Source organism: Cupressus sempervirens, chromosome 11 (genome assembly GCF_028749045.1).
Source record: "Cupressus sempervirens isolate cs-2001-9-10 chromosome 11, ASM2874904v1, whole genome shotgun sequence".
Classification (NCBI taxonomy): domain Eukaryota; kingdom Viridiplantae; phylum Streptophyta; class Pinopsida; order Cupressales; family Cupressaceae; genus Cupressus; species Cupressus sempervirens.
In genome coordinates, this window is record NC_143128.1 from 342634529 (window position 1) to 342922886 (window position 288358).

Sequence of the window (288358 nt, forward strand, 5' to 3'; positions counted from 1 at the left end):
ACTGATAAGTGATGTTGAGTCACTATGGATGCTGAGTCACTATAGGTGTCAAGAAAAGTATAGATGCTGAGTGAAATAGAATTACAATAGAAGTTGAGTGAGACAAAATTCCTATGTGTCGAGCATCAACAACTAGTAAGTTTCAAATAACACAGAATCAACATATGAGTTTGCACCTTCACAAACTCAAATGTAAATCATTTTTGAAGCCAACTCAGGATGAATCTTGAAGGATCTTGAAGATAAGATTGAATATTTTGCATTTTCTATGTAATCAGCAAGAAACCAATATGAAAAGTGAATGAATTGAGCAGAAAATGAAGAATGAATATGGATCATAGATTCATACCTAACCCTAAGTCTTCAAAGCCTTTATAAGAAGGATGAAATCCCATTATGGACAAGTATGAGAGAGAGAGAGAGTGTGTGTGTGTATGTGAGAAGTGTATGGGTGAATTATAGAAAAGTGTAGAAGGGTGTTTAACGACTTAGATAGAGCATAAGAACATAGAAAAATTTAGTTGATCAAGAATAGAGTATCAGAGTTTCAAGAAGAGACACATCAGATCAAGAAAGGATCACAGTAGATAGATGATGGGGACACAACCCAAGAACAGAATGGACACAACAGAAAAGGGAAATTGTATTAACTCAAAAATAAGCTAGCACATTCAATACATAGAAAATAAACTTCAAAACATTCCCTAAGGGCTTACAATAGCATAAATGTGGAGATAATTTCTCCTTTCAGTACCTCCTCTCAAACTCCACTCTGAACTGCATTTTACAATGCCAAAAATCTCCTTAAATAGACCCCGGAGGGTTAAGGACTAGGAGTACATTCTAGAAAGTGTTAGTAGGCATCCACTAACCAAATAGAAGGTTCCAAAAGCTACGTTAGAAGTTGACACAAATGTAGAAGAATCCAGAAACGGTAACTGAACTTTCGGAAGGCATAACTTTTGAACTGTAGCTCCGATTGACAAATGGTTTACATTTTTGGAAAGCTCTCGAAGCACTCTATATTCCTATGGAAAAAATGCACTCATCCCCCATTTTTGACCCTTTTTGAGGTCATTTAATGCCCCTAACCTGACTTTGAAGCATTCTTAGGAGGTCTCCACAACTCGAAAAACTGCAATAACTTTCAAACCGTGGTGCCTTTTGACCTGATTCTTTTTCTGGAATGCTCTAAATTACAATTACATTCATCTAGCCAACTTACACCTCCTAGTTCACCAAAATGATGGCTCAATTACATACTCCTATTTTTTTGAGATTTACATGAACACTGATAGTGGAACTGTGAGAGTTTGAACCTTTATTTGAGCCAAATGGGTATCCAAAAATGAAAACACATGAAACAAAAACTAAGTCTAAGTATATTTTTTTGGGTGACACAGGATTGCCCTTATACCTCTGGATGCTCCTGCATGAACAGAGTAGAACAAGGATCTAGAATCAACAATTAAAGATTGCATGTCATCAGGTCAAGACTTTCTAATACTCTCTAGCCATTGTATTAGGAATGAAAATCCTATGAGGATAGGTTGGTTTAATAGCCATGTTGTAAGCCTTTAAACAAGGTGCTAAATCCTTCAATAGGGTAACATTCTAAGTGAGTGTTTGTAAATCCTTTAAATAGGTCACTTTTAATAGGGTGTAAAGTCTTTAATAGGACACGCCTTTCATAGGGTAGATGATTGGAAGTGGTCAAACTTTGTAACCTTAAATAGTTACATATTTTTGTAGTGATACTTTATGGGTGTCATCCCCACCCTAGTTTTACCTTCTCATTTTGGAGGATTACTGGGTTACCAAATCTTGTATCATCTATTTTTCATGCATGTCTTTACTTTCATGTTTATTAGATGAATTAGATGCATGTAAATGTTTTCAGCTAAAGGATTTTGAAAAGGTAAAATTTAGTTACTTCTAATTCACCCCCTCTCAAAAGTAAATATTTCCACTTGTAAATTCTAACAATTGGTATCAGAGCCAAGTTTTCTCAAGGAGGAGCCTTACAACTTCAAGTAAAGATTTGGAAATGGAAGTCTACAAACTTGGGAAGATCATAGAGAATCAGGCAATTGATATACAACTTTCTCTACACACTTTGGAAGAAGCTAGTGAAGAACTAAGAAAATCCTTAAAGAGAAGAAGAGACATTGCCATAGTTGAGAATGATACACAATACAAGGAGATTGACACCTCAAAATTGTTGGAGATTCCAAAGAGTTTGATGTAGCAATAACAGACATAATGGATAAGAATAGAGCTCAAGCAAAAGAAATAAGAACACTCAAGCTTGAACAAGAATCACAAGCCATGAAGCTTTGTGAAGTGACTAAATAGAAGAAAACAACCATTGAAGATAAGGCTATGCTAGAAGAAGACAAGAGAAACCTTGCCAATAGACTAGAAGAAAAGTCAATTGAGCTTGCAATAATTTCAAACATGTAGCTAGACACCCTAAGCTAGATGATGAATGCACATCATGAACTAAATGTCAAAGATATTGAGATATCTACACTAAAGATACAAAATGAACAACTACAAAATGACCTTAAAAGAGAGAAGGAAATTGTAGAAAGATTCAAAAAACTCAATGAGGCCATCGATTACTTTGAGTAGCTATTGAAATCACCAAGGGCTAGCAATGATACTTCATGTTTAGGATACACTAGCACTGAACAAGGAGAGTCATCCATGACTACAAAAGAAAGGAGTAACAAAGGTAAGAAGACTAAACCTACTTGTCATTTCTATGGTTAAAAGGGACATATCTCTAATGTATGTAGGAGAAATAATGCCCATAAACATGGTAAACCTAAGAATGTGAGTCACTTTCATAAGTACAACAAGCAAGGACATCAAGCACATGACTCCAGAACTAGGACTATTAGAACACCAAGAGTTGAAGGTCACTGCTACAATTTCAAGAAGTATGGATATAGAGCTTTTGAGTGTAGATCAAAGCCTATGTGGACACCTAATCAGCTAGGAAGGGGAAATAACCATGGAAATCACTAAAATTGGGACTACAACACTAGGTATAGCCATCATTACTTTCAAGAATAAGGACACATTCCTAAAAATTGCATAAGAACACATTTTAGAGGAAACTACAGTAGATGGCTCAGCCAAACCACATGCTTCAGTTGTTTAAAGATTGGTCATGTCGGTAGAAATTGCTCAACAAGGTCAAAGGCACCCAACTTAGAGATCAATAAAGGAAAAGAGAAGGTGGATGTTGAAAACATTAGAGGAGAAATGAATAAAAGGCAAAGTGCTAATTTTAGCAGCATGCTCCTGCAGTGGCCATGTTCTTAGGTAAATTTGTTGTGCATCATACCTTGCCTAAAGGTCATCTATGTCAATATTTTCATGCACAACATGGTTGTGATTTAGGTTAAAAACCTCACTAAATAATTCAGGAGAAACCCTAAATAGATTTACTCCAGCATGATTTTTTACCCACCCGGTAATTGGATCATATTTCTTTGCCAGATCCATCAATAAATCACTATTAAAGAAAACTGTGGGGACTATTAATTTACCAATATCAAACTCCCAAACATTTCTCATAGAAGTGTCCAATTTTCACTCTAAAAATCATTTCTTAAACAACTCCAGACCCCCGATGGAAACCTGGGCATCTCTTACCCAATTAGCTTTGTCATAAAAACCTTCTGCTACAACTACTCTGGGATGTTTTAGAATGAGTTCCATCCCCTTAGTTATTTCATGTACTGATAAGGGGAATTGTTTAAGAAAGTCATCATTCACAGAATGTTTCAAATAATCTATTTTCCCAGTAAACTATTTTTGGGGAGGCATTTTGAATAAAACCTTAAGAATTTCACAACAACAAATACTTTAAATTTTCTTAGAAAGTCACAAAGTACTTATCCACCAAAATTCACACTTCTGCACTATGTGATATCTTTTGCAATTTTACTGGAGTGTTAACTAAGGATTTTGCTACCCTGGCTTTGAAAATTTTCTATGCCCTGACGTTCTCTCTATGCTTTGGTGGTTCATTAATGGTAAAATCATGGGCTCTTTTTATACATTAAAATCGCACGCATAAGGTCTAAATCATATTTACTCTAAGTAACTGTTACCTCCAATTTGCACCCAAGTTTGAATCCCATCCATAGATTTTTACTAGATCAGATGGTTCTAATTTTTTAAAAAAAAAGCTTTATGGCTTTTAAAACAATGCTACGTGTCACAATTTCGCTTCCCTACATTATTTAAATTCCTTGCATCTTAGAATTGTAGGGAAGCATTGTTCGTTGATCAAGACAAGATCAACGAAATCTATTAAGGCTGTGGGTCCAATTATTGATGACATGAGAAAACCCTACATTGTTGGGACAAATAAAATCATCTTATAATCTCAGTTATATTACCATGCTGGTTGGGTCCCACCAGATTTTATTTCTTAGCTGGGCACTATGTCACTAACGGTGAGAAACATATATTTATCGATAGCGACATAGCGCCTTCTGGTGACTTCTCAAAATTTTGGGGCCGGCAAGATAAAGGCAAGTGAGGTGATGATGACCCTCATCAATGCTTCTGACAAAGCAGTAAAACTACACATCCACCGTGCCACTTGGGAATTTCATGGTTGCTAGAAAACCTCAAAAAAGACTGCCGCTTATATTTCTCATGAAGGTGTCATGTCACTAATGGCAGAACTTACAAATCTAGTCAGCTGTACTGACTAATAAGAAACTGCCATATGAGCTCATGTTGTCTGACAACATTCCATGCCAGTAGATCCCATATCTTCTTTTGAGTGAGCAAGTACTTGGCATCATTCAGTCCACATGTCGTGCTGGTGCATTCCCACTTTCCTTATCTAACAAGCATTTTCAAATTGCAGGCTTGCACCAGTCATTGATCTTTGAAAGATTAATAGTGATATTGATTTTACCCTACAGGGCATCTAAGTAGAAACTTTAGACTTCACCATGGACACATGTTTGTAGGGCACATTCTTGCTTTGTTTAAACTTCACTCAAATTCAAAATGCGGGGAAGTGCCTTTCATTGATCAGGACAAGGATCAATGATCAGAAACAACTCTTCATTCTACGCTCACATCATCCACTGGGGCCAATCACATGACTTCTTTTAATCCACATTTTCTAACTATTGTATTTATTTTTTACATCTTTCGAGCACACATCATAAGTAGCTCCACCTAAGCACAAGTGGCAGACCACATGGCGTGACTTCTACATTTTTCCATAATCTTGCCCCACTATGACACGCGTCGCAAAGGTGCATTCTCACTTTTCTTATTTGACTTGCAACTTCATAATGCGAGATTGCACTAACCGTAGATCTTTGAAAGATCTACGGCTGATAAGACTTCATTTCCATTCAGTAGTCAAACTTCTCCAATGGCACATTTGGTAGTATATGTCAGCAATTGTTTACAGTGTGGCACACTACATCATACAATTAAAACTATCGGACCCCACCTTGCCACACGTCAAAAATTTGCTTGCCCACATTATTTATTTCTTGTGCAGCTTCAAATTGTGAGCATGCAATACTCGTTGATCTGAACAAGATCAACGATTATAACAACTTTGCATTATCAGAGGCATTTTCAAATAAAATGATTAATCAATTTTCATACCAAGCACGACCACGTAAGGTTTAAAATATGAACCCATGCTTGTGCAAGCCCCTCCCTTTGTGAAAATATACCAAAAACATTTTTTTGAGAATATTTTAAGGGTTTTTTCAAAACTAGGGAAAATCTAAGGATTTGAAAATACAAGGAACAAAACCCAAATCTGCAACATTTAAAAACTTAAATGATTTTTCACTAAATTTTCCCTTAATCTCTACATTGTGAAAAATTAGACCAATAGAACCAAGGGAGCCTAATGCAATTTTTGTGCAATTTTGATTTGCATATTTTTCTATATGCAAAATGAATTTCCATCCTTTGGAAAAGTGAGTTGGAAGACCAATAGGTCAATAGTAGCTAAATTCAATGAGTATATAGAAAAAATGGGAGCTAATTTTGAAACCCTTGTGACTAGCTATTTTGAAGACTTCAACAACACAATGAAGCAAAGGCTATGAATACTAGTTTCATTAGTAGAAAAATATGTAAATGATGTAGCTTATCTTTTAGATATTGACTACACTTATATACAAGTAGCCACACCAAGAGTTAGATAGTTAAGACCTCTTGGCTATGAAATAAATATAGATGAGGCATCTATAGCTATAACTGCACTATTAGAAAAGGAAATAGAAAAAAGTGAACCACAATTTGGAACTTTTGATGTGGTCAGATCAAAGGTGGACATGGAGTTGAAGACTACTTCCACACTGAAGAAGAAGGGAAAACTTGTAAGGAAACTCAAAGCCAAATTTAGTGAGGGCACTGCGAAAGGAGAAGAAGAAAATGAAGAAGTTGAAGATGATGAAGAAGAACAAGGATATGAAACACTTACTTTGACCCAAGGCATGGATGAAGATGAAAAAGAAGAGGAAGGTGCTAAGTAGGAAGAACCCAAAGCTGAACTGAAGAAGAGAAAGGCACAAAAACAACCAGTTGCACAATCCAAGGGGAGAAGAAAGTAACAAAGCCAAGATTAGCCAAGCCAACTACAAGGGTAGAAATAAGGGCAACAAGAAAAGTGGCTAAGGAATAAGGGAATAAAAAATCTATAGAGCAAGGAGGGCCTATAGAACAAAAGAAAAGAAGAAAATATGTTGCACCCCCAAAGTTAGATGAAGAGATAGAATTTGATAATGATCAATATAGATTAGTAAGACATTCTACCAAGTCTAAATTGGAAATTGTTTGTAATAATATTAGAGATAATGTAGATTTAACTAGTTTAAATACCATTAACTTATATGAATTTTCAAGAGAAGAACAAAACATAGTGGAAGAGTCGATCTACACTATGATGGCTAAGTTCAAGACTACCCAACTCGAACTAGACAATTCTATACCTAAAGAGCTAAGCTCATCAGTTGAGAATAAGTGGCATTACTTCCTAAAGATGGAAAAGGAAATGAGGGAGTCAAAATTGGCTCATGTAATGCCAAACCTTACAGAAGGTCAAATAAGAAAGGCTAATAAGAAACATGGGAGCAAGTTTGCACCTAAATACAGAGCCTTTAGAATTCTACAAAATAAAATTGAAGATGTTGTGCAAAAGTCCACACAAATGTGGAAATTAATTTATTGATTGACTACTATTAGGGAAGGGTAGGAAGATCCCTTTAAGGGGAGAAATGATGAAGAGGAAGAGAAAAATGAAAAAGAGGAGGAAGGAGAGAAAGAGAAGGAAGAGGTAACTATGGAGAAGACACAACAAGGTGAAGAGAAGGCAATAGCTGAGGAGCAACAACAAGAACAAAGTGTCCAAGACACCCAATTTCCACCACCAAGTCATCCACATACAAAACCTACAAAAACTATAATTTTCAAGGATGTTCTTGACACCTAAAGTTAGAACATTAATTCACTAATTGTAGAGGATCTCAAAAAGATCCTTCAACAAACTACATTGCAATCACAATTGTGCACAAATCCTATTTTGGTGAGTGTGGAATAGTTGCAAAAATCTATAGAAAAAATTACAAAGGAGAAGGTGAACACACAAGAACCACCTTCACAACCTCCCATAGCTATAGTTGATCAACCAAAAGAGCAACCAGCACAAGACACAACTACTAATGTTGACTCTATAGCAAAAGTAACAACTCCTGAGGAGTGAGTAAAGGAGAAGACAAGAAAAGATGTTCCTACTACACAAACTCAAGTTACACCTCCTCAGATCATTGTAGTTGATTAGGGGATAATTGGAGAAGATAAGAGGAGAAAACCCATAAGGAAAGAGAGCAAGAGGCAATACAAATATTGGTCAATCTGTCTACCTCAGGGACTCCTACCAAGTAGCCGAGCACTAATGCAGTAACATTACAAATTTCAGCACCAAGATTAAGCTCCACCAAGGTAGCAAGGGTACTTCACTATGGAGACCCTACACTTGATGAAGAGATAGTAATACCTAGCTATAACTACAAAATAATGAACCTGGCATAGATCAATGAAGTGCAAATGGCACTAGAAAGGAACAAGCAACAATAGATACTCAGAAATGAGTCTAGAAAAAAGAAAGCACTGGTAGAAATCAAATATATATTCCTTGATGCATTTAGCTTGCTTGTACTTGATGAAATAAAACCTATAATGGAGCAACTATCCAACATAGTGGAGCAGGTACAAAACTAATACCTTGATACAAATGTCAAATTATTAGAATGGTCAAAAAAGAAGTTTCAAATGAAACTTAACTTGAAAATATCTATTGAGATAGCACTAACACAAGTGGAATTGGCCAATAATATAGAAAAGGTAAAAGTAGTACTTGGGAACATATTCTCATTATACTCCAAATTGTGTGACTCATCATATTTCACACAAGAAACTAGCTAGAGAATACTGAGCTTGGAAAGAAATATTAAGATATCTAGCACACAGCTAGATAAAGATCCAACTCAAAGTGAGAAGCATTTTTCAACAATGCTCCACACCCAGAAGGAGTTAGCTATATTGACAGCAAAAGAGGCAAATGCTAAGGCCAAATTAATACAAATTTAATCTCTATTACCCCAAATCTAGAAGTACTACATAAGGAAGTGGCCTATGCAGAAAATGTTCTAAAGAAGTATCCTAATCTTTCTACTTTAGAAGGCCTACTACATCTTGCAACAAAGACAACCATTCAGCTCAAAGCACTACAAATAGCATTAGATAATTGGGATGCTTCTCTAAAGATGATCATGGAGGTAAATAAAGCATTTTTGGAAAAATATTCCATTCATTCTTAGGACCCTTTGACATAAGTGTCAAAAAGGGGGAGATATAAACATTATGCATATAATAATAATGGGGGAAGTAATACATTATGTAGATATAGGGGAGATATTCCCAAAGGGGGAGAGTACCCAAAGGGGGAGATATAATATTTTTTGAATTTTTAAGGATAAATAAGGATATACAACCAAAAAGATAAACTGCAAGGAGATGTATGAAAGGGGGGAGAAGAAACAAAAAGGGGGAATACAAATATAATAGATATAGACTAGACATAGAGCAGATAAGGCAAAGAGAATCAGACACATCAACATGAGACAAATTAAGCACAAGAGTCTATGGTTACAACAATGGAGTTTTAGTTATAGAAATTGCATATTAGCTTAAGGGGAGTTACAAAATTTTTGAGGTATATAATCATCTACAAAATTTTGAAACGGCTTTTGAAAGTTTTGTATATATGTCAAATAGAATACATATTATACTCATATAGATGAGATCCATAATGTTTAGTTAAGTTTTTTTTCCACTCATGTCAAAGGGGGATATTGTTGGTCTCATATTGGTTTTGACAATTGAGTGTTAGCACACTTAACCAATTCTTAAGTTGATGTTGAGTATAATACAGGTGCTGAGCTATAGTATTTCTTGAGTTAGAGATTCAATAGGTGCCAAGTGAACTTCAAGTACTGAGTAAGATTCAAGTGCTAAGTGATAAGTGATGCCAAGTCACTATAGATGCTGAGCCACTATAGGTGTTGAACAAAGTATAGATGCTAAATGAAATAGAATTACTATAGGAGTCGAGTGAGATAAAATTTATATATGTATTGAGCATCAACAACTAGTAAGTGTTGAGTAACACAAAATCAACATATGAGTTTTTTTCCTTCAAAAACTTAGATGTAAACCATTTTTGAAGCTAACTCAGGATGAATATTGAAGAATCTTGAAGATAACATTGAATCTTTTTCATTTCCTATGCAATTAGCATGTAGCCAATCAAAAAAATGGAGAAGGCATGCAACCAATTGGAAAAGTGAATGAATTGAGTGGGAAATGAAGAATGAATATGGATCATAGATTCAAACCTAACCCTAAGTCTTTGAAGCCTTTATAAGGAGGATGAAATCCCATTATGCATGAGCATGAGAGAGAGTTTATGTGTGAAGTGTATGGGTGAATTATAGCAAAGTGTAGAAGGGTGTTTAAAGACTTAGATAGAGAAAAACAACATTGTAGAATTTAGTTGATCAAGAATAGAGTTTTAGAGTTTCAAGAAGAGACACATCAGATCAAGCAAGGATCAGAGCAGAACAAGGATTTGGAATCAGCAACTGAAGATTGCAAGTCATTAGGTCAAGACTTTCTAATACTCTCTAGCCACTGTATTAGGAATGGAAATCCTATGAGGATAGGTTGGCTTAATAGCTATGTTGTAAGCCTTTAAACAAGTTGCTAAATCCTTCAACAGGGTAACATTCTGAGTGAGTGTTTGTAAATCCTTTAAATAGGTCACTTTTAATAGGGTGTAAAGTCTTTTACAGGACAAAATTTTCATAGGGTAGACCATTGGAAGTGGTCAAACTTTGTAACCTTAAACAATTACATATTGCTGCAGTGATACTTTGTTGGTGTCATCCTCACCCCAATTTTACCTTCTCATTTTGGAGGGTTTATAGGTTACCAAATCTTGTGTCATATATTTTTTATGCATGTCTTTACTTTCATGTTTATTAGATGAATTAGATGCATGTGAATGTTTTCAGCTAAAGGGTTTGGAAAAGGTGAAATTTAGTTACTTCTAATTCATCCCCCCTCTCAGAAGTAAATCTTTCTTCTTGTAAATTCCAACACACTCATACAATTCTTTAGTGAAATTTTTTAGTTGTTCATTCATATTTTCTTGTTACACAATTGCCTTTATAAAAGAAGAATTTTTAATCCTATTTTGCAATTCTTTGAACCTATTGTTTGTTGCTTTCTCCTTGGTATTCACATTATCAAGGTCTACCTATAACTTTTTTATTTTCTTTGTAAGGTTTTTGTTTTCCCTCTCTGCTTTCAGAAGTGTAGAGTAGACCATTTTATTGCTCTCTTTTGATATATTGATTTTGTTCACTTTTGTGAAATTCATTTGAAGACTTGCAACTTGTACATTGTTATGATTTATTACATTTTCAAGTAGATTATTATCTCTAGCTAGGGGCATAATAGCCATTAAGTTCACCATTTCAATGTTTGGATCATATGTTGGAAATATACAATTAGTAGATTCTTGACATTCAAATACTACATCACTTTTCAAAGTCTTCATAATTTTCCTATTTCTTTTGCTTGTCTGATCAAACTTTGATGCAAACTCCTTTAAACTAAAATATGGGTTTGTTGACACAATTAAGTGTTTGAAAGGTGAATTATCAGTTGTATTATTGTATGACCCTCCATCTACAGTTAAACTTATTCCACCTACAATTGTATTTTGAGGATTGCCAACATGCTAAAGATGACCCATTCCAAGTCCTCTTTTTTTATGACTATTTTTAGGGTTTTGTACATAAGTTACCGATGCATAAATTGGTGAAGTAACCACTAACAATTCTTATGTTTTAATTGTCATAACTTTTTACTTTTCTACATAAGGTTCATCCATGCTAGTGGGATCAATTACAACTGGATTTAAAGATTTAACAAAATTTGTGTTGGGATGACCTTTAGAAGTAGAAGTATAATATTTTTTCCCTTTCTCGATGAATCATCTTCAATCTTATTGGAGAATCCAATGATTATTTTACTTCCTCTTTTGGGTGGGTTTCGTATTAGGACTAGATTACAAATCCTTTCAGCATTGGCACCAATGGGCCTTATACCTCCATAACCCATTTTTTGTATCATAGTTGTCCCTTTATTATACATTTTCTTAATAGAATCACTCATTTAAAGATTAAAAATATTCCTACCCTTGGTTGACATAGAATCTTGAATACCTTGAATGTCTCCATTAGGCTTAAGGTCCTTCTGTATTTGAATATCATTGTGACTACAATTGCCAAAATCATATCGTATAGTTGGATGCTCTTTATTCCAATAATTGTTGAAAAGTTCATCCTCTTCAATTTCCTCAAAACTTGTTGAGGTCTTTAGTTCACCCAAATTTTACCTCATTTTCCAAAATTAGTCATTTTGATTTGACAGCAAAATTTAGATGTGCATGCCTCTTTAGTTTCTTTTGGCATAGAACTCTTAGAAGATTAAGATGCTTTCTTGTAAAAATTTAAGTATGTCAAAGGATTTGATTTGTTTGACTCTAATATGTGTAATTTCATAATTTGGGATGACAATTCTTGCATTGAAATATTATTCTATGTTGCATGTTTCTATATCTCTTTCTTAACCTCATACCACAAATCCATATTAACTTTTCTATCAATGGCATCTTTTGATGTTGATATTTTCTTAAAGAGTTCCCATTGGCAATAAGTCTTATTTTTATTATGTTTAGTGGATTATAATTCTAGCGATTAACAAAATCAAAGCCAAAAAAATACCAATTCATTTGCCACTTTGAAAACGTTTCTCTCAAATGTGGGGCCTCAAATTGTGAAATGAAAGGAAGGAAATATCATTTTCTTTTGTTGTCTAGTAAAACGTTCATTTGTGCTCTCCATCTACCATACATATTCCAGTGCAAAAAACCTTTCTGTAACATGCACTAGAAGTTTGTATAGTTTAATCATTAAACTATAAAACCTTAAGATAGTGTACACTTCCATGAAGAACTAGTCATTCAATTGAATTTGACTTTCTAGTTGAATGCAATCTTTAAAAGATCCAGGCAATCTAGGCATTAAAGTGCCTATGATTTTTTAATAAATAAGTGTCAAAAAGAAGTCTACAAAATGGTTGTATTTATTATTGTTAGTAGTCATCCTCATCTTATGTGTCCACTCATATATTGGACTTGGAGTCTCTAATTTCTTTTGGGTTTTCTCATCAAACTTATAAACCTCAAAATCAAGCTTATTGTTATCTATCTCAAATATTGGGTGATTCTTTACTAAAAGAAGGTAGTATATGTAACTTGTGAACCTCAATAGCTTCATCTTGCCTATGGTTGTAATTTGTTTAATCATTAGTAATTGTTCTTACATAGATTCAACAATGTTCTAAACAAAATTATATTTTAAATCTACCTTCTCAACTAACTGACTTTAACAATGGATATTATAAATCATTTCAAAAACATTGACCCCCAGTTCCTTGTTACTATCCAATCCTTGACAAAATGATAACAAAGAAATAGTATTTTGAACCCATGCAACAAAAATATCATACTAATAAGGAGGCTTATGCTCTATGTCTAGTGTAATAGTAACACTAGTATAATTAGTAGATGACTCTAATTTTATTAAACCCTTAATATATGAATCTTAAAAAACTCTATCTAGTTTTTCATAAGCCTATGCTATTTTATCCAAGTCAATGCACTCATTAAAGCATTCTAGTTTAAACCCTAGCCTTAGGTCTAATAGAGTAAAAAATTCACTCTTAGTTATGGATAAATTTTCCTCCTAAGTATTTTGGTTTACAATTGCCTTTATATTTTCATCATAATTTTGAGTGCATAGCATTACAACTTCAAGGCAAGGGAATACTTTAGGTACAATGAGGTTCACTGATTCAGTAACCAAAGTAGTTAGTTTATTTGTATGTGCATAAATACCATTTTTACATTTGGAATAATTTCTCCACTTCTGTGGATCTTTCCACATACAAAAAAATGAATTTCTAATTCCCATGATTCCCAAATCTCCATGGATAATAGGATCAAAAATATCATGACATAGATTGGTGAAACTTGGGGTTTGTAGCACTTTCTCAAGTTCTATAATGTCTTTCTTTTCCTTTATGCTTGCACTTATACTTGAGGTTCTTGACCTTTTTTTGCCTATGTCTACTACTAGTTATTACATAAAATTCTTCTTCAAGCCATATTTCAAAAAATTTTAAAGTGTAAACCTAAGACAATAAGAATCAACATTTCTATTGCTGCAAATTGTACTAAAAAAAAATTAAAAATTAAATACCTAGAATCGAGAATCAAGATTTGACAATACTAGTGCTAGAAGATACTCAGATAAATTATGTTGTCCTGTGATAGTCAGGTTTCACACTTTTAGTCTTCATAACAAAAAATGGAATTCAATCAGTCTTTGAAAAGTTGAAATTTGAAAACCTTGTCGTATCAGACTTTGAACTTCATACTGTAAAAATATATGAGGTTAATAGTTAAAAGTTAAAATGTAAGTATTATGTAATTAATTGTATTAAGTACTTTACTAATACTAGGTACAATTTACATGTAAATGACATCAAGACTCAATAATGTACATAACTATAATAATAAAAAGAAAAAATTAATTACATTAATATACATTTGAATTTTGAAATTTTTTCATTTTAAATAAATAAATTAATAAAAATTGAACTTAATAAATGATATGATTTTCGGGCCAATTTGTGAAATGCTATCATTTTTTTCAAGAGTCATCTAGAATCATGACACTTATCAAGGACACATCTTGCAATTCCAAATGTTTATTGACAATAGCAAGAGCATTCTCAAAATTTATCTGAAATTCATCTCAACTTGTTGACGTGTCTTTTACTTAACAATCACTGAGTTGGGATTAAGTAATAATTTTATTAAAAGACTAAACATGATTACTATTGATATTAACCAAGTCTTGACACTTAATCAAGCTTTGCAATGACTAGATACGTATCACGATTCTGAATGAATTTAGGCACATGGGAAAACATTCCCTAAATCTATCTAAAATTCACCTCAAGAAGTCGATCTTTCTTCTCGTAATGGTTGGGAGTCAGAACTCAGACATAACTATAAGTTATAAGAAAGAATCTTTGAGTACACATGTCCTGATTTTGGGTAGAAATAGAATTTGACTTAAATCTTTTAAAATTTGGCCTGGAATAGAGCCACGATCATTGATCTATCATTCATTGAATGGTCCAAATCAAATCATGAATCGTTAAAACTTTCCCATAACCAATATTAATTATTTAAATTATAATTTAGGAGAGAGGACCCAATAGTTGAGTGGGGTCCAATAGTCGATCATGCTATCTTGAAGATAGAGTCCAATCTTCCAACACATTTCTACTATATATTGTAATTAATTAATCCATTTGTACATATAAAAGAATCCAAACATTGATAAAAAAATATACCAATACTTGAACACATGAAAAATTATAAATGTTATAGAAAAATTAAATATATGAATTCATTAATGAGTGAAATAATTTTTTTTTTGTCTTAAATAAAATATCATAGATATTTCATATATGTGTGTCACTCAAAACATAATATGCTCAATTATAGAAACATTGATAGCTTAGTGTACAAATACTACTCTTATGTGTACAACTATTGGGGTAGCAATGTATATGCATAGAGTAAATCATATCAATAATATGTCTCATCACAAATATAAAAGGTGAATACAATTAAATGCTTTGTATTTTCTTATGAAATGTTAAGATTATCAAAAATAAAATTAGTGTTCAACTAATGATCCCTTTGTGTTAGTTAAAGGTTATATTTTATGTAAAATTGTGTTATATTTATAACAAGAAATAAATTTTTTGTTGTTGAAGTATTTGACATTTTACGTTATATATAAAAGTTATGTATAACAAATATTTATGATTAATAATAACTATTTGGTCCATTTAAGTTACATATATGTTTTTGAAATATAAAGCGACCAAAACTAGGGGGTCGGCCCTTACAAGCAAAAAGTTGGTAAGCAGCACATTACCACCAGTGACCAATAGAAAACAAAAAACTAAATAAAGCTTCAAAAAACCAAAGTTCCTTCAACTAGTAACTAATTGGAATAATACTAGGAACAACTAAACTAAAAATTCCAGAAGATCTAATACTATGGAAGTTAATCAAGATAACTGTTGGCATAACAGACCAACCCCAAGTCTTAAATACAGCTAGATACCAACAAAACTAGAAACAACAGATAAACATAAAATTCTTGGATCTGAGGATCCCATTAAACTAAAAAACTCAACTTTCCTTTTTCTCCTCCCCCTTCATAGCCAGCAAAATCTAAGACCAGTCATCAGTAAGGATTTTGAAGAGTAGCTTATGGTCCTTCCTATCCATTCCCATATCCTCCTTTTCCTATGTTAGGAGCTAGAGGACGGTGGCCACGACGTGGGTGACTTTGAGAGTAAATTTAGAGAAGGTAAAGAACCATTCCTCTAAAAATTTAACCCTCTTCTCCAATTTGACATACTGCTCCACCTGCTCCTTTGTCTTGTTGGGACTAAAAATTGCATGATTCATTTTTAGTCACATTTTAAAATTTTGAGAAATCAAGCCCCATAAATGCTTGTGTACTTGGCTGTACTTGTAAAGCCCCAGAGGTGTTCAATGTTTCTAAAACCTTTCATTTAGTCTACCTAAGTGTTCCATGATGATAAAATGCCATTCCTAGTCATTTTGTAAGATCTTGTTTTGAGCAATTGTTAAATTTGTATTTTTACCTTAAGTGTCAAACATCGATAGGAGGTTGTGTTTGCTATTGAATATATCACACCCAAAAAGGTTTCATGACTTACCACTTTGGGAATATCTAGTATCCATACCTGAGAACCTATGTTTCAGATTTCGAGTTGTTTTGAGTCTGCTTGACTTGGTTTTGAATCCCTCAAAGTTAGTCAGTTTAATGTTTTCATGCTAATGCACTTTGCACATAATTCTGGAAAGCCCTATTTGACGTGCTATAACTTTTGACCAGTTGACTAAAATATTACAATTCCATTTTTTTTGTATTGTAGAGGTCAAAGACTAGTTATGTTTCAAGTTTCAATTTATGATGAATCCATTTGGTCTGTTTTCAAACGTGATTCCAAATGCAATTTCTATCTTTTACTGGTGTCAGTATTTGCAGATTGTTTGGTAGCCATGTTCGTGATGTCATAACTTGAAACCTATGAGAGGTGAGGTCAAATGGATTATACCACTGTGTTGTACTCTTAAAATACTTTAAGTGTGTCAGTTTGCAAATCTTGATGAATCCATTTGCACACTTTTCCAGATCAATTCCCTTCGCAAAAAATGTTTTCTGTCAGTGTTTCGAGTTTACAAATTCCAAGTAGCCCACTTTGACCACTTTCCAAACGCATCTTGTTATTTTTCATGAGCCCAAATCGCAGATCCATAATGTCCTCATGACAGAGAACCACTGTCCCAATTTTTGTTTCACCATGTGCTCATTTGCCTAGTTTTTTAGGCCGAATCCAAACCCAATTTATCATTTTTTGACATGTTTTCTTGCAGGTAATTCTAAGTAAGCAACTTTGACGGTCAATATCTTTTGATCTCAAATTCATCATGAGATGAGATTTGATAAGGTATGAATATGCGAAACAAAGATTTAGTACTGTTGATCTCGGGGCCCAATTATCTGTCTGGGTTAGTTTTTCAAGCCAACCAAGAGGCCCTGTTAGCAAAAAGTCAAAAGTAGCAGATAAGTGATGAAATGAGTTAAAACGATGTCTCAGTGATGGATTTTGATTCAAATTAGTATCATATGTTCAGTGTATCAGTTTGAGACTTTAGACATTTGAAAACGAAAATTTTTTAGCCGGACCCACTTTGGGGCCCGACTGATTCCATCAGATGAATGGGAGCTATACAAGGACTATATATGTGAGAGTTACCAAGAAGTATATAGGAAAAGTTGGAAACATTTTTCTACAGTTGAAAGGAGCCTAAAATTGTTAACGAGCACTGCAAGAAATCCCAAGGTGATTTATGGCTAAGTTATGGAGTAGGGATTGGGGTCATGGTCATGATTTCCACTAGATGAAAAAACAACAAGAAGAAAAAAGGCTTCAAGAGACTTGTCAAATTTGCAAAAGTCTTTGAGTCCCTTGAACACAAGTCAGAAGAATCCAAGTATTTGACATCAAGCTAAGGCTCAAATAATTCAATTGCTTTGGATTATGGGATGGATGCACTGATGGATGGAAATGAACTAATATCCTCTATATCACCTGATCAGTCTGAAAATTATAAAATTCCCTGCAAAGAAGTGTTTCCCAAAGAATCTAGATTTTGTATTCCTAAGATTGTGGATTATTTGCTATCCCTTGCACAAATTTTTTTTATGGGATTTAGAGAGACTGTCCAACAAAAGGTGTCTAAAATCTTTTTAAAGTTTAGATCTTTGGTATATCAAAAGAGTCTAAATTCAACATCATCTCCAACAACAACAAAAGATGAAACCCACCTGCACAAGAAGCAAATGATGCCATAATAAGGAGCTCTGCCCACATTTAAGAGATGAAGGGATCTCAAGCCAAAAAGAGCCAATCAATCACACAGTAAAAAATGCAAAGAAATTCCACATGCAAATGAAGCAACCGGGAACTCACATCGTGGAAAAAGCCATCGTGTAAGAGGCAAAACCCACGCTATGAAAGAAAAGTGCAGGGAGGAAGCTAGCATTATAACAAGAAATTGCAACTAAAAGTAAACCATGCTAGTGTAAAATGCAGGTGTTTAAAAGGATCCACGAAGCAACTTTAAAAAAGAGGGCCACAACATGAGTGGGAGGCAGTGCTGAGGGAAAGACATAGAAAATAGCCCATGCATGAAAATTGTAGTCAATAAAATATAAAGTCCTCGCTAGATGAATAATTCCATGCATGAATGAAACAAGGAGATACCATTCAAAGCGCATGAAGCAGATCCAAGAACCGGTAGTCAAGAAGCAAAGCCTCACATAAATAATAGAGAAGGTAGGGGATGACTTCATGGTATGAAGATCACGCAATAAGAAAAGGAGGTCAAACATATGTTTTAAGAAAGCCTCATGGCTTGAGTATAAAGAGCCATAGCTTTAAGTTAGAACTCATGACATGTTAACAAAGATCCAATGCAGTCAAAGATAATAGAACAAATAGTAGCTGGCAGAGAACAAAAGAAGTAGCTTCATGCAATACAAAGAGGATGTCAATAAGTAGAATCCGCAGGTGGATGATTGAAACAGGGCCATTTTCAATAGTGCCCTCAATTGCTGGTTTAAGGTTCCCCTTCCGAGATTGCATAAATGGTTTGATTTTTGCCCATGCATAGAAGAAGCAGAGGTGGCATCACAACATCCATACAAAGAAAAGGCGACAGTCAGTAGAAGAGTTCACATGCACAAATAGGAAGGTCCCTGCACAGAAATCTCCAGCAAGGAAGGAATAAGCTGTCATTTGATATAAAGGATACATGAGCCAAAAAATTAAGGAATTCACATTAAGAAGAGGGGCAATTCAAATGTTGAATGGAAACCTCCATGCGAGAAATAAGAAGTGCAGTCTTTTAAAGAATAGAGCACCTATTATGTTTTGTCCCATATTCATGGTGGGACGAGTTCTTTTGTATTTTAAATACAATAGCAAACAATATGTCCAATGCCAATAACAGAGCGCCTTTTTGAAAAGGCAATGGCTGTGTGGTGGGCCTGACCCAGTTGGCATGCTAGAAAGAAGGATGACATTAGGTGGAAGATAGTTGGCATGAAATGTAACAAATTTTGAATGAAGACACAGTCCAAGGTATGATGACATCAGCATCTCAAGCGATCAAAAAAGGTAGGAAATCTAGCTAGTTGCTAGCCAAAAAATCTTGGAAACTCCAGCTAGTGAAGTAGCGAGGTCATCAAGAAATCCAAAAATTTGGCGAATACAAGTTGATTGTAGGTAGAGGAACAAGAACATGACATGTGGAAGGTCACTACTAACTCACCAAATGGGACCTACACAATGAATTGCCATGGCGAGGTGGCAAGGGTAGCCGAGTTTGTGCCATGTGGCACATCCTCACTATCTTGCCTAGCAAAGTTGCTCATCAGTTAAGCATAGTGAGTTAGAGAAAAGGTGAAAAGTGGCACTAACATAGTGGTAGGGTGGATGAATCTCATGTTGACATGTGTCATAGGCTGGTCAAAGGAAGTTTGACCCAGGTAGAAAATGAGGGGAAGTTTAAGACTTTTCAAATTTTAATATTTTATTATTATTTTTCCTCAAATCCACATCAGGTTCATTTAAATAAAGTTTGAAACTTTATATAGTTTAAACTTTATAAAAGTTAAAATTTTGCAAAATATATGTGGAAGCCATGAACAGAGGCCCGATCTTTAGAAGGCCATAACTGGATTATTTTTTAGGCAAAATGGGCACTCTAATATACTGTTGGAACCAAGAAAACTTGAACTTTCCAAATCTAGAGTTTGTTTTTGCACAGGTGCTTCTTGCTTCAAGTTATAGGCCAATTTGTAAAACTTAGGGCATTGGCAGAAGAATGAGCAGTTTTCACCATTGAGCACTTGAATTGGTTAGGGGGTAGATTTAAAAACTTGTTAGGATTTGAATGTGGAAAGAATCAATTCTCAATGAATTTTCAATGTCATAAGATTGAACTTATTTGTTACTTTTATGGTGAATTCATTTTAGTATCAAGAATCAGTTACATCCTTTCATCATTACATTCTGAGATATTTTATGAACCAAAATGAAAGGATTTGATTTTTCAGTTATAGAGAGAAGTTAGAAAGAAGTTTTTATTCTTCTAGGGAAGGATTTCCAAAGGGACAAGTGTCAATTGCAAATTGAATATGGGAATTACCTTCTCCATACATATTCTTTCTTCTTCTCTGAAATAGGTTGTTGGTTGGTTTTCTATTTCCAATTCTTGGAGCTTTGCTCAAGCTATGAAAGCCATAGACCTAGCATTTCGCTCTTATATTGAACAACATTTTGAGTTTTTATGCAGATAGTCCTTACTGGTTAGGTGATTTCATGAGTTATTTTTGTATGTCTTTCATGTATTTTCTTTCAAGGAAAACAAATAAAGAACAACAAAGGTTTTAAGTTCAGTCTGAATCTTATCTCCTGATTATGGATCTGTTATTTCTTCTAATTTGTGATCAAAGAGCATAGATTATGTTGCATTTAATTTAGGAATGTATGTTATTAAAATGTCTTGCTGGTGGGGCAAAGAACGACATAATTGCTTGATGTTTGTCACAAGGTTTGCAGATTTCATGATTGGATGTTTCGAGTATGAGATTCATTCTATAGTAGATGTCTATTCACAAAGTGAAAGATAGATCATGAATCTTCATGTAGGAATTATGTCATAGATTTCCAGAAAATGTATGGTTATAATTCATGTAATTGTCCAATGGATAAGGCACTGGTTAGATATAGGATCATTAAGTTCTATTGCTCATACTTGGGTCTTGTTGTTATCAACATATTAAATCAATTTTCCCTTTTTTGTTGAAAGCTATTCAATGTTAACCCGCACTCAGCTTGTGAATATTCTAGATTTACATTTAGCTACTATAGATCTGTGTCATTTCATGAGTTACTAGGAGATATAAGGGTTTTATGTGCTTTAATAAGTTCAAGAATATGTTTTTGTACTGGCATGACATCATTTGAATTTGAGGTCCACCCGCCTAGGTTTAGCAGAGCTTGAAGTAGAAGAAGGGTCATGCCTTATAGTTGGCCTATTGTCAAAAATAGCATGTTGAAAATGGGATTTAGCTGCCCCTAGATATGTTAGTTTCTCAGTAGGATAATTGAAAACCCTCCAGCATTTTCAATGAATTCTATTTGTCTAAGTGATACTTAGTCTTTCTTTGGTCCATTATTTTGAACGAATTGGTGGTGTATTTTCTCTATCAGATCTTGAGAATACATGAATATAGAATGATCTGTGTTTCCTATGAAGGTCATTTTGAGTCTACTGTAAATTGTATACAAATTTTCAAGGAAAATGAATACAAATTATGAACTATCCCCATATCAGTTCTTTCTGAATCTTGTCTCCTTTTAATTACTTGGTTATCTTGATATTGTATAAGTAGAGGCTTGTATAATTGAATGCAATCTAGTTAGGTTGTATATCTATTTATCACTGATGTTAATTCAATGGATTAAGTAAAAGCTTTGGTGAATGTTATAAGGTTGTTGTAGTAGTGGAAAGGATTTTGAATGATGAGTTCTAATAAGAATTGTTGATAAAATTTGTTGTAAGGAAACAAATTAGATCTAAGAATTTGCTATAGACTTTGAACCCGAATGGATTAGGCACTGATCAAAATTTGATCTAGCAGAAAGAGAAATATGTCACAAATGGTTGTCAAAAATGCAACATCAAATCAATTTTTACTTTTATTTCTTGAAGATTTGCAAAGTTGGCCAATACTTGTCTGCATGGAATGTTTTAGCTTCAGTTAGCCACTATTGCTGAGAACACCTAGAGATCTATAGAAGAATTTTTTGTCATATCTATTATATGGGATGTGTTTATCAAGTTATCAAGAATTGTGTATGTATTTGAGGATTTGAGATGAGAATTAGAATGAAACTAAAAATAATCCTCATACAGTTCTCATAGTCTTGAATCATCCCTGAGTATACCCACCCTAGTTTTGCAGAGCCAGAAGAGTCAAAAACCACTCTTGGTTTTGTTGAAGTTGGGCCTTCATTCTTTGTACATGCAATTGTTAATAAGAATTGGCTAGTCTTTAGATTGTGTGAGTACTGTCATTTTGGTATTAAGCATTTTGTTGCTTAGTAGTTTTAAAACACCAACAAAATGGTGACTCTGCTGGGGAGTCTATGAAGAAATTCATTGTTAGAATTATTGGAATCTCTACTATAAATAGCAAGGTCATGAAGTGTTTTCCATTTCTTTGCTGAAGATTCATGTCTCCTAGTAAGGTTTTATCCATTTGAAGTAGTATGTTGTCAGAATTGAATGTAAATTGTGTCCTATGATTGTTATAAGTCTATCTTCAATTAGTTCAATCTTTGCAAGTGTTGTTGAGAAAGTTTTAGAGTCAAGAATCAATTTATAAAGTGAAAATTCTTTTCAAGATGATAATGATCTGCCAGTTTCTCTTACATTGAAAGTTTGGTTCAGATTTGTCCAATGACAAATTATGTTTTATTTCTCACATGAGTGAGTAGCGACTCTCAAATCTCTGTACCAGTTTGTTCCTAGTTAATTTTAGTGCATAGTTTTGAAGGACTCTCAGTTGTATGGATAGACCATAAGCTGTTGATAGTCTCTTGGAAAGGAATTTTAAATTCTTGATAAGTTTTGAAGTGCTATTTACAATCTGTTGTTATAAGAAATTGAAGTGTAAAAATAGATCATAGTTGTGATTTCTTTATTCCTCTTGCAAAGGAGGTGGTGACTCTAAAAAGCTTGATCACGTTACCCCACTTTTCACCATACACAAATTTTACAAAGTGGAAAACGAAGTAATGTTATGTTTTGTCAAGTCGGGTCAATAGGTCTTTCCTCTTTAGATGCTGAGTTTCTCCATCGGGTTTTCATCTTTTTCCTTCTCCCGTGTCACATATAGTTCAGGTGGGTATTTCTTGATTGTTGTGAGCCTTAAAGGGTAGTTTAGAACCATACTTGATGGGGATTCTTGAATTATTCTACCTCAATTGATTTTCTTGCAACTTGTTTGATCTGGAAATAGAGAAATTGAATTGGCCATAAAATAGATTCTGGCTTCTCCTTAGCAGGGTTTTCGCACCCCAAAGGTGAAATTCTGCAAAGACTTGCAAATGCTATTAGCAAGCTTTATTGAAGTAAGGTGAATCATTTTATGAAAAGATCATTCAAATGATGTCATGTTTTCATAGCAAGAATCATTTTGAAGTCTAAAAAATGATCGAAATAATGATTGGAAAAAAATTAGGAAAGAGCTTCTCCGTGGCAGACTCTGAAGTCAAAAATCAATTTTTCGAAGAGGTGTATGTAAAGGAATTAAGAGAGCCATGGGTCCCACCTCTCACTTGTGAAGTCAGTTTTGTGTTTTTCGGAGGCTTACAATAAATTGAATAGGGAAAAAGAAGTAAAACAATGGGCCTGGGTGGAAAACAAAGTTTCTTCTTCTCCATAGTGGGTTTTCGCACACAAAAGGTGAAACTCTGCAGTAATCCATAAATGCTATCTATAAACTGAAAATAAGAAAAGGTAAGCCATACTATGATCAAATCATTCAAAAATTATCAAGTTTCATACCAAAAATTACTAAGAACTCATTAAGATGATCAAGATAAGCATTGTTGAAAAACTCAGATGTAGCTTCTCCTCAAACAAACTTCGAACCAAGAGGTAAATTTTCCGCAAAGGTCTAAATAGAAAGGTAAAGTCACTAGCAGGCCCCATTTTTTGCTTGTGAAGCCTCTTTTATGTTTTTCAAGGGCTTTTAGTAAAGTGCTTAGGGTAGAAAAGGTAAAAATGAAAGCTTAAGAGGAAAATCAGAAATTAACTTCTTCGTCGCGAGTTTTCTACCCTCAAAGGTCATTTTCTGCATTTGAAGAAAAATTGTTCCTGCAAGCGTGGTAAGTATGTGAATTGATTATAGATTATTTTGGGCAAGCAAATAGAAGCAAATCAATGAATTGATAAGGCTTTTGCAAGCATAATTGAGTTAAGAAAATTTTGCCCTAGGAAGTTCTCCATTCTTGTTTTTTCAAAAGATGGATGAAACAAAAAGTAAACTAGTAATTAATGAGAGTTACTGTTGAGCCAACAAAAATAGTGAAAAGATAAAGATAAATCTATTAGAACCTTTACATCCACCAATCCAACAGATTTACCCTTAATTTTTCTCATGTGGCACGATTTATGAAATTCAATAGGCAAATCTAGGGTTATTTTATAAAGAGGGAAGTAACAGATTTTAAAACTACCATTTTACTATTATACCATTATACTGAATAGTGGTTTCAAGTAATTTTCAAAGTTATAGAGTTTTCTTCTTGTATCATCTACAATTGTTCAAATTTTTGAGATCATACATCAAATAAAATGACAACAAGATTTGCAAGTTTTGATGGATTGGGTTAAATTAAGTCAACGTGGTCGACTATCACAGATACTTCATTCTGTTTTTATGATATGCAAGATTTTCAAAGGAGATTAAGAGCAGAGCTAATTCATCCCATAATGAAAAAACTTTGAGGAAGTGGATTAGTAGAAGCAGCTAGGTTTCTTGTAGCAGTACAAGCCCCAAAGTTAATTTTGGAGTACATCAATCATTACAACTTGGATACAAAGCAGATTCTATTGCGTGACCAAACAGTATTGATTTCAATTAATCATCAAGAAGTAGTGAATTTCTTACGAATTCAAAAATGGGAGGAGTTCTCTGATTTAATGATGAGTGGAGCCATGTCTGAGTACTCTTTGAAGAAGATGGTTTGGAGGAGGGCGATCATGTAGTCTTGGTTTCAAAAGCCAAGGGGAGCTAAGAGTAAAGTCCCTAAAACTCTTTTCAACACAGACCTCAAACTAGATATTATTGACATTTTGGTTTTGTTGCATCGACTCAAAGGTGAGGTAGAAGCTTTTAATTTTGTAGAGCAGTACTTGTTTTTGGTGCAAGCTATTTGCTCAGACACACAGTATATTGACTGGGCATATGAGGTTAGTGAGCATATTTCTAGGGCTTTGAGTGCAACCAAGTTTTATAATTCATTTTATATGTCCTCTTTCTTGATATACATGTTGGCTTCTCTTCAATTGTGGCCAGGACTCCCTAGAATTGAGAATTTTCCTAAAACTGTAAAAGGTAATCAATTTTATCCATACTGTGCAATTATAGAATAGTTATGTAGAATACATTTAGGTAAATGATGCATTCACCATGAGGATTTGTAGGGAGCTCCAAGGATGTCTAGAGCAAAGATTCAGTTTGGAAGCGATGGCAACCATCAGTCAATTTGGCAGTTATTTTATTCAATTCTCATCATTTTCTTATTTGCTTCTTGCAGCATTTGATGGATTTCCACTGAAGCTGCCTAAGCATCTAGATGATATGATCATGCTCATGGAGATAGTGAGGCAAGAAATCCAAGTGAACATGTTGAGCACCAGCTTGAGGAAGAAAGGGTATGAATTCCCTATAAAAGTTGGAGCATACAGTTGTGAAACTAGATCAGATGCAAAGAATATACTCAAAGCATTTGAGAGTAAATACAAATTGGAAGAGTATGAAGCAGTAAGGCCCTTGTTTGATCCTAATGGATATGCTAGAGATGTGCTCCAAATTGGAAGCATAATCAAACATATGACAACCATGGAGGATTATTGGGCCAATTGTAAAAATGAACTAGAGAGTTGAGATCATGCCTTTGCCAGATTTACAAGTGATCAGGTAAAGACATATGGTATAAATTTAGATGTGGAGGGATTGGAAGATGATGGTCAAAATATGTATAGTAATACATATTTGACTAAGTTAAGGAATACTCCTATTAGTTCTAAACCATATGTTGACATAGAAGAAGACTTCGATGTCATGGTGGCAAGAATTATCAAAAGGACTGGGAAGTGGATTGAGTGGATAGCTAAGAAAAGCTGGAGCAAGAGCAAAACTACTCAAGCTTCTCTAGCTGCAGCTACTCCTGCTTCATCTCAAAGTGCCACACCTAGTGCTACTACTGCACCTACTCAAGGCCTAGCTCAATCTGTAGGCAGAGGTGATCAACCCCCAGAGAAGAATGTCCCAATAGTCCCAACCTGTCAAGGTGGATCACTACCAGTCATTGGAGCTCAAGCTAAAGCTAAAAAAGAAATGGAAGAACAAAAAGATGGATCTCCTGCTCCAGTCTCACCTCCACATGCCACTCTACCCCCATCTCCTCAACCTTCTCCAAATTCATCTCCTCATGTCACCCCTGGCTTATCCCCTCTTCATAGCCTTACTCCATTTTTAAGTGCTCCTGTTCTTAAGCTCACTGGTTCCCCTATTCAAATAGTAGAGATTGGAGATGATAAAAGTAGTAGTAGTGAATCCACTGAGTCTGATGAAGTTGCGAAGAGAACTCAAGAAGAAGGGAAAGCTTCAAGTTCATCTCGGCTTCTTTCTCAAGATTCAAAGAACCTCTTTTCTGTAGCTACAGTGACAATGAATCCAATAAAGAGGAAAATGTTCAACATTGAATCACTTGGAACAACCTCCAAAGTGATTAGTACACAGTCTTGGCTCGAGGATACTTTGGAAAGAAGAGGAAAAGAAAAGATGAAAGTGTTCCTTCAAAATATGTTGTATCTCAAGTGGTTTGCTTAGGATCTCCCATAGTGAAAGCTAAAAAGTAGAAGACCTTGTCAATTTCGGGACAAGATCCAGAAATAGGGCACTTAACTCTGGAGGTAGAAAAACCAAACAACGCAGGGAGAATTGAAGATATGACACCAGAGGATTTTACTCTACATTCAATTGATCTCGAGGAAGCTAGGCATGATACAAAAGTGGGCCTATGGAGATCAAGTAATGAGATGATAGAAGAACAATTGGAGAACCTCACATTGTCAAAAATTAGGATGAAAGCGAAGATTGAAGAATTGAAAAGATTTATTAGGCAACTAGTTGTTCCATTGGCAACCATTATTGGCATACTTTCTACTAAGAATCTTACTATAGAAGAAGTGCAAGCCTTCATCTCAAAGCTCCAAAAAGATAGACATTTTTTCCAGATTAGAAGAGAATGGATTGAGAAGCTCAATATAGATGGAGCCATTCTAATTGATCAAATTGGAAATGTTATCCTTCGGTTAGAAATTGATAAGGATAATATCACTTATAATCACAACACTTTGGCTGCAAAAAAGGCAAGGTGTGACGAATGCATTTCTCTCCTAAATATGGTCATCCAAATGAAGTAAAAAGAGGTAGTTGAAGTGAATATTCTAAAGAAGGGGACTGAGCCTCTATTTGAATGGCTTCAAAACATGTAATTCAAGCAAGAGATGATTCAAGAGGTAGAGGAAGGACTCAAAGAAACAAAAGAAAAGGTGAAGAAGATCCAAGATAGAGAATTTGAGCTCATGTGAGGATTACACACTAATCCACAAAATAGTGGGTAGGGAAAGGCTCTCATTGGGGTGGAAGTAATGAAAAATAACTTCTCCACATACTTGAGTAATCTATCTGGGATGGCTTCAAGTGGTCAAAACAGAGTGGTAGAGTTGCAGACGCTTGGTGGATATGTACATGTGGCTTCTGAAGAGTTGACAAGTCAACTAAATGTAGTAAAGGAGTTGGCTTGAGAGCATTCAAAGTGGCTCTTAAGATTCACCAATGTACATGTGCCTAGTCATGAAGAAATGATCCCAATTATAGTGGCTGCCAGAACATATAGGGCAAAAATTGAAAAGGGAAAGAAATATAAGTGATTTATTTAATACTCCCTTTCTGTTCCCTGATATAAATTTTGCAAATTTTGTAGATTTTTATAATTTGAAAAACTAGCATCTTGCCATTTGTCATATTCAAAAGATGAACCAATTAAAATTCCTATTATAATGGTCATCTCTCAACCCTATATGTATGAAGTTGAATGATTAATCAAAGGTCGGCAAAATTTTTGTGTGAAGTAATATTTTTTGCAGAGACAATTGAATGACACTTCATTTCAATCATTTTCCATTCTAGTAGGTATTGTGATTAGTTAGTATTTCCTTTCTATGTTACAGAGAACTAAGAAAGAACAAAATTTCATTCCCTCTGTTTTATAGAACACAAATGAATGTAATAAGTATTGTTACAATTCATTCGATGAAAGGATGTTGTTAGTTTCTCTTTTTCCAATTCATTAGTTGTAGTTTAGATTTGATTTTCAACATATTTTAGTTTTGTGCAAGTGGATTTATGAATTTAGAAGAAATGTGGATATGTGAATCCATTTCAGTATTGTGAGGTATTCTTTCCTGAATTAAGTTCTAGTTAGGCTTAATTTGGTTTGCCTCTTCTGCTCTTGGGTTAAGAGCACATCCCAATTAGATAAGTAGGAGCAAACATAATTCATTGAGTATCATTCATATAGGAGGTGTACCTACCAATTTAGAGAAAATCTAGTAACTATAAAATAGTTTTTCAACTATTGTGAATAGATATTGTTCATAATCCAGGCATTGAGAGTCATATTTTCATAGAAAATAAAAGAACAAATCTATTTACCAATAGATCAGTGGTGTGAAGAATTCAAATCAACATCAGGCCAATCAACATATTAGTGATTTCATAAAACAACACTAAAAGGTATTCTCATTTTCATGTATTTTCTTTTCATGAAAATTGATTGGGAAAAGTGTGTTCTTCGTCAAGTGAGGTTTCAACACTAAGAAGAGGAGAATGATTTGATAAGTTTTATACACTTCATTAGATCAAGTTTTAGTTGGTTGTTTTTAAGTTTTTGAAGTGTGTTTAAAGTTCATGTGTAGAAGGGTATAGATCTACTACAAATTATAAATTACAAGTTATTATAGATGAATGAGGTTAAAATTTTTGAATAATGTCAAGATTCAGTTCACCTAGGATGTAGCTAGTTAGTGAAGTTCCTAGATCCATTTCTATGAAGCAGTATATGCCATTAAATTTTAATGGTATTCATGGTTTCCCAAATACTATGCCTTGTAACCTTAGAAAGTATTTGCCTAAGTTTGGTGGGAACCATGAAAGGTCAGCTAACCATCATGTTCAATTATTCAATGACTTGGTTGGTGATTTTGAAATTGCTCATGAAGATGTTCAGATGAAGTTGTTTGTTCAGACTTTAGAAGATGATGCTAGGGATTGGTTTTCATTTTTACTAGCATGTTCAATTTCATCCTAGGATGAATTACTATTAGCCTTCATGATGCAGTTCAGAGAAAGAGTAAGCATCTCTGATTATTTGGATAAGTTTTTGAATATCCAAGTCAGGAATGGTGAGTTAGTTCTTGAATTTAATATCAGATTTGCAAATGTTTTAAATGAAATTCTTGAAACTTACAAGCTGGATGATCAAATGTGTTTAGTGGTTTATCTTGGTGCATTTAATAAGAAGATGAGCTATCTATTGAGAGATAAAGAACCTAAAACTTTGCATTAAGCATTCATGATAGCGATAGAGATTGAGAATAACATAAAATATGGCTTAGCCTGGAGTCACTTCTCTAAAAATATTTTCCAGCAAGATGAGGTGCAAAGAACAAATCAATGTCATATAGAATGTTTAATTTCATATCAAAAAATAAGTACCCCTGCTATTGTAAATAGTTTTGTTGAAGATTCGGCAATAAAAACATGTGAACATGAAATCTCTTTGTTGCAAAGAAGAAATGATTCCATTCATGCTGAATTGAATGCACATGTTTATGGTATTACAATAGTGAATGATAGAGTTGATTCACTTGATGAGTTATGCATGCAAGATATAAATCCAGTCATTCATTTTCCCATTGATGATTTGCCTTGTGTTGAAAACATGATGAATCATGAAGAGGAAAGGTATTTATCTCAGTATGAGGATGAAGAACCTAGAAGTGATGTATCAAGTGATAAAGATGAAATTGCTGATCCAACATATTGTGAAGAAGCATCATGTGAAGACAATGGCGAGACTTGTTGCACAAGTCAAGAAGAGGATTGTGATAACTTACATATTCATCTTCATGTGAATCAGATGCTGATTGGGAAGAAGAAAGTAATAACGAGAGTGAGTATTCTCTTGCTAGTAAAGGTATGAGTAATGTTCCTAAATCTGAAAGTGAAGTCTCATTTCAAAGTTATACAAGTCAGCTAGATGTTGAAAGTGGTGAAGAAGATTTGTCTACACAATATGAAGACAAAGAGGTTATCCATAAAGATAGATTACCTAATTGTGTAGAAGAGTGTCTTGAGGATGAGTGTAGTGATGATCAGTATATGATTGATCTTGAGATTAATGCATTAGCACCTATTGATAAAATAAAAGATGATTTACTTGCAAGACATTTGAATCACCTACATGAAGACAGTGAAAATAACTTTGATTTATATTCTACATGCTTTGTTGATGGAATAGAAAGTGAGTCCACATGTAGTTCTAATTTTTCTTCACATTCTGAAAGTCTCCATGAAGATAAGATGGGTAATGGTTTTAAAGTATATACTAATGCTTTATATGATGAGAATCCTGATGATGATCAACCCATTTTTTGTCAAAATGTTCAAAGAGGGTCATTGCATGGAGTTACCAATCCTCTTTTTGAAGAACACATGGACGGTTCAGACTTAGTTAAGGGTGATTTTGATAATGATAGTTTATCCTATTGTTGTAAGAGATCAGAATGTTCTTCTTTTGAGTTTGATAGTGAAACTAATGATTATGCTGCATCTGATGAGATAGATGACAAGGTGTTGGATGGAGTTTTTTTTTTAAATCAGTATGCATCTTGCAATGAGTTTTATGATGAACTCTCTGATGTGAAGCCTAATCTGTTCATTGATTATGAAGAACCATTTGAAGATTGTGGATTAGCTTTAGATTCTGACATTGATGACATGTGTGAATACAAGTCAAAGTGCTTGTTTGAATATCATCCGGTTATGCATAAGGATACACATTTTCAAGGTATGTGTGATCCCTTTCCCCAAGTTGAATATGAAGCCTCCATATTCGAGAATGATAGCATGCATGAGTCATTAAATGAAGAGGGTTTTCACTTTTAGTTTGATATGTTTAAGCATGCTAATCAGAACTTTCATGATGAGCAAATGGTTGAAGATGAAGTAAGTTTCTATATGCATTGTGAAAGCCAGGATGTTGATTTTGTTTTGCCAAGTGATTTGTTATATGATGATAATATGATTGGTGAAACTGATAGGAGAAGAATTTTCAGTTTACCTCATGAAAGTTCAGATGAGAATTATGTTTATGATAGAGGTAAATAGTTTTTTTGAAGTTCGGTGGCCCGGGGCCATCGTGTGTACATAATCATAGTAGTTGTAGTTGTTTCCTGCTTTCAATAAAGCTTTTCAATAGAGAAAGTTTTTGCTATTTTGAGGGTGGTTGCTTCTCCCAGAGATCTAAATCCTTGCCATGATCACAAGGGACATGCATCCCTAGACAGAACCACTATGGGGACTAAAAATTGCATGATTCATTTTTAGTCACATTTTAAAATTTTGAGAAATCAAGCCCCATAAATGCTTGTGTACTTGGTTGTACTTGTAAAGCCTCAGATGTGTTTAATGTTTCTAACACCTTTCACTTTGTCTACCTAAGTGTTCCATGATGATAAAATGCCATTCCTAGTCATTCCATAAGATCTCATTTTGAGCAATTGTAAAATTTGTATTTTCACCTTAAGTGTCAAACAACGACAGGAGGCTGTGTTTTCTATTGAATATCTCGCACCCAAAATTTTTTCATGACTTACCACTTTGGGAATGTCTAATGTCCATACCCAAGAACCTATGTTTCATATTTTCAGTCATTTTGAGTTTATTTGACTAGGTTTTGAATCCCTCAAAGTTGGTCGGTTTAATGTTTTCATGCTAATGCACTTTGCACATAATTCTGGGAAGCCCTATTTGATGTGCTATAACTTTTGACCAATTGATTGAAATGTTACAATTCCTTTTGTGTTGTATTTAAGAGGTCAGAGACTTGTTATGTTTCAAGTTTTAGCTTATGATGAATCCATTTGATCAGTTTTCAAATGTGATTCCAAACACAATTTCTATCTTTTACTGGTGTCAGTATTTGCAGATTGTTTGGTAGCCCTGTTCTTGATGTCATAACTTGAAATCTATGATAGGTGAGGTCAAATGGATTGTACCACTATGTTGTACTCTAAAAATACTTTAAGTGTGTCAGTCTGCAAATCTTGACAAATCCATTTGCACACTTTTCTAGATAAATTCCATTCGCAAAAAATGTTTTTTGTCAGTGTTTTGAGTTTACAAATTCCATGTAGCCCACTTTGACCACTTGTCAAATATCTCATGTTATTCTTCATGAGCCCAAATCATAGATCCATAATGTTCTCATGATAGAGAACCAATGTCCCAATTTTCATTTCCCCATGTGCTCATTTGCCTAGTTTTCGAGCTGAATCCAAACCCAGTTTATCATTTTCTGACATGTTTTCTTGTAGGTAATTCTAAGTAAGCAACTTTGGTAGTCAATATCTTTTGATCTCAAATTCCTCATGAGACAAGATTTGACAGGGTAGGAATATGAGGAACAAAGGTTCAGTACTATTGATCTCAGAGCCTATTTATCTGTCTTGGTCAATTTTTAAAGCTAGCCGAGAGGCCTTGTTAGCAAAAAGTCAAAAGTTGCAGATAAGTGACGAAATGAGTTAAAATGATGTCTCAGTGATGGATTTTGATTCAAATTATTATCAAATGTTCAGTGTATCAGTTTGAGACTTCAGTCATTTGAAAACAATTTTTTTTTTAGTTGGACCCACTTTGGGGTCTGACTGATTCCATCAAATGAATGGGAGCTATACAAGGACTATATATTTGAGAGTTACCAAGACGTATATAGGAAAAGTTGGAAACATTTTCCTATAGTTGAAAGGAGCCTAAAATTGTTAACAAGCACTGCTAGCAATCCCAAGGTGATTTATGGCTAAGTTATGGAGTAGGGATTGGGTTCATGGTCATGATTTCCACTGGATGAAAAAAAAACAAGAAGACAAAAGGCTTCAAGAGACTTGTCAAATTTGCAAAATTCTCTGAGCCCCCTAAATACAAGTTAGAAGCATCCAAGAATTTGACACCAGGGTAAGGCACAAATAATTCAATTGCTTTGGATTATGGGATGGATGAACTAATGGATGGAAATCAGCTAGTCTCCTCTATATCACCTACTTAGTCTAAAGATTATAAAATTCCCTGCAAAGAAGTGTTTCCCAAAGAATCTAGAGTTTGTATTCCTAAGATCGTGGATGATTTGCTATCCCTTGCACAAATTTTTTTTATGGGATTATGAGAAACTATCTAGCAAAGGTGTCTCAAATCTTTTTAAAGTTCAGATCTTTGGTATATCAAAAGAGTCTGAATTCAACATCATCTCCAGCAACAAAAAAAGATGAAACCCACCTGCACAAGAAGCAAATGATGCCATAATAAGGAGCTCTGCCCATGTCTAAGAGATGAAGGGATCTCAAGCTGAAAAGAGCCAGTCAATCACGTAGTCAAAAATGCAAAGAAATTCCACACACAAATGAAGCAGCTGGGAACTCACATTCTGGAAAAAGCCATTGTGTAAAAGTAAAAACCCACACTATGAAAGAAAAGTGCAGGGAGGAATCTACCATTATAACAAGAAATCCCAACTAAAAGTAAACCATGCTATTGTAAAACACAAGTGTTTAAAAGGATCCACGAAGGAACTTTTAAAAAGAGGGCCACAACATGAGTGGGAGGCAGTGCTGAGGGTAAGACATAGAAAATAACCCATGCATGAAAATTGTAGTCAATAAAATATAAAGTCTACGCTAGATGTAGAATTCCATGCATGAATAAAACAGGGGGATACCAGTCAAAGTGCAAGAAGCAGATCCAAGAATCGGTAGTCAAGAAGCAAAGCCTCACATAAATAATAGAGAAGGTAGGGGACAACTTCATGGTATGAAGATCATGCAATAAGAAAAGGAGGTCAAACATATGTTTTAAGAAAGCCTCACAGCTTGAGTATAAAGAGCCATAGCTTTAAGTTAGAACTCATGAAAAGTTAACAAAGATCCAATCCAGTCAAAGATAATAAAACAAATAGTAGCTAGTAGAGAACAAAGGAAGTAGCTTCATGCAATACGAAGAGGACATCAGAAAGTAGAATCCATAGGTGGATGATTGGAATAGGGCCATTTTCAGTAGTGCCCTCGATTGCTAGTTTGAGGTTCCCCTTTCGAGATTGCATAAATGGTTTGATTTTTTCCCACGCATAGAAGAAGCAAAGGTGGCATCACAACATCCATACAAAGATTAGGCAACAGTCAGTAGAAGAGTTCACACGCACAAATAGGAAGGTTCCTACACATGAAGAAATCTCCATGCAAGGAAGGAATAAGCCACCATTTGATATAAAGGATACATGCACCAAAAAATTGAGGAATTCACATTAAGAAGAGGGCCAACTCAAACATTGAACAAAAACCTCCACATGAGAAATAAGCAACGTAGTCTATTAAAGAACAGAGCACCTATTATGTTTTATCCCATATTCATGGTGGGACAAGTTCTTTTGTATTTTAAATACAATACCAAACAATATGTCTAATGCCAATAATAGAGCACCTTTTTGAAAAAGGCAATGGCCACATGGTGGGCTCGACCTAGTTGGCATGCTAGAGAGAAGGATGACGTCAGGTGGAAGATAGTTGGCATGAAATGTAACAAAATTTGAATGAAGATGCAGTCCAAGCTATGATGATGTCAGCATCCCAAGTGATCGAAAAAGGTAGGAAATCTGGCTAGTTGCTACCTTGCTAGCTGGAAAATCTTGGAAACTCCAACTAGCAAAGTAGTGAGGTCGTCAAGAAATCTAGAAATCTGGCAAATACAAGTTGATTGCAAGCAAAGGAACAAGAACGTAACACATGGAAGGTCATCGCTAACTTTCCAAATGGGACCTACATGATGAATCCCCATAGCGAGGTGGCGAGGGTAGCCGAGTTTGTGCCACATGGCACATCCTCACTATCTCACCCAGCAAAGTTGCTCACCTGTTAAGCATAGCGAGTTAGCAAGAAGGTGACAAGTCGTATTAACATAGTGATAGGGTGGATGAATCTCGTGTTGACACATGTCACAAGTTGGTCAAAGGAAGTTTGACCTAGGTAGAAAATGAGGGGAAATTTGAGATTTTTCAAATTTTAATATTTTATTATTATTTTTCCTCAAATCCACATTAGGTTCATTTAAATAAAGTTTGAAACTTTATATAGTTTAAACTTTATAAAAGTTAAAATTTTGCAAAATACATGTGGAAGCCATGAACAGAGAGCCGATCTTTAGAAGGCCATTACTGGAGTATCTTTTAGGTAAAATGGGCACCTCAATATACCGTTGGAACTAAGAAAACCTAAACTTTCCAAATCTAGAGTTTTTTTTTTTTTTTTGCACAGGTGCTTCCTGGTTCAAGTTATAGGCCAATTTGTGAAACTTAGGGCATTGGTAGTAGAATGAGCAGTTTTCACCATTGAGCACCTGAATTGGTTAAGGGGCAAATTTAAAAGCTTTTTAGGATCTAAATCTCCAAAGAATCAATTCTTAGTGAATTTTCAATGTCATAAGATTGAACTGATTTGTTACTTTTATGGTGAATTCATTTTAGTATCAAGAATCAGTTACATCCTTTCATCATTACATTATGAGATATTTTATGAGCCAAAATGAAAGGATTTGATTTTTCAATTATAGAGAGAAGTTAGAAAGAAGCTTTTGTTCTTCTAGGGAAGGATTTCCAAAGAGACAAGTCTTGATTGCAAATTAAATCCAAGAATTGCCTTCTCCATACATATTCTTTCTTCTTCTTTGAAACAGGTTGTTGGTTGGTTTTCTATTTCTAGTTCTTGGAGCTCTGCTTAGGCTGTGAAAGCCACACACCCAACATTTCTCTCTTGTATTGAACAACATTTTGAGTTCTTATGCAGATAGTCCTTACTGGTTAGGTGATTTCATGAGTCATTTTTGTATGTCTTTCATGTATTTTCTTTCAAGGAAAACAAATAAAGCACATCAAAGGTTTTAAGTTCAGTTTGAATCTTATCTCTTGATTATGGATCTATTATTTCTTCTAATTTGTGATCAAAGATCATAGATTAGGTTGCATTTTGTTTAGGAATGTATGTGATTAAAATGGCTTGATGGTGGGACAAAGAACCACATAATTGCTTGATGTTTGTCACAGGGTTTGCAGATTTCATGATAGGATGTTATGACTATGAGATTCATTCTATAGTAGATATCTATTCACAAAGTGAAAGATAGATCAGGAATCTTGATGTAGGAATTATGTCACAGATTTCCAAAAGATGTATGGTTATAATTCATGTAATTGCCTAATGGATAAGGCACTGGTTAGAGATAGGATCACTAAGTTCTATTGGTCATACTTGGGTGTTTCTGTTATCAACATATTAAATACATTTTCCTTTTATGTTGAAAGCTATTCAATGTTAAACTGCAGTTAGCTTGCTAGTTTCATGAGTTATGTTCTTACCTATTTCATGCTTGTGATTCTTGGTTAAGTATAGAAGATTTAGGGGGTTTTATCTGCTTTACATTAGATTCAGTGTATGCTTTGATAACTGGTACCATATAAAGAATCTATAGGTCCACCCACCTAGGTTTTGTAGAGCCTGAAGTGCAGAAGGAGTATAGCCTTATAGTTGGCCCAAGTTCTTGGTGAAGTGTGTCCATTATTGGAGATAGGTTCCCATATATGCATTCTTGCCTTGCATACTTGGTTGTTTAAACATTGTTAAATGAGGAGCCAACATGTCTCTTCCTTGGCTTTCATTTTTCACCTTCTTTGCTTCCTCCTTGGTTTTTTGGACCTAGATTTCATCCTACAAAACCTTTGGATTAGTAAAAAAATTTAAATTTTCCTTGGTTGGGGATGAGATAGTTATGGGGGAGGTATCCATTTTGCTGCTTTCTTCACAAAAGGTTATGGGTTGGAGAGAGAAGCTTGCAAACACGTGTGATCTCAATGGTAGTAGCATTACCAACAAAAACTTGAGTTTGTACATTATCAACAAAATTATCTTCCAAATTCATACTACTTTCCACCCCCTCCTTACCTTCTTCTTCTTCCTCCTCCCTTTCTTCTTTATTATTTTCTGATCTTTCCTCCTTAACCTCCTCCACCCTAAATCTATTGGATTTTTGTGTATGCCTTGCCTAGGATTGGGAAAGTCCTCTAGATCTCCTCCTTGCTTTGTCTTCGATCTCCTTGTCTGAATCCTCATCATCCACCTCTAGGAGTTTTTCAACTTTTATTTTTTTATTACCCTTTTTTTCCTGTTGGTGTAAATACGTACTTTACTATTTACACTTACTTAAGTTTACTTAGGTTAATGCATTATTTAATTATATTGCATTATTTTTATTATTTTTATTTATGAGACACTTAGGAGTTTGCACACCTTGTGAGTTTTCTTGTTGACAACACAAGAGTATGCAACTTTATTTGAGCACATGGTGTCTACAACACTATTTTGTGTGTCCCACCCTTGTAGACTTATCCTCACATTACTGCACTTACTTTCCTGCTTAATGGAGGATAATACATATCTGGTGGACATGTGCTTGGTTTCATGACACATCATGATGCTAACTTCTATGCATTCTAGAAGCTCTTTCGAGGCCTTTATATTCAAGCACTCCTAGTGTACTCTTGTATCAAGTTATTGAATACATTGTTATTTTGATCATACTCTCTCCATTTTTGGTCTACTGTGTGCTTGTGTTTGAGTTCTTAGTTCCTGGGTGAATTTTTCACTTAGGAAAATTCTTACATGGTATCAGAGCTGAGGAAGATTCTCATCACTTAGCCATTTGAGACCGTTCATGCTTCAGCACCTCGATTTCAGAGGATCCATAGAAATTGGGAGCATCTAGAGCCAGATCTGACCTCTCTGTTGTGTCCAGAGTGTTGAATCAGTGAAGATTGATTATAAATTTTCCTATACTGAGTGAAAGTTGATCAAGAGGCAAATTTTTTTTGCAAACCGGCACCCAAAGGCACCAATTTGCAATTGGGTATGATAGTTTTTATTGATTTGATTGTTTGATTTTTGGATCTATAATTCTCTGTAATTTTCAGATTTATTTTTTGAAATGTTTGAATTTTTTTAATCAGTCTGTAAGAGAAAAAAATTTTACAGTACGGGCTGTCAGATCCTATACTATACAGTTGTGGTGGAATATATATTATTTATTTGCAGGGTTTTAATTATTTAATGGCACCTCTACAACGGTCGAGCTGCATCTCTGCGAAAGTTGACACACATCCATATAATTATTGATGGTGTAGGACAAAGCCGACAACACATAATCGGTGACCTTACCTACCACTAGTACTTCACTACTAAATTGGTAATTGTCTTCCCATTTCAGGTGGCCTACCCACACCACAACAACTGGTGAGCTTTTTAGCATTGGTGGCTTGTCTTCACTTTAATAGGATGCTATCATTTAAACAACCCAAAGATTTGCATCCCCACGAATGTGGGATATATCCTACCTTGCCTAAAAAGAGCTTCAACATCACTAACAAGACTCTGATGACATTAAAAGACATCCTAGTGGCATTAATCTCCATCAGCGCCCATGTCTGCACAGCCAGTCTGCGACTTAGACACGCGTTGTCCTACTGCTACATAGTCACTGGCCATGCGGACCAATCCATAGTCGCCACGTAGTGACCAATCATTTGTCTACCTTTCCTAGTCACTACATAATCACTTAACAGCATAGTGGTCCATGTCATCCGACATACATGCCTTTTTTTGTATAGTCTATATGGTATAGACTCACAGTCAGCTGCCACACCATCCAAGGGCACAAAATTTTTGCTGATGTCATAATTTTAGGAGCCTAAAATTGATGCATGTCTGGATTTCATCATAGGCCATTTTTCAACTGTAGTGATAGTCAAATGATCATCAAATTTAACCTCATCTTTTTCTAGTGCAACCCCTCACCAAATTGATTTTGGTTTTTGCAGTCCGACTTCAAGAGGTCATAACTCACACATTCAGACTCTGATTTAGGTGCAATTTTTTTTGAAATCAGGTAGAATTTCTTGAATTTTCTAGTGGTGGTGTTTTTTTTGGTTTTGGTGCATGGATTGTTCAAAATATGCATTTTTTGGTGATTGTGCCTGTATAATCCTGCATTTTGCAAATTTAAAAGCTCTGTATGGGCACATTTGGTCACCTTTTAAGGTTTCATTTTTTTTGAAAGTGCATATTTTTTCATCTACTTCCTAGAACTAAAGTTAGATTCTAAGGTTGTGTGGACAAATTTCTCACTTTCAAAATTAGGCCTTCTTTGGCATTGTGATACTTTGATTCTTTTTCAGAATAGTTGTGAAACTAAGCTATAGTGCTTAAGTGACAGATTTTAGCCTTATAAGGCAGTTGTAAAAGCAAAATCAAAAAGTCCACTTTGTTCATTTTGACAAGTGGCTCATTGTAAATGCGGGGGGTCTTTTGATTGAGTGAAAAGGGGGCGTGTGTATTCTGTTCTTGTGTCTCTATTTTGTGCTCTTTCATTTCTGCATCATGGGTTTCAAATGTCCTCCTTTAACTTCATGCAACTATTCTACATGGAAAGATATTGCATGGAGTAGATTAATGGAAAAAGGATATAATTTGTATGTTGATGGTACAATTATGCAACCTACTGATGCTAAAGAACTCATTGATTGGAAAAGACAAGACCAACAAGGTTTAGGTGTTATCAAGAGTTGTGTACATAGCGATCTTCTCTTCCACATTAAAAATCATTCAGAATCTAAGGAAGCTTGGGATAAACTTGAACAGTTGTATGGTAAAGTGGATGAAGAAAATAGATTGAGGATTGAGAATGATCTACTTCTCTTGGAACCTAAGAATTATGACACAATTCAAGATTATATCATCAAAGTCAATGAGTATAGGGCACTTCTCAAAGATTGTGGAAATCTCATGAAGGATGATAGGTTGATACATCACATCTTGAAAAATCTACCTACTGAGTACACCAACTTTGTTTCGAGTTTTAATACTCACAAGTTGACCATGGGATCTACTTACCTCAAGCCTTCCTTTGATGCATTCGTAGACATGTTGATTGTTGAACAATCTCACTTGGTGGATTTTGGTCTTCTCAAGTCATCTAAGACCAAAGCCTTAGTGGCTAGTGATGATTCCAAATCAAGTCAAGGGGGAAAAGGAAACAACAAAAAGAAGCAAAAAACACAATTCGAGACACAACATGAGTCCTCTCAACAAGGTAGTTCTTCTTCAAACAAGAAAGGAACTAATGACAAGAAGGAAAAACTCTTTTGTGCATACTATAAAAATCCAAATCATGACGAGCATCATTATAAAAAAAAAAGAATCGATGAGTTAGAAAATCTACTCAAGAAGAATAAGATTCAAGTGCTAGATACTTCCAAGGATTCAACTCCTAACTCTTCAAAGGGTAAAGGTCAAGCACTTATGGCGAACATAAGTTCTTCTTTAGAATGGATAGTTGACTTAGGTGCCTCTTACCACATGGGTTCTTCAAAGCAAGACTTTTCTTTATTGAAGCAGTCAAAGGTACCACACATCTTCGTAGGAGATGATGCCAAAATGGAAGTTGAAGGGAAAGGACATGTAGAAATGGAAGATGGGGAATTCAAAGATGTTCTCTATGTTCCAAATCTAAGCTCTAATCTCCTATCAGTTTACCAAATCACTCACCTTGGATATGGTCATAAGGTTGAGTTCCTTCCCAATTCAATGATGGTGCAAAGTCTTAGAGATGATTCATTGGTAGCAATTGGGAAAGTCAATGATAGTAGGAGGTTTTATTCCTTCTCCCATTTTGTGCCTAAGAGTTCTTCTCAAGCCTTGTTAACTCACTCTAATTCAAACATCAACTTATGGCATGATTGGTTTGGTCACCTTGACTTTCGCTCTCTTCAGTAACTTTGCTCAAAACACATGGTCAAAGGTCTACCTCAAATCAACTTTTCTAAGGATAAATGTTCATTAGATTTAGTGGATATGCATCCAAAGGGGAAGTTACAAAGAGGGAAGTCTTCTAGAGCAACAAGTGTTCTTCAAATGGTTCACATGGTATTATCAAGTCCTTTTGCATTCAACCAAGGTCACTACATACTCACTTTTGTTGATGACTTTTCAAGATTCACTTGGGTCTTTTTCCTTCATCATAAGAATGAAGTGGTTCATAAACTTCAAGACTCCAAGGCTCATGTTGAACACAAGTCAAGGAAATCCATAAAAGTATTAAGGGTGGACAATGAGAACATATATGTTGATAGGAGACTTAAGAAATTTTGCAAAATTGAGGGGATTGATCTTCAGAACTCACTAGCATTTAGTCCGCACAAGATAGATGTTGCAACTATGAGGATTAGGTCTCTCAAGACCATGGAATTTGCATGATAAAGACCAAATATCTCAATCCTACACTTGAAGTTTAAGCCGTTAGCAGTGCTACTCACATACTTAACATGTCTCCTCATCCAGCCTTAGATGGCAAGACTCCTTTTGAGGCATGGTGCGGTAGAAAACTAGTTGTGAGTCACCTTAGAGTCTTCATTTGTCCAACATGGGCTAACCTTTCTTCTAGGAGTTGCAAGGCACCATCACCTAGGCCTTGTACCTTTATTGGCTATGAAGACAATGTGAAGCCTTAAAAACTTATGGATCCAGAGACTCATGAGATTTTTGTGGAGAAGGATGTTCACTTTGAGGAAAGTTCATCAAGATTGTCCTCTACTCCTTTTTGTACTTCATACATAGTGGAAACTGATAGTAACACTAGTGATAGTGCTTCAATAGGTTCACACACGTGGGGTTCTATCGATAGTTGCAGTGAGAGGTCACATTAGTCCAGTCCATGTGCTTATATTGCCATAGTGAAAGGTCCATCTCAGCATGGTACATCTCATCTTCCAGCTCCAACATCATTTGACTTGGGAGACAGACTCGGGGACACACATCTTCTCATTGATGATTATACTTCTACAGTTGTTGCGAGGGCTCACTCTAACCCTCATGTCCATTCTCTGCATGATCAATCTAAATAGGTTGGCATGATTGTGGATCCTTATGACTAGAAATTAGTGGAAATCTCTTTGTTAGTAGATGAGACAGATGGTTCAGTGGAACATGTTCAGTAGACATCCTTGACAGATCTGCATTCATTCTTTTCAGCACAGTTGGAAGGGGTGAACTCTAGCATTAGTACAGGGATACTTGAGTAGGTTTTGGGGCTAGCACACATCTTCAGGACTATACCTTGGGCATTGTTTCTTCCTAAGGGGAGGAATACCTTTCTGCATTCTTGGACCAACTTCTTAATTGGAGCGGCTTTCACTTGTTGGCATTCTTCTTTTTGGGGGGGGGGAGCCTATTCTGTCTCTCTTCCTTCTCTTATTCTCTTATGTATATATTCGATGTATATCATAATGGGGGGTCTTGATTGCTCCATCCATCGATGCATCCTTTCTTTATCTCTCTTTTTGGGGGATGGTTTTTCCCATGAGGTTTTCCCTCTTTCCCCACTTTATGAGAGATTGCATTTCATTATGTACATGGGTACCTTACATGGCCTAGTAGCCAGGACCCATTATGCATCTTAATCCTAGTTCATAAGCTTAAGGGCATTCCCCTAAGTTGCACTTAAGGGGGGGTGTTGGTGTAAATACATACTTTACTATTTACACTTACTTAAGTTTACTTAGGTTAATGCATTATTTAATTATATTGCATTATTTTTTATTTTTTTTATTTATGAGACACTTAGGGGTTTGCACACCTTGTGAGTTATCATGTTGACAACACAGGAGTATGCAACTTTATTTGAGCACATGGTTTCTACAACATTGTTTTGCATGTCCCACCCTTGTAGACTTATCCTCACATTACTGCACTTACTTCTGTGCTTAATGGAGGATAATCCATATTTGGTGGACATGTGCTTGGTTGTATGACACATCATGATGCTAACTTCTATGCATTCTAGAAGCTCTTCTAAGGCCTTTATATTCAGGCACTCCTAGTGTACTCTTGTATCAAGTTATTGAATACATTGTTATTCTGATCATACTCTCTCCATTTTTGGTCTACTGTGTGCTTGTGTTTGAGTTCTTAGTTCCTGGGTGAATTTTTCCCTTATGAAAATTCTTACAGTTCCATAGCCATATTAGGTTTTTTCTTTTTCTTGTTTTCTTGATAAGGGGAGGGGCGGGGGTGTGAATTTTAGTACTAGTACTAGTGCTCAGGGGTGAATTCTGGTGGTGGCACTTGTTGTCAACCACCACCACCCTCAGGGGACAAAGGGAAATGGTAGTAAAAACTAGTAGAGGCAGAAAATTAGGCCTTGATGTATTATGGTATAGTTTTTTCCTTTACTTGTCTTTTCAATAATATCCACTACCATATCCTCAAGAGAATGCAAAAGATAAAATGGGATAGAAATGAAATCCCTATTTCTAAAATGATTTAACAAACAAAAATGGTAGTAGTAATAGACACCAAACCTTTCCTCTAGTGTTATATATCTCATGAGAACCAAGCACACATTGTCCCATGGGGCTAGCAGCTTGTCCCTTTTAAACCCTCCTCTACATCAAACCATCTCCTCATCTTTTGCAAAGAAATTATTCATACTAGCCTCGTCTACAGTTTTAGTAACCTTGCTCCATTTTTTCCCTTTCATTGAAAGGCTATTCGCCATGGAAATCACTTCCTTCATCACTTGGAAGGTGATTCCATTAATTGTGACCTTACAGTCATTCCACTCATTAACAAATTGGATGGCACAATTCTCGTTGGACCATACCATCAACTACATGTAGGGTAGAAAACCCCCTTCTTTTGGTAGAAACTAGGTGGCCATCCTATCTTTGAAGTTCTCTATCTTTGTGGGCTCCAACCTATTTAGGTCTCCACCCATTTCAATTCCACCAATTTCTACCTCCCCTTCTTTAATAATGTGCATTTGAACTTCCTTTTCTGTGATATCTCTGCAACTACTATTTGCCTTAAGCCCTTTAACAATAAACCAAAGGATTTTCTAGACCCATGCTCGAGAAGTTTCAAAATCCCATGCAATTTCATTATGGGATTTGTGATTGTATAGCATCATAATTTTCACACCTCAAAAATCTCTAATAGTCTGATAAATGATATCTTTCATACTTTTAATTAGGGAGTAATTTGAAATCTGTGATGTGTTACCATAATTATGAAATGACATCCCTCTTAATTTTCATTCACTCCTTCTTTGGTTTGTACAGCTATCTTTTATCATTTCCAATAGACCCTTGTTAAATTTAGCAGACTTCATCACATAATTGCCAAAATTGGTCTTGACTATAAATTTAATAATCATAATTAAATAATATTCCTGCCCCTTTCCTTGGTTATCAATGACTTAATATCATCATTGAGATCTACCATACTCCTCCAACACATGATTTCCATTGTTTTAAACCCCATAGTAACCACTGCATCTACCACCTTATTTCCCTTCTTGTAAATGTGTTGTAGGTGGACACTTTCCATCCCTTCTAAAATTTACTTAGTATTCATAACAATATTTCAAATATTCCATCTTGGTTGGGAGGCTCCCTTGACCATATCAATGATTAATTTGGAGTCACACTCAATTTTTATTTTCTTAATTTACATTTCCCTAATTAGCTAAAGGCCACAAACAATGCCATTGCCTCAGCCAAATTATTGCTTTCATTTCCCACTTTCCTAGAATAAACCAACATTGCATCACCATTCCTATCCCACAACACTCCTCCCACTCCTATACCTCCTATAGCAGAACCATAAAAATTTAGTTTATAATGTGAAAGGATAGGTGGTCTCCATTTTTTTTGCTATCTTTTCACCATTTTTGAGTTATCAAAGAGGAAAAAATCCTCATGACAGCCCCATTTTTCAGCAATTAGTCCTTCTTGTCTACTTGGTTCCTCCTTTGGCATCTTACATTTAGCCACTCTTAAATTTTCCTTCAACAATTTCTCTATTATTCCAAAGACCACCTCCACCAATTTATTCTCCTCCCTAAATATTCTATTATTTATTTCTTTCCATATGTGCCAACATACATATGGTGGAACAATCTTCTATAGAAAATTCAATCTAGGGTGAACAAAGGGATAGATCCAATTCTCCACAAATTGTCCTAGATTGTCTTTCATAACCTAGTTTAACCCAAATATCCCCTAGACTCTATTCTAGATCTCTAAGGAAAACTATCTTTCCAAAAATAGGTGAGTAATGGTTTCCTCCTTTTCCTTGTAGAGACAACAATGGTTTGTAATATAAAAGTGTCTTCTTTTCAAATTGTCCAATGTTAAAAATTTTCCATGTTGAGCTGTCCACCAAAAAAAAAAAACTTTAGGAATAAGGTTACTAATACAAACTTTACTCCACAATTTTTGGTAGGGATCCTTTCTAAAAAGGTGTATGTAAGTCAATTTAACTATAAAGCTACCACTTGGAGTTAAATCCCAAGCCGTAATATCCTCTTGGAATAGTATAGGGAGTCTCTATTCCCCAATCAACTCTTCCAATTCCTTGAGAAGTTGAACATCCTCTTGGGAGTAAGTTTCCTTATAAAGCTTCCTCCACTTCCTCCATAGATGAATATAATCTCCAACTTTACTTTCCACATCTTCTTTGAGCAACTCCATTAACCTTCTAAATTTTCTAAAAACTAGTAATTTCCCTCCCATCCACTCATCTTCCCAAAATCTAATATTAAAACCATTTTCCACAATCCACCTTGTCCCTTCTCTTAATAATCCTTTACTTCTAACTATATTCATCTATATTTTAGACCCTTCTAGGAGGTCATTATTAAATAGATTCCAATTGAAAGAGAAATTTGATAAATATTTAGCTTTCATAATATTACCCCAATCCATATTGTCTTCTCCCAATCTCTAGCCAATCTTCATAAGGAGAGTCTTGTTAAGGTCTCAAAGTCTTCTTACTCGCAACCCCTCCTTATTCTTTGGTTTTCACACCTCCTCCCACTTGACTAAACTCGCTCTATTTTTCTCCTCTATCCCTGACCAAAGGAAGTTCCTTTGTATCTTCTCAATCTTCTCCACCATGTTTTGGTTAATTTTGAATAGGGATAGGAAATAAATGGGAATACCCTGGAGAACAATTGAAAGCAACTATAGTTTTCTAGCATTTCTTAGTATCTTCCCTTTCCATCCTACAAGTTTCTTTTGAATTCTCTCCACTATTGTGTTCCAGAATTCATTAGTTACTTCTTTAGTGGTTAGTGATAATCCAATATTATCACCAACCACTAAAGAAATAATGCAAGACAAGCTAATTGGCATTCTAGAATATTTCTTATCCTCCTTTGTATTGAGGCAAGTATTAAAGAAATAAATCTTACTCTTATGATAATTGACTTGCTGACCTGAGTATTCTTCATAGTTGTGTAGTATAGTCTCCCAAGCTTGAGCCTCTATAATTGAAGATTGTCCAAATAGGAATGTGTCATCAAAAAATTTCTATAGGAATTCAATATTGGCTATAGTAGGAGGCTTAACCCCTTTAACACAACTAGTATTCACAAGTTTATAGAAAGACCTCCCTAGAACTTCAGCAATCATAATGAAGAGGTAGGGGAAAAGTGGGTCACCCTGCCTTAGTCCTTTCTCCACTCCAAAGTTACCCGAAGGAGAACCATTTAGGAGAACAAAATATTGAACTATACCAACAATCATTTTGATTAGGTCTATAAATTTGTTACTAAACCCCACTCTTTTGAGAACCTCATAAAGGAAATCCCACATAACCTTATCATAAGCCTTGGAGATATCCAATTTGAATGGCATCCTTGGTTTTTTATTTTTCTCCATTGAGTGAATAACCTCATGTGTGGTTATAGTTTCATCTAGATTTTGTCTTCTTGGAACCAATCCTTTCTATGGATTGCTAATTATTCTTTCCAAAAAAGGCTTTATTCTATTCACTTTAGCAAATATCTTATAAATAGTGTTACATAAAATAATAGGTCTAAAATATAGTAGGCACATTGGTGTGGGGATTGTAGGCATTAATGAAATAAAGATCTTATTGATCCTTTTTAGCATCTTTTTAGTTATACAAAAATCTCTAGTAGCCCAAACCAATTCAACTTTAACAACCTCCTAGAAATGATGAAAGAATGCAGGGGGAAACCCATCTAGAACCAAAGTCTTATAAGCTTTCATAGAGAACACCACACATTTCACCTCCTCCTCTGTGATATTGCCAAGAATGTGATTGTTCTCCTCCATTCCTAGCACCTATGGAATTGTATTAATAAAACTTCTTCTAATCACCAAATTTGCAGCTTTATTTTCCTTGACATAGGCCTTACTATAGTATTCCACCACATGTTTTCCCATCTCCTCCTAATCCTTAAAGACCCTTCTCCCTTCCACATCAAGCCTATTAGTTGTGTTTCTTCTTTTATGGTTAGAGGTTGACCTATGAAAGAAAGTAGTGTTCTTATTGCCTTCCTTAAGCCACTGAACTCTTGATCTTTGTTTCTAGAAAATTTCCTCCCTCAAGAGAATATCCTTCCACCTTTTTCTATACTTCTCTTCCTGAGTTTCATTTTCTAGGTTGATCATTTTTGTAATCTCCCCTTGGAGTTTTTAAATATTTTCCTCCACTTCACCTTTAGTTTTGAACAAGTTGTAAAATGAATCCTTAGCCCAACTCTTCACATTCCTCCTTATGTTGTCAAGTTTTTGGGTTAGTCTATACATCATAGTACCATCTATCCTTATATTCAACTAGTCTTGAACTCTCTCTTTGAATTTTGGGTGAGACTCCCACATTATTTCATAACTAAAAGGTTTTGGCCCACTTTTCAAACCATCCTCCCACATGAAGATTATAGGGGAATGATCTAAAGCAGTTCTTCTAAGATTCTCAAGATGAGATTTCCCAAGTCTATTCCAGTTCCCTATCACCAATAACCTATCCAATCTAACCTAGATAATTTCATTTCCCTTTCTATTGTTAGTCCAAGTATATGGGTTCCCTCTTAGTTCCACATCTATAAAATCCATTCTGCTCATAAATTCCTTAAGATCTTGCAAGCTTTCTGGGCAGTCCTTATTTCCATCCAATTTCTTTGAATGGTAGAAGGGGTTATTAAAATCTCCCATACACATCATTTTTTAATCCTTCATAGTTTTAGTAATCCTAGCCAATTTATCATACATTTCCTTCCTTCCTAGTTTGCTATTAGAAGCATAGATATTATCAACCCCCAACAATGAGTGCTAGAATGGAAATCAATAAATATATAAAAATTATCCTTCCAAACCTCAGTTCCCTTCATGGAGTTTAGATTCCACATAGTAGGAATACCCCTTGAGGCACCATTAACATCCCTATGTAGATACTCAACACGCAGCCAAATATGACTAACTATTTTATCAAAACTAGCACTAGACATTTTAGTTTCTTGTGTTAAAACACAGTTGAATTTTTCCTGAAATATGTATTTTTTTAGAGAATATTGCTTCTATGGGTTATTTAACGCCCTCAAATTCCAAGAGAGGAATTTCATTTCTTACCTCTAGTAATAGTCTCTAGCATAAGTTGCTTACCACTAGCTATATCCCTTGTTGCTTGCTTTGTCCTAGTTGCTCTACTAGATGGTCTTCTAGCTATCCCATAGGCTCCTACATCTAGTTTTTTTGCCCCCTCCTCTTCTTTTTCTAAACCTCCCATTCCCCATTATCCTTATCATGTAGTGATTTAGGGCTAAGCTTCTTATTAGCCTTATCAATGATTTCCATCACTTTTGTTGTGATCTCCATTAGGGAAGCTTTAACCATTGTTAATGGGGTACACACTCTCTCCTAAGTATCACCTCCTATAGCCATAATTTATTGCTAGTTGTCACCTACCTAAATTATTGGGGAGCTAGGAAGAGGGTGGGGAATCTCAATTTCAGCTTCCTCCAACAACATCCCATCCCCATGCCCCCCATGGGTGAACTCAAGAGTTCCTCTAACTCCCTTCTAAAGGGGTATTCATCCATTTTCTTTTTATCCTCCAAAGCTTTCCCCTCCATAGGGCCATTTTTTTCCAGTGTGGAAAGCACTAGGGGAATCTCCATAGAATGAATCTCCATGACCTATTTTGAGGCATTAGAAGATTCTCCCAATGTTTCCATAATAATCCCTAGAGAGCCCTCCTTCTGTTTGTCCTTCTACAATTGGATCTTGCAATCCACAATAAGGTGTCCAAGGTGACAACATTTTTGATATAACAAACCCACATTCTCATATTCTATAGGCTAGAATTTCTCTCCCCATTTAGCTTTTAGTGTAACCACAGTGGGGAGTGCTCGATTCAAGGCCACATTCACAACATAACCCTGCGTAAACCAACCATGTTTTTTGCATAGTCACCTTGTCTACCATGAAAAGATAACCAAAAGAATTCCCAACCCACCTTAGGATATTATTGTCCCAAAATTCTAGGGGCAGACTAGGTAATCTAACCCAAACTAGGGTAAGTTTGTTCAACTTTACACTAGCATCAAAGCTTGGATGTCATTTTGTTAAGGCAAGATAATGCTTCCCATAATACCAAGTACCAATGAGAATGAGATTGATATTCTCCTCTGAGGTGAACTTAAAATAGAAGAGGCTACTAGGCATTGTAGAGATACCAACACTACCCCTAACCTTCCATCTCTGATTGACCCATTTATGCACCATCTTGATTCAAGATCAAAATGCCACAAATCTACCAACAACACCCAGTTTAAGACCAGATGTCACATTGTCCACCAAACAATCTAGGAGGGAGATCATACGGCCATCTTGACCATGAGAAATCTTAGGATCATCCATAGAGACATTAGCCTTTGAGGGGCCAATGAGCGTATTCTTCCAACCTAATAGGGTTTCATCTACTAGCTTCTGACCACCCTTCAGAGGACAACCGGTAGGGCCTCCACTATCCAAAGTAGTAATATCATCAAAAATCTCCCCATCGACCCTAATGGTCCCACAACCATAAAAATTTTCCTCCAAATCCTTGCAAACTGCATGCATGAGTTGTAGGTCTAGGCAAGGAGGTAGATCTAGAGGCTCAGGCCTCACCATCAACCAAATTCAAAATTCAATTTCAAAGTTGAGTGGTAAAATTGCAAAGCAATATCAGTAAATGAATTAAAACCTAAGTTACATTTATGTTACATTTCATATAGTTATACAATATTCTATTAATAAAAAATAAGAATTTTAAATTCAATTATTAGATATTTTTAGACTAAGATTTGGTTGAATGTTTAAAAAGTCTTTTTTTGGACACATCTCACTAGGTACACTATTTTAATGAGTTGTGTGATTAGTCATAGATTCAAACCTTAGTTGTAACCTATATGTAATTCAATGTCCATTTTACATTTCTAAAAAAGTGAAGGTCTTATGATATCACATGTAATGGCTACATGTTGACGAAGTTAGCCCTCATGACTACTAGTCCCTCTCCCTTATCTTATTGTTGCACAATGCAAAGTAAAACTTAAATCACAAAGTAGAGTAACTAGTTGAAAACATACAAATTATTTGAAGTTCACAATTTCCAAAATCCATGATTTGAATGAATAAAATTAAACATGTAAAATTAATGAAACATCAAAGATTTGAAAATATAAAATTATAATTTGTAAATTGTAATCAATTATCATTCATCGATCATTAATTGCCTGATAATGATAACTTGATTTAATAATTGTAGCATTTTTACTTGATTAAAACTGATTTAGATTATAATCAATATTTTCTAAATTGCTTCAATTTGATAATGATAAGTGATAACTTAATTAAAATTAAAATAATTGTGGCATTTTTCATTTAACTCAAAATACGATAAAATGTTAAAAATATTATGATGATCATGATATTTAAATAAATTTACATTTCAAAATAGGAAGAAATGAATAAATAAATTAATATTCAATATTTTATATGAATATTTTTATGTAAGTTATAATTTGAAGTTTTTATTTTCAAATCAAATTTCAATATTATCTATATAATTTAAATTGCATGATCATTGATCAGGATTCAGGATTCATGATGTTACATGTATCATAAGTTTAACTTTATCAAACTATTTATTTATTTATTTAATGTTTTTAAATAAATTAAAAATAGGTAAAACTATTATAACTAATAGCTATAAACTTGCATGGCCCTGGCCCCTACATTCATATATTATCAAATTTTATAGGTTTTGAAAATTAAAGGACATACATATACATATTAAAAATTTACAAATTTTTATTGAATTATTTTATACTATAAATTGTTTATCAAATATGAAACCATAAAAGGGATTTTTGAAACCCTTTTTTTGTTTCTAACATTTTAACTATTGACAATTAATTTTTTTTTATAAGATTGTCATAGACTAACATGTCAGAAATGCATTGAGATGTTAAAAACAAAGTCGTAGACTAACAGAAACAACAATTTGAGAAGCCAAAAACTATTTTTTTCATTGATAATATTTTAGAGTGTACAATGTACATAATACTGATTCATAGCATAGATATTCAAAGTAGCTTACTAGTTCAACCTAGTTTTACTATTTCATAATTTACATTACAGGGCAAGGCCCAATCCGAAGAAAATTAAAATCTTAGAAGCATTTTTTTTCCCAAAGGGAAAGGGTCAAGGAAATCGGATTCAAGAAATGGGGAACAACGAATAGGGAACTAGGGAACAAGGAGGTTGGGAGCACTGATAGGCCAAGGGCTTGAAGCTTCAATCAAAAAGGTCTTCAGGCCCCTCCGTGAGGAATTTCATGGAGAAAATGATGTTGTTGAACTTGTCTAGCCATGTGAATACAATCTCGCTGACATCATCCAACAACAACCACTTTCATAGAAATTCCCTCCCAAGCCACACCCACTTTTGATGGTGAGTCAGTTGTTATTTATTCATGCCTAGTAGGAAGGGATGCTTCTATATAATGCTCCCTATGCCTTGTGTTTGTGTTTTAAAACTACCAAGCAAAAAAATGCTTAATACTAATATGACAGTACTCACACAATCTAAAGACTAGCCAATTCTTATTAACAATTGCATGTGCAAAATATTTGGGCTCAACTTCAACAAAACCAAGGGTGGTTTTCTACTCTTCTGGCTCTAAAAAACTAGGGTGGGTATACCCAAGGATGATTCAAGACTGGAAAAACTATATGAGGATTATTTTTACTTTCATTCTTATTCTCATCTCAAATCCTCAAATACGTACATAGTTCTTGATAACTTGATAAATACATCCCATATAATAGATATGGCCAAAAAAAATCTTCTATAGGTTCGCAGATGTTTTCAGCAATAGTGGCTAACTAAAGCTAAAACATTCCATGCAGACAAGTACATGCCAACTTTGAAAATCTTCAAGAAACGAAAGTAAAAATTGATTTGATGTTGCATTTTGACAACCATTTGTGATACTTTTCTCTTTCAGCTGGATCAAATTTGATCAGTGCCTAATCCATTGGGGTACAGAGTCTATAGAAGATTCTTAGATCTAATTTTTTGCCTTACAACAAATTTTTTCAGCAATTCTTATCAGAATTTATCATTCAAAACACTTTCTTCTACTACAACAACCTTATCACATTCACCAAAGCTTTTACTTAATCCATTGAATTAACAGTATTGATAAATAGATGTACAACCTAACTAGATTGCATTAAATTGCACAAGCCTTTACTTATACAATATCAAGATAACCAAGTAATTAAAAGGAGACAAGATTCAGAAAGAACTGATATGGGACAGTTCATGATTTGTATTCATTTTCCTTGAAAATTATATACAATTTACAATAGACTCAAAATGATCTTTAGAAGAAACACAACTCATTCTATATTCATGTATTCTCAAGATCTGACAGAGAAAATACACCACCAAATTATTCAAAACAATGGACCAAAAACAGACTAAGTATATCACTTAGAAAATAGAATTCAAACCTTCACATTGCCTTGAAAACTCACTTATATAGGTGTGAGTTGCAACAAGCAAAGGGAAAATGTGACTAACAGATGTCCTTACAAGAGGAAAACACATACATTTGTCAAAAAGAAAATGACTAACAGGAAGTTATATCAATCACACATTCTCTTGTGGGCTTCTATCTATCACCTCCTTTCGTTGATTCTGCTCCAACAGTGATTCTGTCATATATCTAACTACTAAGCTTGTCCTTGACAAAATCTATTCTAATGATTGCATTTTATCCTCGACCCATGGGTTTTGTTAAGATATCTACTATGTGAAATTATTCTTTACTTCCCACTCTTCACTGATCATGCCAGGCTTTAGAAATAATGGAAAAATTACTTAGTGTGAAAACCTTGAGCAAGGAGACAATGTGGTTGTCAAATATAACAAAATGGGTAACTTTTGCTTCCCAGCCACGTCTACTTACTTAACCACCTTTTGACCAAAATTCTCCATCCACTATCACAAAAAAGGTGCATGCTAACAAAAATCAAGAATGAATATACTCATGAGTATAAAATCTTCTTCACCTTCCTCAAAAACTATGCACATGATCTCACACATTTCTGTTACCCTAGCATCTGGTTATGATATCTTGAAAATTTGTTTAAAGGATGATGTTATCACTAAGAGAGTTGTTATCCTACTAGGTTCATTCATTATCCTTCTCAAAATCTTGGTTACTTGACTACGCCATCTTACCATAGTTTCACAGAGATGAAACTTTAAGAAAACACTCAGGATTACTAGTTTTCCTCTATAAAAAATCAATATACTTCTATACAGGACAAAACACTTCTTTCCTGCAAACTAGTTTGAACTAGTATGTGGGATATTACAATCCTAGGCCCAAGTGTTTTCACCTAGTAACCCCTCTGCTATCCACAACCTAGGATCTAATGAACTCTTTAGAACCATCCTTTGATTAAATCATACAAGACTGAATTTTTTTGGAAACTATGGCATAAGAAATTAGTTGGAGTTTTTTGCTCTTTGTAACTTTGCAATTTATCTTTGAACCAATCGCTTCACATGCATGCTAGATTTATCTCAATCTTTGCATAATTATCTTCTCTTAGAAAAGATTTCAAAATCTTTTTTCATGCAAGGTGAAATTGGGAAAATCTTACCTTGTATACTCTATTATTAACTTCACATGTGAAACTTTGCACATCTTATTAATGTGCAGAGTGCCACCACCTTCAGTATTTAAAACTTTTTTGTCAATCTTACAAAATCATACAATCATGGGGTATAGAGAAAGACAACTAGGTGTTGCACTCAACAAGTTGGCCCTCTAATCCAATGAAAATTTCCCACGTACATAGCTGTTTCATTGATGGCATATCTGCTTGGATCCATTAGCGACTAAGGATACATGTCAACACCTTTCTACTTCGACATACATATAGAATGAGCACATTTCCATAGTGAAGCAGCGATAGCCATTGATTCACTCTCAATCTTTTAGATGATATGTTTCTTGTATTGCTTAGAAGACAGCGGTGGGCCCCTATTTGCTATCTCGCTATACATATTGTTCGAGCAACTTTTTATGGTGAGATAGCGACAGTCGGTGATCTGAGCTTACATCAAGGGTGGAGAAACTACACCAAGTACCCTGAAGAATAGTGGGTCCTACACTCACCATGTTGCATAGACTAAACATCATGCAACTCTTTATAGAGAGATGGTGAGGATCATAGATTGAAGCTTGATCGAATAATTGGGGTCTCTTGAATGCTTTATGAGTGAGGCGTGGGTCTGAGGCATTGATGACATAGGAAGTTCTACACCACTAGTGGTAAACAAATCCTTTACTGTAGTCTTAGTCACCATCTATTTCACTTGAGGTCCCACTTGGATGTTCATTTCATGGAGCCTCTCTACTTCACTAACGGTGATATGGAAAACTTTTTCGATAGCGAGATAGCGAGACATTGAAAAAATCATCATTCTGGCACCAATTTCTAATTGTCTCCAACTAGGTCCCTTTTCCTCTAACATCATTTGCCAAGTGTCCATCACTAAATGATTAGTTAGAAGACAATTTTTTGACAACCGTGTCTTCATCTTGTGGTCCTTTCTTGTAACTTCCTGACTCTTGCTACCTCGCTATACATAAAGAGTCCCCATGTTTTCATAGCAAGGCAATGACAATGGTGGATCTACTTAGATTGGATGGTTGGGAGATTTTAGGAGAAAAAATAGCTTAGGGCGCAGAAGATATAAAGGGAAAAGGAATATTTGCCTAATTCAAACATTTTGTGCCCAAACAATTATGAATGGAATGAGACATAGGGTTTTCATAAAACTTTCAAAGGTTTGCAAATGGGCAACTTATCTAGAAATCCTATTATCTATTAATGGAGACAATCTAAAGATTCTATATCCAAGCAAAGGATTTCTATGATTTGAAAATTTAGACCAACAGTTGCTCTTTCAGGGGACATTGACTCCTGTGGATTCAAGTGAGGGCTTAGAATTTTTGGGAGAAGAATACCACACATGTGATAGAAAAATTTTCCTTTTCGAACAACTTTATCAAAAGCAAGAAACTACTACTAAGATTATGTGTAAACGATGGCCCCGAGCCATCAAAATTCAACAAAAACTTTTACCCCTATCATACATCTAATTCTCATCTGAACATGCATGAGGTAAACTAAAAATATTTCTTCTATCAATTTCACCAATCAGTTTAGCATCATGAATCAAATCTTTAGGTAAAACTAGAACTACAACTTCATAATGCATATACAAATTAAATTCTCTTTCAAACACTTGCTCATTATAGAAGTTCTAATCAGCATTTTCAAAAATATTAGACTGAAAATCCTCTTCATTCTATGACTTATGCATGCTATCAATCTCGAATATGAAAGTTTCATATTCAACTTGAAGAAAAGGATCATTCATACCTTCAAATTGTGTATCCTTATCTATATCTAGATGTTACTTTGAAAAACAATCTGGCTGGTACTCACATATGTCATCCACATCAGAATGTGAGAATAATCCATAATTTTCAAATGGTTCTTCATAATCAACAAAAATATTAGCCTTCATATCAGAGAATTCATTATAAAAATTATTGCAAGGTGTGTAATGATTCTCAAAAACAACTTTGTCAAACACCTTGTCATCATAATCAAATACAACATCATGATCATATTCACTGTTAAACTCAGAAGAAGAAGAACATTCTAATTTCTTACAGCAATAATACAAGGTACCATCATAAAACTCGTTCTCAACTAAATCTGAGTGGTTCATGTGCTCTTCAAACAATGGGTTAATGACTGCATGCATTGATCCCTTTTGAATATTATGACACAACATGAGTTGCTCATCCTCACAAGCATCATCATATAGAATTTGTCATATACTTTAAATTCACTACCCATATTATTCTCATGGAAAATTTCATCGTATGAAGAAAATTTAGAACTATATGAAGACTCCCTATCTATTTCTTCTACCCAATATATAGTGTCCATAATTACATCCTCTTCATCAACTTGTTTAGGATAAATATTACAAATAAATCCTAATTCATTCTTAAACATCTCACTACATGCTGAATCTTTATCGTCTAATATGAAAACACTTGACAATTCTTCCCTAAAATCTTCATATTCAAACTTATTAGCATCAATTGACTTCACCATCTCTTTATCTTCATAGTTTGTAGATAAATCACTTTCATATTTTTCATTTGCTAACTAATTTGTATAACACAAAAATTGAGATGCACTTTCTTCTTCAGATTCAAAAGAGGAATTCATACCCTTATCTTCAAATGAGTGTTCACTATCATCATAACTGTCTTCCTCCCATTCAGCATCAGACTCATATGAAGTTGAACATATTGTGTCATTTTCCTCACTGTGATTCAAGTTACCACTCTCATCATCTCCTTCATATAATTCGTCTTGATAACACACTGGGTCAACAATTTCATTATCATCATTTTAAAACTGACTTCCAACTTCTTCATCCTCATGTTGAGATGCATATTTTTCCATTTCAATTTTTAAAACATTCTTAACATAATGCCATCTCTCAATAAGATAGTTCATTTCCTACATGTTTTGTTGATCAACCTTATCATCTCATGTTATCTCTTCATGGTCTATTGGATCAGCAACATCAGGTCCATGATCAAAAAGATAACTCTCAATTTTCTCACTTGCACAAAACTGAGATCTAGGTACAGCAACTTCATTCACAACAGAATCATATATACAATCAACATCACAAGAACTTGCTAATGTAACTAATTCTTGATCTTCAGCATCAACACATAGTTGAACCCTATCAAAGTATGAGATACATCCTACTGATGTAGCATCATGAACATGTGTGTTGTCATTTGTAACCAAGCTAACCTTACCTATACACATATTCTGATCAAAATTTTCCATTTGATTAAAACCTATAGTAGGGGTATGGATATGCTTATTTGAAACTAAAGCACCAACACCACATTCATCCTTTCTTTCAAATACATTATACTAGTAGTGATACATAGAAAAATGACCTTTAGTCAATCCGTATCTCATGTTATTTTCAATATCCCTAGCAGTCACAAAAGCATGATATAATGTCTGTGGTTCTTTATCCCTTAGTAGATAATTCATTTTCTTGTCAAATGCATCAAAATACACTGCAACACATTTGATCATCAGGTCTATAATTCTCAGGGATTTCATTCAAAACTCTTGCAAAGCTGATGTTAAAATGACAGACAAGTTCATCACTCTAAATATGAATCTTCAAGAACTTATCATAAGTATCAGATACGCTTACCCTTTCTCCAAATTGCTCCATGAAGGTAGAATGCAATTCACCCCAAGATGAAATAGAACATGTTGGCAGAAAAGAAAACTAGTCTCTAGCATCACCTTCTAAGGTTTGAAAAAATAATTTCATATGCAAGTCCTCATGAGAAATTCCATAGTCACCCATCAAATCAACAAACAACTCAATATGGTGACTAGTTGTAACAAGATGGTTTCCATTGAACTTAGGAAAACTTTTTCTAACATCATTGGGAAACCATGAATACCATAGGACAAGAAAAATAGGCTAAAAGCATAACATACTATGACCAAATCACAAACTCAATAATCATACGTTAGCACCCACTAGTCTACCATGAATGCCAAACTAAACAAAAGAAAGCAAACATAATCAAAAACTCCCTTTTCTGTTTGTAGCTCCCATGTCCTTCTTTCTTCTCTAAATGATTGTAGCTCCAAAGTTACCTATAGTGCACACAAAATTGAAGCAAAAGCCTATGATAGGAATAAAGCCATGAGAATACTTGAAGTGTGATTTTATTGTGAGAGTGAGGATGCAAAATGCAAATTAGTAGAGACTCAAAAACTCAAAGATTCAAGGACTCAAGACTTAAGCATTTCGGATTCAAGAGACCCAAAATGAGAGAAAGAGTGTTCATTTTATAATCAACACTCAAAGTGAGGGCATTAGATTTGTCACCCATAGATGTGTGATGTGGAAAGAGATTCCTATGACGCATATGACAGAATATGCCAATTTTGAGATTCTATAACACATGAAAGTCAAATTTGGAAGAGAATCTATGACGTGTCATAAGATTCCTCAACCCACTTAAAGCCAAGAATCTATGATGAATAAGCCAAATAGGGACATGTGTAAGAGGTAATAATAATTCCTATGATGCATATGATATAATATGCCAAAAGTAAGATTCTATGACACACGAGAGTCAAATTTGGAAGAGAATCTATGACGCATCATAAGATTCCTCAACCCACTTAAAGCCAAGAATCTATGATGAATAAGCCAAATAGGGACATGTGTAAGAGGTAATAATATTTGATTATGACAAATCTCAGCCAAGTGTCAAAGGAGAATCCATGAGGTGTCACATCCAAGTGTCATGATGATGAAATATTTTATAGAATATTTGAATTAAAAATCCTTTTATTCCACAAAATAAGAATTAGTAGAAAATGGAATTAATGATGGAAAATGGAACTTAAGAAATTATAAATTTCCATGGTTTGCAGATAATGAATCAATTAATTAATTGAGGATGATAATCAGGAAGAATAATTAGTGAGAATAATAGAATTAAATTATGGGTTATTTAATCCTATAGAGAAAATTAGTAGATGATTGGCCAAATTGATTAAATGAATGCGACCGCATCCTTTGATGAAAATGTAATGATGATGGATATGGAATAAAATGATGACTAGTAGATCAAAGCCATGATCAGATTAATTGATAGATCGAAATTGATAACATGCAAGGGACACATGACATGAATAAATTGATATGTAACATTTAACCGACATTATAAATGCTACATGATTTAAATTGATTGATAAGGTTCGATCATAATAACACTGATAGAAATTGTCAATATTATTAAAATGGTTGATGATGCCATGGTCTAACATTAAAAGCCTCAACAATGTCAAATATTGAATGACATGAATGATATTTTGACCTAGCACTGAGAGCCATGACAGTACTAAGGTCAGATTGATAAGATTGATAAGTTGATAGGTTTCCAAGGCACTAAAAACCACAAAAATGCCTAGGAGTAGATAAATGATGATTGATTTGAGATGTTTGATATGTTTTGGGTTGATTAGGACTGATTTCAAGTGATTTCGAGTTGATTTGGGTTGATTTTGAGTTGATTTGATATGATTTCGAGTTGATATGAAATTGATGTGAAAGGGGATACAAATGACAAAATATGGTCAATCTGGCCAAAAGATCAAAGTTAGTAGAATGAGAAAATGGGACAAATTAGTATGAAGAAGTGATGAAACCATATATGTGAACCATTTTTTAGCGTCTACATTTTGCACCTCTTTGATACAATGTGATTTAGAGCATTGTATCAAAAAATAACTGATGAGAAAGCTACAACATGCCCTAGTAGGGATGATATATATGGGTGCCCCCTCAAGAAATTGACTAAGATAAGAATTTGATAATTCAATTTATCGAAAACAAGAAGAAAAAACCATAGCAACTGATGGAATGAAAATCAGAGCCAAAATGTGAAAGTTATGAGGCCTAGAGTGCAGAACAGGGTCAATCCGAAGCCTAAGAGTGATTGCATGGGTTACCAATCAAGAAAGACACAAAATGATGAAAATTATAGTTCATGTTTTCCACAATTAAGATATGAATCTAATGCAACTTACGGATTGCAAATTTGAGTTAAAACGCAAAAGTTATGGGCTCCGAAGTGCAACATAGGGGCTCCGGGAGTAGTTCTGGGTATCCTAGGTCCCCAACTGCGCCCAAAACTCAACCAAGTGCGTCATTGATGCACTTGGTAAGCCCAAGTGCACCATGACAGTACCAAGTGTGTCAATGATGCACTTGGGAAGCCCAAATGCACCCTGAAAGTGCAGATTGCACCCTAAAAGGCTCTAGGGCCCAAAATTAGCCCGATTGGACCCAAAATGACCAGAAAAATGGGCTAAAAGCATAACATACTATGAGAAAATCACAAAATAAATAATCATACATTAGCACCCACTAGTCTACCATGAAATTCAAACTAAACAAAAGAAAGCAAAGATAATAAAAAAACTCCCTTTTCCGTTTGTAGCTCCCATGTCCTTCTTTCTTCTCCAAATGATTGTAGCTTCAAAGTTGCCTATAGTGCACACAAAATTGAAGCAAAAGCCTATGATAGGGATAAAGCCATGAGAATGCTTGAAGTGTGATTTTATTGTGAGAGTGAGGATGCAAAATGCAAATTAGTAGAGACTCAAAAACTCAAAGATTCAAGGACTCAAGACTTAAGCATTTTGGATTCAAGAGACCCAAAATGAGAGAAAGAGTGTTCACTTTATAATCAACACTCAAAGTGAGGGCATTGGATTTTTCACCCATAGATGTGCAATGTGGCAAGAGATTCCTATGACACATATGACAGAATATGCCAATTTTGAGATTCTATGACACATGAAAGTCAAATTTGGAAGAGAATCTATGATGCATCATAAGATTCCTCAACCCACTTAAAGCCAAGAATATATGATGAATAAGCCAAATAGGGAAATGCGTAAGAGGTAATAATAATTCCTATGACACATATGATAGAATATGCCAAAAGTAAGATTCTATGACACACAAGAGTCAAATTTGGAAGAGAATCTATGACGCGTCATAAGATTCCTCAACCCACTTAAAGCCAAGAATCTATGACAAATAAGCCAAATAGGGACATGTGTAAGAGGTAATAATATTTGATTATGAAAAATCTCAGCCAAGTGCCAAAGGAGAATCCATGAGGTGTCACATCCAAGTGTCATGATGATGAAATATTTTATGGAATATTTGAATTAAAAATCCTTTTATTCCACAAAATAAGAATTAGTAGAAAATGGAATTAATGATGGAAAATGGAACTTAGGAAATTGTAAATTTCCATGGTTTGTAGATAATGAATCAATTAATTAATAAAATTAATTAATTGAGGATGATAATCAGGAAGAATAATTAGTGAGAATAATAGAATTAAATTATGGGTTATTTAATCCTATAGAGAAAATTAGTAGATGATTGGCCAAATTGATTAAATTAATGTGACCGTATCCTTTGATGAAAATGTAATGATGATGGATATGGAATAAGATGATGACTAGTAGATCAAAGCCATGATCAAATTAATTGATAGATCGAAATTGATAACATGCCAATGATAGATGACATGAATAAATTGATATGTAACATTTAACCGACATTATAAATGCTACAGGATTGAAATTGATTGATAAGGTTCGATCATAATAACACTTACGGACATTGTCAATATTATTAAAATGGTTGATGATGCCATGATCTGACATTGAAAGCCTCAAAAACGTCAAATATTGAATGATATTTTGACCTAGCACTGAGAGCCATGACAGTACTAAGGTTAGATTGATAAGATTGATAAGTTGATAGGTTTCCAAGGCACTAAAAGCCACAAAAATGCCTAGGAGTAGATAAATGATGATTGATTTGAGATGTTTGATATGTTTTGGGTTGATTAGGACTGATTTCGAGTGATTTTGAGTTGATTTGGGGTGATTCTAAATTGATTTGATATGATTTTGAGTTGATATGAAATTGATGCGAAAGGGGATACAAATGACAAAATATGGTCAATGTAGCCAAAAGATCGAAGTTAGTAGAATGAGAAAATGGGACAAATTAGTATGAAGAAGTGATGAAACCATAGATGCAAACCATTTTTGAGCATCTACAAATACATTTAAACTTAATGGCATATACCTTTGGTAGAAATGGATCTAGGAATTTCATTAACTGACTGCATATTAGATGAAATGAATCTTGACATTCTTAACAAATTTGAACCTCATTCACCTATAATAAATTTTGATTTATATTTTGTAGCAGATCTATACCCTTCTACCCATTTCAACTTCTGAAATACACTTCACCACTTTAAAAAAAACCAACTAAAACTAATCTAATGAAATGTATAACCTCAAAACCATTCTCCTCTTTTCAGTGCTGAAACCTCAATTGATGGAGAACACACTTGTATAAAAATCAATTTTCATGGAAAGAAAATAAATGAAAATGAGAATACCTTTAGTGTTGTTGCATGAAAACACTAATCTGTTGAATGGCCTGGTGCTAACATGAATTCCTCACACCACTAATCATAACCTTATAGAGTTGCCATCTCCTTGAGGAGAGAAATGAAATCATAGTTGTGATTCATATTTATCACTACAAATTCTTATGACAATAGATCAAACAATACTTTGAAACTTATTTGTTCGAAACTTATACAGATCTCTCTTCTTGCTTGCAAATTTATATAACTTCCAGATATGTCTAATTCAACTGAAAACTCTTGAAAACAATTATTGGTAATTGATCTACACTGGTATATAGATCATTTAGAGAGAGTCACCACTCACTATTGTGAGAAAGATTTTAAACATGATTTACAACATAACAGATATGAACTGATTTGTGAACTTGAAAATTTGGAAAATCACCAAACACCTTGAAGAGAGACAATTTTTTTAATCACTTTTGACTCTAAAATTGCAACAGTATTTTTGAAAACAACAATTGGATGAATTGAATGGAAATAGAACTCAGTAACAACACAATCTGAACTCAACCTTTAAGTTATTGTTGCAAGTGGATAAAACATACTGGGGTGCATGAATCTTTAGCAATGAAATGAAAAACACTTCATGATAATGCTATTTATACCAAAGATTCAAGTACTTCTAATAATGAATTTCTTCATAGACTCCCCAACAAAGTCACCATTTTGTTGGTGTTTTAAAACTACCAAGCAACAAAATGCTTAATACCAAGATGACAGTACTCACACAATATAAAGACTAGCCAATTCTTATTAACAATTTCATGCACAAAGAATTTGGGGCCAACTTCAACAAAACCAAGGGTGGTTTCCTACTCTTCTAGCTCTACAAAACCAGGGTGGGTATACCTAGGGATGATTCAAGACTAGGAAAATTGTATGAGGATTATTTTTAGTTTCATTCTGATTCTCATCTCAAATCCTCAAATACATACATAGTTCTTGATAACTTGATAAATACATCCCATATAACAAATATGGCCAAAAAAAATCTTCTATAGGTTTGTAGATGTTTTCAGCAATAGTGGCTAACTAAAGCTAAAACATTCCATGTAGACAAGTACAGGCCAACTTTGAAAATCTTCAAGAAATGAAAGTAAAAATTGATTTGATGTTGCATTTTGACAACCATTTGTGACATTTTTCTCTTTTACCTGGATCAAATTTGATCAATGCCTAATCCATTGGGGTTCAGAGTCTATTGCAGATTCTTAGATCTAATTTTTTTGCCTTACAACAAATTTTATTAGAAATTCTTATCAGAATTTATCATTCAAAACCCTTTCCACTGCTACAACAACCTTATCACATTCACCAAAGCTTTTACTTAATCCATTGAATTAACAACAGTGATAAAAAGATATACAACCTAACTGGATTGCATTCAATTGCACAAGCCTTTACTTATAAAATATCAAGATAACCAAGTAATTAAAAGGAGACAAGACTCATAAAGAACTGATATCGGGATAGTTCATAATTTGTATTCATTTTCCTTGAAAATTATATAAAATTTACAATAGACTCAGAATGACCTTCAAAAGAAACACAACTCGTTCTATATTCATGTATTCTCAAGATCTGACAGAGAAAATGCACCACCAAATTGTTTAAAACAATGGACCAAAAATAGACTAAGTGTATCACTTTGAAAATAGAATTTGGACCTTCACATTGCCTTGAAAACTCACTTATATAGGTGTGAATTGCAAAAAGCAAAGGGCAAATGTGACTAATAGATGTCCTTACAAGAGGAAAACACATACATCTATCAAAAGGAAAATGACTAACAGGAAGTTGTGCCAATCACACATTCTCTTGCAGGCTTTTGTCTATCACCTCCTTTCATTGATTCTGCTCCAATGGTGATTCTGTCATATATGTAAGTAGTAAGCTTGTCCCTATCAAAATCTATTCTGATGATTGCATTTTATCCTCGACCCGTGGGTTTTGTCAAGATAACTACTTTGTGAAATTCATCTTTACTTCCCACTCTTCATTGATCATGCCAGGCTTCAAAAATAATGGAAAAATTACTTAGTGTGCAAACCTTGAGTAGGGAGATAATGTGGCTATCAAATATAACAAAATGGGTAACTTCTACTTCCTAGCCACGTCTTCTTTCTTAACCACCTTTTGACCAAAATTTTCCATCCACTAACACAAAAACGTACATGCTAACAAAAAGTGAAATAACCATACCCGTGAGTATGAAATCTTCTTCACCTTCCTCAAAAACTATGCACAGGATCCCACACATTTCTATTACCCTGGCATCTGGTTATGATATCTTGACAATTTGTTTAAAGGATGATGTTACTGTTGAGAGGGCTATTATCTTACTAGGTTCATTCATTATCCTTCTTAAAACCTTGGTTACTTGACTACTCCATCTTACCATAGTTTCATAGAGATGAAATTTTAAGAAAACACTCAGGATTACTAGTTTTCCTCTATCAAAAACCCATATACTTCTATAAGGGACAAAACATTTCTTTCCTGCAAACTAGTTTGAACTAGTATGCGAGACATTACAATCCCAAGCCCGAGTATTTTTACCTAGTAATCCCTCTGTTATCCACAACCCAGGATCTAATGAACTCTTTAGAACCATCCTTTGATTAAATCATACAAGACTGAAATTTTTTTGGAAACTATGGCATAAGAACTTACATGGATTTTTTTGCTCTTTGTAACTCTGCAATTCATCTTTGAACCAATCACTTCACACTCATGCCAGATTTATCTCAATCCTTGTAGTAATTATCTTTGTTCAGAAAAGATTTTAAAATCTTTATTTGTGCAAGGTGAAACTAGAAAAATCTTACCTATTATACTCTATTATTAACTTCACATGCAAAACTTTTCACATCTCATTAATGTGGAGAGTACCACCACCTTCAGTTTTTAAAACTTTGCTATCAATCTTACAAAATCATATGATCGTGGGGTATAGAGAAAGACAACTAGGCATTGCACTCAACAAGTTGGCCCTCTAATCCAATGAAAATTTACCACGTACACAACTCTTTCATTGATGGCATATTTGCTTGGATCCATTAGCGACTGAGGATACATGTCAACACTTCGCTACTTCACCATACATAAAGAATGAGTACATTTTCATAGTGAAGCAATGATAGCCATTGATTCACTCTTGATCTTGTGGATAATATGTTTCTTGTATTGCTTAGAAGATAGTTTGAGGTTACATGAAGGGTGGAGAAATTGCACCAAGTACCCTGAGGAATAGTGGGTCCTACACTCACTATGTCCCAAAGACTAAACATCATGCAACTCTTTATAGCGAGATGGTGAGGATCGTAGATTGAAGCTTGATCGGACGATTGGGGTCCCTTCAATGCTTTATGAGTGAGGCATGGGTCCGAGGCATTGATGATGTAGGAAGTTCTACACTGTTGGTGGTCAAAAAATCCTTTACTTTAGTCTTAGTCACCATCTACATCACTTGAGGTCCCACTTGGATGTTCATTTCATGGAGCCTTGCTACTTCGCTAATGGTGATATGGAAAACTTTTTTGATAGCGAGATAGTGAGAGATCGACAAAATCATCATTTGGGTGGCAATTTTTTATTGTCTCCAACTGGGTCCCTTTTCCTATTCTGACAACATTTGCTAGGTGTCTATCACTGAATGATCAGTTAGAGGATAATTTTTTGACTACCGTGTCTTCATCTTGTAGTCCCATCTTGTAATGTCCTAACTCTTTCTACCTCACTATACATAAAGAATACCCATGTTTTCATAGCGAGGAAATGACAATGGTGGATCTACTTAGATCAGACAGTTGGGAGATTTTGGGAGAAAAAGTAGCTCAGGGCATGGAAGATATAAAGGGAAAAGGAATATTTTCCTAATTTAAACATTTCATGCCCAAACAATTATGAATGGAAAGAGACATAGGGTTTTCATAAAACTTTCAAAGGTTTGCAAACGGGAAACTTATCTAGAAACTGTTAGAATTGGTAATCTTTCCTTAGTTGTATTTGTTAAATGGGATAAACCAAGGTATCCCTTATGTTGTTTTTCCTCTAGTCCACATGTGAGGACAAGTCTATTTTGTAATTCTGTTATTAAGGAAAATAGTTATTCCTCCTTAAGAGGATTATGACACTTTTTATACACACACTTATGAATGTGGCAATCATTCACATGGGAGTTACAAATAACTCCTCCTCTCATCTCTTTATAAGAGATGCTTCTCTCTCATTCTCAACATACAATCATGATGTAGTTCATGTAATGAGCCCTATGGCTCCTCATTATCTCTTTCTCTCTTTCTCTCTTCATTCTTAGGCATTTGCCTCATTCATATAATTCACAAGGGGTTTTCTTTGCTTTCCCCTTTCAAAATCTTTGTCTCCATTGTTGAACTATCTTCGTGTATGCTCTTGGATTTTTCTTATCTCATGGTAATATTATTTCACACTTAACTTACTTGAATTGTTTTTTTTCTTGCTCTATCTTATCATTTCTTACATGGTATCAGAGCTTGGTTACTAATCCTTGTTTTAAGTTTTTGTGTTGAAGGTTACCATTCATTGGAGCACACCTTATTTGGAGACATTATTGAGAGAAGAAGTTTGTGTTATGAATTTTAGCTTATCCTAATATCTTGTGTATGCAGGTTTTATTTTTTATTCATTTTTATCATCTTTTAACCATTATTTTCTAACCCTCTATGGAAAACTTGCCACCAAAGGGTTTTCTTATCAAAATTTCAAATTTTTTTTTTCTCTTGTTTTGGAAGGTGTGCTGCCAAAACAAGAAGCATTTATTATTCATATTAGGATAGAACTCATTTATTATAAATTGTGCATTCTTAAAATTAAATATTTAAAATTAAAAAATTATTCTCCTAATATTATTATTGCAAGGAACACTCCTATAATCCTAAGTGTGATTATTTTTTTATCCTACATACAATAGATTAGTTAAAATCTATTCATATTTCTTTTTGAAAGTTAAAATATTTCCTAATCTATATCTCTATTGAAATTTAAAATATATTTTAATCTATGAGTTTTATTAAATATTTAATTTTTAATAATTTTTTATTTAGTATCTTTGTGATTTCCAAATCTAATACTTACCTTATTGATTTCCTCTCAAGATCTTTTTAGCATCTTTCCTTGCTTTTCACTATTTTTAGTTTTTTTCCATTGGCTATATAACCATGCTTTGTTCCTACCTTGTCAATTTCATTCTTTAGATCCATTTACTTTGACAAGATTTTGCTTTGAAACTGGATTTGGAGTGATTTTCAACCTGTGAGTTTCGCAGCAAAGGTAGAGGAAATTTAAGCAATGCTTGCATGTTAAGCTTCATATCCACTGGAAGTCAGTTGAGATTCTTTGTTATTTTGAATCATTCTTATCTTATCATTTTAGGGGTGCTTCTTCTTGCTCATATTTGTTTCAGGGTTAATTATATATTAATAAATCATTGTTTTTGATGTTGAATGTTATGTCTTTCTTTAGGTTATAATGTGGTGCTCTTAGTGGTAAATTGGTATTATTCTTTCTCATTTCGAGCTGAGACTAGAGTGACCGTACATTTGTCTAATGCCATTTTTGTGATTTCACCATGCTGAATAACTAAAATTTTATTTTTTTTCTCCACTGTCACTGCGAGACATGTCTCCACCCCTCGGAGACATGTCTCAGCAATAGAGACACATCTTTGAGACTTTACAGTACCCAAAGACCTCAGAAATGAGTGGAAATAATTAATCTCTTATTTTTTTTAGGGGTTTGACAGGTTTAGCTCTATCGATTTAGCATGCTTTTATCGCTAGTTGATTGTGCCAAACAATTTTTTCTAACATCTTATTTGTTTACTCATTTTTCTTATGAAACCTAACTTGGTTTAATTTCTATGTGACATGCATTTTGTGTACTTTGGTTTCTTATAGCCGAGATTTGCTTTCAATTTTCATGGTCTCTAAAGCTAGTTTGGTTATTTTTTCAAACCAGGGTGCGTAGATTACGATTCACAAGGGACTTTTGGCAAGTTTGTATTTTTTTTTAAAGCTTCCAGTTTATTGTAGTCACTAGAGTTTTTTCTACAGTCATTTTTTTGCAGCACCAACCCTTTTTTTAAAAAAAATTATTTGTTGTCCTTGCTAGTTTTGTTGGTAGATTCGAACCGTTGCCCTCCTACCTCATGGTTGCCACACTTAATGAGCTGCCTTCTCATCGGATTAGCATTATTACTATACTCAGGGCTCTGAAATTCTCTATCAAAATTTATCTTTTCTTTGTGACATTACTCTGCCACTAAATGATTATTGCTGCTCTTTGTATTTTGTCACATTTCTTGTGTTCAACAGTTATTTCTTCTCTCTCTGCCAATCTTAACACTTCTCTCTTGCCAAACTTAGCTCTTTCTCATTATTTGGCACTTTTTGAAAGCTGCACAATTATTACTATGTCATTATATTTGATTCTTTTTGACTAATTCCTACCTTAAGTTACCTTGTGTCAACTAGCATTCTATTTTGCTAAGCTTGGATATTTGTTTTAATCATGTTTCCTTTTTTTGCATTGATTTCATTCTTATACAAGGTAATTATTTTATACCTATAAATGTTTCATAATTATTACTTCTCATCATTGGTTGTCTTTGATATAATTACAACTTGAACTATTAGCTCTCATTCCTTTTGCTAGCAGCATTTTTTTTAAAATCATACATTGTGTTTTTTTTTAATCATTATCCTTTCATTTAAAACTTTTACAATCATTATATTTCTGCAACATAGAATAATCTTTTGTATTATTCAATCAGTTTTGTACTCTATCATTCAAATCTGAAAATATTTTATCTATTCATTTAAAAAATTCTATCTCTTTTAAAAGTTTATTGAAAGTCCTCATGTTGCTATTTTTAAAAACAAGTATATAAACTTCAACATGAGTTTGTCTTTGCACCAAATTCTTGTCATGTGGTGCAATTTAAAAAAAAAAAAAAAAAAAAAACCAAAACTTTTTATATTCCAAGTACTTTAAGATTTGGAAACATTTAAATTATTAAAATATTTTATAATAAAACTTATTCTTTAGAACATGATCCATAAATGTTTTTTCTTAAAGAACACTTATCTTTTTTACTAAGTTTTTTTTAAAAAGGGGTGCAATTTATTTTCATATTCGTACATAGAAAATATTCTTACACAATCTCATATCTATGTCTACTTTGATTTCTAAAATTAAGTTAAATAATTCAAATTATCATCTTTGAGTTAAGCATATTTCAAATGTTACTACTACCATTTTTTAAAATGTATTTTTTTGGATATATGTAAATGTGAAAATTATATATATTTTTCACACTTATATTTTATCAGCATTTTCATATCCATAGTATGAGAGATCTTAACTTTAATATTGTGTAACTAAATAAAAAAAATCAATACCTTTTTAATTTGTAAAATTTTATATGTACATTTCATTGGTACAATTATATTTTCTTTCAAAAATTGTTCAAACACTTATTATTGCAACTCAAAGTGATAATTATGTTACTCATTCTTTTGATTTAGAAAAGGCATCTACTTTAATTTTTTATTTTAATATTTTCAATGCCCTTTATTTTAGAACTCTTAAAGAATTTTTAAACATGTCTTGTATAGATATGATTATATTTTCTATGATCTTTATAATTTTAATAAAGTGATTTCAATTTATTGATTTCATTTTTTTAGGAACTAATATAATCTTTTTTTCATTTTCTTATTATAATTACATGTGCCTTTTATTTTTCAATATTATCCACATTTTCTTGATATTAGACATGATTCATATAGACTTTTAGAGGATAATTCAGCTGTTATATTCTTGGTTCCATGCTATGCCTTGTGGTCTTTCAACTATTGGAATTTTAGATTTATCATCTTATGAGTTATTAAAACTAATACTCTATCCTCTCTATGTCCTTGTACTATGTTGAGTCTCCATGTTATTGATATCCAAGGGTTTGTTACCCCTTAAGTCTCGTATGTAGACAATCTTCTCATAAAGATTACATTCCAACATATTAAGTATGGAAAGGCGATTATTTTCTTTACCGAAGCTATTTTAGGTATATTTATTTGAGTATATATGGGGGCCCACATATATGCCCTGATAAATATATAATTACTTATGACTATGATGATTCAAAAATTGATATATACCTTCATAAAATGAATTAAGTACTCATGTTTACCCTCAATGGAGTTTTATACCTGATATCCATATTTTATTTATTTTTTCATTGATCACTCATAGCATAAAGCTAAGTAATATGATCTCTGCATTTACCTTAATTTCGATTGGATTATGGGTTATCTTACACATTTTCCTTCAACTGTATTGTGACATTTTGATATGCACATAGTTTCACTATTATGCTTTTATAGCATCATTCTATGACCATGTTGGCACTTTATGGTTTTATACCATTGATTTACATGATTTATATGATATTCTTTTGTGAGTTGCATAGGGAGTCAATTTTTCAAGATTAACTATGTAGATCCCCTCATTATAACTGATACATAGTTCCCTTATCTGGCCCATGGAGTATCCCTCCATCATATATTGGTGTGTACTCATTTTATATGGAGTTTCCCTCCATTTGATCCTATTTGTTCTACTTTTAAAGGATTGATATTTATATGGAGTTTCCCTCCATTTGGTTCTATTGGTTCCACTTTGAAAGATTGATATTTATATGGAGTTTCCCTCCATTTGATTCTATATGCTCTACTTTGAAAGGTTAATATTTATGGAGTTTCCCTCCATGTTGTTCCATTTTGTTCCTCAATGAAGAGGATACTATTATTGGAGTTTTACCTCCAAATTTAGATAATTTGATCCAATTTGAAGGCAATATGTTGTTAAACCCTCATAATCCATTCGTTTGAGTATCCCAACAAAAATCATGATAATACTAATTTAATCAACATGTCTCTCTTTTTACTTTATTTTCATATATTAATGTGATAATGATTTGCGTACTTTATTGCTTAGATCATGAGTCATGCATGTTATGGAGGGATTCCCCCATTAACTTGCAGTAAGATGATTCATTAAGTGGACTATTTATATCCATGTGATTGATGCAATGTTGATGCAAGTATCATTAGTTGGCCTTGTCTATGGTCATTAGTACATTAGTATAATATACCTTTCATGAGAACATTGATCAAACTTTTTGTGCTTATTGATAATATTTTGAGCATATACTTTATCTTGATATAAGGTTGTCTTCATTGCTTTGTGGTAACATGTTGTATTTTCCTCTCTATTTCTCCATGAGAATTTTCTTATCCTTATTCAAAAGGACTTCTAATTTGAATATAAAATGAAATACTCTTTGTGGATAGTTGTGTTGTTTCTTTTGTCTATGTGTTTCAAGTAATCCATCCAGGAACATACAAGATAGTATTATTTGTTGTACTTTAATGACCTATCCACTTCTCTCTTGGCTCTATGAAGATCTACATACACTCACAAGAGACCTTTTTCATAATTGAAGACATTCTAAAAGATCAAGTTGCTGCTATTTATAATTGAATTGTAAAAATTTGGGTTTAATACCCTTTGATGTAAGTTCCCCAAGTAAAGATTAAAGGGGGGTGTTAGAATTTGTAATCTTTCTTTGGTTGTATTTATTAAATGGGATAAAAAAAGTTATCCCTTATGTTGTTTGTCCTCTAGCCCACATGTGAGGACAAGTCTATTTTGTAATTCCTTTATTAAGGAAAATAGTTATTCCTCCTTAAGAGGATTATGACACTTTTTATACACACACTTATGAATGTGGCAATCATTCACATGGGAGTTACAAATAACTCCTCCTCTCATCTCTTTATAAGAGATGCTTCTCTCTCATTCTCAACATACAATCATGATGTAGTTCATGTAATGAGCCCTATGGCTCCTTATTATCTCTTTCTCTCTTTCTATCTTCATTCTTAGGCATTTGCCTCATTCATATAATTCACAAGGGGTTTTCTTTGCTTTCCCCTTTCAAAATCCTTGTCTCCATTGTTGAACTATCTTGGTGTATGCTCTTGGATTTTTCTTATCTCATGGTAATCTTATTTCACACTTAACTTACTTGGATTGTTTTCTTTTCTTGCTCTATCTTATCATTTCTTACAAAAACCCTATTATCTATTAATGGAGACAATCTAAAGATTCTATATCTAGGCAAAGGATTTCTATCATTCAAAAATTCAAACCAACACCTTGCTCCCAGTAGTTGTCTGCTATGTTTGCAAAAGGGATGCCAATGAACAATGCCCATACTTTCTTGATGAATACAAGAATTTTGACTTTGTCTTATAAAAAATGCTTCCTTAAAAATGTAATGCAGAAGAATCAGAATGTCTACTTGATTTCCTCTAAATGCAAGAAGATATTTGAGGAAGTGGGAGGTAATATCTGTGGATACATGATACCTCTTATCATTTCTTAAGAGTAAATGGCTAGGGACCATGAATAAAGAATGGAAAATAAAAGGACCTTGGCCATCTTCCTTGCAAACCATGGCAAGGACATTGCCAGGTATCATGCCCAAAAAGGGGTTTTGCAGACCCATTGTAGTGCATTTCAAGTGAATTGGCATATCAATGACTAAGAAACTTTGTGCAAACCAAATTTAGTTTCAAGAATTTGAGAAATGATAATGAAAGAGGAATTGGAGAGGCTATTTAATGGTAGTTTCATTAAATTTTTTGGCATTCACTATCTTTCATATCTTTTTTTTTATATTCATATTAATTTTCAAGTGTGCGAAATGTACTCGCGTTAATGTCAAATAGTCAGAGTGCCTGCCAACGTGGCTATAAATGGAATGTAATAATAGTAACTATTAGCACCACATTTATCATTTTAATCTTGATGTGATGCTCACTACATTCTAGTTAATGGTTTCTGTGCAAAACTTTCCACATGTCTCCATTCTAGAGAATTTCACCTAACTCCAAGTCTTTTCAAGCAACTGGCCCTAAAATGCATCTTCCATCATTGATCTCTAATTAATCATCAATAGTCGATAAAACTTTTGTATTAATATTATGAAAGTGATGGTAGAAAAATTGGTAATGGTGACAATAACATAACAAAATATTAATAATAGACCTAAGATAGTACACAAGTTGAAGTGATTACTCAGTACTCAATATAGTCACTAGCGAATACATGTGTCAATTCACTTTTAGATTAAATGATTTTTTTTTTTAACAATAAAAATTAAGCAAGACCATTATTATTCATTTTTCTACAAAACAAGTAATTCACCTCTAGCATTATTAATTCATTTTTGGAAAGGGGAAAATAGCCATCATTTATTATCTATCATCAAGAAAAAAATTTATTTGCCACATTTAAAATGATTTTTTCTAGGGCAATAAAAGATTTGCCAACATATAATATTTTATTTCCCTACATGGAACAAAAAAATCTCCCTCAACATTAAAATTTTACCTCCCATAAATTTTTGAATTCACCAGCATTTTTGGCATTTTTTTGGGAGTGGTTTCTTAAAGTTACCCCTATTCTCCACTCATCCCACTCTTTCATCCTAATTTGGTAATATCCACTCTTAAGGTCAATCCTAGTAAAGTACTTAGCTCCTCCTAGATAATCCATCAAGTCTTCTATTTGAGGATAGGAAATCTATACCTTATAGTTATCCTATTCATTTCCCTAGAATAAATACATAATCTCCTCTTACCTCCCTTCTTGGGTGCCAAGAAAACTAGAAAAACACATGGGCTTATACTTTTCTTGTTTAACCCTTGGTCAAGAAACTCTTGAGCTTGTCTTGTTATCTCCTTATTTTGTTTTAATATCATCATGTATGCAACTCTATTAAGAAAACATGCCCCTAGTATGAAGTCTATCTATTGGCTAATGGATCTTTGTGGAGGTAAGTTTGTTGGTTCCCTATCACTGATGATGAGACTAAATTGATCCAACAACTGCTTTACCTTTGCAAGCAATTTTGACTTTGGTTTGTTCTCTTCTTTGGGCTTTACTACAATTACAAACCCAACTTCTACTTTCTATTTGATATTATAAAATAAATCTTTTCCACTCATTAGGAGAATATTAGAATCCACTAAGGTATCATTCCATCAACAAGTGACTTGATTTTATAAGTAAACGCATTCTTCTTGAAGGTCTACATGTTCTTCTTTCTATCATGGATTACATCCATGTCATATTTCCATGGTCTACCTAATAGTATATGGAAATCATTCATAGTAAAGACATCACAAAGTATTTGATCTTGGTATTCTTCTATAGAATATTCAATCCACACTTTCTCTTTCATTCGAACATTCTTCCCTTTGTTCAACCAAGTGACCTTATACAAATGAGTATGAGTGATCTTGGTAAGTCTCAAATTTTTAACTACCTCCTCTGATATGATATTATCTATTGAACTTGAGTCTATAATGACTCTACACACTTTACCAAGAATCTTGCATTTCACTTAAATAATTCCCTTCTTTATTTAGGTTCTTCCTTAGTTGGTTCTTTAATCAATACCTTTCTAAACATAAGTTTTTGACCACTCTCTAAGTCAAGATTGATCTCATGAGATCTAACACTACTTCACAAGGACAAATTTCAATAGATAGCACCAAAGGGTTACCTAACTATCCAATCACTGTGTTGAGTAAACATAATGGAAGTAAAAAACACTAAGGATAGGAGGAAAAAAATTTTTTTTATTAATTTTTCTAATTATCAACATACATGTGCAATTGTAAGGCCTTATGGGTTTCGACCAAATAAAAAGATACAACTAGAAAATCCATGATCCAACTCTAAATTCTCTCTTCCAAGAACATCTACTCTCAAATCTTTATGTCTTACCTAATCTAAACCTAAAAAACCCTATTTATACTTTCCAAAATGGCTTATAAATATTCTAGATCATTGCATAATAGAAAGGTTGACCTTAAAATGATTTGCACACATACCAAGATAAGCTCCTAACATTAAATTTAATATCCAAATTAAATACATAAGTTGGCTTAAACTAAGAACCAATATTATACAAACTTGGTCAAAGAGAGAAATTAGCATTAACGAATATTAGGCTCACTCAACACATGAAGGAACACTCAACCAACACTGGATAACTTGGCACATGCATGAACTTGGCAATGAATGCAACTTGATAGTATTGGAAATTAGTAATAAGTAGCACTCAGAAGTAACTGGTAGAATGAAAAAAATGAGCAAGATTACAAGGCAACCTAGGATGCTCCTAAATTAGACAATCAAGGTTGAAATAAATTATTCTCTTGAATCATTGATATGCCACAACTTGAGTTGAATCCAACTCAAATTAAGAAATCCATGTAGCATCGTTAATAGGTATATTCTTCCACTTCACCAAATATTCATAGCAATATTTTCCTCTTGTGCTTTTACCAACTTTGATCCAATATATATTTAACCTCTTCAATATAATTCTTGGGATAATCATCTAGTAGAACAACTTCATCATTTGACTCATGATACTTATGCATATCAATAATATTGATATAGGAGATATATCTAGGTCATCATGTAACTCAAATTCATAAGAATTACCACTACCAAACTTTCTCAAGATATTACAAGGTCCAAAATTCTTCATTTTCATCTTATTGTGTGTTCCAATATAAAATCTACCTCTCTTCAAATGAACCATTACCTCATTACCATATTCAAAAATATGATATCTTCTAGACTTATCAACATTATCCTTATAGTTATGATTACTATGTTCCAACTCTAGCTTCAGTTCCTCATGTAAAGACTTCATAAAATTAGAAAAATCTTCCCCTTGAACACTTCTCTTCTCTTCATCAGCAATATCCCTCAAATATGATAGTCCTCTAGACTATTGATGTAATGAAAATTCTTGCTCTTCAACCCTACCTTACCAAGCCATTTTTCTAACCTCTTAGGGCTTTTACTAACTCTAACTCAAGAAGATTCTATCCCCAATCCTCAAACTCTTGAACTTGTCCACACCATTGGTGAAATCCACTCAAACCCTAACATGCTCCATGGATGCCTTCTTGCATCATCCACACCAAGTACTCAAACATGATCAAAACTACCCACCAATAGAGATGAAGATTTTCTTCTAGGGAATTCAATCCATTCTAATGTCCATCAACTAAAAATGTAAATAAATCCTATCAATTTTAAGAATTTTCTCCAAGCTAGGCCTAATAGGACTACAAGGAATTAGGCCTCCAAACACACCTTTTGGCTTATAACTCAAAAAAATTCTTAACAATGTGTAAAAAAACTCTCCATATTTTGACACACTTTTGGGAGACCTTTCAACTTTATCTAGTCTCAATTTTCCAACATGTTTGTATAACAAGTCACTAGATTTAAGCCTAAATTCAAGGGTTTTGCATTAGTCTATCAAAAATCACAAGGGTTTGTTGACACACATAGAAAAAATCATCATCATAACTTATCCTTCAGCATAGGGCTTATTCACACTCATATCATCATCTCCATCCACTTGAATTGAAGAAACCAATGCATTCAATCCCATAAAATGCTACTGTAGTCACTGTAATCCCTATACATGCTCCTCTAGCTTACCTAGGGCATCACTACAAAAATTCTATCCTTTCTTTCCAAGGACCAAGGTCCTGCACACTTATAGTACATGTAGTCATCTCACACATCCCAAGGAACCCTATAGATGCCATAGTGGGAAGGTGAGTTATGACCCCATAACTAAAAATTGCTTGATTCAGACTAGTGATAGTGTTAGAAATACAAGATTTTACAAGATATAATGAAATGAAAAAAATGAATTATCTAATCACACATAAAATATAGTATTTACATCAACCAACTCATGCATAGGATATAGTATAGAGACCAATCCATTAAGTGATACAATGAAAATGCATTGATTGTGATAAAATTGTTCAAAAAATTTCTTGTTCACTAATCAAACTTACTTCAAAATTTCATCCAACCCTTCTCATAGGTCAAGGGAAGCCTTAAATAGGTACAACACACATGTACCAACTACTTGAGGTATTTTTTCAACTCCTTTCTTGAAGGTGCACTCAAAGCAACAAAAGTTGTCATGACAACTTTTGCAAATTTGTAAAATTGTTATGCAATTTGACAATATTTTGCATAGTTAAACCAAACTTGGTCCAAACCTCTTGAAACTCTCCCAAATTCTTAAATATAAATCCTATGAAAATAAATTTCTACCCTTTTTTTGTCCAATTTTTCCCCTTGAATACACAAATGTCATGTTTGACAATAATGAACACAGTTGCACAATATTAAGGAATTTTTGAAAAATAAGAAACATTGAACATTTCAAATTATCTAATTAGACCTCCTAATCATTAAGTCATACTCTAGGACTAACTATACCTCCTTATTGTACTAGTGGCTAGCTAAGACCACTACAAGCCAAAACTTGACTAGAACCCTAGGTTACAATGTAGCCTCACCTAGGTGCTCCGGCACCATGCTCCCCACAAAAGTAAATCATGTCACTCCTATAGGAAAGATGTCATCAAAAATTCCTAACTTCTTAAATTCTATAGCTATAACCCATTTTTCCTCTAGCTCTAGCTTATTTTTCCACTTTATGAGGTGTTCCATGTACACCTTGTGCTTAGTAGCCTTCTTGGCACTTGAATTTAATACTTGGTCTTCCTCTAGTTGCATCTTGGGAGGTAAGCCATTAGGTTCTATATCCTTTCTAATATCCTTATTGTTCATATCCATCTTAGCTAAAGATCACTTGAACATGACTAAGTATCCCACATTGAAGATAGGTGAGATGTTCAAATCATTAGCTAAATCCACTTTGTATGCATTAGCCCTATACTTGGATAAGATCTTATAAGGTCCCACTCTCTTCTTCTATAACTTAGAAGGAACACTTTCTACAATCTAGACTTATTCAAATGGACCATGACATAATCACCTACTGCAAACAAGACATCCTTCCTCTTCTCATCCACCTTAACCTTCAATTTTTGTGTATTCTTTTATATAGTCCTCTTCACCTGCTCTTGAATCTCTTTCATGGTTTGATTGAATTCTTCAGCATGACAACACCTATACTCCATAGATCCAAGATATCTAAGTTCACACATACCCCTTGGATGCACTCCATAAAGGACTTTAAATGGGCTCTTATGTGTTGTCTTGTTCATACTATCATTATATGCATACTCTTCTTGGGGAATAACCACATCCCATGTTTGACCATATTCCTTAATTAGGTGCCTTAACAAGTTACCTAAGACCTTATTAAGCACCTCAATTTAGACATTAGTTTGAGGGTGGTAGGCTGAACCAAATGATAAGTTAGTTCCCAACCTACTCCATAATTTTTTACCAAAAATGACTCATAAATTTGGCATCCCTATCTAAAAAAATTATTAGGGGTAGTCCATGGATCCTAACAATCTCCTTAAAGAACAAATGTGCAATATATCTAACATCATGAGTAGTTTTATAGTGTATAAAACAACTCATTTTGCTAAAAATTTCTACCACAACATAGATGCTATCCAAACCTTGTTTTGTCTTAGGTAACCCTACAATGAAGTCCATGCTAACACACTCCCATGGTGTATTAGGAACTCATAAAGGTTGGTACAAATCTAAATTTCTATCTCCTCCTTTTTCCTTCATGCACACTACACACTATTCCACATATCTTGTCAACACCAAAATGACCTTGTTAACACCAAAATGACCACTTAGTCTTCCATTTTATTTTTCTTAGATAAGGTTCTCTCTCATGGAACCCTTAGGAATACATAAATGGTTTTCTTTGAATAATAATCCACTTTGCAAGGTATGATCAACAAATGTATTATGAAAATGACTCTAAAATTCATAACGTACCTCATAAGCTTCAACAAAATCTTCATCATCCTTGTAGAGGTCCTTGAAACTCTCTATGTCAATGTTATGTAGTTGAACTTCTTGAATGGTCATCATTCTCCTTCTTAGTACATATGCCATCTTATTCAAGTGCCCTTTCTTGTGCTTGATGGAGAACATGAATGCTTGAAGATACTTCATCCACTTCAAATGTATATTGCTCAATTTTTCATGTGTAATCATGATAAAGGTAAAGACTTGATTGTCAGTAAACACTACAAACTCCTTGGGTAGAAGCTAATTCCTCCACTTCCTAGGAGAATGAACTAAGGCATACAACTCCAAGTCATAAGAAGAGTACTTTTCTTGGCTCCATTTAATTTCTCACTAAAGAAGGATATTGGCCTACCTTTTTGACTCAAAACACCCCCTACTACTATGCCAATTGCATCAAATTCTAGGGTAAATAGCTTGTCAAAACTAGGTAGTCTAAGGATAGGTTGTGTTGGTGTTTTAAAAACTACTAAGCTTAATACCAAGATGACAATACTCACACAATCTAAAGACTAGCCAATTCTTATTAACAATTCTATGTGCAAAGCATTTGGGCCCAACTTCAACAAAACCATGGGTGGTTTTCTACTCTTTTGGCTCTGCAAAACCAAGGTGGATATACCCAGGGATGATTCAAGACTTGAAACACTGTATGAGGATTATTTTAGTTTCATTTTGATTCTCATCTCAAATTCTCAAATACATACACAATTCTTGATAACTTGATAAACACATCCCATATAATAGATATGGCCAAAAATTCTTCTATAGATCTGCAGGTGTTCTCAACAATAGTGGCTAACTGAAGCTAAAACATTCCATGCAAACAAGTACTGGCCAACTTTTAAGATCTATAGGAAATAAAAGTAAAATTGATTTAATTATGCATTTTTGACAACCATTTGTGACATATTTCTCTTTCAGCTGGATCAAATTTGAATAGTGCCTAATCCATTAGGGTTTAGAGTCTATAGAAAATTCTTAGATCTAACTTGATGCCTTACAAGAAATTTTATCAGCAATTCTTATTAGAATTCATCATTCAAAATCCTTTCCACTACTACAACAACCTTACCAAACTCATCAAAGCTTTTACTTAATCCATTGAACTAATAGTAGTGATGAACACATATACAACCTAACTGAATTGCATTCAATTGCACAAGCCTTTACTCATACAACATCAAGATAACTAAGTAGGAAAAAGGAGACAAAGTTTAGAAAGAATTGATATGGGGAAAACTCATAATTTGTATTCATTTTTCTTGAAAATTGTAGACAGTTTACAGTAAACTTAGAATGACCTTCAGAAAGAAACAAAGATCATTCTATATTCATGTATTCTCAAAATCTAATAGAGAAAATACACCATGAAATTTTTTCTCAAAATAATGGACCAAAAACATACTAAGTATCACTTAGAAAAATAGAATTCGGACCCTTTCTCTAGCCCTAAGATCTCACTTATAGAGTGTGAGATGCAACAAGCTTTAGGCTAAGAGAAAATGACAGGTGTCCTTTACAAGGAATATTTACATACACCTATCACAAAATGAAAAAAATGTGGGTAATAGAAGATATCCAAATCAAAACGTTCTTTTAGGTGGGTCAACTTCTGTCACATGTTCTAGTGTTGTTGAGTTGGCTATTGATCTAATCCTTCTTCGTATGCAATTGCCAAATTAGCCAATGATGAATATTTTTCTAACGATGGCACATTAATGTCCACTTGTGGGTCTTCACCACCTTTATCTTGTATGGTAGGAGCAACATCTACCTTTTCCCTTTCTATAGTTGTATCAGCATCCTCTGGTCCCGGGTCTGCAGCTGAAAGTGACAGATTATTCTTATCTTCTTCTTCTAGTTGGACCTAAGTAGTGATGTTGTCAATAATTTGGATTTCATCACTTTGCACTTCATCACTATCATTTTTAGCTTCATCAAACTGTTCACCAGGAGCCATGTATGCCATCCATTTGTCAAATAATGTGTCATCTGGCCAATTGAATTGCAAAATATCCCTTTGTCTTTCTAGTACATATTCAGCTTCATTATTAATAGCAATGAATTCTTGTTTTAAAGAATCAAAGAATATTTGGGCCTTCACCATTTTTTCTATTATGGTAGCCCAACATGCATTTCCTTTTTCATTAATGACCTAATTCATTCTTAAATAGAATAAATCATCAAGTTCCTTTGCCCATTCATCTTTTCGTTTCAAATTATTCCTTTTATCTAGGGCATGACGAAACAAAATTAATTTCTAGCTCTTGTACTTTTCCAAGTAGCCTACTATTATTTTTTGCAAATGAATCTTTTTACTATCAATATCAGCAAGATCAGAAACAATATCAAATGTTTTTTCAATTTGATCAAAAGAATCATCTATAATAGAGAAACACAAAAATGTTATCTCTTTCTCCCTTCTTACCCATTAATCCACAATAGGCATTAGAGCCTCATCATTAGCTTTGAAATCCTCCCAGATACTGATAACCCTAGCCAACTGATCATAAATTAGTGGCCATTCAACTTTGTCCCCCAAATATGTGAGAGCTTTTCTTAGTTTATCTTCATATTTGGATTCCAATTCTATATGTAAGGCCCACAGTTTACCTTTTTCTTCTTCAAAATCTTTAGTAGTGTAGTATTGTGGCTTTTGGGGTGTATCTAGTATTTCTATGAGGGGGGTGGATTTGAAGGGTTCAACTGGGGGGTGAGGGTATGTTATTCTTGGCCTAGTGGATTTTTCCAATAGCTTGTTCTCAAGCTCAATTCTATTTTTCACCTCTTTATTGTAGGCATCCACCACTATTTCATACTTGCTTTGTAGCTCAGTCATTTCCTGTTCTTCCCTTTTTGCAGTAGCCAAGGCAAATTGAGAATAATCCACATTCATGTGGTCTGCCTATACATGTGAGGTATCAACAACTCTCCTCACAATGATACTCCCTATTAGTCCTGAATCATTAGGCTGTGATGGAGTAGCCCTAGATCCTCTTCTTAATGACCACATAACAAGAGTAGCTTGGTCATTTCTGAATGTAGTTCCCAAGAACTCCTTTTTTCTGGATCTTACAAGCCCAAATTATTTGACAAAGAATTAAAAATCAAGGCATTAGCAATGTCCCAATTGGGAAATAATAAAATATTTGCAGCCTTTACCATCTGTCTCCCCTCTTCAGGGGTTATATTCTGGAACTCTTGTATCATTTGTTCCTTTATTTGATCCTGAATGGAGGCTTCATCCATTTTTGGATGTTTTTCTTTCATATTTTTACATTTTTCCTCAAAAATGTGCATGTTTTCTCTCCAAGCAAACTGATGGAAAGCCCTAGATCTTACAAATCTGTCATTAGACAAAAATTGATGACTAGCTTGTTCTAAAATAGGGTCTAATTCCCTTCCCCTAAAATATTCTATAGTTAACTCGAAACTTGGAATAGGAGGCTCCGGGGGATTCCGTTCATCAATCTCTGCCTGGGTAACAAAGACTCCCCCTTGTGGTGTAATTTGTTCAATTTTCTCATCAGTGAGCTGCTCCTCCTCAATTCTCATAGGGGTTTGGGAAGGTGATTAACTTGCATCATGTGGTTGTTCTTCCCTTATTATCTTTCTTCTCTTAGGAGATAGTTTAGGTGACCTTTCTTCAAAAATAGCACTAGTAGATTCAACTATCTATTTTTCTTTATTCACAATGAGCCTTTGATCTTGAATGATAGTATATCTTGACCTCCTGTGAACAATTAATGGGCTTGCCCCTATATTGGGAGTGAAACCCAATCTTCTCATCATTTCTCTAGCTTTATCTAGAAAAGAATCAATGAAATGTTGCTTCTTCTCATTCATTACCTCCATTATTCTGGGGAATATACTCATAAGCTTGTTTATTCTATTTGCAGTAGTCATAGCATTACTAAGAGGGTTGTAATCTTTATCAAAATAATTAATAAAATTCAAAACTTTTGAATATACTCTCCATTTTTCTTTTTGACAGGTACCAAATTCCAAATCTAGGTTGAATGTCTAATTGGTTTGATTACCCCCCCATCCCTTAGTTTCATCAACTCTGCTTGCATTTTGGGAGCTAGGGTAGGGTTTACTGGTCTTTGTTTCTGTCTGAAAGGTTTTACATTACATTTTAATGGTATGACATGGTGGAACAAATCTTCCCTATAACCCTTAAGGTCATCATATGACCATGCAAAAACATGTCTATACTTCCTAAGAAAGTCAATCGATGTTTTTCTAATTTTAGCATGCAAATTTTGGCCAATATAAACCTTTTTGGGAGCTTCATTAGTACCCAAGTTTATCTCTTCTAATTCATGAGGCTTAGGGTCCTTAACTATTGGTTTTTCTCTATCCTGGTTATCAAAAATATTTTCCAAGACCACTAACCCCTTAGGCACCTTATTGGTTTTCAATTGCATAATCTCATGACAAAAAATGGTTTCCTTACCATCTATGGTTTCAATTAGTTCACTGTAATACATTTCCTAACCATGGTACTTGTCTTCATTTAACAAAAAATTTGTAATGTCTTTTTCATCTTCAAAGACTTGCCAATTTTCAATGTTATTAGGTATCAAAGGTCTATTTTTTACCTCAATTTGAGATATTCCTACAAACGATATCTCCGTAGGCTTGATTGCTACATTTTCTAACAAATTAGCCATCTTATTCTGAGTCCTATCTCTCCATGAGATACCAAATGCATCAAAAGATTCTATCTAATCCCAAACTGCATTTCTATACTACTTTAATCTCCTATTCTTGGATGCATAAGTTTCTTTTATCTGGGAGATGACTAATTCAAAATCCCCTATGACATGTAATTTCTTAATTCCATGATGTGTGGAAACTTTCAATCCTAGCAACAATGCCTCATATTCTGCAATATTATTTGTGCAAGAAAACTCCAAAGTGAATGAATATCTAAAAGTATTTTTCTCAGGGGATTATGCAATTGAAAACCAATATGGTTCCTAAGGGGTTAGTGGTCTTGGAAAATACTTTTGATAACTAGGATAGAGAAAAACCAAGAGTTAAGGACCCTAAGCCTCAACAATTAGAACAAATAGACCTGGGTATTGATGAAGCTCCCAAAAAGGTTTATATTGGCCAAAATTTGCATGCTAAAATAATAAAAAAATTGATTGACTTGCTTATGAAATATAGACATATTTTTGAATGGTTGTATGATGACCTTAAGGCTTATAGGGAAGATTTTTTCCAGCATGTCATATCATTAAAAGATACTGTAAAACCTTTCAGACAGAAACAAAGACTAGTAGACTATACCCTAGCTCCAAAAATGCAAGAAGAGTTGATGAAACTAAGGGATTGGGGGGTAATCAAACCAATTAGGAATTCCACCTGAGTTTCAAATTTGGTACCTATCAAAAAGAAAAATGGAGAGTATACTCAAAAGTTTTGAATTTTATTAATTGTTTTGATAAAGATTATAGCACTCTTAGTAATGCTATGACTATTGCAGATAGAATAAATAAGCTTATGAGTACATTCCCCAAAATAATGGAGGTAATGAATGAGAAGAAGCAACGTTTCATTGATTCTTTTCCAAATAAATCTAGAGAAATGATGAGAAGATTGGGTTTCACTCCCAATATAGGGGCGGGCCCATTAATTGTGCAAATGAGGTCAGGATATAGTGTCATTCAGGATCAAAGGCCAATTATGAATAAAGAAAAATAGATAGTTGAATCTACTAGTGTTATTTTTGAAGAAAGGCCACCTGAACTATCTCCTAAGAGAAGAAAGATAATAAGGGAAGAGCAACTGCATAATGAAAGTTACTCACCTTCCCAAACCCTTATGAAAAATGAGGAGGAGTAGCTCATTGATGAGAAATTTGAACAAATTGGATCACAAGAGGGAGTCTTTGTTACCTAGGCAAAGATTGATGAAGGGAACCCCCAGGAGCCTCCTATGCCAAGTTTCCAGTTAACTATAGCAGATTTTAGGGGAAGGGAATCAGACCTTGTTTTAGAACAAGCCAGCCATCAAATTTTTTTTGATGATAATTTTGTAAGGTCTAGGGATTTCCATCAGTTTCCCTAGAGAGAAAACATGCACATTTTTGAGGAAAGATGTAAAAATATGAAAGCAAAACATCTAGAAATGGATGAAGCCTCCATTCAGGAAGAAATAAAAGAACAAATGATACAAGAGTTCCAGAATATAACCTCTGAAGAAGGGAGACAGATGGTAAAGGCTACAAATATTTTATTATTTCCCAATTGGGACATTGCTAATGCCTTGATTTTTAATTCTATGTCAAATAATTTGGGATTGCAAGATCCAAATAAAAAGGAGTTCTTGGGAACTACATGCAGTAATGACCAAGTTTCTCTTGTTATGGGGTCATTAAGAAGAGGATCCAAGGCTACTCCATCATAGCCTAATGATTCAGGACTAACAGGGAGTATCATTGTGAGGAGAGTTGCTGATACCTCACATGTATAATCAACCCACATGAATGTGGATTATTCTCAATTTTCCTTGGCTACTACAAAAAGGGAAGAACAGGAAATGACTTAGCTACAAAGAAAGTATGAAATAGTGGTGGATGCCTACAATAAAGAGGTGAAAAAGAGAATTGAGCTTAAGAACAAGCTATTGGGAAAATCCACTAGGCTAAGAATAACATGCCCTTGTCCCCTAGTTGAGCCCTTTAAATCCACTCCCCTCATAGAAATACCAAATACACCCCAAAAGCCACAGTACTACACTACTAAGGATTTTGAAGAAGAAAAAGGTAAACTGTGGGCCTTACATATAGAATTGGAATCCAAATATGAAGATAAATTGAGAAAAGCTCTCACATATTTGGGGGACAAAGTTGAATGGCTACTAATTTATGATCATCTAGCCAGGGTTATCAGTATCTGGGAGGATTTGAAAGCTAATGATGAGGCTCTAATGCCTATTGTGAATAAATGGGTAAGAAGGGAGAAAGAGATAACATTTTTGTGTTTCTCTTTTATAGATGATTCTTTTGATCAAATTGAAAAAACATTTGATATTGTTTTTGATCTTGTTGATTTTGATAATAAAAGGATTCATTTGCAAAAAATAATAGTAGACTACTTGAACAAGTACACGAGCTAGAAATTCAATTTTTTTCTTCGTGCCCTAGATAAAAAGAATAATTTGAAAAGAAAAGATGAATGAGCAAAGGAACTTGATGATTTATTCTATTTAAGAATGAATCAGTACATTAATGAAATAGGGCATGCGTTCTGGGCTACCACAATAGAAGAAATGGTGAAGGCCCAAATATTCTTTGATTCTTTAAAAAAAGAATTCGTTGCTATTAATAATGAAGCTAAATATGTGCTGGAAAGATAAAGGGATATTTTTCAATTCAATTGGCCAGATGCAACATTGTTTGACAAATGGATGGCAGAAATGGCTCCTGGTGAACAATTTTATGAAGGTGAAAATGACAGTGATGAAGTGCAAGGTGAGGAAATCCAAATTATTGACAACATCACTACTCAGGCCCAACTAGAAGAAGAAGACAAGAATAATCTGTCACTTTCAGCTGCAGACTCGGGACCATAGGATGCTGATATAACTAAAGAAAGGGAAAATATAGATGTTGTTCCTACCATACAGGATAAAGGATATAAAGACCCACAAGTGGAGATTAATGTACCATCATCAGAATAAACTTCATCGTTGGCTAATTTGGCAGTTGCATATGGAGAAGGATTAGATCAATAGCCAACTTAGCAACACTAGACCATGTGACAGAAGTTGACCCACCTAAAAGAATGTTTTGATTTGGATATCTTTTGTTACCCACATTTTTGTCATTTTGTGATAGGTGTATGTAAATATTCCCTGTAAAGGACTCTTATCATTTTCTCTTAGCCTGAAGCTTGTTACATCTCACACTATATAAGGGAGATCCCAGGGCTAGAGAAAGGGTTATGTTAGGAACCTGTGTGTTCCTTCTGTTTATTTTGTTAGAGTAGAGTTGTTGGACGCATATGCTTTGTAAGTCGTCCCGTGAGTTTATTTTATTATCCCACATGCATAGGTAGTATTACTTTTCTAGATCGTACCCAGTATATAAGAATAGGTTGAGGCCCTTGATGGGCACGGACGAATTTATTGTATTGAGCTTGCTCAAAGGAGGTTACCCCCTCGAAGTGGCCTGCGATCAGTAGATTTATTCTGAGTTCTGCTATCACTTTGTATTCTGTTATTTCGAGCATTCTCACGATATTGCTATAAGGAGGTTCTTCTCTTCTGGTATCAGAGCACTCTCTTGGGCTCGCTGGGTGGAAATTACATCAAATTTTTTTCTGTCGTGGCCTTCAGGTTCCTCTCACTTCTAATATCTCTTGTTATTGCAATAACTCTTTTCAGTTGTTCTGTCTGTGAGTGAATTTTTCTAAGTCGACTGTTCAGAAAAAAAAAAAAAAAAAAAGTAAAAATTTTTCTGTTTTTTAGTCATAGCTTCCTTGTTTGCTTTCTGTTTCTGCTCATACTTCCGCAGAACGTCTGCAATATCATTTCAAATACTTCCTTCCTTGGCGACCCAACCCCAAATTTTACATATCAAAGCCCTAAATCCCTCATTTATCTAATTTTAGGGTTTGCCCTATCTTTTTCACCTCTCATCCAATCGCCACCAAACTGAGCCACAAGATTCAATTCCTCATTTTGCTCCCTTATCCCCCTTGGACTGTTCGCCTCATTTCGCCTCCCTACCCTTGAAACCCTCATTTTTCTTTTTCCCTTGTCCCCAGATAGTCTCCCACCACCCGTCAAACACCCATTTCCTATATGAGTTTTACCCAAATCCAAGTTTGCCGTAACTAAAAACGTTTTTGTTTCTCATCTTCTACCCATTTCAAAAAAAAAAAAAAAAAAAAAAAAAAAAAAAAAAAAAAAAAAAACCTTGTTTTATGGTTGTTACGCGTACAGGAGCAAAAATCATGGAAGAGGAAATTGCATCCCTCAAAACCAGACTTCAAGATCTGGATGACAAAATTCTGGGTCTTAACTTTCAGCAGTCAGCCATGAGCCGAAACCATTCAGGAGATACTGGGTCCTCTTCTGGCAATTTCCGTGGCCCAAAGCTTGATTTTCCACGCTTCGATGGTTCTGATCTGACTGGATGGATCTATAGGGCAGAGCAGTATTTCAGCTTGCATAATACTTTGGATAACCACAAAGTCTCCCTTGCATCTTTTCATTTGGAACATGAAGCTCTTCAATGGTTCCGTTGGTACATCAAGGCTAATGTAGGCCCAACGTGGAGCGAATTGTGCACCCTCATTTTGGAGCGCTTTGGCCCTAGTTCCTTTGATGATTTCACAGGAGCACTCACTAAACTGCGTCAAACAGGCACTGTAAGAGAATACCAGACAGAGTTTGAAAAATTAGCTAATCACACAGAGGGCTTGTCTGATGAATTCTTCCGTAGTTGTTTTGTCAGTGGTCTGAAGGATGCACTTCGCTCAGAAGTCAAAATGTTTCGACCTACTACAATGATGGAAGCCCTTGGGTTGGCTAAGTTAGCGGAAGACAAGATTAGTGCTCTACAACGCTCCAGATCTAATTTTGTTCCATTCAGAAATACAGGTTCTCACAACCCTCCAGTCATACCAGCTCCCAGAACTACTCCGATCAAGCACTTGTCGGAAACAGAGATGCGAGTTAGGCGAGACAAAGGGCTTTGTTATAATTGTGATGAGAAATGGTCTCGGGGCCATAGATGTGTTCAGCAAAAGCTCTATCTCTTGGATGTGGATTCTCCACCGGAACTGGAAGAATATGTAGATGCTCAGGAAACAGTGGATGCTGAGGTTGAGCCTCACCAGCCTGAACCTCCTTCCCCAGAAGCTCCACCAGAGATATCTGTCCATGCTTTGGCAGGAGTCACTACTCCACAAACCATGCGGGTCCAGGGTTTCTTCAAGAAGATCCCTCTTACTATACTCATTGATTCTGGTAGCACTCATAACTTCATTGATCCACGAATAGCCAAACAGGCTGATTGCTTTATCCATCCCTGCTCTAGCTTTGAAGTCATGATTGCCAATGGGGGCACTTTACCTTGTAAAGGGAAATGTCACAATGTGCGTCTCTCTATTGGAGATTATAACATGCGCTCTGACATGTTTGCCTTACCCTTAGGTGGCTGTGATGTGGTTTTGGGTGCCCAATGGTTACGCACTCTTGGCCCCATTCTCTGGGATTTTGCTGAACTTTGGATGCAGTTTTCAGCCGAGGGGCACCAACACACTTTGAAAGGCTTACAACCAGGGTCTCTCAGCATCATCAGTTCACATCGTATGGAAAAACTTCTTAAGAAGAATTCACATGGTGTCATCGCTCAGCTCCACTCCATTCAGATGCAGCCATCAGCAGTCTCTAGCACTCCTGCCGATCTCCAACACATTTTGGACAAGTATTCTGGTATATTTGCTGAACCTGTGGGATTACCTCCTTCTCGTCCAGAGGACCACCGTATTCAGCTCCTTCCTGGCAGTGTTCCGCCCAACATCAGGCCCTACCGCTACCCATTTCATCAGAAGACCGAAATCGAGATACTTGTCCGTGACTTACTGAAGCAAGGTATTATTCGCCCTAGTACCAGTTCCTTTTCTTCTCCAGTTCTGCTTGTTCGCAAAAAAGATGGGTCATGGCGACTCTGCATTGATTTCCGAGCACTTAATCATCTCACTATAAAGGACAAGTTTCCCATTCCAGTTGTTGATGAACTTCTTGATGAACTTCATGGGGCTCATTTTTTCTCCAAGTTAGATCTTCGTTCTGGGTATCATCAAATTCGGGTTAATGAGGAGGATATACCTAAAACTGCCTTCCGCACACATGATGGTCACTATGAATTTTTAGTCATGCCCTTTGGCCTCACGAATGCTCCTTCAACATTTCAGACAGTGATGAATAACATATTTCGACCATACCTCCGGAAATTCATTCTGGTCTTCTTTGATGATATCCTCATATCTAGCAAAACTTGGGCTGAGCATCTCCATCATCTGGAGCTTGTCTTGCAACTTCTCTCTGATCATCAACTCTGTGCAAAACTATCTAAATGTGTGTTTGGCCAGGAGGAAGTGGATTATCTCGGGCATATTGTTGCACACCATGGAGTGCGGGTGGATCCTACAAAAATAGATGCCATGAAAACTTGGCCGCATCCTAAAACTCTCAAGAGCCTTCGGGGTTTTTTGGGGTTGACTGGCTACTACCGCAAGTTTGTCAAAGATTACGGGAAAATTGCAGCACCATTGACAGCTCTGTTAAAAAAGGATGCCTTCTCCTGGACCCCTGTTGCTGAGACTGCATTTGAACAACTAAAACAGGCTATGTGCAGTACACCTGTTCTAGCGATGCCAGATTTTTCCAAACCCTTCACTATTGAGAGTGATGCTTGCGGCAATGGATTGGGTGCTGTTCTCCTGCAAGATGACCATCCTATTGCGTTCACTAGCAAAGCCCTCTCTGGTAAGAATCTAGCCCTCTCTACTTATGAAAAAGAAATGATGGCTATTTTGCATGCTGTACAGAAGTGGCGGCCATACCTCTTAGGGAGTCATTTTTGCATCAGAACCGATCACCAAAGTTTGAAATACTTCCTGGAACAACGGGTATCCTCTCCTACACAACAGAAATGGGTCAGCAAACTCATGGGGTATGATTATGAGATCACCTACAAGAAGGGTAAGGAGAATATTGTGGCAGATGCTCTTTCTCGCACATTTGATAATCAAGCTTCCCTTTCCGCTATTTCTAAGCCCATTCCCAATTGGTTAGCGTCTGTTCAGCAGGGCTATGATAGTGACTCTTCTTTATCTCAAATCATTCACCAGCTAGCCAATAATCCTTCTGCTATACCACATTACTCTTGGGATGGTGCTTCTCTTCGATACAAGGGTCGGCTAGTGCTTCCTCAGAACCCAGCTCTACATCAGGCTATTTTTTATGAACTCCATGCTTCTCCTTCAGCAGGGCACTCAGGCTTCCTCAAAACTTATGAGCGAGCAAGGAGAAACTTCTTTTGGAAAGGAATGAAACAGACGATTCAACAGATGGTGGCTGAATGTGATACTTGCCAACGCCACAAGGGTGAAACGACCCTCCTTCCTGGCTTGCTCAAACCATTGCCCATCCCTACACAGATTTGGACTGATATTTCTATGGATTTCATTGAAGGGCTTCCTAAATCCGGTGGCAAGACAGTGATCTTGGTTGTGGTTGATCGTCTCTCGAAATATAGTCATTTTTGTGCCCTCAGCCACCCCTATACTGCCTCCTCTGTTGCACAAATCTTCATGGACCAGATATTTCGTCTTCATGGACTCCCTTCTTCCATTGTCTCTGATCATGATGCAACTTTTACCAGTCATTTTTGGACTGAACTGTTTCAGAAAACTGGCACCAAACTGAAGATGAGTTCGGGCTATCACCCACAAACTGATGGTCAAACAGAAATTGTCAATAAATGCTTGGAAACTTATCTTCGTTGCTTCACTTTCGAACAGCAACATCAGTGGGCCAAGTGGCTCCCTTTAGCTGAATGGTGGTACAATACCTCTTACCACACTGCCTCTAAAATGACTCCATATGAAGCAGTCTATGGTCAGGCACCTCCAGTGCTCCTTCCCTACACTCCCAACAGCTCACCAGTCCAGGCAGTTGACATAGTTCTCCGCAGCAGGGATCAGATTCTTCGTACCTTACAGGATAATCTTCACATGGCCCGTAATCGGATGAAACAGCAAGCAGATCAACACCGTTCTGAGCGCTCATTTCAAGTTGGGGATATGGTTTTTCTTCGTCTACAGCCATACAAACAATCCTCCCTAAAGCTGAAAGGGCGTCATAAGCTGGCCCCAAAATTTTATGGGCCTTATCAGGTTCTGCAGAAGATTGGTTCAGTTGCTTATAAACTGGAACTTCCTCCTTCTTCCCGCATTCATCCAGTTTTTCATGTTTCTTGTCTAAAGAAAGTTCTGGGTACCACTGTCAGAGCACAAACTACTCTCCTTGAAATGGATACGGAAGGATCCATTATCCTGGAGCCGGTGGCAATCATTGACCAGCGCACTCGCCAGCTTCACTCTCGCTCCATCTCTGAGGTCTTGATTCAGTGGCATGGCATGCAACCAGAGGATGCTACCTGGGAACCCCTTCTTCAGATTCAACAACAATTTCCACACCTTAAGCTTTAAGGACAAAGCTTTTTTCTAAGGGAGAGGGGATGTTAGGAACCTGTGTGTTCCTTCTGTTTATTTTGTTAGAGTAGAGTTGTTGGACGCATATGCTTTGTAAGTCATCCCGTGAGTTTATTTTATTATCCCACATGCATAGGTAGTATTACTTTTCTAGATCGTACCCAGTATATAAGAATAGGTTGAGGCCCTTGATGGGCACGGACGAATTTATTGTATTGAGCTTGCTCAAAGGAGGTTACCCCCTCGAAGTGGCCTGCGATCAGTAGATTTATTCTGAGTTCTGCTATCACTTTGTATTCTGTTATTTCGAGCATTCTCACGATATTGCTATAAGGAGGTTCTTCTCAGGTTAAAATTTTATTTTTCTAAGTGATACTTAGTCTGTTTTTGGTCCATTATTTTAAGAAAAAAATTTGTGGTGTATTTTCTCGACCATATTTTGGGAATACATGAATATAGAATGATCTATGTTTCTTTCTAAAGTTCATTCTGAGTTTACTATAAATTGTATACAAATTATGAGTTGTTCCCATATTAATTGTTTCTGAACTTTTTTTCCTTTTGACTACTTGGTTATCTTGATGTTGTATGAGTAAAGACTTGTGCAATTGAATGCAATTCAGTTAGGTTGTATATCATTCATCATTGCTATTAGTTCAATGGATTAAGTAAAAGCATTGATGAGTTTGGTAAGGCTGTTGTAGTAGTGGAAAGGATTTTGAATGATGAATTCTGATAAAAATTGCTGATAAAATTTGTTGTAAGGCAACAAATTAGATCTAAGAATTTTCTATAGACTCTAAACCCTAATGGATTAGGAACTGATCAAATTTGATCCAGCTGAAAGAGAAATATGTCACAAATGGTATTCAAAAATGCAGAATTAAATCAATTTTACTTTTAGTTCCTATAGATCTTAAAAGTTGGCCAATAATTTTTTGCATGGAATTTTTTAGCTTCAGTTAGCCACTATTGCTGAGAACACATGCAGATTTATAGAAGAATTTTTGACCATATCTATTATATGGGATGTGTTTATCAAGTTATAAAGAATTGTGCATGTATTTGAGGATTTGGGATGACAATCAAAATGAAACTAAAATAATCCTCATATAGTGTTTTGAGTCTTGAACCATCCTTTGGTATACCCACCCTAGTTTTGTAAAGCCAAAAGAGTAGAAAACCACCTATGGTTTTGTTGATGTTGGGCCCAAATGCTTTGCACATACAATTGTTAATGAGAATTGGCTAGTCTTTAGATTGTGTGAGTATTGTCATCTTGGTATTAAGCATTTTTCTTCTTAGTAGTTTTTAAAACACCAACAAAATGATGACTCTACTGGGGAGTTGTCCAATACATCTATGAAAAGTGCTACAGTTTCTTTGGTCCTGTTGTGTACATGTGTCAGGTTATCTATGTTTTTCCTATGGTTATAAGGGAATATTTTAGTGACAAACCTTGACAATTTAAAGAGGGTATAGCCCAAGTACAATAGCTACACATCGATGTATCCAGCCTATCCCGATGTCTTATCTAACAAGAAAGAGTTGTAGTCTTATGATCTTAGTAATTGTTCTATCCGTGTCAAATATTTCTATTTCTATTTGTGTGTTGTTTTCTTTGAGTCAAAAATAATTGTCATCGTGTATTTTCTCGAGAATAGGGTGGCAACTTAGTCAAGGTTTTGAAGCTAGTGTTTATTTTACCAAAAGGTGAATATGGATGAGAGGAGAAAGGGTCTGAATTCTATTTTTCTAAGTGATACTTAGTCTATTTTTGGTCCGTTGTTTTGAGCAAATTGGTAGTGTATTTTCTCTGTCAGATCTTGAGAATACATGAATATAGAATGATCTGCGTTTCTTTTTGAAGGTCATTCTGAGTTTACTATAAATTGTATACAATTTTCAAGGAAAATGAATACAAATTATGAACTATCCCCATATCAGTTCTTTCTAAACTGTCTCCTTTTGATTACTTGGTTATCTTGATATTGTATGAGTAAAGGCTTGTGCAATTGAATGTAATTCAATTAGGTTGTATGTTTATTTATCACTGTTGTTAATTCAATGGATTAAGTAAAAGCTTTGATGAATGTGATAAGTTTGTTGTAGTAGTGGAAAGGATTTTGAATGATGAATTTTGATAAGAATTGCTGATAAATTTTTTTGAAAGGCAACAAATTAGATCTATAAATTTGCAGTAGACTCTAAACCCTAATGGATTAGGCATTGGTCAAATTTGATCCAGCTGAAAGAGAAATATGTCACAAATGGTTGTCAAAATGTAGAATTAAATCAATCTTACTTTTATTTCCTGAAGATTTTCAAAGTTGGCCTGTACTTGTTTGCATGGAATGTTTTAGCTTCAGTTAGCCACTATTGTTGAGAACACCTACAGATCTATAGAAGAATTTTTGCCTTATTTTCTATATGGGATATGTTTATCAAATTCTCAAGAATTGTACATGTATTTGAGGATTTGAGATGAGAATCAAAATGAAACTAAAATAATCCTCATACAGTGTTTCCCGATCTTGAATCATCCCTGGGTATACCCTAATGACATGAAGAAATAGAAGTTTTATTAGTCCTTATTGTGAACATTTGTCTATAACATACTGAACTTTATCATCCTTTAGTATAAATGTTTTGAACTTTTGATGTATAAATTATGGACATAGGGCATAAAATGATAATAAGAATTATATTTAAAAAGGGGTTCATTTTGTCGTTAAAATCTTTCTTCATGAATGTTTGATATGGGTAGATTTTCCTACAGTTAAAGAGATTGCAAAAAATCTTAGTTGAATAACTAATGCCTTTTCTTTATAAACTAATAAATGAAAATAAATGTTTGTGAGAAGTCTTGTGTGTATTAAATGTTGATCGCAAGATACAAGCTAAGAGAGAGTTAAACAAACTATGAAGGAATAGCGCTAAGGCATTGATGACACTAAGGAGAAGTGTTATGGCACCATTGCACCTAGAAGACTTGGCGGCAAAGTCAGAAGGGACCTATTTTAATGACTAACAAAGCAGGACCTAATAAGGTGATTGAGCAAGGAAGCAAGCATCAAAGCAATTAGTTAAACATACAATGCATGATACCTACATTCCTAAAAGCTATTTGAAGACAAATAGAAGAGCAAATCTAGCATTTGCTATGATCTATATTTGTGGGGAATTTAAGGGATAATTAATGTCTTTCAAATTGCATGTTTGTAGTCTTAAGTTGTAACTAACTTTCCTTCATGAGGAAGTTGTAGTTTTAGGAGTTTTTTGTTCTTCCCTATAAATAAGACCTCGTATGTATCTATAAGGCTAGGTAGTGAGTAGATAGACAAAGTTGATAGACATCTTCTCATTTTTCCAAGTTATTGTAATACTGCATATTGGATGAATATATGCCATTGTTGAGTTTCTACACTTTTATCTAAGTTTATCTTTCCTTCATTCTTCCGTCGGTGCCCACATGGAAGGTGGAGTTTGCTTTAGTAATTATGAGTTAGACTCAATTTTCTAAGTTAAGGTTAGAATTGTTGTTCTTGCAGCCACTGGAAACAGAACTAGTCATTGTTCCTGCAGTAGTAGATGCATAGATTTATGGCTAAATAATTAGAATTTCCTTCCAAGTATTTGATAGTTGTCTTTCCTTTGGATAAACTAGATTTCCTTAATAGTTATTGCATTCAAAGTAGTAATGACTTTTAGGGAAAACTAGAGCATATACTTTGCAGACATCATCTCAAGTTCATGCTCCTAGATTGACATTTAATAAAAATCAGCATAGTACTTTGGTGGTAAGGGATGTCTAATCCTGCAACTAAAAGGGTGTTATATTGATTAGACATATTTTTGGTGCTATTTTCGGGGATGGTGTCAGTCTAGTATTTACTATTGAGTCATTTAGTTTCATTTTTTAGCATTCTTGCATGCACAGAAGAAGAGATCACCTTGGAAGATTTCTTCCCAACTTCAATCAGGAAGATCCTTTTTATCTTGACCCTGAAGAAAGGGAAGAGAGAGAAGAAGAACTATTTCAGAATGTAATTGCAGAAGTACCAAAAAAAGTACAATCACCAACCACATCTGAAGAATATTTTCATTTGAATAACATTTTTGTTGAGCCAGAATATCAAGATAATCCATTAGCTCTAGTCATTTATTAGCCACCACTAGGACATCTACAAATGGTAGTAGCTCAGCCTACCTTTCCCTTTCTAATTCCTCCTCAGCAGTCTGATCAAAATTTTAAAAATATACCCTCAGTTGCCCTGCCTAAATTTTATGGCCTTATTACTGAAGATCCAGAAAATTTTCTCTTTGAGTTCGACATCCTTTGTCGAATTTATGACTACGAAATTGATGCCCATAAGCTAAATTTTTTCCCATCAACTCTCAAAGAAGCTTCTTTGAGATGGTTCATGAGTTTATGTGCCAATGCTATGATAGATTGACCAACTATGAGTAACCTATTCCTTCATAAATATAAAGAATATTGTAGAGGCCATGATTTGAAAGGAGATGACATTTTTAAAATGTCACAAAAGGAGGATGAGAATTTGGAGGACTATGTTGCCCAGTTCATGTTTAACCTATAGCGCAACATACAACATCAACTAAATGAGGAGTCTCAAAAGCATCTCTTTCTGAAAGGAGTACATGATAGGAGTATGGAAGCTTTAGACTTAATGGCTGGAGGTGACATTACATAGAAGATGTGGGCTGAAATCTAGAATATTTGTTTGAACTATTCCAGAGCAACAACAAAAAAGGATGAGGTTTGAGGGATTTACTCCAAAAGACTCCTAGGGCGGGAGTATCTAAGACATAATTGTCAAACCTCTTGTTGTATTTCAAGCAAGACATCATTAATGATGTTGCTACAAAATTGGATACCACACAAGCACAAAGGAAGAAGGAGGATGCTGATAGTATGTTGGCAGAATATTGCCCCCATTGTAGAGAAAAGAAATGCAACTGCCGATGTAAGCCTATTGCTAGCTTGGAATCATAGCATGTGCCTACTGAGTTCAAGGCAATTGATTAAGATGGGGAAGTCCTCTATGTTTCTCAACGAAGGCCATGGGCTCCAAGATCAGGTATTCCTCAAGACCCACTCCATAATTATAGTGGTAATAGTCAATGGCAACAATAGTATGGTAATTATAATCATTGGTAGTAGCCTAACTAAGGTTGGTAACAACCTAACCAAGGTTGGTAGTAGCCTAACCAAGGGTGGCAGATACCTCAGCAGGGTTGGTAACAACCTCAGTAGTCTAGCCAAGGATGGCAATAGCCTAACCAAGGTTGGCAACAACCTCAACAAGGTTGGAAACAACCTCAGTAGGGTTGGCAGCAAACCCAGAATTAGCAATAGCACCAACATCAACCAGCCTTGACTCAACCTCCTTAATAGCAAGCCTTAATGCCTCCTACATCCAATGCAACCCTTCCAAAATAGCTACAATTACCTGCATAACCTACACCTAATCCTAATAGTGCAAAACTTTTAGCCTAGCAACAAATTTATTCCATCACCCTAAATGATATCCATCTAAGATCTAGAACAACGCTTGCCTCACCTCAGCAGCCCATTATAACAAAAATAGATGATACAAATGTTGAGTCAGTTCAAGAACCTGCCACCATTGTTTCTCTTGCAGCCAAAACACCACCATTTTCTAGTAGGTTAACAGAGCAAATACTGCCAAGTGAAAATCAAGCTGCACAAGATTTTCTTGAGCAACTGAAGCAAATGATGGTAAAAATTCACTTGCTTGATGCAATCAAGGAAGTACCTATATATTCAAAAGCCATTAAAGAAGCCTATGTTAAAAATCCATGAAGGAAAAAGAAAGACCCAAAGACTATCCATGTCCTTGGACAACTTTTTGATCTTATGCTTGATAACTACAAAATGCCTAAGTATGCAAACCCTGGCAGCCCAGTAGTAACCCTCACCATTCAAGGAGTACAAGTACAGAATGTCTTAATAGACCTAGGAGCATCCATAAATGTAATGACCAAGGAAGTAGTGTCCAAATTAAGCATCATTGGTCTCAGGAAGATGCCAACAATCTTGCAACTAGCAGATAGTTCTACTTTCATTCCTGATGGTATGCTAGAAGATGTCATTGTCATATTACATTCATGGGAGTATCCAATTGATTTTGTTGTACTCTCTCCAAAAAAAAGTACTAGGGGCTACCCTATCATTTTAGGAAAACCATGGTTAGCAATAATAGATGCTTATATTGCATGCTGATTAGGGAAAATGACTATTTTAGATGGAACGAACACTAAAAATTTGACCTTGTATTCTCCCGCTTAGCCTTTGTTGTAGGATGATCAAGTTTCCTAGCTAAATATGGATGACTTTGATATGGACATAGATTCTATTCAACAATTGATGATGATCTCATGGGACTCATTTATAAACATTAAAGAAGAAGATGATGTCATTTCTTCTATTATACTGAATGAGTATGGAACACAACTTGAGACATCTTCTACACAAGAATATATCTTAGAAAGAATTCTGCCTTTATCTAATGAGCTACATTATTCTAAGTCTACACAGCTTATGCATTCACTCCTACCACATGAGATAGATTCACAACCAATTGTGCAAATTTCAATTGCTGAAAAAGTAGTCAAAGCAACAATCATTCTAGGAAGAGAATTAAATATAAGCAACTCCTTATCTCAGGCACAACATCATGATACCCTATAGCTATTAAAAAAGCATCAAGATGCTTTTTCTTGGGAGTATACAAATATAAAAGGTTTGGATCCTACACTCTATAGAATTTATATCAGTTTGGATTATAAACCTATGAGACAACCTCAATGTAGAATAAACTTAGCATTAAGGGATATTGTCAAAAATGAATTGTAAAAGTTACTCAATGCTGGCTTCATATACCCTATTTTCAATAGCCAATGGGTGTCACCATTGGTTATTGTTCCCAAAAAAGGGGGAAAATGGCAAGTCTGCATAGATTATAGAGAACTTAACTCGGCTACCAGGGAGGATCATTTTTCATTGCCTTTTGTCGATCAAGTCCTTGACAATCTTGCAAGAAAAAAATACTTTTCATTCTTAGACAAGTTTAGTGGTTACAATCAAATCCAGATAGCACCAGAGGATCAGGACAAGACAACATTCACATGTCCATGGGGAACATTTTCTTATTCTGTCCTACAATTTGGTTTGTGCAATGCACCTACAACTTTCCAAAGAGCTGTTATTAGCTTTTTTTTGACATATCTATAGATTGTTTGGAAGTATATATGGATGACTTCACCACATATGGGAAAAAATTTGAAGAAGCCAAGAAAAATTTGGACAAGGTTTTACAAAGATGCAAAGACTACAATTTGTCTTTAAACAGTGAAAAGTGCTTTATGATGATGCAAGACGGAGTGGTGTTGGGACTCTTTATTTCCCCTAAAGAAATTGAAGTAGATCCAGCAAAAATAGAAGTCATACATACATTGGCTATACCAGCTAAATTGAAAGAAGTCGGGAGTTTTTTAGGACATGTGAGATGTTATTGACATTTTATCAAAGATTTCAGTCAAATTGCAGCACCTTTATACAAATTGCTTCGAAAAGATGCAGAGTTTGTATGGGATTTAGAGTGTACAAAAGCTTTCTTACAGCTTAAGGAAGTCCTCTCAACAACACCGGTGCTTTGAGGACCAAATTGGGAGTTACATTTTCATATACACACAGACACTTCAGATCATGCCATTGGAGCAGTACTTGGCCAAAAGATAGATTTAGTAGAACATGCAATTTACTATATTAGCAAAAGTCTTCAAGGAGCTGAGTATAACTACACGGTGATAGAGAAATAATTGCTTGCTCTAATTTATGCTCTGAATAAATTTAGATATTACATTACAGGATACCAAATATTTGTACATATAGATCACTCTACTATCAAATATCTGATGAACAAGCCAGCAATCTCTGGACAATTGGCTCGATGGTTGTTACTAATGCAAGAATTTGACATCACCATTATTGACAAGCCAGGTAAAGCAAATGTTGTAGCTGATTTCTTGTCTCATCTTCAAACACTTGATGATCCTGTAGCCATAGAAGATAGCTTTCCTAATGAACATCTCTTCCTTTTGTCAACACAAAACCCTTGGTATGCTGACATTGCAAACTATCTAACTACTGACAAAACTCCTCCACATTTTTTTGCAAAAGAAAAATGATTACTAGTCAAAAAGAGTTTTAATTTCTCATGGATCTTAGGATTCATGTTTTATACTAGACCAGATCAGGTAACACAACGATGTCTCAGAGAGGATCAAACATATGATCTTCGTGCTTGTCATGATGAGCCCTATGGTGGACACTTTGCTAACAAATGGATTGCATTAAATATTTTGAATACAGGTTATTATTGGCCTACACTTCACAAGGATTTGGCTCAGTATACAAAAAAATGTGATAAATGTCAAAGAATGTGTAGACTGACAAAAATAGGTGAAATGCCCTTGTAGCCACAGATAGTAGTAGAACCATTTCATAAATGGGGAATTGATTTTGTTGGCCCTATTAAACCACCATCATAAGGGAAAAGTTACATATTGGTTTGCACTAATTATGTTACTAAGTGGGCTGAAGCAAAACTCATGAAGCATCCCCATGACAATAATGTTGCAAAGTTTCTGTATGAATGTATCTTTACCAAATTTGGTGTTCCAAGAGAATTAAAATCAAATCAAGGGCCTCAATTCACATCTAATCTGATATCAACACTCATGGAGGAATATAAAATTTGGCATGGAAAATCATCTCCATATCATCCATAAGCCAATGGACAAGTAGAAGTGACAAATAGAGAATTGGAACATATTCTCACTAAAATAGTGTCTTTGCATCATAAAGATTTGGCAGCTAAACTTCCTGAAGCCTTATGGGAATACAAAACAACATGGAAATACACTACTGGGTTTACACCTTTCCAACTCCTATATGGGAAGACAACTGTTATGCCTATTGAATTTGAACATAAAACTCTGCTGACAGATTTGGAACTTGATATTACCCTTCCTGCAGTATTATAGGATCACATTTTGCATCTCAATGAGTTGGATGAATGGTGAAAATCACCTCTTCATAACACAGAATTAATTCAAAGTCAAAGAAAGCAATGGCATGACAAATTCATTAAAGACAGAGAATTCTCTGTTGGTGATTGGGCACTCCTGTATGATTCATGATATCAGCATCACCAAGGCAAATTTCAAACTTGATGGCTTGGTCCCTATGAAATCATTACAATTTTTAACAATGGAGCAATTCAACTATCAACAATTGATTTGGTCAAATTCAAACTCCTAGTTAATGGGCATCGCCTGAAGTTATATCATAAACAAGCAACCAGGGAAGAATTTATTTAATAGTTCACCATAGTAGAAACATCTCTTCTTGCAACCACTTCATCTGAGGCTCCCACCCAGATGCCTACAAGCCCTTGAATTTATTTTCAAGGCCTTCATAATAAAAAATTCATGCTCATGGAAAAATTCATTCCTTTTCCACCTCATTCCATCCCATATTCTTGTCTTTCCATTATCATGCCATCTTACTTTCTTTCTCTCGTAAGGCACTTCTCAGACCATCCTTCCTATCACACCTCAGTCAGTCACACTTGACCCCTTCGCATTTATTTAATTTATTATTTATTTAAGAAAGCATATTATTTCAATTTTTGAAATTTACAATCTTTATGGTCTGTTGGGACTCAGTCTCTACTAGGATGGGGGGAGGGAAAATCGAAATCATGAATGCAAAATCAAGGAAATCTTAAATTGACATATAGGATGTACAAGGAAGGGTCATTTTAGTAATGAGCTGACACCCCTTTGTACTTCTAAAATGTGTAAATAATGTAAAGAAGGCTAACTATTAAATCATGATTTTGCTCCTCATTAATATGGTGTATGTTTTTGAGCATGATCTTTATCCTCATTATGGTTTGGTGATTAAAATGCCATCATGAAGTACTGAAGGATGTGATGTTTGGAAAGTATTGAATTATTGCAATTTCCCTTTGTTGAAACCCCTATAGCTATCACTGCCCATACTCTCAAAATCATTTGCAGTGAATTTTCTTGTACTGGCATTTTTTTTTTGAAAATATGGGTGGAGAACCTCAGTAGCATGAACCAACAAATCACAGTGTCTTATTGGCAGACCCAGCAACATGTAGTTTGTTTCAGCAATGAGGATGGTTGTCTTATTGTCTTAGTTTGAAGCAGTTTGATTAGGAAATTGTGCTCCAATTTCATAATACATTGAGGGATGGATATGCAACTGTTAAGAGCATTTGGGTAGAATTCACCAAAGAAGTGGTGGCAGAAGTTTCTAGGTTACCCAAAAATGGAGAACGTTGGACAGAGGACATGGATGCATGACAAGCAAAATAGAAATTCTAAGTACCAGGAGATCCTCAGCTAGAGGAAAAAAAAAACAAGGTACATTATGGTTATCTCTCCCTCTGCAATTCATCCACCCTGCTGAATTTATCATAAGATATTTTACCTGTGAAGGAAGATATTCTTATTTTCATGCTGTTCATTTCAAAATTTTGAGTGGTTTCCGGCATGGGGATTGCCTTGTAAATATTTTGAGTTTCCTTTATAATATTATCAAAAAGAAAGCTACCTATGTACAGCAAGGAAAAACCTAGTCAATATCCCACAATTGCTTGATTAGGGCTATAATTGAAAAGGAATTTACTAGGCATCACTTGGGAACATGGGATGATTTTGTAAAGCTAAGGTCAGAGGGACCTAAAAGGGGGGCAAGGAGTAGGGACAAGAGAGAAAAATGCTCTAGGGGTCAAGAAAGTAGTATATAGAATGACTCAAGGAGCTTTGGCTTCTGCTTCTATGCCTAAAACTACAAAGAGGAAAATTTTGACCATAGAAGCCTCAACTTCTAGGAAGAGAAAATAACACATAGTTGTTGCAGAGGAAGGTTTAGAAGAAGTATCTCCAGTATCACAAGAACCTACACTTAACCCAAATAAAGGAAAATCTATTGATAAGGGCAAGAAACCAATTTCTACCCCAATTTCTACTCCACGACGAGTCACCAGAATGTCTGGGGTAAATTTAAGAGCTGAACCTCCTGCACCACCTACTGAGCTTCCTATACCACCTATTGATATTGAAACTCCAGTACCTACACCTACATAGTCACCAAAGCACACAACACCTACTCCTGAACATGAAAATGATCTTAAGGAAATTTTGGCAAAACCAAATAGCCCTATTAATGTTGATAGTGACATAGAGTCCTCAGAAGAAATAGTGTTAGGATTTGAACAACCAGCAGAGGAAACTGATAATCTACAACTAGAGAAATATCCAACTATTGCACAATAAATTCTTTAGGAAATTGTTAAAACATTTCAAGTTAAAATGACTATTGCACCCTATCTTGCAGTCGTTGCCCCTTCAAAAAAAGTTGATAATACTGTTGCTTGTCAAAATAAAAGCTTTGTTGAATGTCAACATTCTTAGGATGACAAAACTTCTGACCACCATCATCTTGAGCACTTCCTTGAAGATTATAAACCTATTGTCCATCATCATACACCACCAAACATTTCCACTCTATTAATAGCTAGCTTTAGTTTGTACCAATAGTTTGAATGGGAAAAGAAAACTAGGATTTAGAAAGGAAGCAATTGCTCAGAACTATCAGGGAACAAGCACAACAAATTGAAGAAAAGGATAGTGAAATTATGGTCCTGCAGCAACGTGTCACAAAGATTACAGATCTCATTCTAGAGCTTGTAAATTGCAGGTTCCCATCTCCAATTTACACACTATTCCTAAAGGAGCAAATGATTAATTTTTAGTTGTCTCCAATTACTCAGGGGTTGAACCCTTCCTTACACACTCCCCAAGAATTTTATGCAACATTCAATTTAGTTTTGATGACTCTAAAAAATATCCTCTATGAGTTATATGTTCATAATCTTGTTGTACTAGATGATAAAGATTGGAATTCATTGTTATATGTGGGAGATGTACAATTTAGGGCCGTTATGTCATGGATGCAGAATGAGATCAATCAAGAGAACCAGGCTGCTCCCTATAGGGAAAGAGAAATGTTTGAACCATTGTAAATTTAGCCAAAAGTAAAAAACACTTATAGATTATTCTTTGATTGGATTTTCATTAACAATAATCAAAGTGTTGCTGCCAAAATTCACCTTGTCCACAAATAGGCATTTCTGGATTGGGAGTAGCATTGTTCTGCAAATGCCCCTGATGCTATACAAGCTACTCTTCAAAGATGGATTCGATTGCCAGAAGAACTAAAAACAAGAGAGTTGCACTCTCCCCAAAATATGGAATTGGCCATGAACAGGATGCCCAGGTATTTGATGTTGGGAAGAAATCAGAAAAATTATTGGGTACCTCATCATTTCCAACTGCCAATACTCTTGCATCCTATGCTTGGAAAATATGATTTGTTTGTTGAATATAACATGACTACTAAAGAACAAAAATGGGAAAGGTTGAAACAAAATCATGGATATTTCAATTACAAAGCTCATGAATCAAGGGAAAAAATTGCCAATGGTCTCAAACTGTGGATGAGGATCAAAAACCTATAGATGCTGAAGAGACCAACCTTAGGATGGTTGGGGGGAAAAATGATGACATGAAGAAATAGAAATTTTATCAGCCTTTTTTGTGAACATTTGTCTATAACATATTGAACTTTATCATCCTTTAGTATAAATGTTTTGAACTTTTGTTGAATAAAGTATGGACATAGGGCATAAAATGATAATCAGAATTATATTTAAAAAGGGGTTCATTTTGTGGTAAAAATCTTTCTGCATGAATGTTTGATATGGGTAGATTTTCCTGTAGCTAAAGAGATTGCAAAAAAACTTAGTTGAATAATTAATGCCTTTTCTTTATAAACTAATAAATGAAAATAAATGTTTGCAGGAAGTCTTGTGTGTATTAAATGTTGATCATAGGATACAAGCTGAGCGGGAGTTAAACAAACTACGAAGGAATAGTGCTAAGGCATTGATGACATTAAGGAGAAGCGTTATGACACTGTTACAGCTAGAAGACTTGGAGGAAAAGTTAGAAGGGAACTATTTTAAAGAATAACAAAGTGGGACTTGATAAAGTGACTGAGCAAGGAAGCAAGCATCAACGAAATTAGTTAAACATACAACACACGATACCTGCATTCCTAAAAGCTATTTGAAGACAAATAGAAGAGAAAATTTAGCATTTTCTATGATCTATATTTGTGGGGAATTTAACAGATAATTAATGTCTTTCAAACTGCGTGTTTGCAGTCTTAAGTTGTAACTGATTTTCCTTCATGAAGAAGTTGTAGTTTTAAGAGTTTTTTGTTCTTCCTTATAAATAAGACCTCTTCTATATCGATAAGGTTAGGTAGTGAGTAGACATATAGAGTTGATAGAGATCATATCATTTTTCCAAGTTATTGTAATACTGCATATTGGATGAATGTATGTCATTGCTGAGTTTCTACACTTTTATCTAAGTTTATCTTTCCTTCATTCTTCCATGGGGGCCCATGTGGAAGGTGGAGTTTTCTTTAGTAAGTAGGAGTTAGACTTAGTTTTCTAAGTTAAGGTTAGAACTGATGTTCCTGCAGCCACTGGAAACAGAACTAGTCAATGTTCCTACAGAAATAGATGCATAGATGTATGGCTAAATAATTAGAATTTCCTTCCAAGTATTAGATAGTTGTCTTTCCCTTGGATAAACTAGATTTCCTTAATGGTTATTGCATTCAAAGTAGTAGTGACTTTTAGTGAAAACTAGAGTATATACTTTGCAGACATCATCTCAAGTTCATGCTCCTAGATTGACATTTAGTGAAAATCAGCATAGTACTTTGGTGGTAAGGGATGTCCAATCCTACAACTAAAGGGGTGTTATATTGATTATACATACTCACCCTGGTTTTGCAAAGCCTGACGAGTAGAAAACCACCCATGTTTTTGTTCAAGTTGGGCCCAAATGGTTTTGCACATACAATTGCTAATAAGAATTGGCTAGTATTTAGATTGTGTGAGTATTGTCATCTTGGTATTAAGCATTTTTTTGCTTAGTAGTTTTTAAAACAACAACAAAATGGTGACTCTACTAGGGAGCTTTCCAACACATCTGTAAAAAGTACTACAGTTTCTTTGGTCCTACTATATACGTGTGTGTTAGGTTTCCAAGTTTTGCCTGTGGTTATAAGGGAATATTTTAGTGACAAACCTTAAGAATTTAAAGAGGGTATAGCCCAAGTACCATAGCTACACACTAATGTATCCAGCCTATCTGAGTGTCTTATGTAACAAGAAAGAGTTGTAGTGTTATGATCTCAATGATTGGTCTATCCATGTTAGATGTTCCTATTTCTATTTGTGTGTTATTTTCTTTGAGTCATAAATAATTGTCATCATGTATTTTCTCGAGAATAGGGTGGCAACTCAGTCAAGGTTTTGAAGCTAGTGCTTATTTTAACAAAATGTGAATATGGCTGACAAAAGAAAGGGTTTGAATTCTATTTTTTTAAGTGATACTTAGTCTATTTTTGGTCCATTGTTTTGAGGATATTGGTGGTGTATTTTCTCTATCAGATCTTGAGAATACATGAATATAGAATGATTTGTGTTTCTTTCTGAAGGTCATTTTGAGTTTACTATAAATTGTATAAAATTTTCAAGGAAAATGAATACAAATTATGGCATGTCCCCATATTAGTTCTTTTCAAACTTTGTCTCCTTTTGATTACTCAATTATCTTGATGTTGTATGAGTAAAAGCTTGTGCAATTGAATGTAATTCAGTTAGGTTGTATATTTGTTTATCACTACTGTTAATTCAATGGATTAAGTAAAAGCTTTGATGAATGTTATAAGATTGCTATAGTAGTGGAAAGGATTTTGAATGAAAAATTCTAATAAGAATTGCTGATAAAATTTGTTGTAAAGCAACAAATTAGATCTATAAATTTGTAGTAGACTCTGAACCCTAATGGATTAGGCACTGATCAAATTTGATCTAGCTGAAAGAGAAATGTGTCACAAATGGTTGTCAAAATCTAGAATTAAATCAATCTTAATTTCATTTCCTGAAGATTTTCAAATTTGGCCTATACTTATTTGCATGGAATGTTTTAGCTTTAGTTAGCCACTATTGCTAAGAACACCTACAGATCTATAGAATAATTTTGGCCATATCTACTATATGGGATATGTTTATCAAATTCTCAAGAATTGTACATGTATTTGAGGATTTGAGATGAGAATTAGAATGAAACTAAAATAATCCTCATATAGTGTTTCCTAGTCTTGAATCATCCCTGGGTATACCCACCCTAGTTTTGCAGAGTCTGAAGAGTAGAAAACCACCCATGGTTTTGTTGAAGTTGGGCCCAAATGGTTTTGCACATACAATTGCTAAAAAGAATTGGCTAGTCTTTAGATTTTGTGAGTATTTTCATCTTGGTATTAAGCATTTTGTTTTTTAGTAGTTTTAAAAAACCAACAAAATGGAAACTCTACTGGAGAGTTGTCCAACACATCTGTGAAAAGTACTGCAGTTTCTTTGGTCCTGCTATGTATGTGTGTGTCAAGTTATCTAATTTTTGCCTATGTTTATAAGGGAATATTTTAGTGAGAAAACTTGAGAATTTAAAGAGGGTATAGCGCAAGTACCATAGCTACACATTGATGTATCCAGCCGATCGAGGTGTCTTATCTAACAAGCAAGAGTTGTTGTGTTATGATCTCAGTGATTGGTCTATCCCTGTAAGATATTTCTATTTCTATTTGTTTATTGTTTTCTTTGAGTCAAAAATAATTTTCATTATGTATTTTCTTGAGAATAGGGTGGGTACTCAGTCAAGGTTTTGAAGATAGTGCTTATTGTAACAAAAGGTGAATATGGCTGACAAGAGAAAGAGTCCAAATTCTATTTTTCTAACTGATACTTAGTCTATTTTTGGTCCATTGTTTTGAGAAAATTGGTGGTGTATTTTCTCTATCAGATCTTGAGAATACATGAATATAGAATGATCTATGTTTCTTTCTAAAGGTCATTCTGAGTTTACTGTAATTGTATACAATTTTCAAGGAAAATGAATATAAATTATGAACTGTCCCCTTATCAATTCTTTCTAAACTTTTTTTTCTTTTGATTACTTGGTTATCTTGATGTTGTATGAGTAAAGGCTTGTGCAATTGAATGCAATTCAATTAGGTTGTATATCTATTTATCACTGCTATTAATTCAATGGATTAAGTAAAAACTTTGATGAATGTGATAAGATTGTTGTAGTAGTGGAAAGGATTTTAATGATGAATTCTAATAAGAATTGCTGATACCTCTAAATCCTAATGGATTAGGCACTGATCAAATCTGATCCAGCTGAAAGAGAAATGTGTCACAAATGGTTATCAAAATGCAAAATTAAATCAATCTTACTTTCATTTCCTAAAGATTTTCAAAGTTGGCATGTACTTGTTTCATGGAATGTTTTAGCTTTAGGTAGCCACTATTGCTGAGAACACCTACAGATCTATAGAAGAATTTTGGCCATATCTGCTATATGGGATGTGTTTATCAAATTCTCAAGAATTGTACATGTATTTGAGGATTTGAGATGAGAATCAGAATGAAACTAAAATAATCCTCATACAGTGTTGCCCAGTCTTGAATCATCCCTGGGTATACCCACCCTGGTTTTGTAGAGCGTGAAGAGTAGAAAACCACTTGTGGTTTTTTTGAAGTTGGGCCCAAATGGTTTTGCACATACAATTGCTAATAAGAATTGGCTAGTCTTTAGATTTTGTGAGTATTGTCATCTTGGTATTAAGCATTTTGTTGCTTAGTAGTTTTAAAACACCAACAAGTTGTGTTGCTACTTATTTTTTAAACTTTTCAAATGCTTCCTCTTCTTTAGAGGTCCACCTAAGCTTAGTTTTTATCCCACATTTAATGGTATCTAGAATTGGAGCACAAATACCACTAAAGTTCCTAATGATATTTTTATAAAATTGGGCTAACCCATGAAAAATTCTTACCTCTATTGTTGTAGAAGGTGGTGGCTAGTTTAGGATAGATGAAAATTTGTCTTGATCCATTTTCAAATATCCCTTGGATACCACAAATCCCAAATATACAAGTTCTTACTTCAAAAACTCACATTTTTCCAAATTGATTGCCAACTTCTCTTCATGCAACTTCTTTAGCACCATCTCCACATGTTTGAGATGTTGCTATCTTATCTTACTAAAGATGAGTATTTCATATAGGTATGCTACCAAAAATCTTCATGTGTAATCTTCCAATACTTCATTCATGAGCCTCATGAATGTGCTAGGAGAATTTGAGAGTCCAAATGGCATCATAAGCCATTCATACAACCCATCTGTGGTCTTAAAAGATGTCTTCCACTCATCACATTCCTTTATCCTTATATGATGATAAACACTTTTGAAATCCAACTTTGTGAAATATTGAGCCTCTCCAAGACGATCCATCAAGTCTTCTATTATAGGTATCATAAACCTATACCTAATGGTGAGCCTATTTATGACACTTGAATCTATACAAAGCCTCCATTTTTCACCCTCCTTGGATGCCAAAACTATTGGCATTGCACAAGGGTTATTTCTCTTCTTTATCAACCCTTGATCTAGGATTTCTTGCACTTTTCTAGCTACCTCTTTGTTTTGATCTAGAGTAAGCTTATAATATTATTTATTTGGAAATTATGCACTAGGTACAAAGTCAATCTAATGACTTATCACTCTTCTATGAGGTAAGGTTTCAAGAGTTCCATCACTAACTATATCCATATAATTCACAAGAATCTCTTGGATTTTAGATGGTAAAGGTTTTTTTTTTTTTTTAATCTTCTTCTTTAGGCTTAATAATAATGGAACACCCTTCGCCCCCTTCATCTTTAAGGTCATTTATGAACTCCTTCCCACTACTCAATAATATACTAGGAGTCTTGGACTATGACTCATCTTCATCCAACAAGGACTAGATCTTGGAAGTTATCTCATTTTTCTTAAAAGAAATAGAATTCCTACCATATTTCCAAGGCCTTCACAATAGAATATGGAATGCATCCATAGGAAACACATCACAAAGTAGTTTTTCTTTGTAGCTCGAAATTGAAAACTCAACCCGTGTTTCTTCATTCACCAACAAACTTTACCCTTTGTTGAACCTTGTGACCTTGTATGGGTTGACATGAGGTATCTTTGTCAATTTGAATTTTTTTACAACTTCTTCTAATATAATTTCTCATGTGGATCCTAAATCTGTAATAACTATACACACCTTACACAAAATCTTGCATCTAATTATAAACAAGGTTTTTCTATGTTTAGGTTTATCCTTGACAGGTTGTCTGATCAACACTCTCTTGAACATCAAGTTCTCCTCCATCTCTAACTCTCTATCATCAACCTTAGGTTAATTAGCATCCCATGTATCTTCATGAGCATATGGAGCTCTCTTATCACTGCTTGAAGAATTAGGTTTTTTAGGGCATGTGTAAGTAGAGTGACCCAACTATCCACAAGTATAACACTTCATTCTTGCAATATATGAATTGATCCTTCTTGAATTTTTCTCTCTACTATATCCTCCCTTAGTACATCTTCCCCTTGTATAACCCCTCTTGAGGTAGTTTCAATACCATGCTTTGCAAGTTTGGACTCACCTTGGCTTCTTTGATCACTACCTCTATCTTGGTGTCCACCTCTATTTCCTCATTGATCTCTTCCTTTGACTCTACTTCTAGAATTAGAGTTTCATTAATTCCTATTATTTTCTTCAACCTTAAGAGCCAGTTCATGAAACTTCTAAAAAATGGTTCATAGGCTTATCTCCTCTCAAATATTCCATTTCAATCCACTCAAATATCTTGCTACCTTAATAGGTTCCTCTTCTTGAATCTTGGACCTTAGGTATAATTGGTGAAAATCCTTTGTGTAAGAGGCCACTTCCAAGTCTTTTTGCTTCAAACCTTCCCTCTTTCTATGCAATTGTATTTTGTAGTCTTCAGGAAAATAGTTTTTCTTCACTTTGGTCACCATGTCATTCCAGTTGGCTATAGGATTTTTTTCCATGCCACCCTTTAATCTTGTAGGTACTTCCACCATGTAAATGATGATTCTCTTAGTCTTGATTTTGCAACATTTAGTTTTTGTGCCTCTATGACACCTTCACACTCAAAGTGATTTTCCATTCCCTCAATCCATTCTATCACTATTCAATGTCCATCTTCCCACTAAACAATGGTATTCCTTCTAAGGCTTTTCCTCCTAGTACCTTTATCGCTTTCAAGAATGGTTTCTCATTCAATGGATGGTCTTGTCTAGGAATAATATCTTCCTCATTAATTTTCTCTTTTCCTTTTTCACTACTCTCACCTTCTTCATATTTCTTTTTGGTTGGCTCAACAACTTTGTCTAGCTTTGTCTTCATCTCTTCTAGGGCTTCTCAAAGGATTCTATTTCTCTCATTTTTCTCACCCACTTATTTGGCCAAATCTACATTGATCACCATTGATTTTTCCCCTATGAATTCTTTACTATGGAACATCTATTCACAAGCCCAAATCTTCTATGTATCTAATACAACTTTGATGTAAGGACAAGTCTTTCTCTTCAATCCTACCTACTTTTGGGGTCTTTACCAAGCCACTTTTCTAGCCTCTTAGGGTTTTTAATAACCCTAAATCAAGAGGATCCTATACCAAATCCTCCACCTCTTCAACATGTCCACACCAATGGTGAAATCCACTCAACCCCTAACATGCTACATGGATGCCTTCTTTCTTCGTCCACACTGAGTACTCAAACATGATCAAAACTACCCAACAATGGAGATGGAGTTTTTCTTATAGAGAATTGGATCTATTCTAATTCTCAACAACTAAAAATGAAAAGAAATCCCTATCAATTTCAATAATTTTCTTCAAACCAGGCATAATAGGGCTATAAGGATATAGGCCTCCAAACACATCTTTTGGCTTATAACTCAAAAATATTCTTAACAAGGTGGAAAACAAATTGTATATTCTAAAAAATTTTGGAAGACCTTTAAAATTTACCTATTCTCACTTCCCCAACCTATCCATATAGTGGGTTACTATATTTAAGCTCAAATTCAAGGGTATTGCATTTGTCTATCAACAACCATAAGGGTTTTTTCACACAAAGAAAAAAATATTCACCATAGCTTCTTCTTTAGCATAGGGATTCTTCAAACTTGTATCCTCCTCTCTATCCACTCGGATTGAAGCAACCAATTCCTTCAATACCATCAAATGCTACTATAACCACTATGATCCCTAATCATGAACCTTTGGCTTTCCTAGGGCATCACTTGGAAAATTTTATGCTTACTTTTGAGGGCCCAATATATTACAAGCATATAGTACAAAGATTCATCTTAAACATCCCAAGGAACCTATACAAATTCTATAATGGGAAGGTGAGTTATGATCCCATAACCAAAAACTCTTTTGTTTAGACAAGCGATAGTGTTACAAATAGAAGACTTTATAAAGTGCAATGAATTGAAAAAACAACAATCTCTATAATCACACATAGAATCTATTATTTACATCCACCAAATAATGCATAGGTTACAATATAGATATCAATACACTAAGTGACCTAATGAAAGGAAACTGCATTGACTGTGATAAAATTGCTCGAAAAGTTGCTTGTTCACTAATCAAACTTTCTTCAAAATGTCATCCAACCATTCTCTTAGGTTGAGAGAAGCCTTAAATAGATGAAATGTACATGTCCCAATTTTTTGAGGCAATTATTCAACCCTTTCTTGAGGGTGCACTCAAAGAAACAAAATTTTTCATCACAACTTTTGCAAATTTGCAAAGTTGTCATGCAATTTGACAATATTTTGCATAACTAGTCCAAACCTCTTAAAACTCTCCCAAATGATTAAATATGAATCCTAGGACATGAAAAAAATATTCAACCCTTTGTTTGTCTAATTTATTCCCTTAAATTTAGAAATTTCATGTTTGACAATAATGACAACATTTGCACAATATTTAGTAATTTGAAAAAACAAGCAACATTAGATGTTTCCAATGACCTAATTAGACCTTCTAATCATTAACTCACACTTTAAGACTAACTAGCCCCACTTATTGCACTAGTGGCTTGGCTAAGATCACTAGAAGCCAAAAATTAACTAGGAACCCTAGGTTACAATGTAGCCTCATTTGGGTGCTCCTGCACTAGCTATATCCTAGTAACCATCTAAAAAGATATTTTTCCTATACTCCTGTTCACATAATTATTTTATACAAACTCAGTTATTTCCAATTCCATATCCCAATTACTTGACTTAGCTCCAACTAAACATCTCAACAAATTACCCAAGCTTCTATTCACACCTTATGTCTATCAATCTATTTGTGGATTGGAATATAGAACTGAATTTCAACTCGCTATCCATATTTTTCTACAAAGTCACCCAAAAATAACTAGAAAGCTTATTATCTCTATCCAAAATAATACTTCTTGGTAATCCATGCAATCTATCAATATATTTGAAGAAAATATCATAAAAATGCACAAAATTAGATGTCTTCTTACATGGTATGAAATGTGCCATTTTAGAAAATCTATTGACAACAAAAAATAGAAAATTATTCCCTCTTGTTGTCTTAGGTAATCTAAGAATAGAATCCATATTGATGTCACTTCGAGGTTTCTCAGGAGCAAAAATAGGTGTATATAATCTAGTATTTTGATTTACTCCTTTTGCAACTTGATAAACTCCACAACTCCTTACAAAATTTTGAACAACCTTATACATATATGACCAATACTACTTATCCTTAAGAAAACCCAATGTCTTATCAATTCCAAAATGTCTAGCCAAACCACCACAATGCTTTCCCTTGATAAAATTAACCCTCATAGAACTTCTTGGTATACACAAGTGAATTCCTTTGAACAACATACCTTCTTGAATGAAATATTCATCATACTTACTCATTTGAATTGATATATTTGGTGCTTTGCACACTCTCCATACCTCTAAGAAATTAGGGCTAGTATCATACAATTCCTTCATTTCATCAAAACCAAGAACTTCAACCTTTATATTAGTAGAAAAGGAACATCTTTTTATCACTTCATCAACAACTCCACTCTTATGCTTTATCACAAATTTGAAACTCTACAAGTACTCAACCCACTTCATATGTCTTCGATTCAACTTATGTTGACTTCCCAAACACTCTTAAGTTTTATGATTAGTATACAACACAAACTCCTTAGGAATAAAATAATGTCTCTATCTCTTCAAATATTGGACAATAGTATAACATTATTGATCATAAATAGAATACATCCTTTTATCATTATTCAACTTTTAACTATAGAAAGAAACATGTTTACCTTTTTGACTTAACATAATTCATATTGCACTACCACTTACATCACATTGAACATGAAATACCTTATTGAAATCAGAACAAGACAATACACATAACATCAATAACCTTTCATTTCAATATCTTGAAACTCTTTTTAGCCCCATTTGTCCACTTAAAATCCTATTTATCTCCTTGTATTATCTTAGTCATATCATTACAAACAAAACTAAAATTCTTTATAAAATTTCTCTAGTAACTAGCCAAACCATGAAATGTTGTTACCTTACCCACATTATTAGGTGTAGCCCATTCCAAAATTGCTTTAATGTTCCTAGGATCCATTCTCAAACCATCAACTCAAATCACAAATCCAAAATACACAATCTCTTCTTGCATAAAGGAACACTTTTTCAAATTAATCAAAAACTTTTACTCTTTCAAACTTTGGAATACTTGTCTAACATGCTCAAGATTTTCTTCTTTGGTCTTACTAAATATAAGAATATCATCCGAAATAAATAATCAAAAAATTACCCAATAATCTCTTGAGAAATTCATTCATCAACCTCATGAAAGTATTAGGTTCATTAGTCAAACCAAAAGGCATAACTAACCATTCATACAAACCATATTTTATATTGTATGTAGTCTACCATTCATCACCATCTATAATTTTGATATAATGATAACCACTCTTCAAATCAATCTTGGTAAAATACTTTCATTTACTCAAATGTTCCATTACATCATCTATCCTAGGCATAGGAAACCTATATTTCATTGTGATCTTGTTAATAGCTCTAGAATTAACATACATTATCCATTACCCATTCTTCTTAGGTTCCAATACAACATGTACAACATATGGACTCAAATTTTCCTTGATCAAACCTTTCTACAAAAGCTCTTGTACTTGTATGTTTAGTTCTCCATTTTCTATAAGTGTCAGCCTATATGATGCTTTATTCAAAAAACTAGCTCTAGGAATCAAATCCATACAATGAGTTATAATTCTTATTGGTGGTAAAACATCATGTATATCCTTAAAAAAAGTCTCTTTTTACTCATTCAACAAGCTTTCAATTTCTTTTAGTACTCAGATAACACACTAGTTTCTATTGTCACTCGACCTTTACCATTTTCTACTACTAGGCTTCTATTTGATACTCAATCATTACTATACTATCATTCAATCATTCCTAACATAACTCATCCCTCTAGGAATTATAGAAAAATAGTCTTGGTTCTTTTTTAGTTCCTTCTCAAATTTCTTTCCATTGACCATGCAGAGTCTTATAGTAGTACAATTGATCTCATCAGGAGACTCAATCAAAGGCATTAATGTATCCATAACTCCATTTTTCCAAATACTATATTACTTTAATCTACCATCGTACATATAATTTTTTATCATATTTCCAAGGTCTACCCAATAGAACATGACAACAATCCATAGGCATAATATCACACAAAACTTTGTTAGAGTAATGTCTAATTTTTACTTTCATAATACATTGTTCAGTTACCAATATCTTATGTTCATCCTTGGTCCATGAAACATGATAGAGTTTAGGATGCTTCAGCCTCTATAAATACAACATTGTAATTAGTTCCTTTGATGCCAAATTGAACTTTCATTGTCAGTTATCATGTTGTAGCATTTCCTAGCTATCTTACATTTCATATTGAAAAGACTTCTCCTATGAACATGTTCTTTATCCTCAATTTTCTCACTACACAGTTTTCCTCACCATCAATTTTTCTTCACTCTAAAGGTGTAGAGATTCACCTTGTATCACAAAATTCCTTCTACCACATTCATTTTCACTAGAGTATCTACATTCAACACATAGATGCCCTTCTTTTCCAAATCTAAAAAAATTACCACGAAATCCTCCTCTAGAATACAAATTACCTCTTCCTCAATAATAACTAGTACCTCCTAGGTAATAATTACCACCTTTCCATTTGGACTTTCCTTTTTCATCACTTTTCCGCTCAGATTTTCCCTTATCTTGCACAGAATTGTTAGATCTACCTCTACCTTTCTAGGACCTATGACCTCTACGTCTGTGTCTTTATTCATGCTTCTTTTTCAATATCTGCTCAACTTTAAAGCCATATTAATATTATTCTTCCACACTTTCCAATTTCATGAAACTTATCTCATCTTGATTTCTAGATCTCAATACATTTAGATGCATTACAAATTTCTTGACCTCATTATAAACATGTCTAGATTTGATGTTCAATCTATAGAATTCCTCGGTATACTCATTCACACTCATGTCCTTTTGTCTCAAAGTATGTATCTTTCCTAGAAAGATAACTTGGAAATCAATAGGAATGAACTTCTCCTTCACATTATTCACCATTTTCAACTATGCCCCATTCTTCTCTTTTCCTCTTTTTTGTCTACCAGTTTGCAAATGCTCCCACAATAGTGAGTGACAACCTTTCAACCTAGTGATTGTAATGTTTACCTTCCTACTATTAATATTTCCTTCAAACTCAAAGAACATCTCCATATTAGAGTTCTAATCAAACAAAGCATTGGTATCCAATTTTCCATATTAGGAAGAACTTCCACATCAGACTTTAAATGTGTCCTCGATAACACTTTCAACAATATTTCCTCATCTTGATCTTCCTTAGGTTATAGATTATAATTCATTTCCATTATTTCACCATTACTTGCATTATCATAATGTACTCCTCTCATTTGGGATATCTCCAAAAAATATAATATGGCTACAATTTATCTCAACATTTCCTATTCCTCAAACCATCTTTATAAACAAGTTCTTATAAGATTGTAACCCTCTACAATTTACAGGTCAAATACATAGATCTTCTACCCTACAACCAAATTGAACTTGGGGTTCTACATGATCCATTATCCACAAGGATGAAACTCAAGGTTTGATGCCACTTGATACAAGGAGGGATTTGAATAGCTAGGGCTAGTATACATCTAACTATCCAATCACCTTGCTGAGTAAACACAACAAAAGAAAAAAAACAAAGAACAACACCAAGGAAAGAAGGTAAAAATTTACTTTATTGACTCATGTAATTACCAAAATATAAAGATACAAATAAAGAACCCAATATCCAACTCTAAATTCTCTCTTCTAGGAACATCTATTCTCAACTCTCTAAGTCTCACCTAGCCTAAACCTTAACACCCCTATTTATACTCGCTGAAATGGCTTACATAAGATTCTAGATCATTACATAATAGAAAGAACAACCTTAAAATTATCTACACACATCCCAAGACAAGGTCGTAACCTTAAATTTATGATCTAAATTAAATACATAATTTGGCTTAAAGTAAGAACCAATCTTAGAAAAACTTAGTCAAAGAAGGAATAAAGCATTGGAAAATATTAGGTTCACTTAGCACATGAAGGAACACTCAAAAAACACTACAAAAATCAAAACATAAATGTGTTAGCATGAATGTTGATGATATTCCTATGGGGGAGTATCTTAGGAATTGGAGATACTATATACATGATCGAATGTTGCATTCATAACTATGTTTGTCATTGATGTCAACATAGTATTTTTTCTATGAAGACTAGAAGACTTGTAGACATAGAATGAGGTCTTATAGACTCTGTATTGATTATTAGGTCAATCTTAGTTAAGGATTTATTTTACACTATATCCTAATGAGATGGATAAGTGTGTATAGAGAGTCAAAGAAATGTGAAACATATTCATGATTTATAGAAGACAAGAAGAAGACAAAGTATTTGATACGTGGTTTTGATGGTTTTTTTGTATATCTTCACTGATATATAATCATGATGAGTACAATTATACTATGAGAGTAGACATCCTAATGAAGACATCAAAAAGTTCAAAAGGTCAGAGTTCATAAGTGTGAAATGTGTAAAGACTCTGAGCTAACAATGACTTGTAATTGTGAAAAGATGTAATTTTTTTAATATCTTAATAAGTCCCTATTATAATTAATTGGGAAAGAATGGAGGCTGATTCAAGGAATTATTTTGAGGATATGGAATAAAGGAAGGTTATTTTTCTTATTGTAAAGTGTGTGATTGATGTATGAAGTGTGAATTGTGCAAGTGATACACAAAGTTAATAAATGCATGCAAGTGATCCAAGAGATTATTTGGATGCAAAATTGGTGATCTAGTATTGAGATTAGAAGAGGTTTTTTCTAATAAAGATGATAGAGGAGCTAAAGTTATTCTATTTCTATTATTCTTCTAGGAATAATATGAAGAATAGTTGGATAGTGAGTTATGTGGTCTTTCCCCTAAAGCTATTTTGATAGTGGATCCATTTGCCTTCTACAACCCCTAATAGGGTTGGCACAACTCCTAACATGGTTAGAATTTCTTAACAGGGACTGCTATGTATTGAATGTATTTCATTAGATCCTAACATAGTCAATCCTCTTACAAGAAACTTTTATATTAGTACAACATTTTGTGGGTACCATCCCCACTAGTGTTTTCTGTAATTAACATATTTGGTCTTGTTGTGTACATATATGTTCTTACGATTCCCAATTATATCATTCACATGTTTAAGGATAAATAAGGTTGATAATTGTTTTAATATTTGGATAATTGATTGACACCCACCCTCCTCCCTCTCAATTATTTTGGTGGAATTCAGTTTCTAGTAATTGGTATTAGAGCATTAGGTCCTTGAAGAAAAACATAAATAACTTAAGGAGATCAATGGTGGGTCACTTCAGAAAAGAAAGTCCTAAAATTAATGGAGTTAACTATGGTAGTTGGAGATAAAAGATGAAGACTCATTTTTTATGTATGGGTCCAGGGTATTGGCTAATGAAAAAGAATAAAAAGGAAATTGTGGAAGAAAGAAAACTTGAAGAATGTAGTAAAACTGAAAGAAATTTTCTTATGTGTAATATTCTTTCTAGAGAACTATTATTGTTAGCTCTTCTTGAAGATAAATGCAATTAGGTATAATCCTTGGTCACATCTCATAAAATTTTGGTAGCCTTAGATTCTAGTTTTGAAGGTGATAAGAATTCTAAAAGAATTAGACTATAGAACTGGATATATTTATTTCAAGATGCTAAAATGATGGAAGATGAATTTGTGAGAAGCTATATTGATAGACTATCCAAAATTATCACAAAAATTAAGTCTTATAGTGGATCTAAAGATAAAGATGAGATTATATGGAATATTTTGAAAACTTTGACACTACTATTGAGATAGACATTGTGGATGATTGAACAAGTAATACCTTGTACTAAGAAGCTTACTAGAGAAACTTTATTTAGAAGGTTGGAAGCAATAGAAGTGAGATTGAAGCAATTTGGAGAATTTCCCAGAGTGGAAATACATTTTAGTACATTGAGCATTTGTCCTTCTTTATCAAGAAGTGCAAGCACTGATAGAGACTATGCTAGCGGCAACATATCTAAATTTGAGGAAGATAGAAGAATTGAAGAAGAAATTTCCCTACTTGTAAGAAGAGAACCATATGGTAAGATAATTTTTAAGTTTTGGACTTGCAATTAATTTGGTCATTATGCATTTAAGTATCCTAAAAAAAGAGAAAAAGTATAAGAAGAATTTCAAGTCTAGAAGACATAGAGATTATTTTTACGCAAATAGAGATGATGAGTCCAAGGAAAGAGTTTAGAGTGAAAGTGATGATGAATTATGATTTGTGGTTATAAAAGAAAAAAATTTGAAAAAATAAATTAGAGAAGAAAATATCCTAGTTTTGCAAGTTGAAAAGAAATCTGATTGGAATATAGATAGTGGATGCTCACATCATATCACTGAAGACATGAATATGTTTGTGAAGTTCAATAATCATGATGGAGTAATTGTTATATTTGCTAACAATGCAACTTGTCATATCAAGGGAATAAGATCTATTATTCTTGGTGGAAAGATTAACACTGGTGATGTTTAGTTTGTTGATTAATTAAAGCTTAACCTATTGAGTGTTGGACAATTGCTTGATAAAGGTTGTCAATTACAAGTCATAGAGATGACATGCATTATCAAGGATAAATATGCTAATTTGATTGGAACTGGTACAAGATCTTTAGGTAATGTGTATTAATTGAACCCTACAGAGATGATTTATTTGGTTTCAAAGGTGAATAATAATTAGTTATGACATAGAGCATTTTGTGATATAAACTTTGATAACTTTGTGAAGACTGGTACTACTTTTCTTTTTCAGAGATCTACCTAGAATTATGAAACCTACTAATGTTTTTTTTAAAGAATGTGTTATAGCTAAGAAGAAGAAAGATTGTTTTCCTAGAAAGAAGTTCACTACTACAACAAAAATTGGAGATTGTTCATATGGATTTGAATGGTGATAATAGAATAAGAGGATTCTATGGAGAAAGGTACTTTATGATTTTTATTGATGGTCCCACTAGAAGAATGTGGGTCAAAATTTTTTTAAAGAAAAGTTTGAGGCATTTGAAAAGTTTAAGTTGTTCAAGGATAGAGTTGAGAATGAATCTGGTATAAAGATAAAATGTTCAAGATCAAATAGAGGTGGAGATTTTACTTCAAGAGTTTAACATATTTTTTGAAGAAAATGGTATTAAGAGAAAACTATCAAAACCTAAGAGTTTTGAGAAAAATGTAATTGTTAAATGAAGAAATAGGTCTATAATAGAAGCAACAAGAGCCATGATGTTTGAAAATGATGTATCAAATTTTTTTTGGAGAGAAGCAGTCAACACATTAGTATACACCATGAACAAAGTGCATATCTAAAAAGGAGCAAACATGACTCCCTATGAATTATGATTTGGACATGCAACTTCAACAAATATTTAAGAATTTTTGGAAGTAAGTGTTACATAAAGAGAGATGATGATATTAGTAATTTTGATTCAAGAAGAAATGAATGTATGTTCCTTGGTTATTCATTGAAAAATAAAGTGTATAGATGTATTAATCAAAGAACTAAGACTATTGTTGAGTGTGCAAATGTGAAAGGGGATAAAAAAACTTGGAGTTAAAGAAAGAGTGTTGGATAATATTTTTGATGAAGAAGAAGATAATCCTAAACCTATTAGAGAGAATATTCAAGTATTCTTTGAGACTAACAATGATTTGTAGAATGATGTTAAAATTGTTGAACAAAGAGAAGAGCCATGATATGAACCTATAGAAGAAGTAAGAATTGAAACATCAACACCTACACTAAACATGAGTTTGAAAAAGAATCATCTTTAGAATCAAATTTTTGGAATTAAAGATAGAGGATTTATGACAAGAAAGAAAGTATATGAAGAATTGTGTTTGATTTATCAAGTTGAACCAAAGAGTGTTGATGAGGCATGAAAGGATGAAGAGTGGATTTAACCAATGAAGGAAGAACTAGATTAGATTGTGAAGTATGAGACATGGGAATTGGTTCCTAGACCAAAATACAAAAATATTATAGGAACTAAATGGGTATTCAAAAAAAAGATGAATGATCAAGATGAAATTGTGAGAAATAAATCAAGATTAGTATGCAAATGATATTCACAGTAAGAGGCATAGACTGAGCAAAAAAATGCCCCTTTTGCTAGACTTTAAGTAGTAAGAATGTTCCCAACTTATGCAGCAAGTGACAAGTTCCAAGTGTATTATATGGATGAAAAACAACATTTATGAATAGAGAACTTGAAGAAGAAGTCTACATTGAGCAACCTAAAGGACTTCCTTTGATAGAAAAAAAGGATATGGTATGCATATTGAAGAAATCATTGTATCATCTAAAGAGAGCATGAACCTAGTATGCAAGATTGGACACATATTTGGAAAAATTGGGGTTTGCTAAAGGTATGACATATAGCAATTTATATTTGAAAGAAATTGAGAATGTATTGTTGATCATTGTGATAATTGTGGATGACATAATCTTTGGAAGAAATGATGAAGCAAGTGACAAATTTTCCAACCAAATGAAGAATGAATTTGATATGAGTATGATTGGTGGATAAAAAAAATATTAGGTCTAGAGACTGTAGAAAATAGTGATGGCATTTTCTTATCACAAGCTAAGTATTTGAAAGACTCATTGAAAATATTTGGCTTAGAAAGTTGTATGCCTATTGGTACACCTATGATAATTGGTCACAAATTGTCTAGAAAATATGAGACCCCTACAATTGAGAAACATAATTATAGATCTATGATTGGAGGGTTTCAATATCTCACTTACATCCGACCATACATAGAAAACATAATTGGGATACTAGAAATATTTCAAGTTGATCTTAAGGAATCACACTATGCAATAGTAAAGAGAATATTTAGATATTTGAAGGGGACATCTGATTTTGGATTAGGGTATGAAAGATCAAGTGATTTTACATTGTGTGCATATACTGATGTAGATTGGGTAGACATTATGGATAATAGAAAGAGAGACAATGATGGAGAATTTTTCCTTAGAGGGAGGTTGGTTTCTTGGCTAATAAATAAACATAATTTTATTTCATAGAGTACAACAAAAGGAGAGTATGTAGCAACAACAAACAATTATAATTAGATCATATGGATGAAGTAGATGCTAAAAGACATTGGGATATAGTTTTTTGAACTTGTTATAGTACGTTGTGATAACACAATTACAATAATTATGTCTAAGAATCATGTGTTTCATTCTAAGACTAAGCATATACATGTTAAGTATCATTTTTTGAGAGAGAAAGTTGTAGAGAAAGAGATATGATTAGAGTATCTAGGTACAAAAGACTAGATTGCATATATCTTTACGATGCCTTTGCCTAAAGATATATTTGAGTATTTGTGAGGTATTCATGGGTTTATGCCCCTACCTACTTATGAGTAGATGATGTAGAGAGTGCATTAGTCCAGTGTTACATAGCACTATTATTTATTTGGATTGAATATTGATGATTTCTATATAGGGGAGTATTCAAGATGAGAAAAGTCATAAAGAACTCTTGGTAGTTGTTATAGAATAGTATCTTTGTACACTTGATCTAGTTGAAGAATTAGAATAGATGATCAACATAATGTAGCCTTTTTCATTGATGTAAATGGGGGAAAAGTATAGATGAAAAACATCTCCTATGCATGGAGGAAAAGTGTTATTATAATAGGAGAGAGGTTGTAACAATGGGAAAGATGTACTATTGATAATGATATCAATGGGGGAGAAGTGTGAATAACTGATGTTGATCCTAATAATGAGAAAGCACAAACATAGAAATGTTCTTGTGAGTTTTATATTTGATTAATGAAGATGATTTGAAAAGAAGAGAATATAAACAACAAAAAAGTTTGATTTAGTATTCTTGGAACCTACATATTTTTCATATTTGTTTCCATCAATGCCAAAGGGGGAGATTTTTAGTATGAATGGTAATGATATTACTTTTGGGGAGTACCCTAAGCACTAGGGAGACTAGGTACATGATTGATATATTACATTCATCACTATGTTTCTCATTGTTGTCAACAGAGTATTGTTTCTATGAAGACTAGCAGAGTATCAGAAAGAGAATGAGGTTGTACATACTGTATATTGATTATCAAGTCAAACCTAATTAAGAATATATTCTATACTATATCTTGATGAAGTGGATAAGTGTATGTATAAAGAGTCGAAGATATGCAAAAAAAATTCATGATTTACAAGAGACAACAAGAAGATAGAGTATCTAATAAGTGGTTTCTAATGATAAAATCATTATAAGAACAATTATATTTTGAGATTAGATGTCCTAATGATAATTTCAATGAGTGCATAAGTTATAGGTTGCACGTATGAAAATTTGTAAATATTGTGAGCTAACAACAACTTGTAATTGTGAAAATATGTAATGTTTTGAAAGAAGTCCTATTATAATTAATTGGGAAAGCTTGGAGGCCAAATCAAGGAATTATTTTGAGAATATGGTATAAAGGAAGGATATTTTCCTTATTGTGAAGTGTTTGATTGATGTATGAAGTGAAAATTATGCAAGTGATATGCAAAGTTAGTAAATGCATTTAAGTGGTCCAATGGTTTTTTGGAAGCAAAATTGGTGATCTGGTATTGAGATTAGAAGAGGTTTGATTTGATCAAGAGAATAGAGAAAGAGATAAAGTTATTCTATTTCTATTATTCTACTAGGAATAATACAAAGATTAGTTGGGCAGTGATTTCAGTGATCTTGCCCCTAAAGCTATTTGGATAGTGGGTTCATTTGCCTTCTACAACTCCTAATAGGGTTGGAATCTCCTAAAATGGATTCAAATACTCCTAATAGGGATTAATATGTATAATGTCCCATTTTATTTCTATAAGTCATCTTGAAGGATGTCACCTTGATGATCTTGATCAGTGAGTCATCATGATTTGGACCATGAGTGGTCTACACCCTTGAGGTGATTATATGTATGTTACTATATTAGTTTCTTTGATTATGCTTATGACTATTTTATGAGGTAATGATGTGTTAGATGGTTTTACTAAGGTTCATACCAGTGGTTACTAGGATTGATGTGGTATCATGATGTTGTTTCGTGATTAACCTAATATGTGTGCAGAGATTGCACTATGTATTATTATCCTACTACACTAGACTAGGTCCTTGTAGTAGTGTCTAGTCATGTATTTGACCATGTTCACTTAATTGTTTTATGTGCCTAATTATGTTATTTAATCAACCATTATTAAATTCTTAATTACTGAGAAATGAACTCACCATGTTGGATTCATTGTAAATGTGTTACAAATATTTACCTTGTTCATTTAAGTAATTTATGAAAAATGGGTTATTTAAATATAGATGATTTGAATGTCATTAAATAAATGGATAAATTAGAGAATTTAATGCATTTTTATATTTGAATATATTATTATATGTAATTGTGCTTGATCATTTTGTTTAGTGTGCAAGATTTATGTCCCTAGTAGTGGCAAATGGAGTTAGTGATTAAACTATTCATATTTAACCAATGTTAGCCCTGTATGGTCAACATATCCTATTTAATTGTTTAAATTAAACCCTCTGGTGATTTAATAAATCTATATTCACTTGTATTATGTGATTAGACTTGTGAACATATCTGTGCATTTACAAGCTCACAATTATCGCAAAAGTAATTAAGGAATTATGTAATTTTTGGTTTAAGTGAATTTTGGGCTTTATATTATTTTATTTTATTCCTGGTAGCTTTTTTGTGGTTGAATTCTAATTACTTAGAATAGCATGTTTTCATTTGGGTGGTTTTAGGGTTTAACTAGGTCACCTAGTTATTTATCCTAATCCTTCATTCACTCAAAAAGTGAATAAGTATCCAAAGAGGAATTTTATTCCTCACTTCTCACTTTTTGAATTAGAAAGTTTGATAGTAAAATCCAAAATCCTCTTCATGAGGGATTACTATTCTATTCATTGTGGAAGCTCTAGACGTGGGAATTCCATGAGATCGATCCAATTGGATCCAGCCCAAGGATGGTTGAAATATTCAAGACTAGCTAGGTTACTGAGAGGGAAGAGGTGAATCAGTAACCTTAAAACTTTTAACAAATTTAGAACTTATAATCCAATTACCATTAAAAGATCTAATCTATTGCATGCATGATACACTAAAAGCATAAAACACTTTGAACATAGTATTTGGTGACTAAGAAACCTTCCAAATAGAAAGTAAAACTGGGGTGGGGATGATACCCAAAAAATTCAATAGTGCAACATAAAGTTGGCCTAATAAGGCTTACAATGATCACTTTTGATGATCTTCCTTGTTAAGAGGAATTAGGACTGCTAGGTCCATCTTGTTAGCGATTTTACAAACATACAATGAAGCATGCACTTGGTAGAGATATTTAAAGAAAAGACAGTTAAGTCTACCCTGTTAAAGGATTTGAAACTGATTCACTTGTTGGGATGGAACAATATATTTGATTAGCAATTGAATTTCTGATTGAAATCCTTGAAGTATTGATCACCTCTATGTGATAGATGTAACTTTGCTACTCCTGATATGGCCTTCCAATATACTTTGTTCTACTGCTAATTCACATTCACAAATTTTCATTTTATTCTCATTATCTCATATCAAATCATTACACACTTGGATATGATACAATACATAACATATATATCAATCCAGTTCATATAATTACAAGGTCAGTCAATACACAAGTTAACACCAATATTACAAAGTCAGCTCTAATGTAGATACTTAGGTTCTAAAAAATGACTTGGTGAATTTTTGATACACAACATCCACTATCATTACTCAGCATCATCATGCACTCAGTATAATTAGAGGCTTAGTCCATATTAATCACTTCAATGTATTTTTGAACTCAGTATACATTGGTGACTCGGTAGATACAGTGTCACTTGGTAGAAACTGCATTCCCTATTTACCACAACTATGCTTGATAGATACTATTCTTAATTCAACTTAGTTAACACTGGCTTCACTTGACTTAAGTTGTTAACTTAATAGAAACTACAAAACTCAGTGATCATTATACTACTTAGTCTGACTATAGTACTTGGAAAATATTGAACTACTTGGTAAACATTGAATTGCTTGGAAAACACTAGAGACTATTCAAAGAGCTTGGTAACCATACAAAATCTAAATAATTGTTGTTACTAATAACAAACTTGACTTAATTTCAACAATCTCCTGCTTTGGCATTAGTGACAAAAACATTTATTAGCCAAAACTTATATATAGTGTGATATTGGCTCGGTAATAGAATACTATTTTTAAATTATTTTTTTTTGTTTTTGAGATTTTTCAAAATTGGTCTTTGTAACTCTATTATATATACTTTTAAAATATATCTCCTCCATACAATATACATATTGTGTCATACTAAGTGTATCTACTAGTATGGTATCTTTCTCTCATGATATTTATAAATATCTCTCCTCCTATATATGTACATGTCTCTCCCCTTTTAGACAATAATGCCAAAGATTTATACACAATCTACTTATATGGAGACAACAAAATGTGAGAGAAATTGAGAATGTATCTTAAGAATGAGAGTTAAGGTCTTGTCCTAGTTATCTTGCAAAACTTTACACATTTGAAGAGCTAATTGTACTTCTATAGAGAGCTCGATTATATGATCTGCAATTAAGAAATTATTGTCATGGATCAATGTTTTGGAATAGGTAATGTGCTTTTGCATTGTATCCATGATGGGAAGGATCATATTTTGAATGTCTATGAGTTTAGATCGAATCCTTGCTTCCTTTCTCAATAATTCTACCTGCACATCTGATAACAATCTAACCTTCATATGATGTGTAGAGCTTGAACTGGGATCAAGTTGCAACTTCTTTTCTCTAGCCATTAGATCTTCATCAATTTTATCCAATTTTCTCTTTATTTCCTTAGTATACTTGGTAGTATCACATAACTTTGCAAAAAGAGATGTTACATTTGTCAAAATTGAAGAAAGCTCTACATGATAGATAGCTATTTGTTGAGAAATGTGCTCAAGCACTTTTTTATCAAACTTATTTTTTGCTTTCTCAATTAACTTATCTTGGCCACTGGAATCTTCATTGAATTTTTTGACTGCCTCTTCTAATTGCAAAAAAATGTGTTAAGAAGAATCAACTTCAACACCTATAGCATCTATCAAAATATTCTTTGCATTCTCAATAATCCTATATTCTCTGTCTCTCTCTTCCCTAAGTTTCTTGTGTATTGCTTTCTTATGAAGGAGTTGACTAGCTAATTGCATTTGATCTACAATGGCATTATTAAAGTCCCACTTGGCAATTTCAATTTCCTTATCCAGATCTATATCTTCATCTATTTCCTTTTTACTAATCAAAATTATTTCTTGAGTCTTTGGCTCAACTATCTTTGAAGATAATACTTTAGGATTCAGAATAGAAACAATAGTTGAAATAGTAGGACTAGCAGTGAAAACTTGTGTAGTGCCTACTAGTGGAATACTTATTGGAATACTTATAGAATCCAAAACTGATCTATTTACCAAACTTCCCTAAATTGAGGTATTCACAAGTGAGGTACTGACATAAGTATTTTTAATTGAAGTACTTACAAGAACATGCACAATTGAAGTAGTCAAAAATGAAGAATCCAAAATTGTACTTACTACAAGGAGCTTAAAATTGTGGAACACTCAGTATCCATTACTAAGGCTAGCTTGGTAACTGAAGGATTCTATAGCTTAGTGGATGAAGTGGTAGACACTTCTATCACTAATGTGTTGAGTTGTGATGTAGTAGGGAGTGATTGTACATTTCATGTATCAATGGTTCTCACAATCAAAGCTATTGAAGCTATCTCTAAGCTTGATGATGTTGCAAGTTTTCCTAGAGAGTGAGCAAGAGAAACTATGATAGCCACATCTATCTTGACTAGGTCAATCTTTTCTTCTTCTTTCCTGGCTTCCTCTTTAGCTTCTTCCTTTTTTTCTTCTTCATCATCCTTGATTAATTCTTAATATTCTTCAACATTAATTATAACACATGGAGTGGAGTTTTCTTCATTTTCTTCATCCTTGTCACTATCATCATTCTTGACTTCTATAGGAAAGTCACTTTATTTATGCAAGTGATAAATATTCATCCACATACCTATTGCATCCTTGACTACATGCTCTATGTATTTTAACAAAACTAAACAAGTATGAAATCTAATAGTCGTTGTGTCTTCATTTTTCTTCATAGATTCTTTTACCTCAGCATTGGTAACATTTGGTAACAACTTCCTTAGAGTTTTTTCATAGATGTCTTTTGTTGTCTACATGGCTGAGTCCCATATTAGCTTCAATATTTCCAATAGATCATTAGAAATCTAAGATGCAATCTAATTAGTGGAATACTTTTTTTTTCCCATCTTGGTTAGCACCAACTCCTCAATCTACTTTTTCTCAGCCTTAGTCTTGGTCTCATACTTTAATTATTTGAAGTTAGTTATACTTGCATCTTCTTCCATTTGGTTTATCCTTTCTTGGAAGGTGAGAGGAGGCTTACTAAACACAACTTTACTACCATCTTTTCCTTCTTTTTTCTTGGTTCTTCTTGTAAATACTACAGTGGATGGCTTGGGTGGCTTGGTGATAATCACCTTGCCTTTCTTCCTTGCTAGCTTTTCTTCCTTCTCTGATTCTTCTGCATTTTTATATTATTCCACATCTTCGCCTTTTCCTTAAATAATCATAAGAGGGGTGCTTTCTATTTTAAATTTTGCTATCCTCCTCTTTCCTTTGTTCACTGCCTATGGGAGCTTGATCTCAAGTTCAATTCTTACTTTAGCCTCATCATACGTTCCAAAGAGAGGTGCCTTTGGATCTATGGGCTCATTTACTAGGGCTTCAATGATTTCCTTTACATCATCAATGTTAACCTCATATGGAAGAGGTTTTACCCACATAATTTTGGGCCTTACTACCTAGATGTATACTTTGTCACTATCTACCATAAAGAAAACATCATCCTTATAATCTTCAACCAACTTCTTTGGTACCTAGAATCTATTATTCATTTTTTCTTTGAAAGTTTCAAAATAATTTTTCATTATACTATCAAAAGTTTCACCCATTTCAGTGATGTACTCATTGATTTGATATACAACTAGTGTGTCTTTTCTCCATACAAGTGTTCCTTTAGAGGGGAAAAACTTTTGAACATAAAAGAACAAACATGTCAATAATGAACCAAATTTGCATGGGTTATTCTTTGAAGTTCTAATGCTTTCCTTATTTTTGTTTAGCTACTTCAACAAAAAATCTACTAGGTCATATGACAAATTCTTCTTTATGACCTTATATGCTAAGTCAACTCCTTCACATGACACACTATTGAGTCAGCTTGAACTATAAATCTTCTGTGCTATCACATGGATGCCAAATTTTAGTTCTGTATCAGATACACTACTAATTTTTATTCCTTCGCCATCCCACTCAGCTAGGGTTTTCTTTTGCAACTCATCATAACCTAGGGTTTTAGTGACTTTAGCTTTGGTAAGCATGGGGAAACCAATAATGTGATGTATCATTTTCTTAGTAATTAAAATTGGTTTCTCTAACCATAGTTGAGCATTATGAGCTCAACTTAGGATATACCTAATCCATTTGATTTGAAAATTTTGAGGCAAGTGAGGAATATAAGTTAAACCTTTCTCTTCCAAATGTTTATGCTCAGGTTTGAGAATTCCATTCACATAGAGTTCACTTAGTGCATTATCCATGTGAAGGGTTCTTATATCCTAAACTGCAAATTTAAAATGAGTTGGAATGTCATTTATGAGAAGTTCCTTAGATGATATCTTTAATTGAGCTCCATTTGAGTCAAGGGTTTTGGTGATCGCTAGCACTAGCTTGAAGTCAAGGGCTTTCCATTCAACACCTTGCACCAACATTTTAGATCCTTTCTTCACCTTCTTGTTGCTGCTAGATGCCATGATAACTCGGTAAGGTGAGAAAATTCTTCAAAAATTTTTTTTTGCAAATTCTCCTCAGGGTCACCGGGATGCTCTACAAATCACTCTATTCTTAATATACTGAATTCATAGTGAGAATGAAATCAATTTCCAAATTTTTTTATTAAAACTTCCCACTAATTCTTTGTATAATGAGAACCATAATGACATTGTGTGTGACAAATTTTCATCCACTATCTGTAAGGATTGCTCAGTGAAAGCTTGTAATTTAGCAAGCAAATACCATGTTACTCCCAACTTCACTCAGTAGAGTCCATGACCCAACCTTGTTCAATAGAGAAGTCAATTTGGTGATAAATATTACTGATCTTGCTAATTATTCTTCAATATCTTGAATACTAGTATGAATCTTTACTTCCTTTCAATTTAGAACTGTTTAAGATGTGACCTTAAAAACACAGTTCCAGTCCATCCTTAAGAACTTAATTGGAAATAATGGAGTCACCCACTTCTTGAGTGACATGACTATCATCACTTGAACTATCTTGCTTGGTAGATTTTGGAATCCACTATTATCTCATCTACTTCCTGATGCTATTTTCTTTTACTTTCTTTTCACCTTCATCTCTTCCTATATTCATGCAATTCTTAGCTATATGACCAAGTTCAGTACATGTGTAACATCTTATGGTGGTATATTTTCTTCTCATGTGATGTCAAACATAATTCATACCAATGTTTCCATATTCTCCATAGTAATGACATCTAAACCAAGTGTTGTAATCCCAACCAAATATTTCCTTTACAAATTGTTCAGTTGGATTGAATCACTTAGATCTACATTTAGATGCCTTGTGACCTTGTTTCTTGCATTTGTGACACTTACCCTCAAACTTTGGCTTTTCTTTGCATTCATTAGTCTGATGACCATGTTGACTACAATTGTAGTATTTTCCATTGAATTTTTCCTTTCCATTACTCCAAAATTTATTTTATGTATGACCTATCTTACCATAATAATTGCAAGTAGGTTTTTGATTCCTTTGAGCACCTTGTTTGGAGGATTCACCTTCTTCTTTGTATCCAAGTCCTGCTTTAACTTTTTTCCTATAAAGATTCTACTCATTTTGTTGATTCAATTGATCCTACTTGAGATTTCATTATTCTTTGATTGAGTTTCTTTTCATAATTTAGATCAACTTTCATCCTTTCATTGATTTGCCTTTCAAAATTTAAGTCATTCCTTAACCTTTCATTTTCAGGTCTCAAACTCATGATTTCTTCATTTGCATTGGAGAGCTAATTAATAATATTTTCTTGCTAAAGGGATTGATTTTGAATTTCATTGTTCCTTACCTCCATGTCTTCTTTTTCCTTATTTCTTTGTTTTGATATTTCACACAATCTTGCTAACTAAATTTCTTGTTCTCTTTTCAATTTTCTTACTTCTTGCAAGGAGCCATTCTTTTCTAGGAGTTCTTTGATTACATCATTCACTTTATTTGAACTGCTTGAGAGGAGAAGATCTTCAACCTTCTCTTCAACATACTGGTGGTCATTCATATGATTTGCAAGTTCCTTCCTTCCTTTTAAGGATTGGGAAATATGCTCTTTTTATTTCTTGAGTTGATCTATGGCCATCTCTACATCCAAATTTTCATTATCAATAGCTTTGTTAAGTCTAAATATCTCCATTGTCCTTGATCTTTGCTCAAGCTATCAAACTTTGTCTGGAGAACCACAATGCTCTGATACCAATTGTTAGAAATATTCAAGACTAGTTAGTTACTAAGAGGGGAGGGGTGAATCAACAACCTAAAAAATTATAATCCAATTACCATTAATAGATCTAATCTACTACATGCATGAGAAACTAAAAGAATAAAACACTTTGAACACAAAATTTGGTGACCTACAAACCTTCCAAATAGAAAATAAAACTAGGGTGGGGATGATACCCAAAAAACTTCAACACTATAGCATAAAGTTGGCCTATTAATTCTTAAAATGATCACTTTTAATGATTTTCCCTATTAGGAGCAATTAGGACTGCTAGGTCGACCTTGTTAGAGGTTTTACAAACATATAATGAAGTATGCACTTGGTACAGAGATTGAAAGAAAAGATTGTTAAGTCTAACCTGCTAAAGGATTTGAAGCTAATTCACCTGTTAGGATGAAACAATAGATTTGATTTACAACTAAATTGCTGATTGAGATCCTTGAAGTATTGATCACCTTTATGTGATAGATGTAACTCTACTGCTCTTGATATGGCCTTGCAATACACTTTGTTCTTTTGTTGATTCACATTCGCATGCTTTCATTTCATTGTCATTATCTCATATCAAATCATTACACACTTGGATATGATACAATACATAACATATATATCAATCCAATTCACATAATTACAAGGTCAACCAATACACAAGTTAACACCAATATTACAAAGTTGACCCAAATGTAGATACTCAGATTCTAAAAATTGACTTGGTGAATTTCTGATACATGAAATCCACTATCATTACTTGGCATTGTCATGTACTTGGTAGAAGTAGAGGCTTAGTCCATACTAATCATTTCAATGTAGTTTTGATCTTAGTATAAACTGGTGACTCAGTAGATACAATGTTAGTAGAAATTGCATTCCCTATTTACCACAACTGTGCTCGGTAGACACTATTCTTCATTCAACTCAGTTAACATTGGCTTTGCTTGACTTAAGCTATTAACTTGGTAGAAATTGCAAAGCTTGGAAAACATTAAACTACTCAGTCTGAACTACAGCACTTGGCAAACACTGAACTACTTGGTAAACACTAAATAGCTTGTTAAACACTAAACTACTTGGTAAACACTGGAGATTGTTCAAAGAGATCAATAAAAATATAGAATCTGAATAATTGTTGTCACTAATAACAAACTTGACTTAATGTCAATAAGGGAGACCTTGAATTGTCACAATTTGTAGCTACTTCTAAGAGGATTGTTATTCTATGGCTCAAATTCCTATTTGTTCCTTTTGGCTATGAGGTAGGCCTCTCCTATTTTAATGTCTCAACTCCATTTCTACTTCCATTTTTGGTTTTTTTTTTTTAGAAGGTTGAGAACTAGTATTCCCCTTTGTTTCTGAGTGCTAGCTCTACCCGATTGGGTGGGTATGAGAATCTCCTTATTTTTTAGGATGAGGGTTTTGGGTTTCACGCTGCTATGATGGCCAATTTTTCATATGGTGTCTAAACCAATATTTTATTGGATTTTGGTGGCTTATTCATCCTTGGGGTGAATGGGTTTTATTTTCATTGATTTTTGTCAACACTAGTATTTTTGAGGTTTTCACCTTGATTTGTGTATTGTTCAATTTTCTCAGGTTTTCTTGGCATGGTATTGGTCATGGATTTAGATTATCTATAAGATGTTATTATGACTATTTTTGCATCTTTATGTTTGCATTAGGATGTGTGTCACATCCATACTCTTGAAATTGTGTTTGATTGCGTGATTTTATACCTGGTGTTATTATTTTTGGTCAAACCCTTGTTGTTATTTCATGTATGCTAGGATTTGTAAAGAATCCATACCCTATATTGAGGTTAGTTGAGTGAGTTCATGATGTTTGGTTTTCTTGCATAATTTGTATTCATGTAGAATCCATACTCCTAGATTGAGGCTAGTTGAGTGAGTTCATGATGTATGTTTTTATTGTTCATTGAGATTTTTATAGAATCTATACTCCTAAGCTTGTATTTAGTTGAGTTTTATTTTTTTTATGTTCTCATCAAGCCTTTTTTTTTATAATCCTCATGATGGTGGTGTACCCACACATGAGCATGTGCATGTGCATTTTTTAGGTGACTTTCCCAAACTCCTAGTTGTTTTTAGTGGAGTTATGCTCATTTGGGGTTGGGTTGGGAATATGCATTCTTACAAGTATTCATCATTGGAAGATCATGGTTAGGGTAGGGTAGCACCATGGAGGGGCTTCTATGACAACCTTGGTGACTATTTCCTAGGTTGGCATGAAGAATGTTTAATTAAGTAATATTGGGTAATAAATTTAAGATAATAAAATGATGTGCATCTCCCATTAGCGAGTTGATGGTACTAGGATGTCAACCTTTCCTTGGGGAGTTCATGCTACTGATACTAGCTTGTGCTAACTAATGCCAATTGATTTTCCCTCCAATGAGTCCCCATATAGTTGATCCATTAAGTGTTTGACTAGGACTTGATCCACTTGCATTGCCTCATGATCTTGGTTGCAAACATCTTTCCTATCTAGTAGAAGTGTTAATCATGGATGTTTTCTTTATGTGTGTTTGTGGTTGGATCATTATCTCCATCAACAGGGTAGCAATAAACCTACAGGTTCCATGTGGATGGTAGGCATAGATACCTTCACCATTCCTAGGGACCGGTGTACAAAAATGGTCTACTATTCCAGTGTATTGGTGCCTGATGTTTCACTTGGTACTTTAGGTTCTAGAGTATGTTATCTCGTGATTTATGATTTTATTAGGATGATTAGATATCATGTTTAGATGATGTTAGTTTATTTGATGTACTACTTTATTATGATGTTAGCATATGGTTAGTTGTTGACATTATAGTCAAGTTTTTTATTAGTGACATATAATTATTTAGATTATAACTATCTACCAAGCTTAGTGTATAGTTAACATTTTTAACCAAGAATTTTAGTTCCTACTTAGTTCTATAGTTGGTATTGAGTCCTTTAGATAGATTTCATTTTGCACTAAGTAGTTACTACTATGATAATGATCAATAGTGCAAACTGAGCATCTTAGTGTATGTCAAGTTTACCAATGTAAACCAAATTGTGCAATGCTTATCAAGTTCATAGTTGATGTGATATGAGTCTAGTGTTAAGAAAGCTACCCAATGTTAACCAAGTGTCTCAGTTTATACCAAGCTCCTAGTGAGAGCATTGGCTGAGTTGTGTAGTGTGAATCAAGTGATTCAATTTATATACCAAGTTTTAGAATATTCACAGAGTCACTAGTGCAGACTGAGTTCAAGACTACTTGGAAGTGATTAGTATGAATTGAGCTTCTATGTTTATTGATTGTATGATGATGCAAAGCATTGAGAATGGATGTAAAGTATTAGAACCTCACTAAGTCAATCTTCAAAACTTGATTTCTTACAATTTGTGGTTGACTTTGTAATATTTTTGTAAACTTGTATTGTGGAAAATATTGTAATTTTATAATTGGATTGGTATATATGTAATGTTTTGTATCACATCCAAAGTGTGTAATTGTAATCAAATTAAAAGAATGTAATCAGAGAAGAGAAGAAGAGAAAATTACAAAGGCTACAGTAGTATAAGGAGTAGTAAAGATTTATCTATCATAGCAAGGTGATTTCTACACTCAGAGGAATCTCATTCAAAAAACCTAGTTGTGGATTAGAGATCAGCTACTATTTCATCCTAGTAGTTGGATTAGTCAAATCCTTTCACATGGTAGACCTAATAGTCTTGTGTAAATCTCTTTACCGAGTGCATACTTCATTGTATGTTTGTAAATCCTTTCACAAGGTGGACCTAGGAGTCCTTATTGCTCCTTATAGGGTAGATCATTAGAAGTGATCAATGTAACCCTTAATTGGCCAACTTTATACTATAGTACTAAATCTTGTGGGTATCATTCCCACCATAGTTTTACTTTCTATTTGGAAGGTTTCTAGGTCACAAAAAATCGTGTGTAAAAGTGTCATGTATTCTTTCATATTTTCAATTTCTCATGCATGAAACTAGGTCAGAATACATATGAAGGATTAATTGGTAATTGTAGTTCAAATTTTATCTGTTACTAATTCACCCCTCCCCTCTCAGTAACTTAGCCTTTCATAATATTTCAAACAATTTTATCAGAGATTTTGTGGTTCTTAGACAAAATTTTAATAGCTTGAGCAAAGATCAAAGGCCATCGAGATATTCAAACTTGACAAGGCTATTGATAATGAAAAGATAGATTTGAAAATGGCTATTTTCTAACTCAAGAAAGGAAAGGAGTAACTCTCTCAATCCCTAATGAAGCCAATGAACTATTAGAAAAGAATGGTTCACTATAAGAAGAAGTAAGAAAACTAAGAAGAGAGCAAGAAATTTAGTCAGTAAGACTATGTGAAGTTATGTAAGAGAAAAACAAGATAAAAGAAGAAATAGAAGGAAAAGATAATGAGATTCAACATTTATCCCTTCAAAAAGTTGACTTCATTAATAAGCTCTCCAATGCAAACAAAGAAATCATAAATCTAAGATCAAAAAATGAGAGATTGTAGAATGATCTAAAATTTAAAGGCAAACCAATGAAGGAATGATGAAATCCCAAGTGGACATGAATCAATTGAATGAGAAAAGTCTTTATAGATAAAAAGGAAAAATAAGAATTGGATATATAGAAGAAGGTGAATCATCCAAAAAAGGAGCTCAAAAGAATCAAAGACCTACTTGTAATCATAGTAGTAAGATGGGTCATACATCAAACAAATTTTGAAGCAATGGGAAAGCAAAATTCAACGGAAAGTGCTACAATTACAATCAGCATGATCATAGGGCTAATGAATACAAATAGAAACCTAAGTTTGAAGGTAAATGTAAAAAGCACAGGCATAAGTCATTAGAATGCAAAACTAAGATACTAAATCAACCAAAAAAAATTGTGAAAGCTATATTTGGTTGGGACTATAACACCTGGTGTAGATGTCATTACTGTGGAGAATTTGGACACATTGGAATAAATTTTTAAAACATCATACGAGGACAAGAGATACTACTAAAAGATGTTTTATTTGTACTAAACTTGGTCATCTTGCCAAGAACTACATGAATACTAGAAGAATTGAAGATGAAAAGAAGGCAAAAGTTGATAACATCATAAAATAGATGAGACAATAATGGGTTTCAAAATCTTCTGAGAATGCAAGTCCAAGTTGTGTTGAACAAGTCACTCAAGAATTTGGTGACTCCACCTTTTCCACTTGATCTATCAAAGGAAAACTAGAATTAGGATATTGAAGAAGACATCTAATATCAATTCTAGTTAGTAGGATAGAATATCCAAATCAGATTTCAAGATGCAAAAGGGATCACTGAATAAAAGATGGGAGTTATCACTGAGTAAGGTTAGTTTACTATCTTATCAAACAAGGTTTAGTTGCAGACACTACTGAGCAAGGTCAAAAGTAACTAAAGTGTGTGTGGTTACCAAATCATTAAGACTTCACCAATAGTTCAATGAAAAAGAAGTGAATGATATTCTATCAACTTGATCAAACATTCATACCAAGCATTTATGGGAAAATTTGATAAAAAGGGTGAAATTGAAGTTATTTCTCACTGTGAATCTTCAAGAGCTATTTTTGTAGAGTGGTTTTTGAGAATTCAAGCAATCTCTATGAATTGTTGAAAGATTTTCAAACCCTAGTGAGAAAATATGGAAGCCAAAGAAAGGTTCAAAAATGTTGATTCAAGGTGTGGAATGGAAGGTGTCAGATTTCAAGCTAACTCCTACCATTGCAAAAACCCTAGATCTAAGTGGAGGGTAATCAAAAATTCCACCAAAGTTACTCTTAGTCAATGACATCCATTCTCATTTTAAATGTACAATTTAGGATATTGGTACTCTATAAATGGATGAAACTCTAGAAAAGCTATGTGCTAATGACATGCTGAAATTAGAACTCCAACATTTGGAAGTGAAAGGTTTAATATATATTCCTCACATGCCACGATATTTTCAAATTAAATGGATAAGATACATCCTTATTTGTGTACATAACAATCAGTTATGGTTAGAACAACCATTTTTTATCACAAAGAAGATGATCCATAGGATCACTGGTCTCCCTATACTAGCAAAAGCCAAAACAACTAAAACCCTAAGTCAGGTTGAACTAGAGAAGAAAACCCTTGCCAACTATGATGGAAGGGGTAAGAAAATAAGAAGTGTGATGCACATGGAATGGAAGTTTGACATTCACATCATAGAACACAAGATATATAGCTCTAGCATGTTGAACAATGTGTCGTGTAAAGCTGTAGACTTAGCTTACAAGGTGGTCAAGAATAACCTATCTCTTGATCTTGCCAAGTTACTATTGAACCAATTCAAAAAGAACATGAAGAGCATAAAGACCTCATAGAAAAATCCATGTAAGTTTGACTTCCTCTTGACATGTTTATTTTTCTATGTTCATAAATTCTTCCCATCACAAGGTATTGTTGTTTGGAGAAAAGATGTACCAGTCCTTTATCAGATTAATGAGCACATTGTTAAAATGAGAGATAATTTTATAAGTATTATGGACAATTATTTTGATGCACTTAAGGAGAAAATGAATAATAGATTCAAGATTCCACATAAATTAGTTGAGGATTACAAAGATGATATTTGTTTCATGGTTGATAGTGAAAAAGTGTACACTCAGGCAGTTAGGACAAGAATTGCATGGGTAAAACATCTAGGATATGAGGTCAACATTGATGAAACAAAAGATATAATTAAGGCATTGATTGATGAGCTAGTTGATCCTAAAGTATCCTATTTTGGCACATATGATGAGGCAAACGCCAAGATAGAACTAGAGATTAAGCCACCTTAGGTAGTCAACAAAGGCAAAAGGAGACAAGGAAGGAGGAGACATAATTTTTAGAAAACCTCCACCCACCTTCCAAGATAGATTGAAATATTTGGAATTATTTTTTCACATTAAAAATTTCAAGGAACTAAAATATGAAATCAAAATTGAAGAAGAGCAAAAGAAAATTGAAGCATTGGTCATAACTAAGATGGGTAAATGGAAATACTCACCTGATCAACTTACACTTTAGAGTCCTAGTGTTTTGATGCACAAGATAAAGCCAAGATGAGAATTTTCCATGCAAACTACAAAAGATATATATGAGAAAACCCTAAGGCAAATTATGTTGAGCTTAATCAACAAGGAGGTCAAGGAATCTTTGAAGAAAAATGAAGAAAATTTAACTTTGAGATTCAACAATTGTCTAGTATTATTGAAAGAAATTGTGAATGTTGTGAAGAATGATAAAAATACATGGAAGAATGTATATCTTCTTCACAAGCCAAGTGATTTTATTGTTAATGTAAGTGATAAGGATGATGATGATGATTAGGAGGAGAAAGATGAAAAGAAAGATGATGAAGAGGAAAAAGGATAGGAAGCTACTTAGGAAGATACACAAGATATAGAGGAGATCAAGCCATTAAAGATTATTGTAGTAGTCATAACCTCACTTCCTCATTCTCCTAGAAAAATATTGACAATAACAAGCCCAAAGATAGCCTTAGTAGGATTAATTGTGACTAGCACTAAAAACACAAGCACTTAATCAATCTTTGCACCTATATAGCTCAACACCACATTGACTGAAGTGTCAAACACTTCATCTACCAAGATACAAAATCTTCCCTCTACATTAGTTTTGGATACATTAGGTATTTCTACTACTAGTATATCAATGAGTGCAGTATCCATTTTTACAAAGAGTCCCACCATTTCAATAATTGTTTCCATTCCTAATATGCAAGCAACAAGTGCAAAGATAGTTGAGACCAAGCCTCAACTGAGCATGAAATTTTTGGGTAAAGGCAAAGGAAAGGAAGAGGCTATAGATCTTGATGAGGAGATTGTCATTCCTAAATGGGACATCTCAAATCCAACCCTTGATTAGATGCACACCTTCAGAGAACTAATTTGAAAGAAAGCCAAGTAGAAAAGGCTTAGAGAGGAAAGAAACAAGGAATTTAAGATTATTGAGGATGCTAAAAATATTTTAGTAGAGCCTCTAGGCATAGAGGTTGATACTTCTTAACAAATTTTTTATTAGTTGGCTGAGGTAGTCCATAAATATAATGAAGATTTAGATGAACAAGAAAAACTATTACAAAAAGCTATGAATTTTTTTGAGAATAAAGTTCTAGAACATATTGCGCAAAAAATTGCCATTCATCAAGTAGAACTATCTACTATTTTAGGCTCTCTAGAGATCTGATGCATTAGTGTATCTTTACTTTTGGGTAAATTATTTGATATTTCAATTTCTACAGAGGAAATAAAATACAAATTGTCTAAAATTGATGAAGATCTTAAGGCAAGTGCACAATAGTTGTAGCTTGACCTGAGTTCAAGCTCTACCCACTTCAATAAGATCAAATTTATAATAGATATGTAGGCAAAATAGGTTAGAGAAGAGGCAAGAATTAGATCTATATTGATTGATATTTAGAACATGATTCTCCCAAACATGGATGCATTGCAAAAGCACATTTCACATTCAAATAAACTCATCCATGACAATAACTTTTCCATTGCAGACCACATGATTGAATTGTCAGCAGAAGTGTAGGTTGCATTGCACACATGTAGGGTCTTGTAAGAGAATTGGGACAAGATTTGGGTGCTTATCCTAAAGGTACATTCAAATGTATTATCACATTTTGGTATTACTATGTAAATATATAGCATAAATCTTTGGCATTAATGTCAAAAAGGGTGATAAGATATATGAAGTTGTAAGGAGAAAGGGGGAGAAGATTGAAAGATTGTAAAGAAAATGTATATTGTATAAAGGAGATAAGATGTATTTAGATTCACATATCAGATGTATAGTATAATGTATATTATATTATGGAGGAGCATTACCATGTACATAAATATATCTCTTACAAAACCAATTTTGAAAAATCTCAAAAACAATATACTCCACCGAGTTGGAAACATAAGGTAATGGATAAAGGTATAAATGAACTCTTTTTGAATTTAGTTTTGACTGATAAGTATTTTTGTCACTAATGACAAAGGGGGAGATTGTTGATATTATAGTCAAGTTTTTTGTTAATGACATACACTTATTCATTATAAACTTATCTACTAAGCATATTGTATAGTTAACAATGTTAACCAAGAATTTTAATTGTTACCAAGTTCTACAATTGCTACTAAGTCCTTTGGATAGGTTTGAATTTGTACCAAGTAGTTACTGCTATGATAATGATCAGCAGTGTAAACTACATCTTAGTGTATGCTGAGTTTAACAGTGTAAACCAAGTTGTGCATTGCTAACTAACTTCATAGTTGATGTGATGTGAGTCTAGCGTTAACTAAGCTACTCAGTGTTAACCAAGTGATTTATTTTATATTGAGCTCATATTGAGAGCATTTACCGAGCTATGCAGTGTAAATCAATTGATTCAATTTATATTTGAGTTTCACAATATTCACTGAGTCACTAGTGCAAACCGAGATCAAGACTACTGGAAGTGATCAGTATGGAATGAGCTTCTACATCTAATGAGTGCATGAAAATGCTAAACATTGACAATGGATGTCGAGTATCAAAACCTCACCGAGTTAGTCGTCAAAACCTAAGTTTCTATAGTTTGTGGTTGACTTTTTAATATTCATGTAAACTTTTATTCTGGTCAAATTTTTAATTTTGTAATTGGATTGGTATATATGTAATGTTTTGTATCACATCCATAGTGTGTAATTATAATTGAATCAAAGGAATGTAATCAGAGAAGAGTAAAAGAGCTAATTAAAAAGGCTACAATAGTATAAGGAGTAGCAATGATTTATCTATCACAACAAGGTGATTTGTAGACTCAGAGGAATCTCATTAGCAAGCTTAGTTACAAATCAGAGATCAACTATTGCTTCATCCTAATAGGTGGATTAGTCAAATCCTTTAACAAGGTATACTTAATAGTCTTGTGTAAATCTCTTTACTGAATGCATACTTCATTGCATGTTTGTAAATCCTTTAACAAGGTGGACCTAGCTGTCCTTATTGCTCATAACAAGGTAGACCATTAGAATTGATCAATGTAAGCCTTTATTGACTAACTTTATACTGTAGTACTAAATTTTGTGGGTATCATCCCCACACTAGTTTTACTTTCTATTTTGAAGATTTCTGGGTCACCAAATCTTGTGTGAAAAAGTGTTGCATATGCTTTCATGTTTTTAGCTTCTCATGCATGCAACTAGATCATAATACATATAAAGGATTAATTGGTAATTGTATTTCAAATTTTATATGTTACTAATTCATCTCTCCCCTCTCAATAACTTAGTTTTTCATAATATTTCCAACAATGATTTACTTAGTTGTAATATCTAATTCTTTATTGTTGTAGCATGATTAGATGTTCTTCTTCTTATGATGTTATTATGTTTAGTAGTGACACCCTCATAAGACATCTCTGACTATCTAGTTGATAATTTGGAATGTTATGTGGGTAGGATAACTAGGGCCTTTGAGGTCTCATGATGTTATTACAGATGGGAGGAACTGTGCATGAGTTTTAGTTGGCTTGGTGCTTAGATATTTATGTTTTACTTCATATGATGTTTGGCTTATGAACCATGTATGTACATTGCGATGTTGTTTTCTGCATGCTCTTTCATATGCTATTATGGTATGGATGGATAGATGTTTTCTCCTTCTTGTTGCATGGTGTCTTAGATTTCATGTGTTTGAGTATACAAACTTCTATTATAGTGGATCTAGTGCTACCCTATGTGGAGGTTCTAACTCTTTTTCCTTTCTAATTGTTTATCAGGTTGTTTCTTTTCTATCCTAGGTGACAATGGTTCAATATTGGGAGATACTAGAAGATTATTGCATGCCTTAAGGAGAAATATCATATAACACTAGAAAGTATTTCACCATAGTAGTGCAAAATATCATATGATATTGATGAAGTATCACTTGGCCATTCTAAGAATTATTACCTAGCCATACTGAGAAGTATTACCTGGTTATAGTAAAAAGTATCAGCTACAAAAAAAGTATCACCTAGCTATAGTAGGAAAAATTTCTTGACTGTTGTAAAGTCTTGCTTGGTTTTTTTCAAAACCCTGCTTGGGAAAGCAACACACATTTCTAGACTTTTCAATTGAGATTTGATTGGTGTTTTGGGTACCCTTTAAGGTTCCACTCCTTCCTAGTTCAATAGAGATTCTAATGGGTTTAGAATATATCATTTAAGTTATACTTCAAATATATTTTAATATATGTGATGATTCTTTTGAGATAGGTTCTAGAACTCTTTGAATTAAGATAAAGATTCTAGGAAATTTTAGGGCTTTAGGATTTCAGACTTAGCCAAATTTAGGAGTGAACATTTAAATTTCAGCATGGTGTTTATTAGATGACCAGTGGTAACTTTAAGCCCTCATCTTTTGTATGATCATTATTGATATCTACTTAAGATTCATGATTATGATATGTTTAGTGGATATGGACTTGTATGTCTTACAATGCTAGGAGATTTTACCTTGGGATTAAAAGACCACATCCAATTAGTATTTTCTAATGATTCAAATGATCTTAGGTTTGTGAGTTGTGGTTTAAATCTTGGAGATTATTGGAAGTGTTTGTAAGAATTCTTCGAGTGTAGGTGAACATGTGAGTCTTGTCATGTCCCCTATTCTCATCACCTTGTGTTGATGTTTCACTCTTGCACTTGGTTACTTATGCTATTGTTCAGTAACTTATCCTAAGAAAAAAAATTACTCAGTGCATATTTTATCCTTGTGTTCTAAGGATTTCTGGGAAGGACATTAAATATTGGATGTATTTCATTGGCTCCTAATAGAGTCCATCCTCTTACAAGGAAATTTATATTAGTACATCATTTTGTAAATACTATGTACACCAAGGTTTTCCCTTTGACCAAGGTTTTCCCAAGTTAACATATCAAGTGTTATTGTGCATGTATATATTCTTATGGTTTCTAATTATATTGTTCACATGCTTAAAGATTAATAAGGTTGATAAGTTGTTTAAGAGGTAGATAACTGATTCACACCCCCCAGTTATCTTGGTGGAATTTACTTTCTAACAATAGGAAATCAGAAATGACTACAACTTAGTTGAACTAGAACGCATCAATAATTTTGACTTGATAGTAAATTGTACTCCATAGTAACTAGAACTTGACAATAACTAGTAGAATGAATAAAATTAGAAAGATTACAAGGAAAAATAGGATGCTCCTGCAACACTACTAACCTCTTCTTGTGAACATGATGCCTTATCTAGATACCTATATGCTAGGGTAAACTTTAAGAAACCCCCCTCCAAAAAATGAATTAAATTACTGGCACATCTTTCATTATTTTGAAAAACAAAATTATTTTTTTGGGCAAATCTCTCAATTTTTTTATTCTAAATATTGTTTACATTGGTGATTGTTTTAGAATCATAATTTTTGAGTAGAAAATATTGGCAAATCTCAATAATAATAGGAAGTTTGTTAATTATCATGGAATATTACAAATCAAAATTGAACATGTTTTATCTCATGAAAATTATGAGGATAATTTCATTATATTTTAAATCAATAGTGAAAACTAAATATTGGTACTAACTAATAATTATGATAATTATTGGTGAATTAATTTTAATTTCTTTAAAAATATATAATATTTAGGTGAATCAAATCTAATCATGTATAAAATATTGTGTCAAATCTTAGAGTTTAATTTTTTTAATAAAATAAATTATTGAGCAATTTTAAATATTCTAGAGCTAAATATAATAAAAATGTGGCAATTTAAGTTGCATTAAAAATTTAATTATTAGCCAAATTACTAGAAAAAAGTTTCTAAAATTTGCAAAATTACGAATATTCACCACTAAAAAACACCCTACTATATGCATGGTCGACTAGTTAACCACAATTATAGAACTTCATATTTGTAGAATGAAAATCTATTCCAAGTCCTCCAAATCTACCTCTTCCACCACTTTTGAACCCTCTACCTCTATTAGAATTACCTCTACCACTAGAATCACTATTGTGTTTAGTCAGCTTGGTTTCACCTTGATTCTTGGCCTAATTAATCGTACCATGAAAACCACCTCTATGACCCCCTCTTGAGTCTCTTCTTCTTCCTCTACCCCTTGAACTTGTGTCTTGTTTCTTTTTACTCTTTTCATCTAGCTTAAGAGATGATTGATAACATCTTTGAACAATAGTAAGGGTCAACAAACTAATTTCCTCTTGGATACTCCATCCACATCTAGTCAAAGATCTAGCCAATTTGATGCTTTCCTCCTCATGAACTTTGGACCTAAGGAATCATTTTTGGAAATCCTCTATATAAGAAGAAAACATCCACATCTCTTTGTTTGACATCTTTTTCTATTTTTTGTACTTAAATCTCATAATATTCTAGTACATAATTATCCCTTAGCTTAGCCACCACAACCTTCTAGTTAGCTATTAGTTTCTTTCCCTCCTTTTATCTTTCCTTTTGAATAAACATATACCAAGTCAAGTTTGGTCCCTCTAATGTCTTAGTTATCCCTTCACACTCAAAGTAATTTCCATTCCTTCTATCCATTCCATCACAACCTTAGGAATCCATCTTTCCACTAAATAAGGGTATTACCTCAAGAGATTTTCCACCTAGTGGTTTGATGGCCTTAATGAATGGTTTCTCATGTAAAAGTTGGTTAGGTTCATGGATTTCACCCTCTTCATCCACTATCTTACCCTTATTTTCACCATCTTTCAACTTCTCTTTGATTTTATTAGTTGTCTTTGTCACTTCATCTAGTTTATTTTTCATAGCCTCTAGGGATTCCTTCAGGAGCTTATTCTCCTCCTTTTTCTTTCTCATTTCCTTTGCTAACTCTATATTAGTTACCATGGTTATCTCACCCATTGAATCACTACCAAACTCTAATATATACCTACCCTAAATATTTAGCCTCTAATACCAATTTTATATTGAGCTCTTTCTTCTTGAGTCCAATCCCTTGTGAACTCCTTCAAGGCCCAAAATTAGGCCCAAAATTAGGCCTTCCTAAGGTTCTCTCTTGAACTTTACCTAGAGAAATTTTTTCCCTAACTTCTCTTTCAAAAAAGACATCTCTACCAAGTTTTTTCTTCACTCTACTCACTCTTCCCCTATTGAACTCAAGTCACTAAATGTACTCCTTAGCACACCATGGATACATTCAACTCTACATAGGATGTATGGGCTTTGAAACAACACTACTCAACCCAATCTTGCATCATTTTGATCACTCTACCCATATTTTCTTTATCAATTTCATGAAATACTTAGGAAATAGGGCTACTCACTTTTAGTCCTAATTAGGTTTTTATGGATTAACTCAAAATATTTACAAATAGGACTCTAAACAATTCATCATTATGGATAACAATTTTTAGAATACTTAAATATTTTTAGGGTTTTAATGGCCCAAGTTGTTTGTACACTTGTTTCTTAGAAATGAGCCTATAAATAAGGGTTTCAAGCATATTGTGTCACCAATGATTGTTTCTTAATTCCATACTAAAAAAATGAATTCACCTTTCTAATTCTCTTAGCATAAAGAATCTTTGGAAATTCCTCTACACTTCATTGTACTTAGATTTCAATTCTCAATCCATCAACCCTCCATCCTTGTACTATGATTACCAAAACCCCTACCCAAGTACATCTAGTCTCACCTATGTATTGGTTGTAAAAATAGAAAAATTGCAAATATTGACTCCAAATTTTATATTTACAAAATGTATAGTGTTTTCTAGTATATTCCAAAAGGCCATATAGTTACCACCACTCAAATTCATCCTAGAGTCATTTTAAGTCCTCTTACTCTGTATGGACTAGTCAACTAGTCATAGAGGAAATAATTTAATATCTCCTACAAAAATTAAATATATAAACCTATAGATGCATACCAATTAAATATGAAAAAATATGTGACTAACCATGCAATAAAAATGTTCAAGTCAATCCATTTATATATAGATTCTTGAGTTTCAAGATGACTTTGATAATAATTGTAGGAAAACTAGTCAAATTTATTGATAAAATTTGTATTTAAAAGCTTCCAACCTTGATCTCAAACATTAGATAGTTTAAATAGCTCCATAGTTCGTACCTTAACTATCAAAACTAACCCAAAACCACATTTAGTGTAGGAGTACTTCCAATACCTACCATTACAAGCACATCAAAAGGATAAAACATTAATGGTTAGGATAGAAATTGGATCTATAATCTTATGCTAAAAATAATGTCCAAGTTGTAAGGAACAGAGACATTAGGTGTGTTATAAGCCTGATTGTCCAACTTAATCATTTTATGGGCAATTTCTAGGTAGAATGAGGATAAGATAGTATTGAAGGTTAAATAATGATTTTTTATTGATCAAAACCTTCTTAGGATCCTTGGTAGCATCTAGGATTAAAGTTTAGTAAAGTTTATAGACATTTGACAACTTTTGCAAAAAAGTTGTCAAAGTTGTCAATGTTACATAATGCAACTTTTGTGTAAAAACACAACTTTTGAATCCCAACATTCACAACCACCTTTATCAGTTGGAACTATTTGGGGATGGAATAAATAAGGTTGAGAAACATTTCTAAACATAAAATAGAATAATCTATTGTAATCATTATTTAAAATCTATAAAAATATATTGTTTTCCTATCAAAACTACCTAAGAAATTGCTTCTATAGATTCACATGAAACCCTAAAGGATTGAAAAATTTGAAGAATTTTATTATGAAGGTTTTTCAAATGGTATTAGCTCTTCAAGTCACACTAGTTAAGAGAAATAAAATTTAATTACTTGTTGGTATTCGAGTCTAAGGATAGGAGGTAGAAGATGTTGGGAGAAAACATCAAACCCTCTAGACAGGCATCTAAATGTGGCTCTCTCGTTTGAGTTTTTGAGGCACAACTTGGCACTCCTAATAAATTATTGATTAAATATTAAATATTTAATTAATTAATCATCATCCTATAGCTAATTAATTAATTTAACTAACTATACTCCAATTGATAAAGTCAAATGATAATCCAAAATCAACTTATCAATGAAAACCTTATTCCTCTATTAAATTAAATAAATCTTCAAATTTATTTAATTTAATCTCACATCCCCTATTTATTAAATAAATCATTTAAAAAATTATCCCAAACCTTTAAAACATCCCTAAACCTACCTTTATCTCTAATCCAACCAATTCACCCATACTAACCTCACTTAGCCACCTAACTAACCCATCCCATCAAAACTAAGCCACTTGCCCCCTTACCCCATTTTCAAAGCTAATCCTAATCCCCCTCCTAAACATGTGCACATCTTTAAGCAAGGGTTAAGACTTGCTAACCCAAACCAAAGTCAAAATATCTCCTTTATCCTCTTTCATCCCCATCCAAGAGCATTAATTGCTCTTACATTCCATTAATGACTCTTACATCCCCCTTTATGACTCTTACATCCCTCTTACACACTCAACCACCCTCATTACTCCCTTTCACTAACCCTTATCCTATCCTCTCACACTCATCCTCCTTGTGACAAGTGTCACTTCCTTATTGGTTCTAAACAAGCACGGTCCTTGTGCTTCCCTTTGAGTGCATCTCAGTCCTCCCTCACCATCCTTCCTTCCTTGCATCCTAACCATCCATTTCACTACCCCTTGGCCTATAAATGAAATCCCTTCACAAATATCATCCACCTTCATGAAAATTTATAATGCTATTTTGAGAGCCTAAAAACTACCAAAATAACATCATAATGCTAAAATCCATCCATAACCCCATTGTTTTAACCCTCATCCATACACACACTTGATAATCACCCATCTATTTGAAGCTTGAGCACACCATGAGAATACATCTCCATCCATCAGGGACATATCCACTTCATCATGGGTTATACCATAAGGACCTTACCATTCTTGGTTTGTCCTATTTCTTGGTGATAACCTTGGTGCTATCTTAAGTGTTAACTATTTAGTTATGTTAATGCTTTCATTATTAGTTAGTATTCCTTTATTACACTACTAGATTAGGTGATATGTTTTGGAACGCCTAGTGGGACCCCTCATTTAGGTCACTACAATCATGTTTTTATTTTCTATATGTTAGACTAACCAAAATTGACATTTTGTGCTTGTGTGTATGCGCAGGTGGTTTTCTAATATTCTTGTAGGTACATAGATCTCCCATAAAAAATTGTGCTTCAAACCATAATTTTTTTTTACGTTTTAAGTCACTTTCATACACACTTTTTTCACGATCTTGCCACCTTGGGAATATGAACCCATGATTGTGGGATTGTAGCCATAAACTAGTAGGAATGCAAACCCATGAAGGAAGGATCACTATTTACCTTCAGCCACCATTACCATGTGTCACTAATCACATCCCCTGCATCTCTACTGACCCTATTCTTGCGAGAACATCATTTTCTATGAACGAGATCGCTAGAAAGTCTTGGAAAGAATGCTTAAAGCTATTAGTCAACCTTAAAAACTCACTATTTTTCTCTGTAATCAAACTTGTAGACCCATCTATCTGAGGGAATGCTCACCCAAGAACCCAAGGGATAGTTGTTTCATAAGATTGCTCTGCACCTTTTTAAACTGCAGCCTATTTTTTTATTTTTTCACAAATCACTATACCTCAATCCTTTGACTTTTAACTATGTTCCCATGCCAATAGAATCATGACCTAAACTAGTGGGTTTTCAGGTTTGACCAATTTGCGATAAATTTTAAAATTTCACTATCACAGGTACTTTCTAGACTAGAACATTAACAAGTTTTTTTGTAGGTTTTTGTCATTGCAATTTTGTTTTAAGGCTTAAAACTCAACAAATATCACTTTTTCATGGAATAAATGGTTAAGTCTTTAGAGAATTTTTTTAAAAATTGGAATACTTTGATAGCTTAAGTAAATAATCCACTCTTAAATTTCAAGTAATTAAAATTAAACGAGATGTGACAAACACTTTATTTAAGGTGCAAACGAACATTATGTGTAAACACTTCCATTTTGGTGCTTAAAATAAATCCATCAAATCTTGAATGCCTTAAGGATAAACTCACCCTTATTCCCTCCTTTTCAAAGCTTTCATGCATGATTTACATTTTGTTGACTCGATTTCCTTTTGTTGACCATCGCTATAAAGTTAGAATGAACAAATGAATGTTAAGCTCATGTGTGTCTTCAAAAAAACTAGTTTGTTAGGATACACTAAAGAATCCAATAAAAAATGAACCAAGTGTCTTGCATGTTTTGAGATTGTGCCCTCTAGCACATCTTGGTCTTCTCTCTTTTCTACATCTGAAGACCTTAAAGTAGATGATGCATGTACCAAAAGTTGTTAGCAAGATTATCTACAACAACCTTGGAGTGCTTCTAGCAAGTTCATCCACCTCTAGGAAGTGCATCATCTTTAGTGAGAAGCTCAAACTGGTAAAAAGTTTGGCTAGTATATAAATGAGGGGAAAGGTAAACTTTCTTGCTCTATCACCCAAGTTTAGGTGGTGTGTTTCTAGGGGTAGCCTGAGGTGGGAAAACTTTCACATGATTTTAGTATGTCTAGAATAGATTCTTAAGTGGATCACATATGTAGCAACCATTTGGTGAGATGCCAAAGACCCATTTACAACCCTTTAAGTCAAATATTCTCAATTTTATCCATGGTATGTTCATTCATAGTGCAAGGGAAACAACATCCCTCAAGATTACTCACCATTGTGCTCCCTTGGTAGAGGCATAATGCCACGTGGGTTTCATCTCCAAGGGTTTTTGTTGCCATAGAAGGGGAACTTCTATTTGTCGTGCCTTGAAGATTCTTTGATGTGTATCATTTGTAGATCGACTCTTATATCAGCTCACCTCTTTGATTAGAGGGACATAGTGCACTAGAATTAGGAGACACCAAGTTGTGGGCTATTAAATAGCATATTGCAACAAAAAAAATTGACCTTAGGGATAAAGTGTGTGTTTTGAATTGTCTTACTTGTGCTTAAGATCTATGAAAAACATTTGTTGAAACATACACAATTCTATGGTTATTATCAAACCCTTCTGCTAAAGAGATCATTTGTTTATCTTTCTCAAAGTTGCTTTGTCCTTTGAGAAATTGTTTGCTCATAAATCCCTCACATCAGAAAATCTCATCTTTGTTATTTCAAAAAGTAGTTGTTAGCAAGTCCATTCATAGCAACTTTCTATCTCATTGGTTCAACTTTCCCTTGTCCAAAATTATACTTGTTCTATTAAACAACAAACCACTAAGCAAGTCCTAGTCACAAATCCTCTTTTTCCTTAGTCCAAATTTTGTCCTTTTCAAAGTATCCTTGTTACTTATAATACTTGACCAAACATTAACACATTTTTTGTCTTTGAAAGACCCCATCTTTTGATATTTTCAAGAAAATAGTTGTTAGCAAGTCCATTCGCAACAACTTTTGTCTCCTTGGTTTACCCTTACCTTTTCCAAGACTATACTTGTTATCTCAAAAACCCACTACTAAGAAAAATCTAGTTGCAAATAGACCTTTTTTCCTTAGTCCAAATTTGTCTCTTTCAAACTATCCTTGTTACCTATCCTACTTAACCAAAAATAACACATTTTTCTTCAAAATAGGTTCTCCTTACTCTTGACCAAAAGATTGTTAGCAAGTTCATTCGCAACAACTCCTAAAGTCTAGTTTGCCCGACTACACTACTTTACCATTTTTTGGAACTTAGCTATTCCTTAATTGATTTATGTTCCCAACCCAAGGTAAAAAGGTATACTTAGCATAGTTACTGCCTATGAAACCCCACAGTTGTGATCAAATATCTTAGAGTTATCTCATGTCAAGCCAAACCAAACCCAAGTTCAAAAAAGCTAAACTTCCATAAATACTAGTTTACAAGGAAATGGAAGCAGAACACAAGAAACATACCCCCAATCCAAGGATCACCAAAATAGACCAAATTGAGAAAGATGGTGTAGACATTGCATTACATACTAAGTGAGATTACAAAATTCAAAACCTAACTCTTTGACAAGGTGTTATCCAGAGCCTCATCAACAATTCTAGTGTTACTCACTCTGATTAGGTCCTTCCTTTTCCACACACACTTGTGCACTTATCTCCTCATAATTTTAGTCTTTCATTAAAAAACCACTACCCCATATAAGAATCTAAAATAGGTTCACCTCCTCCCATTTTTACATCAACCTTAGGTTTGCAAAGAATTCTCCACATATATCATTAAGCAATTAACATCCTCCACTATTTACACATCCAATTAGAAGCATTTTAGCATCACTTCATTAAGATTTGTTTCCCTAAAGAAAGTCTCCATCCATCTCACCATCATAGTTATCCTTGGTAATAAGAATTATCTAGAATAGGTTGTCACTTGTATCCCATATCACCATGAGAAAAAGGTTGGGCCACACATTTCATATCACCATCATATTTTCATAATCATATTTAAGGGAAACACAACCTCCTTCACTTAGTACCATATCATTTAGATTCCTAAGGTATTATATACACTTAACATCATCCTTCTTATATTTTAATCCTTAGGGAAATTATCCTTTCATGTCACCCACCACACATTTTGGTAAGAACACACAGAAAAAAGGACATAGATCCTAGTCATAGTAGTAACACAGCTAGGGTTTAACCATACCCCATAGTTTCCATGAGGCCACCCAACCCACCACCACAAACCCTAGAAGAGATAGGTTCTTCCATATATATTGATGCTTTCATGAACCAACCTAGCCACACCACCATTGTTAATGCCATCATAGATCAAAATAAGGAAACCATCATGGAAAATTTCTTAAGGGACAATGTTGGTGCCTTTGAGTTTGGATGCCCACCACCTACCAACATTATAGATCATGCGCATCCTTTGTTTGGCTAGAAACCACCATCTATAGGCTCATTTGTCCCTCGTGATCCTTTCTCTTCACCCAACAGTGGGTACCAACAACCATAGGTAGAACTAGTAGATCCAAATATACCCTCAACCTAGGTGACTGCTCCCATTCCACAAAACACCCATCCCATACCCACTCAACCGTTAGTACATACCACATCTCAACCAACCATAAGTGTATCATCTACTTCTGCTTCTGCCACCCATCTCCTCACTTTACAAAATCCCACTTTTACACCTAGAAACACTACATTTTCTATTTCCATCTCCAAATACATCCAATCTATTCACTATCAAAATTTTTGCACTAGGGTCAAACACCTCCTCTTCCATCACACCCAACATGACTATCAATCCATTTTTTACTAGCTAAAGTACTTCAGCCTCATTCCCTTTATGACCTTGGAATATTGGTATGACACATAGGCCTACTAATAGCCTCCCCTTCAGCTCTGCATCCATGTCCATATCCTAGTTGCTATAATCCTCCATTCCTCCAATCTATTCATTACCACCCATGACCAACTATTTTTCTATGCCACCCTTAAGAAATAGTCAAAACATCCCTCCACTATAGTATCCTACTATGAAGACTTTTCCTCATATTAATTATATTGCCCCTATTAGTACTCAATTGCTCTCTCAAGTAGGGGCACAACCAACATATATTGGGAAAAGTGTTCATTCCTAAAGCATGTCCCAAGCATTACCAACACTACTATCCTTCTAGCCACAATCATCATGCCAGTTGTATGCCCAAGTATCCACATAGAATTATCTACTAGGGAAAAAATCTCACACTTACCTAGCCCACCAATAGTCTACCTAGCAGATGCAACAATATGCACAAACTACATTCCAACAACCCATAGCACCCATCCCACTACTTGTACAACCTCTTTTTCCATTAACACCATTTGGAAATTAGGGTTTCCCATATCAACCTTTAGTATATATTATGTATCCCACATCAGGGACACTTGGACCAGGAATATTCATTACTCTACCTATAAAATTTGAATGGGAAGAGATGAAAAATGCTCTCAAAGCCCTCAAAGATGGGACATACTCCAAAAATTTTTAATTCAAAAATGATTGTCCATATCCATTTGACAAAACCATCACAATGACACCCTTTCCTAAAGACTTAGAGATCTCCAAGTTTGATAAATTTATAGGGAAAAGTGATCTAGTCACACATGTTTAGGAATTCTATATGCATTACCAAGAAGTAGCTTATAATGATGTATTCCTAATACACCTTTTTTTTGAAAAGCTTTGGAAGACCAGCCCTAGAGTTGTTCTATCGTATAACCAAGGGTACCATTAAAACCTTCATTGATCTTTCTGAAGCCTTTGTGGCTCAAAAATGCCAATCTTGTTGAGACTAAGTTATCTGTAGTAGACATAGTTCATACCAAGTGAAAAGGAGGAGAAATCCTTGCATAATACTTATAACATTGGCAAACCCTCACAACTAGGATCTCATGTAACATCCCCAAATGTCACCTTGTCAAAATGTTCATAAATAATGCACATCCTAGTCTTGCCCATCACATGGTTATGAAATATTTACAAACATATGAGGACATTAAAGAAAAAGGGATGGGACTCAAATAAGGGCTCATCAAGGATGGTATCATCAAACTTTACAAAGAAAATATTCAAGATGGAGACCCAAGCAATGACAAAACATAGTATTGGAATAAATAAAAAAACATAGTGACAGATGGTGTCACAACCACCCAACATGTTCATATCATTGGGGCCATAGCCAAAATTCCCACCACACTTTGTCAATAATAGCCGTATCAGCAACAATCACCTCTATATCAACAACTGCCTATGTAGAACAATCAACAAGTACCCACCCATCAAAATCAAACTAATGTCATCACACTTTTGGCTAGACCTAGACCATGTGTTTAGAGATAACCACTTATATACACCCTATTGGGGGAGCCCCTTGATGAAATATTTGAAAAACTAGCCAACGATAACCTTGTTCAATATCCATAGACACAACCCTTGGAACCCAATTAGTCTAGAGCATCCTAGTATAAGGATAATGAGTTCTGCAAATTCCATCATGTCAAAGGACGTACCACTCTCAAGTGCATGCAACTCAAGGATTATGTCCAAGACCTTATTAACCAGAAAGAGATCACAATGGAGGCACAAGATTCACCTAATGCAAGGTTAATGATACATCAAAATGATTTTCCTCCTCATAACACAAACATAGGGAAAGCACCTACAAACACTCCTACCAACAAACCAAACAATGCTCAAAATAAATAGGCAGATAACCGAGAGAAATCTCAAAACTATACCTCAGCATACTTGGACTATGGGAACCTTATCAACTCCATATCACAAGTTGAGCCATCTATCAATGTTATAAACATCAAAGATACCCAATGTGCCATTACTACTCACCAAGCTTGACTCAATATTGTTTTCCCATTTGTGTCTACAACATCAAGATTGCATCCATCCAAAAAACCTTCGTCAAGATCACCCTCATTAGGACCACAATATAATATCTTGGAACACCTTGGAAACATGCTAGTTCAAATTTTCATTCTAGATCTCTTATGAATAAGCCCACTTTATCAAGAGATCCTTGATAGTACTCTGCATGAGTCACATGTCACCACTGACATAAATGCCACCGAGTTCCACAACTTGGTCAGCCATATTTCCATATCACATGCTTTGTCCTTCAAGACCTCTAACATCCCAGTATTTGAACCTAATCAATCCTTCCACTTCACATAGTTGTCACAATTTTTGACTTTGTAGTCAAATAGGTCATGATAGATAATGGATCGAATTTAAATCTATGCACTTTAAAATTCATCAAACAAGCAAGATACACTAAGGTAGATATTATTAATGAGGTAATTACCATCAAAACATATGACAACTTGGAGCACACCACTGAAGGAACCATCTTGCTCCCTCTCAGAGTCGGCCCTACCACTTAAGAAATAGTTTATCATGTAGTTGATCTTAACCTTCCATAAAACATCCTCCTTGGCCACCCATGGATTCATGCCATGAAGGTTGACCCATCCACATACCATCATTGCATCAAATTTTTGCATAATGGCATTGAGGTAACCATCCATGTAGATCTTGAAGCTTCATACACCAACCATTACCCTAGAATTGAAGTTGGCTACACCATGACTAGTTCCTCTAGCACCTACCATGATCCAAATAACATTTTAGACTCCACTCTTTCCATGGTTAAGATCAAATACCAAGGTTGTGGTGAATATAATCTGATAGATGGTTTTGTTGTCCATGCTCTACCACTTGATCCACATACTCAAGGAAGCCTATCACATCAAAGGCCAAGGCTAGATGCCACCTCTTAACTTAGATAGTTGGGCCCTACCACATTTATTACCAAGGGTATCCTCAATGGAGAGGAAACTACACCAGACATTAGGACATGGATATATAAGGAGCCACCTCCTAAAAGTGAAGAATTTCTTGATCACTTTAAACAAAAATATTCCTGGTCACATCACTATGCCACTAAGCAATGGGATTATCAAGGAGGTGGTTTGGGTCATCTAGAATTAGGCATTAGGTATCCTATTGAAGCATACCAAGAAAAGAAAAAGAAAGGCTTAGGCTATAGACTCCCTGAGACTAGGGGCACTATAACAGAAGACCACTATTTCACAACCATCCAAAATAGTTTAGTTGAGGTCGAAGACATTCTCGAGGAAGTAGAAAAGAAAGAATATGATGATATTTTCCTTGATAAAATTATCCTAAGAGCCTCTATGCTCTGCCAAATATCCTTAAATCTCATAGACCTACCACTCACTCACCCTGAACTCATTGATTGGGACCAATTAACTATTGTCCATGTTGATGAATTCTCTATAGAGCACACGCTCCTAAAATTCATGGGGGGCAAAACACTACATAAATAGCCACCACCACTAGTAGCATGTGTCTACAAACTAGATCCAATAGGCTACTTTAGGGAGGAGGAAATCTTGAATCGCAAAATTAAGTTGAAAAATGACACAAAAGAGAAAAAAAGCAAAAAAAAAAACCATCCTCTAGTGAAAAATCCTCTACGACACCATTGGATGATTCAAAAAAATAAAATGAAAATAAAGGATGTATCTAATGGTGAAACCCTCTTAGAATCACCCAAGGATGGATATTTCATCCTTCACCATAGGATCATAGGCTTCCCATGTCTTTAGTCTTGACAGAGGAGACTAGATCGGTCAATATCAGTCTGACCAAGATACCTCAGATCACATATATCATGGCATCTCTACCACTTGAGTAGGAAAATCTTCTCATTGAAGTCCTCCATGACCCCAAGTTAGTAGTACACCATTTTCTCATGGATCCAAAGGCCAAACTTGTCAAGAGAAAGTTTTATAAGATGGACCCCAAAATTTCTTTTTTGGTTAAAGCGAACATAGAAAAATTGCTAGAGGGAAAGATCATTCACCCAATTGACTATTTAGAATGGATCTCCAACATGGTACCTATCGCAAAACGTTTTAGTGATATCAAAATTTGCATAGAATTTAGAGATCTTAATAAAGCTTGTCTTAAGGATGATTTCCCATTACCAAACATAAACATGATTGTTGATCTCACTGTAGGCCATGAGCTCTTATCACTCATGAATGGTTTCTCCAGATAAAATCATATTCAAATACCAAAGGAAGACTAGCATAACATAACATTTACCACCCCTTAGGGGACATTCTATTATAACATGATGCCATTTGGGTTAAAGAATGCTGAGGCAACATATCAACACACCATGATGGTCATTTTCCATGACCTAATCCATAAGAATATTGAGTATTACATAGATGATATTTTAATCAAGTCTCTTAATGCCCTTGATCACTTATCTTATCTTGAGGAAGTGTTCGATCGATTGGCTAAATGTCATCTCATGCTCAATCCTAAGAAATGTGTCTTTGACATTACCTCAAGAAAACTCCTCAGATTCATTGTATCATGGAATGGTATTGAGATTGATCCTAAGAAGGTTAAGGCCATCATGGATATGGCCCCTCCTAAAACACTCAAGTAACTTTGTTCTCTTCAAAAAAAGTTGCAATTAGTCAGGAAATTTATCTCACAACTTGCTGACAAGTGTCAACCATTCACACATTTACTCAAAAAGGATTAGAACTTTAGGTGGGACCACATTTTCCAACACAATTTTGAGCTCATCAATAAATACTTGGCTAATCCACCTATTTTGGTTCCTCCAGTTATAGATCATATGCTCTTATTATACAATACAACAACTCCCATGGAACTGGGTGCTCTTTTAGCACAACTTGATGATACAAGAAAGGAAAGGGCTATTTAGTACACTAGTCATACCTTAGTTAAATATGAGCTCAATTACACCCCAATGGAATAGGCTTTCTTAGCTGTGGTATTTGCCACTCAAAAGTTACATCATTATATGTTGAGCTACACTGTGCAACTAATATCCAAAATTGGTCCATTAAAGTATATGTTATCATGCATAGTACGCATAGTGTGCTTGGCTAAATGGGTCATGCTTCTCAGTAATTTTGACATCCAATATATTGAAGGAAAGGCCATGAAAGGATACATTATCATACATCACTTGGTATATGTACCCTTGGTTGCAAACCACCCTCTCATTATGGAATTCCCAGATGAACACCTCTATTTAATAGAAGAACAACCATCTTTGAAGTTATACTTTGAAGGATTTTACACATCCCATGGCTCTAGAACTAGCATACTCTTGATCACACCTCAAGGAAATTACATTCTTAAATCCTTCAAACTATAGTTTCAGTGTACCAACAATATCTTAGAGTATGAGGCCCTTGTTGCAGGGCTCAAAATAGCCATTGAATGGAATATCATAGAGCTATAGGTCTATGAAGATTCACAACTTATTATCAAACAAGCTTTAAATAAGTATTAGACCAAGGATGACAAGATACTACCTTACAAAGAGTTGGTTGATCAATTGAAGGAACATTTTACTCAAATTTAGTTCATACAAATACCTAGACTACAAAACAAGGTAGCAGATGACATGGCCACTATTGGTTCCCTTTTTGAAATACTGGATGAGGCTACATAGTATGAATTCTTGGTTGAGAAGCTACATGAGCCTGCATATGAGAATGATAAGTCAATGTAAGTATGCATCTTTGTTGGTCCCTAATCCCCATGGTACCATGAAATTCATGCTTACTTACTAAATGGTATCATATCTCCCCATCTCACATGAACCCAACACTAGAACCTTATTTGTAGAGCTTCTTGTTATTCTATCATCACCCAAACCCTATATCATCACATTTATCATGATACTCTCTCTCAACATCTAGACCAAAGTAAGGCTACAATGACTCTCAAGGAGGTACACATCAAAATTTTTGGTGCTCACACAAGTAGGATAGTTCTAGCTAAAAAAATCCTTTGAGTTGGGTATTACTAGTCTACTCTAGAGCACGAAGCCTATGAATTTGTGAAATGATGTTTACCTTATCAACAACATGCTAATCTAATCTGAGCCCCAGCTCAAGCCCCGGCTCAAGATGTATAACCTATTGCACCACCATGGCCATTTTCCTATTGGGGGTTTGACCTTGTTGGTGTTATCACACCTCTCTCTTTAGAAGGACACAAGTGGATAATCAATACCACTAATTATTTCACTAACTAGGTAGAAGCACTCCCCCTTGTCACTGCCATAGGAGTTCAAGTGTCCAAGTTTATTCTTTATCATAACATATGTCGCTTTGGCATCTCGATTACCATTTTTATTGACCATGGAGGTAATTTCAAAAATCCAATATGGAAGAATTATGCACTTCCCTTCATATCCATCACCATTTTATTAGACCATAATTCCCATGAGGTAATGGTCAATTAGAGGAAACTAATAAAACCCTCCTCAAAATCCTAAATAAAGTTGTCAATGATTTTAGTCGTGATTGGCATTTACAAATCAACCCCACCCTATGGGCCTGCCACACCTCATTCAATACATCCATCGACACAACCCCATACTCCCTAGTTTATGGTGCTAAAGTAGTATTATTTATTTAGGTTGAACTCCCATATCTTTGCATTTCTTTATAAGACTTGATATCAGATGAAGATTACAGAGTGGCTTAATTTATCCAACTTGATTTACTTGATGGAAAAAGACAATAGGCCTATGACCACCTCATGGTCTACTAGAATCACCTCAAGTGCAATTTCAATAGGAAGGTCCATCCGCACCACTTTCAAGGAGGAGAGATGGTCCTCAAATAAAATATGAAGGTTCAAGCTAACCGAGAAAAGAAAGGAAAATTTGAGCCCATGTGGCTTGGTCCTTATATGGTCACAACATCTTTTGGCTCAGGGGCCTATTAGCTATCCACACTTGAATGTGAAGTCTTGAATGATCTCACCATTATCATTCACCTAAATAAATTCTATGCCTAAAAATCTTTAGTGTATCCTACCCCTTCAAGGAGTACAATAAAAAAAAATAGTAAAGAAAAATAAACATCCAATGGTGAAAACTTGATAATTCAAGCAGCTTCGATAGGTACCCTGGTGAAAACCTAGAAATTAGGTGCCAAGTATACTTAGCCTTTTTATTATCTATCCATGACATGCATCTCCCAAAATACCCCCTCACACTTCATCCCCCATCTCCTCATTTTTTCCAAGGTTTTCCTCATAGTTTCACTTTCACACTCCCAAACTCACTCATGGCATTTTCTTTTAGTCTCCATCACTTTGGAACATCCCACTTAGATCCTATATTATATCCATAGTTCATATATCTACCCTATCCTTGTACTCTACCACATGTATCACATTAGGTATATTTTATCCTTGTACTCTACCACATGTATCATATCAAGAATATTTTATCCTTATACTCCACCACATATATCCTAAGAGGTGTCATTTATCCTTTGTATCAATTCTATGTATCATATCCTTGTAACAATAGTAATAGAGTATGTATCATATCCTTGGAAATGACAATAGTACCATATGTATCATATCCATGTACTAATGCTAGTCCTTAGTGTATCATACCCATGTAACAATGAATGTATTACAATAGTGTTATCTCCTCATCTTGAGCTTTCCCCCTTCGTACACATACCCACTATTGTATTCTATCGTATTTTCTTGAGTCCCCATCCATTGTATAGCCATGCTTGTACATTTTTTTGACCCTTATCTTGACACCCTGTGTCACTAGCCCATCATCTATAGGAAACAATCATTACCCATTTTATCATTATCCTAAAATGTACTATCACTAAGTCCTTTCTGAATGTTTTCATTCTTATTTTCAGCCCATCAGTATCCAATTATCCTGATCTCTTTGGCAAAAGGTTACTTTTTTGCACTTTTTTTCTTTCTTCTGATCTTTTTTTTTCTCTTGTATATTTTGATTGGTCATTTCCAGGTGATTTTAGTTGTTCCCTCCTCATGGTCACCATGGTCTTCCATATCATGGTGCACTTTGACTGGGGTAACTCAAACACATGGTGTCAACCACAATCTTTTTCTACTTTTGAGTCAGCTAGATATCACCCTTGCATATTCCAAACATGTTTTCATTTATGATCACATGATGTAGTTGGGCAATGTCATTTTCTTGTGGATCATCCAAAATCATTTCCACATTGATTTCTCTAGGACTCATGTGTGATGTTGGGGCAATCCTTGCGTGCTTGTGTGAGTCAGTCCTATGCAATATTGGGGAAAAGGCCTTGACATTCTTAGTAACCTTGGTAGATCCATTATATTCCTATATCAAATAAAGTTCTCACACTACATGGTGGTACTTCTTCGTGAAGTACTCCACTCTCAAGCTTCTCATATATCCCCTTCCTCTCACCATTTTCTCCCATATGAAGAATTACATGATCCCATCATCCCTATACACATATGTACTCACCCCCTCCTATACATTTTCCTAGCCTCCTATCCTCTCCTCCCATGCTCCCTTATAACTCTTAGCCCCCATGACCTAACCTTTCCTTAGCATCTCGATCTCCTACTCAATCCCATCCACTTGAGTCTTCTACACATGTCCTATTTATAGTTGTGCATATTGTTTCTACCTCTGACCAAGGTCATGACCAATTAGTGATATGTTGTACCTTTCACCTATAGCCCACATCTATTTCCCTATCACTCTACTTCCCTTTCCTATGATAACCAATGGTACCTTCTTCCTTTACATCACCTATCTCTCTCAAACTTCTGATCTTGCCATTATCAAAATCTTTTGATTCAAATTCTTTATAATAAAAAATTGAGCTATCTTCATTATCCTACTCTTATAGCTTCTAAAGCCCTAGGCTACGACTTTAGCATCCATCGTGATATGCTTTTTATCATAAAGTCACTATCTTAACTCTATGTTCACCTATCCTATTTCTTACCATCCTGACTCAAATTTTTTTGTTTAATCATTTTCCACCATTATCTACTTAAAATTCAGCATATCTTATGTTTTAAAGTTCATTCTTTATCATAGATCATTATTCTATATCGAGTTTTGTTTATCCTTCCCTACCATCATAAATTTTCCTATATCTCATTTTTTTTGTCATCATTTCCTACATCTATTTTCTATCTCCCAATATCCTATTTTTTAAATAATTTAGCATGTTGTATTGTCATATATTATGTTGGGACTAAAATTGCATGGTTAATTTTGAGTCGCATATTAAGATTTTTGAGAAATTTAAGCCCTGTAGGTGCCCATAAATGCATATGTACTTGGCTGCACCTTTGAGCCCCATGAGGTGTTTAATGTTTCTAACACCTTTAATTTAGTGCATCTATGTGTTTTATGAAGCTAAATTGTCATTTTGAGTCATTTGGTGAAGTACCATTTTTAGTAATTATCAAATTTGCATTTTCACCTAACTGTCAAATAGTGACAGGAGGCTATGTTTGCAAGTGAATATCTTGCACCCACAAATGTTTCATGATTCAACACTTTGGGAGTATCTAGTTTCCATACCTAATAGCCTATTTTTCATATTTCAAGTCATTTTGAGCCCATTTTCCTAGGTTTTGAATCCCTCAAAGTTGGTCAGTTATCAATGTCATGCTAATATGAAATGTTCAAATTCTGGGAAGCCCTGTTTGATGTGTTATAATTTTGAACTTGTTGACCAAAATGTTAACATTACTTTTTCCTTACATTGTAGAGGTCAGAGGCTTGTCATATTTCAAGTTTTAGCTTATGAAAAATCCATTTGATTAGTTTTCAAACATGATTCCAACCGTAATTTCTAACCTTTTACTGGTGTCAAGAAATGCAAATTGTTTGGTACCCCTATTTGAGACATTATAACTTGAGATACTTGATTGGTGAGATCAAATGGATTATAACACTAAATTGCCCTCTGAAAATAATTTAAGTATGCCAGTTTGCAAGTCATGATGAATCCATTTGCACACTTTTCCAGGTCAATTTCATTTGCAAAAAATGTTTTCTGTCAGTGTTTCTAGTTTACATATTTTGAGTAGCCCACTTTGACCACTCCCCATTTGCACCCATTTATTCTTCATGAGCCTAAATTTTAGATCCATACTCTCCTTGTGATAGTCAACCAATGCCCCATTTTCCTGCCCCCAAGTGTCCATCAACCTAGTTTTCAAAGCCAAATCTGAACCTAGTTTATTGCTTTCTGACATGTTTTCTTGCAGGCAGTTCTGAGAGGCCATCTTTGATTGTCAATGTCTTTTGATCTCAAATTCATCATGAGATGAGATTCAATAGGGTAGAATTTTATAGAATAGAGAATTAGTGCCCCAATTTTTAGAGCTTGGTCAAGTGTTTGGATCAATTTTTAAGGCTAGTCAAAGGACCTCTTGGCATCAAAATGACAGTTTGTAGATTAATGGTGAAATGAGTTTTAAATGATCAATCAATGCCCAAATTTGAATTTAATTAGTATCAGATTGATCAATAGGTTACTTTGTAAAGTTAGTTGTTCAAAACAAAACAAAAATTAGTCGAACCCACTTTGGGGCCCGAATAATTCCATTAGATTGATAAGGTTTAAATGAGGGTTTTATGAAGGCCTATGAAATGGAAGTGCAAGTGCTTCTTCTATCACTCATCTTCCTCATAGTAGGATCTTTAGTAGATTCCATGGCTACAAAGGTTTTTTCGAAGAAAGCTCAACATTGATCAATTTGAGAAAACTGACTGATCTGAAGCTTGACTACTCTTACATAACTTGGATGGTCTGGTGAAGGAATGGACACAATGTGCACCAAATGGATATTATTTCATTCTTGTATATGAAAAAGGATCTTTTGTAATCAAAGGTCCATAAGGATGGTCATGCAATCTAGATTAGGTTCCTATATTAGTGGATAATAATGGTTGCCTTAGCAATTAAAGACCCAAGTGAATGAGCTAATGCAGATCTTCAAATTTATATGGGTTTATCACAGTCAAACCTGGCTAAGCACCACCATTGATTGGGATGAAATAGTGGCTATACTATGATTATGGTCCCAAGGAGATGCCACCTCTTATTTTTCTTTCAAGCATAGTAGGAACTACTAATTTATTTTACAAGCAGATATTGTCTTTATCAATGAAGGGTTATCAAGTAATTGCTACTGATGCACTGCCTATATGGAGCCATCAAGAATGGGTTGATTCATTTAAAAAGTTCATAGACGATATTGATGTTCACCATGTACATCTTTATGGCACATCACTTGGGGGTTTTCTTACACAACTTGGTTCAATATCATCCAAGATGAGTAAAATCTATATTGCTTTCAAATTCTTTTTTGGAAACTCATTGTTTTGGAGATGCAATGCTTTGGCCTTCGTTGGTTTGGTGGACTCCTTGATTTATGCTGAAGTGGTACATTCTAATACGAATTCACTCTAGACCTTATGAACCATTTATTGGAGATTCTATGGACTTTTTAGTTAATCAACTTTAGACCCTATCAAGGGAAGAGTTGGCATCTCATTTGATATTAAACACAATGATTGTTTCTATTGGAAAATTACTACTTCTATACTTTGCAATCACAATCATGGATACAAATGATTATTGTACAATACCTCAAGTATTGAAGGACCAGTTGGGTGATAGGTACCTTGGTGCGAGGAAGGTAGTTTTAAAAAGTGGTTGTGATTTTCCATTTCTTACATGACCATGATAAAGGCAAAACATGTAGCAACAAATCAAAAGGAAAGCTAATGTGTTGAGATGGAATCCCCATGAAAAGAAGATCACACCAAGTTTGAAGCTGGCTATTGTAAAAAAAGCACAAAATTGCAAGAACCATAGCAATAGATAAAAAATCCATGCTAGAAGGAAGGTGATAGGTACATTGTAAGATGATGCTTTCTTTGTTAAGGTGAAAACAAGACATGGCTCTAGCATCAGCAAAGGAAGCTGCCCATTAAAAGGGGACTTGAAGAACAAGCCACAACCTGCATAGAGAAAGGCAACTATGTAGATCTTATGGAGGACATGGCCAGCCTTCTTGATGCATTAGGTATTGAAAAAAAAATTGTTGAGGGCAAGGATTTTGGAGCACTGATTGCATATTATCTATATCTTTTGTACTCTGAGCGAGTGAATGCCATTGTAAAAATGGGTATACCTTATTTGAGACCCGACCAAGAAATTGGTCGACTGGATTTGTTTCTAGAAGGGTTTTATATTAGACATTGGAAGCAACTAGAAAGTTGCCACGCATAAAAGGGAAGCCACATCCCATGCATATAAGGTAAGAAGCCACTCAAGGTAGAAGCCAGTTCAAGAAGGAAAAGGAGGTGTCTACAGCTCATAAGCTCATGCCATATGAGGAAGAACATTCAAATTAAATAGGAACCCATAGCATGCAACATAGAAATAGGGATCTCCATAGGATATGTAAAAGTTGCAGATGTATGAATAAAAGGAGGCCCATGACAGGGGCATGAAATCCATGGGGTAGTCAACACTTGTAGAGAAGGGTCCACGCCTAGCAGAGTATCAACATAGGGTGCCAATAAAGAAGAGCCCAACAACAAACATAAAGGAGACATTCTATGTTAGAGAAGCTGATGTATATTGAAGAAAGTAGCAGATCATGTCATTAATAGGAAGAAGCACATATCCAAAGTAGCCAACATTGGAGAAGTCATAGTCATTGCAGGGGTAGTCCATGCAAGAGAGAGAAGGTTTCAGCAAAACTTTTATCCCACATTCACCATGGGCAATACTTTTTAAGTCTTTAAATACTATCTTGTGCATAATGGGTTGTGTATTAAGAGAAGAGCCTTTTGGAAAGGCTGCGGCTAGTGCAAGGGCCCCACTCATCCAAGAAACATGGAGGGAAGGTTAAGTTTTGAACCCATAAACAAGTAAGATCATTAATGTCATTGCCTAAAAGTCAAAAAATCTGGCAACTCGCTACCTTGCTAGCCAAAAAATCCATGGTTTTCTAGCAAGCAACATAGCAAGTCACTAGAAAACCTCTAAAATTTGGTGAAAGTCAAATGCAATGTGGATTTTACTTCTAATGTAGTTGACAAATTGGGTAGCACCAAGTGGCATCCGATAGGATGACGAGATGCTAATGTGGAATTTGAGTGTTGAGATCGTGACACATGGATGATCATGTGGAATTCATATGTAACTAAATGAAGTTGCTCACTAGGTAAGTATAATGACATAGTGAGTATGATGTGGCACCCATTTGGTAGGGAATGATGAGAAAGTAGCAATGTGCCAATCATGTACACACAGTGAGTATGACATGTGGCAACTCGGTCAAGCAGAGTTGACTCAAAATGGAAGATAAGGGAAAAAAAATTAAATGTTCTTGTAGGACTAGAAAAATGGGTTAAAATGCATAATGCACTATGAGCAAATCACAAAACTCAATAATCATATATTAGCACCCACTAGTCTACCATGAAAGCCAAACTAATAGAGAAAGCAATAGAAACCCCCTTTTTCATTTGTAGCTCACATGTTCTTCTTTCTTCTCCAAATGATTGTAGCTCCAATTCACCTATAGTGCACACAAGGTTGAAGCTAAAGCCTATGATGTGGATAATGCCATGAGAATAGTTGAAGTGTGATTTTATGTGAGAGAGAGAATGCAACATGCAAATAAGTAGAGACTCAAAGATTCAAATATTTGGACTTTAAAAACTTAAGCATTCGGATCCAAAATGAGAGGAAGGGTGTCCATTTTATAATTTTCATGTAGGGTGAGAGCATTGGATTTGTCACCCACAGACATGTGATGTGGCAAGAGATTCCTATGACGCATATGATAGAATATGCCAAAAGTAAGATTCTATGACACATGAGAATCAAATTTGGAAGAGAATCTATGATGCGTCATAAAATTCCTCAACCCACTTAATGCCAAGAATCTATGATGAATAAACCAAATAGGGACATGTGTAAGAGGTAATAATATTTGATTATGACAAATTTCAGCCAAGTGTCATGATGATGCAATATTTTATGGAATATTTGAATTAAAAATCCTTTTATTCCACAAAATAAGAATTAGTAGAAAATGGGTTTAATGATGAAAAATGGGACTTAGGAAATTAAGAATTTCCATGGTTTGCAGATAATGAATCAATTAATTAATTGAGGATGATAATTGGGAAGAATAATTAGAAAGAATAGGATTAAATTATGGGTTATTTAATCCTATAGAGAAAATTGGCAGATGATTGGTCAAATTGATTAAATGAATGTGACCGTATCCTTTGATGAAAATGTGACGATGATGGATATCAAATAAGATGATGAAAAGGTAGACCAAAACCATGGTCAAATTAATTGATAGATCAAAATTGATAACATGCCAAGGACACATGACATGAATAAATTGATATGTAACATTTAACCGAAATTTTAAATGCTATAGGATTAAAATTGATTGATAAGGTTCGATCATAATAACACTGACAGACATTGTCAATATTATTAAAATGGTTGATGATGCCATGATATGACATTGAAAGTCTCAACAACATCAAAGATTGAATGACATGAATGATATTTTGACCTAGCACTGAGAGCCATGATAGTACTATGGTCATATTAACAAGATTGATAAGTTGATAGGTTTCCAAGGCACCGAAAGCCACAACAATGCCTAGGAGTGGATAAAGTTTGATATGTTTTGGGTTGATTAGGACTGATTTTGAGTGATTTTGAGTTGATTTGGGGTGATTCCGAGTTGATTTGATATGATTCTGAGTTGATTTGATATGATTCTAAGTTGATATGAAATTGATACGAAAGGGGATACAAATGACAAAATATGGTCAATTTGGCCAAAAGATAAAAGTTAGTAGAATGAGAAAATGGGACAAATTAGTATGAAGAAGTGATGAGGTCATAGATGTGAACCATTTTTGAGCGTCTACATTTTGCCCCTCTTTGATACAATGTGATTTAGACCATTGCGTCAAAGAATGCTAATGAAAAAGCAATAAAAGCATGCCCCAGTGATGCGGTATATATTTATGCCCCCTCAAGAAATTGACCAACATTTAATGGGAAAACAAAGCCATAGGAACTGACGGATAAAAAATTGAAGTTAAAACGCAAAGTTATGGCCTCCGGAGTGTAAATAGGCACGCGACCAACACAGAGAGGGTCTTTGGCACAACCATCTAGGTAGTAGCAAGCTATAAAAGGGCTTTGAGAGGAGTTTGAAGGTCATTTTCACTCTCTCATTTGGAAGAAAAGGAGCTCTAGAGCAAGGAGGATGGATCAACTACCTGGGGAGCAACATTGTGGTGAATGGGTGCAGACCTTCCAATGGCAAGTAGATGCTGGCCCTCCGGTGAGTAGATCGAGGTCGTCTTTGTACTTTTTACTTTTTTTCATGCTTTTTTCTATATTTTGATGCTTTTTTACTACTTTTTAGGCACCTAGGAGTCTATCGGGGGGAAACAGGGTCAAATAGGGTCAACTAGGGGTCCCAGGGCCAGTTAGGGCTTCCAAATACCCCCAATTGCGCCCAAAATGCATCCAAGTGTATCAATGATGCAATTGGCATTCCCAAGTGCATCAATGATGCAGTTGGCATTCCCAAGTGCATCAGTGACATGGTTGGTATGACCAAGTGCATTAGTGATGCAGTTGGGAATCCCAACTGTGCCCTAGGATGTTCTGGGGCTCCGATCAAGGTTCGAATGGTCTTGGATCGACCTGAAACTTGGTACGGGTTAGAATAACCCTAGGGGGATGTTAGAAACATGATAAAATGTAGTCAAGGTGGTCAACATGTTGAGAATTTGGTCAAACATAGGGAAAATGTGGGTCAAACTAAGATAAATGCCAATAGGGAATCATGAAAAGGGCCCGAAAGGGTGCAAACAGACTCGAAATGACTCAAAATTTTGAATACATGTTCAAAACCCTAGGAAGAGCTCAAAATATAAGTCAAATTAGTCAAAAATCTTCAAAAAGTAAAACTTAGTCAAACTAGAGTCAAACTCAATTAAACTTGGGTCAAAAGTAGGGTAAACTAGATGCAAACTATAGAAGGTTGACATAGGCTATGTGATAATGTAGGAGGAGCTACCCTTGTTATGAGTATGGGGACATAAGCCATAGAGCCTTGCACTACATCATTAGACAACACCTGGTGAGTGAGAGATATTAGCTGGGTTGGGATTATATCATGTGACATTCATGCTAGAGGTGAGGGGGAATAGGGCTTTGCTGACAGCTTTGATGAAGGGGTGGCATTCAAAGACTAGTTCATTCCACCTACCGACTGGGGAGGTGACTATGACATTAGAGGATGTATGGTGTATCCTTAGGATTCTGATCCATGGAGAGCTAGTAGTGTATGACCTGACTACAAGGCGAGCAACTCTACATTGACTATTTGGGTGCAGAGATGTAGAGCTAGGGATCCAAGATTATGAGATTAGATGGGACTTATTAGTGGCATGCCATGAGCAACTGATAGTTGTGATCTATTGGGTGGTTGGTGCATTGTTGATACCTGATAGACAGGGACATGGATTTCCAATTGGATGGGGTTGGTACTAGAGCAGATGATTATGGAGGGCATGATGTTTTATTGGGGCCCATGCATGTTGGGGATGTTATATTATTATCTGCATCAGGTAGCATATGAAGGGGGACTATCCTTCAGCACTAGTGGCACATTATTATAGATTTGGGCATATGAGCATATTGCAGTATTTAGGTCTCTAGTAGATCGAGTGTTGGTGGATGATATGCCATATGCTTACAGTTATAGAGGTGTCCTAGCCCAAGGACCATTGGGATATGTGAGGTATTTTTTCCATTAGATAGACATGATGAATCAGTTAATATGGAGACCATATAGAGCTTGCCCTAGATGGGATGATGATGATATCCACTTAACATACTGCAAGCAGGAGTGCTACCTCATAGGGCACACAGTGATTGGTCACCTGGTTATTTAGATGTACCTACCAGAGTGGGTGCAGAGATAGTTTGGGGAGACATAAGATGTACCTATAGGGTTAGCATTGTTTGCTCGATCTAGAGTAGAGGTGCAAGAGTGGGGACCGCCTATGAGGACACAGGTAGCATATGCATAGTTAGCAGAGTTATAGTCGAGGCTATGGGGGGTAGCAGTAGATATAGTGGATGTAGGTACAATAGTAGCATATGATAGGTGGTTTGCACAACATCGATCAAGATTGTTGACAGATCTAGCAGTACTAGTACCCTGAGGGAGGCCACAGGATGAGGAGGATGATGAGGAGGAGCAGGATGGGGGAGAGGATGAGGAGGGATTTGATGATGATGATGATGAGGATAGAGATGACACTAAGGATGATGAGAGGGGTGATGGGGAGGGTGATGATGAGGGTGACGAGGATGATGTGGGGGATGATGAGGGTGAGGATGAGGGTGACGAGGATGATGTGCCGGATGATGAGGGTGAGGATGAGGGCGATGATGAGGAGGCTACTGTAGGAGAGAATGAGGGAGCTGGTGATGAGGAGGGAGATCCTGTGGATGACACTGAGAGAGCATTAGTACCAGTAGAGGCAGGGCCTAGTCATTTAGATTTCTTAGAGGTGATCAGAGGGCTATAGATTCAGTTGGGTCAGGTTGTAGGAGAGAGAGATGCGGTTATAGTAGAGAGAGATCAGGTGATGGCTAAGAGAGATCAGGCTAGGGCTGAGAAAAAGGCAGCTATGCACAGGGCAGAGATGGTGGCATAGGAGTCTTAAGAGTTCATCAATAGCATTAGGGATTCAAACTTCTAAGATCTAGCAACGATGATGAGCAGGGCTCACATGGAGGCACAGTAATGGCAAGATCAGTATGAGAGGGTGGTGCCACCAGGGTAGAGAGTAGAGAGTTTCCATGCATCGAGGTCTCATTCCCATAGGACACAGAGGACACAGAGTAGTGCGGGGGTGATGGGGCCTATGAGGCCAACACAAAGAGCAGAGGGATCATCCTCGAGACCAAACAGAGACCATGAGGCCAGTGATAGCATAGGATGACACTGACAGACTCACATATAGAGGGGCCTCTCTATGTTACTTTTAAGCTTTTATTATGCTCTTTCATAGTTCACACCTATAGGTAGTTAGTGTTGATGCAAACCATGGTCAGATACTTTAATACTTTTGTGCAACATTTATGGGATGTACTTATGTTATGATGACTATATGTTATGGACTAGATGATGAATTATGCTATGATGCCTATATGTTATGTTATGCATATTCTTTAGATGTTTTATATGAATGCATTTATGCTTTTTTGTGTGGACTTATATATGATGACAACATGTGTTGATTTATTGTATGTTAGGTGTAGGAAATGCCATCTTTTTTTTTTTTGCCACATGTTTTTCTCATGAATGAATGCTTAATGTAATTTGACCGATATGGAAAGGATGTAAATAAATGCAAATGAAATCTAAAATGATATGAATGCAAATAAAATGTAACATGGATGCAAATGAAATGTGAATTTCATATTTATTGCTTTGGATCATTCTAACATATGTAGGAATGCAGGATGACAATGTTTTTGGTGTATCAGAGTACGAGACCAAGGTAGCAGATGAAGAAGATGTAGAAGATCAAGGAAATGAGGTGAAGAATTGTTAGTATGATGGGAAGACTTTTTCTTGTAGAAAGTGCACTATATGTCAAATGGAGCTTTATTTTGATATGACAAACAGAATGCAATGCATAATGGCATAAAGGGCTAGAGCGCAAATGCAAGCATTTTGCGTAAACAAGCATGATGTAGAGAAAAATGACCTTGTCCTTCCTAAGGCATATATACATGCCCCAAACTCTCAAAGGTAAATTATAACAAGCAAAAATAGAAAAAGATGACCATGAACCATCCTAGCCACTCTCATAGATCAATTTATATCATTGAGTAGCATAGGGACATGATCAATGAAAAATAAAGCAAAAAATAAATCACTCACTAAACAGCATGAGCCAACAGCTATTCTTGTCCATTATTACATTCTTGTTAATGTTTTAGGTGTCTGGATAGTGTTTAAAATGTTGATAATTTGATAGTTATGGTTGTGGATTCAGTTGATAATTTCATAGTGACTAGTTGGATTGATTGTTGGTTCATGTTGTACAGATATTGTGATTGGCATTGAAGCATAGCGCTTTGATTTTCAGTTTGCAAAGTGCAAGTGTTAATGCAAAAGGGGTGGTTATTCATAGTGAAAATGTGCAAAGTTTATTTCAAATTTTTGATGAGTTTTGTGATTTTTAGGGTTTTGTGGAGATATTTGATTTTTTTGTGTAACTAATTTCTTTAGGTCATTTTACATTTTTTAGGTTTTTTAGGACATTTTATGACTTTTAGGGATTTTTCTAGGATCGTATTTGAATTCTTAGGATTTTTTCAGGATATTATGTGATTTTTAGTGATTTTCTCAAGATATTTTATGATTTTTAGGGATTTTTGCAGGACATTTTATGATTTTTAGGGATTTTTTTAGGATTGTATAAGCATATACAAGTGTTAGCTCCAATCCGTTATATGATAGATCCAATGGATAAAAAGCACTTAGAAGTATGCCTCTAGTTCAAATTCAAACTTATGCACCATGTAGGTAATATGCCCCCAGACAAGATGCAAATTATGTACAGAGGCCAATGACAAAGTGTGTATGTAGACAGGTGATACATAAGCAAGGTAACGAAGGACATTAAATAGTTCGTGAGCCATGATAAGGAACCAAGGATGTCTTGCAATATGAAGGGTATGATCAAGGAATGATAGAAGGGGAAAAGACTAGATGGAATCCTGATAGATGGAGGAGCAATAACTGATTACACATGGCACCTGTTTACCAGGTTTTCACCATGGTACTTGCCCAAAGCATCTGTTTGCCAGGTTTTCACTTTTGGACAAAATTTTTCTCTTGACTGAAATTTTCGTGCCAAGATGCTTGTTTTCCAAGTTTTCATCAAGGCGTCCTTTTTTTTTGACATTTTTCAATTTTTTTTTGGTATTTTTTCAGGACTTTTAGATAGAATCAAGTGTAGTATTTGCGAAGATGCATGCTATTGATGGACATGGGCAATGGTTCACCCTCTGGAGTTGTAAGTTGATATACTCCAGATCCAAAAGATGCAGTAACTATATAAGGTCCTTCCCAATTTGGCTCAAATTTGCCTTGTTTTTCTCTGTGTTGTTGTGTCTTGTAATTCATCTTTAGGACTAGATCACCTACCTCAACATGATGACCTCAAACTTTCTTGTTATAGCTTTGTTTGAGTCAATTTTGGTAAGTTTGCAAGTGTGTCAAGGTAGCTTGTCTTCATTCATCAAGAATTTCTAGCTCATGAAGCCTAGATATTTGGTAGTTTTCATCATCAACAATATCTTGTAGGGATACTCTTAATGATGGAATTTCAACTTCAATGGGAAGTATGGCCTCAATGCCATAGACAAGAGAGTATGGTGTTGCACCAGTAGGAGCACGAACACTTGTTCGATATGCCCAAAGAGCTGGATTTAGCTGGAGGTGCCAGTCTTGGCCCAAATCATTGACAGTCTTTTGGAGAATTTTAATGATGATTTTGTTAGATGCTTCTACTTGGCCATTTCCTTGTGGATGGTAAATACTAGAATATCCATGGTATATGTTGTACTTCTCACAAAGCTTGTCTACATCTTTTTTTTGAAATGGAGTACCATGGTCACTAATAATAGCCAAGGGGACTCCATACTGACATATGATATAGTTTAGAATAAACTTGGAGATCTACTTGCCGGTGGTGAAGGTCAAGGGGATAGCTTCAACCCACTTGGTAAAATATTTTGTTGCCATGATAATGAAATTGTGACCATGAGAGGACAGAGGAGAAAGAGCTCCGATGAGATCAAATGCCCATTGTGAAAAGGGCCATGGTGATATGACTGGTTGCAATTCTTGTGTTGGTGCATGGATTAGATTGCTATGTATTTGACACTTATGGCATGTTTTGGAAAAGAAATGGGCATCCTATTCCATGGTGGGCCAATAATACCCAGCTCTGACAAGCTTCTTGGCTAGACTTAGACCATTGAAATGGCCTCCACATATACCTTCGTGAACCTCATGCAAGGCATTTTTAGCTTCTTGCAAGTCAAGACATCTGAGAAGGGTTTGGTCAAAAGATCTTTTGTAAAGGGTGTCACCGATGATGACATATCTAGCGGCTTGATGGATAAAGGCTCGTCGGTCATTTTTGGATAAGTTGAGTGGTAGGATTTGGGCATGTAGGTAATCATAAATGTCTTGATACCAAGGAGAGTTGGGACCAACAAGTTCACACACAAACTCAGATTGGGAGAGCTCAAATGTTGGAATCAAAAGTTGCTCAACAAGGAATTCACAACATTCCACATTTTGAGGCATATCAATCATAGAAGTGATGGTATCCATAGCATCAGCTTGCTTGTTGTGTATTCTTGGTAGCTGATGAAAAGATATAGTAACAAATTTAGACTTAAGGAAGCCTACCATCTACTTGTAGGGCATTAGTTTATCATTTTTGGTTTCATAGTCATCATGACTTGGTGGATGACCAACTAGGAATCCCCAAAGACTTGTAAATGTTGAACATTCCATTGGATAGCTATCTTGAGCCCTGTGATCAGTGTCTCATATTTTTCTATGTTGTTTGTATAGTGAAATGCAATCCTATATGACTTGTGGATTATGTCTCCTTGAGGAGTGATAAACATAATGCTAGCTCCTGAACCATTTCGTGTATGTGATCCATCAAAATAAAGCTTCCATTTGTTAGCTACATCCATGTGAAATATGGCTTCATCTGGAAAGTCTATTAACATGGGATGATCATCTGACATAGGTGCTTCTCTTAATTGATTTGCTATCACTTTCCCTTTGATTTCTTTTCTGTCTACATATTCTATGTCAAATTCACTAAGGACCATGACCCATTTGGCTAAGCGTCCTATGAGAGCAGCCCTACTAAGGAGATATTTTAGTGGGTCAATCTTAGAGATGAGCATTGTTTTATGATGGAGCATGTAATGTCTAAGCTTTTGGGTTGCAAAGACAACAGCAAGGCATGCTCGTTCAATTAGTGAATAATTTAGTTCAGAGCCCACAAGTGTTCTACTTATGTAATATATGGCTTGCTCTCTTCCTTGTTCATCATTTTGTGCTAGGAGAGCCCCTAATGTTGTATCTGTAGCAGATATATATAAGATAAATGGTTTGCTTGGAATAGGAGCCATTAAAACTAGTGCATGTAGAAGATAATCCTTGAGTTGTTGGAAAGATTCTTGGCACTGCTTATTCCATTGAAAGGATACTCCTTTACATAAGAGGTGTTGAAAGGAGTGACACTTATAGGCCAATTGTGCAATGAATCTGTCGATAGACTACAATCTTCCTTGTAGCCCTCTTAGTTTTTTTAGATTTGTTGGAGGAGGCATGTCAAGTATTGCTTTTACTTTCTCAGGATCCACTTCAATGCCTCGTTGAGAAACAATGTAGCCTAGGAGCTTTCTAGAGACAACTCCAAATACACACTTTTTTGGATTTAGACGAAGCTTATAGCTTTCCATTCTGGTGAATATCTGATCTAGGATGCCCAAGTGTTCTTTCCTTTTATAAGATTTGCAAAGTAAGTCATCAACATAGTCTTCCATGAGGATGTCCATGAAATCATGGAAGATGGTAGTCATTGCTCTTTGATATGTTGCCCCAACATTTTAAAGACCAAATGGCATGACATTCCAGCAGTATGTTCCCCAAGGACATGTGAAAGTTGTCTTGTGTTGATCTTCAGGGGCGATTCTTATTTGATTATAGCCAGAAAAGCCATCCATTAGTGATAAAATCTCATACCTAGTTGTCATGTCTCCAATGATATCTATGTTTGGTAGAGGAAAATTAGCCTTGGGACATGCCTTGTTAAGATCACAAAAATCATTGCATATCTAGATGCCCCCAGAGTGTTTTCTTATTGGTACTAGATTAGATATCCACTCTACATAATCAATGGGTCTTATGAAGCTGACATCCAATAGTTTCTTTAATTTAGCTTTGACAAGGAGAGCCACTTGAGGATGCATTTTCCTCAACTTTTGCTTTACTGGTTTCATTCTTGGTTTTAGTGGTAAGTGATGAAGGACTAGTTCAGGATCTAATGCGAGAATATTTGCGTAAGACCAAACAAAGTTGATATGTCTCTCTAGAAAAATCTAATAAATTCATCCTTCTCTTCTGGTGATAATGAGGCCACAAAGTGTATGATTTTGGGGTTGTTAGGAGTTCCCAGATTAATCTCTTCTGTCATTTCCACAAGTAATGCTAATTTTTCCTTTAATGGGAATGTGTCCAATCTTCCATCCTTAGGCGCCTTAGAGAGGTTTTCACCCTTAGATACGTCCTTTATTTTTACTTTTTTATGGTCTAATGGTGCCTTTCAGTTTTCACCAAGAGACGTATTTGTGTCTTTTTTGGTTATTTTCTCAATTTTGTGACTGGAAGATGGAGTTGACTCCCCAAAATATGCCATGATGTTTAGATTAATGGAAAATCTAGACTTGTGATCACCTTTTGGTACATCTTCATAGAGCTCAAAGAATTCTGCGATGGCATCATCATTTTCAAACTGATCAAACATTGGTGGTCCTTGTTGGTCCCAATCAATAAGTTCAGGGAAAACTAAGGAAATGCCATCATCGGTGTTGAATAAGCTTTGGTCCAAGGCATATATATGGATATTTTCTTCAGTGATGTCATTAGGATCATGTTTAGAAGTAGAAGGGCTTGGATCCCAAAATGTTTCGATCTAAGGTGAAGAGCTAGTTTGAGTAACAAGTGAATTAACATATTTATCTTTGATGGGTAAGCTATTTGGGTCTACAAACATATGATCAAGACAAAAGAAGGTATCAATATTGTCAATGTTAGATATAGATTAGGTGGGTTCGAGTTGGTTATTCTTAGATGCCTTGTCATCATTTGAAGCATTCACCTCCTCAGATGAGGATGACTCAGTATTAGGAAGACCCAAAACAAATGGTTTGAATCCAAGTCCCAAGCTATGAGGTTTTCCTGATGCAGTGATGGGTTGAACAATGCCTTGTTTTTTGAGTCCTAGGCCACTACATTCATCATATCCCTTCTCTGCAAGATGGTGAATCCATGTCCATACCTCTCGGGGGATATGGGAGTAATTTCTTGTTCTGCTTTAGCCTTTTCAATCCATGTAGAGGTATTTTCATAGATGTGTTCTTCATGTAGCCTGCCTCCACTAGTGAATGCCATAGAAGGTCTGTTTTGAAGTGCAAACTTAGGCTTGTTTTGTATAAGCTAAGGTTTACCATATGACTTTGGGGATAAAGGAAGTTTCCCAATTTGAAAGGCATGAGACATGGAGTACTTACCGCAACCTTGGTCTTGTATTTTAAGCTTTCCTTTGGCTACGAATGTGAGTGTGGAAGGATCAACATACTTGGAGGACTCTAATGGATTTACTGCATGGTTTGTTGGGACTTGGTATGCAGTGGTTCCTCTAAGATTGGCATAGAATTGGAAGGGATCTGGATCACCAGGGATGGTTACCTCTATATTATTATAGGAGAACTTTAGGCATTGGTGATATGTAGAAGGAACTGCTTTCATAGCATGGATCCATGGGTGGCCTAGTATCATGTTGCAGTTCATTTCTATATCTAGGACTTGGAATAAAGTGTTCTAAGTAGCTAGACCAACTCTAATAGGTAAGATGATAACCCCTGTAGAGAAATGCTCACCATCATCATAGGCTTTGATTGTGATCCTTTGAGAGGGATCCGCATCATTTTCAGAATACCCCAAACCTTTGACTACTTTAATTGTATAGATATTCAGCCCTGCTCCTCCATCTATCAAGACATGTCTAACTCTAACATTGTAGACAAAGACTTCAAGGTGGAGGGGATCATTGTGGTTAGATTTCTCCTTAGGAATATCTTGGGGTGAAAATGTGATATGTTGTGATGTGGATAGGTTCCCAACCATGGCTTGGAACTGGGCAACATCCATGTTATCTTGGACTATTGACATTCCATGATTATAGCCTTGTGATATGTTGTGATGCGGATATTTGTGCAGGGGTTTTACCAAGTTGTTCAACAAGTCTATAATCATTTGAAGTAGGAGCAATAGGTCTAGATGGGGGTACAGGTCTAGTAGAAGCAGTAGGTCTAGCTAGGGCTCTAGGTAGGGTAATCTTTCTATGGTGTGTAGTGACAACACAACGAGGGTCTTTAGCCTTCAATGTGAATGTGGATATGCAAAAGTCAAAATCATTAAAGCAATTGATGGTGTAGTCATAGCCGATGCGTGTGTAATTCACATTACCTTGTGAGTTTGAGTTTGAACTTGAGGGTTTCTCTTTGTCATGATTACCCAAAGGATCTCTGAAAATAGTATGATTAGAGTTAGATGCTAATGGTGATGGATCAACTGTGATTACACCATCATCAATAAGGTCTTGTATTGCATGTTTCAGTTGGAAGCATGATGAAGTCTTGTGTCCTTTGGTGTGATGGTAATCACAATACTTTTTTTCATCCCACCAATCTGCTTTAGTTAGTGGTTCATCTTTAATTGGGGGTAGCTGCAGGAAGTTATTACTCAGTAACTATTGTAATGCAGTCTCAAGTGGTATTCCCAATGGTGTGAATTTCTTGTCTTTGGTTCTAGGATGTCTTAGAGGTTTATCTTGCATGGAAGTCCCAATTTTCTATTGTGGAGCTGATGTTTGATTAGAGGTTTGTGAATCTGTATGGTTTACACCTTTCAAAGTCAATTGAGGTTGTGCTATGCTAATTGTGTGAGCATCCACAATGCCATCATTAGTCACATTCTTGTTTTTGGAGAAAAAATTTGCCTTGTCATTAGACGAGTTGGTGTTTGTGTTTTCTTTGTTTATCTTGAGGATTCCCTTATGGATAAGAGCATCTTCAATACTAGCCCCTTTTTTCATTAGTTTAGAAATGGTGCTTGGACTCTTTATTTTGAGTTCATACATTAAGTCTGGGACTAATTTTTCAATGTACAAATGTACTTGTTGTTCTTCAGGGATGTCTAATGAGCATTGACTAACTAAGCTTCTCCAACACAGTAAGAATGTGATGAATGATTCTCCTATCTTTTTTTTAGTTGAGCACAAATCAAAAAGTGTCACCTCATTTGTGATGTTAAAGGCAAAGTGGGAGATAAACTTGTCTGCTAGCTTTGACCAAGATTTTATATTACTAGGAAGTTTGGAGTACCACTCAAGTGTAGGCCTACCTAAAGAATGATGGAACAATCTCATAAGGTAAGTGGGTTCATCACTGAGTTCAGTACATGAAGCACAAAATTCTTGGATGTGATCAATAGGGTTGCCTTTTCCTGAGTATTTTTCAAACCTTGGAGCTTCAAAGTATTTTGGGAATGGAGGCATATATAGACCTTTATCGAATGGGTTAGGACGTAGGTCCCTTTCTGTATATAGAGCCTATTTATTTTGGACTCCCAATACCTTGACTTGTTTGGAAAGTTGTTTGAATTGTTGTAATAGTTCTTCATTGGGGTTTTGCATGATGGTCTTTTCTTCAAGTCTTTTGTGTCTGTGAGTAGACCATTTGCTATGGCGAGAACTACGTCTACTTGGTTATGACATTTCTATGTCTAATGAATCTGATGAAGTGTCACTAGGTGGTGGAGGTATGTTGGCACCTCGAAAATAGAAAGGTCCCTGTTGTTGGGGAACTTGTTGTGGTATTTGATGAGATACTTGTTGTAGGATTGACTGCAATTGTTGTACCATGTGTTGTTGTTGGGATACCTCTGTTGGTTGTATGTGAGACCATGTGTGTGCTTGTTGTTCTAGAGGTATCTGTTGAGGTTGTTGTGGCACATGTTGTTGTTGTAACAAATGTTGCTAGTATGCGATTTGTTGCTCAAGGTGTTTTCGATATTCCAACTATTTCTTGAGTTGCTCTTGTTGTTTAGCAAACATCATTTGTTGTTGTTAGAATTGTGGCTGAAATTGATGTTGATAAATTGTGTGTAAGTCAAGTGGGTCCATATGGGATTGCTGTTAGGAATGTTGGATGTTTGCCCCACTTGTGGTTGTTGTCATTGTGTTTGATGTTGTTCTTGATATGTGGGATGTGTGTCAAGTAGATGTAGACTTGGTTAGGCTTGGAAGTGTTGAGCCCTTGTACCATTGTAGGTTGTTGTTGTCGTGGGGGTTGACTAAGTCCTTGAGAATTGAACGTCATGTTTGTATTGTTGTTTTGGTACCTTTGTGTTTTAGATGTTCCTGCTTGTGACATCATATTGAATTGACTATGAGATGTGTCCCTATTAGGAATGGGCATAATGTTGATAAGAATTTTCCTTTGTGCATCTATAGGGATGGTTGCACTTGATGTTTCACATGTTGTGTTTATGAGAGGCTCCATAGTGTTTGATGTCGTAGCACGGGGTAAAGTTAGAAGCAAAGGTGTACTTTGTTTATTTTCCTCCAAAGAAGGTATGTCTGGCATCCCTAGAGCATGGGTCTATTTAGGTGCATCTTGCTATTGCATCATGTGACTAAAATCAAGTCTTAATGTCCTTTTGGGGTGTTTAGGGATTGGTGGTATTTCATCAAACAAGCGGTTAACATTGATGTGTTCAAATGTACTTTGGAGGATTTCAATTATGGGTTCTTGATGGGACCTTATAGGTGCCATTATTGTGTTTAAAAACTCCAAAGGTTGTTTTCCCTTGTCTAAGTCCAAATTTATCATGGGTTGGATGTTTTCAATTGCTATGTTGGTTTGATTTTTGGACCTAGGACCTTCCAAGTTTTGGTTAAATTTGACAATTTCTTGTGCTGCCAAACATTTGAAATTCTTGCGAAAACTTTTGTCTTGACATGCCCTAGCCATTTCTTCATTAGTGATGCAATAATCAGTGTCAGAGTCATCACTTAGGTGTAGAATACCTTGTTGTATGTTTGATGTGTTAGGTTGGTTGAATTCAAATGCATGTGATTGTTCATCTTCGGGTGAGGTTGGTACACTTCCTCCTCCTGGTGGCATTAGCACGAATATAGGTTCAAATTTAGGACTCCATTGAACCATCCCATGTGTGGGGGAAGTGTTTGGAGGAAATCTCATGGTAGGTGTATTGTTCAAAGTTTTTTGTGCCATAGCTCGATTATGAGGATCTTGCAGATACATATACAAGGGGTCTGCTAGTAATGGTTGTGAGGCCTCGATTTGGTCTTCATCCAAGGTCTGTTGGATTTTCTTTCTTTGTTTTGGACAAGGTTTTGGTTGTGCCTGTGCCTCAAAAAACAAAGGTTGATAGAGTTCCTCAGGTCTCTGAGCTGATTGTCTCCTAGTAAGTGTTGGCATGATACCTAACAGTGCAAATGCAATGGAATTTTTTTGAGTGTTTTGGGTGATTTTAGAGTGGTGGGTATGTAAGATATGAGTGTTTTTGGGATTTTTAATTGTTTAGGAATGTTATGAAATGTGAGGAAATGCTAAATGAATTATGGTTTTGATGTGCAAAGTGAAAATGTCCTAGGGATATTATGCAAATGCAAAATGCAAGGTGATGTTTTGAAGTTTGACTAGAGGGGATGAAAATGACTCTAAGGTATGCAAAATGACAATTAGGGTTATGTTTTGGACTTGTTAAGGATGCTATGTATGTAAGGTATATCATGCAAAGGATGATGTTCTAGGGTTCGTAATGACATTTGGGACATGCAAAATGAGGGTAAATGCTCAAGAAGTTAATTTGGTTGATGGACAATTTGATAGGGATTGGTAGTGAAAATGATGTTAAGGATTTTGACCAATGCAATATGAAGGGGATATACCACTAGGGTAGGTAAAAAAAACATTTGGGGATGCTAGGGATATGATTATGTTATGACCAAGGTATATGGAAAGTTTTGAACTCAGATAAAACCTTGTGATAAAGGACTTTGGATCTTGACCAAAAACTGATAAAAGACGAAAAGATCAAATTGATAAAAGATGAAAAGGTCAAATATATCAAGACATAGATAGATTTTGACCAAAGAAAATGATAAGCAAAGAGGTAAAAAGACTAGTCAAGATCCATTATCCGTCAACACTAGGAGATACTCTAAGACTTATACTTTATCTAGATTTTTGACTAAATTCAAAGGTTTTGGGGGTTCAAAATGACATTTTGAGGACTCGAAATGATGATGATTCTGAGTAGATATGTGATACAGACAATTCCTATGATGCAAAAGGGGATTTTGGGTGTAGGATAAAGTTTTGGGTCAAGTGCAGAATGGGTAGGTCTAGAGGCTCCTAGATGCAGTTTTGGGGTCCTAAACTGCAGTTCAGAGGCCAAAAATGGTCATGCAGGTACCCAAGTGCACCCTAATAGTTCCAAGTGTGCCCTAATAGTACCAAATATTTCATTGATGCACTTGGAGCCAGTTTGGGCACAGTTGGTAGTTTCTAGGCGCAGTTGGTAAGGTAGGAAGAATGTTTGTTGATTCTAAGGGGTATGGTTACCAAACTAACATGCTAGGAAGCCATGATGTTGGGGTTAATGTTAGGATGGGTTGGGAGATGAAAAAAAAAGGTTATGACATATAGAATGATGTCTTAAGTGAAGGTGATGACAAGTAGGTGCTGTAGAATGCAGATCTAGGCAAGCTAGTGCAAGGGGAGCTAACCAGGTACCTAAGGACACTGTTGAAGCCCCAAAATGTTATTTGGAACCCAAAACTAGATATCATGACCACCAAGTGCACCCAAATAGTGAAAATTGTGTCAATGACATAGTTGGGGCCCAGTTGGGCACAGTTGGTAAGCTAGGCTGAAACTGAGGCAATTCTGGAAGCTATCGTTTCAGGATTGATGTCACAGAGAGGTAAATGGTAGAGGACAATGTTAGGGCTAGTTTGGATGCTCAAAATGATGATTAGGACACCTAGAATGATGGATAAAGTGGTCAAGATGATCAATAGGTATGCAAAGATGCAAGGCGGTGAATGCAAAGTGCTAATTCTGAGATGGGAATGCAAAAACTAAGGAAAGTAAAACTGAACCTAAATGGATGCAATATGAAAAGCAATAGATACTAATTTAGGAATAAAAGGTGCAATATGAAGTCTATATGATGTAAGAATGAAGCTTGGACTAGGGTGAATGCAAGTGAAATCTATGCAAGTGTGAGATCTATGTTTTGCCAAGCACATTTAAGAGCACAAGTCGCCATATTTTCCCAGGTTCGAGTGTGTTGAATCAATGTTTGCAAAGTTTGATAAAGGTTGAAATATTTTGGCAATGTGTGGTGTTTTGACAAGTTTAAATGATATCCAAGGTGTAAATTTAAAAGTTTGGCTCTTATCTTGATTATGTTATATACACATGCAAGACACATTAAGACAACAATAGCTGCTGTAAAAAGTTAACAAACACACCACAACCTAGGCTTTTAGGACTGTATCCACTAAATTCCTACTTGAACTAAAGTTCAACCATGCTTATCCAGAGTAGAAAATTGAAGATCTTGGCATCACAGGCTCCCCCTTATAGTGCACTCACTTCTCGGGGCTACTAAGATCTACTTCCCAAGGGGCATGACTTCCCAAGGGACTATTGCCTCTACTAAGGACCACGAGAATGTAGGATGTCTTCACGGGCATGGGTGACCCCTTGAGCTATTGGATAGAAAGGATTTTGGCCACTAAAACATGGTTTTTAGTAAGGGCATTCCGTTCGGCAAGTGAATGATAAGCTTTTATAGAAGGTCTCCCAGCCCGGAGAACTGAGGTTTGATGCACCACAAGGGTACTGGAGGAGAGCTATCACACAGTAATACCACCGACACAGCTTTCACCATAATCAAATTTTATATAGTGACTGGAACGTTGACCTGGCTTTGGCCTATTATCGCTCTGAGGTCATCCCTTGGCATACCCAATATCGAGTATCTTGGTCCAAGGCAGGCCTCCTATAGAAGTTATACGGATTTCTCTTACACCCAAGATCCATGAATGGCAAGGGGAGAGGATATGTCCAATGCAACTCCTAGGGATCTAACACCATAGACATGCCAGAAAAAAAAGAAAAAGGTTCTTTTTAAGCACCAAACGAAATGTTATCTAATCTAGGAAATTGATGCAGGAGCATCCAAAGGTATAAGGGCAATCCTGTGTCACTCAAAAAAAATGTACTTACACTTAGTTTTTGTTTCATGTCTTTACATTTTTGGATACCCATTTGGCTCAAATAAAGGTTCCAACTCTCATAGTTCAACTATCAGTGCATTTGAAAATCCCAAAAATATAGGAGCATGTATTTGGGCCATCATTTCGATAAACTAGAAGGTGTGAATTGGCCAAATGAATGTAATCATGATTTAGAGCATTCCAGAAAAAGAATCAGGTCAATAAGCCCCACGGTTTGAAAGTTATGGCAGTTTTTTGGGTTTTGGGGACCTCCTAAGAATGTTTCAAAGTTAGGTTTGGGGCATTAAATGACCTTGAAAAGGGTCAAAAAATGGGGGACGAGTGAAGCTGGTCCATAGGGCTATAGAGAACTTTGAGAGCTTTCCAAAAATGTAAACAGTTCATCAATCGGAGCTACGGTTCAAAAGTTATGCCTCCTGAAAGTTCGGCTACCGTTTCTGGATTCTTCTAGATTTGCACTGACTTCTAACGCAGCTTCTGGAACCTTCTATTTTGTCAGTGGATGCCTACTAGCACTTTCTAGAATTTACTCCTAGTCCTTAACCCTTCGGGGTCTATTTAAGGAGATTTCTGGCATTGTAAAAAGCAGTTCGGAGTGGAGTTTGAGAGGAGGTGCTAAAAGGAGAAATATTCTCCAAATTTATGCTATTGTAAGCCCTTAGGGCATGTTTTGAAGTTTATTTTCTCTATACTATTTGTACTAGCTTATTTTCTTAGTTAATATAATTTCCCTTTTCTATTGTGTCCATTCTATTCTTGGGTCGTGTCCCCATCAGAAATCCACACACATAGTTTTGAAAGACACACAAAGTCTTCGACAACGTGCTGCAAAGCACACACATCAGTAGTTTGTTATGATCATATCTTCATCCAACGATTGCCACATGCTGAAAATAGATCATCAATAACACAAAATCACCTAATCCATGTCCTAGAGAGTCATAGGAGCTTGAAATGTAGATTTTGATTGGTGCATGTGCTTACTATGAACCTAGGTGTGCTCTGACAATGCAAATTGCTCCCCAGATGGCCAAAATGGCTCTAAACATCCCCAAGTGCACCCAGACAGTGTAGACTACATTAATGATGTAGTTGGGGCCCAGTTGGCTGTAGTTGGTAGTTTTAGGGCACATTTGGGAAGTCAGGTGCAGGGTGTGGGGAAATGGTGCCCAGACAAGACCTAGAAACTAAAATTTTCAAAGCTACACTCCCAAATGTGCCCAAATAGTGCAGATTGCATCAATGATGTATTTGGGGCCCAGATGGGCACAGTTGGTAAGTTGGAAACAAAAAAATGAGATTTTGGTGGTTTTTGGGCTCCTAAAATTGCCCCTAGGGGTCCCAAGTGTGCCCTAACAGAGCAGAGTGCGCCCTAGGACAGAAAGCTAATAGAATGCATGAAATGACAACATATGAGCATTTTACTGGACCTCCTAATTAATCTAGGAATAAAAAGGAAGAGCAAATAGTCATTAGACCCTTCCAACTGAGCTCCTTCCTTGCACTTGCAAGCACAAAACAAGAAAACACAAGTTAGATATGCATGTTCACGTCGGGTTCACCAAATGTAGGACTAGAAAAATGAGTTAAAATGCATAACATGCTATGAGAAAATCAAAAAACTCAATAATCATATATTAGCACCCACTAGTCTACCATGAAAGCCAAACTAATAGAGAAAGCAATAGAAACCCTCTTTTTCATTTGTAGCTCCCATGTTCTTCTTTCTTCTCCAAATGATTGTAGCTCCAATTCGCCTATAGTGCACACAAGGTTGAAGCCAAAGCCTATGATGTGGATAATTCCATGAGAATACTTGAAGCGTGATTTTATGTGAGAGAGAGAATACAACATGCAAAGAAGTAGAGACTCAAAGATTCAAAGATTTGGACTTTAAAAACTTAAGCATTCGGATCCAAAATGAGAGGAAGGGTATCCATTTTATAATTTTCATGTAGGGTGAGAGCATTGGATTTGTCACCCATAGAAATGTGATGTGGCAAGAGATTCCTATGATGCATATGACAGAATATGCCATAAGTAAGATTCTATGACACATGAGAGTCAAATTTGGAAGAGAATCTATGATGCATCATAAGATTCCTCAACCCACTTAAAGCCAAGAATCTATGATGAATAAGCCAAATAGGGACATGCATAAGATTTAATAATATTTGATTATGAAAAATCTCAGCCAAGTGTCAAAGGAGGATCCACGAGGTATCACATCCAATGTCATGATGATGCAATATTTTATGCAATATTTGAATTAAAAATCCTCTTATTCCACAAAATAAGAATTAGTAGAAAATGGGTTTAATGATGAAAAATAGAACTTAGGAAATTAAGAATTTCCATGGTTTGCAGATAATGAATCAATTAATTAATAAAATTAATTAATTGAGGATGATAATTGGGAAGAATAATTAGAAATAATAGGATTAAATTATGGGTTATTTAATCCTATAGAGAAAATTAGCATATGATTGGCCAAATTGATTAAATGAATGCGACCATATCCTTTGATGAAAATGTGACGATGATGGATATCGAATAAGATGATGAAAAGGTAGACCAAAACCATTGTCAAATTAATTGATAGATCAAAATTGATAACATGCCAAGGACACATGACATGAATAAATTGATATGTAACATTTAACCGACATTGTAAATGCTACAGGATTGAAATTGATTGATAAGGTTTGATCATAATAACACTGACGGACATTGTCAATATTATTAAAATGGTTGATGATGCCATGATCTGACATTGAAAGCCTCAACAATGTCAAAGATTGAATGACATGAATGATATTTTGACCTAGCATTGAGAGCCACGACAGTACTAAGGTCAGATTGATAAGATTGATAGGTTTCTAAGGCACTAAAAGCCACAACAATGCCTAGGAGCGGATAAAGTTTGATATGTTTTGGGTTGATTAGGACCGATTTTGAGTGATTCTGAGTAGATTTGGGGTGATTCTGAGTTGATTTGATATGATTTTAAATTTATTTAATATGATTATGAGTTGATATGAAATTGATACGAAAGGGGATACAAATGACAAAATATGGTCAATCTGGCCAAAAGATCGAAGTTAGTAGAATGAGAAAATGGGACAAATTAGTATGAAGAAGTGATGAGGTCGTAGATGTGAACCATTTTTGAGTGTCTACAGTTCTATTTAATGATATTTTTGAATATCTTCCCTAAAATCACATGCAGTTAGGTTTTAAATAAAATTGGAGGTTATAATATAGTTTAAACTTTGGAAAAGTTTAAGTTTTTGCAAAATAAATGCTATGGAAGCCATGAATGGAGATCTAAACTTCAGAAGAGCATATCTGGAGTTATTTTATTCTGAAATGGGCACTCCAATATACCACCAAAACTGGAATGAGCTAAATTTTCCATTTATGAGGTTGGTTATTGCACAAGTGCTAATTGGTTCATGCTATAAGCCAATTTGTAAATTTTGGGGCATTCTCAACAGAACAGGTAAATTTCAACATTGAGCATTGAAATTGGTTAGAGGGTAGTTCTAAAGGCTTGTTGGGATCTAAATGTGGCAAAAATCATCTTTAAGAAATTTTCTTGCATTTTAGAGGTTATATTGAACTGATTTTCACTTTTTATCATGAATTTACTTTAACATCAAAAATTAGTTATGATGGTGAATGAAAAATCTTAGATATTTTTGCCTTGTAGAAGCCAAATGATGGTATTTTGAGATTTAGATATAGAGAGAAGGTAGATAGAGGCTTTTTCAGCTTCTTAGGAAAGAATTTTGAGTGGACACATGTCAATGGCATAACAAATTTGAGAATTCACTTCTTGCTATATCTTTCCTTCTTTCATTCATTGTAAGGGTTGGAATTTTGGAAAGTTTCTCTAGAATGAAGATAGTTAGTAGAACTAGCCTTGGAATTGAAGAATTTTGAATGGAAGATCTAGGATGTGTTGGTTCTAGGACATGAAGCTTTGCTTTGGCTGTAATACCCCCTTCCCATTCCATCGGTTTCTCATTCCCACAATTTCCTCTCTTGTATGACATCATTTGTTCATTGTATAGCCTAGTTTATTAGGTTCTTTATGAGTTAATTTCATGCATTTTTATGTATTATTTCAAGAAAATCAATACAATGAACATTAAGTGTTTAGTTTCAGTTTAAATCTTGTCTCCTTTCTTAATTGAGGTGTGATGTTTTATGATGTTGGAACAAAGTGTCTAGATCATAGTTATAGTCCCTTAAGGCTGCATGTTGCTTCATTGTTGCTTATAATTCAAGGAATTATGTAAATTCTTCAGAGATTCAATAGGGTTATAGGCTTATTAAGGAGGATACAAGTAAGAGTGAGATTTAGATTGAACACTAATATCCAATTTACAAGGTAAATTGATAGATCTGGAGTCTTGGCATAAGTATGTGTTATAGATATCCAAAATGCATGAGGGATATTCATGAATTGCCCAATGGATGAGGCACTGATCTATTAAAGGATCATAAGTTTTTTGTTCATACCTAGTCTTCATCCACTTTCCCCACCCACATAAAATCAAATCAAATTCAAATCATCTTTACATTTTATGTTGAAGAGCTAGAACAGTTTAACCCTCACTTAGCTTATGAACTCTATTGTTTTGCATTTAGCTAATGCAGATTTATGTCATTTCATAAGTCATTAGGAGATATAAGGGTCTTTTATCTACTTAATAGATTCATGAATATGTTTTTTCAGTAGTACCATATTGATTGAATCTGAGGTCTACCCACCTAGGTTTTGCAGAGCCTAAAGTAGAAGAAGGGTCAAGTCTTATAGTTAGCCCGATGTTTGAAATAGTATTGTGAAGATGGGAGTTAGCTGCCCCTAGATGTACTATATTCTCATCGGGGTAATTGGAAATTGGTAATGTTTTCAAACACCAACAAAATGCCAACTCTAATGTGGACTCTATGAAGGAATTCATTGATAAGGAGCTTGAAAATATTTGATAAATTGTGCATACTTAGTTTCATGTGCAAGGTTTTGTGTTCCCCAATTAAGTTTCATCCATTAGAGTAGTATTTTTCAAGGTTGAATATAGATTGTGTTACTAAGTTTCATTTTCAATAAATTCAACTAGATGTTGTTTTCATAGTACTGCTGTAAATTCAGAGTCGGGATTATTTTAAAGTGGTTTCTCTCTTCTAAGTTCTTGAAGTTTTGCAAATTCTACAAAGTGAAAATCCAATTCAGATATATCATGTTATAAGTCATAGTTTTAAAATCTTTCTCACAAATTGTGAGTGGTGAATCTCTAAAGGATCTATGTACTAGTATAGATCGGTTATATATAAATGTTTTTAAAGAGTTTTTAGCTTGGTAATGCACATCTGAAAGTTAATTTTTAGACAAGAAGAGAGGTATATGAATTTTTGATCAATAAGTTTGAAGGTGTTGATTGATTTTCTGTCATAAGAAATTTGAATTGTTAAAGTGAATCACAATAGTTATTTCATCTAAATTCTCCTCAAGGAGATGGTAGTTCTATGAAGTTTGACCAGTAGTGTAAAAGAATTTTTAGTCTTGCACCTGTGCCAAATTAGTAGATTGAAGTTCATCATTAGCACTTGAGGTATTTTGAATTTTCTATTTCTTTTCATGAAGGTCAAGTGTTTAAAAGGGTTGCCTCTCTTTAGTGATGTTTAGCACTAGAGAGAAGAGGTAGAAGTTTTACTTTATGATAGAGTTAGATCTCAGATTAATTTTCCAAATTCTAGAAGTTTAGAAACTGTGAGTGATAACATTGCTATGTTGAATAAAATGATTTACAAAAGGATTGTTAGTTTTATAAGAATTCAGGTAGCAAGTACTGAAGGTTTAAGTGCCAAACAATGTTTTTGAAGGTTTAAATTAGTGATCAGCAAGATGTCTTTTTATTGTAGACCTAAAGAATCTTCTTTGCCTAGTGTTTTCCTTGATGCTCTACTGCCTGATTTAGTTAATTGGCTAGCACCTATAAGATTACAAAGAATTTTACAAATTGAAATATTCATTGAAGAAATGGAAAATGATGATTATAGATTTCATGTTATCTTTTCTAATGATAATGAGTGTGCTAAAATCCAAGGTAGCAATGAATATAATGAATCTGTATATCAAGGTGATTTGTCTTCTAAGTGTGAAGAGAAGGATTCAAATGTCAATGGATCAGGTAATAGCAATCAACATGAGGAAGATGGATATGAAAGAGAAAATAAATATTGTTACAGTAAATATGAAGTGAAGGAAGTTATAACAACAATAGATCTAGTGATTGCCATGATAAGAAAGAATGTCATAATAATATTGATTTTCCATATTGTTACACTAATGCTCTTACTATTGTAAGTTTGTCATGTTTTTTGGATGATAATCATAGCCAGGAGAAGATTTGTGAGGCAATCTTCTTGAGCTTTGATGAAATCTTAAATTTTTTGGCTTGTGAGTTTGAAAAGAATGTAAGTGTTTCTAAGGATATTCATATTTTCTCTCACAATACTTTCTCAGTCAACCAAATAAATTCCCCAAAGTTTGATGTGGAAAAAGAGGTAGAATCTGAACAATCTCTATTAGACTTTGGAGGTGTATATAATAGTACTTCAAATGTTTTTGCACATGATGATTTGTTGGATGCTGAGCATTTTAGTGAAGGGAAGTTTAATGTTGTTTCAGATTCTTTTCATGCTGGTTATGTTGCAATATGTTTTGATGTTTCATGCGATGAAGAGGAAAACAATGAAAGTTGTCAATTATATTATAGATGCTCTATATATGCTGATAAGTCTTGTAGAGATAAGTTCAAGATTCATTCTAACATTCAATTAGATGAAGAAAATGATTGTAATCAACATACCTTAGATTAGTACTTTCAGAATGAGTTCTTGTGCTTGGTAACTAATCAGTTGTTTGAAGAATGTAAAGAGGTTTTAGTGAAAGATAAATTTGATGCAATGAATGTTGTGACTACAAGTAGGAAACAATCAGATTTCACATACTCTTGGCAGCCGGAGACACAAGGTAAGTTGCAATTTTTTGGTATATGCAACTTGGTGAATGGTATAAAATATGAAGTTTTTGAGTTTCCAATCAGCATGCACAAATCATTATTAGATTTTGATTCTTAGTTAAAATTATGTAATTATGAGCATGCTGATTTGTTCTCTCATAATGAGCATGAGGTAAAGACTAATTTTGATGTATGTATGCATTATAAGAATGAAGAAAGTTGTTTCATTTTGCCAAGTAATTTGTTTCAAAATGTTGATCTGATTGGTAAAAATAATAGAAGATATGTTTTCAATTTACCTCATGCAAGTTCAAATGAGAATCATGTTTATGATAGAGGTAAAAAATAAAATTGAAGTTCAATGGCCCAAGGTCATCACTTGTACATAGTAGGAGTAGAATTCTTACTTTTAATAAAGTTGTTCAAGAGAAGTTTTTGGGAATGGTCTACTTCTTCTAGAGATTTGACTCCTTTTCATGCCCAAAAGGGACATGAATCCCCAAATAGAGCCACTGTTGGGACTAAAATTGCATGGTTAATTTTAAGTCGCATATTAAATTTTTTGAGAAATTTAAGCCCTATAGGCGCCCATAAATACATATATACCCAACTATATCTTTGTGCCCCATGAGGTGTTTAATGTTTCTAACACCTTTCATTTAGTGTTTCTATGTGTTTTATGAAGCTAAATTGTCATTTTGAGTCATTTGGTGAAGTCTCATTTTGAGTAATTATCAAATCTGCATTTTCACCTAAGTGTCAAATAGTGACAAGAGGCTATGTTTGCATGTGAATATCTTGCACCCAAAAATGTTTCATGATTCACCACTTTAGGAGTATGTAGTTTCCATACCTAAGAGCCTATGTTTTGAATCCCTCAATGTTGCTCAGTTATCAATGTCATGTTGATATGAAATGTTCAGAATTCTAGGAAGCCCTATTTGACATGTTATAATTTTGATCTAGTTGACCAAAATGCTAAAATTCCTTTTGCCTTGCATTTTAGAGGTTAGAGATTTATTATATTTCAATTTTTAGCTTATGACAAATCCGTTTGATCAGTTTTCAAATGTGATTCCATACGTAATTTGTAACCTTCTACTAGTGTCAAGAAATGCAGATTGTTTGGTACCCCTATTTGAGACATTATAACTTGAGATCCATGATTGGTGAGATTGAATGGATTGTAGTATTACATTGACCTCTAAAAATACTTTAAGTATGCCAGTTTACAAGTCATGAAGAATCCATTTTCACACTTTTCTAGGTCAATTCTATTTGCAAAAAATGTTTTCTATCAATGTTTCTAGTTTACATATTTTGAGTAGTGCACTTTGATTGCTCACCATTTGCCCCTAGTTATTCATCATGAACCTAAATCATATATCCATAATCTCCTCATGACAGTGAACCAATTCCCTACTTTCATGCCCCTAACTGTCCATCTACCTAGTTTTCAAAGCCAAATTTTAACCCAGTTTATTGCTTTTTGATATGTTTTCTTGTAGGCAGTTCTCTGAGGTCATCTTTGATGGTCAATATATTTTGACCATGAATTCATCATGAGATGAGATTCAATAGGGTAGAAGTGTGTAGAAAAAATAATTAGTACCCCATTTTTTAGAGCTTGGTTAGGTGTTTAGATTAGTTTTTAAGGCTAGTCAAAGGACCTCCTAGCATCAAAATGACAGTTTGTAGATTAATGGTGAAATAAGTTTTAAATGATCAATCAATGTCTAAATTCAATTCTAATTAGTAAGGTTTAAATGATTCTATTGTCGCTCATCTTCCTCATAGTAGGAGCTATAGTAGATGTTATCCATGGGTACTAATTCCATCAAATTGATAAGGTTTAAATGAGGGTTTTATGAAGGCCTATGAAATGGAAGTGCAGATGCTTCTATTGTTGCTCATCTTCCTCACAGTAGGATCTGTAGTAGATGTTATCCATGGGTACTACTTCTAGACTCTACAATTACAATCATGGATACAAATGATTACTATGCCATACCTCAATTATTGAAGCACTAGTTGGGTGATAGGTACCCTAGTGTGAGGAAGGCATTTTAAAAATGTGGTGGCAATTTTCCATTTCTTACATGACCATGATAAAGGAGAAACATGCACCAATAAATCAAAAGGAAACTTGATGTGTTGAGATGGAACCCCCATGAAAAGAAGATCACACCAAGTTTGAAGCTGGCTAGTGTAAACAAAAACACTAAATTGCAAGGAACTATAGTAATAGATAGAAAATCCATGCTAGAAGGATTATGGTAGGTACATTATAAGAGGATGATTACTTTGTTAAGGTGACAAGAAGACATGGCCCTAAGGTCAGCAAATGAAGCCGCCCATTAAAAGGGGAGTTGAAGAACAAGCCACAACCTGCATAGAGGAAGGTAGCTATGCAGATCTTATGGAGGACATGGCCAGCCTTCTTGATGCATTGGGCATTTAAAATGCATTTGTTGTGGGCAAGGATTTTGGAGCACTGATTGCATATTATCTATATCTTTCGTACCATGAGTGAGTGAGGTCCATTGTAACAATGGGTATACCTTATTTGAGACTGGGCCAAGAAACTGTTAAGTTGGATTTGTTTCCAGAAGGGATTTATATTAGACATTAGAAGAAACCAAGAAGTTTCCAAGCATAAAAGGGAAGCCATAGTCCATGCATATAAGGTAAGAATCCACTCAAGGCAAAAGCCAGTGCAAGAAGGAAAAGGAGGTGTCTATAGCTCATAAGCTCATGCCATATGAGGAAGAACATTCAAATTAAAGAGGAGGAACCTACAACGTGCAACATAGAAATAGGAGTCTCTACAGGATATGTAAAATTTGTAGACGTATGAATAAAAGGAGGGCCATGACAGGGGCTTGAAATCCATGAGGTAGTCAACGCTTGCAAAGAAGGGTCCACGCTTGGCAGAGTATCAACATAAGCTTCCAATAAAGAAGAGCCCAACAACACACATAAAGGAGACATTCTATGCCAGAGAAGCTATTGTATATTGAAGAAAATAGTAGATCACATCATTAATAGGAAGGATCACATATCCAAAGCACCCAACATTATAGAAGTCACAGTCATTGTAGGGGCAGTCCATACAAGAGAGAGAAGGTTTGAGCAAAACGTTTATCCCACATTCACCATGGGCAAGACCTTTTAAGTCTTTAAATACTATCTTGTGCATAATGGCTTGTGTATTAAGAGAAGAGCCTTTTGGAAAGGCTATGGCTAGTGAAAGGGCCCCACTCATTTGACCAACATGGAGGTAAGGTTAAATTTTGAACCCATAAACAAGTAAGATTGCTAACATCATCGCTTGAAAGTCACAAAATCTAGCAACTCACTACCTCGCTAGCCAAAAAAGCCAAGGTTTTCTTGCATGTGACATAGTGAAAGTCAAGTGCAATGTGGGTTTTTCTTCCAATGCGGTTGAAAAATTGGGTAGCACCAAGTCGTAGCTAGCAAGATGATGAGATTTTGATGTGGAATCAAATTGCTGAGATCGTGACATGTGGATGATCATGTGACATTTGCTATGTCACTAACTAAAGTTCCTCATCGATTAAGCATAGCAACATAGCTAGTATGATGGGGCACCCAGTTGGCAGGGACTGATGATGAAGCAACAATGAGCCAATCATGTAATGACACATGGCAACTTGGTCAAACAAAGTTGACCCAAAATGGAAGATAAGGGCAAAAACTTAAATGTTCCATTTAATGATATATTTGAATATCTTCCCTAGAATCATCTGCAGTTAGGTTTTAAATAAAATTGAAGGTTATAATATAGTTTAAACTTTGGAAAAGTTTAAATTTTTGCAAAATAAATGCTATGGAATCCATGAATGGAGACCTAAACTTCAAAAGAGCATATCTGGGGTTATTTTTATCCAAAATGGGCACTCCAATATACCACCAGAACTAGAATGAGCTGAATTTTCCATTTGTGTGGTTAGTTTTTGCATAGGTGCTCACCAGTTTGCACCATAAGCCAATTTGTAAATTTTGGAGCATTCTCAATAAAATAGGTAGATTTCAGCATTGAGCATCAAAATTGGTTAGAGGGCAGTTCTAAAGGCTTGTTGGGATCTGAATGTGGAGAAAATCATCTTTAAACAATTTTCTTACATTTTGGAGGTTATATTCAAGTAATTTTCACTTTTTACCATGAATTCACTTTGACATCAAAAATTAGTTATGATGGTGAATCAAATATCTCAGATATTTCTACCTTGTAGAGGCCAAATGATGGGATTTTGAGATTTAGTTATAGAGAGAAAGTAGAGAGAGGCTTTTTTAGCTTCTTGGGAAAGAATTCTAAGTGGACACATGTCAGTGACATAACGGATCCGAGAATTCACTTCTTGCTATATCTTTCCTTCTTTCATTCATTATAAGGGTTGGAATTTTGGAAAGTTTCTTTGGAATGAAGATAGTTAGTAGAACTAGCCTTGGAATTGATGAATTCTAAATGGAAGATCTAGGATGTGCTAGTTCAAGGCCATGAAGCTTTGCTTTGGCTATGATATCCCCTTCCCATCCCATTAGTTTCTCATGCCTGCCATTTTCTCTCTTGTATGATAGCATTTGTTCATTGTATAGCCTAGTTTATTAGGTTCTTTATGAGTTAAGTTCATGCATTTTTATGTATTATTTCAAGGAAATCAATACAAGGAACAACAAGTGTTTAGTTTCAGCTTAAATCCTGTCTCATTTCTCAATTGAGCTATGACATTTTATGCTCTTGGAAAAAAGTGTCTAGATCATAGTTGTGGTCCCTTAAGGATGCATGTTGCTTCATTATTGCTTGTAATTCAAGGAATTATGTAAATGCTTCAGAGATTCAATAGGATTGTAGGTTTATTGAGGAAGATATCAGGTAAGAGTGAGATTTAGATCAAACATTGATATCCAATTTAGAAGGTAAATAGATAGATCTGGAGTCTTGGCATAAGTATGTGTTATAGATATCCAAAATGCATGAGGGAGATTCATGAATTTCCCAATTGATGAGGCACTAATCTATTATAAGATCATAAGTTTGTTGTTCATACCTGGTCTTCATCCACTTTCCCCACCCACATAAAATAAAATCAAATTCAAATCATCTTTACATTTTATGTTGAAGAGCTAGAATAGTTTAACCTTCACTCAGCTTATGAACTCCATGGTTTTGCATTTAGCTAATGCAAATTTATGTCATTGCATAAGTCATTAGGATATATAAGGGTCTTTTATCTACTTAATAGATTCATGAATATGTTTTTTCATTGGTACCATATTGATTGAATATAAGTTCCACCTGCCTAGGTTTTGTAGAGCCTAAAGTAGAAGAAGGGTCAAGCCTCATAGTTGGCCCAGTGTCTAAAATAGTATGTTGAAGATGGGAGTTAGCTTTCCCTAGATGTACCATATTCTCATCAAGGTAATTGTAAATTGGTAACATTTTCAAACACCAACATATTACCTTCATTTACCCTTATCATAATTTGGATTTCTCTTATCATCACATATAAGATATCCTTCTCATCTTTTATCCTCATACTCTTTAGTTCACTTCACATATGTTATCACCAAAACTTTGAGTTCAGTTCTCATGTTCAATTTTAGTTTGTGTTCATTTTTAACCTATCATAAAACTCACATTTATTTTTAGTTTGTGTTCATTTTTAAAAATATGTACCATCATCATAAAACTCATGTTCAATTTTAGTTTGTACTCATTTTTAATATGTACCATCATCATACAACTCATATTCATTTTTTTTTATGATAATTTTTAAAATATGTACCCTCATCATAAAACTCACATTCAATCTTAGTTTGTGTTCATTTTTAATCTGTGCCACCATCATACAACTCATATTCATTTTATCTTTGCTTATGTTCATTTAAAAATCATTATAAACATGCTCCTCCTCATAAAAATAATATTAGCACTATCAAATAAATCACATTCTCAAATAAAATTATATCAGCACTATCAACACAAATCACATCCTACACAATCAACCAAATCTTATCATCAAATGAAATCATATCAATACTATTAAACTAATCTCATCATCATATAAAATCATACCCTGCACTATCAAATGCAGTCACATCCTACATCATTAATCATATCTTACATCATAGCCTATCAACACTATCCATATAGAACATGTCATAATGCCCATCACATCATGCAACATAAACTATCAGTACAATCAAATCCTATATCATCAAACATCATATCCTATAGCATAACATAATTAGCGGTATCCATACAAATCCCATCATCAACAACATATCCTACATCACAAACTATTAGTCAAATCATATATCTAATAAACATCACATCCTGCATCAAAAATACATTAGTCTCTCATACACATCTAACAAACCATCTAAATCATAAATATAAGCATGACATCATACACCCATACATCCATATCCCACCCCTAAGAATGATCTGCTCTATATAGATCTCATCCCCAAAGAATACAAAATCAAATCACTCATCCTTGCAAAAATCCCAAATGTCCATCATAGTCCAAATATTCAATGTCCATATCATACAAATAAATCATATCAATACATTAGGCCTATATCTATAAAAACACATCAATCGGTAGATCCAAACTAATATGTCAAAAAATAGCATCTTATTGATCTCCCTCCTCTATCGCCTCCTCATCATGTGCCTCATAGGTGTCCATCTCTACCCTTGGCACTGCTGGTGGTGGAGGTGGTGGTCTCATCTATCCTCCTCTAGTACTCAAGCTCTCTACCGCATCCCTCCTCCCACTCATCCCCATATCACACCTCTAGCTCTACCCTATCCTGTGGCTCTACCTTATGTGTTGAGATCCGCTTGTTCTCGGTGAGCCCCTAGTGCTTCATCCACTCTCTCCCCCTCCACCCTACATACTTATGTGGGTCCTAGCTATCCCTAATCATGTCGATCATCTATAATGCTCTATCTAGTCTGCTAGAACCACTACATGGTACATCCCTTGATAAAATCCACCTCTCTCTCTCTCTTAGCTCCTCCATGTCTCCTCACAATCTCCTCAACTCCTCCATCCCTCCACCCACTACTACCTACACTCTTAGAGTTTCCACCTCCACCACTAGTCTATCCCACTCCTATTAAATGGCATCTAATCTTGCCTATACTATTTTCCTCTCAAGGCTCACCACATCTAATCTCCCCTCCATCCACCTAACCTCCACCTATAGTGTCGCCACCTCTATCTATACCCTGTCTGCATGTCCCTACACTACATCATGCTCCTATTGTAGTTGATGCCACTCTATCATGAGCTAGTCTCTCTCCTACCAAGTATCCCATAGCAGCTAGCTGGTGGCATCATGGGTCTATTTCAAGGATGTGTATTAGGCCACTCATCCATCATCCCCTCCCCCTAATGAAGAGTCACCCCCATCTCCTTCACCTATTGCCCTCTATGGTCTCTTCTCTTCCTTCCCCTATGATCTCCTCTCCTTTGCTAGTCCCTCCTCTCCTCTCTCTAGCTGTACCCCTCTCTCCTCTTGCCTTGCTACCCTTTGCCTCTATCATGCTAACCCCTCTTCTATTATGGCCTCTGTCCATTGTTGCAGCCCTCTTGCTACATATCTACCATACTTGGCTGCTCAAGCTAACTCCACTACCACCATGGCCACCCTATTCACCTGTACTTGGCCTATCGGCATTGACTGCTAAAACTTGTCTTGGTACTGCTATGTGGAGCTCACATCTGCTACCCTGCCAAATCAATCCCACTACTATGGCTCTAACTCCTACTAGACCTAAAGTAACCCCTCCCTCTACAATTTTGGCCCATACATAGTCACTGGCTCTCAAGTAATGTGCTAGTACTAGTTCAACTCTCCTAGAGCCACCTAGACCCATCCAAATTGACACAAGGCCCTATCTAGCTAGTACTACTATGCAATGTACTCTCATCACCCAAAAATGAAACATGGAAATATCGTGAATGGAGAATACTATCCTTCCTTTTCCCATGGCCCTAGACCCATATATGGTCTCCATACCACCACCCTAATCTCATTAATTTGGACTCACCAATAGTCCACATCCTCAATATGGTGGTAGGTCAAAGGCTCTCCCTAGTTGTATGCCACTAGCTCATCTACCTGCCTCTCCCTCCATTCAATCAACCTAAATGTAGCAATGTTCTCTCATGCCCATACTTGTAATAATGTGGGGAACCCTATACTCCTCCCTACTATTTGCCCCCCTAATACACAATTTGGTGTTAATCCTAATATAACTCTACCAACATCAATGACACCTAGGTTGTTGGGACCCCTACATCTACTATCTGCATGATAATTGGTATCAACACCAAGGTCACTCCTATCCCACCTATATCTAGGGCAATGTACCCTAATACTAACCTACACACATAGAAATAAATCTATCTCTTTGTGGCTACTCGGTCCAAGTGCTTATCCAACACAAATTTTCCTCTTTGAATCTAAAATGAAATGTTTGGCCCTATAAGCCCCTGTACTATTGCCTCTATCATCATCTCTCTCATCACCATCACTAGCGTCCCCCACACTGGTAATCTAAAAATCCTATATATATCCTCCAATGTCACCATCATCCTCCCCATAGGCAAGTGGAATAAGCTTGTCTCACTATGCCATCATTCACACAATGTTTTCAGGATGGCCATATAGGTGCATGTGTGGGGTAACCTCACCAGATATCCTAGGCTAATGACATCTACCCTCATCCAGTCTGTTGGTATAAGCTACTCTTTGACACATAGTATGATCACTCACTGTTCATGTGACACTAGAGCATCCAAAGAACACTTTGCACCAAAACCAATCACACATTAATATTCGTTTACATAATTTACATACCCTAGCTTGCCACCCATTTCCTTGTCAGACTCCTTATTTTTTCTACACCCCTTTTCTTTTTCCCATTTTCCCACCACAACTATCCTGCAAATGCTCACCAACTCACCATCCCACAAATAGATGTTCTTGTAGGATCACTTGTTGACTTTTGACCTCTTTGATAATTTGTCCCATGTTCTCGCTAGCATATTCCTATGTAAGCTCAACTTAGTGATCCCCTAGACCCATGTTCTCATGGGATCACATTTGCAACTTCCCCTACTGGTCAAACCCTATCTTGTTCCTACATTGACCTAATCCTTGATGCAAGATCACATTCTTGCATCCATATTCACATTTTTCTAGCAAGATTACAATCCCACTACCCTACTTGCACTCCCACAAAAAATTTCTACCCCAAATTCATGATCTCATGAAATCTATTTTTCAAGCCTTTTTTCTACCCTTCCCCTAGCCATTCTTGCGAGATCACAATTTTGCTAGTCTCGCAAGCGATCCTATAGACCTGTGGCCACATGATCACATTTTCTCTTTCGTGGGAGTGCTATAAACTAATCAAAAATAAAAAGTGCAAGAAAGGTTTTTGACCCTACCAAATGATCTGGTGTTTGTCACACTCATACTCATTGCACTACATCTGATCAATGCTCAGGTCGTCCAATCACAGCCATCATGTCATCCAAATTAGAGCTCCTAGCAATAATATATCCTTGTCCTTCTAAAAGAAAATAAACATTTCTAACCCCCTTCCAACCTCTTATAGCCCCCCTTAGATGCCCTATCTTTCTTTATGACTCCTCCAACAACCACGTTTTGTTCCCTACCTTATTTCTTATTGTTGTTTACTATCCTTTAGCCTTTCCATGCCCTCTTGTAGCCTCAGCTTCTTGGAACTTTTTCAAGAAGTCATCATACCTCATTTTCTTTCCTTGCCACCTTCTTGAGGGGGCATCACATAGTCCATTCTCTCCTCTTCTACTCAAAATTGGGGCAACCATTTCTCTTTAAAAAGTCTTCTTCACATCATTTATATTCAAACTTCTTTGAAATAGTGTTATTCCAACACTATGTCAAAGAGGGGCAAAATGTAAACACCTAAATCTGATTATATCATTAAGTAATCATATTTAGTCATCTCCTAAGACATTATTGATTAAATATTTACTGTTTAATTAATTAATTGTCATCCCCTAGATAATAATTTAATTTAATTAACTATAGTCCAATTGATAAAATCAAATGATAATCCAAAATCAACTTATCAATTAAAATCCTATTCCTCTCTTAAATTAAATAAATCGTCAAATCTATTTAATTTAATCCCACATCCCCTATTTATTAAATAAATCATTTTAAAAGTTATCCCAAACCTTTAAAACATCCCTCAACCTACCTTTATCCTTAATCCAACCCATTCACCCATACTAGCCTCACTTAGCCATGTAACTAACCCATCCCATCAAAGATAAGCCACTTGCCCCGTTAACCCCCCTTTTAAGCTAATCCTAATCCCCCTCCTAAACCTGTACACAACTTTAAGCAAGGGTTAAGACTTGCTAACCCAAAACAAAGTCAAAATATCTACTTTATCCTCTTTCATCCCCATCCAAAAGCATTAATGGCTCTTACATGCCATTAATAAATCTTACATCCCCCTTTATGACTCTTACATCTCTCTTACACACTCAACCGCCCTCATTTCTCCCTTTGACCAACCCTTATCCTATCCTCTCACAATCATCCTCCTTGTGAAAAGTGTCACTTCCTTATTGGCTCTAAACAAGCACAATCTTTGTGTTTCCCTTTGAGTGCATCTCAACCCTCCCTCACCATCCTTCCTTCCTTGCATCTTGACCATCCATTTCACTACCCCTTGGCCTATAAATGAAACCTTGTCCCTTCAAAAATAGCATACACTTTCATGCAAAGTTATAATGTTATTTTGAGATCCCAAAAACTACCAAAATACCATCATAATGATGAAATTCATCCATAACCCCATTGTTGAAACTCTCATCCATACACACACTTGATAATCACCCATTCATTTGAAGCTTGAGCACACTGTGAGCACGCATCTCCATGCATTAGAGACATGTCCACTTCATCATGGGTTATACAATAAGGAGCTTACTATTCTTGGTTTGTCCTCTTTTTTGGTAATAAATGTGGTCCTATCTTAAGTGTTAACTATTTAGTTGTGTTAATGCTTTCACTGTTAGTTAGTATTCCTTTATTACACCACTAGATTAGGTGATATAGGCACAGGGGTGGAATAAAACCATAGAAAATTGAACTTAGATGTTTTGGAATGTTCTTGAACTATTCCAATAGGTTTTGTTCGTAGATATATTAAATTTCTTTTTCTTTCTTTGGAAAACAAACCTAATTAGCCTTATTAGTCATAGGAGAGTTTTGCAAACAACTTGAGTTGGGAGATTGGTCGAGACTCCTAACTTGGTAGGGTTTGTTGATTAAGGGATTTGAGTGTCTAGAGTTGTTTAAGACTTTTCATGGTGGAGTTGAAAGAGGGTTTCCTACACAAATCCTTATTTCCTTCTTGTAGCCCTATTTGAAGTTTTAGGTGTGTATTTAATTGATTTCTTAAGCAAATATTGTTGGACTTGTGTATGAAAACATTGGGGAATTCCATCTAAGGTTGAACAAAGCCCTATTTCATCACTAAAACCTCTGGCTTTATTTTGTGTCTTGTTATACCTCAAGGAGGTGTCTTATACTTTAAATTTGATCTAGTCTAAGGAGAGTGGTTATTGGGAATCACATAGTAGAGTCACCTTCTATATACCCAATATGTGTCACTTATAGATGTACAAATGTTTCACAACCATTCAACATTCACAACCACCTTTATTGGTTGCAACTATTTGGGAATGGCATAAATAAGGTTGAGAAACCTTTCTCAATACATAGGAGAAGAATCTATTGTAATTATTGTTTCAAATCTACAAAAATATGTTGTTTTTCTATCAAAACTACCTAAGAAACTTCTTGTAAAAAATTGTATGGATTCACATGAAACTAATTGAAAAAGTTGAAGAATCTTCTTAAGAAGGTTTTTCAAGTGATTTGAGGTCTTCAAGTCATACTAGTTAATAGAAATCAAATTTTGATTGCCTGAGAGTGGTAGGGAGGCCCTAACTAGGGTTTTGAAAGAAAAAATCTCTTTCTTAGAGATTCCAGCACAGAAAAAAGACAAGCCTCAGTGGAAAGAATGGAGAGAAGTTGTACTTTAATAATATTTGGGTTTCAAGATAGAACATAGGATATGTTGGAAGAAAAAATTAAACCCTCTCAGTAGGCATCTAAATGTGACTGTCCAATTTTAGGTTTTTGAGGCACAAGTTGGCCTAGGGGTGGAATAGAAGCATATTAAATTGGACTTAGATGTTTTAGTAGAGTCCCCTTCTATATACCCAATATGTGTGACTTATAGATGCAAAAAAATTTCAAAACCATACAATATAGGAATTCATTATGTGATTCCCAATATGCACTCTCCTTAGACTAGATTAGATTCAAATTCTAAGACACCAACTTAAGACAAAGACTTTAGGGATGAAATAGGGATTTTTTCAACCTTATATGTAGTTCCCTAATGTTTTTGTACACAATTCCTGCAATATTTGCTTAAGAAATCAACTTACACACCTAAAACTCCAAATAGGGATACAAGGAGAAACTAAGGATTTGTGAAGGTGACCTTATTGATACTCTACCATTAAAAAGTCTTAAAACACCTTTAGGCAATCCAATATCTTAATCAACAAGCCACTACTAAGTTGGGACTCTTGACCAATCTCCCAACTCATGTTTTTTGCAAAACTCTCCTAGGCCTAATAGGGATAATTATGTCTCTTTTCCAAAGCAAGTACAAGAAATTCAATACATCTCCCAACCAAACATATTGGAATAATTTAAGGAAATTCTAAAACATCTAAGTCCATATGGTCCTATTCCACCCCTGGGCTAATTTATTCCTCAAAACCCCAAAACTAGGAAATCACATTTAGATGCCTACCGAGAGGGTTTAATGTTTTCTCCCAACCTCTCCTACATCCTATCTCGAGACCAAATATTCTTAATTTACATCCTTTCCCCTTCTTTCCACTAAGGGTTATCTTTTTTCCATGGGGAAATCTCTAGGAAAAATATTTTTTCTCATAAAACCATATTTAGGGCCTCCCTACGACCAGTAAGTAATCAAAATTAAATTTTTCTTAACTAGTATTACTTGAAGACCTCAAACCACTTGAAAAATGTTCCTAATAGAACTGTCCAACTTTTCCAATCCTTCAAGGTTTCATGTGAATCTATACAATTTTGTACAAGTAGTGCCTTAAGTAGTTTTGATAGGAAAATAATAGATTTTTATAGATTTGAAATAATGATTAAAATAAATTATTCCCTTCTATGTTGAGAAAGGTTTCTCAACCTTATTTATGAAATTCCCAAATAGTTCCAACCGATAAAGGTGGTTGTGAATGTTGGGATTCAAAAGTTGCATTTTTGCACAAAAGTTATATTATGCAACATTGACAACTTCTTACAAAAGTTGTCAAATGTCTCTAAAATTTGCTGAAATTTAATCCTAGACCCTACCTAGGATCCTAAGAAGTTTTGATCAATAAAAAATCATTATTTAACCTTCTAGACTATCTCATCCTCATTCTACCTAGAAATCGTCCATAAAATGACTAAGGCAGACAATCAGGTTTATAACACACCTAATGTCTCCTTGGCTTACAACTTGGGCATTGTTTCTAGCATTGGATTCTAGATAAATTTTCTATCCTAACCCTTTGTTTTTGATTCTTTTGATTTTCTTTCAATGGTATGCATTGGAAGTGTTCCTACACCAACTTCTAATCAATATATAATGACTTAATAAGTATATTTCAACTCATTAAATACCTTTCCAATCAAATCCATGAAATTTTGAGGTTAGTTTGACTTTGGTTGACATTTTACCAAAGTTTCACTATCTTGATAACTTATAGGAAACTCTTTAGCATACATTGGAAAACTTTTTCTCACACATTGCTTGATCTCCTAAGGACTCTAACAAACACTTGGGACTCTTTATTAGTCCTTATTCACCTATGAATTTTCCAAAGTCACTTACAAGACAAGAATATAATAAGGATTTAGCCTCAAACCCTAGGGGCTCCTATACGAATAGTATATATTTTGCGTGAAAAAGTTGCTAAGGATGATTGTATTACTATCATAGAAATTAAAGTCTCAATGCAAGGGCCATATCTTTTAATTAAATTTTTAGATTTCATTAAATTTTTTATTAGTTGTTAAAAATAAAATTATGAAGAATCTCACTAGAGTAATTTTTAAAATACAATATGGTTTAGAAGTTATGTACAACTACACAAAAATCTATATGAATTCTAGAATGGTAGTAACTGTCATGTAAGGAAAAAAATATTAAGTGACATTTTTGATGAAATTGTATAATGGGTCTAACATGTTTAACTTGGAATGCAAGAAAATTCTTGGGATTATTGTAAGGTGTCTTTGTGCTAAGTTGGTTGGATCATAATGAGTGAAGTTGATTCCATCAAGCTGCCATTGTAACTCTTCATCATAGTAGATCAAAGCAAGGAAATAGATCCTTATAGTTGGATATTGAAGATTGAGAAACAAGGTTCATAGCCATCATGGAAGAATATGAAGACATAAGGGAAAGTACACTCATAGGAACTTTATATTTAGAATAAAATACAAATGCAAGGTTAATGTTTGTAAATTTGTTGAAAGTGGTTCCTTTGAAAATATAGTCTCAATAGAGATGGTTGACAAGTTGAACCTTTAAAGAAAACCTCATGAGAAACCTTGTAGAGCATATGGGTTAAGTGATGACCAATGGGTTGATGTCATATAACAAGAATATATTCCTTTCAAAATTTGATCATATTATGATACTATTAAGTGTGGTATTATGCCTTTAAGGGTTTTTCATTTGATCTTGGTTAGATCATAGAAATATGATAGGTCATCCCTACATGATGGAACAAATAATACATATTACTTTAAAATGTATGGAGAAATATTTATATTGTTTCCCTTAAAATAAGATGACATATCATGGAAGATGATAAGAAGTATAGATTTTCTTGATAGAATAGTATTCCCAAAGCATGAGGAACATAATGATGAAGATAAAGAGAAAGTGATCTAATGGTTGGTAGAGGAAATGAATTTTGGAGACTAAATCCATAAAACTATAGAGGTATGTGAAATTCGAACATAATTTCTAGAAAAGGAAGAGAAGAGTTGTCCATTGAAAGGACAAAATGAACAAATTGATGTTGACATGAAAAGTGAGCAACCGATAGTATTTGATGAACCTTACAATGAAAATAATCTTGAAGATTGGAAAGAGATGGTAGAGAATTTTTTTAATGTAAAAAATAGAGGTTCAAGTCTTGGAGCACTTGAAAATGGTGAGATGATCCAAGTGGGAAAAATGCTATATGCCTTAGAGGGTACACAACAATTGAGTACACTTATGTTGGTTGATGTGAATGCTATGAGTGCATCCATACTGATAGAGGAATAAATGGATGAATTCCATGAAAAGGATATGATGAAGATATTATCATATGAAGGGGATAAGAAGAATGAATTTTCAATGTTAGTGAGCCATTTAAAGACCAAAGTAATTAGAAACACTCCAAGCATGGAGATAGATTTTATAAGGATTCTATTGAGGACACATGAAGATGTATTTCAAAGAAGAATTTATTAAGAATGTAGGTATTTTTATGGGTAGAGGATGTTGAACAACACCATATTTTTGAAGTACTAACCTTTGAAGGAAATACCAAAGTGAAGATGAAAGGAAGAGAGCCTAGTTTGGAAGTGGATGATGAAGCAAGGTTGACGAAATACGATGTGAACTTTTATAAGCCCATAATTAAGATGCAATTTTATTTTCTAATGCTTTTTGATGTAGGTCTTTCCAATTGTCCTGGAACATTTTTAACTTGGGTTGTATGGTGTAGGAGCACCAAGAGGTTCAAATAAGCATTATGGGTAATTTGAGGAATCATGAATTATGAAGGCACAAAGGCTTAATTTATGATGTAATAATGAATCTTAATGCCATTTTAATGTAATTGGGATCAAAGAGCAGCAATGCATTCAAATATCATGAAGGTTGGAAAATGTGACCTAAAGGGCTAATAGGTGGGTTTAAGGGTAAAGTTGGTGATTCAATTTCTATTTTGAAGTTTACAATGTCTATGAGAGACCATTAAAATATATTAAGACAATAAAAAAATTCATAGGATGATAATACAATTGGACTAATTACAAATGTTCTCCTTCATGAGTTGTGACATGGCTTAACTACCTCTTGTGTTCTATAAGTCTAGTAGTTGTATCAGGCATTGATAGGTCAATATTTTGGTGCAACATCAACTCTATCTTTTAACAAGTGGTATCATAGCTTAATCATAGGTTTGAATCTCCTTTGGTAACACTAAGGAGAGGATTAATGAACTAACGCCAACATTCCCCTTCAATATGCATTACATGGCTTAACTTCCTCATATGTTCTATAAGTCTAGTGGTTTTATCAAGCATTTGTAGATCGATATTTTGGTGCAACAACTCTAGATTGTAAAAAATAAAATATTATTTGTAACATTAACAACTTTATTGTAATGTTGATAACACTTGAATTAGGAATCCAATTGACTAAAAAATTATTTTTTAGGAATTTGAAAGGGTTGTTATCAATTTCATGAAAGGAATACATTGATATATGTTTGTAATGGTTGAATTTGCTAGAGGATGTGCTGCATTTGAAGTTGAAATCAATAAAAATTAAGTTTTCTACATTTTTCTTATCATTTTAACAATTATCATATGACTATTTACAACATTTTTTTTTATAGTAGATGGTTTCTTTTTAAGGATTACTTCATAAATCTTTTAGAGAATATAATCATTTGTATATTGGTTTTCATAGCACTTTATTTAATTTTGTAAAGGAAAAGAGATTGCATCTGGAATCAAGACTCTCCAAAATCCTTATTTATGAGACCTAGGACATATTAGATGTAGTTTTCTTTTGCATTCATGTGTATCAAGACCCCAAATTGATCATGGTGATGGGGATCTCTATGTATTTCACATCAATAAATTTGTAGTAAAATTATTGTTGATAGTATATGTTTTGGATGAAGAAACTTGCCAAGTCATTAAGGGTGACTATGTGACTATCACAAAAATTCTAGTCTTAGTGCAAGGACCATATATTTCAATTAAAATTTTGCATTTCATTAAGTTTTAGATATAATGTTAAGAAAAAAATATGAATGATATCATAGGATTGATTTTGAAAATAATCCCCAATTCAAAATGTACATACGAAGTCTAAGGATCTATATGAGTTCCATGATATTGATAACTATCACATAAGATGGAGAATAGTAAGTGGCTTTGTTTTCTAAAAGTTTGATGAAATTGTGTAATGAGTCTAATATTTTTAATTTGGAACGTAAGAGGATCCTTGGGATTATTATAACATGTCTTTGTGAGAAGTTGGTTGGATCACAATGAATGAAGTTGATTCCATCAAGATTTCATTGTAATTCTACACTAGAGAGAGAGAGAGAGAGAGAGAGAGAGAGAGAGAGAGAGAGAGAGAGAGAGAGGTTCACAATGATTGAAGTTGATTCCATCAAGATTTCATTGTAATTCTACACTAGAGAGAGAGAGAGAGAGAGAGAGAGAGAGAGATAGAGAAAGAGAGAGTTGTTTGACCTTGGGGTTACCTTTCTCTGACATCCATTACTTTAAATTGGAATTCTCCTTGCCTAATATTTTCTTCATCAAAGGATACACATGCAAGAACAAAATAAATATTAAGGTGAAAGATGTATTGTCCCCACTATTAGGGTTAGGTTGGGAGCATAATGACTACATTTTTGTGACAAGGTCATAAGAATTATACTTGAATATTTCATATCTTTTAATAAATTGTCTAATTTAAAATGATTAACATTTATAATGAATGCTCTCCACCAAGTCATTGGATCATACTATGACATTCACAATGAATTCCCTTCGCCAATTTATACTTGGATCATTACATGAAATTATTATGAATCTCCACCAAGTTATACTTGGATTATTCTCCACCAAGTGCACTTGAATCATAATACAACATTCATAATGAATGTCCTCCACCAATTTTATATTTGGATCATTTTATGAAATTTACAACAAATGCCCTCTACCAAGTTTTACTTGGGTCATATTATGACATTCAACTAGATGCCCTCCACCAAGCTATAGTTGGATCATATGTTTAATGATTATATTCATCTATTTAGTCTTTATTCCAATACGATTTTAATAAACAAATGAATGTTTTAAAAATATATTTACTTATTTATATAAAGATGAGATAGAATATAAATGAAATATATTTGTTTTTCCCACTTTATAATTCTTGTAACATTTTATAGATAAATAAAATATATTCATACCATTTTATCCATTTCCACGTGCTTTGTTAACCCTTTCAAAATAGAAATTGATTTGTTGTCTTAAGTTGGTAATGTTTCACTTTATTCCTCTTTGAGTATATTAATTAAGCTAATAGAGTTATTCATGGGAGACATGGTGTTAGAATGTTTTGATTCCTAACATTGTTGGATGCTGTGAAAATAAGAAAGCAACCAAAATGTTGATTTATGGATGAGAAACTACAGTTAAAAGAAAAAACCATGTGGTACAAGGTAGATGTCATGACAAAGACAATTAAAAAAAAATTAGAGACCAATGTAGCTCCCAAGATGTGTATGTAATGAACAACTAGAAGTCATTTATATGTACCCATTATTTCTTTGGTCTTCCATAAATTATTATGTACAATAATGTATGGTAAAACAATGACACATGACAAATAAACATGACATCTTCGATTTACATGAAAGGTGCCAAGTAATGTGATGGTATTGAGGATAAATCACCACCTCAAGAAAATTTTCTTTACATATCAGGCTTTCACTATTTGTTTCAATCATGAGAATATCCTTCCATTGCAATCTACAATCCCTTGTTGGCTCTATTGACCTATAAGTCCTTGGTTCCTTTCTTTGACATACAAATTGGCTACACAACATTTCAAATAGACCTTGCTACACTTAATTGTGTATACTTTTCCTTTTCTTTTGAAACTTAATTAGAATATTTTTTTTGGAGAGGATGATTTTGTGTAGTCTAATATAATTGAAATAAAATTATGGTCGCATATAAGTTTAGGCCACCTATTATTTGTTAGGGCTTATTGAACAAGATGGCTTAAACATTACACACTAAGACATGATTCCTACTCTAAAAGCATTAAATAGTTAAAGTTAACTTATTTTTATAAAATTAATTTCTTCCTTAGTGTGCGATGTTTAAGGGTGGTTATCAAAACAATATAATGATTTCATTTATGGTATGGTGTATGGATATAACTATGAGGTTATATAAAAAAGACCCACTTCATGAGCTAATAGACCCTCAATTTCTCATCACTGGTAGTTTAAATTAAAGTAACATACTAAGAGTAGTTAAGATAGCTATTTAGTGCACACAAAAGGAACTTGAGAGACACCCATTAGTGTTGCAAGTATTAGTGACACTTTTATCAGAAGATGAGATTCAGATCCCACTTTAAGGAAGTGAATCCTATTTAGATTTTGGCTAGAGTCACAAAACTATGCTAAATAATGAGTGTTTAGAATCAATTCATGGAAAGGTGAAAATGGTCATAATTTTGGATAAATGTCTAGTGGCTTAAGTTGTAATGAAGATTCATTAATAGGTAGTGTCTTTGCCTCAAAAATTTTATTTAAAATTATGGAATTAGTGTATCTATAATCTAGCCCTAAATATTGTAGAGGCATGCCTTTCTTATTAAGATGTACTCAAAATTTTAAGAATACAAGAATACATTTTTAAAATCTAAAATAAGATGAATATTCATCATTTTTATACTTATATAATGTGATGAATGCATTAGTGTGTAATTAGATTGCTTAAATTAATCAAAGTTGATTAATATCATATGTAGGCCTTTCTCAATGTTCTACTCATTTGTATTTTATTTATGAATCTATTGTTATCTTACCCCCAAGAAGGTTAGTAAACCAATCTATCTATTCAAAACTATAAAATCTTGAAAATACACTCCAAAATAACTTGTTGGTGTGAAAACAAAATAATAAATATATGAAGAAAATGAGTAACCATTTTTAGGAAAGAAAATATGATAGTGTTTCATTTATTCATTATCTAAATGTTTTGATTTTTCCCCCTCCAGAAAAAAGTCATAGAACTATTATAAATCTACTTTCAATATGTCTATCTCTATACTTATTTTTCTCTTTTCACAAACAAAATGAATGGAATTGAAAAAGTTTAAACAAGATACTTCTTTCTATTTTACCTCATTTCAGCTAGAATATAACAGAAGAACTAGAATATGCTTGAAGAATGTGCAATTTTTTGATAAAATCACATCCTTTTATACTATAATTAACCATAATTATAATCAATAAAGACATATTTTAAAACATTATTCTACAACTTTATTTACTTGTTTGGCATATCTATTTTTGCATACAAATTGTATGCATTGTCAAATTTTGAATTAAAAATTATCATTGAAATTCCAAGTAAATTTACTAAGAGTCAATTTTGCATTTTTGAATTCAATAAACCATATTTTAAATAAGTAGACCATCCTTATCAAAATTTACAACCACTTAACATTAGACATAATGTTGTAAAATATGCAGGACCTTTTATTAGGTAACAAATCAATTTATTAGATTCATCAACTCTGAATTTCTACTAGTAATTTTTTAACTACTCTACTTGCCACTTGTTAAGCACTTATATTAAATATTGTTGACCTTGTATTAAATCAATGGTTTGATCTCATATTGTGGTATGATACATCTTTCTTGACAAAAGAAATCTACTTACCTTAATCTTCAATGAATCAAAAGTTTTTTCATATTTAATGAATTATCATTAATGTCTAAATAATAGTAATAAATGGTTTCTCTTAGAATTTTTTAAATACTAGATTTGAGAAAAAAAAATTATAATTTAAATTTTTTTGGCAATTCTTAGATTTGAGGTAGACATAGACAATTATAAAAATGAAAATGATGAACATAAACTATTATAAAAATGCATGATATAAGCAATTTGGCAAAATTAAGATGCTATAGCATGAGAATGAGAGAGATGATGATGAGACAAAGCCAATTTTTATTTATTAGTTTTAAAAGGATATGTTGTCCATTTTATATCAGAAATGATAGTTAGAGGAGAAGGGATATATACATGAGTGATAAAGGGAGAGAGACCAAGGGGAGTGAGTAAGATGAATAATATGAAGAGAAAAGAAAGGTAGGAAAGTGTAAAGATTGATAGTGATATAAAATAGGGAGAGTGTGTGTATAGTAGGGGGATAAGTATGAAAAGAAAGGAAAATAAGAAGGAAGTGGTATATTGTATTTCAAATAGCTAGGTTTCCCATTTCATATAGGAAATAATAGTTAGAAAGATAGATAGTTATAATGATAGATAAGGAGACAGTGAGAAAAATTAATAGTGTAAAGAATAAAGAGGGTACCTAGGTAGGTGAGAAGATTGATAAAGATAAAAATAGATCAAGAAACATAGGGAGGGAGGAAGAGAGAGAGAGAGAGAGAGAGAGAGAGAGAGAGAGAGAGAGTCAAGGAAGGGACATATTGGAGGGGACTGGGAGGGAGAGAAATAGGAAAAGGAAGCAAGGAAGATAAAGAGTGAGAATGATAAAGATATATGGGGTAATAAATGGATAGTGGATAGCTAGATAGATAGAGTAGATCAAAGATAAATAGAGTAATTATGATATAGATACACAAGAAAAAAGGTAAAGAGGGGCAAGATAAGATGGAGATAGAGAGGTAGAAAGGAGTGCCTAGATGCATGAAGAAGAAAAATATAAATATAGAGATAGGAAAGTAAACATGGAGATTTTATAAACAATTATTTAAGTAACCCTTGCACCCTTTAAAGATGCAAGTGCTAGTATCTTATCTTCTTTTATTTGTATTTTCAGCAATGGTATGCATTCAGTCCTTTTTCTTCTAATATATGTCTTTATCTTAAATCTACTTCTCCTTTTACTCTCTTATTGATTTATTCCTCCAAAATAGTTTTCTTGTTACAATGAAAGATTATTTTTATTTTTTCGTATCCTTATTCTACCTTTGATCTCCTTAAATAGTCTTCCTTAAAGCCAACCAAGTGACATGACTTGTCATGATGGATTGTGAGCCCCTAACTTAAATAAATAGTTATTAGTTAAATGGCTTTGGTTAGTTCTCAATCAATGGTAATATACTATTAAGAAGTAAACCCCTCTTTACTTAATCTTACTATCAATGTTGATTAAAATAATTTTCGGTTCATTTATTATTTGATTAAATAATAAAAATTTAATTATATATATGTATATATATCATAATGATTGAAATCGTGTCAATGCTCTAATCATCAAATCTTATACACATCTAAATATAAAAAATATAAAAATGATTTTTATCATTTAAATAATAATTAGAGTTTCAAATAGGAGATATGATAGTCATTCCCTCTCAAAATTTCTTTCCCTCGAGCACTTATAATTTTCATGAATCTTTTTAACCCGCATAAATATTAGGTCACAATATTAAATTTTGTTAACGCATCTAGGAAATCTCATAGTAGCTCAATAACATATGTCAAGATAATGACTTGTTCATTTTTGGTTAGAACCCTTCATAAATTATAGATTTAAATGTATGAAAAAATAAAGCATACATATCCTTATATTGCTTGATTTTCAATGATACTTTTTTTTTTTTGACATTTTTACCCTATAGGATGGAAAGATCATGCTCTAATACCACTCTTTTGTCCCACTACTAGGGTTAGTTTGGGAGCATAATGACTACCAAATAATTTGACAAGTTCATATGAAATCTACTCAAATATCTTATATCTTTTAATAATTTGTCTAATTTGAATTGACTAACATTCATAATTGATGCTCTCCACCAAGTTATTGGATTGTACTATGAATTTCAATATGAATGCCCTTCACCATGTTACACTTAGATCATTCCATGACATTCATAATGAATTCCCTCCACCAAGTTGGATAATTCTCCACCAAGTACACTTGGATCATAATAAAAATTTCATAACTAATGTCCTCTACCAAGTTTATACTTGGATCATTTTATAAAATTTAGAATGAAATCCCTCCACCAAGTTATACTTGGATCATGTTATAACATTCACCTAAATTCCCTTTGCAATTTTACTTAAAACTATGGACAAATTAATGTATCTATAATCCAACCCTATCTATTGGAGACAAACCTTTCTTATTACGTTGCACTCCTCAAAATTTTAAGAATACAAGAATATATTTTAAAATATAAAATAAGATGAATATCCACCACTTTTATACTTATATAATTTGATGAATATGTTAACTTGTGCAATCTTCTCTAAAAAGAGAGGTGCTAAATTAGAAACTGCTAACATTAATCAAAATTGATTAATATCATATGTAGGCCTTGCTTAAAGTTCTACTCATTTGTGTTTTATTTATCAATCTATTGTTATCCTAACCTCAATAAGGTTAGCAAACCAATCTATCTATTCAAAACTATAAAAGATTGCAAATAATCCCCAAAATAATATTTTAGTGTGAAAATAAAATAATAAATATAGGGAAAAAATGACGAACAATTTTTAGAAAATAAAATATGATAGTGTTTCATTTATTTGTTATCTTAATATTTTGATTAGTCCCCCTTTAGGAGAAAAACCATAGAACTATCATAAATCTACTTTCTATATGTCTATCTCTATACTTATATTTCTCTCTTCACAAACAAAATGAATGGAATCCAACAATTTTAAACAAGTTACATCATTGTATTTTACCTCATTTCAACTAGAATATAATAGAAGAATTAGAATATGATAGAAGAATGTGCAATTTTTTGATAAAATTATATCCTTTCATACTATAATTAACCATAATTATAATCAATAAAGACATATTTCATGACATTATTTTCCAAATTTTTTTACTTGTTTGACATATCTACTTTTACTTACAAATTGTATGCATTGCAAAATTTTGAATAAAAATTTATCATTGAAATTCCAAGTAAATTTACCAAGAGTAAATTGTGAATTTTAAAGTTAATAAACTATAAGAATTTGCCTTAGGGAAAAATAACGCCAAGATCAAGAAGCACAAGGCAAAGCATAATATGGACCAAATGATGTATGATCATAATATTTATATGAAAATGAATAATATACATACACACTAGAGGTGCCTGTATATAAAGGCCTCTAGGATGCTTCTAGAATATCTAGGAATGAGCAAGGAGATAAACTCAACAACTAAGCACACATCCACTAGAAGTAGATTATCCTCCATTGTGCATGAATCTATGTGCATCAATGAGAGGATAAGTATGACAAGGTGTATCTTGTATAGAGATGTTGTAGACACCATGTGCTTAACTTAGATGTTAACTCATGTGTTGTGGACACCGTGTGCATAAAAGAGTTGCTAACTCATGTGTTGTCAACAAGAAAACTCATATGAGTATGCATACTCCTAGGTGTCTACATGACAAGAAATAAATAGTTCATTAACCTAAGTAAACTTCAGTAAAGTGTAAATAGTAATTAATTATTTACACTAACAACCCCCCTTAGATGCAACTTAGTGGAATGCACTTAATATTACGAAAGCTATGATGGGTCTTGGTTACTACACCATGTTAGGTATCCATGTACAAATACAATGATGGACATTTAATGTAATGCAATGAAATAAAAGAAAATCTCTCTAAAAATGGAGAAAGAGGTAAAAGCTCATGGGAAATACCCTCCCACAAAAAGAGAAATAAGTACAATAAAGAAAGATACATGTATGGATGGAGTAATCAAGATCCCTCCATTATGACATACATCATGCATATACAATATAGAATGTCTCAATGAAATCCCCCCCTTAGTGAAGAATGTCTAGATGATGAGTTCTTGAAGGAAAAAGATAATCTAATGCCTACTAACAACATTTCTCCCTTTACAAAGAAGATACACCAAGTATAGGTGCAAGTATGCTTCCCACTATGGATAGGAAGATGGAAGAGGGATCCATATGTAGTATCCCATGGATGCTACCTCTAAAGTCTACTCATAAGTTAACAAGTCCTTGACAAATGTAGATGCCACAAGCCAATCTAGTGGATGCCCAAAAGAAGGTGGAAACCAAGGTAATATGTCCATGTATGAAAGTAAATCAACCTCCAAAGACAAGGAATCATCCTTATAGGAAGATATGGGAAGAGAAGTAATGTAACCTCCCCTCAATGATGAATGGACACCCATGAAAGAAGCTCCTTGATGACTAAAGAAGCTACACCATGAGACTTGAATGATGTTCCTCCTTGTAGGAAGAAATGATGTCATAGGTGTAGTAGAGAATGCTCCCTAACTAGTAGGAAGAATTCTCAAAAGATATGATGTTTGAGGAAACTAAAATACAATCTCCAAAGACTGATATGTCTCTTCTAAAGTGAAAGAGTCCTCCTCCAACTGATGTAAAGAAGCCACAATCAAGTTAGTCTCAAAAGAAAGATCAAGTGGTTGAGGGTCAGAGTATTCCCTCACAACATGTGAAGAAGTCTCCTCAACAAAGAGAAGATAGATTTCATCAATGATGTCTCCCACATCTTCAATGTACGATTCCATAAAAAACATTGCATTGTCCAGAAAGAAGTTATCCCATTAAGCTAAAGTAAGAAGACATGGTGTTTCCTGTTGCACTGAATCAAGAGCATCTATGACTAGAACTAGATTAGTAGAAGAAATAGGAGCATCAGGAGGTAGGATCTCATCTAGAGTTGGAGGTACCATAACTGGAGTGACTATAGGTAGAATGTCCTCTAGAAACAGAGGAACTGTTGGATCTCCATATGCTTTTCAAAGAGCCATCCAAATATCATAAGGATCACTGACCTTTCCAATGATATCAAAGCAATTAGTATTGATACTAAAATAAATGATTTCCAAAGTTATTTTAGTAGGTGTTGGATCATTAGAGGGCAGTTCTTTAAAATATAAGTAAGGAAATACTTCCTTATGCTCTCGTCTTAGATGATTAATTATTAAGGCACTCCATTGCTAATAGTTCCTCTTTGTCAACCTTGATCTAACACCAAACTGACATGTGAAACAAAACTCCATGAGATCAATAAATTTATGCACCCCCCAAAAATGAAATAATAATCAATGAACCCCATCCCTCCCCCCCCCATGTATGATTTGGCACTTTATACTTAGTACAATTACAATAGCCCCTTGCCAATTTAGGCCTAAGTGAACTTATAATTTTTCTATTTACAACCTCCTCTTGGAGTTCAAATCTAGATCTTTACAATGGAGCTAAAAAATATAGCAATTTTGAAGCAATACAATACAAAAAAAGGACCTATTTCTGAAAATGGTATTTCTATCCTCACAAGCCTATAATCTGATTGTAGATTTAGAAAGTAGACAAAAAATAACACACTTTAAAAAAAAAACTTGAAAATATGTCCAAATGAGCCTATACGAAGCATTTGAAGTTGTAAAATGTAAGATTAGATAGGTACAATCACCAAAAACTAAAAAATTTGTGCACCAAAACTAGAAAATAATAGCACAACAAAAAAATTCAAGAAATTCTAGCCAAAATCAAAAAATTTCACTTGATTTGGAGTCCAGATGATTGAGATATGGCCTCTTGAAGTCGAACTATCAAATCAAAACTAAATTTGGAGAGGGGTCTTATTAGCAAAATATTTTGTTAAATTTGACTTCCAAAGGACTGTCACAGTAGTGCACTTTGGCCTCCTAATGATTGTCAAATGGTTATCAAATTTAATCATGTGGTTGGATGATGTCAGCAAAAAATGCCCTCCTCAGATGACATGGAAGGTACAAATGTTAATGTTAACTATATGAAATGATGATGACAGCTATATGGATGAGCTAATGTGGACTACTAACTATATGAATGAGTTGGTAGACACAAATGTATTGGTGTGTTAGATGTTTTCATTTTTGTTGAGTTATCAGATGTGTGTAGGTACACATGGAGGGTGTTCAATCATTCAGACCTCTATGGATGTGGTACACACATCAGATCTCGATAGGGGAAATAGTTTCCTGAAAAATGTTGCCTAAAGTGTTGAAAGATAGTGTCGAGGGTTTGAAGATGGTACTTGGCACAAATCAAAGGATTCACATAGAGGTTCAATGAGAAAATTGAATGCCAATGATGGAGAAATTCTGACAAGTGGAAGTTTAGATCCCACATGTGTAGTGGGGGTAGTGTATTTATGTTTAAAACAAGATGCAACGGTATTTGTAATAAGCATGAAGACAGTCAATATGTGTCGAGCTCCTCAGCTTTAGTTGTAGAAGCTTTCTTGGAAGGAATATTCCACTAAAGGAATATGTTGAATTAATAAGGCATATTCCACCTGTGGAGGCTAGGATTTGATCGCCTAGTTCCTACAAAAAAAAATTCTCTATAGACATGATAGGTTGAAAAATTTTCTGAAAAAATAATTCAAGAAATACAATAATTGCAAAGAAATGAAAATTGAAAATCTGAAAAAATAATTTTGTAGATCTAATAGATCATACTAAATTTTGGAAATTAGGCCTTTGGGTGTTGGTTTGTAAAAAAAAAATGCCTTAATTTTGACTATGGCCTTGGGTAGGAAAATTTATAGTCAAAATTCACCAAATCGACACTCTAGATGCAATGGTGAGGTCCTCTTTGGCCCTAGATGCTCCCAATAGCTATGGATACACTGGCTTTGAATTGAGCTCCTCCAAGAGGTGAAACAAGAATCATCTCCAATGCAAATGAAATGATGCCTCCTCAGTTTTGATAACATGAAGAATTTGGTATAGCTCTAATACCATGTAATAATTTTCCTTAGGGAAAAATAAAGCCAAGATCAAGAAGCACAAGACAAAGAAAAATATGGACCAAATGATGTATGATCATAATATCAATGTGAAAATTAATAATATACATACACACTAGAGGTGCCTATATATAAAGGCCTCTAGGATGTTTCTAAAATATCTAGGAGTGAGCAAGGAGATAAGCTCAACAACTAAGCACACACCCACCAGAAGTGGATTATCCTCATTGTGCATGAATGTATGTGCATCAATGAGAGGATAAGTATGACAAGTCACATCTCAAATAGAGATGTTATAGACACCATGTGCTTAAATTAGACACTAACTCCTATGTTGTAGACACCATGTGCATAAAAGAGTTGATAACTCTTGTGTTGTCAACAAGACAACTCATATGAGTACATATACTCCTAGGTGTATACATGACCAATAATAAATTAATGTATTAACCTAAGTAAACTTAAGTAAAGTGTAAATTGTAACTAATTATTTACACTAACATAAACCATATTTTAAATAGGTAAACCGTCCATATCAAAAATTTTAAGCACATATCAATAGACATAAAGTTGTAAAATGTGTAGGATTTTTTATTAGGTAAAGAAATTAATTTATTAAATTCATCAACAATGAATCTCTACCAGTAATTTTAGAACTAAACTTCTCTACTTTCCACTTGTTAAACACTTATTTTAAATATTTTTGACTTCATATTAAATCAATGGTTTGATTTCATCTCGTGGTATGGTACATCTTTCTTGACAACAAACAAAATCTTCTTACCTCAAGCTTCAATGAATCACAAGTTTGTTCATAATAAATGAATTATCATTAATGTCTAAATAATAGTAATAAATAGTTTTTGTTACAATTTTCAAAATAATAGCTTTGAGAAGCCTTTTTTTATTTTTTATTTTTTGGTAATTCTTATATTTGAGGTAGACATAAATAATTATAAAAATGCATGATATAGATAATTTAGAAAAAGTAAGATAATATAGTATGAGAGTGAGAGAGATGATGATGAGACAAAGCCCATTTTGATTTTTTTTTTTTTAAAGGCTAGGTTGTCCATTTTATATTAGAAATGATAGTTAGAGCAGTAGGGAGCTATATGAGGGATAAAGGGGGAGAGACTAAGGGGGGTGACTAAGATGAATAATATAAAGAGAAAGAGAGGTAGAAAGGTTTAAAGATTGATAGTGGTAAAAAATAGGGAGAGAGTGTGTATATGATGAGGATAAATGTGAAGGGAAAGGAAAAGAAGAAGGAAGTGGAAGGAGATAAATACGAAGATGAGAGAGGATAGTGGGAAGATGAAGAGATAGAACGATAAAAATAGTTGAGGTGATAGATAGTATATAGATAGATACATAGATTAGATCAAAGAGAAATTGACCAGAGAGAGTTCTAAATTACTAATTCCAAATATCTAGGTTGCCCATTTCATATAGGAAACAATAGTTAGAGAGATAGGTAATTATAATGAGAGCTAAGGAGAGAGTGAGTAAAATAAATAGTATAATGAATAAAGAGGGTATCAAGGTAGGTGAGAAGATTGATAGAGATGAAAATAGATTAAGAAATATGGGGATAGAGAGAGAGTGTGTGTGTGATGGGAGGGACAAAGAAGAGTGGATTAGGAGGGAGAGAAATATGAAAAGGAAGAAAGGGAGATAAAGAGAGATAATGATACAGATATAAGGGGTGATAAATGGACAATGGATGGATAGATAGATAGATAGATAGAGTAGATCAAATAAAAATAAAGGAATGAGGATATAGATACACAAGAAAAAAGGGAAAGAGGGGTAAGATAAGATGGAAATAGAGAGGTAGAAAGGAGTGCCTACATGAATGAATAAAAAAGATATAAATATAGAGGTACAAAATTAAACATCTAGAGTTTATAAATAATTATTTAAGAACATTATCAAAAGTATAAAATACTATTAGTTTAACCTCTGCACCCTTTTAAAAATGCTAATGCTAGTATCTTATCTTCTTTATATTTATATTTTTAGTCATGATATGCATTTGGTACTATTTCTTTTAATATATGTCTTTATCTTAAATATGCCTCTCCTCTTACTCTCTTATTAATTCATTACTCCAAAATAGTTTTCTTGTTGTTATAGTGAAAAATAAAACAATATTTTTCTCCTATCCTTATTCTCCCTTTGACCTCCTTAAATAGTATCCCTTAAGGCCCATCAAGTGACATGACTTGTCATGAAGGATGGTGAGCCCTCAATTTAAATTTAGTTATTAGTTAAATGGATTTGTTTAGTTTTAAATCAATGGTAATATACCATTAAGAAGTAAACCACTCTTTACTTTATCTTAATATCATTGTTGATTTAAATAATTTTAGGTTCATTTACTATTTGACTAAATAATATTATGATAATAATTATTTATTTATTAATAATAGTTTAATAATATATAAATATATATATATCATAATGATTTTAATAACTTCAACACTCTAATCATCAAATCTTATACACATCTAAATATAAAAATATAATAACTATTTGTATCATCAATATAATAATACAAGTTTCAAATAGGGGATATGAAAATCCTTCCCTCTCAAAATTTCTTTCCTTTAACAAATTTAAAGTTTCATGAATCTTTTTAATGTGCATAATTATTAGGTTACAATATTGAAATTAATTAGTGTGTCTAGGCAATCTCATACTATCTCAATATAACATATTTCAAGATAATGATTTTTTCATTTTTTCATTAGAACTCCTCATAAATTATAGATTTAAATGTATGAAAAATAAAGCATACATATCCTTATGTTTCTTGTTTTTGAATGATATTTTTCTTTTTTAACCTTTTAACCCTATAGGATGAAAAGATCATGCTCTAATACCAATCTGTTAATTATTGTACTCGTTATTAGGGTTAGTTTGGGACCACAATTATTGTTAATCTCATTATGGTTTTGACAAAGTAGTGAAAAAAAATGTAATTTTTTTCTAGCAAAGAATAGTGCAAGCCAAGTGCATAGTGTATGTCGAGCATAAGCCTCCAAAAAATTAATGCCAAATAATATGATAGTTCATGCTGAGCATAAGCCTCCAGATAATACATGCTAAGTAATATGATAGTTAGTGTATGTAGAGTCACTCAAATGTTGAGCAAATAGAAGGAGCTGAGCAAAAAGTGTGTGCCAAGTGATTTATGTTTCAACACTACTACATTTGACCCCATTTTTAGACCATCTAATAAATTGGGGTCAATTTGGTCAAAATGTGAAATGAAACATATATTTTTTGTTAAATACAAGCCTGTGTTGGTCAAAATTTTGACCAACACGGGCTTACACTATGTCAAGAATTTTTAAAAAGCATTGTTTGCCACCCTAATTTCATTGTTATGGAACCAGAAGACAACTCGTGCACTCAACCATTTTCTACATTGCATTTTGTGGCCACGAGTATGTGCCAAAAGGGTTTTATAGCTTCAACACCAATAGGGTTTGACAGCTTGGGTTCTTTGGTGCTTGATTGTAGCTGAGGAGAGCTCGTGAATGCTTCAAAGTTGACATTGAAAGAGATTTTAGAAGCAAAAGCTCTTGCAGCATCAAAGAGTCATAGTGAATCTGAAAGAAGGCAGCATGAAAGGATTAAATAACACTTGGAAATGTTGAAGAGTCTCCTTCCCAGCATTACAAAGGTGAGTTGAAGTTTTGATTTATAGATTGACATTTGATTAAAAATAATTATCCACTTGAATGCATAAAACTGAGGCTTAACCTACTCAATACAAGCAAGAAGAAGCACACTCCATTATATCTTTTCCATAAAGTAGTATTTGATAAACATATAATAATTTCCCATCTAAATGATATCTTAACATAGATGAAAGGTTAGGTTTCTGCCATGGGATAAAATATCACTCTCTTTAAGACACATTAACTTGCATCCAAAGACAAATTATTGTACAACATTAAAAATTCTATGATTGTCGACAGAGCTCTCATTCACTTGTGAGTTAGGAGAGGTTTCTTACTACCCACCAGGATAACACCCCACCTTTAGCCTCTCTCATATGACTAGTCAAAAATAAAGGATGTAGATCTGTACAAGTCCTAGTCTATGGTGATCTGGGACAGTTATGGACAGTCTCTAGAAATAGAATTTAAAGAACAAATACAATGAAAACATCACAAAAATGTAATGTGAATCAAAATAAGACTCATTTTCCTATGACAAAACATTATTGTGTTGTAATGGTAAAAATCAAGTAGAAGATTAGTTTTTGTGACAAATCACACTCTGTTGTTTTGAATCTGTTTGACCTCTCTATTTAGGTGAAAATGTTTGTTGAATTTTTAGCTATCCTAGTTACTACATAACTTTATTTTGTCATATAATTTTTTTTTGAAATCCCCTCATATTGCTTTTAAACTTATATTTGCACCTTACATTTGTATACTTTGAAGTACATTAAGGCCTACTTTCATGTTAACTAGTTAAATTTTGCTTAATTTTCTTCTGATTTGTTAGATCCAGACCTTGGTTGTAGCATCAAGATGGCACCACAACTCTTCATCATGTGTCTTCAAAAGTTCTATCATTTGTACCATTATAGAATGGATGCCTACAGTAGTATTGTCTAGTTTCTAGGAAAAATGTTACAAAAAATTACTCAACAACACTACAAAACAAGAAAAAGGATCTACTTCTACATGGACCTGTGCAGCAGTCAAAATGATTATAATTAGGATACAATGAATTACAATTGAGATCTACATATCAAGTGATTTAAAGTTTTGAATGAAAGTCTGGTGCACATGCTTTGACTGAAATATGCATTATAAGCAAGCAACATTGATGTAAACTAGTTTATAACCTTAAATTGAAAAATCATTTTTTTTGTGGTTAAAAGTTCTATAGCCTACAAAGTTAGAAAATATTCAATTTTGCATGAAATAAACAAGAGAAAAAATAGATAATTGTGTATAAATAATGCTTTGAAGTAAATGGTCTAAATTGGCCTCTTGAAGTAGACATGTACATTCTCTTTTCAATAGATAAGGAAACATGTACAAATTCTTTCAATGCATTCTATTATCATCTATAAATAGCCATCTAAACACTGCATGTTTGTCATCAATGATTTGAGGTATTTTTGTCCTGCCAGGTAGAGGAAATGGAAAACATCTCCTACCTAAACCAGACTACTTATCTAATTCTATTAGTTGAATCTGCTTCTTTTAGTTAGTACTTTTGAATGGTAATGTTTCATCTACATTTCTATGTTTTTATATATTGAAAAGGAATATCCACCTGTTGACACAAAATAATGTCAAATCTAGAGGAATTTTGAATGTGTCTGGGCAAATGTTTGAGTAGTTTACATCATACAGTATGAACAAACTGTCGATATATATTATTCTCACATAGTTGCATCTAGATGCATTCCTAATCAACAAAACAATTGAGGGAAGATTATGTCTAAAAATTCAAAGGACTCTACTTGAATACAAGCAACGGGAGTTTCTATATTTGTTTGCCCTTGTAATTTATTGATATACAATTATTTGTATTTCATATTTTTCATATCTCACAAAAATTGGATGAGAATTTAACTTCTTATTGTAGAAAAAGAATTTTAGTGTGCAAAGAACATTAACGAATAAAGTAAACATTCACAAACCAAAAAACTAAATTCGCATATATGCTTAGACAAAGAAAGCAAACAAGAAGTGCAAACCTCACAAGAGAAAACACTCCATGCTTTCTTGATTCTGTAGATGTGTCCTTTTGCTGTGGATGTATGCTCAAGATGCTCAAAAGCTGCTTCAATGGAGATGGGTAATGACAAATTGGTAGCTTTGTGAGCTCTCAATTTGGCATTATAAGGGTAAGATTGATGGCTTTGGTTCTCAAAATAGCATGGTAACTTTAGCTCAAAGATTGTTGATGAAATGGCTTGGGATGGGATTCAATTTATAGGCTAAGGGGTAGAGGGATGGAGGGCTTAGATGCAAGGATGGATGAAGGCTTAAGGAGGGCTAAGATGCACTCAAAGGGGAGCACATGGATTGTACTTGTTTAGCACCAATGGGAAGGTGACACTTGTCACAAGGAGGATGAGTGTGAGAGGGTAGGGTAAAGGGTTGGTTAAAGGCATGATGAGTGGGGTTGAGTATGTAAGAGGGATGTAAGAGGAATGAGTGTGGAAGAGGGAAGAGTGTGGAAGATGGGTGTAAGAGTCATGAGTGGGCTTGTAAGAGTCTTTTATGTTTTGTAAGAGCACTCATGACTTAGTGGTTGGGCTTTTTGAGGGGAGACTTTGGTTTGGATTAGGAAAGTCTTAAACTTGTTTAAGGAATGTGACAACATTGGGGGGTGGATTAGGCTTGGGTTTAGGATTAGATTAGGGATGTTAGAGATGTGCAAGTGGATGGCATTAATGAGGGTGGGTGAGTTAGTGGCTAAGCTTGGTTAGTATGGGTGGATGGGGTGGATTAGGCTAAATGGAGGATTAGAGATAGGTTAGGGGTTTTTGAATTTGAGGATTTCATTTATCAAATAGATTTATTTAATAAATGGGGATTTTTGGAATTAGATAGGAGAAAAGGATTTAATTGATAAATAATAGATTATTTGATTTATCAATTAGGACTATAGATGATTAATTAAATTAATCAACAAGGGATGGCAAAGGATTAATTAAATAAGAATTTAATTAATGATGCCTTTAGAGATGGCTAAATTAGATTACCAAAGCAGTGTAATCAAATTTAGGTGTCTACATTTATATAATGTCAATTGTGCACAGAAATTTATGGTAAACTAGTAATCTACAGATGAGTTCCCACTATTATGGTTGGATCATCTTCCTTCAAAAACTAACACTAATCATACAACAACTACAAAATAATATCTTAGTAGGAAAGGCCACTAATGTGGGACCAGTTATGTGCTGGTGTCTCAAGGACCTGCCACTGCTTATTGTCAATGCAAGATACATGCTAGAAGCAACAACTTCTCTCATTCAAATGAAATGAGACTGCAAACTGACATCATTTTCTTCTTGCATATTTTCTAGGCCATGTGTTAGAAGACATTCAACAATCATTTTCACAAAGTTCCTTTTGATGGCAGATAAATGTAAAATGGAAATAACATCTAGCAATGTATTTTTGTCAGAGAAACCATTTCACTAACATAGGTTTGATGAAAGTAAAAGGACTGGCTTATTCTATGTGTCATCATATACAAGAGTCTGACAATTGTGTAGTGGTTGTGTCATTTAATTACATTTTAATATTCTATATTTTGAGATTATATGTGGTAAAGTAAGATCAATGAGGTCATTCCCAATGGATCAAGGGTTGACTTCTTGGTCTAAATATTTTTTTAGAATAAATATATCCTTCTTAACTACCGATCATGGAAAGCTACGCAAATGCATGATAAGTTTGTGAGTCAATATCCATGGTTAGAAGGCCAATTATTCACCTATTCCAGCATAAGCCTTATTGTAAATGAAAGGAGGAAAAAAGAAACAGAGGAAATAATAGAAATGAAGAGTCTCATGCTTAACATATATCCTCTTATAACTAAAATAGAGCTTTATGAATCATGGATCACTAGTCCACAAAAGTAACAATGATAAAACACATATGCATTAGACATTCATAGACACAATTAAGAGTTAGACTTTTGAGAACAACCATATACAATGCAAGACACATACACTTAGGTTCCTTTGTTGATTAATAAGGAGTCAAAAAGTGTTATATATATGAGACTCAATAGCTCATTTATAGGAAATGGATTCTCCATTAAAAATCGGCATAGGGCTGCTCATTTATAATAATATCTCAATAAGCAATAAATTCTCCCAAAAAATGAGTTTGAATTTTGAATCCATGGAGGTAGAAGTCATATTGAAGTTGGGTAGAATAGATCTCCTTTGCTGATTTTTGGAGCACCTATAGGATGGGTGCAAGGTAATTAACCTTGAACTTCAACTCTTTTTTTCACATATGCAACTAATGGGTTTGCATTTCTTGAAAATGCTTAGAGCATGGCCATTGAGCTTTGAAATATTTTCAAAAGTCGTCCATGATATTGTCAAGATTTGGATATGAAACAACTCAATTCTTTTTTTAATATGCATCTCTTGGATTATAACTAAAAAATGATACTTGGTATTTTTATTTATAAATATAACATAATAAAGAATTGTGAATTTTTCTATATTATTTGGTTTTCTCACTTAGAAGTGATTTTCAGTTGGTAGTTGACATCTTTTTTCTCTTTTCCATTTTCTAATAGGGTGAATAGGGCTCAATAGGAACTATAGAAAGGGGGAATATGGGAGTTTTGGTGCAGGCTTCTCTATAGGTAGCTGGCATTGACTTGTTTTCATGCTCACCAGTTCCCACCATTGGATGGGGGTGGGAGATGAGCTAGAGATAGTTGGAGTCCCACAACCTTCCATCCACATGAATTCATCCAAGCATCCACCCCCTTTGGTTCCTGCTATTGGATGGGGTGCTTTAGCTATGCACCTCGCAGTAGCCTAGCTCTATGAATATGTCATATCTCCTTACATATTGTGGCCATTTCATCTTTCTTTCACACTTTCCCTCAATCCCCTATTGTGATAGACTCTATCAACTTCCCACCTCCCCCACTCTACTCCTTTTTTTTTTTCCCAATCTGGTCCTTCATATTTTCTAGGAAAAGGTGGTAAGGGGGTGGGCTCTAATTCTGTATTGACTGTTTCTTTTTGCTTGGCTTGCTAGGGATGTAATGCCCTCACCTCAAAATTAAACTATAATTATACCCTCCAATTATTAATTTATTTGAATATGCTTCGGTAAGTATACAAATATTATTTTATTTTAAAATGGTTTGGACAAGGGATGCAACTGAGAGTAGCTGCCATAGGACAAGGAGGATTTACTTTCTGGATCACCACCTTTTTCCAAAATCTACCAAAGAATTAGAAGTGCTAAATAAGCTGAAATCATATCAGAAATGACAAATAAAATAAAGAAAAGGAGACAGAGAATGGCAATAAATCACCAAAGTAAAAGATAGTATTTGGACTAAATAATGTAATGAAATCATCATTAACAATTTATTTCCAAAGGATATTAGGATTGATGTAAGTATTGGTGGAAGATCCTATATACTAGTGTTTGAGTGAGGGGAAGAAGAAATCAATTGATAATATCATTTATATTAAATTATTATTCCTTTTTCAGCATGGACTGTGGTTCAATAACCTACAAACAAAACCCCTCAAGGACAAAATCCTCCTAGTTTCCATTGCCGAGTTAGTAGACAACTACCTTGGTTCAGACAGATATAAAGACAATTTGAGGGCATTTTAGTCAAGAAAGATCATTGCAGATTTGAGATAGTTAGCAATAGATACAATGGATAAGTCATATCTTTTTTGAAATATATTCTGAATATTATATTCAAATTAAATTATGCTAGTAAACCTAAAATTCCTGAAGTTGATACTATGTCTATAATTAATTGTGTTGCTATAACTAGGAATCATATTTTTTGATATTTGAGGAAAAAAAAAGGAAAATTTAAAGGAAACATTACATATGGTATCATATTTGGATCTTGCTAGCTTGTGAGATTTATTCCTCATGCAATTTATTGATAGCCATAATATATTATCAAAGAGAACATAGATTTTTTTCTATGTTCCCCTTGAGTTTCTAGGATGAGGATAGCAGGGAACAGTGGGATGAGTTTTTGCAATAGCAATAAACAATCTTAATGCAAGTAATACAAGTATAAGTAAAAAATGATCTAACTGCAAAACATGGCAACATAAATGAGTTCGAGCACTTAAGACTTGTTGATGCATTTCATTAGAGTCTACCCTTGATGTTTAAGATAAAAATGGTTTAAGGTTTGAAAAAGCTGATACAAAGTCAGCTACAGCTTGTGAAGGGTGGTTTTATAATTTACCGATAAACAATACAGAGATAAATTTGAACAATGCTTCCAAAGGGCCAAGAAGAAATATCATTTTGTAAATAATAATATCAGAAAACTTATTTTTATCTCATTAATAATGGAGGAAAATGTGTATCAACACTTATTGATGTTTGTTCATGAAAAAATTAGGTCTACCGTTCGTTTGAAAGTCACAAACATATGAGTTCTTTATGATACCCAAATATGATTAATTTCTCAGGTCATTCAAAGGATAAAAATATCTTGGATATTGAAAAGATTAGGTGAAATAAAATCTAAGTTAATTGGACTATAGTGGCTCAAGCTATTGAGGAAGATAAGCTATAATGGCAAAGGTGGAAAGGGATGATCAATCCCATAGAGCTAAGGACGACCACTATCTGGAGGCCTAAGGATTGGTTGCTGATAGTATGGAGGTAAGGGAGTGCTCTAAATAAAATCTAAGAGTACTTTTCAAAGAGGAGTTCAAGTGACCTCTGTAGCAAATAATGATCAAAGATGGTGATAACATCAACAAAATTGTCTTTGTCAAGGGTCAAGGTCATCACCAATTAGTGGACATCATTCCAAAAATAGGAGCAGTGAACTTATGGAGGAGAAGTTGGCATTTTGTCCCTCTATTTGTATTGTGCAAAGGACAAAAAAATAAAAATTTGTTTTCTTAATTGCTCGGATGTCCAAGCAAGATGGAAAAACAAGCCCAGCCAAAGGAGGCATGCAAAAGACACTTCTTTCATTGTTTTTTTTCTAGTACTAAGAATGTGCCATAAGCATACAATTGTTGGGATCTTTATTACTGTGCATTTTGTTGGAAATGTAATATTTTATGTCAATCTACATATTTGAGGAAACAATTCATCATTATAGAACCTGAACTTTATATGTATTGCAACTTGTAGACCACTTTTCAAACTATCATGGTGGGTGAGGTAGGGAAGACTACAAGAGTGGAATCATTTATTAGGAATTGGAAAAGATATATTCTTAGAGTATATATTGTTGTGTCAACAGTTAGGACATTCAAACAAGCTATTGAGGGGACCCTAGTACTTTAGAGGGAGCCTGGTTCATCAAAAAGGAGTGCTCTCAATTGGTCATTATTGTGGAAGAAGGCAATAACAGTAAGGGACCCTTGCTAGTAGATTTTGTTGTATGCCCTAATTCCCATATGTTTGTTTCTATTAAACATGAGTAAATCAAACTATGTAATTGTGCTCTATTATTTTATGTTGATGATGTCTCCTCCTTTCCATCCCATAATTCTTAACTAATTGGTTGAATAGAATATGGGAAGGAAAATTTGGAATCTTTTTTACATACACTAGGATGACACAAAATAGTTTATTTATTATCCTTTTTTGTGATGCCAAATTGCAAAAATTGATCACAAAGAGATGCTTCTAGAAAGTGGGCAACTATAATTTTAGGTCAATTCCTTGGTCAAAGGAAGCTACTAGTAAAGACAATATTTTGATTACTTCCCTAGATGGATTATAATTAATAATCTCCCACCCTTCCTATGGAATCTTATCCTGCAATCCCTCACACCTCTTTGAAATTTTTTTAAGCTTGATAGATCTAAAATGATGATTCCTAACACTGTTGCCTAGGTCTTGATAGCTCTAAATGCTAATTCACCTATGCCACAAAATATCTAGATTGACCTTGATGAGTCCACAATTTGATGCCCTATGAATTCCCTAGGAGGCCCTCATGCATGTTTTTTGTACATGAGGGAGGATCACCAATGCTGAAATTGACCTATGATTAAAAATACTTTTGGCCCTTCCCCTTGTGTGAATCCTAAAGAGCCAATTATTTTTAACCCTTTTGTTAAGCCTAGAATTTTTGTGGATAGGATCAAGAATCATGTTCATATACTCGCACCCCCAAGGATAAAATGACACCTCTTAAGATTGGAGACCTCGCCCCAAGATATTTGATTCCTTACCTAACATTCAAAGTATTGGTTCTGGTCTCCCTAGAAATAAGGAAAAACCTAGGCATGGAAGGATAAATTCCCAACAAATTGTGATAGAGAAAACAAAAAACAAAGAGGAGGCCATTAAAATAAGACCCTACATGAGGAGAAAGCACTCTATTTTGGACACTAGGCAAGACACCCCTATTAACTCTAACCTTGATTCTACCTCTCCCTCACCCTCCTTAGTAGAGAAGGTGGAGATGGTGCTATCCTATGATATAGAGAAAGTGGAGGGAGGGAAGAATTTTAGTCTAGATCAGCCTAATGGGCTAAAAGTTATCTATGATACTTAACAAGATAACAAACTCTCAAGCTTTGAAGTCACTTTTATTCTAGCTCCTCCACCCATGCCTCTTTGCAAAACATTTTAGGATATTTACCTAAGAGGGGCCCCACACTAACTCCCCCTTTTTTAATGAAGATGATTGAGGAAGATGTAATGATTGTAGTAAGTGAGGAGAGAGGTGTCTGTGGTAGAGGGAAAATGTCTCTAATATGCAAATGGAAGGATCTTGGGTGAGGTAGAAGGTTTTGTTTTTGCTACATAGAGTAGTCCTCATAAGAAGAGATCTAGGGGATCTAGCAAGCCTAAGGATTACATTGAAAATGAAGATCCAGTTATTAAAAAAAAGAGGGGTAGTCCCCCTAGTGCGAACCCCCCAAAACAAAGATTGAACCTTGTGAGGTTTACCTATTTTTTTGTATGGGGACTACATTGTGTAAATTAATTTTTTCTTGGTTGAAGGTCTATTTACATCCCATTTTGACTATTGTGTCCTATTTTTGCAATTGCTTCCTAAACACAAGGCTTTCTTCTTGAGTAAATCCCTCTAAAATTTTGAGACACTAGTCATCCCTGTTCATTTTCATAATTTGCATCATTTGAGTTAACAATTGAGTCAACTACTGCTAGCTTATAACAAGTCTTTCAAAATCTGTTGCATATTATTGTCTTCATGAGAATATCTTCTGTCAGACATGATTCATTCTTCCACCTGTCTCTCGACTAGAAAATGTGCAATAGGAACTCCTTATGGGTTTCTTTGAGGATTAAAAGTTATTCTTGGATAATACCTATTTGTCTATTCCACATGATGCATGAACTTGTTCAAATACCCCAAAAACTAGTAGGATTGTGGCTGTAATACCATTGTAATATGCTTAACTTTCAATTTCCAATAGATCTAGATTTTTTTAACTTAAAAGTGTTTTATCAAGTAGTTGATGTATGGTCTCCTTCTCGAACTTAGTCAGCCACTATTTCCCATTAGCCTATTCATGGATTTCTATAGGCCACTTGGTAGTGGTTAGGGGACCTCTAGCTTTCTTGGAGAGCTCAATATCACTTTTTATGGCTTTCGACATAGGTGTGGTGATTCATTGGTGTTGTTGTTATTGGGGACACGCTTTGCAACATTTTTTGGCATTTTGGGTGGTTCTTGGAGGACACAACTATTTTAAGCAATTCCCTAATTTAGTGTCTGATATCACTCTTCAACATCAATATTTCCTTGGAATGATTAGAATCAGATTTCCTTTCTACAATATGATCACATGGATTATTTTAATTATTAAACAAGTTATAAAGTAACATTATATTATTTACTTCAGTGTTTTAATTTTAATAAAGTGATGTTACATCCCACCAAGTTGGATACCTAGGGGAAAAAGGGACTTGGACATAATTTTTTTTATAATTGTAAAGACATTTGAACAGAAATAAATAAATTTTTTAACTCATATTGTTCTTTTAAGATATTTTGGAATTTGTTTACTAATAATATTGTCAAATTTATGTTCACTTCAATATTTTTTGTTTTGAATCTTTTTTTTTTGTAGATTCCAAAGTTGCTACTTCATAGGATCTTCCCCAATGTGAATTATGTTAACCTCATAATGGTTTTTGACATTTGAGTGCCAACACACTTAATCACATTCCACATTGGAAGCCAAGTACATCATGCATGTCGAGTGATCTTCATGTGCCGAGTAGTTTTCAGATACTGAGTGAAGATCAAATACCGAGTGAAGATCAGATACCAAGTGAAGATTAGATACCGAGTAAAGATCAGATACCGAGTGAAGATCAGATACCAAGTGAAGTATAAGTGCCAAGTAACACAAAGTGCTGAGTGTTAACAGGTGCCAAGCTACTTAAGGTGATGACTGATACAATTTTGTTAAGGTGCTGAGCTATCCAGGAAACAACGTGTGCCGAGTATCAGCAATACTTCAAGAGCCGAGTAACTCAATAGATTAGCATAAGAGTTTGAAATTGTACAAACTATAATGCAAACAGTTTTTATAGCTGACATAAGGTAAATCTCCAAGGATTTAATGATGAGATCAAATCTTTTATTTTTCCTGTGCAATTTACATGCAGCCAATAAAAAAATGATGAAGGCATGCAACCAATCAGCAAAAGATAAGTATTGAGCAGAAAATGAAGATTGAATGTGGATTGTAGATCCATACTTAACCCTAAATTCTCAAATGTCTTTATAAGGAAGACAAAATTTCATTGTAAAGAAGATGAGAGGTGTGAGAAGACATACAAGGGTTCACAAGGAATTCTATTTTCAGAAGCAAGGATTATCAGATCACAAAAAGGGTCCAGATCAAAAAAAGAAGAACAAGTGCTTGCATCAGCAATCAAGGATTGTAATCAGTCAGGTTTATTGTACCTAATACTCTCTAGCAATTGTATTAGAATGAAAATCCTATGGTGATAGGTTAGCTTAATAGCTATTTTGTAAATCCTTTAATTAGGTGATTAAATCCTTTAACAGGGTGACACTTCATGTTAAGTGTTTGAAATCCTCTAACCAGGTCACTATTGACACAGTGTAAAGCCTTTAATAGGGCAAACCATCAGAAGTGGTTGAACAATATTGCTGTAGTAATTTTTGTGGGTACCACCCCCACCCTAGTTTTATCTTCTTATTCCTGGAGGGTTTCTGGGTTACCAAATTCTAGTGTTATGAGTTATTGATGCATTTGTTTAGTTTCAAGTTTATTTGATGTATTTACATGTATGCAATTTACTTTCAGTTAAAAGTTTTATTGTGTAAAATGGGATACTTATGATTCATTCCCCCCCACCCCTCATAAGTACTCTTTCCATATTTGAATATTCCAACAATTGGTATTAGAGCAAATCCAGGTTCTCACAAGGAAAAGCCTAACAACTTGGAGGAAAAGATCTAAAGATGGAAGCTTTCAAACTTGGAAAGATCATTGAAAATCAGGTGATAGATGTGCAACTTGCTTTGCCTAGCTTGGAGGAATTCAAAAACAAGTTGAGAAACTCATTAAAAAAAAGGAAGGATCTAGCCATAGCTGAGAATGATATACACCACAAGGATATTGATACCACCAACATATTTTCTAGTGGAGACACTAAAGAGTTTGATGCAACAATAGCAGAACTGATGGAGAAAAAAAAAATTCAAGCAGAGGAGATAAGATCTCTCAAGTTGGAACATGAATCACAGGCCATAATGATATATGAAATTACTGAGCAAAAGAAAAGAGTAGTTGACGATAAGGTCATGATGGAAAATGACAAAAGAAATCTTGCAAACAGACTTGAAGAAAAATGTACTGAACTGACAAGGATCTCAAACATGCAAATGGATACGCTTGCCCAAATAATGAACCTTCATCATGAACTCAATGTAAAAGATATTGAGATCTCTACTTTGAAGATGCAAAATGAACAAATGCAGAATGAATTAAATAGAGAAAAAGAGGTAGTAGAGAATCTCAATAAATCAAGTGAAGCCATCAAGTATTTTGAACAGTTGCTGAAATCCCCAAAATCTTCCCATGATACATCAGGACTAGGATACAATAGCACTAAAATTGGAGAATCATCAAAAAGTGCTAAACAAAAAAGTGATAAAGGTAAGAATTCAAAACCCACTTGTCATTATTGTAATAAGAAGGGGCATACAGCTAATGTGTGCAAGAGTAGAAGATTCAATCAATCAAACATACCCAAAAGTTTTTGTCACAAGTGCAACATGCAAGGACATATGACACAAAATTGCAGATCCAATGCCACAAGGACTCAAAGATTTGATGGAAATTATTATAATTGCAAAAAGTATGGACATAGGGCATTTGAATGCAGATCAAAACCTATGTGGGCATCAAATCAACCAGCAAAAATAGAAGGAAATGAAAGTCATTATCATTGGGGTTACAAAACCAGGTACTGTTGTCACTATTGCCAAGAATATGGACATATACCACAGAACTATATAAGAACACATTTCAAAGGGAACTCGAAAAGATGGTTGAATCAAACTACATGCTTCAGTTGTTTGAAAACTGGTCATATCAGCAGAAACTATCCTACAAGATCAAAGGCACCCAAGACTAAAGATAACAAAGGAAAACAAAAGATTGACATCAAAAAGATAAGGGGAAAAATGAATAAGACTTGGAAAAAGAAAGATGTGTGCAACACATCAAGTGGAGGGATCACTTCACCCAATGGGTCAAGTGATCACACTTTATCAAACTAAGCATGAGAAGTACACAGGACTGATATACAAAGCTATATCACACATCAGTCCCAAGACAAAGAAGCTAAGCAAAGTACAAATCTACATAAAACATGATGTCAAGACAAAAACTAAATGATGATGCCAAGCTATCTTTGGATGTTGAGTTAAAATAGATGCCGAGCTCCCAACAGTGATCAAGCTGATAACTGATGCCAAGTTAGATAATTTCAATGGAAGCTAAGTAAAGTGAAATATAGTGGAAGTCGAGTTGGCAGTTGAGCATTTAATGTGATGAAATTAGGGTATATTATCATGATTTTAATCAATTTTTCACATCGTGATCAAGAAGCAAAGGAGAAGAAAGAGAGTTGAGCAACTTCATAGCAAGAATCTAGTATTTTAAGTAGATTACAACCTCATTCAACACATTTTTCATCAATCTAAAGGTATTTTCATTTGTGCCAACCAACGTAGTCTCATACCCATTTGTTGTGTAAACCCTAGTTTGCATAAATGGCATCAAGTTCAAAGAAAATCCAAGAAAAAGAGTCGTTTGAAGTTTAGTTAGTTTCAAATGAAGTGAAGCAACCTGAGTTCCTTCCCATTCCCGAAGTTGCCTACAAAAATGACCCAGTTGGAGCTCTCTCCCACATTCCCCCAAAAGTTGTAATGTTTCAAGATGTGAGGAAATGTTACAATTGCAAGATAGGAGCTCTAGGAGACATGGAAATTATACAAGCATATGATAAATTGTGTGTAGATGGAGTACTGAAAGAAGAATTCAAAATTGTAGAAAGAAAGGGTTTGACCCGAGTTTTAAGTTTTCCTACCGTATTCAAAACTGAATGGATTAGACTTGTATTGAGTAGAATTCATGGAGAAAACTTGTGGTTAGAAGATATGCCCATCAAATTGACAAAGGAAATTATACATAGAGTAACAGGGTACCTAACCCTAGATTGGTACAAAACCCTAAGAAGTGAATCAAAGGAGGTCATTAAAAAGAATACTGGTGCACAATGGAACAAAATAGGAATGACAGTTCATACCATACAGGATCCTCTAGTTGAATTTTCTGTTAGAGTCATTGCTCACAAATTCTATCAATCCAGTAGACTCAATAGTGTACCATGCATTGCAGTAGATGTAGGTTACAAATTGGTGAAAAAGGATCATATTTATGATCTTGCAAAACTGCAATTGTAACAGATCAATGAAAACCTAGCTACTATAAGAAGAACAAAAGGCACTCAATGCAAATTTGGAGGAATCCTAGTTTGCATATTCTTTTATGTACAGAATGAATTTCCTTCTTTTGGTAAAGTAGCATGGAGGAATGATAGAACCATGATTGCACAAATTAATGAATATATAGAGCAAATGGGAGAAAATTTTGATACCTTGATGACAAGCTATTTTGAGGATTTCAAGAAATTCATGAAGCAAAGATCAAGGATACTAGCTTCTTTAGTGGAAAAACATACTAATGATATATGTTTCTTAGTTGACATAGATTTTACCTATATTCAAGCAATAATACCAAGGGTAAGATGGCTAAGGCCATTTGGATACAAAATCAATATTGATGAGGCATCTATAGCAATAACTGCATTATTTGCAGAAGAAGCAGATAAAAGTGCACCACATTTTGGCACTTATGATGTGGTAAGATCAAAGATAAACATGGAATTCAAAATTGCTTCTACATTGAAGAATAAATACAAATTAATCAAGAAGATTAAGAAGAAGTTTGGCAAAGAAATTGAGGCTGAGGCAGAAGAAGAAGAAGATGACAGTGATGATGAAGATGAGCAAGAACAAGGGCCAATGAAACTAACTCAAGGTCTTGGAGAAGGCAAGGAGGAAGGTGCAGAGGAAGAAGAAGCCAAGGAAGCACCAACTAAAGCCCAGCCAAAGAAGAGAAAGGCAACAAAAAAGCCTTCAACTAAGCCCAAATCAAAGAAAGCTACCACTCCATCACCTCAAAAGCCAACAAAACGAGCATCAACAAGAGCCTCTACTCAAAAGGCTAAAGAGGAAGGTACCAAGAAGAAACAAGTCAAGGAATCATAGGAAGAGCTAAAGAAAAGAAGAAGGTATGTGGCTCAACCTAACACTGATGAAGAAGATCAATCAGAAAAGGTAAGCAATTCATCAATTGATATCTTATGTAAAAATATTGCAAGTGGTGACTTGAATAATTTAAATAAAGTTGATTTTAGTAAAATTACTAAAGAAGAAAAAAATAAAATAGAAGAAATAGTTTATTAAATGATGGCACAGTTCAAGTATACTCTACTTGAACTAGATGGTCAATTGCCAAAGGAGCTGTCAAAAATTGTAGAAGACAGATGGCATTTTTGTTTGAAAATGGAGGAGATGAGGGAATCAACCCTAGCTAGTGTACTGCCAGATTTGAGTAGAGAACAAGTTAGCAAAGTAGTCAAAAGGCATAATAACATGTTTACACCTAAGTACAGGGCATTCTTCATACTCCAAAATAGAATGGAAGAGATTGTTCAAAGAATAATGAAATCATGGAAGAATTTGTACAAAAGGATTGAAAATTTTCTTGAGGAAGAATACAAGGAAGAAGCTTCTATACCAATAGAAGAGAGGAGAAAAAGGAAAGAAGAAGAAGAAAAGAAAAGAGAAGAAGAGAAGAAGGAAGAAGAAAAGAAATATGGAGAGGAGGAAGAGACACAAAAATAGGACAAAATGGCAACAACTAAGCAAGAGTAGCAACCAAATCAGAGTGTGCAAGACACACAATTGCCACCTCCTAGCTTGCCACAAGCATCTATCTCACCTGTAGACACCATGAAGATTACTGATGTTCCTGATACTTCTTGTCAGAATATCAATCCATTAACTGCAGAAGATCTGAAAAGAATTCTTGACCAATCTACACAACAAGCAATATTGTGTATAGATCTAGTATTGGTCAGTATAGATGAGTTATAGAAACTACTAGAAAATATAGTCAAAGATAAGGTGAATCCACAAGAACCACCTTCTATCACAACTACTAGTAGTCAATTTGAAATACCAACAAGCATAATTGATGTTGCAAGACAAAAGCAAAGTGCAGCTGCAGAAAAAGAAATAGAACAAACAGGATAGACTATTACATCTGATCCTACAACACAAACACAAGGTACACTTCCACAGATTACAATAATTGATCATGGTAGATAGAAGGAGGAGGAAATAGTAAAAACCCCTAAAGAATAGGAGGCAATCCAAAATTAATAAATTTTCCTACCTCGAGAACTCCTTCACACCAGCCATTGCAAATTTCTGTACCATCATCCAATACTACCAGAGTTGCAAGGGTACTTCACTATGGAGACCCTGGATTAGATGAGGAGATATTCATACCGAGCTATGACTCAAAATCAATAACCATTGATCAAATCAATGAGGTGCAGGATGCACTGAATAGAAGGAAAAGACAGGAAATACTCGGGAAGGAGTATAAACATAAGCAAACACTTTATGAGATAAAGGACATCTTTATGGATGCCTTCAATTTGCAATCACCGGATGAGTCAAAGCATATCACAGAGCAATTAATAGATGTTGTTGACCAGGTGACAAATGAAGACCTAGAAACCAATGCAAAACTTATGGAATGGTCAGAAAGAAAATTTTAGGGGAAAGTTAATGATAAAATATCAAGACAAATTACACTTTCACAAGTTGAATTGGCAAAGCTTATTGATAAAGTGAAGAAGGTACTTGAGAATATATTCTCATTGTACAAAAAGTTGTGTGATTTTTCATACTTCACACAAGAAACAAGCCAAAAGATACTGAGCTTGTAAAGAAATTTAAACATTTCAACCATGCAACTACCAAGTGATCCAGCTCAAAGTGAGAAGCATTTTTCTCAATCACTTCACACTCATAAAGAGATAGCTATCTTAACAGTAGATGAGGCTAATATCAAGGCCAAATTAATACAACTCCATTCCTCCATTACCCCACATTTAGAGATACTCCATAAAGAACAAGTCTATGCTGAAACTGTTCTCAAGAAAGACCCAAATCTTTCTACAATAGATGGACTTATTCATCTTGCTGCCGAGACTACTATCCAACATAAGTCACTGGAAATTGCTTTGAACAATTGGGATGCAGCTCTCAGAATGATTATGGAGGTAAATAGCACATTTTTGGCTAAATATGGTCTTAACCCTTAAACATTCTTTGACATAAGTGTCAAAAAGGGGGAGATACAGATATGAGATAAATTAATGAGGGAGTTATAAAATGAAAAAATACAAAGGAGGAGCTTGTTATATAGATAAGGCACAATCAACTCAGGCGGAGTTACAGAATTTTTTGAGGTATATATTGTAAGATTGTAAGTTACAAATTTTGATCAAGTTTTCTTCAAAATTTGTATATACCAATCAGATTAGTAAATATACTTATAAGGTCAGTTAAGTGTTTTTGTCACTCATGTCAAAGGGGGAGATTGTTAACCTCATAATGGTTTTTGACATTTGAGTGCCAACACACTTAATCACATTCCACATTGGAAGCCGAGTACATCATGCATGACGAGTGATCTTCATGTGTCGAGTATTTTTCAGATACCGAGTGAAGATCAGATACTAAGTGAAGATCAGATATAGAGTGAAGATCAGATACTAAGTAAAGATCAGATACCGAGTGAAGATCAGATACCAAGTGAAGATTAGATACCGAGTGAAGTATAAGTGCCAACTAACACAAAGTGTTGAGTGTTAATAGGTGTCGAGCTACTTAAGGTGCCGAGTGATATAGTTTTGTTAAGGTACTGAGCTATCCAGGAAACAACATGTGCTAAGTATCATCAATACTTTAGGAGCTGAGTAACTCAGTAGATCAGCATAAGAGTTTGAAATTGCACAAACTATGATGCAAATAATTTTTACAGCTGACATAAGGTAAATCTCCACGGATTTATTGATGAGATCGAATCTTTTATTTTTCCTATGCAATTTACATGTAGCCAATAAAAAAATGATGAAGGCATGCAACTAATCAGCAAAAGATAAGTATTGAGCAGAAAATGAAGATTGAATGTGGATCGTAGATCCATACTTAACCTTAAATTCTCAAATGTCTTTATAAGGAAGATGAAATTTCATTGTAAAGAAGACGAGAGGTGTGAGAAGAAATACAAGAGTTCACAAGGAATTCTATTTTCAGAAGTGAGGATTATCAGATCACAAAAAGGATCCAGATCAGAAAAAGCAAAACAAGTGCCTGCATTAGCAATCAAGGATTGTAATCAGTCAGGTTTATTGTACCTAATATTCTCTAGCAATTGTATTAGAATGAAAATCCTATGGTGATAGGTTAGCTTAACAGCTATTTTGTAAATCCTTTAATTAGGTGATTAAATCCTTTAATAGGGTGACACTTCATGTTAAGTGTTTGAAATCTTCTAACCAGGTCACTATTGACACAGTGTAAAGCCTTTAACAGGGCAGACCATCAGAAGTGGTTGAACAATATTGCTGTAGTAATTTTTGTGGGTATCATCCCCACCCTATTTTTACCTTCTTATTCTTGGAGGGTTTCTGGGTTACCAAATTCCAGTGTTATGAGTTATTGATGCATGTGTTTAGTTTCAAGTTTATTTGATGTATTTACATGCATGCAATTTACTTTCAGTTAAAATATTTATTGAGTAAGATGGGATACTTATGATTCACCACCCCCCCCCCCCTCTCATAAGTACTCTTTCCATATTTGAATATTCCAAAAAATTATTCTTTGTGGATTGATGGGAAGCTTTAGCTTGTGGCTGATCCAATTCAAATTCTTGAAAGGTAAGTTTCCATAGTTTTTTTTTTATTGCTTTTGCTCCAATTGTATTCCTAATTATGTATTTCATTCTATCCTCCATAATGAGACAATTAATTGATTAAATAGTTGTATATATATTATCTATTATGCATAAGTATCATAATGGAAAGAATAACAACATATAAATAAATATGAGCAATAATATTTTAACTTATTACTAGATAACAAGTCAGCAAGATCAAAGTTCCATGCATTATGCATCATATCAAATACTTGAGCAGTATATAAGTCTGCTGACTAGTTTCATCAACTGGGAATTAAAAATCTCTCCCTTGATTGATTGCCTTAGTTCTTTTCTTTGATGTTGTGATGTGATTTGGTTAATATTTGAATGATTGATATTAGACTAATTGAATTGATGTATGAACTGATTGATGTTCTATTTGCTTGATTCCCAATTGATGTTTGATGGATGATTGAATTATTTCCTCTGATTTGATAATTTTTTGTATGCTTATTATTGCTCAGTCATATGTTGATTGATGTCCTCTTGATTATTTATATTTATTGATACAACTTTTTCTGATTTGTGTATCATCCTGTTACATAGTAATCATGGACCATCATTGGATATACATATGATCATTGATCAATTATCACTTGGTTTTTGGTCTTCATAGTATCTATCATACTTATCAGCATTAGGGAACTAAAATACCCATTACGGATTCCTCATTTTCTATTCTATATCACTCCATATTGATTTAGTAAGTGGTTCATTAACCAAATCGCTTCTTCTCATGATGTTGATGTGTATTGACTGCTCTTCAACTTCTTCCATGTATGATGCATATTGATATCTTAGCTATTGGTGAAAATAGTTCTAAATGACAATTTATCCATAGTTGTGATTCTCTAATATGAGTACTTTCCTTCATCTAGGAAGGATTTCTCAAAACTAGATGTCATCCTGAGGATCCTTCGCTATTTGATCATGGATAATCTTGTGATGGTTATTGCTTTATAGTTTACATGATGACTAGTTTGAAGATGTCATGCTGACTGTCCTTTTGAATGGTTTACCCATACAACATAGAGTGTCTGATGCTAATGAAAGCCTATATATGAACTACTTGAGCTCCTCCTTTCTTCTTGTTGGCAGTTGTAATGATTTTTATGCATCCATAAACAAAATCCACATCAACCTCTGATTGAAGACAACATACTTTATAGTTTAGAAACTATCATGTGTATGCCTATTGTTTGATGAAGATAAATATTTACTTAATTTCTTTATTTTTTCATCTCCTATGCTGCATCTTCTTTGTGTGAAAATAGAGGTTGTGATGTGTTTGACTATTTGTCATCTAGCAGTGCTAATGTATGTAACTTGATATCTTTTTGTTTTGATTTGTTTAATTTTGTAACAATATTAAATAGTTCCTATTGTATTTAGATTGGTGGAGGTTCTTGTTGGAAATGATTGAAAAAGATCATGAATGAAGAGAAATGGAATTGGTAAAGAATGTTTCAATCATTGTTTTGTCATTGATGTCAAACTTGCTACTTGCAGGAACAATAATTTCTTAAGTGATCCAAATACTATCAATTGGTCGATTGACAAGGAGGTGGCAATCAAAAGATGTAACTAGAGTATCTAGAGAAAGGTTGAAGTTATGATATTGTGATGAAGTATAAGGATCAACTAAGCCATTGATGAAATAGTGCATTCATGACATACTCTAAGATACAGAGGATGGACACACTAAGATACATAATGTAAGGATTAACTAAGTTCTAGTTAATGCTGAGCAAGATTCAGGTACCAACCAAGATACAGGTGCTGAGCAAGATTTAGGTGCTGAGCAAGATATAGGTGCCGAGAAAGATACAGGTGCCTAGCAACAATAAATTATATTAAGAAGCTATGTAATACGAAAGATGTCGAGCATTTGTAAACCAATGATGCTAAGTTGCTGCATTATTTTGAAAAGTCAAAGACTTGCCAAATCTGAGCCAACATGGTAGTTATCTAGAATTTTGTGAACTAGATAGAAGATAAGAATGATGAGCTGGTGGCATAGAACACTATGTAAAAAAAAATTTGGTGAATGCTAATGGATTTATCATGACATTTTTAGATAGAAACAAGATATGGGACAGATACATTGTATTATATCTAATCCATTGAAGCCCTAAAGTTGGAGAGGGAGATTTGAGCAGCAAATCAAGAACAGAACTTCTATATAAGGAGTGACAGGTTAGAGATCAAGTGCGTATGCATGAGAGGGAGATGGTCATAAGTGTAATCATGCAAAGAAGCCAAGAGGAGTAAGAACAGAGCATCAAGACTCTGAATTGATCGAGTGACTAGATAGAGCATTGGCATAATGAGTGGAAGAACTCAAGGAGATAGATCTTGAAGGGCGAACAAGCTACCAGCACTACAAGGGAGGAAACCCAAGCAAAGAAAAGGACTGAATTGCAATCTGAAATCTGCAAGGTTGAAGTTGCAATCTATTTTAGGTCAAAACCCTTCTAATAATTTCTTACCATTGTATTAGCTATTGAAACCCTACATTGCTAGGTTAGCTTGACAGCTATGTGGATAAGCCTCAGGAAAAGGATAAAGAAATCCCTAGGAGAAGGATAAAGAGATCCTTAAGAGAAGGATAAAGAGATCCTTAGGAGGAGGATAGGATATCCTTAGTGAGGGATGAAAGATTCTTTTGCGTACGTGACTATAAATCCCATGGACTTGGGTGAGCCTAACAACTTTATGTAAATCCTTTTTAATAGGGTGAAATTCCAAGTTGAATGTTCTTAAATCCTTTAACAAGGTCACATTTAACAATGTGTTGTAGCTTTTAATAGGGTAGGCCTTTAACAGGGCAGACCATCAGAAGTGGTTGAAATCAATTGCATAATTACTTTGTGGGTATCATCCCCACTCTAGTTTTACCTTCTTATTCCTAGAGGGTTTCTGGTTTATCAAATCCTTAGTGTTATGGTGTGATGCATGTTTACTTTTCATGGTTGTTTAATGTTTAATTACATGTATGATAATTTCAGTTATGTGCCATTAAGGATTTGTAGAAAAAGTTGTATTGAACATCATTGGACTTTGAATAACTGATTCACCACCCCTCCCCACCCTCTCAGTTATTCTAAAGAATTCTAACAATTGGTATCAGAGCTCATAACTAATTTGTTTCAAAGTACTAGTAGTAGGAAGATCAAGATGTCCAAGAGAGAACTTTCCAAGCTAAATAAAGACAACTTTGTTGCATGGCAAAGTTTGATGAACCTACACCTCGGATCAATAGGTGACTATGCACAAACCTTAATCATAGTTGATCATGTAGACCCTACAGGACCCCTCACTGTAGATGACATGAGCAAGAAGAAGGAGCACAATCAAGCTATGTTACATATTGCATCAACACTAAGCTATGTTGAGTATGATGACATCAAAGGATGTGATACTTCACATCAAATGTGGAATACATTATCAAGAATCTATGGAGGAGATGTTAATGTCAAGAGAGCCAAAAGAGAAATCCTAAGAAGAAAGTTTGATGATATGAAAATGGAAGAAGGAGAGAATGTTACTCAATACGGTGCAAGAATGAAGGAAGTAGTCGGTGCCATAAGAAGCCTAGGAGGACAGTTAGCAGAAGAAATAGTATGTAGCAAATACTTGAGAACTTTGCTTCCTATCTATGCTATAAGAGTATTAGCCATCCAAGAGCTAAGGTGTGTACCAGGAAACATAGTGACATTTGAAGGAATAATTGGAAGACTCACTACCTTTGAGCTATCCAACTTTGACAATTACAAGCCAAAAAGTTTTGAATCTGCATTTAAAGCTAAGATGACAATGAAGGACAACAAGGGGATTCAAAAAAAGAAAAATAATGGAAAAGGAAAGTATGTATCCAGTGATAGTAGCATTGATGAAGATGATGTAGACCAATTGGAGGCATTACTAGCAAGAAGATTTCACAAAGGAAGAGGAAAATTCAAAGGTAAGCTACCAATCATTTGTTTCAATTATAATGAAGTTGGTCACATTGCAGCTAGATGCACACAAAAGAAAAATTACAAGGATGGAGGCAACTTCAAGAACAAGAAAGAGGACAACAAAGACTACAAAGGTAAAGGAAAAAGATGCTACATTGTTGAAGAAGAATCTGATGAAAATGATGATGAAGTAGTCTATGTGGCTATGAAAGATGAATCAGATGAAGATGAATCAACTGCACTAGTAACTTGCATGAACAAGAATGATAGATGGATCATAGATAGTGGATGCTCTCATCACATGACTGGAGACAAAAGTAAGTTCATTACCTTTATTCAATATGAAGGAAATAGTGTTAGATTTGGTAACAATGCACCATGTGAGATCAAAGGGAAAGGTAGTATCAAGCTTACTGAAAAGATGTCATGTGATAATGCATACTATGTTGAAGTCCTGAATTATAACTTGTTAAGTTTCTCACAGTTAGGCAACATAGGATGTAAGGTTGAATTTGAAAAAGGAGTTGCTAAGATTTATGATTCTCAAGGAAGTCTAATAGGAAAAGGTGATCAGACTAAGAGTAATTTGTTTTACCTAGACATGGAAGATGTCTTATTGTTCAAACTGATGATGTATGGTTATGGCACAAGAGGCTATGTCATGTAAATTTTGACAATCTTATAAGCATTAGCAAAATGAAGAAAGTCAGAGGTCTACCAAAGTTGAAGAAGCCTGACAACACCATGTGTAAACAATGCCAACTAGGGAAGATGACCAAGTCAACTTTCAAAAGCAAGACTTATACTTCCAATGAAGTATTAGAGCTAGTTCATACTGACTTGTGTGGTCCTATTGAAGTACAAAGCTACAAAGGTGATAGATACATAATGTTATTTGTAGATGACTATTCAAGGATGATGACAGTCATATTCTTGAAACAAAAATTTGATGCATTCCAAATGTTCAAATGGTACTTGGATAGAGTTGAGAAAGAAACTGGAAAGAGCCTAAAATGTCTTAGATCTAATAGAGGAGGTGAATTCACATCAAGAGAATTTGAAGAATTCTGCTATGAAAGAGGAATCAAAAGGCAGACATCAACACCTAGAACTCCACCTCAGAATGGTATAGTAGAGAGAAGGAATAGATCAGTTATTGACTATGCCAAGACCTTAATGATGGAGAAAAATGTTGCACTCAATTAATAGAGAGAAGATATAAGTATTGTAGCCTACACACTCAACAGAGCTCAAGTCAAGAAAGGTACAAATGCAACACCTTTTAAATTATGGTATGGGAATTCTCCTAATGTAAAACATTTTAAAATATTTGGATGCAAATTCTATATATATAAAGAATCTAGGAATGTAAAGTTTGATGCAAAGAGTGAGGAAGGCACATTTCTTGTTTATTCTACTAGAAGCAAAGCTTATAAGTGCTTGAATGGTAACACTAACAAAGTAGTAGAAAGCACAAATGTGAAGTTTGATGAGCTTGCAGAAGTTCAAAGTGTTGAGAACACCAAGAAAGTAGAAGAATACAAGACCTTTGTATACTTTTATGAAGGTATACCTAATAATGGTGAAGTTACAACTCAGAATGACAATCAGCAATAGAATCCTATATCTGCCGAGTCACAGATAGTGAATGCTAAACAATAGACACATTCAAAAGCCAAGCTACAAAATACATAAAAATGTTCACTCAAAATCTGAGAATAGTCAACAAGAAGAAAATGAACAAATACCTGATGAAAATATACATGAAGATTTAGATCTTGAAAGAGACAACATTCAAACAAGGAAAGAACCTGTATTGGCAAAGTATGTGAAAAGACATCACCCTATAGATCAAATTATTGGAAACAAAGAGGTAGGACTATGACAAAGAATAAACTCAAAAATGAAACATGTCTGCTCAACAGAATGGAACCAAAAATAGTAAGTGAAGCCATAACAGATGATGACTAGTATAATGCTATGAAAGAAGAAATAGATCAAATTGAGAAGAACAAGACATGGACCTTAGTCTCAAGACTAGTTGATAAGAATGTGATTGGAACCAAGGTGGTGTTCAGAAACAAGTTAGATGAGAATGGTGAAATCACAAGAAACAATGCCAGATTAGTTTGCAAAGGATATGCACAAGAAGAAGGACTAGATTATGGAGAAAATTTTGCTCCAGTTGCTAGAATGGAAGGAGTAAGGACCTTACTGACATATGCAACCTTCAAATGATTTAAGGTCTATTAGATGGATGTAAAGTCTACATTTCTAAATGGTATACTTGAAGAGGAAGACTACGTAGAGAAACCAGAAGGTTTTGTTGATGAAAAGAACAAAAATAAGGTATGCAAATTACACAAGGCTCTATATGGATTAAAGGAAGCCCCTAGAGCTTGGTATGAGAGACTTCACAAGTATCTAGTGCAAATAGGATTTGAAAGAACTAATGACAACAACAACATGTACATCAAATCAGAAGAAGGTAAGGATATTCTTGTATTTGAAATATGTGTGGATGATATAGTTTTTGGGGGAAAGGAAGTACTGTGCAAAAGTTTTGCTGACAAAATGAAACATGAGTTTGAAATGTCTATGTTTGGAGAAATCAAGTTCTTTGTAGGATTGCAAGTACATCAACTAAAACATGACATATTTGTGACACAATCAAAATACATCAAAGAGATACTCAAGAAGTTTGGATTGGAAGACTCCAAACCTGTTAGCACACCAATGGCAATAGGACATAAGCTATCTAAAAATGATAAATCAACTAAAGTCAATCAAACAATGTACGTATCCATGATTGGAAAGCTACAATGTGTTGTACATAGAAGACTAGACATAGCACTAACAGTTGGAATAGTCGCTAGATTCTCTACCAATCCTAGAGAAAATCATCTCATGAAAATAAAAATGATACTGAGGTATCTCAAAGGAACTGATGATTTTGGCCTATATTACAAAAAGAATGAGAATTTTGAGCTCAATGCATACACAAATGCAGATTGGGGAGGCAACATTGATGACAAGAAAAGAAAAAGTGAAGGAGCATTATTCTTAGGTAAAAGGCTAGTTACTTGGACTAGTAAGAAAGAAACATGCACATCTCAAACCACTACAGAAGCAGAATATGTGGCAGCAATAGTCAATTGCACAAACAATGTGTGGCTCAAACATCTATTGAAAGGAATGAAAGAAGAGGTAACTAAATCTGTGATACTATATTGTGACAATATAAGTGCTATAAACATATCCAAGAATCTAGTAATGCATGCAAAAACCAAGCATATTGCAATCAAGTATCACTATGTTAGAGAATTGGTGGAAGACAAAAAGGTGAAGATGGAGTACATTCACACAAAGGAACAAATTGCAAATATCTTCACCAAACCATTGCCCAAGGATGCTTATGAATATCTTAGAGGCAAGTTGGGGGTAATGCCCCTAACTCAAGTAGCCTAAAGCAACATAGAAGCTGCCCTGCATCAATAGGAGTAGATCATTGAAATATCAAAATAATGATGCAGAGGATGACAATAGGAGCAAAAACTCTAGATCAGTCAAAAGCATGGTGATAGAAAGAGAAAACTATGAAGATGCAAAGCCTCTATTTAGCATGTTAAAGATGCTACATCTTTGGCATTTATGTCAAAGAGGGAGATATAGGAGAAAATGATCAATACAAAGTAAGAGGGAGATATATATGGAGATATATATGAAGGATCAGGAATACAGAGTAAGGATGCAACAGTCCAGAGGGAGAAGCAGAACAAAGGATTCAGTTTGTATCAGCAAAAGACAACGTATGTAATTTTGGTGGTAACTATGTTGATCACCTTAGTCATTTGATCAGTTTGGTTTTCCATTAATGCCAAAGAGGGAGATTTTTGGAAATGATTGAAAAAGATCATGAATGAAGAGAAATGGAATTGGTAAAGAACATTTCAATCATTTTTTTGTCATTGATGTCAAACTTGCTACTTGCAGGAATGACAATTTCTTAAGTGATCCAAATACTATCAATTAGTTGATTGACAAGGATGTGGCAATCATGTGTATGCCTATTGCTTGATGAAGATAAATATTGACTTAATTCTTTTATTTTTTCATCTCCTATGCTACATCTTCTTAGTGTGAAAATAGAGATTGTGATGTGTTTGACTATTTGTCATCTAGTGGTGCTGATGTATGTAACTTGATATCGTTCTATTTTGATTTGTTTAATTTTGTAACAATATTAACTAGTTCCTATTGTATTCAAATTGGTGGAGGTTCTTGTTGGAAATTATTGAAAAAGATCATGAATGAAGAGAAATGGATTTAGTAAAGAATGTTTCAATCATTGTTTTATCATTGATGTCAAACTTGCTACTTGTAGGAATGACAATTGCTTAAGTGATCCAAATACTATCAATTGGTTGATTGACAAGGAGGTGGAAATCAATAAGATGTAACTAGAGTACCTAGAGAAAGGTTGAAGTTATGATATTATGATGAAGTATAAGGATCAGCTAAGCCATTGATGAAATAGTGCATTGATAACATACTCTAAGATACAAAGGATGGATACACTGAGACACATAATGTAAGGATTAACTAAGTTCTAGTTGGTGCCAAGAAAGATTTAGGTGCCGAGCAAGATACATGTGTCGAGCAAGATTTAGGTGCTGAGCAAGATTCAAGTGCCGAGCAAGATTCAGGTGCCAAACAAGATTCAGGTGCCGAGCAAGATACAGGTGTTGAGAAAGATATAGGTGTCAAGAAAGATATAGGTGTCAAGCAAGATACAGGTGCTGAGCAATAGTAAATAATATTAAGATGTTGTGTAACATGGAAGGTACCGAGCATCAGTAAACCAATGATGTCAAGTTCCTACATTATTTTGAAAAGTCAAAGACTCACCAGATCTGAGCCGACATGGTAGTTATCTAGAATTTTGTGAACTGGATAGAAGATAAGAATGATGAGCTGGTGGCATAGAACATTATGTAAAACATTTTTTGGTGAATGCTAATGGATTTATCATGAAGTTTTTAGATAGAAACAAAATATGGGACAGATACATTGTATTCTATCTAATCTATTGAAGCCCTAAAGTTGGAGAGGGAGATTTGAGCGAGAAATCAAGAACAAAACTTCTATATAAGGAGTTACAAGTTAGAGATCAAGTGTGCATGCATGAGAGGGAGATGGTCATAAGTGTAATCATGCAAAGAAGCCAAGAGGAGTAAGAATAGAGCATCAAGACTCTGAATTGATCGAGTGACCAAAGAGAGCATTGGCATAATGAGTGGAAGAACTAAAGGAGATAGATCTTGAAGGGTGAACAAGTTGTCAACACTACAAGGAAGGAAAGACAAGAAAAGAAAAGGATTGAATAGCGATCTAAAATTTGCAAGGTTGAAGTTGCAATTTGTATCGGGTTAAAACCCTTCTAATACTTTCTTACCATTGTATTAGATATTGAAACCCTACATTGCTAGGTTAGCTTAATAGCTAGGTGGATAAGCCTCAGGAAAAGGATAAAGAAATCCCCAGGTGAAGGATAAAGAGATCCTTAAGAGAAGGATAAAGAGATATAGGAGATCCTTAGTGAGGGATAAAAGATTCTTTTGAGTAGATGACTATAAATCCCATGGACTTGGGTGAGCCTAGCAGCTCTATGTAAATCCTTTAACAGGGTGAAATTCCAAGTTGAATGTTCTTAAATCCTTTGACAAGGTCACATTTAACAATGTGTTGTAGCCTTTAACAGGGCAGGCCTTTAATAGGGCAAACCATAAGAAGTGGTTGAAATCAATTGCATAGTTACTTTGTGGGTATCATCTCCACTCCAGTTTTACCTTCTTATTCCTCGAGGGTTTTTGGGTTATCAAATCCTTAGTGTTATGGTGTGATGCATGTTTACTTTTCATGGTTGTTTAATGTTTAATTACATGCATGATAATTTCAGTTATGTGCCATTAAGAATTTGTAGAAAAAGTTGTATTGGACATCATTGGACTTTGAATAACTGATTCACCCCCCCAACCCCCTCTCAATTATTCTAAAGAATTTTAAGAGCTCTTACTCATCTTTGTATTTGTGTAAAAGGTGGTGGATACTTACATGGCAATGGCTCATCCTATTATTAAACTGTAAGTATAATTGTTAGATTTTTTACTGTAAAATTTTAGTCTCTGATAGTAAAGTCTAATCTTTTGTTTGTGAGAGCTTACTAGGGTTTGAGCAGTAGAATACATAGTTGTCTTGGTATTATGTCTCCTTAACACATCTCTATGGCATACATATATGTGATCATGAGGTTTTCATAGGCTGGAATAGAATCAGGCTCTAAGAGCCATAACTTAATTTTTTAAGGGCAACATTCTTTTTATATGAGAAGAGGCTCTTGTAGCTTGAGGTGGCTGAATGAGAATCAAACTACAAAAATATTATACAAGCTGCTGGTTGGTAAGAATCTTAGAATCCTAGAAACCTTAGTAAGAACATTATTGAAACTTGGACAACATTAGTCCATTACACCCAACTATTTAGTCAATGTTTAAACCTTTCTATGAAGTGCTTATGCCTGACATGTCTCAATTCAATTTGTGAGTAGAGATTAATCTTTTATCAGCTGAATGTGAATGAATGAAGGTTGTAAGATATTGGTCTATCACTAGGTTTAGCTAGGAGTATTTCATTTTAGGATGTTCAAATTGACTTTGATGACCATTAAGGTTCATTTGTATCAAACAAAAGACATATGAATAGGTTTTTGAGGTATAGTTGTATAAATTGTAAAATTTGCACATTAAACCTAAAGCAACTTTATAATATGTTAAGATTGACTTAGTCTTATTGTCCTTCAAACAGTAGAAAAACCATAATATGATTACCATAGAGATGAGGTCATATACTTTTTAGCATTTCAATAGTTTATTCATGTGTTTGATATGGAAGTTAGTGTTGCAGTTGCTCTATATGCAAATGTTGGATATTCTCAGTCTAATATATTTATTGCTTTGGCTCACCCAGGATGTAGTTTAGCAGCCCTCTTTAATCAGGACCTCTCAGAGTTGGCATGCTTGATTTTTTAAAGTTGCCCACCTCTTAATGAAGATTTGATTAGTAGTGTTTCAAGGTACTTTTCTTCTTGTGTGTGTGTAATGGTTCACAATTTCATGATTCTATAATATACTTGTTTGGCCTAACTTTTTTGGATTCTACAGTAGTATTTTTGCTCCAATAGTACGGACAAATGAATTGTCTTGTTAGTATTTTGAAGCCTATGTGGAAGTCTACAAAGAGATGGGTGTCAAGGTTATAGATTCATTACTACACTCAGGAATGGGCTCATCTTCAATCTTCAGAAGATTGAATATGAGCCCATTCCTGACTGTGGTAATGAATCTCAAAGCTCCTTTAGCCTAAGCATATCATGTCCTTTGGACAATCTTTTTGAAGCTACTTCAACATTGTATCCTTCAGACTTTAGAAAAAATTACATGATATGATTGTGAATGTTTTTTTGGAGATAAGTTTTACTCAATAAATTGTGAAGTGCATGGAATCTTCCATGATTAATCAAAAAAAATACATATGCCCCTTTATAAGTTAATTATTTTTTTGAGTATATATAATATATTTCTTGACAATGTCTTTGGTTGATGTGCAGCATCAAGACTTGGGTTCTGGTATTTCTTCTACAGTCGCAATGAAGGATTGTATATTACTTGCAGCTTGTGGAGTAGATGATATTCTTCCTTAGAGTCCTAAATTTCTAGCTGATATCTTCACTTCATGTCTCAAAAAAGTATAAAATTTCATTGTGATGGTATTATTTTATTCTCATACCTCTAATCATCTCATTCTTTTTACACATGATTGGGAAACTACAATTTGTGATGCGCTAATAGCTAGCTCCTATGCTGGGTACAGTAACTGGACATATTAGGGAGTGAATTAATAGCATGGTGTCTCATACAAAATCAATTTAATATAAATTTTTGGCAATGACTTTTTATCTATCTTGTATCTTAAATTATTCTCGTTTCCCTCAAATATGTGTCACAATGGATATAGTATTTACATGTATCATAATATTGAAATGATTCTTTGAGGCAAGGAAAAGTTGTTTACTATACACAAATAGCTCACTTCTAATGGAATGGGACTTAAAAACATTGGGATACTGAAATTAGTGATCCTTTTATTCTTGTCACGTGAAATTTTTTGGTTTTTGCAATGTATATTACTAGTTTTGGATTTCTGTTTGCTAAACATGATTACATCTTTATCTAACAAGACATAAAGAATTACCAAAATTCTTTTCACCCATCCTTATACAATGCTAATGATTCTTAGTTGGAGTAGTTCCAAGATAAGTCACCTCTTGGGAAGTCTTGATGCCCGTTAGAGCATTGCTTGAATTGAAAAGTGACAAGTGGACCATTCATGCTCACGAGATGGTTTTCCACGATCTACATTTGATGAATTATGGGTCAACAACTTTGATTCAAAAAACTATGCAGTTGAATCCTGCTATGGCATAATGTAAAAATTACCAATTCTAGTGTTGCCCATACTAAAACACTAGAAAAACCAAAAATAAAGACTAAAGGACTACAAAGCAACGAGCTAAAAGATATGTTTGAAGGAAGCTAAATATATATGCCTATTCTAGTAGCTTTAAAAAATCAGTGTGCAGCGAAAGTAGATTCAACTCCAAAGACAAGTCTATTTTTTCTAATTCTGGCATGTAGCTTTAGGAGAATAGCAACTAAGTACCCCATATGTTCAAAATATGAAAATAAGTTCTTTTATCATATGTTTTATCTTTTGGTGGGCCCTATCAAACATGGACTACCTTCATACAATGTACATGATTTATCTCAATCATATGACTAATTATATATTCTTCATATTAGTTACTATTGATTTTTTTAGGCATTCTATAAAATAGTTCACATGCCTTGCATATGATATGAAATTTTGCATGCATCCTGCACTCTCTCTCATTCGGCTGATATGGATTACGCAAAGTGATCTAAAACCATGATGCTAAAAAGCACACAATCAAATCCAAAATGAACTTGCACTACAAATGGATTGTGGAAATCTAATATTGGTAAAATTGCATGCACGTCTACCAAGACAATCACAACTTTAACATATATTTGTCCTAGTACACATGCATGCAAAATTAACAATATCAAATTTTCACAATCCATTTGTAGTGCAAGTTCATTTTGGATTTGATTGTGTGTTTTTTAGCATCATTGTTACAGATCACTCTTTATAAACCATCATCAGCCGGATGAGAGAGTGTAGGATGCATGCAAATTCTCATATCATACGCAAGGCATGTGAACTGTTTTTATAGAATGCTTGAAAAAAAAATTACACCCAGGTGTTGGTAGAAATTTCTACCTTCATTGGTCAAAATTTCTACCTTCAATGGTAAAATTTTTTTACCTTCATTGGTCAAAATTTCTACCTTCAATGGTCAACATTTTTTACCTTAATTGGTTGAAATTTCTACCTTCAATGGTCAACTTTTTCAACCTTCATTGGTCAAAATTTCCACTTTTCTTGGCCAATATTTTCTACCTCCATTGGTCAAAATTTCTACCTCTTTTGGTAAAAAATTCCACCTTTCTTGGCCAATATTTTCTACCTACATTGGTCAAATTTTCTACCTTTATTGTTCAAAAATTTCTTCCTTATTTGGTCAAAATTTTGACCAATTCCTGATAGAACATGGACAATGGTCATGTAAGTTTTTCGACCAAGTATTGGTCAAAATTTTGATCGAAAAATTTCCGAACAATGGGTTGGTCGACTTTGGTCAAATTTTGGTCAAAAAGTGCATCGAAATTTTGACCAATAATAGTCGAAAAATGGTCTCAAATGTACTAGTGCAAGCAAAAGTGTTGAGCCATTCAGAAACTAAGTATCAATATAAAGAGCATAGCGAAGGTTGAGCATCAAAGTCTATTGATGTTGAGTTACTTTTCTTTGACACAGATGTTTGTTATGGCACAAAATTCTATGTAAACCATTTTTGGCCAACATGAACATTAATTCTTGATACTAAGAAATAAGAATCTAGTCATATTACAACACACTATGCCAATACAAGCATCCAATTAGATAAAGGAAAGAGTTGGTGGAAATAATCATCAATCATAGTTGTTGATTATGACCTAGCTCATCTCCATAATGCCTACTTAAAGAGGTAAATGTTGAGCTATCATTTTACACAATGCTAAATGGTAGGAATTCTTGTGAACTCCTCTCTTGAAAAGCTAATTTTGTGAATTGACTCCAAGGTTTCAGGTGATCTTGCAACCTACTAGAATTTTCTTAGTTGAAGATAAATGTGAATGTTCATGAGGCCTTCGCTAGTTCAATTTGATTTTGGATGAAATGAAGAATCTACACACTATTTTAAAAATAACACTAAAAAAGAACTATGATGTTGTATTTTTATGTTTATTATGAATGCAATCTAACAGTGCAGCTAGTATGAAGTCCTATTCTAACAAGGGGGTTAATAAAGAAAATAATGAGAAATTTAAACCAAATAGCATGAAATTCAAAGCAAATAATGAGAAATTGAAATCCTAACAGACATAAGCTACAAAAAGAAACATGTCTATGAGTTAAGCTTTCAAAGAAATTGGTAGGTAACCAATGAAACTAGGAGCAATCCTTCATCAATTCCACTAATGCAATCATCGATGAGAAACTTAGTAATTGTATGATATTTCACTCTTCATCAGATCACAAGGCCATGGAAAGTGTGCTCATGTGAGATGAAAATTTATAAGGGAATAATTCAATGATTTCTTCTCAAGCTAGATATGTCAGTGGAATTCATCAAACTAAGTAAACACCAAAACTAAAAGATTGCACAATCAGAAATAAAGCAATAAAACTTTGGCTCAATCACAATTCCATGAAAAAAATTCACAAAAATATGACACATTCTAGAAAGAATCACTACACTCCAAATGCAAGCACCAAAAGCATAATTTTATTGCAAAATAATGGCGACCCTCATTACATATTACAATGGGGTATTTATAAGGAATCATCTCCTTAATTTGTATTGAGAGTGAGAGGTATCTTCATGCAATAAAATTCTTTTAAACAATAAAATAAACTAATTATATACAAACTAAGTATCTAACTGGTGCTTAGTAGGACTTCGTCCATTTTATATTCATTAATCAGATGCATGAGCCTTTACATATCAAAAACAAAGAAATTATGAGAGAAGAAAGAATGAGAAAGCTATGAGTCAAAGTGGAATTGTCTAGAAGTGCCAAAAATGGAAGTTGATCCTTTATAGGATGTTTGTAGGAGTTAAATTACCATTAGAATGTGTTTCTGATGCATGGAAAGCTCTATTTTTGGAGCTAGCAATTAACTATTGGTGAAACTTTTTGAAAATGTGCACCTGTGGAGCTATGGACCTGTAGACCTATGCACCTGCAGACTTGTGGACCTATGGAGCTACACACCTCAAAATGGTTAGAAATCTCAAAATGTTACTATTTGTAAAAATTGAAATTTTGGCATCTAGTCTTTGTTCTTCTTCATCCCAAAGTGATGCTTGAATGTTTGCCCTTGAATTTCTCTATAATTTGAATGATTTTAGCTACATCCGGTAAATTTAAAGCCTCATATTTGTCTTTGACATTTTTTCTATAATTGTCTACCTCAATTTGGGTGTCAGCAAAATCCCCAAGTTTGGTATCCAATTCTAACAAAGCTTCTTTAGTCCTGAAGGCTTGTCAAATGTCTTTGTCAACAACAACTTCCATGAAAATATTCCTAAAATTCTCTACCACTGCCTCTATAAGAAACAACTTTTCTCATTCCTCATCTTCAAAAATATCCAAGCATGCATCACTATAGTGTCTCTCTACTTCTAAAATTCACTCTTGGGCTTGGTTCTTGAGTCGATGAATCTCCTCATTTAATGTTTCCATTACTTTATTGCTATCTATTATATTCTCTATCCAATCATCAATCATATCTAACTCTTCTCTTGTATATACATCACTAAAAAATATATACCTTTGTCCCTTTATGGCTTTCAAAGTTTGTAAATTCTTATTCCAGGCCCTTACTTCATCCATAATGCTAAAGTACTACTTCAAAACTGCTATAATTTTATTCACGTTCTCCTACGTAGCATGCAGTAACTTCAAATTTCCTATGTTAATCAGAATACTTTTCTCATCAAAAAATTCTTACCACTATTGATAGGCTTTCAAAAATGGGTCTAGTTGTACACTCCCCCCTTCTCTAAGTATAGTATTTAAAGTCTCCTTGGGGCGCTCAGGGTCCAGAGGACCAACTACTTTGGCTAAATATCCCTTTAGGATTTTGTTCTACCTTCAAAGTGTTTGGAGTTCAACCTCATCCTGCTCCATGCTCTTTAAGACTTCTTTGATTCCCATGGTCATCATTAATTAGGCTATATCCCATGTGGATCTTCCCAACATAACCTCTTTTAATTGATAATCTTTGGGACCAAGACTTTCTACATCTGTGTCTTTAGGAGGAATGACCACTTGTGCAAATAATTCTTGGTCCCATTTATTTGTGACAAATGCCAATGGTCTTTCCTCATGTGATGGTGACTCAGGTTTATTCAAAATCTCAATGATCTCATAAATGTCTTCCTTAGTAGCATGGAATTGAGGTCTTTTACTCCTCATTATTTCCTTCTAGAGCCATCTCAGGATGTGCTCAGCTAAAGACCTGCCTCTCAAGGAAAAAGGAGTATGTTCTACTACCTCCTTCCCCTTATTGCTCCTCCTCAGAGTTGTTTCCTATTGTGAGGGTTTTCCTTATGTGGTCTTAGTCTTAGTGGACCCTACAACTTGCACCTTAGTGTCTTGGGAAGGTGATTGAGAATACTCCACTATTTGTCCCTCCTTTAACACTTCATCGGTCACCATTTGTTCTAATTCCTCCCCTTGTAATGGTTCCTTCTGAACCTGTTATTCTTCTAAACTCTGAGGTAGAGGATTAATTGATCCCTTATCTAACACCATGACTTGTGGTGGAGATGGGGAAGTAAGATCAAGACCCTATGAATCTTGTGGCATCTATGTCTAGAGTTCTTGTTGAGGTTCACCTATAGGGGTATCCTTGATCTTATCCCTAGCTAGTTTTGTACTGATGGGCATAAAATCAAAATATTACATTTTGAAAACTTCATCACCTTCTTCACTTTTCTCATCCACCCATTATTATACTTCATCTTCCAAAGAATAGACTTTCAAGGGTCCTACTACAATGGATGGCAATATGCCCTTGGTACTTCTTCTCCTTTCTTACTCGGTGGTCCTGGCTAGCTGGGCTCTTTTTTGTAAGAGTAGCTACTTTTCTTCATCTATCTCCTCTTCTTCCTCCTCTTCTCCTTCTAGAATGGTCTAAGGAACAAACAGAAAAGGAACCATTCTCCTAGTCACCCTTTTCCTTTTCTTCATTCAAATCCTGATCCTCTTTTGTTTTGTGGAGGCAAAATGGGATGCTAGCTCTTCTTGCAAAGGATGAATGGAAACTTGCTGACTATCTCCCTATTCTAATTGGCTAGGCACAAAGGGAGGCAATTGAGGATCATCTTGGACTTGAGTAGCTCTAGTATCATTGAACCCTTGTACACTCTCTTCTTATTGTTGGGGAGGTACTTGTGCTTCACCCTATTCTATTTAAATCCTTTGAGGGGGGTTCCTTTTCCTTTTGCTCTTTCCCTTCCTCTCTAGAGGATGATAGTATCCCACTGGGTGGTCAAGTTGGTATATTGTCTCTAGCCTAATGGGATATTGGGCCACAAAGGTAGGAATTGTAATTTTCCTCCCTCTACCTTTCTTAGGGCAGGCTTGAGCATAAAAGATCATAGTGGCAGATACTGGATCAAGTTGAAAAGGTTTCTTGATCCAATCCTTGGTCAATTTGACTACATGCCTTGATTGATGATTCATATCATTGCCTTCCTCCCTATCAACCTTAGCATTCATGATGGGCCTCTATCTTATTTTGTTTGAGTTGAATAGGGGGTGCAACAGCTCTAGCAAATCTCATTGCCTTACTTCCTCTCAAATGTCTAGTTTGAGAGCCTTCTCTACTACATACAAAGTCATCCTATAATAGCCCCTTATGCAGAAATCGTAGTCATTTGTGGCATTCATCCAATGATCTTCAATGGCATCTTCATGGTGGAACTCCTTGCCAGCTAGACTCTCCACTCTCCCAATATTATCAAAGTAGAGCCTAGGGGAATTGTATTCCTCAAAGAGATAATTTGCCCAGTCCCACTCAAAGGATGTAATATCTTGCTTCTGTTTCACCTGGTATAGTCCAATGACTAGGGGCCAAGTCCAACAAGGTCTCCTCTATCTCTTCACCCTCTCATACGTAGACTCAATCTATTAGGAAATCCCCAATAACACCAATTTGTCACTCAGATATCTGTGGAGCTTCTTAGGGTTGATAGTGGCACTAGCTGCCCAAAGAAATGTGAATGTATTGAATTGGATGAAGTAGGCCCTAAGAGCTATTATCCATAATGTTGCCTCATCAGATAACCTCTTTGCATAATCATCCTCTATGAATCAAATGACCGCGAAGATTAATGCATCATTCATGATTATGTATTCCTTTCTTTATGCTAAGAGCTTCTTCCTCACTAGTTGAGGGTAGACAATATAGGGTCAGGCATTAGGATCCTACATACTACCTCTCTTGTACAAATTGGGGTAGTTTCTCACCCTTTTTGCAAGTAGATATATCATGTAAGAAGTCATACAGAACTTCTTCATGTCCTTAACTACCCCTAATTGCTCACACAAGTTCTCACTTGGTGTGGTTGCCTAGTCTAGCAACATCCTTGCCATCTTGATTGTCTCAATGAAGTTGACCATGAAGGCACTGAGGTGGCCAGCTACTAGTAAACCCATGACTCTATTCAAAAGGATGATGGAATATCCAATGTCATCCTTTATGTATCCCATAGTCATGTCCACTTTTCCTATGACCCTATCCAAAGGAGTTTTCTCAATGAGATATGAGGATTGGATGATTTCCAATGCTTCTTTGGGGTGCTCCCTATACCATATCTCTATTGCTTCATAGGAGACTCTAATGAATTGATCTACCCTTGGGTGATTGAAGAGCCTTTCAATGTTGTCAGGTTAGAGGTCCAAGACCACTTCTCCTATCATCCTCTTAAAAACTCTCTCTTCAGGAACAAAGTGCTATGCTAGTTTCATAATTAATTCTATTGATTGACCTGATATTGGATGTGAAGCAACACTCACCAACCCAAAATGGATTAAGGTAGACATTAGAGCCGATCTCTTGGTGGGCTTATTGTAGATTCTAAGGAACTCTCCCAAGTTAGTTTTCCACAAATTAGTGTCTTTGATTTATGCATGATCATTATGGAACCTGAATTTTGATGGTATGCCTTGGAACTTAAAGACAATGGACTTGGGTACCATTTTCTCTTTGAAAGTGGATGCCATTTAATCTACACAACATTAGCCCATAAATAATGAAAAATGACAAAAACATAAAAGCATTCAATAATTTTTTAATTAATTATCGATGGAAAAATGCAAAGAATGTGCATATTTTTCTTCTTCTTTTTAATTAATAAATAAATTATTTATTTATTTTGGTTTTTTGGGTTTTAAGTGAGCTGGAGTGGCATGTGAGCACGAAGTGTAAGGGAGTGCTAGTGGATGCAAAGTGTGCAAGTGACATGTTGTAGTGCACACATGGGTGGCATCATGGATGTGCGTGGCATGACGTAGTGTGTGTGCAAGTATGTGGCACAACATTGCAAAGGCACACAAAGTATCGAGTGCACAGATGTCTACCTTAGTGTGGAGCTAATGCAGCTACGAAGTTAATGATAAAAAATAAAGGGTGAATGGTCTAGGGGGAAGGTGGGGGTTTTATAACCCTGCCCACTCATAGGGTGCACAGTGCACCCCTATGCAGGTGTGCAGGTGCATGGCAAAGACCTCACAGGTGGTGTACATGCACCTTCTTCTTTTTTTTTCCAATTGTTTGGTCTTTTCTGATTTCTACAATTTTTTGATTCTAACATATTCCTAAATCCCTAATCTTGAATTTGAGAACTTGAAAAAAAGTAGAGGGCCCCTATTCTTAGTAGGGAATGGGGCATGCATTGTGGGACCACAAAAAATAGCCCCAAAAAAAGGAAGAAATGACCAAGGCATTTCTTCATCAGAAAACACCCTTACAACATGTGCCAAACATCAACCGAACTTTGAACACCTCAAGCATATTTTGGATGACTTTAAAATCAAAACTCCAAAATTCAAAACCTTTAAGCTCAGTGTGTGATTTGTATATTCATTCCCTTTGACATCTCAAGATGTAGTCTATCAAAGTTTTCTAACAACTCGGAAACAAACTTCCACTCCTCCTGCCTCATTCATTAGAAATCTTTACAAAAGGTATTTCTCAATCGCTTACTTGACCAAATGAAAGAATCAGTTCAAGGGCTCTTAGTAGGATGTCACCTTCTTTTACACTTTTGGCAAATTTTTTAAATAGTTGTTCCATGTAGTTTACAATGTTTCTCTTTGATGAAGCAATGATTTGGATACAAAATACTTTGTTTTGAAAACATATCTTTTTCCATTTCAGATGTTTAAAATCCTTCAGTCTTAACACTTTACTTATCTTTTATTTTCTTATTTTTTATCTTCTATATCCTGACTATGCTTAGACTATGTAGCCAGAACCTCATTTTCATTTCTTGGATTCAATTTTTTGTGAACATCCCTTGCATTCCTCTTTTAGAACTTTTAGAAACTCTCACACCAAACAATGATCTTAGCAACCCTTAGAGAAGACCCCTTCTATTTGAACCAATTGGAGTTTGAATCATCCCTTGCTACCTTTGACCTTAGTTTGACAACACCTAAGATGGAAATTCTTAAGTTTTCAAAGTGTTGAAAGCTAGTTGGTTCAGAACCCTGATCTTGGGGTTGAAAGTCTCCCTACTTCTGCAAGCAACATCCATTGTTCAATTTTTATAAATCACATATTCATCCAAATATTTTGACAAATAAATACCTCTTCCTAAAATCAAAACCAAAGAGTGGTTAGTGAAATATCTTAAGATAAAATCTCAAGTGCACCTTATGCCCTAGGATTGATACAACATTGAAAGAAAATAGACAACTGAAAGTAAACACACAACTAAAAGCAAACACTCCTGTAGAAAATAAAAACACTTGTAAAAAATAAAGCCTAACTAAGTGCATAAATAAAATCTAACTAATTTTTTGTTTCTTATAGGCTTCAAAATAATGTTTCAAGAATTGCCCATTTATGGGCAAGGGAAGAAATTCCCCCTATAAGGAACTGAGCCTAAAAGTATTTTCTTTGAGGATTTATGCAATTTAATAAGGAGACATCCACAAGCATTGAAACTTGGTATGACTACCTAGCTTTTCTTTTGCCTTATCCCACAGTAGAATAAGGTCCAAAATCCTAAATGATTTGATTGTGGCTCTCTTATTGAACCATCTCTTTACGACGACTTGATGTTTAGCCATGTGCTCCAATGTAATTGTTTGTTTCTCATCCATCTCCAAAAGATTCAACCTAATTTCTACTTTGTCAGCATATTTAACATACCCACTCATGAATTTCAAAATAGGAATCCTGAGGTTAAGTGGGAACATTGGTTCTTGTCCATAAATGAGCAAGTATGGAGAAGTCCCCAAAGCATTCTTGACTCTTATTCGATCTATCCATAGGGAATATTTGAGTTGTGTATGGCAATCCCTAGGATTCTCTTTCAATAATAATCTTATTACTATGATCAAGTTCTTGTTTGTAGATTTTGCTACCCCATTTCCTTGTGGGTAATAATTTGAAGAGAACTTGATAATGACTTAATTTTTAAATGCCCATTGGGTCAAGAATTTTGATGCAAAAGTAAACCTATTATCACACACAAGGGTGAATGGCATTCTAAATTTGGTAACAATGTGTTCTTCCAAGAAGTTTGTTACCACCTTAGCAGTGTAGTTTATGAATGTCTTTGCTTCCATCCATCATGTACAGTAGTCCATAGCTATGAGAATAAATGCATGTCTAGTTGATGATGGTGGATTAACTGGACCAATGAAATCTAGCCACCACTTTTCAAAGGGGCACACCTCATACACTGGCTATAATGACATCATTAGGTTCCTTTCTCTATTGGCATTGGTTTGATAGATATGGCAAGAGTGCACATTCTTGAAAGTGTCTTTGAATATTGAGGGCCAAAAATAACCCAATCTTAAAATCATGTGAACCATTGCTTCTATTGAACCATGTCCTATACCATACTTTTCATGAAAATGTTCTAAAAATTCCTTTGCTTCCTCACATCCTAAGCATTTTAGATAAATCCCTTCATATTTCCTTTTATATAACTTCTTGTCATATAGCATGTAGGACTCACACTTCATTTTGAGTCCCCTACATTGTGAACTATTCATCCAATTAGGACATTGGTCTTGTAGAAGATAATAAACAATGTCTTGATACCAAATGTTGGTCACCACACCTTGGCCAATATCAACTTGAGATACAATCATTTTATTCTAATCATCCTCATTTGTTTCACTATCAAATTTGAATCCCTTTTCATTACTATCCTAGTTATCAACTATCATTCTTGATAACCCTTGATCTCTAACTAATATCATAAGTTCAATTTCTAGATTGAATTTTTGAAGTATGGCCATCCATTTACCTCTCCTTTCATTGAGTTCATTTTACATCAAAAGCATCTTTACTCCTAGATTAGGTACAATTGCATACACCTTACTTCTTAGTATGTAATGACAGAACTTCTTCACAGCTTTGATCAACACAAAAGACTACTTATCAAGGTTTGAGTAATTCAATTTGGCATTCTTTAAAGGGAAACTAATTAAAGCAATTGGTTTTTCATCCTCCTTTTCTTTCTTCTACATTAGGATCCCAACACAAGAGTGTTCTAAAGAAAAGGAATATATCTTAAAAGGTAGCTCATAATTAGGACTTACCAATATGGGGGCCTTGGAAATAGCTACTTTGATATCTTCAAATGATTTCTTAATTTTTGGAACCCATTCTATCTTAGCCCCCTTTTTGAGTAAATAATTAAGGGGACAACCCATTTTTGCAAATCCACATATGAATTTTCATACAAAATTTATCTTCCCAAAGAAAGACTTGAGTTCTTTTCGACTATGGGAAGGTGACAACTTCAGAATAGCTTCAACTCTATCAGGATCAATGGAGATCCTGGCTTTAGAAATGATATGACCTAGAAGCTTTGTTTTAGTGACACCAAATGAACATTTCTTCGGATCGAGAGATATGCTAGACCTATGACATCTATTGAATACTCACCTTAAATCAGCAATGTGAGTGCTTTGATCTTTTGAAAAGATGGTTAAATCATCCATGTAGATGACTATACACTTATTTACCAATCCCTTAAAAGCTTTGTCCATGGCTTGCTGAAATGTATCCCTTGCATTAATCAGTCCAAAAGGCATTCTCCTGTAGGTGAAAGTACCCCATTTAGTCATAAAGGCAATTTTCAATCTATCCACTTTTTCCACCATTACTTGATTGTAACAAGAATATCTATCTAGGAAAGATGTCATCTTTGAACCATTTACAAATTGTAGGAAATTATCAAGTGAGGGTAGAGGATAATTTTCCTTTTGAGATGCTAGGTTAAAGCTAGAAAATCAAGACAAAGGCAAATCTCTCCAGTCTTCTTCTGCATAGGAACCAAATTAGCCACCCATGTAGAATGGAAAATGGGTTATATGATCTTGGCATCCAGTAACTTCTTAACTTCTTTCATTATCATTGGTTCAATGATAGGATTAACAGGCCTTTTTCATTACCAAAAAGGCTTGGCATCTAGTTTCGATAGAATGTCATCGGTTATAATCTTAGGATCATATGTCTTTAATTCTTCATAGCTCCAAGCAATAACATATTTATACTTAGTAAGTAACTTGAGAATTTCTTCCTTTTCTTTTGTATAGCATGCTTTCCCTATTCATCACACTCCTCAATCCCCTTTTCTTGGATCATTCTTTTATTAAGTGTTGATTCATAACAATTGAAAATGTGTTCTAACTCAACCATCCCCTTGAGAATAGTGTTAGTCTTTAAATTCAGGATCCCAATTTTATCTTCAAGTTCAATGTCCTCAGGCTTGTCATCAATTTTGTGTCCTTTAAGGTGACCATTGTACATGATAAATTCAAGTATGTTTTGGTCATCTTGAAAGACTTGGAAGTTTGTAATATTGTCTAGAATAGATAGAGCAGCAACCAACTCTATTGAAAATCTTTTCAATTTTGTTCTTTCAAGTGGTTGTAGTGCACTTGCTGAAATAGTGAGAGCATTTTCCACCATGTTCTTCCTTCTTGGAATGCACCTCATGTTTAGAGCTTTAAAATCATCTAGTAAATCCCATACTCTTTTCCTATAAGAAAGTAACCTTTTTTCATTGTAAGAGTATAGTGATTTTACTTGCCAAATAACTAACTAAGAATCTGCTTCAATTATGAGAGTTGTGACTCCTTTCTCGAGTGCAAAGAGAAGTCCTTGGATCAATGCCTCATATTCAGCAACATTATTACTAAATCTAAACTATAATCGATATGCTACATAAAAAGATTTACCTTTTGGGTTAACCAATTCTATACTTGCATTGGCCCCTAATTTGCATCTGGAACTGTCAAAGTGAAGTGTCCAAATTGGATCTTCCTTGGGCTTTCTAACCTTGTGTTTGTTTCTTCTCAACTTCTCTTTGACCTAAGAGTTAAAAGATTATTTCTTGGGAATGCATTGTAACTTGTTGCGAGGTGGACTTGATGATTCCCCTTTGTAACATTTTGTTAGAGGAAACATATGTTTTTCTTATTTGTTTTGAATCTCCTCTATTAATTCTTTAATTTCATCTATTTTGGGTTTAGGATGAATGACTACCAAAGTCCACTCTTGGCCTTTCATGTACCATCTTCTTCTCTGAATCTTGATCATTCATGGGGGAGGAGAAGAAAAACCTCCACCATCTAAAGAGGTATCATGATAAATTTACATCTTCAATTTCTTCTTCAACCTACTCTATTGAATCAATTGTTTTTACATGACCTTGATGTCCCATAGGTCCCTTTTCTAGAAATTTGTTATCCTTACCTTGCATCATATGTGTTAACACCTTTGAGATCACTTCTCGGCATGACTAGCATTCAAACTCAGAGTGGGTAACTTTGTGTAATCGACAAAATCTTGAGAGGAGTAAGATACTAGGATCGGCTACTTCTCCCAAGCATTGCAAATTAGTCACCATGCTATCTATGAATTGTGTCACGATCTCATCCTTTAAGATTGATATATTGAGTTCTTTACCTTGATTGCTTGATTTTTTGGTGGGAATCATATCAAATACCAACACTTTGTATGAGCCCAAATCAGACTAGAGAAATGCCACCTCATTTGGAGCATTATATTCTATGACCATCATTTTTAATTTGGGTTTAGCATCTATCTTAATTTGGTTGTTCAATCCCTTCCATGGTAACCATAATTGAGTGAAATCAATAGAAAACCATCCTCTTAGGCATTTCATCCATTCTCTACTTAGGAGCAACCCATACATCTCTCGAATGTCAACCACATGTATATCAATGACATCTTGAATCTGGGGATTGAATCTTAACTATATCTGAACATCTTTCAATACGCCAATGAATTTCACCTTCGTTTTGTCTAACTGTATCACTATCTGATTGGAGGGCTAAGGACTTACCCCTAACCTTTTCACTATTGATAGTGGCATGACATTATATGAGGCTCCCGAATCAATCAAGTAATTGTGGATATTATTTCCATATATCTTGATGCTGAGCAAAAATTTGAGTACTTCAACATTGTCTTTAAACATAGTGGGCATCGCTTTTATAGCATTGACTTGTTGAGACACTATCTTTTGAGGGACAATATTCATCTTGTTGGGTACCTTTGTATGATCTAGAGTCTTCATGAGTGCTTCTCCCTATTGTGGACAATTTTGTAACATGTCAAACATGGGCATATTTGCTTTGGTTCATTTCAAGTCTTTGACAACACTATACTTTTTAGTGGACCAAGTAGGATTTTTTAATATTGTTGGCATGTTCACTTGGTTTTGATTCTGTTGTCCTCCATATGGTGGCCTGCTTGGCACCAAATAATTACTCGCTCTCAGATCAAGATGAGTTGGTTGTAAAGTTGGAGGAATTCCATCTGTCAAAGATTCCTTTCTATTTCTCAGATTATATTCATTTTGATTATCATTGCAAAAAGAAAACACCTCATCATGTTGAAGATCAAGTTCCTAACTAAATGAAAAAGAGAACTCTTCATTGGCTGGTTGTTCTACCTACACATTCTTTGTAGAATTGTAGGATTCTAGTAGCATAGCATTAAATTGTATAGGAGGAGCATTGTCATTCACTTGTGAGGTTTGAGTCATCTCTTGATTCCCATTATAGTACAAACCATCATTGTTGGGTTTTTTCTAACTATTATCATATTGATTAACATCTGCATATTGAACATTGTTATTGTTGTTGTCGATAGGAATGCTTCCATTATTCTGCCAAGTGTTCCATTGTTAGTTCTATCTTTGGAAGCCATTATTGTGATCATGAGGATTGAAGTTACTCCCCCCATTGTTGTTTCCTGCATTATTGTTGTTGTTTCCACTAAAGTTCCTATTATAATTCTAGCCATAATTGCTATTGTAAGGACCAACTTTGTTCCTTTGGAAGTTATTGTTCTATCTTTGTGACAACCTTAGATGAATTAGTTCATTGTTCATTTAGGACATAGTCTTTTTCATTTGACCAAATTTGGAAACAAAACCATTGCCTACTTCAGTGGGTGATGTTTCCTTTTTCTCAAAGAAGGCAAGTTTTAGAGGTTCAAACCCTAGATATGTTAGAGCAAGATTTTGTGAAGCAGGTGCCTATTGCAATGGAACTGGGTTCATAGGTATGAACTGACTAGGTATTTTCAGTACTGCAAAAGGGTATGTTGGCATTATTGTGATAGGTGGAGTTGGAAGCATTAATCCCCTTCCATTAGGATTAGCTTGCTTAGTGAAGGTAATTACTTTTGTGAAGACTTTATCCAATGTGTTGATATCTGTTGCAGGAAGTCTTCTTAGAAAGATAGTAGTAAGATGGTCCATAGCATTTAGATAAATTTGAATAGCGGCTTCAACTGGTATAGTGTATGGCACTTCTAGCTTGTGATATGCCATATGGAAGCGATGGTTGAAGTGAGAAATCATCTCAGCTAGGTCCCTTTTGATTGATGTGAATTGTTGATGTATCATAGCTGGGTTGATGAATGTTTTGAATTGTTCTAGGAACAATTTTTCAAAAGCATTCCAATCTCCAATACATCTAGGTGGAAAATTAATGTAACAATTGAAGGCAATTTCTCCCAAAGAGTAGGGGAATAAACAAAGAACCACATCCTCATTAGCAACCTGCTTGTAGTTGCAAATTCTTTTGAATACATTGATGTGATCTTCAATAGTTTGTGTCTCACCATAGATGAATCTTGGGCAAAACTTCTCAGGATTCTTAGGGAGGTCATGGAGTGCACCTCTCAAGTTTATGGGTGAGTCTACACCATTTGCAAAAAAAGCCATCGGAGGGTTTGGTGGACCTAACGGTGGTTGCTGAGGTGTAGCTATTGGAATATGTGGTGGTACACCAAGTGGTTGGAGTGGAGGTGGAGTTGAAGAAGATGATGAAATTTTGAATGAAAGTGGTTTAATTTTGGGTATTCCCTTGTCACTACATGGTTTGTGGAAGTGGGTAAGTTCAAAAAACTCGTGAACTTGGCAAAGACCTCAATGCTCGTTCAAATGGCAATTTTGGATTAGAACCCTCTAGTTTGCATCAATTCTGGAAAAAGTGCACCTCTATAGAGGTACACTTTCTCACCTCACTGAATTTTGTGCACCAAAAAGTTTTGTGCACTCGTGAAATTGTGTAGCTATGGATTTGCATACCTACATACTTGCAGACCTATGGAGCTTTGCAACTGTGCACCTGAATTTCTCAGAACTCAAAAAAAAATTTCAACTTGTGTGAAGGGCAAATTTTTGCAAAAAGGTGGAGAAATTTAAAACATTGGAAAATTTTCCTTCCCTTTTTGAGGATTAAAAGTGTGGCCCTCCTTCTAGTGCCACTTTTGTTGAGCTATCATTTTACATGATGCTAAATGACAAAAATTCTTGCAAACTCCTCTCTTGAAAAGTTGATTTTGTGAATTGACTCCAAGGTTTTAGGAAATCTTATGACCTACTAAAATTTTCTTAGTTGAAGATAAATGTGAATGTTCATGAGAAGGCCTTTTCTAGTTCATTTTGATTTAGGATAAAACGAGGAATCTATGCACTGTTTCAAAAAGAACTATGTTTTTATATTTTTATGTTTATTATGAATGCAATCTAATAGTGCAGCTAGTATGAAATCCTATTCTAACAAGGGGGTTAATAAAGAAAATAATGAGAATTTAATGGAAACAAAATGAAATTCAAAGAAAATAATGTGAAATTAAAATACTAACGGGCATAAGCTACAAAAAAAACATGTTTGCATGTTAAGCTTTCAAAGAAATTAGTAGGTAACCAATGAAGTAGGAGCAGCACTCCCTCAATTCCAATGATACAATTGTTAGTGACAAACTTAGTAATCATATGATACTTCACTCTTCATCAAATTGCAAGGCCACAAAAAGTGCACTCATGCGAGATGAAAAGTTATACGAGCACAATTCGATGATTTCTTCTCAAGCTTGATATGGCAGTGGAATTTGTCAAACTATAGAAAACACTAGAACTAAAAGATTGCACAACCAAAAACAAAGCAATAAACCTTTGGATTAATTAGAATTCCATGAACAAAATTCACAAAAATATGACACATTCAGGAAAGAATCACTACACTCCAAATGCGAGCACCAAAAGCATAATTTTATTGCAAACTAAGGTAACCCTCATTACATATTACAATGGGGTATTTATAAGAAATTGTCTCCTCAATTTGTGTTGAGAGTGAGAGATATCTTCATGCAATAAAACACTTTCAAACAATAAAACAAACTAATTATATACAAACTAACTATCTAACTAGTGCTTAGTAGGACTCCATCCATTTTATATTAATTAATTAGATGCATGAGCCTTTAAATATCAAAAACAAAGAAATTATGAGAGAAGACATAATGAGAAAGCTCTAGGTTGTAGTGGAAGTGTCTAGAAGTGCAAAAAATGGAAGTTGATCCTTCACAGGGTATTTATAGGAATGAAACTACTATCAGAACGCATTTTCAATGCATGGAAAGCTCTATTTTTAGAATTGGTAGTTAACTATTGGTGTAACTTTTTAAAAATGCACACCTGTGAAGATACAGACCTACGAACCTACACACCTATAGACTTGTGTACTTGTAGAGCTGTACACCTCAAAAATGTTAGAGATCTAAAATTTTTACTAAGTGTCAAAACTAAAATTCTATCATTTGGGTTTTGCTCTTCTTCATCCCAAAGCTATGTTTGGATGTTTTCCCTTGAATTTCTCTATAACCTCAATAATTTTAGCTACATCTAATAAATTTAAAGCCTCGTATTTATCTTTGACCTTTTTTCTATAATTTTCTATCTCAATTTGGGTATCAGCAAAATCCTCAAGTTTGGTATCTAATTCTAATAAAACTTCTTCAGTCTTGAAGGCTTGTTAGATGTCTTCATCATTAGCAACCTCTACAAAAATCTTCCTAAATTTCTCTACCACTGCATCTATAGGAAACAACTTTTCTCATTTCTCATCTTCAAAAATATCCAAGAATGCATCACTATAGTGTCTCTCTACATCCAAAATTCACTCTTGGGCTTGGTACTTGAGCTGATGAATCTCCTCATGTAATGTTTCATTTGGTTTATTGCTATCTGCTATTTTCTCTATCCAATCATCAATCATATCTAACTCTTCTCCTATATATACATCAATCAAAACTCTATACCTTTGCCCATTTATGGCTTGCAGAGTTTGTAAATCCTTACTCCAAGCCCTTAATTCATCCATAATGCTGAAGTCTTGTATCAAAATTGCTATGATTTTATTCACGTTCTCCTATGTAGCATGTAGTAACTTCAAATTTCTTGTGATAATCATAATAGCTTTCTCCTCAAAACTTTCTTTCCACTGCTAACAGGCTTTCAAAAATGGGCCTAGCTATGCAATCCTCCTTCTCTGGATATAGTATTCAATGTCTCCTCGGGGTGCACAGGATCTAGAGGATCGACTACTTTGGCTAGATATCCCTTTAGGATCTTGATCTACCTTTGAAGTGTTTGAAGTTCAACCTCATCCTCCTCCATGCTCTTTAAGACTTCTTTGATTCTCATGGTCACCATCAATTTAGCTATCCTATGTGGGTCTTCCCAACATAACCTCTTTCAATTGATAATCTTTGGGACCAAGGCTTTCTACATCTGTGTCTTCAGGAGGAATGACCACTTAAGAAACTAATTCTTGGTCCCATGTATTGGTGACAAATTCCAACAATCTTGCCTCATGTGATAGGGACTCAAGTTTATTCAAAATCTTAGTAATCTCATGAATGTCTTCGTTAGTAGCATGGAATTGAGGTCTTGTACTCCTCATTATTTCCTTCTGAAGCCATCTTAGGATGCGCTTAGCTAAAGACTTTCCTCTCAAGGAAGAAGGAGTGTGTTCTACTACCTCCTTCCCCTTATCGCTCCTCCTCAGAGTTGTTTCCTATAGTGAGGGATCTCCTTTTGTAGTCTCAGTCTCAGTGGACCCTACAACTTATACCTTAGACTCTTGGGAAGGTGATTGAGAATACTCCACTATTTATCCCTCCTTTGACACTATATTGGTCACCATTTGTTCTAGTTCCTCCCATTCTGATGGTTCCTTGTGAACCTATTCTTCTTCTAAACTCTGAGGTGGAGGAGTAATTGAGCCCTTATCTACCACCGTGACTTGTAGTGGAGATGGGGAATCAAAACCCTATGAATCTGGCAACATCTACGTCTAGTATTCTTGTTGATGTTCACCTATAGAGGAATCCCTGATCTTATTACCAACTAGTTATGTATCGATGGGCATAAAATCAAAATCTAACATTTTGAAAATTTCATCACCTTCTTCACTTTGCTCATCCACCCATTGTTTTACTTCATCTTCTGAAGAAGACACTTGCAAGGGTCCTGCTAGGGTGGATGGTAATAAACCTATGGTACTTCTTCTCCTTTCTTGCTCCGTACCCCTGGCTAGTTGGGTTTTTTTCTAAAAGGGTAGCTATTATTCTTCATTTATCTCCTCTTCTTCCTCCTCTTCTCCTTTTGGAATGGTGTTAGGAATAGACGAAAAAGGAACCATTCTCCTAGTCACTCTTTGCCTTTTCTTCATTCAAATCTTGATCCTCTTTTGTTTTGTGGAGGAAAAAGGGGATGTTGGCTCTTCTTGAAAATGAAGAATGGAAACTTTATAACTCTCTCCCTCTTCTAATTAGCTAGGCACAAAGGGATGCAATTAAGGATCATCTTGAACTTGAGTAACTCTTGTATCCTTGGACCCTTGTACAATCTCTTCCTATTGCTTGGGAGGTACTTGCACTTCACCCTATTCTATTTGAATTCTTTTAGGGTAGCTCCTCTTTCTTTTGTTCTTTCCCTTCCTCTCTAGAGGATGATAGTATCCCATTGGGTAGTCAAATTGGTATACTATCTTTGGCCTGATGGGATATTGGGCCACATAGGTAGGAATTGTAACTTTCCTCCCTCTACCTTTCTCAGGGTGAGATTGAGCATGAAAGATCATAGTGTCAGGTATTGGATCAAGTTAAAAAGGTTTCTTGATCCAATCCTTGATCATTCTGATCACATGCCTTGCTTGATGATTAATATCATCCCCTTCCTCCTTGTCAAACTTGGCATTCATGATGGGCCTCTCTCCTATTTTTTCTGAGTTGAATAGGAGGTGTGGTAGCTCCTACAAATCTCATTTCCTTACTTCCTTTGGAATGTCCAATTTGAGAGCCTTCTATACTAGATACAAAGTCATCCTACAATAGTCCCTTATGTAGACATCATAGTCATTTATGGCATTCATCCAATGATCTTCAATGGCATCTTCATGGTGGAACTCCTTGCCAGCTAGACTCTCCACTCTCCTGATATTATCAAAGTAAAGCCTATGGGAATTGTACTCCTCGAGGGGATAATTCTTCAATTCCCACTCAAAGGATGGAATATCTTGCTTTTGTTTGACTTGGTATGGTCCAATGATTAGGGGCCATTTCCAATAGGGTCTCCTCTATCTCTTCACCCTCTCATATGCAGAATCAATCTATCAGGAAATCTCCAATAAAACCAATTTGTTGCTTGGATATCTAGGGAGCTTCTTGGGGTTGATAGTGGCATTAGCTACCTATTGAGATGTGAATGTCTTGAATTGGATGAAGTAGGCCCTAAGAGCTATTATTTGTGGTTTTGCCTCAACAAATAACCTCTTTGTGTAATCACCCTCTATGAATCGAATGATCGCAAAGATGAATGTGTCACTCATGATTCTATATTTGTTGCTTTGTGCTAAGAACTTCTTCCTCACTAGCTAAGGGTAGACAATATAGGGCTAGTCTTTAGGATCCTACATACTGCCTCTCTTGTACAAAACATGGTAGTTTTTTGCTCTTGTTGTAAGTAGATATATCATGTAAGAAGTCATATATAATTTCTTCTTGTCCTTATTGCCCCTAATTGGTCACACAAGTTTGCACTTAGTGTGGTTTCCCAATTCAGCGATATCTTTTTCATCTTGATTGTCTCAATGAAGTTAACCATGAAGGCACTAAGGTGGCGAGCTACTAGTAAACCCATGACTCTACTCAAAAGGATGATGGAATATCTAATGTCATTCTTCATGTATCCCCTAGTTATGTCCACTTTTCCTATGACCTTGCCCAAAGGACTTTTCTCAATGAGATATGAGGACCAGATGATTTTTGATGCTTCTTTGGGGTGCTCCCTATAACATCTCTCTACTGCTTCATAGGAGAGTTTAATGAATTGATCTACCCTTAGGAGATGGAAGACCCTTTCAATGTTGTCAGGTCAGAGGTCCAAGACCTCTTCTCCTATCATGCTCTTAACCACTCTCTCTTTAGGAACAAAGTGTTGTGCTAGTGTCATAATCAATTCTATTGATTGCACTGATACTGGATGTGAAGACATGCTCACCAACCTAGAACATATTAAGGTGGACACTAGAGTTGATCTCTTAGTGGGCTTGTTGCAAATTTTGAGGAACTCTCCCAAGTCAATATGCACCAAATTAGTGTCTTTGATTTCTGCATGATCATCATGGAACCTTGATTTTGATGGTATGCCTTGCAACTTAAAAACAACAGGCTTGGGTGCCATTTTATTTTTGGATTTGGATGTCATTTAATCTGTACAACATAGGAAAGGGGATTCATTACCTCAAAAATAATGAAAACTAATAAAAACATAAAAGCATTCAATTATTTTTATTAATTATTGACGAATTTTTTTGAAGAATGTGCATCTTTTTCTTCTTCTTTTTATTATTTATTTATTTTCCCTTATTTTTGGTTTTTTGGGTTTTAAGAAAGGTGGAGTGGCATGCAGGCATGCGATGTATGAGAGTGTGTGTGGTGCAAAGCATGCAAGTAGGCATGGACATGAAGCACATGCGCAAGCATGAGCAGAACATTGTGTAGCATAAAGCACATGTGTGGGTCTAGATGCAAAGCATGCACAAATGAGTGTGAGTGGTACATTGTAAGGTGCACTTGAGTTGCATCATGGTCATGTGCGAGCACACGATGTGGTGCAATGTGGGCATGCAAAGTGTCGAGTGCATGAACATTTACCTTAGTGCAAAGCTAATGTGGCTATGAATTTGATGATAATGGATGAAGGGTGAATGGTTTTTGGGGAAGGAAAGGGTTTTATAACCCTGCCCACTTGTGGCGTATGTGACATGGACCTCATGGGCGGTGCATGCATGTGCCTTATTATTATTTATTTTTTGATTTTTGAATTATTTAGTATTTTCTGATTTTTACTATTTTTTGACTCTAACATTTTCCTAAATCCCAAATCATGAATTTGAGAACATGAAAAAAAATTAGGGGGCCCCCATTCCTAATAGGGAATGGGGCATGCATTGTGGGACCACAATAGTAAACCCTAAGAGGGAGTGATCATGATGCAAAGAGAAGTATTGAATGTCCAAGCAGAGGAATGATAAGAGAATAGAGAGAATTTCATCATGGAAATGATGGCTAAGTTACAAAACTACAATGCAAAATTAGTTTGAGAAGAATAGAGATAAGTAGTGAAAGGATAGAGAAGATAGATTTGATCAGCAAGATCAAGAGATAACCAATAAACATAAAGCAACAATGTGCTAACTAAAGGATCAAGTGTTGAATCATTTTGACAAGTGATACAGAGTAAATATCATAATAGAGTAGTCCTAATAGATTTTTGTAACTCCCCTCATAGAGTGCTTACTTAGTTGCGAGTTTAAATCCTTTAGTCAAGGTGAGAACTAACAGTCTTGTAAGCCTTTAACAGAATAGATCATTGATTATGATAAAAACTTTGTAGCATAATTGGCCACACTTTACAACTATACTAGTGAAGATTTTTGGGTGTCATCACCACCCCAATTTTACCTTCTCATCTGGGTAACCAAAATCTTATGTGTTATGTGTTGATTTACATTATGCTTTAGATGTGAGGCATGGTTACTTATTTCAATTTATATGCTGATTTATGAGATGGATGAATGGTGAATTGTTTTTATGGTAAAAGTTTTAAAGTGTTGATTCACCCCCGCTCCAGCACTTACTTTCCCATTTTTATTTCCAACAATTAGTATCATAGCCTTTTTTCTAGAAAGGAAAGTTTGACAACTTTGGAGGTAAGATCTTGAAGATGGAGGTCTACAAATTAGGAAAGACTATTGAGAACCATAATACTAAAATACAACTTTCCCTACATCAACTTAAGGAGGCAAGAGATGAACTAAAATAGTCATTAAAGAAATTAAAGGAATTGGCCATTCAAGAAGAAGAAATTGCTAGATTTTTTGAGGAAATGAACTCAATTGAATTTGATGTGGCGATTGTAGATCTGATGGAAAAGAATAGTGCCCTAAATGAAGAAGACATGAATCTAAAAAGGGAATACAAAACTCAGTTAGTACTATTATGTGAGATAATTAAACTAAAAATGAAAGATGCAGAAGATAGAGTCATGATTGAAGAAGGAAAAAGATTAATAGCTATTAGACTTGAGGAAAAGTCATCAGATGTGCAAAAATTATCAAGCTTTTAATTGGATCTGATGAATTAGTTGATGCTTGCAAATAAAGAACTAAATAGGAAATACATTGTGATTACAACTTTGGAAGAACATAATGCCCTATTGCAAAATGAATTGAAGACAGAAAAGGAAAAGCTTAACAAGCATAGGGAGGCCATAAAGTACTTTGAAAAACTAATGGAAGCACAAAGATCAAATAATGACACTACTAGATTAGGATATTCTACTACTAAGAAAGGAGAATTATCTAGAAGTGGTGAACAAAGGAACAATAACAGAAAGCACAACAATCCCACTTGTCATCACTATGGAAAATTGGGTCACAAAACAAATGTCTATAGGAGAAACACTAGAAATCAAAGCCCTAAGAAAAAATTAAGGGGCATTCCATAATTCCAAGAAGCATGAACATCAAGCATATGAATGCAGGACAAAGACCACCAACACTCAAAGATTTGAAAGATATTGTTACAACTGTCAAAAGTATGGACACAAGGCATATGAATGAAAATCTAAACCCAAGTGGATATCAAACAAGAAAATCAAGGTACATCATCATGGAAATTCTTATGATTAGTACTATAATACAAGGTACAATTGTCATTATTATGGTGAGTATGGTCATGTTTTTGTAAATTACATAAGGAAACATTTCAAAGGTAATTAAAATAGATGGTTGAATGAGATTGTATGCTTTAGTTTTCTTAAGAAAAGTCATGTAAGAAGAAACTATCCAACTTGGTCACCTGCACTACGTAATGAATTCAACAAAGGTAAAGGAAAGGTAGATGCTGAGAAGGTAAGGATACAAATGAACAAAATATAGAAAAAGAAAGAAGATTATAGCACATAAATTCTAGATGAGGTCACTTTATCCAATGGATTAGGTGATCACAGCACCCGTAACTAGAAAATCAAACATATGCATTGAACTGACATCTAAAATGATACTTTTTGCATCAGTTCCAAGAATTCAACTAATGAAAAGGATCTATCAATATATATTAAGATACAAAGAAGTGATTAGAAGAAAGAGACGATCTATCATTATGTTGTTTTATTTGTTATTACCAAGTATTGAAATTATTGCAATAAGTGTTGAGTAATGAGGTACCATAGTGACTACTAAGCTAGCTATGATAGCCGAGTGAAGTGAAAACTCTATAGAAATCGAGCTTATTGTTGTCTATGCACTAAACATTAATTGTAAGGTTTTGAAGGCTATATACTTGATTTTTTGAGTCATTTGCATTTACTAGAAGATCAAAGATAACAAAGTCAATTTGAGGAAGGGAATCTAGTGATTGCATATCAGACTATACTACTACACAAAATTTCACATATATTTGAAAGGTATTCCACTTGTGTCAATTTATATTATTTCTCATTTCACAAACCTAGCAACTAGAAAATGACAGCAAATTCATCAACATAAGTAAGAAAGGAAGGTAAAGAGGTTACCAATGTACAATTGATCAATAATGATGTTCATCAGCCACCATTTTATGTTATTCCTAAGATTTTATAAAAAGGAGATCCATCTAGTGCTTTATCAACTATTTTGCCCAAGGTTTTGATGATTTAGGAAGTAAGATGTCATTATACATGCAAGGTTGGAGAGGTTGGATAATTAGAGATTAGAGAGACCTATCAAAATTTTTGTGAGAGTACTGTTTTGCAAGAAGAAGAAAAAATCGTAGAGTGAAAGGGTTAACACATACCCTAGATTTTCCCTAAGTTTTAATAACATAATGGATAAAAATTGTATTGAGTTGAATACATGAAAATTAGCTATGGTTAGAGAGTGGACCTATCAAAATATTAAAGAGGATCATTCATAGGGTGACAAGTTATCATACCCTAGACAGGTCGAAGACAGTGGACCTATCAAAATATTAAAGAGGATCATTCATAGGGTGACAAGTTATCATACCCTAGATAGGTCAAAGACATTGAGGAGCGATGTAAAAGAAGTAATTGAGAAGAATACTGGAGATGTATGGAACAAGAGGGGAATTTCAATTGATATAATTGAAGAACCTATTATTGCATGCACAATGAGAGTGGTAGCACACATATTCTAAAAGTCAAGCTAACTCAAGAGTGTGACATGTATTATCATTGACCTAGGTTACAAGATCATAAAGAAATATCATTCCTATGACCAAGTGGAGCTACATATTCAAAAACTATAAGAAAACCTATAAGCTATCAAAAATGAAAAAAGTTCTTCATGTAAGTTTGGTCCACTCATTAGTTGCATATTCTTCTATGTCCAGAATAATTTTCCTAAATTTGGCAAGGTAGTATGGTAGTCCAGTTAGTTTGTTACCCAACAGATAGGTGAATTCACTAAACAATTAGGAGAAAATATTGATTTAGTAATGACTAGTTATTATGAAGATTCCAAGAAATAAATGATTTATAGAGATCAAGAATCCGTGTATCTCCAATGAAGAAACATTATAATGATGATTGTTTCCTAGTAGATGCTTACTATACCTATATTTAGATAGCTATTCCAAGGGTTAGATGGTTGAGACCATTACCATATGAGATAAATTTTGATGAGGTATCAACAACCATCACTACATTGTTGGTAGAAGAGATTGACAAGGATGTTATATCCTTTGGGAACTATGATGAATCCAAATAAAGGATAACTATAAACTTGCATACCTCCACCATCATCAAAAAGAAGAACAAAATGGTAACGAAATTGAAATAAAAGTTTGGTGAAGGAGAAGAAGAAGAAGAAGAAGGTCAAGGACCTTTACAACTTACACAAGGACATAGAGAAGATCAATCTTTAGAGGATGAAGAGGAAACTAAGAAAGAACTAAAGAAAACTAAAAAGAAGAGGGAGGCACAATGAAAGGAAGTGGCAAAGAAGGGACAGCAAAAGTCAATTGTGCCTTTGATAATGTCAAGCACAAGGGATGCCACTACATAAGCTAAGGAAGCTTAATTAGAAAAAGGTAAAAAGAAGGATGATACAATAGAGCCAAGCATACCTGCTAAGAGTTTGAAGAGGAGCCTAAAACTTTAAGAGGAATCATATGAAAATAGTCAGCTTAAAGTGGTAAGCTACAATCATTCATCTGATATTGATAATCTATGTGAGAATGTAAAAGACAATGCAGATTTATCTAGATTCACACATTAATTTTGATAAATTAGACAATGGATATAAGCATAATATTGAAGAATCTATTTTTGATATGATCTCTACTCTTAAGATAACTCCTTTAGAGGTTGCCAACTCAACACCTAAAAGTATATATGAAAGATTTAAGCAAAAATGGAGGTTCAATATGGAGATTGAAAAACAAATCAGGGAGGCTACTTTACCTCAAGTTATGTCTGAATTTGATAAGAAAATGATCACAAAGGTTGTAGAGAAATAAAAAGGGAGATTTTCTCATAAATATAAATCCTTTCATATTTTTAGAAGTAGAGTTCAAGAAAATTTCTTTGGAAAATAATCTATGGGTTGACAACACAAATAATGCAAAAAATGGAAGAGAAGAAAGGAATGGAGGTGGAGACGAATAAAATAAAACATAATGAGACAGCTTAGAATGACATACAATAAGCTACATATGTCAATGTGCTAAGCACCGGTCCTACAAGTGGAGAGAATGAGAGTCAATAGGACTCAGTGACTATTGAGGACATACTTGATAACTCTACACAAAATGTAATTCCATTGAGTGAGGAAGATTTAAAGAAACTATAACAAGAATCCACCAATATTGCTATTCCATGCACAAATCCTATATTGGTAAGGATTGATGAATCTCAAAAGAATAATATTGCATCCACTAAGACAAAACAACAAGAAATATCGATTGTGCCCCCACATGTTGCATAAGTTAAGGAGAAGGAATCACATGAAAAAACAATAGATCAAAGTGTAACCTTGGAAAAAAAAGGGGAACTTAACCAAGCACCATCTTCAATGCCTATTGTTGTCATTGAGATGAAGAAGAAGGAGGTAGATACCCCAGTTACATTACCATCGAGTCTACAAAGCTCAGGGTTTCCAACACTTGTTGTAATTGACAAAGAGGGTAATGAAGAGAAAGAGGATAAGGAAGAGAATTCTATAGTCACCTCATTGAAACCCATTAAATATTAGAAGGAGGTTGAACAAAAGAAAGAGGATAAGATGACTATTGAGATAGAGGAATAGGTAGCCATACAGACACTAGTCACTTTACCAATCACTACATCTCCTTCCAATAGCCAAACTCTTCAAAGGTTGAGTATTCAAGCTACACCATTGCAGATATCAAGGATGATTAAAAGTACACCTAATAGTGATGAGACTACATCATTTGAGGATGTGAGTTTAGATGAAGTGATTGTTCTACCCCAGTTTGATATAAAAAAATCACACTTGAAGAGATAGATGTTTCTCAAGAGGCTATATAGAGGAAATCAAGGCAAAAAATATTGAGGAGGGAGCATAAGGAAAAATAGGTTATACATGATATTAGAGATATTTTTGTAGGTGCTTTTGGTATTTTCGATTCATTTTCCAATAAGCCAATCTTAGAGAAACTTGTACATATAGTTGATAAGATAAAGGATGCAGATATATAGAGACAAATGCAAAGTTATTGGAATGGTCTGAAACAAAATTTCACACAAATGTTATGGACTAGATATCTAGTGCCATTGCACTAAGAAAACTTTATTTATCAACTAAGATAGAGAGTGTGAAGAAATTTTTTCATAACTTTTTCTATTTATATAGAAAATTATGTTCAATGTTGATATCTTTACTAAAGAAACTCAATAGTCAATTTACCAGTTGTAAGGAGATTTACAATTAATATCTTGGCACTAGTCAAGTTCATTTTCAAAGATTATCGCTAACACAGAGTAGGCTTGCTAAGTTGGAAGCAAAGGATGCATAGAAGATGATGTATATTTCTAACTTATGCATAAAATAAGATTGTATATGCCATGAAAAATTGTGTGTGCTACTCATGTCAAAGTGAGAGATTTTTAATCTCATTATGGTTTTGACAAAGTAGCGACAAAACACTTAGTCATTATCTAGCCAATAATAGTGCATGACAAGTGCATAGTGTATGCCAAGCATAAGACTCTAGACAATACATGCCAAGTAATATGATAGTTAGTGTCAAGCATTAGTATGTGTGAAGAATTCAATGTGTGCCAAGTCACTCAAGTGCTGAGAAAATAGGAGTTGAGAAAAAAGTGTGTCTCGAGTGATTTAGGTGCTGAGAAAGAGTAAGTGTCAAGCCATTCAGAAGCTGAATATCAATATAAAGAGCATAGTGAAGGTCGTGCATCATAGTCTATTGATGTCAAGTTACCAGTCTTTAACATAGATATTTTTATGGCACAAATTTCAATGTAAACCAACTTTTGTTGACATGAATGGGTAAAAGTACAAAGCTATGTCAGCTTTCAGGTTGAATGATCAGAATGACTAAAATTTAAGTATTTCTACCTAAAAATCAATTTTGTTTAAAAATATGATCTAGATAAATTCATTGTACCTAAGTTATATATGATATCACACTTTTCCAATTGGAAATGTCTATTAAATGCATGATTTATGTACTTTGTATCCAATTACTAAAGAAATATAATTATTTCAAAAAATTGACATTTCAATAACTCTTACTATTTGTTATGATATATTTTTAATAACTTATAAACACCATTTTATAGAGCTCAAAGTCAAGAATATTCTCATATAGAGTTTATAGTGTTTTAATTAGATATAGTATATTGTAATTAAAAAATTCTACAAGTATATATTTTAACACTCGAAAAGATGTTAATTTTGAAAAAGAAAAAGAATTAAATCTTATCAAAAAAATTTAAAACTTATATGATGTTCTAGAGGAGAGGGTCCTCTTCTAGAATGTATAATTTTTATAATCATTAGAATAGATTTCTTTTAAACAAATGTGGTGGGAGATGAAAACTATTGATTTGAGATGAGTTGAACTTTGAATGATTATAAAAGTGAAAATATAAGTCTAAAGCCAATTTTTAGCATTTTTTAGCAACTAAAAAATTATCTAAAAAAATTATGAAATATATCAATTCTTATTCCAAATAATTGTTAAAAATTATAATCCCAAACTTGATCAATTTCTACACATTTCATTAGTTTACTTCATTTTCAAATTATAAATGATAATACTAGTTTTATATCATTGAAGTTGAAAATTTATACTTCTGTTAGCTTTTTCCTTTACAAAAGAGTGACACGGGTTTTTGTTTTGACCTGAAAACAAATTTTTGATATTAAGAAATAAGGATCCAATCATATTATATATCCCTATGCCAATACATGTAGCCAATTAGATAAAGGAAAGAGTTAGAAACCAAAAAGGATCAACCACAACCATTGATTATGACCTAGCTTGTCTCCATAGTGCCTACTTAAAGAGGTAAACCCTAAGATGGAATGACCATGATATGAAGAGAAGTATTACATGCCCAAGGAGAGGAATGCTAAGAGCATACAGAGCATTTCATGATGGAAATGATGGCTAATTTATGGAACTACAATGCACAATTAGTTTGAGAAGAACAAAGATAAGTAGTGAAAGGATAGAGAAGATAGATTTGATCATTAGGATAAAGAGATAACTACTAAAGAGGAGATCTAACATCAAGTGGCAAGGTGCCAACTGAAGGATCAGGTGCTAAATCATTTTGATAGGTGATACATAGTAAATCTCTTAACATAATAGTCCTAATAGATTTTTGTAAATCTCCTAATAAAGTGCTTACTTAGTTGTGAGTTTAAATCTTTTAGTCAAGGTGAGATATAACAACCTTGTAAGCCTTTAATAGGGAAGACATTTCATAGGGTATTTCATAGATTATGATCAAAACTTTGTAGTCATAATTGGCTACAATTTACACTTGTAGTAGTGAACATTCGTGGGTCTCATTCCCACCCTAGTTTTACCTTCTCATTGGAGGGTTTTTGGGTAACCAAAATCTTATGTGTTATGTGTTGATTTACATTATGATTTAGATGTGATGCATGATTACTTATTTCAATTTACATGTTAAGTTATGAAATGGATGAATGGTTAATTATTTTTATGGTAAAAGTTTATAAGTGTTGAATCAACACCCCCCTCCCCCCAGAACTTACTTTCCCATTTTTATTTTCCAACAAATGATTATAAAACAAATTGACAATTTCATATGAAATCTACAATGATTAACATTCATAATGAATGCTCTCCACCAAGTTTTTGGATTATACTATGACATTCACAATAAATGCCCTCAACCAAGTTATATTTGGATCATTCTCAACCAAGTACACTTGGATCATAATACAACTTTCATAATGAATGTCCTCCACCAATTTTATACTTAGACCATTTTTAGAATTCACAACAAATTCTCTCCACCAAATTATACCTAGATCATATTAAAACGTTCACTTGAATGCCCTCGACTAAGCTATATTTGGATCATCTATTTAATTATTATATTCATTTGTTTGGTCTTTATTCCATTATGAATTAAATAGACGAATAAATGTTTAAATAATACATTTACTTATTTGTGACATATATAGATACACACATATACATATGTATATATACACACACACACACACACATATATATGTGTGTGTATATGTAGATATATATATGTATATGTAAATATATATTATTTATTTATTTATATATATATATATATGTGTGTGTGTGTATATACATACATATATATTTTCTAATAATAAAACATACTTTATAATTTATATATAAACATGAGATAACATATAAATGATTTTTTTTTTCCCACTTCAAAATTCATGTAACACTTTATATAGATAAATAAAATATATTCATACCTTTTATCAATTTTCATGTTCTTTACTTAACCTTTCAAAATAGAAATTGATTTGATATCCTAAGTTGGTAATGATTTTGTTTATTCCTCTTTGAGTATATTAATGTCTTCTCTTTTTTTTTTAGAAAATATTTCCAGCCATGTTATGCATTCGGTCCTTTTTTTTTAATAAATGCCTTTATCTTAAACCTGCCTTACTTTTTACTCTCTTATTAATTAATTCCTAAAAAATACTTTTCTTGTTGTTATAAGGAAAGATCTAGAAAAATTCCTTTCTTTATTATCCCTTTGATCTCCTTAAATAGTCTCCCTTAAGGCCCACCAAGTGACATGACTTTTCATGATGGGTAGTGGGCCCTTAATTTAAATTTATTTATTAGTTACTAGTTAAGATATTCAAAAATGAAAAAGAGAGGATGAGGAGAGGGATGGAGATAAGGGGATAAAAAGAGAGTGGTAGAAAAAATAGCATAAGGGGAGAGGGAGAAAGAGTTGGAGAGAGAGGGAGGGAGAAAGAGTTGGAGAGAGAGGGAGGGGGAGAGAGAGAGAGAGAGAGAGAGAGAGAGAGAGAGAGAGAGAGAGAGAGAGAGAGAGAGAGATGCATACTTGTTTAATCTTGGGATTACCCTTCACCAATGTCCATTGTTTGAGTGTGTTTGACTTTCGACTTCAAAAGTTCATGCTTG

General features: G+C 34.4%; 1 pseudogene; it reads left to right on the plus strand.

Moving 5' to 3' along the window:
- Positions 1–26312: 26312 nt before the first annotated feature.
- LOC149529488 (uncharacterized) lies at positions 26313–167360 on the plus strand (annotated as a pseudogene).
- Positions 167361–288358: the final 120998 nt, after the last annotated feature.